The following is a 288,358-nucleotide window of genomic DNA, read 5'->3' on the forward strand; positions in this document are numbered from 1 at the left end:
GTTCAAGAGAGGAGTATCATCAGGGTATCCCAAATGTAAAATTAGTATAGGCACTCTTACACATTGTTACTGGTCCTGTTGTAAGATCCAGAAATACTGGAATGCTATAGTAAGGGAGCTAAAGGTTATCCTGGGGATTGAAAATTAATGTGGATCCGGTATTTCTCCTTTTGGGGTTGCCAAATTTGCCCTGTCTGGGGGAATGCGGATTGTGTAATATTCTGACCCACTGTGCGAGGAGGAACATTCTGATGAACTGGACGTCAGAAAAACCACTAGGTCTTATGGGGTGGCATAGGTTAGTGATAGAGCATCTTCCCCAAGATTACCTCACAAATATGGAGCACCATAAATGGAGTTTTACAAGACGTGGCGGCCCTTTTTAAATTATATTGATGCTGACTTATCAGCAATATTAATCAGGGCCGTGATATAGCCTGATTTCGTGTGAATCAGTATGGGTGCCTGTAGGGCTCTGGGAGGAGAAGACTGGAGGAAAAATAATACGGGGACTGTAGATGGTGCTCCTAGGGATCAGAGCCTCAGTGAAAGTGTGATGAGTGAGATAGAATTAAGTAGTGAGATATTATTTACATTATTTGAATTTAGTTTAAGTTAATATTTATTTAATATGTTTGTAGTTTAGTTTAAGTCGATATGTTTGCTGTGGTAAAATAGTAAGTCGTTTATTAACAATGGTACTGTTATGGCCTTTTTTGTACTGCCTTTTTGTTTCTGTTTTGATATTATTCTTTTTCTTTGTACATAAATGTTTTGTAAAAGGTTTTCAATAAAAATATTTATTTTTAAAAAAAGGAACCCTATGATCTATTCCTGTTTCTATATTTATTTTCTTAGGTTAGGCTCTCTAGTTTGCACTCAGCCTGCTGCAACATGATGTGGAAGTACCACTGTTGGACTGGGGTGGTAAACAGTTAGAAGTCACACAACATCAGGTTATAGTCCAATAGGTTTATTTGAAATTACAAGCTTTTGGAGTGCTGCACCTTCTTTTCACCTGATGAAGGAACAGCATTGTGATGCAGGCCTTCACCTGCATTGTCATCACTTTGATGGACAGGCTTACAGAAGAGGTTGTTCAAACTTCTGTCCTGTACAAACACTGAACAACTCAAAACTGGTTGACTGTATGTACAAAACACTGTTGTTAGGAAGGGGGAAATATAGTGAATGACTGTGTAACAAATGCATTGTTTATCGGCTTTCGTGTGATCAAAAGTTTTTTTTTGTAGCAGATTGAATAATGATGATCAGGGCTGTTTTCCCTAGAGTGTCAGAGGCTGAGGGGTGACCTTACAGAGGGTTCTAAAATCATGAGGGGTATGGATGGGATAAATAGACAAGGTCTTTTCCCTGGGGTGGGGGAGTCTAGATTTGGAGGGCATAGGTTTAGGGTGAGAGGGGAAAAATGTAAAAGAGACCTAAGGGCATTATTTTCATGCAAAGGGTGGTGTGTGTATGGAATGAGCCACCATAAGACTTGTTGGAAGCTGGTACAATTATAACATTTAAAAGGCATCTGGATGGGTATATGAATAGGAAGGATTGAGAGGGATATAGGCCAAGTGTTCGAAAATGGGACTGCGTTAATTTAGGATACCTGGTCAGCATGGTCGATTTAGACCAAAAGGCCTGTTCTATGCTGTACATCTCTCTGACCCTTAAGTCGATCTATATGTAGTGCAACCAGAAAAATGGTGAACTGGGAAATCTATTGCCTCCTGAACACCAGGCCAGTGGTGTTCAAGTGAGACCTTTACAGGAAATCAGATATGACCTCCACAAGGCCATTAGAGATGCCAAGAAGCAATACTGGACTAGACTAGAGACCTATGCAGATGCCTGCTGCCCCTTGTGGCAAGGCCTACACAACATGCCAAGATGCAAAATGAAGCAGAACAGAAATGCGGATAAAAACACATCCCTCCCTGATGCGTTCATTGATTTTTATGTTCAGTTCAAGCAAATGCCAGTGAGATGGTGTAACCCGTCCCAACAGCACCAGATGCAACTGTTCCCTCAGTCACTGCTGTTGACATCAGATTGGCCTTCTTGAGAGTGAAGCCAAGGAAAGTGACTGGCCCAGTTGGAGTCTCCAGCTGTGCACTCAGATCCTGTGTGGACCAGCTGGCAGGAGTTTTTGCTGATATCTTTAACTTATCCTTGCTACAATCTGAAGTCCCACCCCAGAAACCCACCATCATCCTGTTACCAAAGGAAACACATACAACGTGCCTCAATGACAATGCCCAGTGGTTCTGACCTCCATAATTATGAAGTGCTTCGAGAGGTTAGTCTTGCCTCACATCAACTCTAGCCTGTCTTGATCCCTTGTCATTTGCTGACGATACAACTGCAGATGCCATTTCCCTGGCTCAACACTTATCCCTGGAACATCTGGATATAAGGATACCTATGTCAGGCTTCTATTTATCGACTACAGTTCCGCCTTCAACACTATAATCCCAATCAAACTAATCTAGAAACTCTGAGACCGAGGTCTCTGCTCCGTTCTCTACAACTGGATTCTCAACCTCCAGGCCCATAGACCTCAATCAGTGAAGATAGACAATAGCACTTCCTCCACAATAATCCTCAATACCAGTGCCCTGCAAGGATGCATACTCAGCCCCCTACTGTACTACCTGTACAATCATGATTATGTGGCCAAATTTCATCCGAACTCCATCTATAAGTTCACTGACAATACCACCATTGTAGGTTGGATCAAACAATGACAAGGCAGAATGCTTGGTGACCTGGTGCAAAAATAACTGTCTCTCCCTCAATGCCAGCAAAACTAAAGAGCTGATCATTGACTTCAAGAAGCAAAGAGGTGGACATGCCCCTATCTACATCAATGGAGTTGAGGTGGAGTGGTCGAAATCGTCAGTTCCTAGAAATGACGATAACCAACAACCTGTCCTGGACCACCCACTTCAACGCGACAATCAAGAAGGCATAACAACGCTTGTTCTTACTCAGGAGGCTAAGGAAATTCGGTACGTCCATGATGACCCTGACAAACTTTTATGAGTGCAACATATCACAGCTTGGTACAGCAACTGCTTTGCCTAAGACCATAAGAAACCTCAAAGTTATGAAAACAGCCCAGACCAGCACACAAGCCAACCTTCCATCTCTTGACCCCACATCTACACTCATTATTGCCACAGAAAGTCAGCCAACGTCAACAAAGATCCCGCCCAACTTCTTTGTAGAAGATACAAAAGCCTAAACACACGTACCAACAGGTTCAAGAATAGTTTCTTCCCTGTTGTTATTAGACTGCTGAATGGACCTCTCAAATTTCAAATCTAATGTTGATCTTGCTTGTTGTACACCTTCTGTGCAGCTATAACTTTGAATGTCTTGCTCTGTTCAAACATCCTATGATCTGTATGTCCCTGTATGTTATGATCTGCCTATACTGCACACAAACAAAACTTTTCACTGTATTTAAGTACATCTGACCATAACAAATCAAATCAGTAAGATCATGGCTGATCTGATATGGCCATAACTCCACTTTCCTATCTACCACCCATAACTTGTGACTCAATTTTAGATCAAAAATCTATCTTACTCAGTCTTGAAAATATTCAATGAACTGTCCTCCATTACACTCTGGAGAAGAAAATTCCAAAGACTAGTGAGAATAAATTCCTCATCACCTGCATCTTAATTCAGAGACCCTTTATTTTAAAACTGTGTACTTGCCAATGAGACCCAACCTTTCCTCAGAAGACCAACCCTTTGTTCAGAGGAATCAGCCTAGTGAACCTCAGCTGATCTGGTCTCAAAGCAAGTATATCCTTCCTTAAGAAAGAAGAGCAAAACATATGCACTATTTCAAATGTGGTCTCACCAATACCATGTGTACTTATAACAAGACATCCCTACTTTTATATATAATTCCCCTTGCAATAAAATTGAACATTCACAGAGTCAGGTGATTATACCACTGACAGACGGCCTTCATTCCATTATGTCCACATCAGTCATCAGACAGTTCCCATCTAATCCCATTTCCCAGCACAAGCCCTGTTACCCAGTCAACTATGCTGTTTCAAATGTTTCTCTTAATACTCTTAAATGTTAGCGATCTTTGAGAAGATGTGTAGCTCAGGTTGATGCTAAGTATGTAAGTTAGCTCGCTGAGTTCAAAGGTTTGTTTTCAGACGTTTCGTCACCATACTAGATAACATCATTAGTGAGCATCTCCAGTGAAACACTAGTGGTATGTCCTGCCTCTCTCTTTATAAGGTCTTGGTTTCTTAAGGTGGGGCATGTCATTTCCGCTTCTTTTTTTCTTCAAGGGAAGGTAGATAGGATCTAAATTAGTGTTTATTGATGGAGTTCTGGTTAGAATGCCATGCCTCTAAGATTTCTCGTGCATGTCTTTGTTTCACCTGTCTGGGGATGTGTGCGTTGTCCCAGTCAAAGTGGTGTCCTTCTTCATCTGTGTATAGAAACTAGTGATAGTGGGTCTTGTCTTTTGGTGGCCAGTTGGTGTTCATGTATCCTGTTGACAATCTCTCAGTCATTCTACTACAACAAGGAAAGGCAATGGCCTAATAGTATTACCACTAGGCTGTTGACTTAGAGACCCAGGTTCAAATCCTACCATAGTAGGATTTGACATAGACGACACCTTTGTCATCACAAAGTGGAATAAGCGACAAGTTTTTTGTTAGTTTGTCTGATGTAGTGTTTTTTACAATTCTTGCCCAGTATCTTGTAAATAATGTTAGTTTTGCTGGTAATATCTAATTGATCCTTTAGGTTCATTAGTCATTGTTTAAGTGTGTTGGTAGGTTTGTGGGCTACCATGATGCCAAGGGTCTGAGTAGTCTGGAAGTCATTTCTGATATGTCTTTGATGTAAGGTAATGTGGCTATAGTTTTTGGTTGCATTGTGCCTGATTGTTTGGGTTTGTTTCTGAGGAATCAGCGGATTGTGTTTATTGGGTATCCATTTTTCTTGAAAATGTTGTATAAATATTTTTCTTCTGTTTTTTGTAGTTCTTGGGTGCTGCAGTGTGATGAAGCTCATCAAAATAATGTCTTGATGCAGCTCCGTTAGGGGTGTTGGGATAATTGCTTCTGAAGTTAAGTATTTGGTCAGTGTTTGTTGTTTCTTTGTAGATGCTGGTTTGAAACTCTCCAATAACTGTACGTTCAACAGTCACATCCAGGAATGGAAATCTGCTGTCATTCTCCTCCTCTTTTATGAATTTTATGCCTGTCAGGATATTGTTGATGGTGTTGTATGTTTTCTCTAACAAAGGTGTCATTTATGTCAAATCCTACTATGTTGGGATTTGAACCTGGGTCTGAGTCAACAGATTCCTGAAGAAGGGCTCATGCCTGAAACGTCGATTCTCCTGCTCCTTGGATGCTGCCTGACCTGCGCTTTTCCAGCAACACATTTTCAGCTCTGATCTCCAGCATCTGCAGTCCTCACTTTCTCTGAGTCAACAGCCTAGTGATAATACCATTAGGCCATTGCTTTTCCTTGTTGTAGTAGAATGACTGGGAGATTGATCCTCAGATGAACTTCAAGTTGGATCTCTGTAAGTATCTCCCAGCTTCAAGGTATTGCTGTTAATTACCTTGACTGCTTGATAACTTGCAGCTAGTTCATGTTTTGGATTTCTGACCAAATAACAACTGATGACCAACTGCAACCAGCACTTAGCTGACTTTTAAAATAGACAAAGAAAACATATGGCTTTCCAAAAGTTCAAGGTAATTTATAAAAAAGCAGCTTTTTGAACATTCAAGGTATTTTCCAAATAAAGTGTGGTGTTGATGCCACATAGAGGTTGTCTGCTGGAATGCATGTTTCATCAACGTGAATTTGCTGTAATGCGATTGACAAATTGGGAATGGTGTTTCTAAAGTGCAAACTTTCAAAACGTGTTTTGGCTGTAATGCAATTATGTCATTGACATGTTAAGTGCTGTTTCAAAAGTGCTATTTTTCTATAACATGGGGTTGCATAAGAATCCAACCATGGTGTTATAGAAGAACTGACTGTACTGTGTTGTAGATCAACTGTTGCAGCCCACTCAGTCTGATGTGGACAGAAGGGCATTTGTGATGCAATGGGAAGTCACTGGTGACCTTTGAGTTTCCATCTTCCCTTTTGCCGAGTATGAATCACAGAGAGGAGATAGTCTGTTTTTGTGTTGGGCCCACCAAGAATTATGTGAATTTCTTGGATGTCTATGAATGTCCATATTTAATTAGCTATCCACTGGAGACCTGGTACTGTCTATAGTTCAAATGCCAATAGCCAAATAATTTGCATCAACCATTTGTTTTTGTCCAATTTTTAAAAGTATTAGCTGAAAGTTCATAGCATGACACGACTGTGCTGGGTTTGACATACACACTCTGAATGCTTGAAGGGCAGTGAACAAAACACCCATGTGGGATGGACTGGTTGACCTGTAGGCCTTTCTGTTAATGTAAGAGTGACAATGCGGAGTAAGTTAAAAATCACACAACACCAGGTTATAGTCCAACAGGTTTAATTGGAAGCACACTAGCTTTCGGAGCGACACTCCATCATCAGGTGATAGTGGAGGGCTTGATCGTAACACAGGATTTATAGCAAATATTTGCAATGTGATGTAACTGAAATTATACATTGAAAAATTGATTGTCTGTGAAGCCTTTCATCTGTTAGAATACAGTGATAGTAATGTAGACAAACTTGGAGACACTTGAGAGCCTTGTTTGTCTATCTATCTGTCTATGTATATAGAAAGAGCATCTCCATTATATGGAAGCTTGATCTTCCTCATCACACCATTTGCTGCAGGAAACAATCAATGTGTCAATCCTGTCTCAAATATAAACACAAAAGTGGAATTAACTTCCATTTTAACACTTGGAATCACCTTCCATCCAAGAGAGGGTGGGTAATTCCAAGATAGTTGTCAGATTTATTCTGAAAAAGGACAATTAATGAATACTCTGGTCCTCAGTCAGTTAAACTATGATTTCCTAGATCACCATAGGGTAGGATGGAAAGGCTGTAGGAAGAAGCAATAATTTGTGGACTCCTCTCTGAATCTGCGTCACTATTTCCTCTTGTTTTACAGATCTTGATCTCTCCTAAGGGGAAGGCTTATAAAACAACTGATATTGTGATTTTTAAAGAGATTTCTGCTGCTTTAATGGCTTTCTCGTCAGAGGCTGGAGTTGGGGTAGTTTGAGCTGGATGGGGGTGGAAATTAGTGGAAGTTGTGACCAGGCAATGGTGGACTCACTTAATAGCAGAAATTACTCTTGAAACCAGTCATATATACAACATGAGTGGGGTCAGAGGGATATTGGAGGTCTATTTACCTTGGAACAGCATTACTCAGGAAGCTGTTGGATGTAAAATTATAACATGCTGAAATGCAAGAAGGGAGATTTTTTAAAAGGGGAGCTTGTTGAGTTGTGGTATATAATGAGAAAAAAAGTGTGCTTCTGGCAGCAGCAAACACAATGGGAGGATGAATCATGGGTTGAGCAATTGGTCATAAACAGTGTCAATGAAAGTAAACAGAGGATTCAGAAATAGGAGTTCACCATTTAGCCCTTTGGGCCTGCTCGGTCACTCAGTAAGATCATGGTTGATCTAGTGCGTTTTCAACTCCATTTTTCTATCTGCATCCATAACCATTGATTCACTTGTTTGTTGAAAATATACATGAACTATTATAAAATTATAGAATTTTATGAATGGAAAGAGTACTACACAAATGTATATTTCCTTAGTATGAACAGGCAGTTAACCTTTAGTTCTGCCTTTAGAATTCAATGTTTTTTGTGCTGAAATCTAGCTGATTATGCCTAAACTCTGGCATTTATTATCTAAACTTCTCAGTCTCTCTCTCTCTCTCACCCCCTCTTTTCTTCTTTAAACATACGCCTTAGACCTATTTGACCTGGCTTTTGAATCTGCCCAAATAATTCTTTATGTGGCTTGATGTTAATTTTGTTTTGCTGATGTTTTAGTCCAAGTGCTAGATAAACAGAAATTGTAAATATTATTGGAAGAAACTTAGACTCTATTCTCAGCTATATATACTTCCTAAACTTGAGAATATTTATAACTCAAATAGGTAAAAGCTGCAACAGAGCTGTAATCAGTTAAGTTCTTCCGATTCTCACTCTCACCAAATAGTATTTAATTTTGTGAACCTTGCATGATAGCATATTGCCTCTCTAGAAGGTTGTTTTTAAGTTGCTATTTAGGATTTAAGCATATAATCAATGCTCACCCTCCAACTTGGGGAATGCAGCAATGTGGTAATCATGATTTTTGGATGAAATAGTATGGATTACTGTGCAGACAGACATTATTGCTTCCATGGAAAGGAAGCCCAGGGAGTTTTCTTTGTTACCTCCCTTAATAGCTACAGTTTCAGCAAAATATATACTAATTGGTCTTCATCACTGGTACAAAATGGTTGGTGTATGTGTTTGCAAAAAACAGTTAATTTGGTTCCCTTGCGCTTAAATCATAATTCATTGTCTAAAGGTGACTGAGATGCTTTCATCAGATGCTACATAAAAATACCTAACAATAGTTTTTTTGGCTTTTGGGAGTTTTCACCATATGCTGTTTTGACAATAAAACTGCAATGTTGGCATTAATGCTTGGTCCAGAAATTGACTTTCTACATGGAGAACAATAGTTCAGAAATGTTTCTGTCTCTCAAAAGTTATTTACCACTGAGTAAATGGAAGAATTACTGGAGAGAAAAACAAAATTACTTTGGTGCTAGAAATCTGAAAACCAGAAAGTGCAGTAGACACTGAGGTCAGGCATCATCTGTGGAGAGAGAAAGTTAATTTTTCAGGTTGATCAGAATTAGAAGTTAGAGATTTAAGAGCTTTCAAGCAACTGTAAATTCAATGGAAAGAAGGGGTGACAGAAGCACTAAATTGTTACAATGCACAAGGTACCCATCCACTTTATTATATCCAAACCTGCTCTCTGAGTCAGTTATTCATTCAGTTCCATTGTCCTGTTTTCTCTCCATTACCCTGCCCCTTCTCCCATTTCAAATATTGTTGTAATTCACTTTAAAAGCATTATTGAAACTGTCATCATTCACAGGCAGTTTTTTTTCCAGATCCTCACCATTTTCTGTAGGAAAATTTATTTTTCATATGTTGCTTTTTCTTCTTGTGGGCAGCATGGTGGCACAGCATTGCTGCCTCACAGCACCAGAGACCTGGGTTCAATTCCCGCCTCAGGCAACAGACTGTGTGGAGTTTGCACTTTCTCCCCGTGTCTGTGTGGGTTTCCTCCGGATGCTCCGGTTTCCTCCCACGCTCCAAAAATGTGCAGGTCAGGTGAATTGACCATGCTACATTGCCCGTAGTGTTAGGGGCAGGGGTAAATGGAGGGGAATAGGTTTGGGGGGGTTGCGCTTCGGCGGGTCGGTGTGGACTTGTTGGGCTGAAGGGCCTATTTCCACACTGTAAGTAATCTAAAAAAAATTACTTTAAACTACACCTTCTTTTTCTTGACTTTTCACCGGTGGAACCAATATCTCCCAATCCACTATGTCCAGACCCTGGTAATTTTAAATACAGTAGCGCCTCGACTTACGAACTTAATCCATTCCAGGACCCGGTTCGCAAACCGAAAAGTTTGCGAACTGAATCAATCTTTCCCATTGTTCGGATAGCATTCACAGTGCAAGCTCCAAAGACGAGCTGAATGAGATCACGCGGGGCCCGAGAACTTTTGCTTTCAACAAGCACATAGAAAAGCAGAACAATGAAACCACATCGTTGCACACGGGCTTTTTGCGCTCATACCTTCGTTTGTACCTTGAATTTTGTACGTACGCTGAAGGAAAATTTTATGTATAATCCTGTTCATAAACTGATTTGTTCGTGAACGCGGTCGTTCGTATGTCGAGGCGCTACTGTACATCTACAATTGACTGAAACAGTGAAAAGTGTTTTTTTCATGCTATACAGGCAGATTATACTGTACAAAATTCATCAGAGCAGCAAAACAGAGTACAGAATACAGTGTTACAACTGCAGGGAAGGTGCAGAGAGACTGGTCAGAATTAACATTTAAGAGGTCCCTTCAAAAGTCTGATAACAGCGGGGAAGAAGCTGTTCATGTGTTCAAACTTTTATATCTTAAGCCCGATGGAAGAAGGCGGAAGAGAGAATACAACTGGGCTGGGAGGACTCCATGCACAAATAGTGCTGTGGGCCTTTCCCTAATTATCCTTTTACTACTAATGTGTTCGTAAAATAACTTAGAATCTTCCTTTATTTTATCTGCCATAGCTCTTTCATACCCACTTTCTGTTCTCCTAATTTCCATTTTTAAGCTTCCCCTTGCGCATTCTGTGCTCCTCTAAGGCTTCTGCTGTTTTTAGCCGTCAGGATGTGTCATAAGCCTACCTTGTTTTTATCTTCCTCCAGTCCTGTGTAAGACCCTTGGTATCCAGGACACACTGGATTCACTGGTCCCACAATTACAGCATTGTGTAAATTCTAAATTCCACATTGTAGGAAAGATGTGATTTCGCTGGAAAGGGTGTAGAGATTTACCAGGACATTGCCAAGGACGGAGAGTTTAAGTTAAGAGACTGAGTAGACTGGAGTTGTTTTCCATGGAGCAGAGGGGGTCATGATTGGGATGAAAAGAAATTATAAGCAACATTGATAAGGTAGACAGGAAGGAACTTTTCTCCTGGATGGAAGGATCAGTGACCAGAGGCATAAATTTAAGATAAGGGAGAGAAGGTTTAAAGAGATGTAAGGGTGGTGGGAATCTGAAACACAATGCCTGTCAGGGTGGTAGAGACAGAACTCTCATTACATTCAAGAAGTGTTTAGATATAAACTTTCAATGTCAAGACATACAAGGCGGTAGGCCAAATGTTGGAAAATGGAATTAAAATAGTTTGAGTTGTTTTTGATTGGCATAGACTAATGGGCTGAAGGGCTGTGCCTTAGGCCTCTATGACTTTGACTCTACGACAGTGGCCATAAACCTGGCATTGAGTCTGCCATAACCACAATTATATATAGAAACACATCAGAAGTGTCAGTCTTAAATTATTGCTATTATATGGTGGTGGCAATGATTTCAAGGAAAGTGCAGGGGAGTTGTTTTTCTTGTCTGTCCAATATTTATCTCTCAATCAACATTACAAAATCAGATCACCTTGACATTTTCACATTAATGTTTGCAGGAGCTTGCCATGTGAAAAGGAACTAAGGGCATTGTTGCAAACTTTGCAGATGATACAGTGAGGTGGAGGGACAGGTAGTGCAGAGGAAGTGAGGAGCTGCAGAAGGACTTGGACAGGCTAGGACAGTGGGCAAAGAACTGGCAGATGAAATACATTGTGGGAAAGTGTGAGGTTACACACAGTGGTTGGAAGAATAGAGGTAGAGAGTATTTTCTAAATGGGGAAAGGCTTGGAAATCTGAAGCACAAATGGGCCTGGGAGTTGTCGTTCAGGATTCTCTTAAGGTTAACAGTTGGCAGTTTGGAAGGAAAATGCATTTTAAAAGAGTTAGTATATAAGAGTAGGGATGTACTGCTGAGACTGTATAAGGCTCTGGTCAGACCAAACTGGGAATATCATGAGCAACTTTGGACCCTGTATGTACGGAATGATGTGCTAGTGTAGGAGGGTTGGAGGAGGTTTACAAGAATGACCACAGTAATGAATGACTTGTCATATGAGAAGCAGTTCAGGACTCTAGGTCTGTACTCAATAGAGTTTAAAGGATGAAGGGGAATCGCATTGAAACTTGCAGAAAATTAGGTCTGGATAGAGTAGATGTTTCCATAAGAAAAGGAGACTGGGACCCAAGGGCACAGCCTCAGAGTGAAAGGATGACCCTTTAAAACTGAGATGAGGAATTTCTTCACTCAAAGGGTGGTGCATCTGTGAAATTCATTGCTCTAGTAGGCTGTGGAGGCCAAGTGTTTGAGTGTCGTTATGGCAGAGACACTGTGTAGATAGATTTTTGATTTGTAAAGGGGATCAAGGGTTATGGGGAGAGGGCAGGAGCTTGGGATTGAGAAACATATCAGCCATGATTTAGTGGCAGAGCAGACTTGATGACCAAATGGCTTAATTCAGCTCATATACCTTACTTATTTAACAGCAAATTTGCGACCAGCCTTTCTACATTCCAAAAAGTACTGCGAAGTACTTAATTGATTGTAAAATACAATGAGAAATCTGGTAGTCATGATGACTGCTAGAGAAATGTAAGTTGCTTTCAACCACCCACAACGATTGAGATTATCTGAGGACAAAAGTTGTTGCAAATATTAAAGGAAGCTTCAAAGGGAATCCGGGACCTGTAACCGCAGGAACACAAAATAACACGTCGACACCACGTAATCCGGACACATTATGTAACCTCAGGAACACAAAACTAACCCTGTGACCTATCACAACTGAATTGAGGAACACAATATATCCCCACTGACACAGGAACATAATGTAACCCCAATAACACCATGTAATCCCAGAACAAAATGCAAAGGTCGAACACGATGCAATCCAGGAACACACAACAGTAAACTGAAACAAAGAACTGCGGATGCTGAACTTCAGAAACAGAAACTAAAATTCCTAGAAAAAAGGAGCAGGTCTGGTAGTGTCTGTGGAAAGAAAACGTTTCGATTCCAGTAACTCTCCATCAGAACTGAAAGTACACCTTCCAGTAATCTCATACCCGCTTCTTCACTGTGACACTCCATATTTTGAAACGCGATTGCTGGTTTGCTCGGTGTGTTCTGGTCTGTCTCGGCTACAGTACAGGCCGCGCCGGGATCCCAGCGAGGGGGACCAGGCTGGTCTCCGTGTTCGGCGGTTCCTGGAGCGGGAAAATACATGTCCCGAGCATGGGGCAGAACCAGGTGAGACGGCACCCCAGCGGAATGGCCGGGGGGCCACGAGAGAACCGGGTTAACAGGGTGTGAGTTACCGACTATAACTGAGAGAGTAAGAGATCTGACCCCTCCATTACTGTACCCCAGTATCATACAGTGACAGACCTGTCTCCTCCATTACTGTACCCCAATATCATACAGTGACAGATCTGACCCCTCCATTACTGTACCCCAGTATCATACAGTGACAGACCTGTCTCCTCCATTACTGTACCCCAATATCATACAGTGACAGATCTGACCCCTCCAGTACTGTACCCCAATATCATACAGTGACAGACCTGTCTCCTCCATTACTGTACCCCAATATCATACAGTGACAGACCTGACCCCTCCAGTACTGTACCCCAATATCATACAGTGACAGACCTGTCTCCTCCATTACTGTACCCCAATATCATACAGTGACAGACCTGACCCCTCCAGTACTGTACCCCAGTATCATACAGTGACAGACCTGTCTCCTCCATTACTGTACCCCAATATCATACAGTGTCAGACCTGTCTCCTCCATTACAGTACCCCAGTATCATACAGTGACAGACCTGTCTCCTCCAGTACTGTACCCCAATATCATACAGTGACAGACCTGTCTTCTCCTTTACTGTATCCCAGTATCATACAGTGACAGACCTGTCTCCTCCAGTACTGTACCCCAATATCATACAGTGACAGACCTGTCTCCTCCAGTACTGTACCCCAATGTCATACAGTGACAGATCTGTCTCCTCCATTACTGTACCCCAATATCATACAGTGACAGACCTGTCTCCTCCATTAATGTTCCCCAATATCATACAGTGACAGACCTGTCTCCTCCATTACAGTACCCCAATATCATACAGTGACAGACCTGTCTCCTCCATTAATGTACCCCAGTATCATACAGTGACAGACCTGTCTCCTCCAGTACTGTACCCCAATATCATACAGTGACAGACCTGTCTTCTCCTTTACTGTATCCCAGCATCATACAGTGACAGACCTGTCTCCTCCATTACAGTACCCCAATATCATACAGTGACAGACCTGTCTCGTCCATTACTGTACCCCAGTATCATACAGTGACAGATCTGTCTCCTCCATTACAGTACCCCAGTATCATACAGTGACAGACCTGTCTCCTCTATTACTGTACCCCAATATCATACAGTGACAGACCAGTATTCTCCTTTACTGTATCCCAGTATCATACAGTGACAGACCTGTCTCCTCCAGTACTGTATCCCAGTATCATACAGTGACAGACCTGTCTCCTCCATTACTGTACCCCAGTATCATACAGTGACAGACCTGTCTCCTCCATTACAGTACACAATATCATACAGTGACACACCTGTCTCCTCCATTACAGTACCCCAATATCATACAGTGAGACCTGTCTCCTCCAGTATTGTACCCCAGTATCATACAGTGACAGACCCGTCTTCTCCATTACTGTACCCCAATATCATACAGTGACAGACCTGTCTCCTCCATTACTGTACCCCAATATCATACAGTGACAGATCTGTCTCCTCCAGTACTGTACCCCAATGTTAAACAGTGACAGACCTGTCTACTGCATTTCTATAATCCAGTTATACAGTGACAGACCTGTCTCCTCCATTACTGTACCCCAATGTTATACATTGACAGACTTGTCTCTTTCAGTGCTGTACCCCAGTTTTTGACAGTGACAGATCTGTCTCCTTTACTGTACCTCAATATTAAACAGTGATAGATCTGTCTCTTCCATTACTGTACCCCAGTGTACTATAGTGGCAGACCTGTTACTGTACCTCAATGTTATACAGTAGCAGATCTGTCTCCTCCATTACTGTACTCCAATATCATACAATGACAGACCTGTCTCCTCCATTACTGTACCCCAATATCATACAATGACAGACCTGTCTCCTCCAATATCATACAGTGACAGACCTGTCTCCTCCATTACTGTACCCCAGTATCATACAGTGACAGACCAGTCTCCTCCAATACCATACAGTATCTCAATATCATACAGTGACAGAAATGTCTCCTCCATTACTGTACCCCAGTATCATACAGTGACAGACCTGTCTCCTCCATTACAGTACCCCAGTATCATACAGTGACAGACCTGTCTCCTCCAGTACTGTACCCCAGTATCATACAGTGACAGACCTGTCTCCTCCATTACTGTCCCCCAATATCATACAGTGACAGACCTGTCTCCTCCAATACTGTACCCCAATATCATATAGTGACAGACCTGTCTCCTCCAATATCACAGAGTGATAGATCTGTCTCCTCCATTACTGTACCCCAGTATCATACAGTGACAGAAATGTCTCCTCCAATACAGTACCCCAGTATCATACAGTGACAGACCTGTCTCCTCCAGTACTGTACCCCAATGTTAAACAGTGACAGACCTGTCTACTGTATTTCTATAATCCAATTATACAGTGACAGACCTGTCTCCTCCATTACTGTACCCCAATGTTATACATTGACAGACTTGTCTCTTTCAGTGCTGTACCCCAGTTTTTGACAGTGACAGATCTGTCTCCTTTACTGTACCTCAATATTAAACAGTGATAGATCTGTCTCTTCCATTACTGTACCCCAGTGTACTATAGTGGCAGACCTGTTAATGTACCTCAATGTTATACAGTAGCAGAACTGTCTCCTCCATTACTGTACCCCAATATCATACAATGACAGACCTGTCTCCTCCAATATCATACAGTGACAGACCTGTCTCCTCCATTACTGTACCTCCATATCATACAGTGACAGACCTGTCTCCTCCATTACTGTACCTCAATATCATACAGTGACAGACCTGTCTCCTCCATTACTGTACCCCAATATCATACAGTGACAGACCTGTCTCCTCTATTATGGTACCTCAGTATCATACAGTGACAGACCCGACTCCTCCATTTCTGTACCCCAATATCATACAGTGACAGACCTGTCTCCTCCATTACTGTCCCCCAATATCATACAGTGACAGATCTGGCTCCTCCAGTACTGTACCCCAATGTTAAACAGTGACAGACCTGTCTACTGCATTTCTGTAATCCAGTTATACAGTGACAGACCTGTCTCCTCCATTACTGTACCCCAATGTTATACATTGACAGACTTGTCTCTTTCAGTGCTGTACCCCAGTGTTTGACAGTGACAGATCTGTCTCCTTTACTGTACCTCAATATTACACAGTGATAGATCTGTCTCTTCCATTACTGTACCCCAGTGTACTATAGTGACAGACCTGTTACTGTACCTCAATGTTATACAGTGGCAGATCTGTCTCCTCCAATACTGTAACCCAATGTACAACTGTGACAGATCTGCATCCTCCATTACTATATCTCAATGTTATACAGTAACAAATCTGTATCCTCCATTACTGTACCCCAATGTATCACAGTGACAGACCTGTCTCTTCCACTACTGTATCCCAAGGATATACAGTGACAGACCTGTCTCCTCCATTACAAAACACTACATTGGACAAACAGGCAGAGAGAAAAAATGTAGCCAGCAGGATATATGAACATCAACTAGCCACAAAACGACACAACCCTCTCTTACTAGTATCCTTACATACAGATAAGGAAGGACACCACTTTGACTGGGACAACACATCCACCCTAGGACAAGCCAAACAGAGATGCATGAGAATTCCTAGAAGCATGGCATTCCAACCGGAACTCTATCAACAAACACATCGAGTTCAACCCTATCTATCACTCCCTGAGAAAAAAGAACAGGAAATGGCATCACTCCAGGAAATGACATCACAAACCTAAACATATGAACCTTCCAGCTCAGTGAGGAAACCTACATCCAGAACCTCAAGCTGAGCTCCAAATCTTCTCAAAACTCATTAACTGTACCCCAGTTTTATACAGTGACAGACCTGTGGCATCCATTACTGTACCCCAAATTTATACAGTGTCGGACCTGTCTCTTCCATTACCGTACCCCAATGTTATACATTGACAGACCTGTCTACTGCATTACTTGTAACCCAGTGTTATACAGTGGCAGTCTCCTCCATTACTGCATCCCAGTGTTATGCAGTGATAGACTTGTCTCTTCCAGTACTGTACCCCAGTGTTATACCATGGCAGAGCTGTCTCCTCCTTTACTGTACCACAATGTTATACATTGACAGATCTGCCTCTTCCAGTGCTGTACCCCAGTTTTTGACAGTGACAGATCGGTCTCCTCCATTACTGTACCTCAATATTATACAGTGGCAGATCTTTCTCTTCAATTACTGTGCACCAATGTGTTATAGTGACAGATCTGTCTCTTGCATTACTGTACCTCAGTCATATACAGTTTCAGACCTGTCTATTCCAGGACAATACCCCAATGTTATAGTGTGACAGATCTGTCTCCATTACTGTACTCCAGTGTTATGCAGTGACAGACCTGTCTCCATTACTTTACCTCAGTGTTAGACATTGAAAGACCTGTCTCTTCCAGTACTGTACCCAAATGTTATACAGTGACAGACCTGTCTCCTCCATTATTGTACCCCAATGTCACACAGTGACAGATCTGTGTACTCCACTACTGTACCCCAATGTTATACATTGACAGATCTGGTTTCTTCCGGTACTGTACCCCAATGTTTTTCTGCAGTGACAGACCTGTTTCCTCCATTACTGTACCCAATTGCCATATAGTGACAGATCTGTACCTTCCATTACTGTAGGAGAAAGTGAGGACTGCAGATGCTGGAGATCAGAGCTGAAAATGTGTTGCTGGAAAAGCGCAGCAAGTCAGGCAGCATCCAAGGAGCAGGAGAACCAACATTTCGGGCATGAGCCCTTCCATTACTGTACCCCAATTTTATACAGTGACAGATCTGTTTCTTCCAGTACTGTACCCCAATGTTATGCAATGACAGACTTGTCTCCTCCATTACTGTGCCCCAGTACTATACAGTGACAAACCTGTCTCCTCCATTACTGTCCCTCAGTGTTGTACAGTGACAGACCTGTCTCTTCCAGTACCGTACCCCAATGTTATACAGTGACGGACTGCTCTCTTCCACTACTGTAGCCCAATGTTATGCAATGACAAGACCTGCTCCCTCCATTACTGTACTCCAGTGTTATACAGTGATAGACCTGTTCTCTCCAGTACTGTACCCCAGTGTCATACAGTGACACACCTGTCTCCTCCACTACTGTACCCCAATGTTATACAGTGACAGAACTGTCTCCTCTATTATTGTATCTCAGTGTTAGTCATTGACAGAACTGTCTCTTCCGGTACTGTACCGGAATGTTATATAGTAACTAGGAGAAAGTGAGGTCAGGATGCTTCCAGACCTGCTGTGCGTTTCTAGCACCACACTTCTCGACAATGTTATACAGTGACCGACTTCCCCCCACCTATGCTATAGCCCTGAAGATCTCAAACCCCGGGAGGGGTCTCTTGGTTCCGCGATTGGTCAAATAAACAACAGGAGTATGGTCTGCAATAGCAACATTTCACAATTTATTAAGACGCCGGGCACACGTTTGCCCAGCAACATAGAGCTTAAAAGCTTCTGTATTCCTTGGAGAATCTGCACAATTTCACTTGGAACAAAGGCAATTTTTATATGTTTCTTAAGAAATAGTATAGCCTTAATTGCAGAGTAAATCCAATAAAGTGTAATAAAATGACATAATGGACAGCAGGTTAATCCAATGATATTTCCTAACAAACAAAGTTGTTTACCACCCGTTATTTGTTCCCACCTGCATTTCAAGGTTAGCTAAGGTGGTTAGTAATGTCCTATCTTGCTTAGTTAATTCCATACTGTGATGGGTCCGTTGTTCTGCTTTATCTTTGATTCAGTGAGCTCAGCAAGGCAGGAATGCAGCTTTTAGCATCGGTGAGATGCCATTTTAAACATAGTGTTACTTTGCAGCCTGATGCCATTTTATTATGTTACTTGCATTTCAAAGCCTTTTTGTAGTTAGTAAAAGCAAGCATTAAATGGTTGCTCCTGACAACAGCCTAAATCCAGATTTTAGATCCTCAGCCCAGTGCTGTACAATGACAGTGCAGTACTGTGTGCCAGTATTCTACAGCAACAGTCCTCATTCCTGATGAAGCGCTTTTGCCTGAAACGTCGACTCTCCTGCTCCTCGGATACTGCCTGACCTGCTGTGTACCACACTCTCAACTCTAATCTCCAGCATCTGCAGTCCTCACTTTTGCTTAATAATAGTCCTATCTCCAACAGTATTGCCTCAGTGTTATACAGTGACAGACCTGTCTCCACCAGATTTGTCCCCACCAGTTCTGTACCCCAGTGTTATCCAGTTTCACACCTGTTCCCAGCAGTACTGTACCCTAGTGTTCTACACTGCCAGACCTGTCTCCATCAATAGTGTACACCAGTGTTATACAGTGACAAACTTATATCCACCCATACTCTACCCTAGTGTAATCCAGTGACAGACCTGTTCCCATCAATACTCTACCCCAGAGTTATATACAGACCTGCACTCACCAATACTGCACCCCAGTGTTATACAGTGACAGTCCTGTTCCCACCAGTAATGTACTCCAGTGTTATACAGTGGCAGACCTGGCCTCACCATTGCTGTGGAGAAAGTGAGGACTGCAGATGCTGGAGATCAGAGCTGAAAATGTGTTGCTGGAAAAGCGCAGCAGGTCAAGCAGCATCCAAGGAGCAGGAGAATCGACGTTTCGGGCATAAGCCCTTGGATGCTGCCTGACCTGCTGCGCTTTTCCAGCAACACATTTTTCAGCTCACCATTGCTGTAGCTGCATGATACACATAGTGAAAGCCCTGACCCCACGGAGTGTTACACATGGACAGACCAGTCCCACAAGTACTGTTCCCATCTTATACAATGATAGATCTATACTTCCCAGTGCTGTTTCATGTTGCATGGGACTGACTTGTACCTGCTAATACAATATCCCAATGCTATACAGTGATAGACTTAGAGTCATGGAGCTGTACAACATGGCAACAAACCCAACTTGTCCATGCTGAGCAGATATCCTAAATTAGTTTAGTCCCATTTGCCAGCATTTGGCCCATATCCATCTAAACACTTCCTAATCATATACCCTTCCAGATGCCTTTTAAATGTTGTAATTGTTTCAGCCTCCACCACTTCCTCGGGCAGCTCATTCCATACATGCATCAGCTTCTGTGTGAAAAGTTGCCTCTTAGGTTTCTTTTAAGTTTTTCCTCTCTCAATTTAAATCTATACACTCTAGGTTTGGACTCCTACCCTGGGGAAAAGACCTTGTCTATTTACCCTATCCATGGCCCTCATGATTTTATACACCTCTATAAGGTCACACCTCAGCCTCTGATGCTCCAGGGAAAACAGCCCCAGCTTATTCAGCCTCTGCCTTTAGCTTAAAACCCCCAACCCTGGCAACATCCTTGTAAATCTTTTCTGGGTCCTTTCAAGTTTCACAACATCCTTCCTAAAGCAGAGAGACTAGAATTGCACACAATATTCCAAAAGTGACTTGACCTCATGATTGCAATGATGTCCAGTTAAAAAATTGCCATGACCATTGCCATACCCAGATTATACAGTGACAAACCTGTCCTCAATGGAACTGTACCCCAGTGGTATACATTGACTGATCTGCCTCCACCATTGCCGTGTTCCAGTATTATAAAAAGACACATGTCCTGACCTGTGCTGTACCCCAGTGCTATACAGTGACAGACCTATCCTGTCCAGCATTGTATCCTACTGTTATACATTGATAAGATTCCACCAATACTGTACCTGTCTCATATGGTGCCAGTGTCAAAAAGTGTGGTGCTGAAAAAGCACAACCAGTCAGGCAGCATCCAGGGAGCAGGAGAGTCGATGTTTCGGCCATAAGCTTTGAACAGCTTATCCCTGAAACGTTGACTCTCCTACTGCTCATACATTGATACGTTCTTGTACAGACCTATCACCACAAATACTATGCTCCAGTATTATACAATAGCTTAACTACTCCTTAACCTGTATCTATAGGCTTGTTCGCTTAACATCTGTTATTGGGAAAATGTTAAAGTCTCTATTATAAATTATGTAATACCAGAGCATTTAGAAATGCATGATGTGATCAAGGATTGTTAGCATGGCTTCATCAAGGTAAAATCATGCCTGACAAATCCATTAGAATTCTTTGAGGCATTATCAAGCAGCATGGAGAAAAAGAAAGCAGTTATAATGTGTCACAGCTTCTCAAATATATTGAGAAGCTGTGACACATTAGGCCACTTAACAAATTAAGTGCCAATGGAGGTGGTATATTCGCATGAACAGAGACTTGGCGAACAAATAGTTCACAGGGAGCTGGAGCAAGGGTGACATTTTCAGACTGGCAACCTTTGACTAATGGAATGCCAGAAGGATCAGTCCTAGAGCCACAATTATTTACAATATTGTGAATGACTAGAATGAAAAAAGTGAAATGTACTGTACCCAGGTTTGCAGAAGACACAATAATCTGTTGGAAAGCAAATGAGAGGATGACACAGAGTCTGCAGAGGTATGTGGACCAAGTATGTGGTCAAAAACTTGTCATATGGAATATAATGTGAAAAAATATGAGGTATGGATTTTGCAAGGAAGAATAGAAGAACTGCTTATTATTTAAATGGAGAAAGACTGCGGAAAGCAGTCCCCATAGAGCAAATTAGGGCCCTTATGCATAAACCTCAAAAGGCTAACAAAAAAGTTCAGCAGGTAAAAGGAAATACAAATTAAATGGTGGCTTACATTATATAAAAATAGGGAAGTATTGCTAAAACTATATTAGTTAGACCATATCTGGAAAATTGGAAACAACTTTTCCCTTTTCTAAAAGAATGATATACTGGCATTGTACGCAGTCCACAGGAGTTCATAAGGTTGATCCCACACATGAAGGGATTTTCTGATGAGAGAGGTTAAGTAATTTCGACATAATCTCAGGATAAGAGTTTAAGACTCAGACCAGGAGGAATTTCTTCTGTTGGTAGTCTCTCTGTGGAATTCTTTACTACAGAAGGCCTGTCAATGTTTGGTCTTTTTTTAAATATCCAGAAAGGCTGTTACACACAACTGAACATTTCTTTTCCCATCACCAAATCATCTTAGTTTTGCACCTATTAATGACTCATGCTCTCCAATTGATTAACTTACATGCAGAGCAGACCATCAAAGGTAATGCTGGTTCGTTAAGTATATTTAAGATTGAGATAGAAAGATTTTTAATTAAATGAATGACAGGTGATGAGGAAAAGGCAGGAAATTGGAGTTGAGGATTATCTGAGCAACTGCGATCTCACTGAATGGTGGAGCAGATTCAATGTTCTGAATGGTCTACTTCTCCTCCTAGGTCTTAGGGTCACACATTCCCTATTTTCTTCACTCTCTGTGTAAACAAGTTTTTTTTTCACTCAACTTCCTTTAGAAGTTCTAACTAATTTTCAAGAGTCTATGGCCTGAAATTAGTTTTGCCCCCCCACCATGAAAAATTGTTTCCCATCTCTACTCTGTTAAAACCTCTTTTATCTGAAAGACTTCAACAGGTTAGCCCTCCGCCTTCTCTTTCACAGAGATAATAGGGATAGACTGTTCAGCTTTCCCACAGTAATAAGCTCCCAGTTCTGTAGTCATCATTGTGCATCATTTTCTATTTTCAGTTTGTAATATGGAGTCCAAAACCATTCACAGTGTTCCAAAGTTTGACCTACCAATTTTTAAACAATTTTAATGTGATTTTGCTGCTGTATTAATCCAGCTGTACTGGAAGAAACCCAATGCATGTTTTGCATCTCTTTAACTTACCCAATTAACCTGCAGCAGTACATTTAATAACTTGTTTATTTATCATCCTATATTCCTTTTTCTCCTGAGTCAAACTTTGCATTTCAGCAGTAGACAGCCTCTATATCCTTCCTACAAAATGCACCACCTCTTAGATAACGTGTTGACATTAATTTCACAATTATGCACCCATTTAACAAGTTTATTCATGTCATCTTCCATTTTGACACATTCTTTCCTTGTGTTAACTGCATGCCCTAATTTGGTGTTGTTACCAAGTTCTGGGTTCAAGCTATTAAATAAAGTTTTGAACAGCAATGAATCTTTGTGGAACTTCTTTCTATCTTTTTGCCAATCTGAAGAGTTCATTTTAACTCTCATTTCTGTTTGTAACCACCATGCTAACATGATATTAGCTGCCTGTCCCCTGACTCCACATATACTGACCTTGGAATTGAGTGCATTGTGCAATAACTTGTAAAAGACCTTTTGAAAATCTAAATATGTAATGTCTGCATCTTCTATGTTTGTGTTTGACTAATTGAACTTCTAATTGTCTTGCTGCGGTTTTGTTGATAATAATAATCTCCTGGGACTAGAAGCTTAGCCTGAAATGTTCCTGCAATGCAGCATTCTTTATTGTGCTTGTAGCAGGCAGCTTTTGAGCTCCCTTATGTTTATATAGCTCACGTAATTCAAATAACCTGTCGAGCATTAGCACATAGAATGTGAATGATCCAAGGAACACATTGGCAGATCAAAAAAAGACAGTGGGAAACTGGAGTACTGTATTCTTTGCAGATGTTTTTGGGTGTCTAAAATTTTCGCTCACCACGAGAGAAAAGAATTTGTGTACATTTGTTTTTGAAAATTCATTCTTCAGCATATGCTGGCAAAGCCAACATCTATAGCCCATCCCTTAACTCTCCTCAACTTGAGCCTTCTTGTTGCATCGTATTGAAAGTACTCCTCTGTACTGTTAGCCCAGCTTTATTATTCTTAACCTTTGTTGCAGTAGTTTTATACATTTGATTTGTTTGCAAAGCCATTTCAGAAGGTAGTTAAGAAGATGTACTCACGCTGGTGCGGGAATAAAGGCATATTTGGGCCGCATTGGCTGATGAGTGAGTATTCTTTCCTAAGTAACATGCAGGAATCAGTTTTGTGATTTTGGCAATCTGACGATGTTGGGACTGTTTCCACTTAAACCAGCTCTGATTTTCAGTTTTACTTCTTTTTTTGAAATTCTGAAACTGCCAGAATCTAGACCGTCATTTTTAGATCATTAACCACAATATTGAGTGTGCACATGTGCATTAAGATTGTTCTGTATTTTTCTTTAATGTCTTCCTACTTTCCTGAAGGATGTCACACTTGCTGGGACAAAAAGGTAATATTTAAATCCGAATTCAAACAGCTGCATTCACCTATGGAGAAAACACAGTTGACACCTGATCCTGTTTTCATTTAGCCCCTGTTCATGCAGTTGGTGATCAAGAGCAGAATCCAGGATAAATTAACCCTCTCCCAATCAGGGAGTAGGAGATGGTACTGTCCCTTTCCTTCCTGCTACATTGCTGAGGCCAGTAACCTCCCATTGTCACTTAGACCCTGATTTATGCTGCACAAACTACCAGGGCTGGAGGTGGGAGGAGGTGCAGATGTTGTTGAAGAACTCTAGCAATTTTATATGTTAAGTACAAAGAGTAATTCAGCGATGTCCTTTGTGACCACAGTCTCCTGAAAATGATGAGAGTGACGAGGGAAAATAAGCACGCATCAGTTTTGTGACTGACCAAGAATACATGGGATGAGTGTCTGGGATACTTTCCAAACCCAGCAAGGTCTTGTCATTGATAGCAGCAGGAATCCCAGACTATAAAGTAAGGGTGTGACACTATTCATAGATGGCGCAGGTCTTTGAACTGACCACAGTGCAGCCATAAGCAGACAGTGCTGGGAACAAGCAGGGAGGAAGAGTATGTAAATTGGATCAATGGGTCCATGGAGGAATAAGATATCAGTAAAATAAAGAGGCAATTTTAAGATGGTGACAGAATTTGGAAGTTTGTATTGAGGGAAGATGAGGCATTCATTGAATCCACCCCAGGTTCACTGTCTGGTCTGTGCTGATTAAAGGCTCACGTTTGGCCTCAGCACCTCTGAGCCAGCCTGAGGGAACAGTCAGCTGAAATTCCAGCTGTTGGACTGTATCTAATGCATGTTTAGGGACAGCAAGCGAGGGCAGGCTTGGAGTTTTGGTTGTGATGTATTCTTTGTGGAACTATCATCGATTTTAACTTGTGAAAAATAAGTGAAGTGGGCAATGTTCTTGGTAAAACATTATCTCCAGGAAAGAATCTAAGTAGTGTGAAAGGACAGGAAATAAAGAGATGATTAAATTAATTTGACATATAAAACAATGACCAGGAGTGTATGGAAAGACTTGAAGCTGTAAAATGCTGTTGCTAACAATTTTCACTTATTATAGTACTTTAAACGTAGTAAAACACAAGGTATTTGACAAGAGTATCATCGGACAAAAAAAGCTACCCTAATTAGGACAGGTGACTCAAGATAGTTATTATATACCTGCTTAAATCAGGACTGAGAGGTGGAGAGTTAAGAGAGGGAATTCCACAGCCTCAGACCCAGATAGCTATAAACACTGCTGCTAATGATGATATGAAGGGAATGTTATGCAACAAACCACAGTTGGAGGAATATAAATTCAAGGACAGGGCAGCATGGTGACTCAATGGTTAGCACTGCTGCCTCACAGCAAGAGTGCCCCAGGTTGGGTAACTGTCTATGTGGAGATTGCATGTTCTCCCTGTGTCTGTGTGGGTTCTTCTTAGCTTTTGGATGTAGTTTTGCTTGCTGAGCTAGAAGGTTCATTTCCAGACGTTTCGTCACCCTACTAGGTAACATCTTCTGTGGGCCTCAGGCGAAGCACTGCTGATAATTATTGCTTTCTATTTATATGTTTGTGTTTCTTTGGTTTGATGATGTCATTTCCTTGGTGATGTTATTTCCTGTGGTGAAGTCACTTCCTGTCCCTTTTCTCAGGGGGTGGTAGATGTGGTCTAACTCGATGTGTTTGTTGATAGAGTTCCAGTTGGGATGCCATGTTTCTAGGAATTCTTGTGCATGCCTCTGTTTGGCTTGTCCTAGGGTGTATGTGTTGTCCCAGTCGAAGTGGTGTCCTTCCTCATCTGTATGTAAGGATACGAATGAGAGAGAGTCATCTCTTTTTGAAACACCGTGCAAGGACTGTAACAAACACTACTTTGGACAAACAGGCAGAAAACTAGCCACCAGCATACATGAACACCAACTAGCCACAAAAAGACATGACTCTCTCTCATTAGTATCCTTACATATGGATGAGGAAGGACACCACTTTGACTAGGACAACACATTCATCCTAGGACAAGCCAAACAAAGACATGCTCGAGAATTCCTAGAAGCTTGGCAATCCAACTGGAACTCTATCAACAAACACATCAAGTTAGACCCCATCTATCACCCCTGAGAAAAGGAACCGGAAGTGACATCACCACAGGAAATGACATCACCAATCCAAATAAACCCAAACATATAAATAGAAAGCTTCGCCTGAGGCCTACTGAAGATGTTACCTAGTAGATTGATGAAATGTTTGGAAATGAACTTTCCAGTTCAGCGAACAAACCTACATCCAAAACCTCAACCTGACTACAAATCTTCTCAAACATTGCTCAGGTTTCCTCCCACAGTCCACAGATATGCAAGTTAGGTCATTTGGCCATGCTAAACTGCCCATAGTGTCCAGCGATATGCAGGCTAGGTGGATTAGCCATGGTCAGTGCAGAGTAACAGGGATAGGGTGGGGAATTGGTTCTGGGTGGGATGCTCCTCAGAGGTTCAGTGTGGGCTGAATGTACTGAATGGTCTGCTTCCACACTGTAGAGATTCTGAGTATTGTTGGAATGAAAGAGGTTCCACAGATAGTGATGAAAAATTGAGGAATTAGAAAATGATAATGATAATGTTAGTTCTCAGTCCTAACTACATGATTTGGACATAGAGCTGAGGGATGAACGTAACTTTCTGTGGGTTTGGAAACTTACAGCAAAGCTTTGGTTGACCTCTCCAGAGGATGGATAATAGGATGCTCCCAGGAGTGCACTATTATAATTGAGAGATCACAAATGTATAGTGTTTGAGGGTTTCAGCAGCAGAAGAGCTAAGAGAAGGGCAGAATTGGATGAGATTTTTGAGGTGGCAAGAGGCAATTTAGTAACTGGCTTTCCTGTTCATTCTGAAACTGCATGCAATCCCTGAAATGGGTGGCTGTGACATACTTCTCCAATATTTTCCTCAATCTTTCATTGAGTGGGTCTGCCCTTGCCTGGTGTCCATCCTCATTCTCCTCCAGCCCTGTAGCCCCAGAGATACCTACATTTGTCTAATTCTGGCTCATGTGCATATAGTGGCCATATCTTCAGTCACCAATGGCCCAAGCTCTGTAATTTTACTCACAAAATGCCTCTACGCCTCTACATCTCTATCCTTCTTTCAAGGTGCTGCTAGAAACCTACTTCTTGGTTTATAGTTTTGGCCTTCTGCAGTAGGATCTCCTCACATGCTCCAGTGCCTTATTTCGTTTTATAATATTTCACCCAATACACTCTTGATATATTTTGTTGCGCTGATGGCAAAGTATTAATGGAAGCTGTTGTTGAGCTATGACCACAAGAGGACATCATCTGTCATTTCAAAAAAGTCTGCTGCCAAGTCTGAGACAAGGCAGAAATCTAATTGTGGAGACTAAAACTTGGCAGTGGGAGAAAGATACACATAGACTTGAGAGGTGACAACACATTCAATAACTTGAGCGAGAAAAAGATTTTTGAGATGGCAGTAGGAAGTGTTGGATCTTTGAGGATACGTCTTGGAAGAGATGGTGCCACATTGGCTGATTCGAGAGAGAAGAGTACTTGAAGAAACAGACTTATCAGTTGGGAGCCAGGAAATGAAATTGATAGGTAAACAATTTGTTGGGAATAGGGTTGAGAGAACAGGAGGTGGGTCTTGTGACTTGTTGCTCCATTCACATTAATGCTTTCTTCTCTCTAGGTTCATTCGCATGGAACTTTATGGAGAACTAAACTGTACAGACAGTGGTGAGGGAAGGAGTTACTAATGGCTGGCCAGGACACAAGGTAACACTTGCATCTGAATGGGTTCATTGGTTCTGGGTCTGAGAACATGGCAGAGAGGAGCAACAAGAAAGATCACAGTTCATCCAAATAGAAATTCTCCAAGTTACCCAAAAATCCTCAAATACCGTCTAAAATGCCATGCCCCATCCACACACCATTTGCTAGACACACATGCCACACTGTATAAGCTAAACTGTTCATGTCCCTATCATCCTTTATAACTGATTTTGTCTCCCAGTTCTGGATTTTTGTTCCTCTTCACCATAGAACAATGTGGTAACAAGCACAAATGGAGGCCATTCGTCCAACTGAAATCGTGCAGTCTGTGCCGTGCCTTATCACAAAGCCCTGCAAATTTTCTCTCATCAGGTGCTTATCTGATTCCCATATGGATGCCACAAATGTATCCGCCTCGCCAAATTCTCAGGGAGAGCATTCCAAAGTCGAACCATTCACTGCATAAAATGTTTTCTCTAAGGGTTACTTTGGTATTTTAGTCAATCACCTTCAGCTGGTAATTTTGGGTTCTTGACTAATCAGATAATGGGAATAGTTTGTCTTGATTTATTCAGTTCAAATCCCACAAGGTTTTTAAACACCTCCATCAAGTCTCTTCTCCACCTTCTTGTCACAAATGTTTTATTAAGATTCAGTTCACAGGTGGCAAATCCTTCAATAATCTCTCCCACAATAGCCAATTGATGAGACAGCTATAGGAATAGAAGTATGTCATTCGCCTATCAGATCTCTCGTACATTTTAACATGACCTTAGCTGAATTAAATAGATTAGTACTGTCCGCTTAACTTAGGTCTGTAACTTGTAGTATTCTGAGCAAAATCTTTAAAAATTCCAGAATTGGGGTTTTCAATCAATCATTCAGACAAAGCAGCCACTTGATTGGCACCCCTTTTCCTACCTTAAACATTCAGTCCCACCACACTGGCACACAATGACAGCGATGTGTGCCATCTCCATAATACAGAGCAACAACTCACCAAATCTTCACAATTTGTCATTTATATAAACAATTTTGATGAGGAAATTGGGATGAATGCTTAGTGAGTTTGTGAATGATATCAAAATTGGTGGAATAACTCTTTTCATTCTTCACCCACTCCACAGTAACCAATCTCAGGCTCTCCACACTCTCTAGAATAACCAATCACTGGAAACATGCCCTCTCCACAATATTTACAAGCTCTTAGCTTTTTCCAACCTTGGCTATGCTTGTTCCCAGAATTATATTGAGCATTTTAGGTGTTGGCTATCAGGACACAGGTTTCTCTGAAAGTCAGCAGCACTGATCCAACTGTAAACCAACTACTGCTGCTGTCGTTCATTCTGCCTAATTCACGCAATTCAGTAATGATGAATGGAATTCTTTCCAAGTCCCGGGTCTGAACTGAAGCAGGAAGGCCAGGGAAAAGGTTCCAAAGTACTGGGCTGGGAATAACAACGATTATCATTCACCAGTAAAAGTGGGGACAGCATTCAGTGTGCTGGTGTGAACCTGACCAAGCTTGACACTTCTCTATCCAGTTTCAACCCAAACTGCTTTGAAGAGTTGTCAGAGTATCTTGATTATCCCCAGAAGTGGCAGATGGATGGAGATCTTGTATAGCAGCCAACATGGTCATGGTTTGTAAGGTAGAAAAAAAATAAACTGCAGGAATAAGAAAGGAAACCAGCAATGACCACACACCTTAAGAGTAAAGAAAATTCTAAAAGAATTGACCAAAACAAAACAACAAGTGAAGTGGTTCAAATTTTATTGTGATGGTGTTGACCTGTTGTTTCTGCTTTACAGCCCGCAAGAGGAGGACAGCCCGCAGGAGAGCCCTCAAGAGAGAGGCATTGTGCAGGTCTGGATGGCATGTGGTCTCTCTGGGATCCCCAAGCAGCTGCCTGGTCTTGGTGGCAAGGTGGTGTTACAGGCTTCTCTGGGAGCAGAACATGGCGTACTCTTGACAGAGGGTGAGGGACTTGAGCAAAGTGAAACCTGACAACAGGAAAGCCCTTTGAATATGGCGACCTAGCCATTTACATCAGACGGATTTGTTTGAGGCAAGAGAATGGGTCATCAGGTGGGGACAATTATTGGGCAAACGCTGGACATAATCCAGTTGGAAGAGTAATAGCTGGGAACCACAGTGTCAGAGGACCCCGAGTAAGCTGCTGCAGTGATTCCTGATTTCACTCCTGAATGGCCTGGTTCTGATTGTAAGATTATGTTCCCAAGTTCTGTCCATCAATAACAAGGCATAAATTGACAGTTTGATTGAAAACACTACTCTTGCCTGTGTGGGTGCAGCTCCAGTGCCACAAAACACTTGACGCTATCCAGGTCAAAGCAACCACTTGATTAACATTCCATCCACCAGTGATTATGGGGTCAGGAGTGTGTACACATACAAGGTACACAGTGCGCTAACCCACCAAAGCTCCTCTGACAGCACCTTTCAAAACCATGATCACAATCATAAGAAAGACAAGGGCAGCAACTGCATGAGAACACCATTGCCCACAAAGTTGCCCTCCAAGTCATGCACTGTACTGACTTGGAAATATAATCACTGTTCCTTGACTGGTGTTCTTGGTGCACATCTCTGGGTGTAGGATATCTCCGGGACATCCGCACCAATCAACCACACCGCCCCGTGGCCCAACATTTCAACTCCCCCTCCCACTCTGTCGAGGACATGGAGGTCCTGGGCCTCCTTCACCGCCGCTCCCTCACCACCAGACACCTGGAGGAAGAACGCCTCATCTTCCGCCTCGGAACACTTCAACCCCAGGGCATCAATGTGGACTTCAACAGTTTCCTCATTTCCCCTTCCCCCATCTCACCCTAGTTCCAGACTTCCAGCTCAGCATTGTCCCCATAACTTATCTAGACTTGTCCGACCTGCCTAGCTCCTTTTCCAACTATCCACTCCACCCTTTCCTCCCTGACCTACCACCTTCATCCCCTCACCCATTGTACTCTATGCTACTTTCTCCCCACTCCAACCCTCTCTAGCTTATCTCTCCACGCTTCAGGCTCACTACCTTTATTCCTGATGAAGGGCGTTTGCCCGAAACATCGATTTCGCTGCACTTTGGATGCTGCCTGAACTGCTGTGCTCTTCCAGCAAATGCTGGCTAGCCAACAGTTCCCATGTCCCATGAATTTAAAAAATACAAACTAAATTTATAGTTTAGATTAATTGAAATGAATTTGAATTCCATCAGTTGTGCTGTGATTGGAAGAGATTTCCCTGGGATAGTGGACTACTGGTCCAGTGACATTACTTTTACGTTACTTTCTCTCAGGTTTAGATAGAATGATGGAAGGGGAGTAAGTGGAGTTTAGATACAGATCAGAGTGTTCTTATTGAATAGTGGAACAAGTGAGGAGCTGAAGTTCCTATTGCTGTCTTCTCTAGAGAGAGTTATCCACAACATTTGCCTCTCTAATTCCTGCCTCTGGTGTCTAGCTCATTGGGACTCAAATCTGGTTGCACTTTCAATTCTTGTCAGAGCATCTCAACCTTTTCTACTTACCTTACTACCACTGCCATTCCCCAAGGAACATTACTCCATCCTTCCCCTTATGCCCACAGATCCTGCATGCCCACAATGTTGACAACTCCTAGTTCTGCTTGAAAGAAAAATATCTCAAATGCTGGAAATCTGAAACAGAAAAGGCTGGACAAACTCAGCAGGTCTGGCAGCATCTGTGGAGAGAGAAACAGTGTTAACACTGAGTGTGGTGCAAATCTTCTTCAGAAATCATACTGGACTTGAAATGTCAGTTTCTCTCTCCACAGATGCTGCCAGACCTGCTGAGTTTCTCCAGCATTCTCTTTCGGATTTCCATCATCAGCAATATTTTGCTTTCAAGTAGAACTAGGAGTTGTAAATATCGTACCGGACTTGAAATGCCAGTTTCTCTCTTCATCTCTGCTGACAGATCTACTGAGTTTTGTCAGCATTTTCTGAGTTTGACCCATTTCTGCTTTTTTTTTGCCATTTGCCAACCCTTTCACTGCTTGGCTTGCCTGACGTCCAGTCTTGGAGGAGGCAAAATTGCTTTGTTTCACATTCAGGATTAGTTTTGTCCTCTGCCATTAACAATGTCCTCACGACCAATGCTGTCCCTCACCCTGAATCATGGCTTGGTCCAAAACAAACTGGCTCCAATTATGGGGGTTTATTCAAATCTGCATCAAGATTCCTGCTCCATATACACTATCCCACTTCAACCGATCTGCTTCCAAAATCCTTCAACATAGCTTGGTCACCTCCACACTTTATTATCCAAATGCCCTCCCTTAAACTTATACTTATTCAAAATAGAAATCTTAAACCAGGTTTCATTCTCAGCCCCTCCTCTGGCTCCCTTGTCTCCACCTCTTTAACCTCTTACAGCACTACAGCACTTTGGGCCTAATTTTCAGATGCAAACTCTCCTGGTGAACTAATGCCTGAAATTCTTTTCTTTTTGTCAGATGGCAATATCTACAGCTTTGGATGCCTTCCACGGGGACCGGACTGTGAGGCTAGTCAGTCAACAGGCCCAATGCTGGAGCAGGCCTTGGCTGGTTTGCACGTGGTTAGTGTGGCAGCTGGTAGCTATCACAGCGGGGCAGTAACCGAGGATGGAGCCGTATACATGTGGGGAGAGAACTCGTCCTGCCAGTGTGCAGTCCAGGGTCAAAGCCGGATCCAGGCACCCACCCTGGTCACGATATCAGACTCTGAAACCAGCCCCCCAGAGCTGGTCAAGACAGTGCAGCTGGCCTGCGGAGAACAACACACCTTGGCTCTGTCATCACGGCGGGAGATCTGGGCCTGGGGCAGCGGTTGCCAACTCGGACTCGTCACAGCCACTTTACCCGTGGCAAAGCCTCAGAAGCTGGAGCATCTGGCTGGCCGGGCAGTGATTCAAATTGCTTGTGGTGCCCACCACAGCCTGGCACTGGTTCAAAGGCCTTCGCCCCATGAAAAGAAGCAGAACTCGGAAAAATGCCACCACTGCCACCAGCTGCTGCTGACCATGATGGATAAAGAAGATCACGTGATCATCTCAGATAGTCACTACTGTCCACTGGGCATGGCACTGTCCAACTCAGAACGCAAGAACTCTGCCCAAAATCCTGATCACCACTGCTCCCCATCTGAGCAATTCCCTCACAATCATGGAGCAGACACGGACAGCTCCGAACTGCCCCAACCAGTGCGTCCTGAGCACTTCCCAAGTGATACTGACAAAGCAGAGCCAGAACAATGTCCTGATAGCTCTGAAGCAGGTGAACCTTCCAGCTTGCAGCAGGAGCCCAATGGAGTATTAAACCACACAAAACCCAGGAGTTCACAGTACCCCGATGAGGAGGCAGTAAAGGCATACCTCAGAAAACTGTCTGACATCTCCCAGTCGGACCCCTCCACAAAAAGCACGCCCCCTCCCAACCTGCCACCTTTATCCACATCTGAGGACACCCAACCCTGCAGTCCTTCGTCTGCAGCACCTTCAACGCTCAATAACCTGGTTGTCTCCTGCGCCTCGGTTGTTGGCGAGAGAGTAGCTGCCACCTATGAGGCCCTTTCACTCAGAAAAGTAGTGAACTACTATTACCCATCTCAGGGTACAGTTGGCAGCCCAGCCAGTGGTGGAATCCAGCACAAGGAGACCAGGAAGGAACTGGTGAAAATGGAAGAGACCATGCCCGACAAAAAGAGTTTCAGCCTTGGGGATATACGGGAGGAAGACTCGGAGGGCTTTTGTCGTCGGCTCTCTCTGCCAGATCTTCTATCCCAAGGTACTGCCCAACTACAGGCAAAACATGGTGTTCAGTCAGGTAGAGGTCACAGGCCACAAGGAATCACAGATCAGCTGAAGCAAGAGTGGTTTGCCATTTTCTCTGCAATGATAGATGAACGATTTGTGTAAATAGCCTCTGACACCACTTAAATCATTCACTAATCTTTGCAGACCTGCCCTAACACTCTTGTTTTTCTCTGTTCAACAATGGATTGTTATTTGTATAATGGGTAGTAGTTACTGAAAGTCATTTTAGCTGGGGTTTCAGATGTGTTGTGTTCTCACTAAACCTTTCCTGAACATTCTTTGTTCAAGCCAGTTGCTTTTTAGAATGACCCAGGAGCTTGGAAAGCCTATTTGTCCTCCTTAGTTTCTCCTTTACAGTGCTTCAGCAAGAGTCTTCTTTGCCAATTACTCAGCATCATTTTGCCTGGCAGTATATATTGTTTTGATTGTTTTAAATTTGACATTATTGTATTTGTCTTCACGAACACAAGAGGAAACAACTTCAGCAACATGTCCTTCTTTTCACCAATATTGAATCATTCTTGCTTGATATGAATATCAGATCCCTGGCATGTTTAGGGATTTTTATTTGTTGAGATCCTTGTATATTACTTGGCTCACAATTACCTGATTATATTGCACCCCAGTCATAACGCTCAGAGCTTAAAGTATGCATTCTTCCTTGTGCTTCTGTGCTAATTTCTGAGTTCTAGATGTAATGTCGTACGTAATCATTGAAGGGCTTGTCCTTCATTCAAACGTACAGAGTCTGATCCAAGATAGTATATGGGGTTGGGTGTCCTCCACTTCCAATGATACCCCATTAAATTAATTTAGAAATCCGTTCAGGTTTTTGCCTCCACTTGGCTGTCTGGATGTCCAACTCCTGAAACAGAATGAATCCTGGAGAAACTCAGCAGGTCTAGCAACATTTGTACGGAGCGAAACAGAGACCAGTAGCACTCTTCTTCTGAAGAGCAAACCACTTCTAAAGAATGATTCTGGACTTGAAACATTATCTCTGTTTCTCTGTGCACAGATACTGCCAGACCTGCTACTGAGTTTCTCTGGTAATCTCTGGTGTTTGTTTCAGACTTTCAACATCTGTAGTAATTTATCTTTACTTGACCCTTGAGTTGACCAGTCTTCATGCAAAAAACAAACTGATGTTAGAAGTAAGTCTCCTTTATTGTTTTAAATATTGACCTCAATTGTGCTGCACACTCTATTTCAAGATTTTTCTTTCCAGATTTACCTTTTTCATTCCTGAGCTGCCTTGAGATTATTGTTAGACCACTTCCACACCACCTTTTCTCTAGTATAGAGATTCATGGTTACTCCAGTCTTTTTCAATATAGCTGAGTTGCCTCTGCAGTCAGATTCTACTTTGTGCTCCTTCTCTATACTGACTCCAAGCTTTGACAGTGTTTCATGGTTATCCAGGAGTGAATTTAGTACTCAAGTTGTAGTTTGATCTCAGCATTGTGCACTTTGATCAGGATTTTTTCTGATTGGTAATATAGCTTAACATTTTAGTTCGTTTGTTGTTTGATGCTCAGCATTGATTAGATTTGTCGACATCTACAAAGACTACTTGTTCTCTTTTAACTTTCTTGTTTTCTAATTCGCCTCCACCTGTGGGCTAAGTGTCACCTTTTTTCCACATTTGTACAGAATTTTACAATTTCTTTGCATCTAATTTGATTCCCCACTCTCATTTTGTCCGATTCATTGTGATTTTAAAAATAGCCCTCTTAATTTGACAAATTTGCACTATTTCTGAATCCTATATTGATGATGGTGTAAGCATCAGAGAATGCCACTCATTACGGCTACCCCATTAGACCGGATTTCCTAAAATTAGTAAAATACACTTTATTTCTATCCCCTTGCTAATTTCTTACTCATTGAATTTTAATAAATATCTCCATGTGTAGAACATGGGTGGTATGGTGGCTCAGTGGTCAGCAATGCTGCCTCAGAGCACCAGTGAATGCTGGCGACTGTCTTTGTGAAGGTTGCACATTCTCCCCTTGTCTGTGTGGGTTTCCTCCAAGTGCTCTGGTTTCCTCCCACAATCCAAAGATGTGCAGGTTAGGTGGATTGGCCATGGGAAATGCAAGGTTAAAGGGTGTGTCTGGGTGGGATGCTCTTCAGAGGGTCGGAGTGAACTCAAAGGGCTGCTTCCAACTACAGGAATCTAACTGTCAAATACTTCCAGGATAAGGTCAGTCTGCCTGAGGTTCCACCATTGGGCAGATTGTGGATGTAGGATTGAAGGAAGCACGTATACTATAATTTTCATGGACTTAAATTCTTGGAAAGGAATAAAAACACAAAACTCCCTGACACATGCCAGGGAGAGTAAAATGAGGGACTTTTGATATGAATTTTAATCATTTGATTTGATTTGTTCTTGTCGCATAAACTGAGATACAGCGAAAAGTATTGTTTGCATGCGAACCAGACAAATCACAGCTTACATAAGTATGTCAGGGTAATAGAACAGAATGCAGAATATAGTGTTACAGAAGACACAGAGAAAGATCAACTCCAAAAGTGAAAGCCTGCTAACAGCTTATGAAAGCCTGTTCATAAGGCAGATAACAGCGGGGAAGATGGTGTTCCTGAATCTGTTGAAACATGTATTCAAACTTTTGGATCTCCTGCCTGAGGAAAGAGGGTGGAATGTTAAATGGGATGGGAGGGGTCTTTGATTATGTTGCTGAGCAGCAGCAGATGTAGATGAAGCCAACGGAAGGAAGACTGGACTGTGTTAACAACTCCCTAGTTTCTGGCAGTCCTGGGCAGAGCATCCGGACAGTATGTTTTCAATGGTGCATCAATAAAAATTGGTAAAAGTCATTATGGACATGTTGAATTTCCTTAGCCTTCTGAGGAAGTAGAGATGTTGGTGTGCTTTCTTGACTGTAGTGTCAATGTGGATGGACCAGGATTGATAGTTAGTGATGTTTACTCCTAGGAACCTGAAGCTGTTGGCCACCACCACCTCAGCACCGCTGATATAGACATGGTGTGTCCTCTACCCTGCTTCCTGAAGTCAATGACCAGCTCTTTTGTTTTGCTGACATTGAGAGAGAAATTGTTGTCTTTACACCATGTCACCAAGCTGTCCATCTCTTTACTGTACTCTGTGCATTATGTGAGATCTCACCCAATATGGTGATGTTATCAGCAAATTTGTCAAAGGAGTTAACGCTGAATTTGGCCACACAGCCATAAGTATGAGAGAAGCATAGTAAGGGCTGATTACACAGCCTTGAGGGGGAATTAATGTTGAGGATTATTGTGGAGGAAGTGTTGTTGTCAATATTTACTGATTGCGGTCTGCAGGTCAGGAAGTCACTTGCAGAGGGTGGGGAACAGAATCCTAGGTCTCTGAGCTTGGAGGTCTGTTTTTTTAGGAACCTTATGTGGATACCCTTGTTACCCAGATGTTCCAGAGACAGGTATAGGGCCAGGGACGAATCCAGGAGTGAATTTAGTACTCAAGTTGTAGTTTGATCTCAGCATTGTGCACTTTGATCAGGATGTGACGATAGGTGAATTGTAGCAGAACAAGGCCATCTGGGAGGCTGGAGTCAATGTGTGCCATTAATAACCCCTCGAAGCACTTCATAATGATGGATGTCAGAGCCACTAGGCTGACATTTCAATGCAGTACAGAGGAATTGCTATACTGTGGTTGATGCAATTCTTTATTAAAATTAGGCCCCTTCAGCTCTGCAATTCCACTTTTCACTAACCTGAACCCATCTCGCATGCTTGCTTGGATTCAATTTAGTACCAATGGGAGAATAATTTGCAGGGCTACGAAGAATTCACAGGGCTATGGGACTAGCCAAATTGTTCTTGCAAAGAAATGGAGCAGACATAACAGCCACCTTTCGGTTCTGTAATGACAGAAGTCCTATCAGCCATATCCATTGTCCTTGCTAACTGACAATGGCTGTTGGGGAACGGTGTCTTGCATTTAAAGTTCTGTAACTGGGTCCACCCAGTAATTGCTGCTAAACCCTTCCAATTTCCTTTTAAAAATTATGCTATTGGTTTACATTACCACATTTCTATTTGCAAAATGTGTCACCTCACACTTCACTGCATTAATGTTCATCTATTGTGTGAGACCATGTCATCAGTCTCTGTCTCATGAATCAGCTTGATGGGAGTTTAGAGGGTGCTTTATCTGTATCTTATCCCATACCGCAGGACTAAACCAAGGATATTGGTAATGCGTCCAAAATCTAACACTTGCCTGTCTACTTTGGATTCCAGCATCTGCAGTTTTTTTGTCTCTAACCAAGATTATTCTGACTGTGACAGAGCCACTTAGTTGTAATGGTCTTAGCATCAATAATTTCTGTGCTCTGCGCCCTTTGTTATATAAAACAAAAAAGCTCGAACCTTCATAAAAACAATAATGCCTAACAAAAATATTTCAATTTAGAGGTAAGTGCTCTGTGAATAAATCAAAAATTTTCACTCCAGCCTGGAAAACTAGGATTTTTACAGTGTTACCTATTTCCTCTCTTAATGTCTGAAACCATGTTTCTGTGAAACCAATGCTTTTATACTTTTACCAATTAATATACAGTTCTCTGCAGTTTTATCCTCCTCTCTCTGCAGTTTTATCCTCCTCTAATGCTTCACTTAACATTTCTGTGGATTAAATTTCCTGATCATTATCCTGTAGATTTAAATATGTTTGATATGCAGCAGTATTGGTGAAGATACATATGAATTTTAAATCATGTGAATGCCTGACACAGATTATGTATCTTTAATGTTATGTGTTCCAACATGTAATCGAAGGACTGTTCTATTCAAATCTGATTTTTTTGCCAGTGTTAAGGCAGCAGGCTGGTATCACTGAGACTTTTTTGTTTTTTGTGTTTTGAAATTCAATTTGTTAGAAAGTGCAAGAGAGGTGCCTTGCTTGTGATACTCGGAATAGTAAAGTTTTACATGGTTTACAATTCATTGTAGTTTAAAGAAAAATATTTACTGGAGAACGTTAAGCAGATTCAAGGATCTGTGAATGAGTGATGAAGATATTTACAGATATTGGACAATGTATTAAGTCTAATTCTTTAAGGAAGTAACAAGAAAGTTAGACAAAGGAGAGTCATGGGCGTGATTTATTTGGGTTTCCAGTGGCTTTTGACAAGATGCCATACAGAAGGCTGCTAACTAAATTAAGAGCCTATGATGTTAGGTGCAGATAGATGAGAGTGGGGATGAAGGGATCTTTTTCAGGCTGGAAGCCTGTGACTAGTGGAGTTCTGCATAAGCTCCACTTGGGACCACAGCTATTCACGTTATACGTTAATGATCTAATCAAAGGAACTGAGGGTATTGTTGCAAAGTTTGCAGATGACAAAGATAGGTGAGGACAGGTAGTATCGAGGTGGCAGGAAGCTGCAGAAGGGCTTTGACAGGCTAGGAGAGTGGACAAAAAAGTAACAGGTGGAATACCATGTGGAAAATTGTGAGGTTATTTACTTTGATAAGAAGAATGGAAGTATCTTTCAAACAGAAACTAAAGAATATTTGCCTTAAAATTGCAATTGTCTGTGATAGGATAGTGTCAGGGCAGCAAGAGCTCCTGTAGTCACCTGACATCTACAAGTGATTGTGTCTTTTTCTTTCAGTTTCCCCAAGACTTCTCAGAAGAGCAGGACGTGCAAGAATTCGATCAGTGAGCCTGACCCCAACGCCTGGGAGTGAGGTAGCTGTACACCTTCCTTCCTTACAGACGGAGTTATGGAGCTGGGGACGAGGCAAAGAGGGTCAACTGGGTCATGGAGATGTCCTTCCCAGGTAACAGGAGTTCAATCATCGACAGATAAACAGCATCCTTGAAATAATATTACTTTGCTTCCTGCCTTATGACGTCTTCAAAACAAAGTTGTATTTCAAACCACCTCAGTTTAATCAAAGGTGACTAAGTACCATATAATCCTGAGTGTGATGATGGCACTGAATTAGGTGGTACAATAAATGCTTCAGGTTGGGCAGTAAGTTACAAAAGTATATTGGCCATCAAGAAATTAAATGATTGGGGAAAACTGTGGCACATTTGTTTAGTGTTGGGAAATAACGTCATTGACTTTAAACCCAAGATCGATCACAGATATTGCTGAAGGAAGACATGCAGTTGAAGCTTTTCATTCTTGCACTCAGAACAAACTCAAAAATGTCCAATTTGAAAAGATTACAAACAACGATATGAGAGTTTAAAAAAACAAAGGAGACGAATTGGTTGGCAAACCGACTAAAATTTGTCAAGGTATTACCACGTAGAAAGCAACAGGAAAACTATAGGTTCCCCCCCAGCTCCTTGGCGATTCAGAAAAGATAAGGTTTGGACTTATTCTATTTGTTTGCAGAAAACTTGTCCTGGCATATGAATATCAGTTTGAGCCAGCATAAATGTGCCCATTAAAAGCTTGACTGTCTTAAGTTTGATCATAGTGTCATAAATAGTACACTCAGGATTGTTGAAGTGCTGCACAAACTCACAATCACCTCTAACAATACGCATTTTTTTTTGGTTTTGCAAAGTCTGGTTGAATGTAGTGTTCCCTATTTTTATGCTCCATTCTCTTTGAAATATAGGTCATCATTGATTTACCTTCCCTATTAACTGAATTTGTATGCTAGCTTTTTGTGATTCATGTACAAGGAACCCCAAATCCCTCAATGCTGTGGCATTCTCCACTTAAATAACATTTTTAATGTTCCATTTTTAAAATCTTCTCCCCATCCCTGTGTTCTTCCCTCTGTTATTTCTGATCTCCACCATCTAGTACTAACAAAGGTCTGTCTTTTTGAACAATCACGTACCCTTGAATATTTAGTTCTCATTTTTGTAAACATGTCTTATAATACCTATATGACCATTTCCATTAATCTATATTTGTGCTGTTAACTCATTTATTTTATTCTGAATACTAAGTGTACTCAAGCAAAGAGCCATCGATTTTACCTCTTGCAATTTTTCCCCCCTTTGATCTTATTGGCTGCCTTTTTTGTATGCTATTTAGTTTACAGGCCTTTGTACAAGCCTTGTTGTCCGATTTGCCAGGGCACTGTCCCAAGATGGTTTAAGTGTAGCCCGTCACACTGGAACAGCTCCCTTCTACCCCAGTAGTGTTGTCAGTGCTCAGTGATCTGAAAATTATTCACCCACACCAAGTTTAGAGCCACACATTTATCTCCTTGTCCTTATTTGCCCAACACTAGTTTGTCCAAAAACTGAATGAATGACTGCCAACTTCTGCAAATCAAAACCAACAAGTAAAATCTAAGAACCTCCCTAAGCTCCACAACTCACCTCCCTAGCATTGTGACATGATGTGCCAATTAGAAATGCCCGATAACCATGTTGCTTTTTAAACAACCATATCTTTTGATTTAATTTTGGGATCCATGTGAATAATTCCTATCTCTAACGAAATTAATGAACTACTACTCCTGACTTAATCATTCCACCATTAATTTCCCTTAAATCAAAGTAGGTAAAAGCATCTTTTCAAATAAGAAATAAGAACAACTTAAATCTTTTACTGATTAAGCTGCAGATCACCAGGCTCAACCAAAAACTCATTGCATTTTCTTCATTCAAACGCTGAACCTTATTCAGTTAGCATTTTGAGTTATAATTACCCTGGGTCTATATGAGTTACATCTACGTTGAGAGTTAATTGTACGATAATTAGGAACATCTGATTCCCAAGTTATACCTCTGAGAACATATTCATTATGGAGTACGATATCTTAAACAATTGAGACAACTATGTCCTGTGGTGGGAGAGACCAGAATAAGGGTACTAATCTTAAAATTAAGGCTATGCCATTGCAGGATGATGCTTGGACACAATTCTCACAGATAAAGTATAAGTATGGAACTCTCAGAAAACAGTTGAGACTGGTCAATTGAAACTGTTTTAAAAAAAAAGAGATGGGTGTTTTTGTTGGGAAGGGTATCAAGGGTTTTGGAACCAAGGCAGGTACAGATGCAGATCAGAAACATATAACTGTGTGATTGAATAGGCTTAGAGGGCTGAATGGTCTCCTCTTGTTCTCACTTGCAGTGCAGTTTTGATCTTATTTAAAGGCATTAGAAACTATTCAGAGAAGGATTATTGGACTGATCTGGAATGGGAGTATTGGGAGGAAAGGTTATAAAGGTGAGGCCAGTTTCCATTAGAGTTCTGAATGAAAGCCTTACTGAGATATAAAAAAGATCCTGAGGGGATTTGACAGGGTGGATGCTCAAAGGGCATTTCACTTGTGGGAGAGGACTAGGGGACTAAGAGGTCTTCCATTGAAGATGGAGATTAGTCTCATGTTCTCTCAGGAAAGTCAAGTCTTTGGAACCCTTCTCCAGAGTGTGTGAAAGCAGAATCATTAAATATTTTTACAGTGGAGGTAGATAGATTCTTGACTAGCAAGGGAGCCAAAATGTTACATAAACAGGAATGTTAAGTCAAGGCTAAATCTGATTAGCTACGATTGCTTTGGACAGCAGGTTCAATGGGCTGAATGGCATTCTGTTCCTAATTTGTATATTCCGGGGTTCCACTGTCTACAGTTTGGATCTAAAAGGGGCTGGCCTCGGTCCATTAGTTTCAGACAGGGGTCTGTGTACAACTATGGCCGACATTCACCAAGGCTGCTGATTACTTTGCAGGTTGTACTGTCAGAAAATGCCATATAGATATTCAGTAAGGAGAGGATCAACCTCAGCAGTGAGGCAGTCTACATTTAAATACCCTGCTGACATTCATTGTGCTTCTTTGGTGAACGAAGTTAAAGATGACACCACACCAGGTTATAGTCCAACATGTTTATTTGAAAGTATAAGCTTTCAGAGCACTTCGCCTTCATCAGGTAGCTATTGGAGCAGGATACATAAGGCACAGAATTTATAAGTAAAAGATCAAAGTGTCATACAGCTGATATGATGTGTTAGACAAACCTAGATGGCTGTTAAGTCTTGAACCATTTAGAATGGGGATGCAAGTTTTGATTGATTAATATGTAAATCCCAAAGCATAGGGTGACTAGGATCTGTCGGACTATACCCCAGCTGTTCCCTAAAGTTTCAAAATCTTTTGCATTTGTGTTTGAGGAACTAACTCATATGCACCCAGAATAGCCTTTCTTTTATTGCATCATAATCCATCAAAACAGTTTCTGACAGTGATGCACAACTCTCAAATACTGTATCCGCCCAGATTGACTCATGGACAGTTTCCAGTTTTCCTTCAGTCGCTCCATTTATTTTGTTACTTTTTCAAATAACATAAAGGATATCTGCACATCCTTTTCCTCAAATTTCAATAGGGTCTATAAGAATTCACACATTTCTTACTGGACTTCAGGTTATGACTAGGTTTTGCTCATCAGACCTTTCCTCTGCATCCTCTTTTTATAACTGTAGCTTTCAAAAAAGATACGGTCACTACAACTCTTTCACTTTATTCCTTTCTCTCCCCTGAACTCCAGTTCCAGGCTCTTAAATTACCTCTTCTACTGTCTCTATTGTTTCTTTTGTTCAAGTTCCAAATGCCTTTCATGCTTTTTAAATTTCCTTTTCCATTTAAGCTAGTTTACTGTAAACTTGATTCTTGTGAACTCAAGTGATTTACCACTTGGTTTACCTTGTTCTTCTTATTTCCGCAATCCCAGACACTTTGCCAATTGTGTTAATTATGTCTGCCTTATGTCTACCTCTTAACTCCTTTGTCAATTCTATGAGATTGCATAGAACATAGAACAATATAGTACAGTAAATAGAATCATAGAAACTCTACGCTGTGGGAACAGACCCTTTGGCCTCACCCTCAGAAGAATAACCCACTCAGACTCATTCTCCTACCTTATGTTTACACCTGACTAATGCACCTAACCTGCACATCCCTGAACACTGTGGGCAATTTAGCATGGCCAACTTCGAGGTTGGGGTGCTGGAAAAGCACAGCTGGTCAGTCAGCATTCAAGGAGCAAGAGAATCGACATTTCAGGCAAGAACCCTTCATCAGGAATGAGGCTTGTGAGCCAATGGGGTGGAGAGATAAATGGGAGGGAGGGTTTGGGGCTGGGGGGAAGGTAGCTCAGAGTGCGATAGGTAGATGGAAGCAGGGGCAATGGTGATAGGTCGGAGAAGAGGGTGGAGCAGATAGGTGGGAAGCAAGATGGACAGATATGACAGTTCATGAGGGTGGTGCTGAGTTGGAACTGGGATAAGGTGAGGGGAGGGGAAGTGAGGAAACTGGTGAAATCCACATTGATGCCGTGGGGTTGGAGGGTCCCAAGGTGGAAAATGCTGCGTTCTTCCTCCAGGCATCGGGTGGTGAGGGTGTGGGGATGGAGGAGGCCCATCACCTGCATGCATGTCCTTAGCAGAGTGGGAGAAGGAGTTGAAGTGTTCGGCCATGGGGCGGTGGGGTTGGTTGGTGCGGGTGTCCCGGAGATGTTCTCTGAAGTGCTGTGGAAATAGGCGTCCTGTCTCCCCAACGTAAAGGAGACCACATCGGAAGCAGTGGATGACGTGTAGAAGTGCAGGTGAAACTCTGATGGATGTGGAAGGCTCATTTGGGGCCTTGGACAGAGGTGAGGGGGGGGAGGTGTGGCCGCATGTTTTACAATTCCTGCTGTGGCCGGGGAAGGTGCTGGGGAGATGAGGGTGGGTTTGTGGGGTGCGTGGGCCTGACAAGAGTGTCGCGGAGGGAATGGTCTCTATGGAAAGCAGATATGGGAGGGGAGGGAAATATATCTCTGGTGGTGGGGTCTGTTTGTAGGTGGCGGAAATGGTGGAGGATGATGCGATGTATACAGAGGTTGGTGGGATAGAAGGTGAGGACTGGGGGGTTCTGTCCTTGTTGCGGTGGAAAGGGTGGGGTTTGAGGGCAGAGGTGCGGGAGTGGATGAGATGCGCTGGGAGGTATCATCGACTATGTGGGATGGGAAATTACGGTCTTTGAAGAAGGAGGCCATCTGGTGTGTTCTGTGGTGGAACTGGTCCTCCTGGGATCATTTGCGGTGGAGGCAGAGGAATTGGGAATAAGGGATAGCACTTTTACAGGAGGCACAGTGGGAGGAGGTGTAGTCCGGATAGCTGTGGGAGTCGCTGGGTTTGTAGAAGATGTCTGTGTTGCGTTGGTCACCGTTGATGGAGATGGTGAGGTCCAGGAAAAGGAGGAAGGTGGCTGAGATGGTCCAAGTGAACTCCAGGTCAAGGTGGAATGTGTTGGTGAAGTTGGTGAACTGTTCACCCTCCTCGTGGGAGCACGAGGTGGCGTCGATACAATCATCAATGTCGTGGAGAAATAGGTGGGGAATGGTGCCAGTAAACCTGCAGAAGATGGACAGTTCTACGTAACTGACAAAGAGACAGGCATAACTGGGCCCATGCATGTGCCCATGGCTACCCCTTTCATTTGGAGGAAGTGGGAGGTTTCAAAGGGGAAATTATTGAGGTTGAAACCAGTTCAGCCGAACGAACAAAAGCGTCAGTGGAAGTCTGCTGGTGGGGACGCCAGGAGAGGAAGAAACGGAGGCCTTGGAGTCCCTTGTCATTGCAGATGGAAGTGTACAAGGACTGGATATCCATGGTGAAGATGAGACGTTGGGGACAGGGATACTAAAGTCTTGGAGGAGGTGGAGGGTGTGGGTGGTGTCCCGAATGAATGTGGCAAGTTCCTGGACCGGGGTGATAGGACAGTATCAAGGTATGTGAAGATGAGTTTGGTGGGACATGAGCAGGCCAAGATGATGGGTCAACCAGGGTAGTCAGGCTTGTGAATCTTGGGTAGGAGGTAGAATCGGGTGGTGTGGATGAGAGATCCCTTGAGGGTGGTTATCAGACCGGCATGGGGTGTCCAGGTGGATGGGGTGTGTTGGAAGTTGGAGAAGGGGTCCTTGGAAGTGGGCGGGCACCATCTGGCACCCATCATCTCCCAGACCGTACACAACCTCATCACCTTAAGTGATCTCCCATCCACAGCTTCCAAACTCACAGTCCGGGAACCTGCACCTCCCGGTTTTACGTCCTACCCAAGACCCACAAGCCTGACTACCCCAGCCGACCCATCATGTTAGCCTGCTCATGTCCCATGGAATTCATCTCCACATACCTCGATTATGTACTTTCCCACCGGTTAGGGACACATACGTTTGGGACACCATCCATGCCCTCCAACTCCTCCAATTCTTTTGTTTCCCGGGTCCCCAACGCCTCATCTTCACCATGGATATCCAGTCCCTGTACACTCCATCTGCAATGACGAGGGCCTCCAAGGCCTCCGTTTCTTCTTCTCCTGGCATCCCCACCAGGACACTCTCATTCGTTTGGCTGAACTGGTCCTCCATCTCAGTAATTCCACCTTTGAATTCTCCCACTTCCTCCAGGTGAAAGGGGTAGCCATGGGCACCTCTGTCTACCTATTACACTCTGAGCTACCTTCCTCCCAGCACTGCCCCCCTCCCATTTATCTCTGCACCCCCTCGGCTCACAAGCCTCATTCCTGATGAGGGGCTCTTGCCCGAAACGTCGATTCTCCTGTTCCTCAGATGCTACCTGACTTGCTGTGCTTTTCCAGCACCCCACTGTTGACTCTGATCTCCAGCATCTGCAGTCCTCACTTTCTCCTAAGAGAAGGTATAGACAAATGGGCTTCGTTCATTTATTTGCTCAATGTGCTCCTGACCTCGCTCCCAGGAGGTTACCTATCATTACTCAGCAACCTGATTCTAATAGTTCATTATGGGTGACTCTGCATTCAGCAGCCTGGGCCAGAGCTCTCAACTTTCCTCACAAAACCTCTCTGCCTCATTACATCCTTTCAATGCCCCTTGAAACCTACCTCTCCAGCCTAAAATGGCATGAATTAAACTTTTTTTTGATTATTCTCTAGTGAACCACCTTGATTAAAACAACTATAAGTTGCTATTGTAATCTTATTTTAAAACCCTGCACTTTCTAATGTAGAACAATACCAATCACTTGTAAAATCTCAAACAACAGCCGCATCTGAGTCACTCTGACTAGCAATGGGACCATCTGGCCTGGCACTACATTGAGCAGACCTTGCCTCCATCACAAACACAGATGTGGGGATGTTTATCGATGATTGCATCTTTCACGACTCTTCAGATACTGAAGCAGTCCATGTTCAAATGCAACAAGTTCTGGATGATATCCAGGCTTGAGATGACAAGTGGCAAGTAAAAACTTGCACCACACAAATGGCAGGAAATGACCATCTCCAACAAGAGACAATCGTACTACCGTCCCTTGACATTCAGTGGTGTTACCATTACTAATTCCCCCGCTAACAATATCCTGGGGGTGACCTTTGATCAGGAACTCAATTGGATTTGCTACATAAACACAAGAACAGGTCAGAGGTTAAGAATACTGCAGCGAATTACACACCCCCTGACTCCCCAAAGTGTGCCAACCACCTACAAAAGTTGGGTGCAGCTCCAACAAAACCCAAAAAAGCTTGACACCATCCAGGATATGCAGCCCATTTGATTGGCACCACATCTCCACCCCCTCCACCATCGACACTCAGTAGTAGAACCTACAATATGCACTGCAGGAATTCATTAAAGATCCTTAGACAACACCTTCCAAATCTATGACTACTTCCTTCCAGAGGACAGTGGCAGCAGACACATGGGAACATCACCAGGTGCAAGTTCCCTTCCAAGCCACTCACCACCCTGACTTGAAAATATATCGCTGTTCCTTTGCTGGGCCAAAATCCTGGAGTTCCCTCCCTTATGGCATAGTAGGTCAACTTTACAGCACGTGGACTGCAGCAGTTTCAGAGGGCAGCTCGCCACCACCTTTTCAGGGACAGTTTGGGCAGATAATGAATGCTGGCCAGCCAGTGATGCACACATTCCATGAGTGAATGTTTTTTAAAAGTCACTGATTCGTCATAGCACCATTGTGAATACTGAGCACGATGATTGATGATGGATTTGACTGTCAGTTACAGCAGTGAGCAGTGCTTTCTCTCATGCAATAACAAAGTTCTTGTCCTGTCTCTAGACTTCAACCCCTGTGCATCAAGAGCCTGAGCAATAAAGAAGTGATCCAGGTGGTGGCTGGTGCATATCACTCATTGGCTTTAACTGCTAGGTCACAGGTAAGATTCATACCAGTTGCTCCATTTTTCTTAAGTGTCTTTAAGCTGAGACATCTAGGAAGTACCTTGTTTAAGCAAACAGGACATTGGTGAGGCCTCTTCTGGAATACTGTGATGAGTTCTGGTTTCCCAGTTATAGCAAGGATACTATTAAGCTGGACAGGATTCGGAAGAGATTTACCAGGATGTTGCTGTGTATGGAAGGTTGAGTTATAAAGAAAGGCTGGGTCTTTTTCACTGGAGCATAGGAGATTGAGAGATGACCTTATAGAAGTTTGTAAAATAATGAGGGGCATAGATAGGGTTAATAGTTGTTGTCTTTTCCCGAGTGTGGGGGATTTCTAGATGAGAGGGCGCACTTTTAAGATGAGACGAGAAAGATTTTAAAAAGACATGAGGGGCAAATGTTTTACACAGAGGGTGGTTGGCGTCTGGAATGAACTTCCTGTGGAAGTGGTGGGTACAGTTACAACGATTAAAAAACATTTGGATAATTACATGAGTAGGAAAGGTTTGGAAGGCTATGGGCCAGGAACAGGCAGGTGGGGCTAGTTAATTTGGCATGGACGGTCTATTTCTGTGCTGTTTCACTCTATGACAGACATGGTTTGACCTGAAAATGATGGGACAGATGTTCATAAATAAGGGCAGACAGGCAGTATAACGAGTTTTAATGCAATAATCATGGATTACTTCAATCTTCATATAAATTGAATAGGACAGATTAGCCTGAAAGATGAGTTCATGCACTATTTTTGGGGCAATTTCTTAGAGCAGTACATTCCCATGCAAGGGAACGGGCTCTGAGACCTGGTAAGGTGCAATGTAACAGGATTAGTTAACGACCCCACAGGAAAGGAGTCTCTAGGTGGCAGCTACATGATGATAGATTTTCACATTCATTCATTTCATGGTTAAGAAGTATGAATCTAAGTCCAGTGTGTTAATTTGTTTAAAAAAGAAGTACTTGAAGGCAAAGAGTTAGCTAAAGTGAACTGGGAATATTGGTTATAGGTGTGACAGAGGAACAAAAGACAGAAGAAAATTTGCCATTCTTACCTGAAATGGCCTAAGTGTAACTGCAGGGAGAAAGTGTTCATCATTTCTCAGTCCTGACGAAGGGCTTATGCCCGAAACATTGATCCTCCTGCTCCTCGGATGTTGCCTGACCTGCCGTGCTTTTCCAGCACCACACACTTGATCAAGTGTAACTAGAGACAGACTACAAGGCAGTGGAATCTTTACTGCCATTGAAACAGCTGAGCAATCCACTCAGTTGTATCAAGCCACTGTGAAGTCTAAACATAAAATGAGATTAGACCTGGGCACTCGAAAATTAAATGGTGAATGTAGCCTTGTTGAGCCTACAGTGTCTTCCTTACTAACATGTAGGGGCTTATGTCAAACCTGGGAGTACAGTCCAACAGACAAGTTAAATGTCAGCTTGACAGTCATGTTCAATAAATTACATCTTTAAATACCCCTTGCAGTGTCTAACACCAGGACGCTGGCAGTGCAGACCAACAGAGGTAACGGCATAGTGGTTCAACAGTCAGAAGATGTTGCCCTGGGAGTCTTCGCCGATTTACTCCAGACCCCATGAAATCATATGGCACCATGCCAACTGTGAGCTTGCTAGGGGTGATTGTTTAAAAATAAGGCATCACCTGTTCAAGACATTGACAAGGAAAAAATAATTTTCTCAGCAAATTGAGAGTCTTTGCATCTCTCTTCCAACAAAAGACAGTGATCAGAGAGCTTGAATTTTTTAAGGCAGAAGTATAGATCCTTGATTAGGAAGGGGATCAAACATTGGATCAGTGTTAGGTAGCAATGCAGATTTGAGTTTACAGTCAGATCAACCAAGACTTTATCAAATAACAGTATGCTCAAGGGGTTAAATGGCCCATTCCAGTTCCTAATTTGTAAGTTTGTATATGTGGCCAAGAAAATGTCTTGATGGTTATGATGTACTGAATCCAATCAGCCATTAGATCAGAACCAGTTCATGTTGAGCACAAATTGGAAGCAACAAAGATGCCATTGGCACAGGATACACTCTGGGTGGGAGATTCTAATGTCCAGCACCAAGAGTACTTGGTAGCACTAATGATGACCATGCTCATCGAGTCCTAAAGAACAAGGGCTGCTGGACAGATCTATGGCAGGTGGTAGGCAACCAACAAGATGGAGAAACACCCTTGAGCTTGTCCTCACTAATCTACCTCAGGCACATGCTTCTGTCCAATGCAGTAATGGTAGGAGTGGCCATTGCACAGCTCTTCTGGAGATGAAACCTCCATCTTCACATTGAGGATGTTCTTCATCATGTTGTATGGCACGACCACTAAGCTAAGTGGGATAGACTTGGAATATACCAAGCAGTAAAAAGTGAGGTCTGTAGATGCTGGAGATCAGAGCTGAAAATGTGTTGCTGGTTAAAGTGCAGCAGGTCAGGCAGCATCCAAGGAACAGGAAATTCGACGTTTTGGGCACAAGCCCTTCATCAGGAAGGGCCCTTCCTGATGAAGGGCTTGTGCCCGAAATGTCGAATTTCCTGTTCCTTGGATGCTGCCTGACCTGCTGCACTTTTAACCAGCAGAATATACCAAGCACTCAAGACTGGGCTACCATGAGATGCCTTGAGCTATCAGGAGCAGAATTGTATTCAACCAAAATCTGTAACCTTGTGAATTAGCCTATCCTGACGTCAACGTTACCATCAAGCTGATCAAATTCCTGCCTGAGTGAAGAATGTAGGGGGATGCCAGGAGCAGCACCAAGTATATCTAAAAGATGAAGTATGAAGCTACAATACAAGACTCCTTGATAGCAAGTAGTATGCAGTAAACAGAACTAAGCAATCCCACAACCAATGGATCAGATCTAAGCTCTGCTTCCAACCATATCCAGTTGTGAATGGAGGTAGACAATGAAATACTTCACCGGAGGTGTGTCTCCACAGATATTCATTTCAGTGATGGGGAAGCCCAGTGCATCAGTGCAAATCACCAGCCTGAAGTATTTACATTCACCTTCGGCAAGAAGTGTTAGGTGGGGTCCTCCTGACCTCCCCAGCATTGCAATGCCATTATTTAGCCAATTTGATTCACTCTACATGATATAGAGAAAACTATCTGGACTTCCAGAAGGCGTTTGATAAAATGCCACACAAAAGGTTAATTCAGAAGGTTGGATCATATGGGATTGGGTTAACTTATTAGCTTGGAAAGATGATTGGCTGATGGACAGAAGACAGAGAGTCAGGATAAATTTTTTTTCTCTGAATGGCAAGACGTAACTAGTGGGGTGCCGCAGGATTCGGTCCTTGGGCCCCAGCTATTTACAATCTAAATTAATGAATTGGATACAGGGATAGAAGGCTGTGTGGCCACATTTGCAGACTACACAAAAATAGACAGGACGATAAATTGCAATGAGAAAATAAGAACCTTACATATGGGATATAGATGGGTTAGGAGAGTGGGCTAAAATGTGGAAAATGAAGTTTAATATGGATAAGTGCGAAGTCATCCATTTGGGTCAAAAAAACGGGAAGGTGACCTCTTATCTTAATGGGGAGAGACTTTGTGGTGCTCGGTGCAGAGGGATCTGATGTGCTTGTTCATGAGTTGCAGAAAACTGCAGGTCCAGCAAATAATAAAGAAAGCAGATGGAATGTTGGCTTTTATAGAATATAAAAAGGTAAGGAAGTATTGTTGCAGCTATTCAAAGCATTGGTGAGACTGCACCTGGAGTATTGTGCACAGTTTTGGACCCCTTATTTGAGGAAAGATATAGTGGCATTGGAGGCAGTTCAGAGAAAGTTCACGAGATTGATCCCAAAGAGAGGGGTTTGTTGTAGGAAGAGAGATTGAATGGTTTAGGCCTATACTCTCTGGAATTTAGAAGAATGAGGGGAAATCAAATTGAGGTATCCAAGATGATAAAAGGTCTGGATAAAATAGATGTGGAGCAGACACTTCCTTGTGTGGAGCATTCTAAGCCGAGAGGTCATAGTCTTAAGATAAAGGGTAGCAACAGAGTTGAGGAGAAAATACTTCTCCCAAGGGTTGTGTATCTGTGGAATAGGCTACCTCAAAATGCAGTGGATGCTGGGACAGTAAGTAAATTTAAGGAGGAGTTAGACAGATTTTTAATTAGTAATGGGTTGAAGGGTTATGGGGAGAAGGCAGGAAAATGGAGTTGAGTAGCATATCAGCCATGATTGAATGGTGGCGTACTCAGTAGACCATAACGTCCTAATTCTGCTCCTATATCTTATAAACATATGAACTTATAAAAGCAGAATACTGTACAGGCTATGAACCCTGAAAGTATTCCAGAAATGGTAGCTCCAGAAGACTTGTGCTCCATAACTTGCTGCTCCCCTAGCCAAGCTAATCCAGTACAGCTACAATACTAGCATTTTTGATAGATTGGTCAAAATGAGGACAAGTATGTTTTTATCTCTTGTTAAGTCCCTCACCACCTGCTGCAGACCCAGGTGGTTTGATGAGAAGAATGATTATAATCCCTACAGTGTGGAAACAGGCCCTTCGGCCCAACAAGTCCACACTGACCCTCTGTAGAGTAACCCATCCAGACCCATTCCCCCTTGACTAATGCACCTAACACTATGGGCAACTTAGCATGGCCAATCCACCTAAACTGCACATCTTTGGAGTGTGGGAGGAAACCGGAACACCCAGAGGAAACCCATACAGGCATGGTGAGAACGTGCAAACTCTACACAGACAGTCACCAGAGGCTGGAATTGAACCTGGGTCCTTGAACCTGTGAGGCAGCAGTGCTAACCATTGAGCCACCATGCCACCCCTAGCAGCTATGTCATTTAGGACTTGGCCATCTAGATCAGTATCAGTGCTAACAAGTTACTCTTAGTGGTCATTTCAAATTCCTTACCAGAATACAGTCTGCATCTTCATCAACCTCAGTATGAGAGTACTTTCAACAAGGAGGAGACTGATATATCAGCTGAGGGGGTGTGGGACCTGATAATGAGTAGAAGGACTCCTTGGTCAAGTTTGACTTCATGTTGAGGACAGCTACCTCCTGACTGCACAGCACTGTGCCCATCCTGCTAGCAGAACAGGACATTGCTAGGATGGTGTTGTCTGGGTCACTATGCCTGAGATATGATTCCTTGAATATGACTACATCAGGCTTTTTTTTGACTGGTGAAACAGCTCTCCCAGTTCTGGTACTAGCACCTCAGATGTTAGTCAAGAGGACTTTGCAGGATAGATAGACTGTTTGTTGTTGTTAAGAGGGATGGAACATTCTCCACTTATCTGGATGAGTCCAGGTCATTAAGCTCAATATCATCCAGAACCACCTTCAACATTCACTGTCTCGCCGACTGATCCTTCCCACTCCCAATAATTAACAAATATATATTCTGTCAGGTTTTGAACTAATAATTCCTCCATATACGTTGGCCGGGGTTGGCAAAAAACACCAGTATGCCTTGGCTGTTAGGCAAAGCTGTCCATAGCAGTTCTACAGAATCGCCGCCATCTTGCCGAGTCTGTCTTGCCAACTGATGCACATGGGCAGCAGTATGTACCATCTACTAGATGCATTGCAGCAATTCACAATGGATCCTTCATAAATAATCTCCAAACCCATGACCTGCATTATCTCAAGGGACAAGGACAGCTGATGCATGGGAATCACACCTCCTTCAAGTTCCCCTCCAAGCCACACACCATCCTGAGTTGGAGGTATTTCCGTGTTCCTTCATTGTTGCCAAGTCAAAATCCTGGAACACCGAAGTACAATTTTGGGTTTTACAAGCACATGCATGAGATTCATGAAGTGGAGCAACACATAAAATCTCTTGAGTATCTAAAAATTGTTCTGTAGTGTTTCAGGCTTGGTTTGTATTCCACAGAGATGTAAGCATATAAAGGCTAAAGTTGATTTCTCTTATCCACAATTTTCTTCCTACAGGTGTATTCATGGGGCAGCAACACCCATGGACAACTTGGCCACACAGAGTCACCCACCATCATGCCTCGCCTAGTCAAGGTACAGTTCAGCTGCTGAAAAAGTTCAAAAATATGAACCTATGTCTAAAATCTGTTACAGAAGCATACTCAGAAGCAGTTAACATAGATAAACCAGATAAAGCATCCATTTTGAAGATTACTAGCCCAATACTTGGTCAGTGCTAGATTCGGTGACTTCAGCTGAGCCTCAGTGAACCTGAAGAGTGGAGATGAAGATCTGCCAGGGCTCCCCTTTGCTTATCACTGTAGAGTTACATTATGTAGTTGTTGGGTCAGAAAAGGGGCAGGTTTTGCTGCTGCGCAGAATTCATTAAGCTATCAACATTGATGGTCTCGCTTACAAAACAAGTGAGGGTAGCAGTAGCAGCAGTTGGCACCCATGGAAACGCTATGCTTTTGAGAGTTGACTTCTACAGGAAAAACTTAACCTGTTCATTGATGCCCAGTTTGGGTTGTGCCAGGGCCACTCAGCTCCTGACCTCATTACAGCCTTAGTTCAAACATGGACAAAAGAGCTGAATTTCAGAGGTAAGTGAGGGAAGAGTGATAACCCTTGACTTCAAGGTCACATTTGACTGAGTGTGGCATCAAGGAACTCTAGCACAAATTAGTATCTGGGGGAAAATTCTCTGCTGGTTGGATCATACCTGATACATAGAAATATAGTTATGGTTGTTGGAGTTCAGTCATTTCAGCTGCAGAACATCTCTGCAGGAGTTTCTCAGGGTAGTGTCCTAGGCACAATCATCTTCAGCTGCTTCAATAACCTGTCCATCAGGAGTGTGATGTTCACCAATGATTGCACCATGTTCAGCACCTTCCATGGCTCCTCAGACATTGAAGCAGTCAGTGTTCAAATGTAACAAAATCTTGACAATATCCAGGCTTGGGCTGACGAGCGGCAAGTAACAATCGCACCACATGGATGCCAGGAAATGACCATCTCCAATATGAGCTAATCTAACTACCATTCAATGGTGTTACCATCACTCAATCTCCCACTATTAACATCCTGGGGGTTACCATTCACCAGAAACTCAACTGGACTCACCACAAACACAGTGGCTACAAGAGCAGGTTAGAGACTTGCAATACTGAAGTGAGTAACTCACCTCCTAACTCCTCAAAGCCTGACCATAATTTACAAGGCACAAGTCAGGAATATGATGCAACCCCGTAATTGTCTGGCTGGCTGCAGCTCCAATAACACCCAAGAAACTTGACACCATCCAGGACACAGCAGTCTGCTTGATTGGTAGCAGACTTAAAAAAAAGGACCAGGGGTGCAACATGTACCAGGAAATAGAGAAGGCATGTCAGAAAGGCAAGGTCACGGTGATCATGGGAGACTTCAATACGCAGGTGGACTGGGTAAATAATGTTGCCAGTGGATCCAAAGAAAGGGAATTCATGGAATGCTTACAGGATGGCTTTTTGGAACGGCTTGTCATGGACCCCACAAGGGAGCAGGCTATTCTGGACCTAGTGCTATCTAATGAACCAGACTTTATAAAAAATCTTAAAGTAAGGGAACACTTAGGAAGCAGCGATCATAATATGGTAGAGTTCAGTCTGCAGTTTGAAAGAGAGAAGGCAAAATCGGATGTAATGGTGTTACAGTTAAATAAAGGTAATTATGAGGGCATGAGAGAGGAACTGACGAAAATAGACTGGAAGTAGAGCCGAGCAGAGAAGAGAGTAGAACATAAATGGCAGGAGTTTGTGGGTGTAATTGAGGACACTGTATAGAGGTTCATCCCCAAGAAAAGAAAGATTATCCGGGGAGGGATTAGACAGCCATGGCTGACAAAGGAAGTCAGGAAATGTATTAAAGAAAAAGAGAGATCCTATAAAGTGGCCAAGTGCAATGGGAAGTCAGAAGATTGGGAAGGCTACAAAAACAAACAGAGGATAACAAAGAGAGAAATAAGGAAGGAGTGGATCAAATATGAAGGTAGGCTAGCCAGTAATATTAGAAATGATAGTAAAAGTTTCTTTCAATACATAAGAAACAAACGACAGGCAAAAGTAGACATTGGGCCACTTCAAACTGATGCTGGAAGCCTAGTGATGGGAGATAAGGAAATAGCAGGAGAACTTAATAAGTACTTTGCAGCAGTCTTCACAGTGGAAGACATGAGTAATATCTCAACAATTAAACGGAGTCGGGGGCTGAATTGAGTATAGTTGCCATTACAAAAGAGAAAGTGCTAGAAAAGCTAAAAGGTCTTAAAATTGATAAATCTCCTGGCCCCGATGGGATACATCCTAGAGTTCTGAGGGAGGTGGCTGAGGAAATAGCGGAGGCATTGGTTGAGATCTTTCAAAAGTCACTGGAGTCAGGGAAAGTCCCGGATGATTGGAAGATCGCTGTTGTAACTCCCTCGTTCGAGAAAGGATCAAGACAAAAGATGGAAAATTATAGGCCAATTAGCCTAACCTCGGTTGTTGGTAAAATTCTAGAATCCATCATAAAGGATGAGGTTTCTAAATTCTTGGAAGAGCAGAGTCAGATTAGAACAAGTCAACATGGATTTAGTAAGGGGAGGTCGTGCCTGACAAACCTGATGGAATTCTTTGAAGAGGTGACAAGTAGGTTAGACCAGGGAAACCCAGCGGATGTGGTCTATCTAGACTTCCAAAACGCCTTTTATAAGGTGCCACACGTGAGGCTGCTGAGCAAGGTGAGGGCCCATGGTGTTCGAGGTGAGCTACTGGTATAGATTGAGGATTGGCTGTCTGACAGAAGTCAGAGAGTTGAGATAAAAGGTTATTTTTTGGAATGGCAGCCGGTGACAAGTGGTGTCCCACAGGGTTCAGTGTTGGGGCCACAGCTGTTCACATTATATATTAATGATCTGGATGAAGGGACTGGGGGGCATTCTAGCGAAGTTTGCCGATGATACGAAGTTAGGTGGTCAGGCAGGTAGTACTGAGGAAGTGGGTAGGCTGCAGAAGGATCTAGACAGTTTGGGAGAGTGGTCCAGGAAATGGCTGATGGAATTCAATGTGAGCAAATGTGAGGTCTTGCATTTTGGAAAAAAGAATACAAGCATGGACTACTTTCTAAACGGTGAGAAAATTCATGAAACCAAAGTACAAAGAGATCTGGGAGTGCTAGTCGAGGATTCTGTAAAGGTAAACATGCAGATTGAGTCCATGATTAAGAAAGTGAATGCAATGTTGTCATTTATCTCAAGAAGGTTGAAATATAAAAGCACCGTTGTGCTACTGAGACTTTATAAAGCTCTGGTTAGGCCCCATTTGGAGTACCGTGTCCAGTTTTGGTCCCCACACCTCAGGAAGGACATACTGGCACTGGAGCGTGTCCAGCAGAGATTCACACGGATGATCCCTGGAATGGTAGGTCTAACATACGAGGAACGGCTGAGGATCCTGGGATTGTATTCATTGGAGTTTAGAAGATTAAGGGGAGATCTAATAGAAACTTACAAGATGGCTTGGAAAGGGTGGACGCTAGGAAATTGTTTCCGTTAGGCAAGGAGATTAGGACCCGTGGACACAGCCTTAGAATTGGAGGGGGTAACTTCAGAACAGAAATGCGGAGACATTTCTTCAGCCAGAGAGTGGTGGGCCTGTGGAATTCATTGCCGCGGAGTGCAATGGAGACCAGGACGCTAATGTCTTCAAGACAGAGATTGATAAATTCTTGATGTCACAAGGAGTTAAGGGCTATGGGGACGATGCAGGTAAGTGGAGTTGAAATGCCCATCAGCCATGATTGAATGGCAGAGTGGACTCGATGGGCTGAATGGCCTTACTTCCACTCTTATGTCTTATGGTCTTAAGCATCCACTCCCTCCATACTGAAGTTCAGTAGCAGCAGCAGCAGCAGCAATGTGTACAATCTACAAGATGCATTGCAGTAGTCATCAAAGATCCTGAGACAGAAACTACCAAATCCATGACCACTTCCATTTAGAAGGGCAAGGGCACCAGATTCATGGGACACCACCACATGCGAGTTTCCCTCCAACTATTCCCCACCCTGACTTGAAACATATTGCCGTTCTTTTGCTGTAGCTGGGTCAAAATCATAGAATTCCTCCCTAATGGCAATGTAGAACAACTAACAGCATATGGACTGCAGCAGTTCAAGAAGGCAGCTCACCACCACCTTCTCAAACACAACTAGGGATGGGCAAAAATCCTGGCCTGCCAGCGATGCCCACGACCCATGTGTGAATAAAAAAAAGGGGACAATGGACATTAAAAAGTGGCATATTTTTTGATGATGTAAGTTGGTCTAGGAAGTGATAGACTCACACCAATAAATACTGAGGGATACTGTTCATCCCATCAGACTGCAGATAGTCAGTCACCACTGTTGACCTATTTGCTATCAAATCCACCTGTGTGAGTGACAATCTGAGGGGACTGTAGACTAAGTGCAAGGTTTTTTTTCAGTCTTTACTGCTTTGTTTTCAATAATGCACCTTACATCAGTTGATCTCTAGCTAAAACTCCATTTCAGAGGTATTGACATAGCTCTGGAGTCATGCATAGGCCATACTGGGTAAGGTTGGTACATTTTCTCCACTAAAAAGAATGTTTGGGAAGCAGATGGGTTTTATAAAAATGTCAGTACTGGTCACTTACCACTGTGATGTATTATAGTTAGAGTATGTTATGTTGAAACAGTGTCCCTTTAAGGGTGAGTCATCAGTCAGTTTTATAGGCTTGCTCAGATTTGTTTCAGTTTCTTACAGAGTGCACACTTTCAGAATAAAGATTTTTTTTTGGGCTGCAGCAAATGACAAGTTAAAATGTTCTTTATTTCTTACTGGAGGCTAGTAACTGCCCAGCACAGAATAATGTTGTTATGACACGGGGTAAACCCCTCTGCTAATTTAAAATGGCACGGTGAATTGGCCATGCTAAATTGCCCGTAGTGTTAGGTACATTAGTCAGAGGGCAATGGGTCTGGGTGGGTTACTCTTCAGAGGGTCGGTGTGGACTTGTTGGGCTGAAGGGCATGTTTCCACACTGCAGGGAATCTAATCTGAATCTAATCTAAAACAGCCACACAGAAAAGATTCACCTAGTGTTGTAATCTGTTAAAATTTGAGAGGCAAAGACTTATCCCAGAAATCACTATTTAAAGTATAAATTAACAACTTTATTCTTGAAGTCAACAGAATATTAAAACCAACAACTATTTATAACTCCTTTCTGTTAAACCGATCTTTTACCTCCCACTCTACAAACTAGTCTGATTAAAAAAAAACTCAACTTTCAAAACAAGTCAGCTGTTGAGTCTTCTCTTTGTATCTTCCTCTGTAGGTTTTCCTCATCGTCTTTTCGATGTTCTGCTGCGCAAACTTCTTATAGCTCAGAGGGCTGTTCTGCTGGCAGTCAGTACGTGTGGGTGGCTTGGCAGTTCTCCCTCAACTGTTCAAAAATGTCCGATTCTATACCCCAAAACATCGGATCGTTTCATTGGTTTTAATATTATCAAAATACTAAATTCAAACTCAATTGGATTTTGCTAACTTGAGGCATAATTTAAACTGATTGGCCAAATTTGAATTTGCTTTTATCTCATGGTAACACAGCTGATGCTAGCTGTTTCGACCAAATGTTATATTGGTACCTTGTTCAGAACACTGTGCTGTGTCGGGTAGGCCTTGCTAGCTTTTCAGCTCTCTTAAAGGTACAGGACCTCTATACCATCATTACAATAACCAATACATCTGATTTCCAGATATTTTTAAAATCACAAATTAAATTTGATTTCATATTTTCTGAATTATGAGATACATGATAAATCATGATTGGTGGTTAAATACTGGCCAGGACAAGAGGAAGCCTTCCCTACTTTTCTTCAACATCATACTATGGGAAGTTTTACATTTACCCACACTGGACAATGGTTAATATTGCATCTGAAAGATGGCATCTGTGAAAGTGCAGCAGTGAAGTGTCATCCAAGAACATGGACTAAAGTCTCTATAAAGGAGCCTGTACCTACAATCTTTAGACTCAGAGGTGAAAGAGTTCCCGAGTCAGATGGAATTAAAGTGAATGAAGGAATGAAGCATACTCCTAGTGTTGCGATGCTGTGGAAGTGGGTTCAAGTCTCATCTACAGCAGAGGTGTCTTGGTATCATAGAGATGTACACCACAGAAACAGACCCTTTGATCCAACTCGTCCATGCCAACCAGATATCCTAACTAAACAAGTCCCATTTGCCAGCACTTGGCCCATATCCCTCTAAACCCTTCCTATTCAAATATCCATCCAGATGCCTTTTAAATGCTGTAATTGTACCAGTCTCCACCACTTCTTCTGGCAGCTCATTCCATACATGCATCACCCCCTGTGTGAAAAAGTTGCCCCTTAGGTCCCTTTTATATCTTTCCACTCTTACCTCAACCTATGCCCTCGAGTTCTGGACTCCCCCACATCAGGGAAAAGACCTTGTCTATTTATCCTAACCATGCCCCTCATCATTTTATAAACCTCTATAAGGTCATCCCTTAACCTCCGACACTCCAGGGAAAATCTCCTATTCAGCCTTTCCCTATAGCTCAAATCTTCCAACCTTAGCAACATCCTCGTAAATCGTTTCTGAACCCTTTCAAGTTTCACAACATCCTTGCAATAGGAGGGAGACCAGAATTGCACGCAATATTCCAAAAGTGGCCTAACCAATGTCCTGTGCAGCTGCAACATGACCTCCCAACTCCTGTACTCAATACTCTGACCAATAAAGGAAAGCATACCAAATGCCTTCTTCACTATCCTATCTACCTGTGACTCCACTTTCAAGGAACTATGAACCTGCACTCCAAGGTCTCTTTGTTCAGCAACACTCCTCGGGACCTTACGATTAAGTGTGTAAGTCCTGCTCTGATTTGCTTTTCCAAATGCAGCACCTCACATTTAGAATAGGATGATTAAAAATATCCAATCCGATTGTCAACTGTCAAAATCTGAAATAAGCATTCCATGGTTTTAATCACCCATTAATGCTGAATGATGGAGACCAATGCAGTCCCTCACTTACTGAAAATGTGTTGCTGGAAAAGCGCAGCAGGTCAGGCAGCATCCAAGGAACAGGAAATTCGACGTTTCGGGCATAAGCCCTTCATCAGGAATGATGAAGGGCTTATGCCCGAAACGTCGAATTTCCTGTTCCTTGGATGCTGCCTGACCTGCTGCGCTTTTCCAGCAACACATTTTCAGCTCTGATCTCCAGCATCTGCAGTCCTCACTTTCTCCTCCAGTCCCTCACTTACTCCAGTTGTCCATCACCTCCACCCTTGTTGATTTGCACTGGTTTCCTGTCTCCAGACAGATGGTATTAAAAATATTCATGCTAATCCACTAATCTTGATGGCCTTACTCACCTGAACACTAAATCTTTTCTGGCAGTTTCAGATTCTTTTTTCTGTATCCCTTACTTCTACACTCTCCCTTCATTGATGGGACATTCAATTATTTTGATCCTGCATCAGTAACTCCCCCATCCCAGTCACTCGACTTCTGCATCTCCCACCTCAACTTTCTACTTGTTATAGATTTCACTCCCCAAACTTTTGGTCACTTTTCCCAAAACAGCCATGTAGGTTTGGCACTTGATCTCGTTCTGTGAGCAGTTGTCACTACTGACCAGCACGTTATTTAAGATTGCTCCTCTTGGGTTTGGTTTGCTGCTGCTGTCCTGTTAGTGTGGGATCTACAGGCAGACCTTGATCTGGTATGTGTTCCGACCCCAACTGATCATAATCCAGGACAAGCAAAATCCCAAAATGAAGCCTATTTTGATTGAAAAAGATAGAACTAAAAATAAATGAATTTAAAAATAAACACAAAATCGATGACAACCATGATAGTCACTGAATAGGAAGCTGCTAATGTACGTTTACTAAAAAATAAAACTTATCTTACACAAAAGAAAAATAAGCTATTTCACACCATGGAAGAGCTATTTGAAACAATCATAGAGTCAGAGTATCATACAACACAGAAGAGGTGCGTCTGCCCATCAAGTTTGTGCTGACCGATCTACACTAACCAACATTCAGCCCCAATCCTTGAACGTTATGATATTCAAGTGCTCATCCATGTACTTTAAAGATTGTGAGGTTTCCCATCTTTACAGCCTTCCCAAGTTTTCAGATTCCCATTGCCCTCTGGGTGAAAAAAAATTCCCTCAATTCCCTCTAAACCTCCTCCCTTCCACCCTAAAATTATGTGCCTTCATGATTGATCTTTCAACAAAGGGAAACAGCTACTTCCTATCTACCTTGTCCATGCCCCTCAATCAGGTCACCCTCGGCCTTCTCTGCTTTAAAGAAGACAATCCAGAGTTATCCAGCCTTCCTTTAACCTGAAATACTCCAACTCAGGCAATCTCCTGGTGCGTCCCTCCTGTTCAATCACATCTTTTCATTAACCAGAACTGCTCACAGTACTGGGACCTCTTCCCTTCTCACTCCAGGAATTTCTTCCCTTGTCCCCTCTCTGCCTGCCTCCACCATCCCCTCACCCCACCACTGAACCCTGTTCAAAATCACAGTGCATGCACAGTACTGCACTTGTGCATTTAGAGACATAGATTCACACAGCATAGAAACAGACCTTTCGGTCCAACTAGTCCAAGCCAACCATGTTCCCAAATTAAACTAGACCCTCTTGCCTGTGTTTAGTCCATTTCTGTCCAAACCTTTCCTTTTTATGTACTTATCCAAATATCTTTTAAACATTGAAACTGTATCTGTATCACCGTGTCCTCTATAGTTCATTCCACACACTAACTACTCCCTGTGTCAAAAGGTTGCCCCTCCTGTACTTTTTAAAATCTTTCTCCTCTCACCTTAAAAAATATGCCATCTAATTTTGAACTTGCCCACCTTCAGGAAAAGACCTTAGCTATTCACCTTATTTGGGCCTTTCATGATTCTATAGACTTTTATTAGGTCACCCTTCAACCTCCTGCACTCCAATGAAAGAAGTCCCGTTCTATCGATATAACTCAAAGCCTCTTTTCCTGGCGACTTCCTGGTAAATCTGTTCTGAGCCCTCTCCAGTTTAATAATAATAAGTTCCTTCCTATAACTTCCGGTCAAGATGGCGGCAGAGTAGGACACTCCAATCAAAGCTCATTTGGTCTCCTTCTCTTCCCCCCCCCCAACTTAGTTCCTCAATGGGTCTCAGCCTGATGTTCCCGCACCGTGCGGTAGGTCCTAGTCTGGTTTCTTGGTGGCTTATGGCATCTCTCAGCCTGATCTCTTCGCAGTTTGTGCTGCATGACACCACATGTAAAGTTTACATGGTGACGTATTGTGTGTGGAACTGTGCACATGCATGTTCCTGAATGAGCACGCAGTCAGCAAACAGTCCATGTCAGAAGTAAAGATTCAACCTTTTTACCCTCAACAACAACCTCACAGATACTCAAACCTCAGTGAAGCGTCATCCTGTGTCCACTTCACATTTCCTTGTTCAGTTGACATACCTGTTATAAGTTTCTCGCTTCTAAATACTTCCAGAGCAAACTTGGATTTTCTCTACCCTCAACTTCCAGCAATTTTCTATTTCTGGATATTTTCTCTCAAGCCACTTGGCATCCCTTCTCCTTTGTTCTCCCTCTAAACACTGAACTGTTCACCTCAAGCTCTACTCCAAGGTTATAAAACCCCTCATTCAAAATGCCTGCATCAATAAACTTGAAGCAGGACAGCACCAATCTCAAATCTAAAATGAAACTAACACCAGATCTCCCTTCTTAATGTACACAACATAGAAATACAAATCAAATTTCAGGCTTTGCATTATAATCCAAATTTCCAAGTAATTGTAACAAGATATTCATGAAACTTCATCTCATGGAAGAGAAAATACTTGATAGTTTAACGAGAAGCTGCTTTCCTAATGATACAGTTTATTGTGAGTTAGGTACAAGTTATACTGATATGATAGATATTACAAAAACTTATGAGGAGGAACTGGACAGTAAGTCTTACTCTTCAGAGATCCTCAGCTGTTCTCCCATCAAGCCTGTAAAACATCATAGTAGGTGGTACTTAAAGCTCTCCAGTATTAATCCTTTCAGACTTTTACACAAAAGCTGGTTTTCTCTACTATCTTTCCCCTTCAGATGTCTTCCTAAATTAAAATGCTTTATATTAGGAGTCAGTTGTCCATGTAACTGCGCACCTGTAACTATCAGTGCTTAAGAGGAGAGGAGAAAAACATTGAATTACATTTAAAGAGACTAGGCTACTATTGAACATTGATGTAGAATTTAGCCATTCTGAAAACAAATAACCTGACTCAAATATTTTCCTCATGCAGTTTCCAGAGGGTGTCCGTGTGTGGGATATAGCAGCAGGGCAAGAACATTCCCTTTTTTTGACCGATGGTGAATCCTTCCAGCCCAATGTCTATTACAGTGGACAACAAGTGTCGCAAGGGACCAGGACCACTGAACGTGCTCATTCTTGCACCCAGAAACCAATGCTTCTGGCAGACTGTAGTAAGGCAAGTGAAACTTAACATTTGTTATTATTCAATTGGGTATATATGATGAACCTAGACAATTACAGTTGGTTCTGCTATAATGTGCATTTCTTCAATGCGAATTGGCTATAACAAGATTGAAGAATGTAGACCATGATTTGTAGAATGTGAACTTTCCTTACTTGTATTGGCTATAATGCAATCCGGTCCCATTAGCTTAAATGGTATTAGCCGATTTTTCTTATAACGTGGAATCGTACAGGAACTGAACTATCGCGTTATATCAGAACAGACTGTACTGAAGGGAAATCACACCACTAGAACATTTAAAATGGATTTTTAATGGATTGTAATGATCTGCCAAGAAAAATGATAACGCAAGAATAGGAAAAATACAAATTACAATTGGCTCTTAGCCAGGATGTTGTGTTGATTTAGACAAGAGGGTGGTTAGCTTGTGGAACGAGCTTCCTTCATATGTAATGAATGCAGGCATAGTTACAATGTTTAAAAGACACTTAGGTACATGCATGAATAAGAAAGGTATGGAGAGATATGGGCCAGGAGCAGGCAGGTGGGACTAGTTTCGTTGGGATTTTGTTTGGCACGGACTGGTTGGACTGAAGGGTCTGTTTCTGTGCTGTGTGATTCAGTGATTTATAAATTAAGAATAATTGGATTGGATGGTTATCTAGGATAGAGGAAGATATCAGAAAGGAGTGAGCTGCAGGGCAAACTAAGGCTCACTTAGAGCGCATGTGCATAAATGCAAACAAATGCTGAGTAGATAATGTTGATAACCTGCAGGTACAGTTAGCTCCTGGGATTGCAATATCGTGGCAGTATTGCAACAAAGAGCTGGTCCACACAAGGGGAGAATTTGACCATATTCTGGGCTATAGTGCGTTCAAGAAAGATTCACAAAGGAATAATAGGTGTTCATATTGATAACAGATCTCATTACAGCTTTGAAGAGGGAATGATGTATTTGAGAAATTCAAAGATAGAATCTATCTGGTTAGAAATAAACAACAGTAGAGAATCTCAAACTACAAGGTGTATGTTATAGGCCTCCAAATAACTGAAAGGGGACTATTGAACACATTTCCAGGAAGATTATAGAAAAGTGCAAGGAATTTAGAGTCGTGATCATGGGGTATTCAATAAACTTGAAAACAACAATTAAAAGGAAAAAAAAGGGAGGAATTCCTTTTATCAATGTATTTTCAATCCAGTGAAGAAAAGAAGCAATGTGTAATTTAGTTTGAAGAACAAATCGAGATGTTTCTCTGATGTAGCATTTGTGGAACAGTGATCACCATCAAGTTTAGAGAAGTTATGAAAATAACGTGTATCAAAGATTGAGGCACTTGAGTGAATAAAGCACTAGTTTCAATGATTTGGAATGAGAGATAGAGGTCAATAAGTAAACGAGCATGGGTTACCTTCAAAGAAGCAAGAGTTTAGATACAGACTAGACACATTCCCACATGGAGGAAAAGGCAAGGCACCTGAGCTTCTTCAATAACTAATGAAACAAATTGGAGGCTTTTGGTAATTATCAGTTCTCTGCTAAGTTATAAACCCAAGTTGGATTTAAAAAGCACAGGAGAAAAACAAAAGAGGAAATAAGGGTAAAGTAAATGTATGGGAACATTTTAGCAAGTGTCAAAGGAGAACCAAACTGTCTCAATCATCTGCATAATCAAAATAATTAGGGAGCAAAAAGGAGTTTTCTTTTGGAGGTGGAAATTAAAATTCAAATATTAAGTAATTTATATCTATCTTCACTAAAGAATGGATGCTGTCATAAATACAGGAAGGAAGAATATTATCAAGGAAAAAAATAGAAGCATGTTGTAATACTTAATGTTATAATAACTTCTGTGGAACCAACTAGAACTAGCTAATGGTTGGAGTGGAGTGTTGCCACCAACCCAATGAGATTGAATCTGAGAAACTATTTGGTTAACAGGGACAGAGATAACCATTTGTGAATCTTAATAAGAAGCCCTTGATTTTAATAAGATATAGCTTATTGCATGAATGCAATCAGTACAAGTTACATATCCTTAATATGTTGTTAAATTAGCCAATCAAGAAACAATGCTGGCTCATCTACCTCCATAAAAATTCAAGCTCAACTCCCCTTTTCCTCCAAACATTGATGACATCAGATTGGGTGGACCCTAATACAGGCTCCAACATTAACCCTTTCAAAACCCTGACCTTATACAATATTATCTTACAAGATTGGAACCTGTCAAGGAAGCAAAGTCATATGGTCTTAGTGGGGTAATACAAACTTTCCAAGGGAAGAAATCATGACTTTGACCATGACCTGTCAATCTTTCTTGTGGAAGTTGTTTAAGAACTAGCAAGTATGGCAGACTTCTTTAAGAAGACTGGCTAATCAATCTGATGGCAGCTGTGAGCAGTGTAAACAATCTGGGACAAAATTGATTTTGCCATTTGGAAGGTTCCAAATCAATGAATGAAAGTTCCAGATTTTGATAAACATTTGGGGGCAAGAAAACTAATCACAGGCATGGACCAAGGTTTGATTTGGGGAATTTGGAGGAGGGGAAAAAACAGTACAGACGTTAGCTGAATAGTCAATGCTGTATGATTCAACAAAGTATGTAAGGGGGAAAAAATGGGTATCAAAGAGATAAATAGTCTTTATATGCTGCACGTTATGCATTAAAAGGTGAGTCACCATATTCTCAAGCATCAATTAGCTGTGGATTTCTGGTCTTTGTATATCACTACTACTTCCTGGAACCATTTATTCTATCGTTAACTAGTTAAATACCAGTTATACTATAATTATGTGACTTGCTTCTTCATCCTGGCTTTCAGTAAAAAGGTCATTGACTTTGCAGTCAGTTTTGAAAAGTTGTAAACTGTTAGTTTAATGTTTTTATGGAAGACATGTTTTAAAAAAATAAATCAGCAGGATTACTCCTGAGCTTTTAACTGACTACTCTCTGAAGATTGACACTCCATTCTAAGTATTAAGGGTGGTGACACATGCAGCCTGTCCAAGCTAAGTAGACACCATTTATTGTGCATTAGTAGACTGGGCTACTGCTGCAACCTGTAGGGATGAGGTGGAATTCCTTCAGGGTATGGATTGTATTAATCTTGTTCCAAGTAATTATCATCTGAGAACACACTAGTTTTATGAGTTAAATGGAGACTTGGCATGTGACTCAATTGATCACTGTTCTTGAGTGAGTTTTAAGCTGATCAGTTGCTGTTATGTTGTGAGAAACTCCTGTTGGATGCATTGCAGTATACCATTGCGCCACCCCCCTCCCCAAAAAATGTTTTACTTGAACTAGAGCTTTTACCCAGTTTCTACTGCTATTGTATCTCCCTTTTGAGGTTATTTGTCTGTTGTTCATTAGGTCACACTTTGTTCTATGACATATTGAGTGACTAAGAGTGTTCCTTGAAAGCATTTTGGAGATGTGAGTATAATGATGTATTCCATCTTTTGAGCAAAATTGACCTGAACCTGAAAAGATTGAAAACCAGCAAATAGGAAACTGCACTGTTACCTACTGATCTTTTATTTAATATAGGCGTGTCCAACCTGTCGGTTTTGCTGTGCTCTGAACAGAGAGGGAAAGTTTTCTTTTCAATTAGAAAAAAATAAATATTTATTTTAACTTGTGAACATATTTTAAACACGTGTCTGTAATTTTGGGCATTACATGAGCTTCAAAACCATCTTTTCTTCAATAATGAAGTGAGAATTGCAGCACAGCAATGACTTGAATTTATGTAGCTGCCTTTTAGTGTTATGAATTGTCATAAGTCACTTCACATCAGTACCAGAAAACAAGTTGTGATAACCTAGTCATCTTAAATGATATTAAGGCAGATGGTCACAAGGTTGATCAAAGAGGCAGGTTTTTTTTTAGGTGTTTTTAAAGGGAGGAATGCAAGGCAGAGAATTCTAAAGATTTGAGTCCAGGCAGCTAAAAGCAGTGGTAATGTAATTAAAATCAGAGTTGCATGTGATGCCAGAATTGGTGGATTGTGACTATTTTGGAGGGTTGTGCAACTTGTGGAGATTTGAGATAGGAACAAATGAGGATACTGGAGGTATTTGCAAAGAAGAACAAGAATTTTAAAGTTGAGGTACTGCTTGAACAGGAGTTGATGCATATCAGCAAGTACGTTGTTAATGAGTAAACAGACGTTTATGTGAGTAAAGACTTTGGCAGCAGAGCTTTTAATGATGTCATTTTAATGGAGCATGGAATGTGGGACACCAGCAAGGATTATGTTGGAATAGTAAAATCAAGAGGTCGTGAGGTGAGGGAGGATTTTAGCAGTAGGTGAGCTGAGACAGGGTGCAGTCAGGCAATGCATGGGAATAGGTGATCTTGGAAATGGTGTAGATGTATGATTTGCAGTACACCCCTATGTGGGTCACTGATGAGGCCAAAGTTGCAAACCATCTCATTCAGTCAGGGTGAGGAATAGAGTCAATAACTAGGTAAGAGTTTTTGAACTAGGGATTGAAGGCATATACCTGAGGGAAGAGTATTGCTAACATGATGGGTTTGGAGGAGAGAGAATGGTTACAAGTTTTTTGAGAATATGAGCAAGGAGAACAAAGAAATTAAAATTGCTCAGTTAAGGTTGCCAGCTCTGTTAGAACTGAAATTTCAGTTTGGGCTCAGGAGATCGGAGTGCTGAATGATCAAAGGACACATCATCCTGATGAAATGTGTGTTTTCTCTAGCAAGTGTAAACGTTGCCTGAGCATTTGAAAGAACAGCTGGTCTATCTCTTTCCCCCCCCGCAATGTCCTGGCCAGCACTTATTCTAGCTTTTTTTTGAAAAAGATTTATTTTGTTCTTTGTGCAGCTTTGTCTATAACTTGGCTGCTATGTTTGTCCACTTGAGTTTGTGGGCTTTTTGTTATGGCAGACAATATGAAGCCTCATGAGCATTGATTCAGTAAGTGGGGTGACTAAACGTTCTGGGTTTTTAAAAATTTATTCTCGGGATGTGGGTGTTGCCTGCCATTTATTTCTCATGTTTAATTCCCCTCATGAGGATGGTGGTGAGCTGCTTTCCTGAATGCCTGCAGTTCAGATCGTCCAGGCACATCAACTGTGCTGTGAGGAAGGAGTCTCAGGATTTTGACCAAGAAATACTGAAAGGACTGTATCGCTGTCCCAAGTCAGAATGGCATGTGACTTGGAGAGGAACTTGTAGGTGATGGTGTCCTTGTGTATTTGTTACCCTTGTTCTATTTGGTGGTAATGATTGTGGGTAGGAAAGTCATGTCAAAGGAGGCTTGATGAGTTGATACAGCGCATCTTGTAGAATGCTGTTAACACTGTACATCAGTGGTGAAGGGAGTGAATGTTGGAGGTCATAGTTCAGATGCCAGTCAAGTGGGCTGCTTTGTCCTGGATGGTGTCACGCTTCCAGTCTTGTTGGACCTGCACTTATTCAGGCAAGTGGGGAGCATTCCATCACACTATTGACTTGTACTTTGTAGATGATGGACAAGAGAGAGAGTTACTCAGTGCAGGATTCCTAGTCTCTGACCTGGAGCAATAGTGTTTAATTTGGCAAAATCAAAATATTGCGGATGATGGAATTGTGAATCAAACAGAAAATGCTGGAAATAGTCATCAGATCTGGAAGCATCTGTGGTATGAGAAGCAGAGTGTGGATGTATTAAGTTTCACATTGAGTATTTGAATGTTTCTGGTGTATTGTTTTTATAACTGTTTTTTGTTTCTGAAGGAATGAATTTTTAGGGGTGTTCAGTTGAATCCTTTTACCAGCTTTCGCGAACAGAAAATCATACTTCTCCTGTGTTCACAGTGTCCGGTGTGGATAGAAGGAATGTGGACTTGTTGACCAGTTGTTGTCATCTTTCTTTAATGTCACTCTGTGTGTTTGGTTTCAGCTTGGATACATAAACAGCCTGGTCGCAGGGGGACAGATGTGCCTGGAGCTCTCAGACAGGAACGTAATGGGCTACATTGCCAGCTTACATGAACTGGCATCATCAGAGAGGCGATTCCATTGCAAGCTGAGTGACATGAAAAATCAGATACTCAAACCCCTGCTGGGTTTAGGTATGGAAAATTATCTTTCTGACCCCACTTACTGCTCCTCTCCAGAGTATCTCACAATGTTTTCAGCATGCGGAGAATGAATGACAAAACAAGAATAAAATTGAATCAGAAAGTAGAATGTTTGCACAATTTCCCCTCATTAGTACAATTACAGATTGTCTTGCCAAAGTTGGACAGTTCTGAATAACTATTCTGAGCGAAATAACCCTACGCAGATTTGGAGTAACAGACAGCTGACCCCACCAGTACTGCACCCAAATGTTATGTAGACAGTCTAAGAAAAATTGAAAGAACTGTGGATGCTTTAAATCAGAAATGAAACCAGAGATTACTGGAAACGCTGAGCAGATCTGGCAGCATCTGTAGAGTATAATCAGAGTTAGTGTTTTTGGTCAAATGACCCTTCCTCAGAACTCCTGCTGTACCCCAGTGTCATAGATTGAAGTACAGTACTGTTGAGGACAAGTTTGTCAATGTTATGCAGCAAAATACTGAGGTGTTCTTAAGCCCTAAGGCGAGCATTAACCAAGGATATGAATTGGCATTGTGATGGAGACTGCACACAACAGCAGATACTTTGAAGCAAGTCTTGAATATAGAGAAACTGTTGCGGTGCTGAAAGAAAGTCCAAAGCAGTGGAGTGGGCTTTGGGTAAGCCTTTGAACTATTAGCTGCCTTCTGGAGCTATAAAATAATCTGGCTTTTTAAGGATTGGAGTGCCATCTAATGGCCAAGTTGGAACATGCATCTATGACAAGAATGGTGAAGCAGGCGAAAGTGAGGACTGCAGATGCTGGAGATTAGAGTCAAGATTAGAGTGGTGCTGGAAATGCACAGTAGGTCAGTAGGCATTCGAGGAGCAGGAAAATCGACATTTCGGTTCCTGATAAAGGGCTACTGCCCAAAACATTGATTTTCCTGCTCCTCAGATGCTGCCTGACCTGCTGTGCATTTCCAGCACCACTGTAATCTTTGACCTGAATGGTGAAGCATCAAGACAACAATCTAATGTTCAAAATAGGTAGAATGTTTGAAAGATTGTACAGGTTACTTATAAATTTTGCTGAATGTTGTTTTATAGATAACCTGTCTTCCACTTTGGGTTCGACTTTGAGCCAGTTACTTCAGGACACAGCCAGCAAATATAGCAAGCTGTGCTACCTGATTGGACAGCACACAGTCACCTTAAATAAGTTCCTTCACACCTCAAAGGATGTCAAGACACTCGCCATGTTGGAGCACACAAACATCTTCCTGGACACGTTCAAAGAGCAAGTACACAACCCTGCTACTGTTTTTGAGGTGGTGCGTGTGTTCATAATGAGCCAATGCGAGTAGAACTGTTTAATATTGCATACAGGGAAAGGATAATGAATTTCTAGCAATGAGAATACAAAGGTTTAATTCTACAACTAGGAGATGCTGCAGGCGTCCATCAGTTGAAGGTGAACCAAAAACTGTGCCTCTGTCCTAACTCTCAATAATTTCCGTTTGTCCATCATCCCTGTGCTCACTGACGTATGTTGCTTTCTGACCAATTCTGGTCTCTTAAATGATTTTGTAATCACCACATCATGGGTGACAGTGCCTTCAGCTGCTCACACCAAAGTTTTTAATATTTCTACTCTAAACACTTTTTTTCTTCTGAATATCCCTGCTCTATATAACGTTTCTTCTGTTAAGATGCTCCTTTATATTCTATTTCTTTGACAGAACTGTTGGCTATCAGACTCTGTTAACTCTGCTTTTCTCTCCATAGATGCTGCCAAATCTGTTGAGTTTCTCCAGCAGTTTGTTTCAGATTTCCAGCAACTGCAGTATTTTGCCTTAACCCACAATTTGCTGCTTGTCCCACCTCTGAAAGCAGTACCAACGTATTGGGCCATCATCTGGCACCGTTACTTTTAAATCAATTCATGGAATGTGGATGTCACTGACTGGGCCATGGTTTATTGCTCATCCATTGGTGCTTTTGAGAAAATGGTGGTGAGCTGCCTTACTTGAACTGCTGCAGCCCGTTTGATGTAGGTACATCCACAATGCTGTTTGGGGGGGGGGGGGGGGGGAAGTTCCTTGTGAATATCATGTCAGTGAGGGTCATTGGGAAGGCAGGAAGGACTGGGTTGAGCTCAATGTGAAGTTGGTGCCATTTTCCCCTTTCTTGGATTCAATGGTTCTGGGCTAGTTGCTGTGCCCCAACTATTGTCTTGGCTGAGGTAAGGCCAGTTATCTCAGCATTGACCTGTGCTTCAATTTCTTAGTATTTGTGTTGTCACTTAGTCCCTGCCGCTGAATCCTTCAAGAATTGTCATGTTTCACACTATAAATTAGCAATGCTTTCACTAACTGTATGATTATACATTAGTAAAAATGCTATGCAGCACGTTCTGGAGATAATTCAACCTTTTCTAGCCACTGCGTTCTATTTTGTTTTCCATAATGTGACATATGTTTGAGAAAGCTTGCTGGTACTTGAACCTCACTACTCCTGGGGTTGTCACAAAAGTTATATTTAATTATAAGTACTCAAAGTTCTCCAGTTTACCTGTCTGATGAACTTAAGGTTAGCAGAAAACACTGGCCGCATTCCTGTATTTGGCAAGAAACTATAAATGAATCAGTTCAAAAGACAGACAATAAAATAAATGACCAGCATGGCTCATTAGTTGAAGTTCTAATAACTTCCTTGTTAAAATTCTAAAAAGACACAGACAAACAAACCTGAGTGTTATGGATGCGGAGGGAAATAAACTGACTATCTTCCAGCCTGAGATGCTTTTACCTACAGAGCTCTTTCTCTTTCAGATGCCCCACCCTTTTACCCAAACATTCACAACCCTAAGTTGTTCGGTTATCTGGGAGCTAATCACGTAGTTATTGGCAGGCGGGAGCCCTTTGTCATCATTGGTCTGAGGACTAGTGACCAGGTAATCCATTACTTGAGTTGCTGGCCAAATCTCCATGCATATCATGCCTCCTGTGGCCAGCTAATCTGTAACTAAGTTTCCCCCAACAACTAAGGAAACAGTACTTGCAGTAAGTGTCAGGTAACATTTATAAAGTGTAGCAATCACTTAACAATCCTTTGCTTTTAAGCCAGTCCTTTTCCCATATCCATCCACAATCAATGGGAAAATGTTAGAAATACAACAGGTTTGAACAAAGTGGGTGGGATAAAGTTAAAGGAAAGGTCTGTGATAGGTGGGGTGTTCAGAGAGATTGCTGCTGAAAATGTGTCGCTGGAAAAGCGCAGCAGGTCAGGCAGCATCCAAGGAGCAGGAGAATCGACGTTTCGGGCATGAGCCCTTCTTCAGGAATGAGGGAAGTGAGTCCAACAGGCTAAGCTAAAAGGTAGGGAGGAGGGACTTGGGGGAGGGGCATTGGAAATGCGATAGGTGGAAGGAGGTCAAGGTGAGGGTGATAGGCCGGAGTGGGGGTGGGGGCGGAGAGGTTAGGAAGAAGATTGCAGATTAGCAAGGCAGTGCTGAGTTCGAGGGATTTGACTGAGACAAGGTGGGGGGAGGGGAAATGAGGAAACTGGAGAAATCTGAGTTCATCCCTTGTGGTTGGAAGGTTCCTAGGCAGAAGATGAGGCGCTCTTCCTCCAGCCATCGTTTTGCTATGGTCTGGCGATGGAGGAGTCCAAGGACCCGTATGTCCTTGGTGGAGTGGGAGGGGGGAGTTGAAGTGTTGAGCCACGGGGTGGGTGGGTGGGTTGGTTGGTTGGTTGGTTGGTTGGTTGGTCCGAGTGTCCCGGAGGTGTTCTCTGAAACGTTCCGCAAGTAGGCGGCCTGTCTCCCCAATATAGAGAAGGCCACATTGGGTGCAGCGGATGCAGTAAATGGTGTGTGGAGGAGCAGGTGAATTTGTGGCAGATATGGAAGGATCCCTTGGGGCCTTGGAGGGAAGTAAGGGGGGAGGTGTGGGCGCAAGTTTTGCATTTCTTGCGGTTGCAGGGAAAGGTGCCGGGAGTGGAGGTTGGGTTGGTGGGGGAGTGTGGACCTGACGAGGGAGTCACGGAGGGAGTGGTCTTTTCCGAACGCTGATAGGGGAGGGAAATATATCTCTGGTGATGGGGTCCATTTGGAGATGGTGGAAATGACGACGGATGATACGCTGTATATGGAGGTTGGTGGGGTGGTAGGTGAGGAGCAGTGGGGTTCTGTCCTGGTGGCGATTGGAGGGGCGGAGCTCAAGGGCGGAGGAGCGTGAAGTGGAGGAGATGCGGTGGAGGGCATCGTCGATCACATCTGGGGGGGATATTGCGGTCTTTGAAGAAGGAGGCCATTTGGGTTGTATGGTATTGGAACTGATCCTCCTGGGAGCAGATGCGGCGGAGATGAAGGAATTGGGAATATGGGATGGCGTTTTTACAGAGGGCAGGGTGGGAGGAGGTTAGTCTAGGTAGTTGTGGGAGTCGGTCGGTTTATAGTAAATCGCTGTTTAGAGAGATTAATCTTCCAGGAACATTCAATTCTGGTCCATGAGATAGATGATGGGGCGAGAAATAGAAGAAAATACGCATGTGCTGCTGTGCAAATGAGAATAAGAAACATTGAAACATTCAAAGAGAAGGAAGCAAAATAGGAGACAACTTTGGCCTGAAATTGTCAAATTAAATGTTGTGGCCATAGCAGCAAGGTATGTAATCAGTGTTCCTTCAGCTTCTATTGAGTTTTACTGAAATAGTGCAGCATGCTCAGTATAGAGACGTCAGTGAGAGATTCCATCTTTTGATACTTCAGGCTTTATGTTCACTGTTTTATATACAGTTTTCACTGCATTCACCCTTGACCCATGTCTCCTTGGAAATGACTCCCTCATCAATACAGTAAAACAAAGTACAGATACGCAAGATACAAAATAAAAACAAAATGAAATATTGCAGATCTGGCAGTACTTGTAGAGAGTAAAACAGAATTAACATGTCAAGTCCAGCTTGTCTCCGTGTTTCTCCAGCACTTTCAGCTCCCCATTCCTAATTCATTTCAGTTCTCAAAATCCTAGAATATGATGTCACCTCCCAACCCTGTGACCAGAACTCTGTTTGATCTCACATCTAAACAAATTTCTTCCCTACTCCAAAACTGAAAATGGCCCATCTCAATATAACAAATTACAACTTGTAGGGTTATCATAAAGTATCCTGTAAACCCTTATCAACTTTATGCAGCATTTGTAAACAGTCTCTCACACATCCTTCCACTCCCCTCTTCTATTATCCAGCACATTCGGACTGACTTGACTTGGTTTTACTCTTGTCCATTGGGTTCTTTCCAGACAAATCTCTTGCCGTAGCCTAAGTTAACGCTCCTGGACTGACACCCCAGTGTCACCATGGGATCAATCCTTGGCCTCCGGTTTCTCATCCTTGCTGTTGAATTTAATGACATCATCCAAAATACAACATTGGGTTCCACATCTTCAATGTGGGTTTTCTCCTTTTTGTTTGAAATTTGTTTTGTATATGTAGTTTCACTAGATTAGTCTTCAAATTTTTTTCTTAATATTCCTTCAAGTTGCATTCAGGTGCCTGATAAATAGCCATAACCTTTTGTTTCTTGACCACATCCACTACCATTCTTGTTGGCTGTTCCACCATGAACGCTTTTGTTATTTATCCTCCCCTATCAAAAGCTTCCCTTTCAATCTCTGCTGAAAATGTGTTGCTGGTTTAAGCACAGCAGGTTAGGCAGCATCCAAGGAACAGGAAATTCGACGTTTCGGGCCAGAGCCCTTCATCAGGAATGATTCCTGATGAAGGGCTCTGGCCCGAAACGTCGAATTTCCTGTTCCTTGGATGCTGCCTAACCTGCTGTGCTTCAACCAGCAACACATTTTCAGCTCTGATCTCCAGCATCTGCAGACCTCACTTTTTACTTTCAATCTCTGTTCAGGTTTGATGAAAGGTTGTTCTAACCTGAAGTGTTAACTCTATTTCTCTCTGCCTGAAATGTTTCCAGCATTTCTCTTTGCTGGAAGTCTGAAATAAAAGCATCTACAGTATTTTACTTTTGTATCAGATTCCACCCACTTGCTGGTGATACCCTGACTCTATCTCACCACCACATACGCATTATCTAGTTTATCATATTGTTTATCGTACTGGTGATCTGACCACACCATTAGATATGCAGAAATTGTATTCTCTGACATTGACGCCTGCCCTTTACCCGACCACTGTCTGAGGCTGATCCAGACAGTTCTCAGTCTCTGTGTCCTACCTAACCCCAGGCTCAGTCTCTGATCCAACATTGTTTTAACCATCAAGCCTGTCCACTTCCACCTTTAACATTTCCTGTCATGTGCCCTGTATCTTCCCATCTGTTGCTGAAACCCATATCTATGTTTCTGTCTGCACGTGGCCAATCACCTTTGAACAGTTCTTGTGTGGAATGGCAATCTGAACATGAATATTCCACCTGGATTAATGAGGAGTAATTTCTTGTGTGCTTTACCTTGACACCTTTAGCTTCCTTATTATTCCTACCAAAGTGCACCACCTTGCATTTATCTATATTGAATTTTATTTCCTGTTTAGGTAGCCATTCTACAAGCCCATGATTGGATGCCTTGTATTTTATAGTGTACCTTCTCTGTATTTTACTATATTCCCAATTAGATTACAAATCAGATCTGCCTCCATCATGCTGCATACAAGCCAGGTTGGCTCCACTCTGCTTCTGTCCACCAAAAATCCCTAAATGCAGCTTAGCTTAGGTTATACATATTGCCTCACAGAAAAAGGCAGTTTTGGATCCAATCAATAAAGGTCTCTATAGTTAGCATAATCTGCACAAGGTTAGCAAGGGTTCTTGTAGCGCAGTGGTAGTGTTTTGTCGCCACCTGCTCTAGACAGGTCATAACCTGTCCAAGCAAGTTGATTAAAGTGACAATGCTAGTTTGGTAGAGTAGATCTCAGACGGAAGCGAGAATTACATTGGCCTCGGGTGTTCATGCTTCTGTTGACTCATCTTCCTGCAGAGTAAGAGGAGTTCCCTTCTAATGGGAACTGCCTGTACTGCTTTTGTCCTGGGCATTCATGTCCATGAAGTTGCAGGTGGTTTTGTTGACCGTGCTGTTCGGTCTGGTTTCAGGTACTCGAACTCAGTCGGGAATCTTTTGGTGATTGGTGGTTTTCAAGCACTGGCCAAGCCAACATTGTAAGTAGAGTAAGGCATGGCGTGATGGGTTGGATGGGTCAAGGAGAGGGATGGGATGGGGAAGAGTGGCTGACGTGTTGAGGGTTGGAGGGCATAATAACTCATGAGAACAGAGGAGAGGGATGGGGTGGTAGGGGGTGGATTGAGGGGAGGGATGGATTGGAAGGGTCACGGGAAGGTGGGGAGATTATGGGACCTGGAAGGTGAACTCATTTTTGAGAGATTGGGTCACTAAGTTTGAATGGTCTGTATGGTGAGTGAACTGTCCTATGTTGTAAATATGCTTCTTTTGGTTGTATCCTTCACAGTGAGCTCTTCAACAAAAGCCTTCAAACCCTCCTGCAGTTAGCTGAAGTGACTGATGAGAGTGTCCATGCTGCTGACCTCTTGCACACCCTCTTTTATATGCCCACAAGGCACCTGCACGAATATGCCCGTCTGCTGCTCAAACTTGCAACTTGTTTTGAGGTGGTAAGTGAAATTCTTGCTGGCCATGCCCAGAATTCTTTCTTGCATTTACTTTGACCTCAAAGCCGAATTAAAGTGTAACCATCTTCCAGGGGAAAAAGAAACTGGAGAATCATCTCACCGACTGCCAGGAAAGGTATTCATTGAGAGTGCAATCAGTACAGTGATGGAGAGCTGTAGGGTTTGTTGAGGAAAGGAAGAAGTACTGGCACTGGGCTGGATGCTGGCAAAGATCCCTCCCATAACTTTGTTTGGGTAAATGGCAGTAAAGGCATTTGCAGTCTTGCACACCCGGGTGATTTTCTTAGTATTTCAAAGATTCAGTTGCACACACACAGGAGGCAAGAGCATTGGTCATCTCTTACTGATGGATCAGAATAACCATGAACCAGAAATCTGCATTAATGTTGAACGACCATCAATGGTTGTATCTGTACAACCAGTTGGGCATCTCTGGACAACTGTCAAGTCCTCACTTTGTGGAGAGGAATGAAAGGTAACTTGCATTTATATAGTGGCTAGTCCCAAACCTTTGACAATTACATACGTAAATTTGAAATCGCTGATGCCATGTGAGAAGTACAGCAGTCAACTGCACAGCAAGATCCCACAAAACAATACGTTTAATGCCTGGGGTGTATCTTTTGCCCCTAATTTGGGTTATGGATTCAATGGCCTCTCTTTCCTGGATCAATTATTGTCTTAATGCTGCTCTTCCGTGAAATGTTTGTGACCCTGTCTCGTGCTGTTGAGAGTGCGGTCGGATTTTGTCCTGGGCAATGTGGGATGGCTGGTAATTTTGGTGGTGGCGATGTGAAACTTGTTCTTTGGCTTCTGTCTTTTCAGAAACTGGCTCTTCAGTCTGTTAAAGGTAGAGAGACACTTGTACTTTTGACACACTCACTGTGGGTTCAATTTAATTTTTTTTTCAGGATGCAGTTGGGGATAAAAGGTGTTCACAAGTAGAGAGAACGTTGTATGAACAGAAGAGTAGAGGTTTTACTTTGGAAGGAAATTCTCAGGTTATCCTGGCCTACCGGGATAATATGTGGAAATCAAGTCCCAGTATTTGCACAGTCATCACAAAATGTTAGAGTTGAAAATGTGTGCACAGAATTCCTCAACCTAGCTGATTGTCAGAGCCCAGGTTGATAGAAGGCACCGGTCAGGTTTCTGTACTTAAGAATTGCTGTTTATTGCAAATAATTAGACTCTAGCTACAGGTAAATGTTTCTAAATGTCAGCATATAACACTAATTAATTAAAATTTTACTCCCCTTATCAACTTCACATGCAACATGCGCACACCACGCATCCTGCCCCATGCAACACCCACCACACAATCATCCCCCTAGTTCCCACACACCCACGCTCCCACCTCGCACAACCACCCCCCTCGCACAGCTATGCTCCCATGCCTCCCCACGACACACTGCACGCGCACACCCCACCACACGCACATCCCTCCCATGCGTGCACACCTCCCCTACGTACACATACACAATCTCCCCACACCCACATGCATGTATTTTGTAAGTTTCTGTTGAATTGATTCTTGCTAATCAGAAGGTTACTTTTCAACCTTTCTTTTCTGAATGATTCCACCATTTTCAGAGACACAGGGAGGCTGGTTCACCTATATAATTTCCCTGATACCTAAATTTAACAAGTCAAAATTTAGCCACTGCTGAAGGGAAGATGAACTGGTTTTCTTCCAGTTTAAAGTGGTTTTTACCTACAAAGAGCAGAGAGACGACTCCTGAGCCGGTGGATAACTGACCACTTTGTTTGACTCTTGTTCCCAGCTCAAACTGTTCAGCTGTCTGAGAATCATTGTGTTTGTTGGGCAAAAGGCCTTTGTCATTGATGAGAGGTCACTAGTCCATAGATCAATCAACGTCTCGTTGTGAACCAGAGCTCCATGTGAATACAGAATCCTTCATTTCCAGTTCACCTGCGACCATTCAATTTACTGTTTGTTCAAATGATATTTGCCATGAGTTTCAGCTAACATGCTTTTTAAAACCTATGACAATCCTTTCTCACTTCAGTCCATAAATTTTAAAAAACATAAAGATAAAAAAGCGTGGTCTTTACAAAATAATGTGAAGATGTTGATCCATGTGTAAGTAAAAGAGAGCATGAGGTGGACAGTGCAGGGCAGTGTGGGAATGGATTAGGAATTAGGATGGGACATGGGGATGGGTTTGAAGCAAGTTATTCTGTATCCTCAGCTTTGGGAGGCTTAGAAATGGCATCTCTACTAGAATTTAGCGGGGGATTAACCTGGCTTTTTCTCCTCTTCTCCCCAATCCTGACGTCCTTTATTCAGATTACTCTCTGTCTGCACTTGAACAATGGCCACTCGGGTGAACCACTACAAGAGTTGCTGGTGTATGCTGCATCTCTCTTTAAAAACCATTACATTGGATGGGTAGCTATGAAATTGAATGGGTTAACACTATCCTGCTTTGTATCCTTTTGCAGGTCTCCAAAGAATACTACAAGCTGCAGGAAGTCAGCTGTCAGTGTGAAGCCCTTGGCCTGTACTTAAAGAAAAAGCGCAAAGAAGCAGAATACACCTACAACTTCTGGAAAACATTCCCAGGGAAAATGACGGTACAAGTTCTACTGATTCCTTCAATAGTACAGACCTTAACCCTTGTAGATTGTCTGTCTGTTTGATGCGATCTCATTGGTTATGTGATGCTCTGTTAAACCTTTGGGGTCTCATCCAGACAAGCACATGTTCGCACACTATTTACCTATCTCTGCTTTGTTGCCTATTTCTGCTGCTCCTGTGCTTTCTCTCTCATTTGCTGTTTTCTGCTCACCCCCTCACTGGCTGGGTAACTGTCTGCGTGTGTGTCTCACTCATTTTTGCATGCATCTGCTGCTGTGAATAGTGTTTTACTGCTGGTGTTGGGTTGGGATGGAGAGTGGGATCCATAAGTATTGGGAGCAGAGTTAGGCCATTTGGCCCATTGACTCAGCTTCACTGTTTTGATCTTGGCTGATATATTTATATAAGTTCCTGTTGTCTTCCTGTAAACTTTCATTCCCTTACTCATCAAGAACTTATCTCTGACTTAAGTACACTCAATAACTTGGGGCCTCTGTGGCAATGGGTTCTACAGAGTTCTTCTACCTTACGGCTAAAGAAATTCCTCCTCGTTTCAATTCTAAAGGGTCATCACTTCATTCTGAAATTGTGCCCTTGCGTCCTAGTGGAAACATCTCCATGTCCGTTCTATCCAGTACTCTCAGTATTCTGTAAGTTTCAGTGAGAACCCACCCCCCGCCGATCCTTCTCAACTCAGAATGCAAACCCAGAGTCCAGAACCTCATATGGCAAGCCCTTCATCTTGTAAACCTCCTCTGTCATTAGATACACGGCCCAAAACTGCTCACAGTATTACAATGTGCTCTGACCAGAACCTTGTACAGCATCAGCAGTACATTCCTGCCTTCTAGAAATGCTAACATTGCATTTGCCTTCCTGACTACAAATTGAATCTGTGTTAATGTTAAGAGAATCCTGAACTACGACTCCCAAGTTCTTTTGTACTACAGATTTTTGAAGCTATTCCCAGATTAGAAAATAGTCTACGCCTCTATTGTTTTTACTAAAATGCATAATCTTTTCCACATTGTATTCCATTTGCCTCTTCTTTGCCTACTCTCGCAGCCTGTCCAAGTCCTTCTGCAGCCTCAACACCACCTGCCTTTCACCCAGCTTTGTGTCATCTGCAAACTTAACAACAATGCCCTTATTTCCTTTGTCCAGATCGTTAATGTATAATGTGAATAGCTGTAGTCCCAACACCAACCCCCTGCAGAACTCCACTAGTCACTGGCTGCTATCCTGAAAAAAACATCTTTATCCCAACAGTCTGCTTCTGCCAGTCAGTCAATCCTCTTTTCCTGCAAGAACCATGCCCCTAACACAGGGAGCTGTAATCGTATTTAGCAGCCTCCTGTGCGGTACCTTGTCAAGGGTCTTCTGGAAACCCAAATAGATCACATTCACTTTGTTTCTGTTGAAAATAATGGAATGTTGCTGGGAACCAGCCTGATATTGAATTTAAAAATGCCTTTAGTTGACATCACATCAGTAAGTATTCAATCCCTCCACCACAAAGTTTTGCATTTTCTGTAAATTTAGGGATATTGCATTTAATGATTATTATATATCATGAATTGCTCAAGTCCAAGCACTGATCCCTGCTGTACCCCACTGGTCACTACCTATCGCTTGGGTTGGGGGGGACCATTTATTCCTAGTCTTTGTTTTCTTTCTGCTGATCAGTTTTCTGTCTATCTCAATACACTGCCCCCAATCCCGTGCACTTTAATTTTACACATTAATCTCTGATGTGAGACTTTCTTAAAAGCCTTCTGAAAGTCCAAGTAAGCCATTTCCATTGGTTCCAGCTCATCAACTGAGTTACATTCTCAAAGGAATTCCAATCGGTTTGTTGAGCAGGATTTCCCTTTCAGAAATCTATGATGAATGTGTGTGATCCTGCCATTTTATACCAGAACACTTGTAAAACAATATTTTAAAATGGACTCTCTCATTTTCCCCACTATCCACTCTGTTTTTAAATACAGATGTTACATAAGCTACCCTCCAATCTGTAAGAAGTGTTCCTAGTCTAGAGAATCTTGAAAAATGACCAGCAATGCATCTATTATTTCCTCCTTACATCCTCAGGGATGTAGATTATTGGATCCTGGGGATTTATTAGGCTTCAATCCCATCTGAAAGCCTACTTTTGTACTCTGTATTTTCCCTTTGTCCTCCTTTGCTGAATTCTAAATGGCTCCCACTTCTGATCTGTCTATTTTTCTGGTCAACGTGTATGCCTCTTGCTAGGATCAGATATTATCTCTAATTTCCCTTGTTAGCCACAGTTTGGCCACCTTAACTGTTTTGCTTTTGCACCAGACAGGAATGAACAATTGTTGCATTTCACCTGTGTGTTCTTTCAATGTTTCCATTGTTCTTCCACCATCGTCCCTTTTGAGTGGCATTCCCCCAATCCACCATAGCCAGCTCACACCTCATAACAATCATAGTTTTCTCTGTTTAGACTCCGGGCCCTAGTCTCAGAATTAACTACAACATTCTCTGTTATGATGAAGCATTTGATCATGTTATAGTTGTTCATTACTAAGGGGACTTGCACAATTGGATTACCATTATTCCTTTCTCATTGCGCAATACCCAGTCTATGATGGCCTGTTCTCCAGTTGGTTCCTCAATGCATGAGTCCAGTAAACCATCCCATAAACTCTCCAAGAATTTCTTTAATATGGTATTGTTACGGTTTAATTTGCCCAATCTACATGCAGATTAAAGGCACCCATAATTAGCCACGTTCTTCTCTTGCTTGCATATCTAATTTCCTGTTTAATGCCATTTCCAATGTCACCACCACCCCATTTTCTAACAATGTTTTACAGCTCTACCCTTAAAGATTTCACATTCTTGGAGTTAATATCCTTCCTTGTTACTGTATTTAGTTCCTCTTAAATGAGCAATGAGAGTTCACTGCTTTTTTTCTTTTTGTCTGACCTACCCCTGGACATTCATTTCCCATCTATGCTGACCTTGCAGTAGGAATGTTTGTGTGCTGACTATATCATTTTCATCTATCTGCGCAATTAATACATCCACATTATTGCATATGTTCTGTGGAATAAGGCACGAAGCCTCGAGCCTTGTCTTTTTAACAATATTTGTCCCGTTGCCATTATTTTACACTGTGGTCTTGTTTGATCCGAGCATCTGATTTCTCTGCCTTGCACTTCTCTCATTCCCCTTTTTGTCTATTGTTCTTGTCCTTGAGTCCCTTTCCTATGTCTTCTTGCAGAGATTCCCATGACTCAACTGTTGGGGGCCAGCAACATTTAATGCCTCCAGAATCCAAGAGCTAAATTATGAGGAGAGATCATACAAAGTGTATTCCTCAGAGTTTTGACAAAATTAAGGCAAGCTAATGATAGAGATTAACGGAGGGGGGGTAGTCTAGAAATTAAAACCAGACCTTTCAGAAGTGAAATTAGGAAGCAGTTCTACATATACAGGATGTTAGAAGTTTGGCGCACTCTTCTGCAAATGGCAACTGATGTTGGGCCAATTATTGATTTTAACTTTGAGAGTAATGGGTTACTGTTCATAAATACTTTTGGAAATGGACAAATGTCAATGTATGGAATGCTCACAAATCAACTGTGCTCTCACTGAATAGCAGAACAGACTAAAGGAGTTGAAACCCTTTATCTATGTTACCAGGTGTGAGAGGGCATCTGCTGTTGGAGCATTCCCAGCATTGAGCCTTGGTCATTTGTATCTTGCCTTGGACTTTAAAATGTGTTATATCTGCTTCCAACTTAAATTCAATGTTTTATTCAAATGCCTGCGTAACTTAAAGCACAGACTGAGAAAAATCAGTGTGCGACATGCATCACGTTTAGTTTCTTTATCTGTGGGTTATTTGGAGTGTGTAATTATACATTAGAGGTAAGATTGAGAAACTTGTACTGGCTCCTACATCAGGGCACCACGGCAGAGGGTTCTCCTGTTTACTTGGTGCATGCCACATTTTCTGGCACCGAGCACCTAGCAGCACATGACCATGAATTTTCAATCTTTCCACTTGCTATGAATTGAGCCCACATTTGCGGCATTTGCCCTTCAAGTTTTGTCTTTGTTGTTGTCTGTGGAACATATGTATTTCCTTGTTTAATAATGCAAGGGTTAATATGAGTTTAACTTTTTTAGGCTTTTCTGACGAGACATTTTTCCACTGTGAGTATAAATATGTATGGAAACATCTCATGTGTGGCCTATGATGAAAGATGCACTTATTGAGAATGCAGCATTCCCTCTCTAGAATTAGTTTCTTGTGTTAATATTTCCATGGAGGCGATCCTACGTGTACTGATTCCAACCAGATAAGTTACATTCCATTCCTGTCCCTTTCCATCCTTGTGTTTGACAGCTTCTTAACATTTTGAAGTGTGCTTTCAGGTTGTCTCAGCCTGCTTTTGCTGTGATTTAATATTGAACACAATGCTCTGTTGAAGCTGCTATTAAATAGCCTGCCTTCTCGCTGACTTCCCTTAAATGTTACTGCATGGAAACAAGGTTATAATGTCACAACAGAGGTGGAAATGGGAGAAGGGGCTGAAGCAGGAGTTACTTTGATTTCTGGACTCGCGTCAAGCTCAGTTAAGTGTATTAGGTTAAATTCTTCTTCTTTCCTTATTGGCCACAGAACTTGTTGGTCAGATTGGTTCTCAAGTACCTCAGCATTACCTAGTGTCAGTCAGCCTCTGAAAATTACTAACTATTAAAACAGGAAGCAAGATAATGATTGGTGATCTTGAGAGTGAGTGTTCAACAGGAATTATGCATGAGACTTCATTGATTGCTAGCAATTTAGGTTGTATATAGTGGGGTGCTGATACTGTGTAACAGGTGGAAAAAATCTGATTCTCTGGTCCTGACCTCTCTGAAAGCCTGGGGAATAGTCTGATGTACAGAAATAGGTAGACAACCTAGAATCACTCGCCAGGGATGAGCGTCGTACTCTGAGGAGCGGAGTGTGGAATAGACATTGGTATTGAATTGCACAACTTCTGCAATAGAGAGTGGATGCTTGAAAGGCCTCTGAAATAAAGAAGATCCCTGTGGTTGAATGGCTTCCTTAATTGTTCAGGGTTCTTTTAATGACTATTCTTCATGTACCAGTGGCTGATATGTATCTGATTATAAGCTTTCAGTCAGGGAAGGAAAGAGAGAATTACAAACACCCCTGCATGTTTCTATTGATTAATAGTGTCAGTATTTGACCATTACAGAGGAACCTCAATTATCTGAACGAGATGGGTGGGCACTATTTCATTCGGATAATCGATTATTCGAAGAATCGATTTTGCTTGAACAAGGGAAGCCAAACTGATCTAACGCTGTGCTCCACCAGAGAATTTGTTTAAATCTATAATTTTAATGAGTCTGCCGTTTAAACAATCTAATTCTTGCAGTCTGAAAATTACACGTTAAAATGATGTTAAAAATTGCACAACACCAGGCTATAGTCCAACACGTTTATTTGGAAGCACTAGCTTTCGAAATGCTGCTCCTTCACCAGAGGGTTGTGGATTATAAGATTGTAAGACACAGAATTTATAGCAACAATTTACAGTGTGATGTAACTACCAGTTGGACTATAACCTGGTGCTGTGATTTTTAACTTTGTACACCCCAGTCCAACACTGGCACTTCCACATCAAGGTTAAAATGAGAAGGGCTTACCATCTCACACATGCTGTATATCAAACCCCAGCATTAAGCAAGGTCCCGAACAGCTTCTACGATTGCAAGAGCATTTGTCAGATTCTGGGAAACCAGTCTCACGATAGAAAGACAGAAGCACTGCCTTGCACGTGCGTTTACGCTCTCAGCCAGTGTTTTTTTTTAATGAACAGCCCGGTAAAATCACAGGAATACTGTGAGACCTTTACTTTTGTAAAGGGCTGTGTAACAACCCGTACAAAAACAAAATCCAGTCGCTGATGCTTGAGCTGCTTGTGTTTCTCTGTTTTTGCCAGCGTTTTCACATGTTCTTCAGTACAGGTAGATCGAATACTCTTACCTTAAAATCTTAAGGTAAGGTAATCTTAAGGTAATCTTAAAATCTTAAGGAACCTTAAAATCATCTTCAGATTATCTGAAATTTGGATAATCAAGGTTCCTCTGTATTATGAAAACTATTGAATAATAAAAGTTGGGCTAACCCCTGCCATTCACACAGTGAATTGAATCTGTGCTCACTCTAAAGGACTTTTCTTGCAAATATGTGTGGCCTCCTGTACGTCGAAACTTAATTTTGTTAGGCAGCCATGAATGGCATAGCACTTACACTCCTCAAGACCGCAATTGTGCACCACTCACTCAGAAAGCAGGTGGTCATAAAACAGATCAATTTGTAATTAATCTAAGGATGCAGCAGGACCAGTAGTTAATACTTGACTTGCAGAATACATAAATTCTTCTGACCCTTAGTTATTTCCAGAAGTTTTTTTGAAGTTGTCCTTTTGATGTATCATGGACAGATACTCCACAAAATGCTTCCGTTGTCTCTGGCAGAGAAGTCAGAGCACAGGATAAACGGAACTACTGTACCTTTATACATCTTTCTTTGCTTAGACATTTTGAAGATTAGCTCTTCATCTTGGAAGAGCATTTATTGTTTCTCAATCTCTGCTAGTCTGCAACTCCCCTGCCTTCTCCCCATAACCCTGCACATTGTTACTTTTCAAAAGGTCCAATTTCCTCTCTTGAATGCCTTGGTTGAACCTACTTCCAGTTCACACTCAGGAAGTGCATTTCAAATCCAACCTACTCACTCTTTGAAAATGGTTCTCTTTCTGTTGCCATTGCTGCTGTCTGCTAATTAGTCTAAATCTGTGTCCTCTCATTCTTGATTCTTTCACAAGTATGGTTTCTCCCTATCTATTTTGTCCAGACCACTTGTGATTTTTGAATACCTCAGTCAAATATCCTTTCAACCTTCTCTTCAAAAAAAAAAGTCCCAAATTCTCCAAACTATCCATGTAATTGAAGTTCCTCACATCTGTGACCATTTCATGAATCCATTCTGTACTGTCTTCAGTCCTTTCATATTTTTAAATTGTGCTCAGAGCTGATTGCAATGCTCCTGTTGGAAACCAAGCTGGTGTTTATGCAACGTTAGCTTGTTGGTTCTGTAATTTATTATTAAACCTAGGATACTGCAGGTTTTATTAACTGCACTCACAAATTGAATCAGAGTTTCATACCTCCTTTTCATAATATTTCATGGATTTGCCCCTTCTCTCTGCGATCTCTCCAGACTTGTATCCCTATTCAAAGGAAATACTATTTCCCTTTCTCACTCCCTCCTCTTTGCCATCAGACACCTGACAATAGTATTTATGCCTTTAGCACACCAAGAGCTATTCTGTCTGCCCACGTCATAGTTTGTCTTCCCAAACTCCTCTATTTTAAATTATGTTCTCATTTCTCTCTCCACTATTTTACTGCCAAACTCCCTTTTATGGTAGTCCACTCTGCCTCCTCCAAATCTAATACCCAATAATTCCATGTCACCCTCGAGAATGTTCCTCTGTCCAGAATGCAGTGATGCAAAAACAGCATTAGACTCCAGGGCAACTGTGGTTAAGTCTGCTGAGTTCTATCAGCTGCCAATTCTTGAAGTCTAAAAGACATAGCTCACCAAAATGTTTAATTTTAATGATATGTAGTTATATACTTTTTATTTCCTAATTGCAGTAATGATTTCAATCAGATGCAGAGCTAAATTGCCAGCCAAGTTTTAAACCACAGGAGAGCACTGTGGAAAGGAAATCCTTCTGTGGCATTTGTGACACTTTCTGCATTTCTTCTTCTAGATTATACTGCAGTATTGCAGGCTTGGGAAAGATAGTATAAGCATTTTTGCGCACATGCGAGAGTGTATGTTGTGTCGATATGTGCAAACACTGTGTCTGTACAAGTGTGAGTGAGTATGCATGCAGAGTGAATTCTCCAGTGAGGTAGTGTCCATGCAGTTAGTGTTAGAACAGGCATGAAAGTTTAAGTTAATCAGCTAGATCATAGTTTGCAAAGTTTCAGTGCAGGAGGAGTTGTAATTTATTATGAGTATCCATAGTTTACTCAGCAGTAATAACTAAATAGTTAATTTTCTGTTCTAGTTGTGAATTCGTAAACCACAAATAGGTTAATATATGTCAGAAATCTTCTGTGTTGAAGGTTTTTTTTGACCGGAGAGAATCAGTTTTATTCTGATTTGAGAGAGAAGGGTAAACTGTATACTACTGCTGCCATTGTGTTTGGAAAATGCAAATAAAAGGAATTTTGTGAAATCAAAGAGTAAAGTTTTTATTGAAACAATCATTGAGTAAAAGATGAACTGGGGTTTGCATTTCTGAACGAATTTGTGAAATTTACCATGTAGTATATGCTGGGTTTGCTGTTTAAGTTTATAAATTATGCGTTTCTGATTGTTGAACGTGAGTTATTGGATGAAAAAAGGCTATGGGCTGCTTTCCACTATCTGGGTAGCGTGATAACTAATCAATCTTGATCATTTATCATGATCTGTTGATCCAGATGCACTGGTTTAGGAGTTGATCCTCTCAAATACACACCAGGATGAGAGTCAACTTTATCGGTAGCTGTTTAGTAAAATGAAACAGGTGTAATTCATTGGTCCCATCACCTGTCACGTGGATGACTTTAAAGATGTTTTTGTTAAAAAGAGATACATGTTGCTAAAACCTTTTTTTGTCTTGCTGCAAGTAGGACAATGATGAATGCCCACTTTTTTCAAAAGTTCACAACAATATACAAGAGAAAAGAGGTGCTGAATTGTTGGAAAGTTGACTGAGGAATTGCCATGGAAAAGGCATGGAACTGTAAATTCACCGAGGGACAGTCACTGAACAATCCTGAACACTTTCTTTCCCCCACCCCCACAACTCCATTGGTGTTAGGTTCCTAGAATTCAGATCCAGGTAGTATCTTTTCGGATAGGAACATAGTGACTGTAACTTCTCCTCCCTTTGGGAAAGGAGGCTGATGGAGCACAAGAAACTACAGGTCAATGAGTCTAACATCTGTCATCAGGAAAATGCTAGAATCTCTTAAGGTGCTTTTAATGATGCTTTGAGATTTTCTAAATGCCATCTGGCAGAATCATTGTGGTTTTGTGAAACAAAAGTAATGTTTGATTAATCAAAGTTCTTTAAGGAAGTAATGAATAATGTAGGTGGAGGGAATCTGTAGATGTTGTTATGTGTCAGTGAGGTGGCACTGAAAATCAAGCACTGCTATTTCTGGAGTTATTGCGGAATTCAGAGTTTTAAAGTAGGATGCTTGAATTTATTTGTATTTTACATCCAGGATCACAGAAAGCTAGGTTTCTGTACTTAACATGAAGCATTGTTTGGATTCTAAATAAAGATAAACAACCATTGATCTATCTCTCTGCTAGTTCAAACTGTTAACCAATTATAAACTCCCCCTCTACATTCTCTCGCTCACGCACATTGTAGACAGAGAGACAGAAGGAAGGCAGTTCCTGGTCCCAATCCACAGGGTTTGCTGACCTGATCCTTTAGCTGATTAGAACACTACTACTTGATCTTCTTTCTCCACGTACTTCAATTTTTTTCCAAGAAGTTCCGGTGACTGGTTCACACTTATAAAGGTCTCTAACTTTTTAAATAAAAAGCCACAGCTTTGAGTAATTGATGAGGGGAAGTAAACTGGCTATGTTCAGGCTTGAGATGCTTTTAATGCAGAGCAAAAAAGCTCCTTTCATTCCAGAGTTACAATGGCTTTTACCTGAAACATTCACACTCTGGGCTGTTCAACTATTTGAAAACTAATCATATAGTTATTGGCAGGCAGGGGGCTTTTGCCGTCAGAATTGGTCACTTGTCCACAGACCAATCAGTTACTTGCTTCTAGTCGAAGTTCCATTCATTTACAACCCCTGGGGTAGCTCACCCCAGTGTTTGAACCAACAGCTGTGAAAAGAATGCTTACACTGTCAATAACTTTTTTTTAAAGAAAACGTAGTAATCCTTACTCTTAAAACAATCCTTTTCCCATTTCAGTGCATAATAAAAAATAAAGAGGCGTTAAAAAGTTATAGTCTTTATAATGTAGAGTAAATGGATTTTCAGTTGGCATTTGATAAGGTGCCAATGGTCTGGGGACTAGCGTGATCAAGGATGGAAAATTGATTAGATAGATGGAGGGAAAAAAAGGCATAAATTGGTCATTTTCAAGTTAAGATGTGAAGAGTGGAGTGCTATGGGAATTGGGGCTGGGCCCTCAACTACTTACAAACTGTATCAGTGGCTTGAATGAAGAGACTAAACATTATGATTTTGCTAATCATGATGGTAGATGGGGAAAGTAAACTATGGAGCATCAATAAAGAAATCCTGATAGATTAAGCAAGTGGCCAAATGTTTGGCAAAGTACATTATGATAGAATATGAACTTGTCCACTTTGACCGTAAGAATGAAGAAGAAGCATATATAATTTAAATGGAGAATGATTGATTGCATTCCCCCTGTAGTAAAGGGTGTCCTGGTTTGTGGATTACAGAAGTTTAATCTGCAGGTACAGTAGGTGATTAAGAAGGGAAATGGAATATGGAGTGTTTGTTGTAAAGGGAATGTAAAGTAGAAGGAGAGAAGTTGTGCTAGTTGCATTGGGTATTGGTCTGACCGCGTTGTGAGAACTATGTACAATTTTGGGCTCTGTATTTAAGAAATAATTGTATTAGAAGCAGTTCAGAGAAGGTGGTCTCAGCTGATTCATAGGTTGAAAGAGTTATGAGAAAAAGTTGGGCCTTTACCCATTGGTGTTTAAAGAATGAGAGGTGATCTTACTGAAAAATATAAGATTTTGGTGACTTGATGCATCTCCTTATGGGAGAAGCTAGTCCTGGGGACAGTTTACAAATTAGGGGCTTCCCATTTAAGAAAAAGATGAGGATTTTTGTTTCCTCCTGGAATGTAGATGAGAAATAGTTTTGAGGGTCCGGAGTCTGTAGAATTCCCTTTCCAAATGGAAGCAGAGTTAGGTTCTTGACTAACAAGGGAGTCAGTGGGATTCAGGTAGAGACAGTAGAGTTGAAGCTATAATCAGAGCACATGATCTTATGAGATGGAGGACAAGGTTTGACAAGCCACAGGGTCTACTCCTCCCATTTTGAATATTAATAGTCTATTTTCACGTGTGCTGCTACTCTAAATTTACAATCAATTGTTGAGCTTGTAATCTGGCGCTCTCATGCTTGCGCAAAGTGACACATTCATATGCAAGCACCTGTTCCTTAAAAACAGGAGTATGTTCAAGCCTTTTGCCCCATTTGAATTAACCAGAGGCTGGAAGAGTCTGTGGTTCCCCGCTGTTTTCTGTATGGCAATCCCTCTGCCAGGCAAAGTCTGCCTGCCAACCAATCAGTAGCCTTTTTCACTTGTACTGTCAATGGTTGTGACTGATTTAACTTTAGCTGCCCTGCATTTGTCCTGATGACAATGAAAAGCTTTAGCAACATGTCTTTTTTAACTTGATTCACATTCTGAATTACCAACTCTAACCAAGACAGTGTGCTTATGGAGACACTGACTTTCATTTGATTCTGGTGTTTGGGAGCAAGATGGATGATAACACTAAATGATGTTGGGATGGCTTGAAGGTAGACTTATGACCACTGATAGTTCCGTTTCATTGGGAAGTCATTAGGAGACAGTTGATCTGTGATGGCGTCAGTCCATCTCTGGGTCAGGGCTAGGTTTGCTGCTGGTGTTAACCCTGATTGCAGTTACATCAGTTTGTTCTCTTTCCACCAAGGATTCACTGAGGAAGCCAGAGCGACGCCTCATATGTGAGAGCAGCAACAGGGCACTCACACTGCAACATGCTGGCAGATTCTCCATTAATTGGTTTATCCTCTTCAATGATGCACTAGTCCATGCTCAGGTGAGTCCAAATGTTGGGATACGGAAGAGGGCAGATTGGTCACTCACCCCGTTAGGTTTTAGGGATTTGTGACAATAGTTACCAAAAAGAGAGTTGACCATACATAAGGAGTTTTCAGATAGTTTATTAAGTTTAAGAAGCAAAAATTTAAATATGATCAGGCAGAAATGTATATGAGCCATAATGGATTGAAGCGGAAGCAGCATCCTTTTCTTCAGTTCAAAGACTGCTTGGGTCATCTTCCTCTTCTCCTCACTCACCTTCAATCTGAGGGAGGCAGTTGAATGGCGAGCACTGTGTCTCTAAACAGGACTGCCCTGTCACACCCTGCATTGATTGTATTGTCTGATTATTGGGGCTTGCAATCCACAGTGTACTAATCACTTGCTGAATCCTTTTAACCGAGTTCCAGAAAGCTACTCATGACTTCAGAGTTACCACTGTCCTCTTACCTATCTTCATTAGAAGGTTATTTTCTTCTTTTCTGTGAAAACAAAACTTTTATTTTCCTGAACACTGCGTTGATAGGGTACCCGTAATGCCTGATAATTCTTTGTCAATTTATGAAACATAATGGCCTCAGTGATATTTAGTGTCACCTACTTTTGTCTGTTAGAAATTGTTTATGCTTAGGGGAAGGCAAGTATCCACTACAACAGGAGTTGCAGAAGATCACATGATACGCAGGAAATGCTGCTTTAAAGGGATCCCGATTTCTAGCTTGATCACCATCAAATGCTGTTCTTTTGGTTTTCTTTGGTTCCTTTTTACTCCAAGGAATATTATGTACTTTTTCTGTTTGTGGCTTCTTGCTATTTCAGAACTAAATAATTAATTCCTATCTCCCCAGTTTCACTCTGTCATTAATCGAAGTGTGGAATGTGTATTTGTACTGGCCTGCAGTACTCCCCATGTTTGGGTGAGCTTTGGATGGATATTCTCTTGGGCCACCCCTGTAAGGATCACGAGCACCAACATGTCAAGGGCAATTGGGGATGGGCAACAAACACCAGCCTTCCCGGAGACACCCACATCCTGTGAAAGATTATAATAATCTTAGCTTTGGTCTCAATAGGCAAACAGGTGCAGAGACCAATCAACCTTTTCATTTTTATTCTCTAAATTCATCTGCATTTTTTTTTTGAGATATTGTGATGATTTGTAAATGAAACATTCATAACTATGCAATTTGATTGTTCATGTTTTACTTTGTTGGAGTATAAATGAATAATTCATGACATGCTTGTATTTGCTTGGTTTCTTTGTATCTTTGTCACAATTGTGCACCTGCGATCATAATGATTTTTCAATAAACCAATATTGCATCCAACCATTTCAGGTTGAGCTGTAAGTACTGGCCTTGCCAGTGACGTCAGCTTCCTGTGAATGAATCCTAAAAATAAAAGCACTTTCTTGAATCTGTAACAGTGTCTCTGCACAAACTGAGAATGCAAGTTTCAATCTCTGGCTCATTTATTAATGAATTTACAGCTCTTCAACTCAATGTCTCACAGTTTGGAATCTGTGAGCACTCTCAAATTTAAAATATATCGACATAGATTTTACAGAAAGATCCTCCACTAAAAATGTCACCTGCAAAGCTGTTTGTTCCAGTGATCTTACTGCCAATTGGGTGAATTAGATTATTTTTATTTTAACAGGCAATGTTGCATTCCAATATTTAACGTAAGTGATGGATTGGCAGTAAGACCAGCTGAGTACATTAAACTAAGCAACCCTTCCACAAAGTCTTTCGAGCGAAACTATTGCTCTGTTGCATTGTACCTGGACATGCTCGTCTATTATTCCCTCCACACTACTAGCTGTTTTCTGCTACTAACTTATCAGTGTGTTCGAAGTTGAAGATTCCTGTATGAAATCATTAATTTCTTGTCCAAATTTCCATTTCTCCCTTTCTCTTTCCCCAGTTTTCGACGCACCACATATTTCCTCTCGTGACACTTTGGGTAGAGCCTCACGTTGAAGAAGGCAGCAACCCGTGAGTATCAGAAGTGATTTGTTCACCACGAGTGGAAGGTTAGTTATAATGCTGACCATCTTGTGGGAGAAGTGCTGTTTCTCTTACTGATCTCTTGAAGCACTCCTCTCCTACTTTGCAGCATAAGGACTGAAGGAAGGGTAGCCTTTTACTGTTGGCACATCTTTCACTTGCTCCAAAATTGATAGGGTTGGAAGGACTGAAATATTTGAAACTCACTTGTGGAAAGAAAAAAAACAGAAATTGAATTCTAACCCTTTTTTTTTTTGAAAACCTGAGGCTAGTTCCATTGGTGGCCAACTGGACACAGTGCTGCATTTCACTTGGGTGTTTGGGCTCCTGTGGCAACAAACATGCTGCAGTCTGGATCCATGAATAGTGATAGTAGAGACTTGAACCTTTTACATGTCACATAACTGACCAGGAATCTCTCTTTCACTGCCTGCCTTTGACGTGAGGGATTCCCAGGTTGCTCATCAACTTGTTTGGACACACTACAAGCAAATCCTCCTTGGCTGTGAAGTCCTTGATGATGATCAAGCCCAAAGCTGCTGGCTCAGAGGTTGAGACCTATCCACTGTATTACAAGACTTCTGGTCACACTGTAACCCCTCTAATGCTAGTGAGAGAGAGAGAGAGAGAGGAGGCTGATCCAGTCCCTTGGTCTCCATCAAGACCAGGAAATGGAGAAGTGGCAAATGTGGGGTAAAAACTGTGCGAAGGGAATTCCCTCAGCCCCACAGTTGTGCACTATCACTTCAGTAACTACTTTACATCCTGCTCATCAGTGGTACAGCACTGGGATGCGCTAGAGAGTGACTAGGTGCAGGTGATCACTTTTGGAATGGCTGCTGGTGGTAGCCTGTGAGATACTTTTTCTGTCACTGGTGCCTCTAATCTTTTTATTTCTCTCTGTTTTCCATGCCTGGTCTATCTGAGTCAGAGATGTATAGCACAGAAACAGCTCCTTCAGTCTAACTCATCCATGCTGACCGGATATCCCAACCCAATCTAGTTCCATTTGCCAGCACTTGGCCGAGATTCTTCTAGAACCTTCCTATTGATATACCCATCCAGATGGTTTTTAAATGTTGCAATTGTACCAGCCTCCTTCACTTCCTCTGGCAGCTCATTCCATACACGCACCACCCTTTGCATGGGAAAAGTTGCCCCTTAGGTCCCTTTTATATCTTTCCCCTCTCACCCTAAATCTATGCCCTCTAGTTGTAGACTCCCCCACCCAAGGGAAAAGACTTTGTCGATTTATCCTATCTATACTCTTCGTAATTTTACAAACATTTGTAAGGTCACCCCTCAGCCTCCGACACTGCAAGGAAAACAGCCCCAGCCTGTTCAGCCTCCCCCTATAGCTCAAATCTCCCAATCCTAGCAACGTCCTTGTAAATCTTTTCTGAACCCTTTCAAGTTTTGCAGCATCTTTCCGATTGGAAGGTAACCAGAACTGCATGCAATATTCCAACAGTGTCCAATAACCAATGTCCTGTACAGCTGCAACATGACCTCCCAACTCCTATACTCAGTACTCTGACCAATAAAGGAAAGCATACCAAACACCACCTTCATTATCCTATCTACCTGCGACTCTACTTTCAAGGAACTATGACCCTGTGATCCAAGGTCTCTTTGTTTAATAACATTTTGTTTAGGAGCTATCTGCCTGTGCCTTTTTCAGTTCCTCTGTCTGTCTGTCTGTCTCTGCCTCCATTGGTGTGATTGTATTCCATTTCTGACCTTACTCTTGTCTCTCTGCGGTTGTCACACACCTGTGTGCCCCCTGCCCCTCCCCCTCTCACATATCTACTCTGTCTCCTGCAGGAATTCCCTGAAAATAACCACAGCTGAAGAACAGTTCGTCCTCACTGCGGTGTCACCTCAGGAGAAGGTAGGGTCAAATGCATTGGAGCTCATTGTTGTTCAAGGGAGGCAGACGTTTTCGTCAGGGCCGTGGTGGCTTTGGGCAGCGGTTAGCTGATTCAGTTTTTTCTGCCCATGATTCTGAGAGTGAGCAGTCTGTTGGCTCTGAGACAACACTGATAGTCAACCTTGATATGCATTTGGAGTCACAGAACAACAGTGGACAAACCAGGTTTTTGCTCCAAATGTGGAGACCAGCTGGGAGGGAAGGGTAAACTTGCTGGAAATATAAGTGCAGGAGTAGGCCACTCAATCCTTCGAGCCTACGCCACCATTCAGTATGATCATGGTCCATCATGCAATTTTATGTTTCCCATTACCACTTTCTCTCCAATACCTCTTGGTCCCTTAGCTGCAAGGGCCATGTCCAGCTCCCTCTCGAATATATCCAACAAACTGGCCCAACAGCTTCCTGTGGGACAGAATTCCACAGGTTCACAACTGAGTGAAGAAATTCCTCCTCATCTCAGTCCTGAATGGCTTACCCCCTATTCTTAGACTGTGTGACTTCTAGTTTCTGGACTTCCTCAACATTGGGAACATTATTCTTGCATCCAGCCTGTCCAGTCCCATCAGGATTTTGTTTTTGAGATCCCCTTCCCTCATTCTTCTAAATTCCAATAAATACAAGCACCGTCCACCCAGTCCTGCCTCATATCAGTCCTGCCATCCCCAGAATCAGCGTGGTGAACCTTTGCTGGATTCCCTCAGTAGCAAGAATGTTGTTTCTCTGACTAGGGAGACCAAAAGTGCACACAATACTCAGGGTGTGGCCTCATCAAGGCCCTGTATAACTACAGCAAGACATCCTTACTCTGAGACTCAAATCCTCTTGAATTCTGTAATGGTGTAATTTCAATTTAAAACACAAATTAAGTTTTGAGCCCTTCATTCTGAGCTGGATTTAATGCCAGCATGTTCGTTAAAGAATGGCAGTCAAATCTAGTGTCATAGCTGTCCTTCTGTCAAGGCCACTGTTCCCGTCACAGGAGCAGCTCTGCCTCTCAACTTCTGCATTTCAAGTAGGAGTCAGCTGCATCCATTTGTGGCAGAGAGCAATAGGTGATTGGTATATCTCATATCCTCTTGGGTAGGAGTTGTAAAGTACATGGGCATCATTTGTTGATGTTTAAAACTCAGTGAATTGTGATTGTCTGAAGAAAGAATCATTTCAATGTGTCTTATTGCTGTCCCACAGTTAATCTGTACAATGCCTTTTGAGTCCCTTCCTCTATATTATAGATCTGTCCAAATGATTGCTAGGGTCCAGCAGTGATGTCCTGCAGACCTGCTAGACAAGGTCTCCTCTAATCCTCGTGGATTATGAAGTGCTGACTGTCTCACTGTGACCCCATTTCAGACCAAATGGTTAAGAGCAATTAACCAGGCTGTGGACCAGGCACTGAGTGGTGCTGAGGACTACCTGCCCCCTGGACCAGGGAATGCCACACGATCAGAACCCCCTGTCTCGCGTACGGCCAGTTACACTTTCTACAAGGACCCACGGCTAAAGGAGGCAACTTACGAGGGTCGCTGGTTGGCTGGAAAACCACACGGCAAGTAAGTGTTTGTTTTGTACAAACAGTGAAGGTTGAGCACACGGAGAGGATGAGGATTTCGCATGCATACCCACGCACACGCGCGCACACATGACCAGTTGGCAGGGATCGGCATTACATGCACGACCAGTTGGCTGAAGTTGGACATGTGTACACAGTCATGAAGGCATCAGTGTTTAATCAGCAGAAATAAAAGGCAGGTTTTGAGTATGGTCACTCTTGTTTCCATGGTGACTCCTTCAACTTTTTTGAAATCTCTATCATGCCAACAATGTACCCCTCTAAGCTCCATACATCCAAGAGTAATGCTGATGCTGCAGCATACCCTGCCAGAAACCCCGTAGGAGGAAATCACTTGTGATGCTTCCTAAACCTGGAATAGCCTGTCAATGCTTCAGAGTTACTCTTATCAATTGACAAGGAGCTGGAAGGTGAGAATGTCAATGGGCATGCTCCTCAAAGATTTAGCACCCTCTCGAAAGGAGGTTAATCAATGGTTGGGCGCTAGGAACTGACAGGCGGACTGATTGCTCGAAATCAAACGAAGGCCAATGGGGAAACGGGCAAGTACGATGTGCCCCTGGGGAGTAGAGGCAAGAGAGGGTTTTTATTTTTTTGGGGGGGTGCAGCTGGTGGTAGGGGGGTATGGGAGGGGTGGGGGTATGTAGAAGGGGTGTAGAGTGACAATCACTGTATGATTTGGCAGGAGAGATTAATGGGTGTGGGCAAAATGAGGCCGATGAACACTGGGTAGAGTGTGGGTGAGTACACACAGACCTGCATAGAAATGTGAAAAGGTGTGGACACATTGGGTATGGTAAGGTGGACATAGCAGTTGTTTGGATGAGGGTAGGAATTGTAACATCTGTTGTGAAGATGGTGGGTCTCATACTTTCAACTTGAATCTCAGTATCTTCTGACCTGTGTTTCCTAGGGGTGTGCTGCAGTGGCCTGATGGGAGAATGTACACTGGTGACTTCAGAAATGGTTTAGAGGATGGGTAAGTATCGAAGTTGAGTCGAAATAATAGAAATCTCTGATCTGAGCTCCACTGGGTTGGTTGACTTTTCCTGGGATGATAAATATGGCTGAGAGGTGGAAGGAGGTGAAAATTGGCTGGCGCTGCTTTTGCCGACTATCTAGCGCCTCCTGTGGGAAAAGCATACCCCTGTGGATAATGGATCAGAGCAGACTTGTCTGCACTTAAATATCCTGTCAATACCCTGGTTCTTCACTTGTCCATGACCAGCGGCCATACGGGTATCAGTTCTGACCAGTGGTAACATGTTCCAGTGACTCAAGTCTGTAACCCAGGTTTGCGATTTCAGTCCAGTTCAGAGGGAACACGCCACTAAAGGGGTATCATCTTTGGATAAAACCTTCTACTGTAGTAACAGGAAGATGCTGCAGGTCTCGTGGTGAAATTTTAAGAGCAACAAGGGGCCTTCCTTGATATCCTTGCCGATAACTACCATTCAATCAGCGTAACTGGAACAGATTATCTGGTTGTTCATCTCATTGCTGTCTATTTGACCTTGCTTTGGGTAGATTGACAACTGTGTTGCCTACATTGCATCTGTGACAATAGTTTATTGGCCAGGAAGAGCTCCGGAAGTCTCCGTGGATGCAAAAGGCACTATAGCAATTCAAGTCCTACCTCCTTTTGCTTTGGGTGAGGGAACATGAGAGGCTGGAACCCGAGGAGCCTCATGTCTTTGTGAGAAGACAGCAGTGTCCAATGGGATGGTGCAATTCAGGGTATCTTGTTTCACAGGTAGTGTGGATTTGTTCCAAGTGACCACTGTCACTGAGCAATGATACTCTGCAGACCTGAGCCTTGTGTTCCCTTGAACGTAAGAAATAAGAGCAGAGTAGGCCACACAGCCCCTCAAGCCTGCTCCGACATTCAGTAAGATCACGTCTAAAATTTATTTGTATTTCAACTCCCCTTTCCTGTCTATTTCCTATTAACTCTCAACTCCCTTGTACTTCGGGCAAAATGTTATGGATATGTCATGAATATAAGCTGTGTTCAAACCTGATAAATCAGATATGATTGCCCAAAATATTTTAACATATCAATTTGACAAACATCAAATACCAGGAAAGTGGATCTTAGCCCCACAGAAGAAAGAGGACACTGTTACTTTGCTGTCATGAGTCAGCCCTTATGAGTGGAACAGTTTTTATCTGTGTTCTGATTACTTCATCGAGTTGTGGTTTATTTCTTCTTTGGAGGGCAAACACCTTCTGGTGGACGTGTATGTGGGCTGTTAAAGGTTTTAATTTGTCCTTCACAGGTATGGAGAGTACATCTTGCCCAACAAAGCGATGAAGAAAAACGATCACTATCAGGGCCACTGGAAAGAAGGCAAGATGCAAGGCCATGGAATCTACAAGTACGGTCAGGTCTCACTTCAGCTATCTGTGCCTTTAGAGTCTCAAAATTTGCTGATTTTGAGAAGGTGGTTTGCTGTCCTGATGTGGTCTGCTTGTTGCTTTTGTGAGGCTCTGTGCTCCTGATTTATGCCCATTAGCTGATTTCATGGTAGAGCCATTCTGATGGACAGCTTCATTGTGAACTTGTGTTAGTTAGATATGTGCGCCCCCCCCCCTCCCAATTAATGGTTCCAGTGGTAGTGGTTATACAGTTGCATCTCACTTCAACACCACCACTGACCATAGTTTGTGAGTATGTTCGACTGTAATGCCATCACCAATCTCAGCAACTTGTAAATCTACAGAAGAAGAAGAATTAGTTGATCATCTGCGTTTGAAGGGCAGCTGTTCTGTATGTGCAGAATGGATTCTTTTATTGGACAAATGTTGGTGGAGGTGAGCAGCTGTAATCTGTCTGGAGTTGTGGTGATACTAACACCAATTTTCTTCACTAATTAATTATCAAGAAACAAAACACATCAGCAAGGTAGTGTTTATTGTCCATCCTCAAGAGCATCAGGAGTCGCTTGTATTGGTGACTCCCTTCCTGAAAAGACGTTTTTTCAGATTAGATTACCTACAGTGTGGAAACAGGCCCTTCAGTCCAACAAGTCCACACCGACCCGCCGAAGCGCAACCCACCCAGACCCATTCCCCTACACCTAACACTACGGGCAGTTTAGCATAGTCAATTCATCTAACCTGCACATTTTTGGATTGTGGGAGGAAACCGGAGCACCCGGAGGAAACCCACGCAGACACGGGGAGAATGTGCAAACTCCACATAGTCAGTCGCCTGAGGCGGGAATTGAACCCGGGTCTCTGGCGCTGTGAGGCAGCAGTGCTAACCACTGTGCCACCCAATTTAATAATTCCAGCGCCATGAAATTGAACTCTACCAGCAGCTGCAATAGTAGTATGTGGTGAAAATAGGCAGGTCAGTTCCTACAGAGTAGAAACCCCATGATTCCCAGCTCACTGAAAGTGGGTAGAAGGGTGGAAGCTGCATGAGTGACTGAACATCACTTCACTCTGCTGGTTACAGGCCTCCTGGGAACTGGGATTCAGTCAGGTAACATAAACGGTTTGTTTGGGTTCTTCCTGATTCAGGAGAGAGCGCGGTGATCTAAGCAAGGTGGTAAAGGAATTTAATGGAGTACATATCAAGAAACTATTTCCACTCTTAGGAGAACCCAGAACAAAGAGTTTGAACTCTACAATAATACTTTGCCAGTTCAGAACATTAGGAAGTGATTCCTCACATGTAGAATGTGTGTAATTTGGAACACACTTCCCCAGAGGCTACGGATGCTGGGTTATTGAAACATTAAGACTCGAGTTTGATCACTTTATTGGGTATCTGAGAACATAGGACAAAGGTCGGTAAATGAAATTGAGTTAAATATCAGTCATGATCTAATTGAATAGCAGAATAAACCGGAGGGGCTGAATAACCACCACCTGCTTCGGCCTCCCGGGTTGTCTTGGGTTTATATCACGTTTTTCACAACCACCAGCCAGTGAAGTACTTTTGAAGTGTAACCATTGTTGTAGTGTGATCCCCACAGCAATCTCCTACTGGCAGTGTCATAATGGTCAGAGAATGTTGTCCTAGTGTTGATTTAAGGAATCAATATTGATCAGTACATTAAGGATAGCTCCCCAGTTCTTCCTCAAGTAGTGGTAGGTGGGAACTTTTATATAAATCCCATCTGCCTCTTAGATTAAGTATCTCATCCAGAGAACAGCACCTCTGGTGGTGCAGCTGTCCCTCAGTATTGCATTGGAGTATCAGTCTTGATTTTTGTACTGAAGCCCCAGAGTGCGACTGGTACCCAGAACTAAGAGTCGGAGGTGACAGTGGTGCTAACTGAGCCACAGTGAAGAATATTTCCTACTCTGGTTAGCTTGGTGCACAAAACTTAAGAAGAACACACTTGATAATAAACTTTAAAAATGTCAGAGCTGCAAACCAATAGCTTGGTGTCCATTAAATGCTGTAATAATCCTTTATACCCAATGAAGAGTACAACAGGGGTCTAAAGCCACCACCTGATCAACTGGCCACATCTTATATACAATAAGACTGACTAATCTCCTTTTCTGTCTCCCCTCCTTGACAGATATGCCACTGGAGAGGTGTATGAAGGCTGTTTCCAAGACAACATGCGCCATGGTCACGGCTTACTCCGCAGTGGCAAATTGACATCATCTTCCCCCAGCATGTTCATCGGACAATGGGCACAGGACAAAAAAATGGGCTATGGTGTGTTTGATGACATCACTAGGTAATACAATGTTATCTGGAACATAAGTGCCTTCTGTAAGACAGTAATGTGACATGATAGTATGTTTGTGGGCTTCCATGTTCATGGTTCACTCGCTGTGTATTACAATGTGCAGTTGAAATTCTGACCTATAACATTTCCTCTGCGAAGTATGGTTTGGAACTAAAGGATTTGTAGCCCCTTAGCATTAAAGATCCAACTGGCTGTGGTTCTAAACAGTCTAAGTTGTATTTGGCCATGGCAATATAATCTAAAGCATGGGTCATATAGTGCCGTGAAACCAAGTATGAAGAATCTTGCTTCAGTAGATCAGTCCATCTCGGTTGATGGTAAGAATGTTAAATTTATGGTGTTGAGGAAATGAGACATCTGTAAGGATAGGACTGATAGGACTTGGACCAGGTTAGCATAATGACAGCAGATGTTTGGATGAAGTTATGGAAGTTGACCCTGGGGAGCTTTGCGTTTCTTGAGCCTGGAGGTGACGAGCAACGATGAGGGCTTTGTTAGCAGATGGATTTTATTGGAAGTGGAGAGGTAATTGATATTATAAAAGTGTTGTAGTGTAATCATGATGGAATGTACATTCCTGGAAAAACAATTTGATAACAACCAGTTAATCTGATTTGGTGCTGACAGTAGGAAGATAAATATTACTCCATACACAGGAGAATTCGCCTGCTTTATACCAGGTTAAAGAGGCCGACAAGACCTCAGATTAACACATCGGCTGAAAAGCAGTGGGCACGTTTTAATGATCATGGCCGCAATGCTGTTCACCAGCTGGAGAGCTGGTAACCTCACTGCTGCCACTTCTGGTGCTCGGGTGGGGTTCAGTCTCACACAGGAGTCTTGCTGGCTGTCCCAGACTTTCCTGGTAAAACGACTGCCAGTCAGTCAGAGGCAGGCAGCTTTGCAGTGTCAACAGTAGCAGTTGAAGCGGTAGCCTCTGCCACTGCTTCTGTGGGGCCCTGATGAGGGATAGTTGTAGGAGCCCCTGGACCAAAGTAAAGATGGCAGTCAGGGTTACCCCAATGAGGGGTGGGATTTCAAGGGGATGATGGGAGTGGAGTTGGTGCTAGTGTCATGTCAAGGATGGGGGTTGATTTTCCATGGGTCACAGTGTATTTGAGACAGAGATAAGTTCTTAATTAGTAAGTGGACCAAGGGTTACAGGGAGAAGGCAGGAGAATGGGATTGAGAATCATAATAGCCATGATCAAATGGTGGAGCATATCTGATGGACTGAATGGCGTAATTCTTCTCCTATATCTTTTATGGGTCCCTCTGTTGGATACTCCCCTAACTGGACCCATAGACATACACACCAGGATAAAGTATCAGTAGAGGTGGGATAAGGTCTTTCAAGACTTCAGTTGTCCTTTGAGTAGGATGACTGTCCTTAACCCTTCCTGTCCTGGGTTGAATTGAAATGGGAGACGAGGAAGGAGGTGACAGTTTCTCCACTTCCTACCACCTTACCTCCATAAGTGCATGCACTAAATCCTTAAGGAAAGGAAACTGCCGTACTTAGCTGCTCTGGTCTACATGTGACTCCAGTCCCACAGCAATGTGGTCAACTCGAAACTGCCCTCTGGGTAATTAAGGATGGGCAATAAATGCTGTCTAGCCAGCAACATCCTCATCCAATGAATGAATAAAAAAAAACCTCTTGACAGTGCAGCACTTCCTCAGTCCTCTGCTGAATGATCAAATATGAATGTGTCATCAATTCCTTGAAGCAGGACTTGAATCCTTAATGCTCTGACTTTGACATGAGACTGTAACTGATACAAGGCTTAGAGACTTGTCTGATAAATGCGTAATCAGATGCGATGAGTGTATTGCAGTTGGTATCTCTCATTTTCTATGTTTATATTGTGAATTTTTGGGAAATGTCTTTGGACCTGTAATCTGCCTCAAGTCTCCAAGGTGGAGAACACTCGTCAGTTTCAGCAACTTTTGGAGAGCTTTGGAGTGTGCAGAGGTGCTTACACCTGGAAGCTTCCCTGCGTCTAGTAGCTCATGAGGCAGACAAAGCATGCACTTTTATCTGTTTCCAATCCTGGAGTGGGACTCGAAACTGAAGCTTCTGATGAAAGGCCAGGGATTGTCTACTGCACCACGAGACCGGTGACTGGTGCAGCTGTTCACTGTGTGAAGAACACACTGGCCTAACCATGTGATGTGCAAGGAATAAGACACTGAACAAGTTATGAATTGGTTTTGTGGAACCCATTTCCTCAACAAATCATCCCACTGGACCTCCCACTCTGGGGTCTCAGATTGGTGAAAGAAACTACAGAAAGAAGTGACACATGGTGAGCACTCAAATTCCATGGTAATTCTGATTTCTGCTTCCCCCCCCCCCCCCCCCCCCCACACAACACTCTTTAAAGTTATCCACCAAAGTCTGCAGCCAATGGTACAACCAGACTGACCATTGCTTCCTAGTCCCCATAGATCCGTCATAACTATCAAGGCAGATCTACTGGATTGTGTCCAACCCCTCCTTCCTTAAACTTGAGCCCTTGCCAAAGTGCTGGCTGTTGATCCAGCAATCAGCAGCTCTGTCACCTTGTCATGATTTATTTTGTAATCATGGGTTTTCTGTGTATCATTGTTCTCTTTTTATGTGCTCCTAGTCTCAATCCCCACTGAGCTCCTTCTGACTGGTTTGCCTGTAATATTTCCAACTGCACTTTTGTTTCCTGCCCTTCTCTTTCTATAATTCTGGCATCTGCTTCCACATGAATTCAAATCCCACTACAAACCTGACCTCAGAACATTGTCAGGGACCGCGTGATTACTAGTCCAGTTACATTGCTCCTATCACTGTGCTACCATCTCCCTATTGTCATGGGTCCTGCTACATCAGCTGTAGATAGATTCTGGGCTCACCCATGATGCTTCTTAAACTGGAATAGTTTTCTATGATCCATTTCCAGGCATGCTCATATGCGCGCAGTCACTTGGGCAAAGTACTGAGGAGTTGATGCAGGGAAAGGGGCACAAGGAGAGGTGGAGAGGTATACAGCCAGCTGATGCCACTGAATCTGGACCCCAAAGGGGACATGACACTGAGTGAGGGAAGTGGGAGGTGAGCAAAATCCACTCCTTGTGTTTTATTTCCTCTCCATTTTATTTCTGACTGTTCTTGTCCTCTTGCAGGACGCCCGCCGTCAAACGTCCTCCCCCCGCCAGGAGGGTGGGATGGTCCTGGCCGTGGACGTCCCAGGCGCCATCTTCAGCGCACCTCAGTGACCAGCCAGCTGGAGGCACAGGGTGAGCCCAGGCACCATCCATTTTGACCCTTTTCCTTCTCCTCCCTCCATCCCATGCATGGACCACTTCACCCCTGCATGGCACCCTGTCCAATAGCCTGACCTCACTGAAAGGTAATGAAACCTGCCCAATAGTGTGGCCCACACAAGACTGAGCACATGCAACAAATAGGATAGTGTCCTGGCTCAATGGCCGGAACAGTCTACTCTTGTTCCCAATTTGTATCTTCCTAACTTGCTGCAGGAGAACAAATTATTCCGTTTTACCTACTGGCATTGAGATACATGTGAGAGCTGAATCAAGTTGGCAGGTCATCAAAAACTCAATGCTCCCAGGCAATTCAACTCCTTTCCACATCTTGTCTGCAACCCGCCCTGGACTTTGTTTGCTAGAATGGCCATTGTACTTGTCATGAGTCACGATGGTGAGTGTGAATTCACCATTTGACTTATGTGCCATCCCAGCCTGGATTATAAGCTTAGCATCAGTGGCTAGTTTACCCGTCTCTCTGAGAGTGCACAATACCATCTTGATATCCTGGAAATGGCAACTTTTTGGGATCAGCTGACTTGTTGGGATCTTCCTTTTCTGTCTAGTCTAGTTGAGCTGCCTGCAGAGCCTTGAATTTGGATCTCTAACTTGTGTGTTTGCTTGGTTGGTAAATTTTGAACACTCAGACAATTGTTCTTTCGTGTCTGGTGATGCAACAAGGAATGGTGTGTGTTGTCTAAACATCCCATAGTCCCTACTCACATGGATCATTAAACAAGTTGATAACTTGCTGCAGCTCCATAACAAGTACCTGAAATTCCCCTCCCTAAATATATCCCTAAATTAGGGTTGATGCACTCCCACTAGAAGCCAGTGGGAAGGCCTGATCTCCATTAGCCCATTCTTCGAATCACCTTGCCATATGTGGAACAAAACTAGTTGAGGTTAATTATTGCTGTTCCCTGGTATCAGAATTATTGGGCTTTAGCCCATAGGGGTGCAGGCCATTCTCTTACCCACTGCTCAGAGATTTTAATTTCACTGGTTTTGGAGTCTTATCAGTCAATTGGGATCCTGATCCACATATGAGTCCTAATGCAGTTGTGGGACATGACTGAACAGGTCACTCCCCAATGTGACCCAGCCACATCCAGTGATCTCCTGCCATAGCCTCCCATCTCCTCAGTGTCAGGGTCATTATAATATTATAATTGCTGAATGTGCCACTCGATTCTGCCCAGTTGTCCTTCTATATCCCAGTGAGTTAGCACCTTCATGAGAAGAACATAGAACATAGAACAATACAGCACAGAACAGGCCCTTCGGCCCACGATGTTGTGCCAAACATCTATCCTAGATTAAGCACCCATCCATGTACCTATCCAATTGCCGCTTAAAGGTTGCCAATGATTCTGACTCTACCACTCCCACGGGCAGCGCATTCCATGCCCCCACCACTCTCTGGGTAAAGAACCCACCCCTGACATCTCCCCTATACCTTCCACCCTTCACCTTAAATTTATGTCCCCTTGTAACACTGTTGTACCCGGGGAAAAAGTTTCTGACTGTCTACTCTATCTATTCCTCTGATCATCTTATAAACCTCTATCAAGTCACCCCTCATCCTTCGCCGTTCCAACGAGAAAAGGCCGAGAACTCTCAACCTATCCTCATACGACCTATTCTCCATTCCAGGCAACATCCTGGTAAATCTTCTCTGCACCCTCTCCAAAGCTTCCACATCTTTCCTAAAGTGAGGCGACCAGAACTGCACACAGTACTCCAAATGTGGCCTAACCAAAGTCCTGTACAGCTGCAACATCACTTCACGACTCTTGAATTCAATCCCTCTGCTAATGAACGCTAATACACCATAGGCCTTCTTACAAGCTGTATCCACCTGAGTGGCAACTTTCAAAGATCTATGTACATAGACCCCAAGATCCCTCTGTTCCTCCACCTGACTAATAACCCTACCGTTAACCCTGTATTCCGCATTCTTATTTGTTCTTCCAAAATGGACAACCTCACACTTGAAAGGGTTGACCTCCATCTGCCACTCCTCAGCCCAGCTCTGCATCATATCTAAGTCCCTTTGCAGCCAACAACAGCCCTCCTCACTGTCCACAACTCCACCAATCTTCGTATCATCTGCAAATTTACTGACCCACCCTTCGACTCCCTCATCCAAGTCATTAATAAAAATTACAAACAGCAGAGGACCCAGAACTGATCCCTGCGGAACTCCACTTGTAACTGGGCTCCAGGCTGAATATTTACCATTTACCACCACTCTCTGACTTCGACCGGTTAGCCAGTTTTCTATCCAATTGGCCAAATTTCCCTCTATCCCATGCCTCCTGACTTTCCGCATAAGCCTACCATGGGGAACCTTATCAAATGCTTTACTAAAATCCATGTACACTACATGCACTGCTCTACCCTCATCCACATGCTTGGTCACCTCCTCAAAGAATTCAATAAGACTTGTAAGGCAAGACCTACCCTTCACAAATCCGTGCTGGCTGTCCCTAATCAAGCAGTGTCTTTCCAGATACTCATAAATCCTATCCCTCAGTACCCTTTCCATTACTTTGCCTACCACAGAAGTAAGACTAACTGGCCTGTAATTCCCGGGGTTATCCCTATTCCCTTTTTGGAACAGGGGCACAACATTCGCTACTCTCCAGTCCCCTGGTACCACCCCCGTTGACAGTGAAGACGAAAAGATCATTGCCAACGGTACTGCAATTTCCTCTCTTGCTTCCCACATAATCCTAGGATATATTCCTTCAGGCCCGGGGGACTTGTCTATCCTCAAGTTGCTCAAAATGTCCAACACATCTTCCTTCCTAACAAGTATCTCTTCTAGCTTACCAGTCCGTTTCACACTCTCCTCTTCAACAATACGGTCCCTCTCGTTCGTAAATACTGAAGAAAAGTACTCATTCAAGACCTCTCCTATCTCTTCCGACTCCATACACAATCTCCCACTACTGTCCTTGATCGGACCTACCCTCATTCTCATCATTCTCATGTTTCTCACATACGCATAAAATGCCTTGGGGTTATCCTTGATCCTATCCGCCAAGGATTTTTCATGCCCTCTCTTAGCTCTCCTAATCCCTTTCTTCAGGTCCCTTCTGGCTATCCTGTATCCCTCCACTGCCCTGTCCGAACCCTGTTTCCTCAACCTTATGTAAGCCTCCTTCTTCCTCTTTACTAGACATTCAACCTCCCTCATCAACCAAGGCTCCCTCACACGACCATTTCTTTCCTGCCTGATAGGTACATACATATCAAGGACATGTCGTATCTGCTCCTTGAAAAAGTTCCACATTTCCACCACATCCTTCCCTGACAGCCTATGCTCCCAACTTATGCTCCTCAAATCCTGTCTTACAGCATCGTAATTTCCCTTCCCCCAATTGTAAAATCTACCCTGTTGTGCGCACCTATCTTTCTCCATAACCAAGGTGAAAGTCACAGAATTGTGGTCACCATCACCAAAATGTTCACCCACTAACAAGCCCATCACTTGTCCCGGTTCATTACCGAGTACCAAATCCAATATGGCCTCCCCTCTGGTCGGACAATCTATATACTGAGTTAGAAAAGCTTCCTGGACACACTGCACAAACACCGCCCCGTCCAATCTACTTGATCTAAAGAGCTTCCAATCAATATTTGGGAAGTTGAAGTCGCCCATGACTACGACCCTGTGACTTCTGCACCTTTCCAAAATCTGTTTCCCAAACTGTTTCTCCACATCTCTGCTGCTATTGGGGGGCGTATAGTAAACACCCAACAAGGTGACTGCATCTTTCCTATTTCTGACTTCAGCCCATACTACCTCCAAAGGCAGATCCCCCTCAAACTTCCTTTCTGCAGCCGTTATACCATTTCTAATTAGCAATGCCACCCCCCCCCCCCTTTTTTAACCACCCTCCCTAATCTTACTGAAACATCTGTAACCAGGAACCTCCAACAACCATTCCTGTCCCTCATCTATCCACGTTTCCGTGATGACCACAACATCGTAGTCCCAGGTACCGATCCACGCCTTAAGTTCATCCACCTTATTTCTGATACTCCTTGCGTTGAAGTATACGCACTTGAGCCCATCTCTGTGTCCGCAAGTATTCCCTGTCAGTGCTACCTTCTCCACAGCCACCCTACATTCTTGGACATCCTGACAAACAGCTAGCTTACTTGCTGGACTACAAGTCCGGATCCCATCCCCCTGCCAAATTAGTTTAAACCCCCCGAAGAGTGCTAGCAAACCTACCCCCCTGGATATTGGTGCCCTTCTGGTTCAGGTGCAACCCGTCCTGTTTGTACAGGTCCCACCTTCCCCAGAATGCAGTCCAATTGTCCAAATACCTGAAGCCCTCCCTCCTACACCATCCTTGCAGCCACGTGTTCAACTGCACTCTCTCCCTATTCCTTGCCTCACTGTCACGTGGCACCGGCAACAACCCAGAGATGACGACTCTGTCTGTCCTAGCTTTTAGCTTCCAGCCTAACTCCCTGATCTCTTGAATGACCTCCCCACCCCTCTTCCTACCTATGTCGTTGGTGCCAATGTGTACCACGACTTCTGGCTGCACACCCTCCCCCTTAAGGATTCTGAAGACACAGTCCGAGACATCTCGGACCCTGGCACCCGGGAGGCAACAAACCATCCGAGTGTCTCACCCATGTCCACAGAATCGCCTGTCCGTCCCTCTAACTAGAGAGTCTCCTATAACTAGCGCTCGCCTCCTCTCCCCCTTTCCCTTCTGAGTCTCCGAGCCAGATCTCACGCCACAGACCCCGTCACTGCAGCTTACACCTGCAAGGCTGTGTATCCCCCCCAACAGTTTCCAAAGCTGTATACCTATTGTTTAGGGGAACGACCACAGGGGAACCCTGCACTGCCTGCTTCTTCCCCTTCCCACCTCTAACTGTTACCCAGAAGATTATAGTTTTGTGTTTGACAAGGGCCTGGCAGTTTATTTTAACAGCTAATACCCCAGAGGCAAATATGTTCCTTCTGCTGTATCTGTGGGTATTGTTGGAAGCCTTGAGAATACACATGGAAAGCAGGCTTGGCTTGAGCCAGGAATATCACCGGATGTATCTGCTGGATTGGGGATCGTCTAGATTCTGGAGTTGATATCTGCCTAGTTCTATATTGTTTTCCAGGATAGAGCATGCAGCAAATCAGTACAACTGGTGTGTTGTACCTGAGCCATTCCTGTCTTATCTCTGCCCTAAACCATCTCTATCTTCTCATGGTTCCATCCTTATCTGTCTGAGAGTAACCAATATGTCTCTCACAAAGGCCTCTCCTCCCGCCAATGTGGTGAATTTTCTTTTTGAGGTAGAAATTCTTTCATTTCTGTAATGCCTTTCACATCTATGGAGCTTCCTGTACTATTCTATATTGATTATTATTTTTTAAATTGCTTAGTCCATAATTTGACTCTTTTCAGAAAGAGTCTTGCCAATGTTTCTCATCTTGCATTCATCAGGACAAACACAATGACACCAAATTTCACGTGTACAATTATTTATAAAGCAGGAGACCAGGATGCTGATGAGTTGGCAAGTTAATTTTCATGGGCTGTGCTGTTGCCATGGGAAAAGGAACTCCCAGGGTAATTTGGAAAATTTGCAAGGCTTGAATATAGTCCTTTTGATGGCAGAGAACAGGTCCCTGCATCAAGACACGTCACCTCTAGCAAGTGTAAGAGAACCATACTTGGAGCTTGACCATAGAGGTTTGGCAATGTGCCTCCCTCTTCAACAGTACTTTTTGAATCAGGATCAGCATTGTAATGTCAGAAATGCAGCCAATCTATGCACAGTCGGCTCCCATAGAAAGAGAAGTCACGAGCAGAGAAAGGAGTAAACTGCAAGGAGAGTGAAGATTTTAAAACAGGAATTTGGATATGTGTGGCATTTTACAGGTAAGTTGTGGTTAAGTATTGTGTTTTTATCAAATTGTAATTTAACTGAGTTCTCCTGATCTTAAAAGAGCTGCAAATCATTGGAGGCCTCAGTGTCATAGAGTTGTAAGTTGGTATTGATCATTGAGTGAATGGGGGAGGGGTTGACTGGCCTGTGGAAACTGGTGAATGAATTACAAATATTAAGTGGTTATACCTGCAAGAGCACAGAGTGTGAACTGTGTACTGTATAGAGTAGAAGCTTTAAAATGATGAGTGGGAATTAGGTGTGAGAAGGAAGCAGATGCTAATTAATATGCATCAAGAGAATGCAGGGAAGCAAATGGAAAATCTGGAGCAAGCTAAGTGAAAAGCGCTTTAAATAGACAGTTAATTTCAGTGTAATGGCAAGACAGCTCAGACCTGAAGCCAGCACATTCTGCCCTATGTGGAAATTACAACATGTGGTGTTTATCCCAGACACTGGTGTGTAGGAAGTGCCTCTGTACCAGCACTTAAGAATTTTTTTTAACTTGTTATACTTCACTGGGATAGCGTGCTGACAATCGAGCCCCACTATTCCTGCAGTCATCACACAAACCTGAAACATTTTTAAAGGTACACAGGATTCTCTAATTTACCTGTCTTTAGACTTGACAAAAAGCATGCAACAAGAATTATTACTTATTTTCAATAAACAACTCTAGCTACAGAGAAACAATTTTCTTTATTTATTCACGTGATGTGGAGATCACTGGCCGGGCCAATATTTGTTGTCCATCTCTAATTGTCCACTGAGCAGGTAAGCGTCAACAACATTACTGTTGGTCTGGAGTCACATGTAGGCCAGACCAGGTAAGAACGGCAGTTTCCTTCCCTGAAGGACATTAGTGAATCCAGATGGGTTTTCCTGGCAGTCAGAAATGGTTTCATGTCGTCATTAGATTCTTAATTCCAGATTATAAACTATCAATGTATAAATTCCACAAGTTAAAACTCTCATCCTCACTTGATAAACTTTCCCATGCAGACACAGGCACAGATAGGGAAAAACATGGGTGTTTAGAGTGGAGGGAGGGAAAGATCGGAAAGGTGTTTCAATGGTCCCTGTTCAGAGTTCACTGAGATGGTACTTTTGGGTTTTTCAAGCTTTGCTGCTCTTTGATTCTCCCTCCCCGGATACCGTCACTTGTTTGCAGGTTGACTGGTTCCCACTTTTATAAAGATCTTTGACAAATCATTTAAAAGTCTTCGCTTACAACAGTTAGAAAGACACAAAAAGTATTATCAGCTTTGAGATGCTTTTTCGCTGTGGAGCTAAACTAGCTGCTCTTCTCTTCTTCCATTGGAAGCCATTGTCATCAATAACTGGTCACTCCACAAACCAGTTAATGACTTGTTACTGGACGAATTGTCCTTATGGTGAGTGTCAGGTTACTTGTTTTGAAAAAGTGAGTGATCCTTCATCAATCCTTGGTTTTTTTATACTAGTTACTTTCTTAATTCAATCTGCACTCAAAAATACAAAATAATAAAAAGCTATTATCTTTACAAACTTGAGTCCTTGATGTTATAAATCATGGGGACTTTCTAAGATGATGCATTCCAGGTGATGTTCATTGTAAAGCCCAGATTTTAGGTGATTTGATGAAGAAGGTTAGGTCATCAGGTTAAGAAGAGTCTGGGATTGTGATGTTTGCTAAGTTGGTTTTGAGTTTTGAAAGTGAAAGTCGTTGTATTCCCAGAGGACCATAGCTTGCTTTCATGAAAGAGCAGCAACTTACTTTCATGAGAGAGCTTGGGGATTGTCATGCCTCAAGAAAGAGGCAAGGCCTTCATAACTTCAGCCAGTATGTGAACTGAACCCATGCAGATGGCATCGTTCTACATTGCAGACCAGCCATCCAGCCATCTCTGGTCACTGGTGAGTATCAACAATTTGGAGTGTAGTCTAAATTATATCCGTGGCATAATAGGGCAAATAACACATGGGGTATGATTACAGGTGAAGGTACACAGCAGAGAATAGAAATGTCTAATGGATATGTAGTTGAAGATGGAACCAAATCTGTGTCCATTTGGTGTCAGGGTAAGGGATATCACTGAGGTGGTGAAGGATATTTTGCAAGGGTCAGAGTATAACCAAAAGTTATGGTCCATATTTGAATTAATTATATAGAAAGAAGGGATAAGCTCTTACTGATAGGTTTCAGTAGTTACAGAATTGAGAGAGTGCTGATTGTTGTCATCTGGAATGTACCATCTATGTGGGGGAATCAAATTTTGCTGTTATTTTCAAAAAGCAATTGGACATTGATTTCAAGGTTAATTTTGAGTTACTGCTACATTAAGATCCTGGGATTATGCAGCTATGTCTGTAGAGTGACAAGTCAGCACAGTTTTTGATGTTTGCGCTCTCTCTCACAGAAGATGTTTCTGCAGTGTTGTTGGGTTTGTTTAGACTGTCCATTGAGTCATACTTGTGTCTGCTTCCACTTTTTCTTTCTCTCTCTACTTCATTCTCTCCCCCCTCACTCTCTCATCCTCTATCCCTGTCAACTCTCTTCTTTCTTTTGTTCACTCTAGATCCATTAAAATGCGAACCTACCTATCTTCCACAAGTACTGACAGATCTGAACACAGTATTTTAAATACTGTAAAGCTGTATGTTTTTGCCTTCTATGTTAATTGTTTCTTTTTGGGAAATTCTGATTACATCCAATTAGAACCCTGGCTTTTAAATGAAGTCTGTGCTTTCCACTTACAAATGCAGCTGTCCTCCTTGTTTCAGAGGTGAGAAGTACATGGGCATGTGGTTGGATGACATCCGCCATGGCAATGGAGTTGTGGTCACTCAGTTTGGCCTGTACTACGAGGGTGCGTTCAGCAACAATAAAATGATGGTGAGTCTTTGTTCAAGTCATTTGGGTAGATGCAAATTTATATGCTCTTAATGAGCAACCTGTCCCTGCTTGAGATGAAATCCACATCAGTTTCTGGAACTGGCCATATGTTTGACTTTTTCTAACTTTTAATCGAATACCTGCAACTCAAAGAAACTCTCATTTGTGAATCATTAATCTCAGTGCAGACTATATATGATGTAGCATATATAACATATGATGTATGGGGCTCCCAGCAATCTCTCATTGCCACTTTTTGAGGGTTGCGAACCCCAGTGGACTTGCAAAGCAAGCAATTGTTGTATAGTAGCTCGGTCACTGTTGCTGTACTAATAATCCAGAGATCTGTAGCATGAGTTTAAATTCCACCAAGAGAGCTGGGGAATTTAAATTCCATTCAATTTATTAATAAGAAACAAGAGCTTTTGTAATCAGAGTCATGTGTATTGCCGAGTCATCCTGCATTTCACAGATGCCTCACAGTTGCAGTGTCAGCAGATGCTGCTTAAAAACAAACATTTGGTTCATTAAATTCCTTCAGGAGTGGAAGTCTTCCATCCTTACCAAGTCTTGTCTACGTGTGACTCCAGACCAATACTATTGTGTTTCACTCTGAACTACCCACTGAATTATCCAAGCAAGCACTTGGGGTTGTACAGGCATTGGCTTTCTTTGGAGAGTCAGTGACAACCATTAATAATTCAACATAGTCATGGATAGGATAAATAGACAGTCTTTTCCCTGGGGTGAGGAGTCCAGAACGAGAGGACATAGGTTTAGGGTGAGAGGGGAAAGATGTAAAATAAACCGAAGAGACAACTTTTTCACACAGAAGGTGGTACGTGTATGGAATGAGCTGCCAGAGGAAGTGGTGGAGGCTGGTACAATTGCAACATTTAAGAGGCATCTGGATGGGTATATGAATAGGAAGGGTTTGGAGAGATATGGACCGAGTGCTGGCAATTGGGACTAGATTGGGTTGGTATATCTGGGGTCGGCATGGACGAGTTGGACCAAAGGGTCTGTTTCCGAGCTGTACATCTGACTAAGTTTGAGGCATGATTTCCTCCATACACAAAGCCATGTTGACTGTCCCTAATCAGTCCTTGCCTTTCCAAATATATACAAATCCTGTCCCTCAGGATTCTCTCCAACAGCTGGCTCACCACTGATGTCAGGCTCACCGGTCTATAGTTCCCTGACATTTCCTTACCACCATTCTTCAGTAGTGGCACCACGTTAGCCAACCTCCAGCACCTCACCTGTGACTAATAATGATACAAATATCTCGGCAAGGGGCCCAGCAATTACTTTCCTAGCTTGCCACAGAGTTCTAGGGCACACCTGATTAGGTCTTCGAGGAGAAAGTGAGGACTGCAGATGCTGGAGATCAGAGCTGAAAATGTGTTGCTGGAAAAGCGCAGCAGGTCAGGCAGCATCCAAGGAACAAGAGGATCGGCTTTTCGGGCATTCCTGAAGAAGGGCTTATGCCCGAAACGTCGATCTTCCTGTTCCTTGGATACTGCCTGACCTGCTGCACTTTTTCACACCTGATTAGGTCCTGGGATATATCCACCATTATGCATTTTAAGCAACACCACCTCTATAATGTGGACACTTTTCAAGATGTCACAATCTATTTCCCCACATTCTATATCTTCCATGTCCTTCTCAGTAAACACTGATACAAAATACTCATTTGGTGTCTCCCACAGTTCCACACATAGGCTGCCTTGTTGATCTTTGAGGGCCCTATTCTCTCCCTCGTTACACTTTTGTCCTTAATGCATTTATGAAATCCCTTTGGATTTTCCTTAACCCTATTTGCCAAAGCTGTCTCGTGTCCCCTTGTTGCCGTTCTGATTTCCTTTGATAAGTATACTCGTACTGCCTCTATGCTCTTATACGGATTCACTCGATCTCTACTGTCTATACCTGACATATGCTTCCTTATTTTTCTTGACCAAAGCCTCAGTTTCTGTAGTCATTCAGCATTCCCTTTATGTACCAGCCCTGCCTTTCACCCTAACAGGAACAATTCTTCGCATACTTGGGATTATTCGGCAAGCACTGTCCAATCACAATCATGTTTGACATTAGTCATAACATCTGAATTTGCAAGAATTCGAGTCTGGTCAATACTCTGCCTGTCATGAACAGCCAAACGGATTGGTTGTGATATGATCCAAGGTTGTTGAAATTGTACTGATATGCACAAGACGGCGAACTTTGACACAATGTCTGTCTGTTTTTTTTTTAACGAGCCTGACTGTTGAAATAGGAGGTGCATGCTTATTATGTGAAGTTCTTGACATAAATATGAAATGGTATAAAAGTTGGGTTCTGGGTCCCTGTGATGGAGGGGATCCCAACCAACATATTCTGAGCAGTAATCAAGAGTCTGGTTCATTTGTCCAGGGCTCTGGTATCCTGCTTTCAGAGGATGACACCAGCTTTGAAGGAGAGTTCTCGGATGACTGGATCTTAAATGGAAAGGTAAATTGATGAGAAAATTGAAACAGCAACAGATATTGCTGGTGAAACTCTTAAGGTCAATGGACCTGAAATGTTGACTCTGCTTTCCCTCCATAGATGCTACCATACTGACTGCGTTTCTCCAGCAATTCCCTGGTGGTGTTTCAGATTTCCAACACCCACAGTTCTTTGTTGTTTTTAAAGAAAATGTTGGTCCAGATTTAAACTGCTCGAGCTGTTGAACAGCAATCTTCCAATAAACCTCTATCAACGATGTTGCCAGGGTTGGAGGGGTTGAGCTGAAGGGAGAGGCTGAATAAGCAGGGGTTATTTTCCCTGGAGAATCGGAGGTTGAGGGGTGACCTTATAGAAGTTGATAAAGTCATGATGGGGCAAGGACACTGAACAGCCAAGGTCTTTTCCCTAGGGCAGGGGAGTCCAGAACTACAGGATATAGGTTTAAGGTGAGAAGAGAGAGATTTAGAAGGGACCTGAGGACAACTTTTTCACTGTTGAGTGTATTGAACAAGCTGCCAGAGGTGGTGTCGGAGGCTGGTAATTACCACATTTAAAAGGCATTTGCATGGGTACATAAATAAGAAGGGTTTAGAGGGATATGGGCCAAATGCTGTCCCGGACCTTCCCGTGGCTTGCCACTACAACACACGATCCTGCTCCCATGCCCACATGTCTGTCCTTGGACTGCTGCAATGTTCCAGTGAAGCTCAATACAAACTGGAGGAACAGCACCTCATCTTCTGACTAGGCACGTTACAGCCTGCAGGTCTCAACATTGAATTCAAAAACTTCAGATGATTATTCCATCTCGATCCCTCTGTTTTCAGTCTGCTCCGTAATTTTATTTCATTTATTTTATTGCCTTTTTAGATACTTCTCTTTTTCACTGTTCTGTACCTCTTATTTCTTGATTGATTGATTGTCTCTCATTCTCTCGCTCTCCCCCTCATCCCTTTTTTTTGTCTACTCCTCTTCCCCCTTTGCTACTCTTCTCCCCTGTTTTCCATTTTGCCTCTGCTTCACTCATTCCCCCCACCCCCCCACATATTTTGTCACACAGCACTGGCTCCACCCTTGGTCATTCACAAATCCTAATCTTCCTATAATCTCTCTATGCACTGTCATTATCACCTCTTTATTGCTACCTTTGCTTCTGTAGCCATGCTCACCTTCTCTCAGCCTAGTATAAATACCTCCCTAGTTCCCCCTTTTTCTGGCTTTGACAAAGGGTCAGTTAGACTCGAAACGTCAGCTCTTTTCTCTCCTTACAGATGCTGCCAGACCTGCTGAGATTTTCCAGCATTTTCTTTTTTGGTTTCAGATTCCAGCATCCGCAGTAATTTGCTTTTATCCAGTAGATACTAACTGCATTAACAATGTATAAAATAAGATGGATTTACTTTTACTATCCAAGAGTATGAAGGGATATATTGATTTGATTTATTGTCACGTATTTATTACAAATAGTGAAAAATCTTGTTTAGTGTTGCCACTCTTGGTACCATCTTCAAACACAGAAAATAAATCAAAAGAAAACATGAAGCCAGAAAAATCAAACAATCTTACAGTCTTGTCTCAATAAAGCTAGGTGGTCTTTGGAACAGCTCCTGCTTCTAGCTCAGACATGGGCATGGATCCGGGCTCAAGGCAGGTATACAGAACATATTTAGGGACAGGCCAACAGTGTTCTCTTTGAATGATGGAAACTTACCTTTCCCAATTCTGATCGAGTACGTTTTGTGGCCAATCGTGGCAGGTTCCTTTGGTGGAACGCAGGTATACTCGACTGAGCGGAAAGGGGACAGTAACAGGGTGCACAGCAATCTCCCACAAACAGCATGTTTAATGACCAGATCATCTGTTTTAGTGATATAAATTGAAGGGCTCCGCACAGCCCTGTTTGCAGGGTTACTGTGTCATTGGTGTTTAAATTCTATCTTTAAGCACCAAGATCTGATGGTATCGGAGGTGAATGAAAATTTTTGGGCATGTAGTTGGAGGGTTTACATGAGCTCTGAGACACCATAATACCACTGAGGATGCTGTGCTTTATTTCTGCAATTCTGAATCATTGCAAATAAATATGACTTATTCAGATCTTTGTATCTGCAGGGAATCCTGACCATGCAAAATGGTGACTACTTTGAAGGAACTTTCAATGGAGAGTGGGGTGCAGGGATTAAAGTTGCGGGGACATACTTCAAGCCTAACATATATGAGTCCGACAGGGAGAAATCGCATGTGCTGTAAGTTGTATTGGTCTTAATCAAAGTTGTGTCTCATCCAAACAACAGCTCTCTCTGCAGACTGTCTGTCAATTATATCTATCTGAAAAATACTAGAACAGATCTGTAATACATGCACAGTTTTTAATGAGTGAGCAGTTTTACAGTAGAAGTCTTGTTTAGTGGCTGGCAATTGTGACTATATTTCAGAACATATGAAATAGAAGCAGACATAGGCCATTCAGCCCCTCAACTGCTCTACTATTCATCTAGATCATGGCTGATCTTCTACTTCAAGGTCATTTTATCTGCACCATTCCAATTTTCCTGTTAATTTTAACATCACAAAATATGGTCACTAAATGTCCTTGATGATAGGAATTGCCACAATACCTACAGTCGATAGCTATAAAGATTCTCCACTCTGAGAGAAAAGGTTTCTCTTCCCAAATTCTGAGACTAATTTCACAATTTCTAGATCTCCCCGCACCCACCAACTGTCCCCCAGTAAACATCCCACCTACATCTGTTTCCAAGTCTTTGTATATTTGATTGAGAGAGCTCTTCATCATTCTTCTGGAGTTAAGAATACAAGTCCAGTTTTTTTTTTCTGTTTCTCCTCCCACGACAGCCCCACCAATCAGTCTGGTGAACCTTTGTTGGATTCTTTCTATGACAAGTACATCCAACCCTTGGGTAAGGATTGCACTTAGTTGCAGCGCAATGAGGTTTCTGTTGCACTGCACTATAAACTCCATTTCGTTCATCTTTTCCATTGATTCATTTTCTCCCCACTCCAAGCAGAGTGTACATGTTATGGTTGACTACAACGATGCGTGCATGTGCCATTTGCTGAAGAAGCTCTCCTCTCATGAAGAGAGGGAAGAAAGTGATGTTTGGCAGTATGAAGCACTAAGCAGAGCTGGATTCAGTTATCTGATCTGCTTAATACTGGCAGAGAGAACTCAACATTAGAGAACCAAGTTGTCCCTTCTTTGCAAGTGGGACGTTGAAGTCATTGAGGCATCACTGCCCTGACAGAGATGCACAGACTTGACACAGATCAATGTTTAAACCTGGGAATTTCCTCCTCTGTTCATAAAAGCCATATAATTGTGTCTCCTTCTGACTTTTAAATGTTAAGCTTTCATAGCTTCACAAACATCTGGAGTGCGTGAGCAAGACAGCGTGTAGTGAACAGCAAATTTCCCTGTTGATTGATGCTCCTGGCAGTCTCACAGTTGGTCCCAGTTCTGATTTTCAGAGTCACTGTATATTTTAATGTGTTCACAGGAAGTTGGGTAAACTTGCAGTGCACCCTGATGAGAAATGGAAGGCCGTGTTTGATGAGTGTTGGAGTCAGCTTGGCTGTGAAGCTGCTGGGCAGGGTGATGTCCTGAAGGCTTGGGATAACATTGCAGTTTGTCTCACCACAAGCAGACGGCAGCACAAGGACAGGTGAGTGTCAATCAGCTGGTAGGTCAGAAGACTAGTCCCAACCTTTGGATCTGATGGACGTTTGTTACAGCGTGATTAGCATTCAAAGCCAGAGCAGAACCATCACTCCACCGCCACCACCCTTCACTATCCCACCTCACCAAATGCTATTAAATGAGGGCATGGCATTGCTGTTCCTGCCACTAAAGTCTTTGGAGAAATGTGCAGCTTCTGTTGGTACTTACGCCTCCTCCCCAGTGCTTAGTCCTGCCCTTTTTCTTTTTCTAGCTAGTTTATTTTTGGTAAAAACCATTGTGTCACTCTTCCATTCCATTCCATCCTCCTAGCCTCAGGAAGTATCTTTCTCACCTGCAGCAACTGTTAGTAGGCTCATGCCTCATTCAGGCTGACAGTTCAGTGCAGCCTTGAAGAGTTATTTTAACCCAAGATTTTCGAAGACTAAGTATCATTTACACAACAGAAAATGGCCAACCAGTCCATATGTCTGTGCTGCAGTCCAGATGAACAGTTCACTTATCAGCCATTCCACATCATCTCCCTATATCCTGCACATTCTTTATTTTTCAATAATACTCCAATTCTTTCTTCAATCATAAAATTCCCATTGTGTGGAAGCAGGCCAACCGCCCCATCAAGTCCACAGCGATCTGCTGAAGAACATCCCATCCAGACCCAACTCCCTCACCTTATCCCTGTAACCCTGCATTTCAAATGCCTAATTCACTTGTCTTCACATCCCTGGACACTATGGGCAATTGAGCATGAATCTGCCTCCACCCCACACTCGGGCAGTGCATTCCTGATCCTGACCACTTAGAGTTACTTCTCTTGCCTTAAAACTGTCCCCCCAAGTTCTTGATTCTTTCCAAATGGGAATAGTTTCATCCAATTTATTCTGTCCAAATGCCACGATTTTGAATATCATCTTCAGTTTTCCCTTATCCAAGAAAAACAGTTCCCTGATGTTAAATCTGACATTACAGTGGTGGATAACCGCACTTCAAAACACTTCACTTCCAATGAATGACATTTGATGTGCCCTGTGGTCAGGAAGGAGAGTGAAGCAGGCTTGAAAGGCCAAATATATATCCAAGTCCTCCTCCTGGTATAGATCCAAGTTTGTTATTTTACTACTTTGTTAGACGAAGTTTATTTCCACCCTCCACCATTACATCTCCAATTTGGAAACCAAAATAGCCTTCCCATTGTCCTTAAACTGTACAGTCTAGTGCTGTCTGGAGAGACTCTGTCCCATCTCGTCACCTTTTCCTCTATTCAAAAAGATTCTGCAGTTTTGTCCATACTTGGCTCGGTCATTTTATCTGATGTACGTTTCCAGATCAGAGAGATTCCTTCTTATTGATCCCTGAATATTCCAAGTTAACATTTTATGACCACATGCAAAATGAAATGGTACGGGAACCAGATGATCAACAGGTGAAGGAAGGAGGGAATGGATTTGACCAGGAAAGTATGGCACACCACCATTGTCTCCTCGTTAAGGTGCACGAGAGCATCAACTGTTTAGCAGTAATATTTATGGCTACATCTTGTGTGTTCTGTTTTCTTCCTCTCCCTCATTCTTTTCTGTCTGTCTGTCTCTTTCACTTTTATTTGTCTTTGTCTCTTTCCTCTTTTGCTCTTTCCTCTTTATCTCCATTCCTCCCATTTCCATTCTCACACCAAGGATTTTCTTTCTTGCTCATATTTCGAATGTTTTAACCATGACCGTATTTCCACAGTATTTCAAGATTGTTAAATGCTTTGATGCAGTCCAAGCTCATGATGGTTGCTGTGTAAGTGCAACTCCATTCATCTGAGCTTCGCGGCTCTCATCATATGTGAGAACCCAAAGATCGAGAATTCAAATCCTTCCACTGTAGATATTCGTAATTCTCTTAACTGATAAGATGGCAGCAAGGAAAGTCAGTCATGCAAACTGTTGACTTATTATAAAGCCTCACTAGTTTACTAATCTCCTTTGTGAAATGGAACCTACCCCTTGCTGGTCTGGCCTACATGTTGACTACATTTCCAAAGCAATGCTTTGATTTTGAAGTTCTCACTTTATATATAGAAATCCCATCAAGACCTTGCCCCTCCCTATCTCTGTAATCTCCTTCAGTCCTACCACTCTTCAAAACATCACTGCTCCTCTAACTCTGGCCTCTTGAGCATCACCGATTTTTATCACCCCAGCATTGGTGGCCATGTCTTCAGCTGTACAGGTGCTAAACTATGGAATTTCTTTTCCCTGAATCTCCAATTCTGTCTCTTTTTTTTTATTCACCTTTCAGACACTCCTCAACTTACTACTGTACTTTAATCGATCCTGTGGCCATCCACCCCAATGTCTCCTTTTGCAGCCCACCATCAAATATTGCATTGTAACCCTCCTATAAAGTGCCTTGGAATGATTTACTACATTGAAGACACTAAATGCAAGTAGTTGTTGTTGTTGTTGTTGTCAATCTCTTCCTCTTCCTCATCCTCCTCATATGATTGGTTCTTGATACCACAGACCTGCCAGGGATTGGTATTAACTGCACTTTGCCAAGGTCAAACAGTTTTTCTCCAACCTCTTGATTGTGTTTGTTCTCAACATCTGACCCACCAGTGGAGAGCTTTCTAATTGAGTTTCTTTCTTTTTTGACTCAGCCCCGATTTCAGGAGTCGATCCCACACACAAACGTTGGAGAGTTTGGAAGTTATCCCTCAGATTGTTGGCCCCATCACGATGGATAAATACGAGATCATCCGGAAATATTTAATAAAGGTATTTGAGTCCTGATCATCCGTCTTGATGTTGTGTGGTTCTAGGATACATATAATCTAAGTAGCTGTGTGGGAAACAGATGCATCTCTCCACTTTGTCTCCTGCAGAGCTCAGTGTATTACTGTTTGCATTCCGATGTATGTCTTACAAACTAGAAGCTAACCCCTGCCCTTTATTTAAGTAGTCACTTGGCAATACAGAACTTGTGTTGCTGGAAAAAGAGAGATGCAGTTGAAGCTTTTTGTTTTGCACTCAGAACAGATGCAGGAATGTCCATTTTCGAAGAGTATGTACAAACCATTTGAAAAAAAGTGCTAATTAGTTGGCGAGTGAGCTCTAGTTGAGGCATTGACGTGGACCGTGCAGTAGGGAACAACTATCCTTAATGATATTATCTGGGCATGTTCCTTTCCCATGCACAAGTCCCTGTGTATGAATTATATAAACCTTCAAACAATTGAAAGGAATCACATTGCAATCCCGATGAATAATTTTAAGTTTGTTTTTAATGTAAGTCCTAGCTTGCTCAGGATTGTTCAGAAAGTGTTGTACATTTGTGAAATCACATTTAAAATTAAACTTTTATGTATCGCTTGCAAACTACAGAACTTATTCATACCCATTGACATGTCCTCTGCAAGATACAGGATCATGTCCAGGTGTTGCGTCATTATTTAAATGTTATAAAACAAAATATAGGTTGCTTGTGACTGACCTGTGGCCTATTCTTCACACCTTGGACAGGCATGTGACACCCCTCTACACCCACTGGGGAAACTGCTGGAGACACTGGTGGCAGTGTACAGGATGACCTACGTGGGAGTGGGTGCAAATCGCCGATTACTGCAGCAAGCAGTCAACGAAATCAAATCTTACCTAACTCGCATCTTCCAACTGGTCAGGTAATGAGCGCTGAGAGCCGGGACGGCTGTCAGCAATTAGTTTAACCATTGCTGAAGTGGTGGATGAGTGCCACTTGAAGCTGCAAACTTGATTTGGCCCTGTGTTTTCTTTCAGATTTCTCTTCCCATTCCTCCCAGACAGAGACAGTCGAACCCCAGGAGCACATGATGATGAAGAGGTTGACAGCGAGGAAGGGGATTTGTTTAGCCAAGGGTAAAAGATTGCTACTTGCTCAACTAGCCATGAGTGGGATTGGGCTGTGCCTGTTTTAGTCTTGGTTGAAAAGCTAGGACATGAGTCCATCATGTGGGCGGCACGGTGGCACAGTGGTTAGCACTGCTGCCTCACAGCGCCTGAGACCCGGGTTCAATTCCCGACTCAGGCGACTGACTGTGTGGAGTTTGCACCTTCTCCCCGTGTCTGCGTCGGTTTCCTCCCACAGTCCAAAGATGTGTGGGTCAGGTGAATTGACCATGCTAAATTGCCCGTAGTGTTAGGTATGGGGTAAATGTAGGGGTATGGGTGGGTTGCGCTTCGGCGGGTCGGTGTGGACTTGTTGGGCCGAAGGGCCTGTTTCCACACTGTAAGTAATCTAATCTAATCTGATGTTGGAAATCGATTATCCTAAAAACCAATGCAGAGATGCCCAATCACGGGGAAAGTACCACGTGGGGTACAGTGAACAGCATGGTTCTCCTAATGACCTGAGATTTGCCCTTGGCTATCTGAACAACTTTGCCTCATTTTTTTATATTGATAATGTGTTGGAGTGGTGCAGTACACCTGGGCAAAGACTGGGCATCTTCCTATTCCACCAATGGTTCTGCTTGCTGGTTGCATCCCTGGCAGAGTGCCAAGTGGAAACTTAATTCTTCTAACTCCAAGGAGAGAGGGAGTGGGTGACCTTGAAGCATTTCACATCCCTCCCAGTTTATCCTTCAGCTCTCAGTTGCAAGGCAGCCTCAGTAGCAGGGCTGTCAAGCTCTTACTGGATTGGGCTCATGCTATTGGCCCCCTGACTTTTCCCATTATCATCACTTCAATACATTAGAATCGGGTTGGTTTGGAGGTACTGAATGTGTGAAGGTTAACCTAGTTCTTTGTTCCAGTAGGGTCCCAGTGGTTACGAGCTGTGGCTTGCTCCTTCCAGTCCTGTTACCCCGGCTCTATCCACCTCTCTTTACACTCTACGCTCTGGACAATGAGAGGGAGGAAGATGTTTACTGGGAGTGTGTGCTGCGACTCAACAAGCAACCAGATCTATCCCTACTTGGTTTCCTGGGAGTACAGAAGTGAGTGTTGTTTTAAAGGAACTCTTAGCCACTGTTAAAGGTGACCAAGGTGTTTGGCACAGTGCGACGGGACGGAATGCATAGCTGATGGTGACTAGCCAGTATGCCGAACCTGAACCTTCTGTGAGATGCTGAATGCCAGTGCAGTGAGTGTTTGGTGCATGGGCCTCGCCTTGTCCTCATTGTTTTGAACCCTGACTTGGCTAATTGTTTCTCCTACTGTCTCCGAAGTCATAGCATCAGGGATTCCAAATTCCTCTTGCCAAGACTAGCATATGACTTGTATAATTTCAAAAAGTCCATAATGGGTTAGAGAAATCAGGTTAGAATTGATGCCAAACTGTACAACTCTGAGCGTGTTTGACGAGGACAGCAGAGAGGGAGCTTCACTCTGTATCAAACCTAAGCCTAAGGTCATGGCTTACTGGATACTCCAGAGATTTGGATAACTTACCATGGAGACCTGAAGGTTCTGGAGGAGTACCACTAGTGATGCTTTCTTGCGATCCTTCAAATCGAGCAGCAAGAATAGCAGTCCATTGTCCTCTTCCCAAACCAGCGTGGTCAGTGTGGAGGTGTTCGTCACTTCAAACCAGCTCCACGTTATTCATGTGTCAGACATCACCCACCTGAAACAACTGCTGTACTGGGAATTCAGTCACGAAAGGTAACTGTTATGAGGACCATGGAAGTGCTTGAGCAATATTCTCAAAGTATCCCTACCAATTCTTGGGAGTCCTTGGCTTGTGACAAACTGATGAAGTCATTTAAGAAAACATTGAAGACATGGAAAGATGGTTTTGATAATGTGCAAGAATGGAGTTGAGGCATTAGACAGAGTACAGGAACCTCCAAAAATCACCTGCACCTGACCCTCCAAACAGCACCTGCCAACCCCACATGTGGCAGAGTCTGCAGATCATGCATTGGACTATCAGCCATCTCAAAAGGCAATGGAGCGGAAGAAAATCATCCTCTTTCTGAGGAAGTAACTAGTTCTGTCACTGCCCTGGGAGTGTTCAGTTGTATATTATAGAGGGAACCCTGTGCTGTATTTACCTAGCTGTGTCCTTTTTAAGGATTTACACCATAATACCTCTGGTCACTGGACACAGCATCCTTCAACTCTCAATGTATGGAGAAAGTGAGGACTGCAGATATTGGAAATCAGAGTCAAAAAAGTGTGGCACTAGAAAAGCACAGCTGGTCAGGCAACATCCAAGGAGCAGGAGAGTCAATGTTTCAGGCCTAACCCATTCCTGATAAAGGGCTTATGTCCAAAACATCGACTTCCCTGACCTGCTGTGCTTTTCCAGACCCACACTTTTTGACAGTGACTATTGTATGCAGACTGACAGAGGACTGGATTGTAATAGTTTCTTCCTTGAATGATCACTGGCTCAAGTGTGCAGATATGCTGTTCATGTTCATAGTCATGTGGTCTACTATGGCTTAGCTTGCATTGATGATGCTTACCACATCTCGTGAGTTTTAACCCGTTTTCTTCTGGTTTTAATTTTCAGGAAGTTTTGGCCTGTCACTGTCTGTATACTTGGAGAAAAGATGGAGGTATAGACACTACATTTCTTCATATTGCTCAATTCTCCCTTCCACTTTTATTATCTTCTCCATTTCCCCTTCCCCTTTTTCCTCGTCTTATTGGTCTCCTCTACCCTCTCGGGGCAGTGATTAATAATGAGGTTTGCAATAACGTATCAAAGTGAGCTTCACAGAAATGCAGACATGAGTGACAGACTGTCCGACTGCCATTCTCCTTTCCTCATTCTTGGTTAGGGAGGCCTCCTGTAACCAGTGAAATAACTACACTGACATCGACAAACTGAATTCCAAGAATCAAACCTTGACACCCTTCGATCTATTCAACAGTGATTTCCCCCAGGCTCAAATAACCTTCCGTCTGTAGGTGTATTCTACTGAAATACTATATGGTAGACTTCAACAACATGTTCTATTTTACAACTTGGAAGTGGTATAGGTGCATGTTTGGAGGGATATGATTGCATTGGAAAGGGTGTAAAGGAGATTTACCTGGATATGTCCTGGACTGGAGTATTTCAGTTATGAAGAGGGATTAGACCGATTGGGGTTGTCTTGATTAGATTAGATTCCCTACAGTGTGGAAACAGGCCCTTCAGCCCAACAAGTCCACACCAACCCTCTGAAGAGTAATCCACCCAGACCCATTTCCCTCTGACTAATGCACTTAACACTATGGACAATATAGCATGGCCAATCCACCTGGCCTGCACATTTTTGGACTGTGGGTGGAAACCGGAGCACCCCCCGGAGGAAACCCATGCAGACACAGGGAGAATGTGCAAACTTCACACAGTCACCCAAGGCTGGAATCGAATCTGGGACCATGGTGCTGTGAGGCAGCAGTGCTAGCCACTGAGCCACTGTGCCTCGTCTTTGGAGTAGAGGAAGTTGAGAGGGTGGACGAAACGGAGTTGCAAAATTATGTGGGGTATAGGCAGGGTAGACAAGAAGAAACTTCTCTCTAGATGGAGGGATCAGTGAATGGGACATAAATTTAAGGTAATGGGCTGAAGGGTCAGAGGAGATGGAAGGAAAAAAAATTGCATTCAGGAGGTGGTGGGAATCTGGAAATCATTGACTTTAAGATGCAGTCAAAAACACTCATAATATTTAAGAAATATTTCAGATGTGTACTTGCAATGACAAGCATACGTTGCTATGGGCCAAGTGCTGGCTAGCTGGAATTAGAATAGTTAAGTAGTTGTTTTTGATAGGCGTGGGTGTGATGGGCTGAAGGGCTTTTTTTCTGTGCTGTTGATCTCTATGACTGTACAAACACAGATTCTGTCTGCAAATGCCTTTCAGTCCAATGCAACAGATCCTTTTGTTGACTCCAGTCTGTGCATTGCCAGTTGTAGTCAAAATTAGATTCTTTCTTTGGAGACAACAGTCAGATCTTCAGTCAGATTCCACAGATAACCTGCTCATTGCCTGATGTTCAGTCACAGCTAAATGTAAAGAGGAGGTTGAATTCACATTGGAAATCTAACTTTAATTCTAACCAGAAATCTGAACCTAGGGAGTGTAATCTTTGAATGTTAGCCAGAGGGAGATTGAACTCTTGTTAATATGGATCTTTCACAACCGGGCCCTCTGGGAAAGATAGCACGACAGACCTGAGTAACATGAAGATTAGCGATGCGAGCTCACAGAGTCAGTCTGTGAAAGGAATGTGAAACTGTCGCTTTCCCAGCTCTGACATCTTATCCCTTGTACGTTTCCAATCCATTTGTTTCCCAGCTGTGAATTTGCTACTAATCCTGATACAATCACCAAAGCTTGTGCCCACCATGCCCTTCACTTCATTCCAGCCTTGTCTCCTCCATGTCCAGTCTTCAGCAAAAGCTATTTGACCAGAGCATTGACTAGTTGTAGCATGAGGTGTGGGAAGATACTCTGCACTGACCCAGTAGTTGAGCATAGAGAGGATGTTAGCTATGCCGACTGACCTTCACCAACCAGTCTTTCTTCCCATCTAACCATTCCCTGAGATTTATACAGCTGGCACAGTTTCTCCCTCTTCCTTGTAATGATGTCTGGTTCATCCTTCCCAGGTACAATCTGTCACAAAGGATGTTTGCTACGCTTCTGCTATTGAAAGTTTACAGCAGATCAGGTAAATCAAGTACATACTTCGCTGCCCAAATATCCCGAGGGTTTGTGAGATGTTGTATAAAGAGGAACAAGACTGATGGACTTCAGTACATTAAATGCAGTTCACTGTGTCTAACATCTCTTAAGTTAGTTGACACAGCTAGACTTTATCACCTCACCGGATGAGGAAACTGTGTTAAGTAACGGTGGGAGTTTAAATAACGTGTAACCTTTAGCTCTTGTGTCAGTACTGCTGCCTGAATCCGAATGTACAGTTAACAAGGTTGGATATGTTATGAAGGCAAAAAATTAAGTGTTTTTTTTTGTTCGGAAGTCACTACTCAGAGTTGAGGCTGAAATTTTGACTGTTCCACGTGTGCACACATGACCCCACCACAACTCCCTCAGTACAGTTCAACACACACAGCCAGAGGACTAACTCAAAGTAACTCAAATTCATAGAGCGAGACAGAGACCTTTTTTCTGATGTAAAAACAAATCCATGTTCTCTTAAAGCCACATTGACAGCCTCATGTGAGCACTTCTGATTTTACAGTTTGGGGCTCCATGGTTCACAATCAGCCAGATTTCGCTCTCTTTAATATGGCTTCTCTGATCTTATCAGCCAAGATCATAACATTATATCCTTCGAGCAATAGCCACAGTCTTTTGGTTACTAACCCTGTGATCTCATCATTACACTATCATCATGAAACAGTTAAAACAGCAATGTTTGAGGCTTTGTGAAAGACTGGCATTATATTAGAATGGAACCAGGGTTGAAAGAGTTCAGTTTACCTGGAGAGATTAGAGAAGCAGGGATTGCTCTCCGTGATGCAGTAAGTAGGAGTTTTAGTCGAGATCTTCAATGTGAGAAAAATGTAGAGAAATGATTTCCACTGACAGGAAGGTCATAGCTAGACAATTTAAAATATTTGTTGAATTGGAGAGGGGGTTGTAGAATTTCAAATGTTTCTTTTAGGCAGCGAGTTGTGAGTGAAAATGGGCCAAGAGGCTTCCTCCGGTCATCTACCAACGTGGTCTCCTTCTGGACTGGTTTCCATTGCAAAATGTCATGAATCATGGCAGAGTTACATTCCCAGGACCTGCTGGTTATGAAAAACTGCCTTTTCTCCCAACAGCACAACCTTCACACCAGCTGACAAGCTGAATGTTATCCAGCAGACCTTTGAGGAGATCACACAGGAGGTCCTGACTATGCTGCAAGAAGACTTTCTTTGGTCCATGGATGATCTCTTTCCTGTCTTCCTGTACGTGGTGCTTCGAGCTAGGTGAGAGTGCTTTTCAATTCTCTAAGTAGCCCCTTTCTTAACAAAGGAGAAAGTGAGGACTGCAGATGCTGGAAATGTGTTGCTGGAAAAGCACAGCAGGTCAGGCAGCATTCAAGGAGCAGGAGAGTCGACGTTTTGGGCATGAGCCCTTCTACAGGAATGAGGAAAGTGTGTCTAGCAGGCTAAGATAAAAGGTGGGGAGGGGCGTTGGAAAAGCAATAGGTGGAAGGAGGTTAAGGTGAGGGTGATAGGCCGGGGTGGGGGCGGAGACGTTAGGAAGAAGATTGCAGGTTTGGAAGGTGGTGCTGAGTTCGAGGGATTTGACTGAGACAAGGTGGGGAGGAGGGGAAATGAGGAAACTGGAGAAATCTGAGTTCATCCCTTGTGGCTGGAGGGTTCCCAGGCGGAAGATGAGGCGCTCTTCCTCCAACCGTCGTGTTGCCATGGTTTGGCGATGGAGGAGTCCAAGGACCTGCATGTCCTTGGTGGAGTGGGAGGGGGAGTTGAAGTGTTGAGCCACGGGGTGGTTGGGTTGATTGGTCAGTCCGGGTGTCCCAGAGGTGTTCTCTGAAACATTCCGCAAGTAGGCGGCCTGTCTCCCCAATATAGAGGAGGCCACATCGGGTGCAGCGGATGCAGTAAATAATGTGTATGGAGGTGCAGGTGAACTTGTGGCGGATATGGAAGGAAACCCTGGGGCCTTGGAGGGAAGTGAGTGTGGAGGTGTGGGCGCAAGTTTTGCATTTCTTGTGGTTGCAGGGGAAGGTGCGGGGAGTGGAGGTTGGGTTGGTGGGGGGTGTAGACCTGACGAGGGAGTCACGGAGGGAGTGGTCTTTTCGGAACGCTGATAGGGGAAGGGAGGGGAGGGAAGGGAAGGGAAATATATCCCTGGTGGTGGGGTCCGTTTGGAGGAGGTGGAAATGACGACGGATGATACGATGTATATGGCGGTTGGTTGGGTGGTAGGTGAGGACCAGTGGGGTTCTGTCCTGGTGGTGATTGGAGGGGTGGAGCTCAAGGGCGGAGGAGATGCGGTGGAGGGCATCGTTGATCACATCTGGGGGGAAATTGTGGTCTTTGAAGAAGGAGGCCATCTGGGTTGTTCAGTATTGGAACTGGTCCTCCTGGGAGCAGATGCAGCAGAGACGAAGGAATTGGGAATATGGGATAGCGTTTTTACAGGGGGCAGGGTGGGGAGAGGTGTAGTCTAGGTAGCTGTGGGAGTCGGTCGGCTTATAGTAGATGTCGTGCTGATTCGGTCGTTCGAGATAGAAATGGAAAGATCTAGGAAGGGGCGGGAGGAGTCTGAGATGGTCCAGGTAAATTTGAGGTCAGGGTGGAAGGTGTTGGTAAAGTGGATGAACTATTCAACCTCCTCGTTGGAGCACGAGGCAGCGCTGATACAGTCATTGATGTAGCAGAGGAAAAGGTGGGGGGTGGTGCCAGTGTAGCTGCGGAAGATGGACTGTTCCACATATCGTACGAAGAGGCAGGCATGGCTGGGGCCCATGCGGGTGCCCATGGCTATTCCTTTGGTTTGGAGGAAGTGGGAGGATTGGAAAGAGAAGTTATTCAGGGTGAGGACCAGTTCAGTCAGTCAAAGGAGGGTGTCAGTGGAAGGGTACTGGTTGGTGCGGCGGGAAAGGAAGAAGCGGAGGGCTTTGAGTCCATCGTGATGGGGGATGGAGGTGTACAGGGACTGGATGTCCATGGTGAAGATAAGGTGTTGGGGACCGAGGAAGTGACAATCATGGAGGAGGTGGAGGGTGTGGGTAGTGTCCCGAACGTAGGTGGGGAGTTCTTGGACTAAGTGGGACAGGACTGTGTCGAGGTATGCAGAGATGAATTCGATGGGGCAGGAGCAGGCTGAGACAATGGGTCGGCCGGAGCAGTCAGGTTTGTGGATTTTGGGTAGATGGTAGAAACAGGTGGTGCGGGGTTGTGGGACTATGAGGTTGGAGGCTGTGAATGGGAGATCCTCTGAGGTGATGAGGTTATGGATGGTCTTGGAGATGATGGTTTGGTGGTGGGAGGTGGGTTCATGGTCAAGGGGACAGTAGGAGGAGGTGTCCGCGAGCTGGCGTTTAGCCTCCACAGTGTAAAGGTCAGTGCGCCAAATTACTACCGCGCCTCCCTTGTCTGCCAGTTTGATAGTAAGGTTGGGGTTGGAACGGAGGGAGTGGAGGGCTGCACGTTCTGAGGGTGAGAGGATGAAGTGGGTGAGAGGGTTGGAGAGGTTGCGGCGGTTTATCTTAGCCTGCTGGACACACTTTCCTCATTCCTGAAGAAGGGCTCATGCCCAAAACGTCAACTTTCCTGCTCCTTGGATGCTGCCTGACCTGCTGCGCTTTTCCCTTTCTGTGCAAATCACACTTACACCCACATCATAGTCTTCTCTCATCTCAGAAATCTGTTTTGTCTGCAGTTAGTTGTCAACTCGAAAACCAAGCCTCCTTGCAAAATATCAAATGATTGGTACAATACAATACCATCCCACGCTATTTTGTACCCAATGACTTGTGGTGGATATGGAAGGATCCCTTGGGGCCTTGGAGGGAAGTAAGGGGGGAGATGTGGGCGCAAGTTTTGCATTTCTTGCGGTTGCAGGGGAATGTGCCGGGAGTGGAGGTTGTACCCAAGGAGCTTCTGATGCCTCCCTTCATGTAAAGTGCTGCTGTGCGATTCTGAGCTGGGGTAGGAAAAAAAACTAGGTTTGTTCAGCTGTTTTTGCTGACTTGCACTAGAATCCCTGGAAAGTGATTTGGTTTGTGTTCACTCCCACCCTAATTCCCACCCAATAAATTCTTGATCTTTATCAGGTATGTGCACTTGGTCTGGGAGGAGTGTGAGAAGTGCTTAGGCTGGTGGAGATTGTACACGTTTCCTCTCCTCAGTGTAAAAATGGCAGCACTATTCTTCAAGAAACTGTCCCGTCCCTACCCAACTGCTCAAACCTTGTGTGCCCTGGGTGTAAATATGGGCAAGACAGTGGGACATCACTACGTTGTACGATCCTGTTCACAAGCCTCTGGCAGGACCCACATCCATTGAGCAGGCATCCTCCCAGTCCTTCAAACCCTTCCTTACCTGACACAGTCACACAGCAGTGATTAACTGCAGAAAGCCCGACTGATGTACTTTGTACCCCTTGGCCACTCTAGCAGTCAGTCACCCTTTCAACGCTGAGAAAAAGAAAGACTTGCATTCTTGTTGCACCTTTGGCAATTTCAGGATATCTCAAAGTACTCAAATGCCAATAAAGTACTTCTGAAATGAAATCACTTGTTAAGTAATAAATGCAGAAGCCAATTTATTCATGATAAGTTCCCACAAATATCATTGTGATATTGATCCGGAATCTGTTTTTGTAATGTTGTGCAAGGGATAAATATTGGCCAGGGCACCAGGAAGAACACTCCTCTTCCTCTTCAAATGATACCACAGGATCCCTTTTACATCCAGCTAAAAAGGCACACATGGGTCTTGGTTCAATGGTCATCTGTAGGATGCCGTCTTCAGTGCAGCATACCCCCGGTACTACATTATAGCCTCAGCCAGGATTGTGTGGTTGAATATCTGGAATGGGACTTGAACTTATAACCATCTCATTCAGGGATTGAGGTGATTGCTGCTCACTGAATCAAACTTGGTCAGAGACAAAAAAAACTGCAGATGTTGGAACCAAAGGTAGATAAGCAGGAGCTGGAAGAACACAGGAAGCCAGGCAGCATCAGGAGGTGGAGAAGTTTTGAAAAAGGGTTACACTTGAAATGCTGACTTCTCCACCTCCTGATGCTGCCTGGCTTGCTGTGTTGTTACAGCCTCCTGCCTGTCTATTCACTGAATCAAGACTGAAACTTCAGCTGTTTTACATGTGCAAGCACATGCCCCCACCACAGCTCCCTCAGGACAATTCCATATGCACAGCCAGACAACTAACTCCAAATGACTCACCAGCCATGATATATCCTTCTGAAACTTTTATTGCCTAGTTTAACTTCCCTTCTGGTCGGACATCACTCGTGCATCATTTTGGGAAAGGCTAAAAATTGCTTTCTAACATAAAGTTGCATTCTTTTACCATAGGATCAGGAATTTGGGCTCAGAGGTTCATCTGATTGAAGATCTGATGGATCCTTCAGTCCAGCACGGAGAACAGGGGATCATGTTCACCACCCTGAAGGTTAGTATGGGACAAATGCAGTACTTGGGGATGAGGGAGGAAAAGAGGGATTGTCACTTGGAGAGGGAGGGAAGGATGGGAGTATGTTGCTGGGGGAGGGAGGGAATAGATTGCTGGGCTCAGGGAAGGAGGAACAGAACACTGGGAGGAAGGGGACAGGTTGCTGAGAAGGAACGCAGGAATGGGTTGCTGGGAGAGGAAGAACGTGGGTCACACTGAATGTGCTGCCTGGATTCATGCACTGCTAGAAAGCTGTGTTAAGAAGCGACCCATGCAAGCTCTGTGCAAACCATTGGAACAAGGGACAAGGCAGTATTTGCAATAAAATGTAAAATGCTTTTCACTAACAATTTAATATTGTTTGTATTGATCTGCAGGCCTGCTATTATCAAATTCAACATGAGAAGCTAACATAGGACAACACAGACCTTTCCTCTCCATTCCCTTCCTCTGACTCAAATGGATTGTGCAACATTTGGATGGCTGGCCTGTGGATGCAGATGTGGTGCATTCGAGCACCCAGTTAGAGACAAGCCCGATTTGGTCTTGACCGTGTTCTGTCATTCCCACTCACTCCCGAGATCCCTCAGAGTTGTGTTCTCATTCAGATGCTCATTTTGCTCATCTCTCTTCCCTGCCTTGCACACTTATTCACCCACCTTCTTTACCTTCCTTGCACACACATTTGCTCAACCTCCCACATTTGCTTCCAACCTCGCGTGCACCTGAATACTTTTGCCTGGGTGTACACTCCCACAGTGACGGAATTTGACCTGAAAAGTTTTAAATCTGAACAACTGAGGTTAACTTTACAGCTTATTTCACATGAAATTTATTTATATGGTGTTTCATTGGATAACAAAAGAAAATTGGTTAGGACTTATCCTAGAGTAACAATGCACCAAAATTAAGAAATGAAATGACTGACAATGTATTTGTGTTGTTGCAGAATAGACTAATTGGAAAGTGAGTACAGAGAATTGTTCCAGTGTTTGGGGACATAATTCTGTCTGCTATTACACTGAATATTAGAGACATGTGGCACTGCTATTTCTCAGTCTCCTGGAACCCCCTCATTTCACCTGTTGAGTAGGGACAGAGGTGGAGGGAAACTATGCCTGCACACTTTAGGAGTTCAGGAAAGACAACAATGTAATGGCACGTTAATGAGACCACAATTGGAGAAGTGTGTACAGTTTCTGAGCTCCACACACAGGAAGGATGTTGAGACATGAGTGAATTAGCTTCATTAGGAAGCTGTGTGGTTTGGTGAATTGACAAAACTTGAAAAATCAGAACTGTTTTCATTAGAACAGAAGATGGGTGAGGTTAGATAGACTATGTTCAATGGTTGGTCTGGTATGGGATGATGTGGGCAGTGGGGGACACTGTCACAGAGGAATCATGGTAAGTACATGGTTCAGCATCAAAAAAGTTATAGGATTATATAAGATATTTTGGAAAAGTAACAAGCAGCCTTAGAGGATTGTGAGGCTGTGAAATTCACCTATAAATTAATGGGGAGCCATGTCATTTCCATTAGTTTCTACAAATTCCAGTTGTTTTTATTTGTAATTGTGACTGGTTGATTGAGTTGGGACTTCCTTCTGCCTGTGGTTTCTGATCTTCATTATTCCTCCCTTTCATTTCTTTGAGCACATCTAGGGAAACATGGGTAATAATTGTAAAAGAGATTTGAAACCCTGTCCCACTTGGATTCACCTCAAACCCTCTTTGTTTTGCCCACTAAACAAAGCTGTGGCACTTCTTGGGGCTTCATTGTTCAAAGGGCGTTTTGATTAATTCCAGATGTCAGTTGCCACTTTTTCACTGTGTTGACATCAGCTGAGGTCCGATTTCTTTTTATATTCCTGCTGTTTCTTTCACCATTTTCAGAATCATCAAATGTGTGTCTTCCTGAGTCATCTGTACAAATTCACTTGATAATTCTGAAATTCCTTTCTCTATCTGCTCTAAAATTCCAGTTTTGCCTCATTTTTAGATTTCCCCCTCCGTGTCTGTCCCTTTTGAAAACCAGTGATCTCTTTCCTGTGACTGGCCATCTGACCTCCACACACTGCTCCAAATGCGATGGATCAGTGTCTAATGCTGTCACTTGACACGTAAATGTGGAATATAGATCTAGAGTAAAAGATGCAGCACTGGAAATGTATTACTCTGTCCCTTGTACTCTCTGAGGTATCCGATTTCCCTGAGATGGATGGGGATGGGGATGACGCTGACCCTGTCAAGGTCACAGCTCTTCTTGAGGTACCTCTGCATTGCAAACCCATGTACATTTTGTGATTGTCCAGGAATCATGTGATTTCAGCCTCCACTAGGGGAACAGGGTATCTGCTGTATGCAGATGGAGATAGGAACGTGAGAAGGTTAAATTCCCCTCTGGGATGACAGGCTGCCCAAAGTGTTTCAATATAAACTGGCTTCCCATTGAGAGTAGGTTGTGTTCTCTTGTGATCTGCGCGCATGTTGAGTTGTGAAAGGGAACACTAAATGATTCTCTCACTCTTTATTTAAGTGCCCTGTCAGTGAGAGACATGGGATGTGGAATCTTTGCTTAAGGATAGGCACAAGGGGCAGTGTGGGTGACTTACATTATGTATAAGGCCATTTTGCCTGTTTAAGCTTCCTGCACAGCTTGCTTCCCACCTGCTCTCTGCATTTCCGATGGCCAGTCATTGCTTGAGGTCTGTAGGACGTTTTAATGATTAATTCCTGTAACATTTTGCTCCTCTCCACTTCTGCCTCCCAAGCTGTATTTTCTATAATCCTGTTAACCCTTTGATAAATGGGCCAGAGCATTGAAGAATCATTGTTGTAACTCTTTCATTGGCTGTGGGGTTTAGTGGGTAGCTTATTCACTTCAGACCCTTAAGATTAAGGGTCAGACCCCGCACTGGAGTCCATGATCCAGGTTGACACACTGGTTCTGAGGGAGTGTTGCACTCCTGGAAGTGCCATCTTTCAGTTGAGACATAATGAGAAGATGGTCCCGAAGACGGAGTCAGATAATTAAAAGAAAGTCCCTCATAATACTTTGATCAGGACATGCAAGTAATTCTGAAGCACATGAAGAATCTCAGGGTCATGAACCCTGCCTTTGATACTGCTGCATTGAGAGTGCTTTACAGATTCGGTCCTGTAAAATATTGTCACACTCATATTGCAGTATTCTATTTATTAATAAAAGGTTTAATATTTTGTAGTCTTGTGAAAACATTGAAGAGATTGAATATAAATCTAAAATGTGTACAGAGAATTGTTTTAAAACTGACATTGTATATTGTGTTTCACAGTATATTGGATTATTGTGATCCACAATGGCTGCAATAAAATGGAACTCGCGCCTCCTCAGGCACCTTTATTTTGTACCTGCAATTCATTTTGTCTCCTTCACGTACAGCTGATGTGACATAGTCATTACATAAAGGTTATGTGTGCCCTGATAGTTGTGAGCAGTTTTCACCTTCACAGTTAAATGTTCCTTTATAAGAGGGAAAAACAGAATAATTTGCATTTTCAACAGATAATTTTGAAAATTTCTTTAACAATTCACTTTATCCTCTCCACTTTCACATGAAAGCATTCCCCCTATCCCTCAGGTCATGCAAACTGGAATTTGCCTTCTTCCACTTTCCATTTTTAGTTCAAACCAGATTCCACGCAAATACCAACTCCACCCTCTCATTTCAGTTGATTTCATAGTCTCTACCATCTTCAGTCTGACATTTGTGTTCCTCCTCTCTCTTTCACATCTGGCCCTTACAATCCCTCAACTGTTCAGAGCAGGTCCAAGGCTGAGAATTCTATCTTGAGTGACTCATTTTCTCACTCCCCTTCTACAAGGCACAAACAGTAAGAGTGTGATGGTATGCTCTTTACTCACTTGAATGACTACAGCTCCAACAGCACTCCAGAAACTTGATACCATCAGTGCAAAGCTGCCCACTTTATTTGGCAAGCTATCCATCACCACCTCCATTCATTTCCTCCGTCACCGTTGGCAGTGTATCTAGTACCATCTACAAGATGCACTGCAGCAATATGTCTTGCCTCTCTGGACTATGTCTTCCAACCCTACAAACCCTCAGAATGAAGACAACAGATTGATGAAAGAACAACCACGTGCAACTTCCCCTCAATCCACATATCACTTGAACTGTACTAACATTTCCTCACTTGCTGCTCCAAAATCCTGTAACACTCTTCAGTGTCAAAAGAGGGTATACCTGCATCACATGGACTGCAGTCATCCAAGAAGGCAATTCGATCATTATTTTAAAGGGATAGGCAACAAATGTTGGCCTTGTCAGTGATAACATCTTAGGATAAATAATACTAAAAAATCCTGAATGGTCAATGACCACCACCCCCCCCCCCCCCCCCCCCCCCCCCCCCAATTAATTCAAACTGACCCATTTTGAATTCTTGGCAGCTTGTCTCCTCTGCCATTTCCCCTAAATTGCCATTTCCCACTGTTCCCTTGCCAAGCAGTACACTCAATCTCTTGTGAGTATTATATTTGTTAATAAGAGACACGACTAGGGTGGATTGCCCTGAGGACAACTTTAGTAAATAGGCCTATATTCTCTGGAATTCAGAAATGATCCCCCGTTTCCATATTAAATCCTATTGCTGTCTTGCTCCTAATGTTGACTTAAATTGTGTTATTTATTTGATTTTCATCATTTTTGAGAATACATGAACATTGTTGGCTAGGCCAGCCTTTATTGTCCATCCCTGATCACCTTTGAGAAGCTGGTAATCAACAACTACCTTGAATGTAGTTGAATAGGTTTCTGGACCATTTTATGCCAGACTCTGTAAGGATGGTAGGTAAGTTACTTGAGAAGATTATTAGAGATGAGATATACATGCATTTGAAAAGACAATATTTGATTAGGAATAATGATGTGGAGGTGCTGGTTTTGGACTGGGGTGGACAAAGTTAAAAATCATACAATGCCAGGTTACATTCCAACAGTTTATTTGGAAGTATAAGCTTTCAAAGCGCTGCTCTTTCATCAGGTAGCTAGTGGGGCAGGATCATAGGACACAGAATTTATAGTAAAAGATCAAAGTGTCATACAATTGATGCAGAGTGTTGAACAAACTTAGATTGGTGTTAAGTCTTTAATCACTTAGAATGGTGATCCTGCCCCACTAGCTACCTGACGAAGGAGCAGTGCTCCAAAAGCTTGTACTTTCAAATAAACCTGTTGGACTATAACCTGATGTTGTGAGATTTTTAACTTTATAGTTTCCAGGTTTTTCTGTGCCCAATGATGATGCAAAATATCAGCCAGGCACACCCCTTATGCAAGGTACTTAAGATTTAATCTGTTGTTGGGACATGAAACTGTGACTATAAAAGTGAGGTAGATTTTGAGGATCCAGAATGTAGCACTGCAATTAACACAAGGTTTGAGGTTCTTGCAATTTTGTATGAAGAGGAACAGGGCTTCAGTGAGGATAAGCAAACTGAGCGTTATCATGTACTGGCTGTTCAAGTGTAGGGAGTAATGTAATTGTGTTGAGGACAGTCTAGAAGGGGATAGATACCAGTCTGAGTGGGAGTGCTTAAGGCTGTGTTGGCTGCTTTGAGCCATGGTGAAAGGCAGCTTGGGCTCCAGGAGCTTGGGATAGGAGGAGAAGGATCCAGCTGTCATTGTCCACATAAGTACTGACCGCATACGTAGAATTAAAAGGAAGATTTTTGTTGAGTGGGTATTAACAACTGGGGGTAAAATTAAAAAGCAGAACCACAAATAGTAATCATTTGGAGGTTATTTCCTGAGCCGTGAGCAAATTAGAGTTCAGAGCTTGTCTCAAAAACTGGTGTTATAGAAAGGGGGTTTGATTCTGGGGGCTTTGGAAACAGTACTGAGAATTCAGAAGGCTGTACCCTTGGGACCCTGCTGGGATAATCATATAACACAGGCTGTAGAGAGGTCTGAAAATGAGACAATATGGAAGTGAGGTGTAATTTGGAACACTAAAGAAAAAGGATAAGGGAGGTGGTGGTCTTGTGGTAACTGTACCAGTCCAGTAATCCAGACACTTGGTGAATATTCTACAGCCACAAGGTCGAATTCCACGATGGAGGATGGTAAAATTTGAATTTGGTAAATATCTAGAATTAAAAGCTATGCCTGATGATAAACGTCAGTCAATTGTTGAAACCTTTGTTGATTCATTGATGTCCTTGAGGGGGAAGAAATCTGCCATCCTTATTTGATTTGGGCTATTGACTTTAGTACTGGTAATTCTCAAATGCTGTTGGAATTGCCCTAGCAAGACACTCAATCGTATCAGTCAGCCAAGAAGCCAAAATGAAAGGAGCAAAACTGGACAGACCACCTGTCATTTAGATAAGCACTAGAAACGATGACTAGAAATTCAACCCCTCAAAACCCTCCTTACTAAAATCAGGGGCTTAAGCCAAAAGTGGGAGACTGGGCCTATTCTGTTGTGCTCATGGATTCAAGCTATCACAATCCCTTTCCACCAGCAGAACAGACCCAACTGCAAATTCAATATAATCACTGAGGTCAATACACAGCAGCAATTTCTGGAACTGGAAATCAATGAATTGGCATACCCAGTGGTGAAAGTGGAGCTGCACAGCTTAGTCAGAACATTGATCACCAAAACCTGCATGTGTCCCACTCCAAGTCTCATACTAGGTTGACTTGGTACTTGGCCGTCACAAATTCAAAATCTTGCAACTCACTTGCAAAAACAGCACTGTTTGTGTCTCCACCCCCTAATAACCACAGTGGTTCAAGAAGGCAGCTCATCAACCCTGTATCCAGCGCAGTTTCAGTTGGGTGGTAAATGCTGGCTCAGCTAGTGATACCTGCATCCCTTTAATCAAAAAACGTGTAGGGTAGTGTTGCAGGTAATGTGAACCATGGTGTGGAGCGAAGGGACAAAGTGCACAATTATAAGAATGCACCAGCAAGTAAGGTCAGAATAGAGAAAAATTTGATCAAGACAGAATTGAAAGCTTTTTATCTGCATGTATGCAGCATTTATAACAAGATGGATAAACTAATTGCACCAATGAAAATAAAGAGGTATTATCTGTTAGCTATGATTGAGACATGGGCACAAAGTGACCATGGTTGGGATCTGAATGTTCAAGCATATTTGATATTTTGGAAGAACAGGAAAATGAAACGGTGGTGGGGTGGCTTTGTTCGTAAAGGGAGTGGTATAGATCTTCAGCTGGAAACATGATGTGGCAGAAAGAAACCCTGATTATTCTTGCAATGTAACTTTTCTAAGGAATGCATGTAAACGAGAGGAGAAGAAATTCCCCCATTGCCTTCCCTCCATTGCTCTGACCACCTTCCATGCCTTTCCTCCAGGGGTCTAGCCTCCCTCAACAGTCCTAACCACACACCCACCCAAATCCCAAATTCCCCACTCCTACCAGACGCAACCAATCTCCCCATCCTGTCCTCCCTCATACTCAGCTCCACTGATATGTACCATAATCTCGGAGCTGCTGTAAGAATCACTGCTTTCTTAGCACATGCCATGAATGTATTCTGGTTGACTAGAGATGGGAACCAAGGATGGATATGGGACTTCCCATTGTCAACCTTTGTTCTGTTCAGACTAGATTAACTGGAGTTGGAGACCATTGTTTTCCAAAGCCAAGCCTCTCACATCTCTAATCCTCTGTTCTCCTAAAGGCATGCTCATGATGCATTATGGGTCCTTCTACCCAACACCAAAGCTATTCTTCAGCCCTGTTTGAGACTAATCAGTAACAATGGCTGCAATATTAGGAGTTCCAGCCTGGACAGTGACAATCCTGGACAGTTGACTAGATGTGATCTTCACCCTGTCCCTGCCAGACATTCCTTCCAACTGAGGTCCCACAAGTTCCTAATGTTCAGTCTGTTTTGTCTCACTGGGCAGCACCACAGAATTCAAGCCCTGCCATTCCTGGAGTTGTACCAAATGTTAACATTTTCATTTTAAAAGTACCTGACTTTCAGACCAAAGTGATTGAAATCATGATTTCTGTGTTGAACAAGACTTATTATTTATTAGAAGTAATTAGACTATAGCTACATTAAAACAGATATAAACCATTGGCATATAATTATTAAAACTCTAATCCCTTTATAAGCTCCCCTACAAACACACAATTATGGAAAAAGGATTATTGGCCAAAGCAGAAAAACCCAAACGTCAGCTCCGTGATCTTTGCTTCTCAGTTCTGACTTTTGAGATGTTCCTCCTTTGACTGTTATTCAGATATTTTTTCTTTGACCATAAGCACTGGTCTGTGAGTAATACAGTGTGACTAATTCACTTTTAAAATGCCTCTGATTTATCAATTCAAAAGTTGCAAGTCATAGCAACTGCTACAGGAAAGATAACTATTTTCTTCAGGCTTAAATTAAATTGTGACTGCAGAGTATAGGCAACTTCTGGGCTGGGAGAAGATTTGCATACTTCTTTTTTTACCTCTGTCTCACAAGTCTCTGAAATTTTCTTCCAGTTCCAAGCTGATCCAAGCCATCAAAGAACTAATCTCTCAGTTGTTAGCAAGCAAAAGATCTCTGTCATTGATAAGGCTAGTCACTAGTCCATAGACCAATCAACTTTTTGTTGCCAGTAAGTATGGCATCAGAACACACCCTCAGTTCCAAATTGTCTACAAGTCAAACTTCAATACTGCTTGTTCACACAATTGTTTACAATACCTACCATGGGTATTAATTTGGAACAAATTAATACTGATGCTAGAATCTGTACTGAAAACAAGTGCTGGGAATGCTGTCCCCTCCACACTTCACATCAACTCTGATGAAGAGTCTTCTAAACTCAGAAACATTAGCTGGCTCTCTCTCCATGGATGTTGAGTCAAAAAAGTGTGGCACTGGAAAAGCACAAAGGGTCAGGCAGCATCCGAGGAGCAGGAGAGTTGATATTTCCGGCATAACCCCTGATGAAAGGCTGCTGTCCAAAATGTTGACTTTCCTCTTTGGATGCTGCCCCGACTTGCTGTGCTTTCTAACGCCACACTTCACGACTCTAACTCTCCAGCATCTGCAATCCTCGCTTTCTCCATGGATGCTGCCTGACCTGCTGTGATCTTCAGCATTTCATGGGTATTAGGCTACTTGTTTTTCAAAACTGCAGCCACTCTTTCAAATACTAGTTTTGCAATCAGTTCTTTCTCATTTTGGGCCCTGGTGGTTAACAACATAAAAGTTAAAATACACTGTTCTTACAAGTTTAAAATATCTGGATCCTGTGATTCTCACGGTCACTGACGATGATGTCCCCTCTACAGAAGGCTACACCCTCAAGTCCTTTGACCTGTCCATCCCCAGTCCCCCAGCTCCCAAACGCCTGCAAGAATGTTCCGTCTTGCCGGAAGAGCTGGACCCGATTGTTCCCACTGTCCCCCACCAGAATATTTCCCTGGTGGTCCACCGCCACACCACGGGGGTACTTGAACTGTCCCAGAGCGGTACCCTCGCTGCCAAACTTGCTAAGGAACTTCCCGGACTTATCGAAGATCTGGATGCGGTGATTGCCGCTGTCACTGACCACCACCTGGTCCTGTGGTCCAATGGCTACATAATGGGGCTGATCTAGCTGACCATCACCCATCCCATGGTGGCCAAACTTAAGAACAAACCGGCCGTCTGAGGTGAAGAGTTGCAGCCGGTGGTTGTCCTTGTCACAGACATAGATGAGGCCTGTGCGATCAACAGCTACCCCCCAGGGGTAACTCAACTGCCCGTTTCTGGCTCCTTCATGACCAAAGGCCCGGATGAAGTGGCCCAAGTGATCGAAGAGCTGCAGCCTGTGGTTGTAGCGGTCAGCAGTGACAATCCAACCCTGGTTACTGATGGCCACACCAGCCAGGCAATCGAATTCCCCCTCACCACTGCCGTATGACCCAAAGCTGCGAAGGAAACGACCGCTCCTGTCAAATACCTGTTTGGGAGAAGTCACAGGAGGGACAGACACTGTAACCATTTGTTGGCAGAGAGGTGACAGAGGGTGGTTGGTGGGGGGGAAGGGGAATGAAAACTATAACCAACAATCTCAAATGTTAGTACAAAACTTCTACTTTTGAAAACCACACACTGAAATCAAATTACCATCTGTAGGCTGAAGCTACATGGGAAACAATAAATATATTTCAGAGGAGACTGCACAAGCAGACCAGGGAGAAGGGAACAGATATTTACAATGACTGATTTGAATGTAAAACTGTGGAATGGGGCTCGATTTTGCATACGCACTGGAATGGACTGGTTATTATCTTAGGTAATACTTTGCAGAACTAAATTAACTGTGTATACTACAGATACAGGACTCACTGTATGTACACAGCAGCTACTGTATACTATAGATATTGGATTCACTCTATGTACTATAGGTACGGGACCTATTGTGGTGTAGATACCAGATTCACAGTATGAAGGATACTCGATCTAATATTTGTACACTAGATAATTGGATTTAATGTGTGTATTTTAGATACAGTACTCATTGTGAGTACTATAGAAACTGAATTCATGGTGTGTTACATAGGGCTAATTATATGTTCTATAGAAACTGAATTATTCTGTGTAATATAGACACCAAACTCATCATGTTCACTGTCGTAACAGGATATATCTCATGTACAGTAAATACAGGACGCCCTGAGTTTAATGATGTGGAGGTGCTGGTGTTGGACTGGGGTGAACAAAGTTAAAACTCACACAACACCAAGTCATCATCCAACAGGTTTATTTGGAAGTACTCACTTTTGGAGCATTGCTCCTTCATCAGGTGCAGTGCTCCGAAAGCTAGTGCTTCCAAATAAACCTGTTGGACTATAACCTGGTTGTGTGTGATTTTTAACTCTGTCCACCCCAGTCCAACACCAGCACCTCCACATCATTAAACTCAGGGCGTCCTGTATTATAGTAACTGGATGAAACCTGTCTTGCACAGGTACTTGATTCTGTGTGTGCATTAGACACTGAAATCATTCTGTGCATTCCAGATACAGATTTACTGTGTATTGTCAATGCTCAGTTAGTTCCAAATTTCAGATGTTAGGTTATGTGGTCGTTATTTGTAGCTGGATTCTCTATTCTATACATACTGAAAAACCCAACAATTAGGGTAAGAAGTCAATCCTTGAGTGAGCTGTAACATTCATTGAGATTATGTCTGATCTTCTGCATCGCCTCTACCCACTCACCCGGTTGCTCGACCTGCCTGATTTCAGTGTCCGGTCTGCTAGGTAGCAGATTTTACTGACATTTTACCTGCACTCTGTGGTTACTGCTGTCTGCCACCACCAGGTCACCTTCCAGAGTCACAGCCACCCCTCGTGGCCATGTGAAATGACCCAAGTCACTTCCTTTTGATCCTATTTTGCATTTCATGCGGCCTTTTTCTTGATAGTGAAGCTGGAGGTTACGATCAGACAGTTGGAAGTCCGAAAAATGGCTGCCAATGCCCTGCAACTTGATCACAAGAGTCCGGGGGTCCGTGGAGCTTAAAATGTTTGCTCTTTGCCCTGCCCGCATCCTTTTGGTTAAATTGTTAGTCGATGCGTTGGGCAGTAGGTTGGATGGGTTGGTTAGAAACAGTGGGGGATACATTTCAATGCTGTCTGCGGTAGAAGTGAGGCTTGGGTATGACCTCTGAAATTCCTGACCATTGAATAAAGGGGACAATGCTGTTGAGTCTTTTGTCACCCAGGTTACTTTTCCAAAGCAGATGGTGTTAGGGTAGAAAGCAGTATTGGGCACAAACATGAGACTTTGTGGCTGATCCTGGTCAGGTGTCTCCAACTGCCTGATGTAGTCAATCAGCTCTTTAGATTGTTGGTATAGCTGCCAGAGCTCAGTACTTGGGAGGTTTCTATTGTCAGCCAGTCTGCTGTCAACGCTGTCACAGTGGCTGCATACAGTGGCAAAACCAAGCTCAAGATCCTCCTGCTTTCTCCGCAGAGTCCTGCTTGAGCTTTGTACCAGGCTCTCCACCTCTAGAATTAATGCCTGCTCCCGCTCCTTTAACTCAGCCAGGTACTGTTCTGCACTGCAGTGGATTTCAGCTCGCACTGCTTCTCTGTTCTCCTTGAGAGACACGGACCGCCACTCCAAGTCCCTGAGGGCATCGGAGAGTTTAGGAATGGACCTTCTCAACTGGGACACCAAGCTTCTGAGGTCCAACTGCAGCTGCTCCATATGCAAGAGGTGGCAGGACTGGCAAAGCTGTTCCTGGCAGTGGTGGCACGTAGTCAACTCTTCCTTCAGGCTGCACGAGCCACAGGTTAGAGCCCTGCCATTTTCAACCTGGCTGGCCATTTGCCCCAGGGGGATGTCCAGAAAGCCAAGGATGGTCCTGTTGCTTGGGAACCCGATGACTCCTTCTCGGGGGATGGCATGGATGCTCCGACATTCGGGGCATTTCACCTCTCTCCCATCTTGGTCCACCAGGCTGCTCAGGCAGGGATCTTGGCAGAAAGTGTGCTGGCAAGGCAGGAGCTTGGGCCTATTATAACGCTCAAGACAAACTGAGCAGGTCAGCAGCTCCTCAACCAGGTGACGGTTCATTTCCTGTTCTTCGAAGCCTGTTGACAACAGAAGCATAGTTACAGCAGCTTCCCTTAACCCACATTATGACTCCACCATCCAATGTCCAATTGAATTGACAGGTGAAGAGTTACACAGGAAATAGTCCCTAAGGAGCTCATCCTTTCCATGTCTACAACTTTGGAGCTATTCCTGACCTCAGCACATTCAGGCCAAGGTAGGGAACATCCTCAGGCCTTCACATATATGACTGCTCCCGACCACCCTGACAGTACAGTTGTACTCGTTACCACAGCCACATCTCCTAACCTGCAATCCTCTTCCTGACCTCTCCGCCCCCACCCCACTCCGGCCTATCACCCTCACCTTGACCTCCTTCCACCTATCCCACCTCCATCGCCCCTCCCCCTAGTCCCTCCTCCCTACCTTTTATCTTAGCCTGCTTGGCTCTCTCTCTTATTCCTGATGAAGGGCTTATGCTCGAAACGTCGAATTCTCTATTCCTGAGATGCTGCCTGGCCTGCTGTGCTTTGACCAGCAACACATTTGCAGTACAGTTGTACACACCAGTTGAGATCTGAATTGGGTCAACTGTGCTCCAAATGTATTAACACTTGAATTAGGAGCAGGAATAGGCTATGCTAGCCCCTCAAGCCTTGTCAACCATTCAATAAGATCATGGCTGACCTGATGTTACTTCAAATTCACTTTATCTTTCTATATCTTTCTGTTGTCTCCTTATGTCCTCTTCACAACTTATTTTCCTACAAAAGTTTAGTGTCATCAACAAATTGGCAACTATACTTTCTGTCTCTGCATCTCAGTCATTTCTATAAATTGGGCACAGTTGAGCTGCCAGCAACAATCCCTGTGGCAAACTACTTATTACACCTTGCCAATCTGAAAAAGACTTATTTATGCCTAGTCTCTATCTCCTAACGGTCAGCCAGTCTTCTATCCATGCCTATGGGTAAGGAGGTTCATGTGGGACATGTCAGAAAAGGGAGGAGATTCAAGTCTTGGTTAGACTTTAGGAGGAGGACAGAGGGATATGTTTTCTCTGGATTACGTTAAACTGAGGAATTGCTGAATGTGGTGGTATGACACAATGGGGAATGGATGAAAAAAAAATGAAGAAATATTTTAGGTTGAAGATATAAAAGTTAGAAACCCATGTGTCATTGGCATTTGGGGACTTGTCCGAAATGGTACAAGTAAAATTTTATTTATTTTAATCCTGCTTCAGTAAAGGAGAGAAAAAAACTGTGTAAAAGCTAAAGGAAATATTCTTATGCTCCGGTCTCTTGGGTTCATATTGTCCACTTGTCAGGGAGACACTGTTTGGAGACATTGGGAAAATATGAAGCAAGAAATGAAAAAAAAACAGAACTGGTTAGTGGCCAAACAGTCTAAATTTTATTATGAGTGAGTTTTTTGATTTCTGGGTTCTTTGTCCTGTCATAGCATTATTCTTGAACTGCTGATAAAATCCATGGAATTCTACAGAGATGGGTGTGACAGCCAAATGGATTTAGTTCAACATCTGGAATAAGGTGGGTGAACTTGCAGCATGAGTTCACACCTGGGACTTCAATGTTATGGCCATTTCGGAGACATGGATAAAGCAGGGACAGGAATGGTTGTTGCAGGTTCCACGGTTCAGGTGTTTCAGTAAGATCAGGGAAGGTGGTAAAAGAGTGGGAAGTGTGGCACTGTTAGTCAAGCAAAGTATTACGGTGGCAGAGGGACGTTTGATGAGGATTCATCTACTGAAGTACTGAAGGAAAGAATTGCAAAGTTGATTCTGGATAGGAGTGAAAGTAACAGAGTAGTCGGTATGAGGTCTTTAACTTTCCAAATATTGACTGGAAACGCTATAGTTTGTGTACTTTATATGGGTCAGTTTTTGTCCAGTGTGTGCAGGAAAGTTTCCTGACAGTTTCTGGATCGACTAAAAAGAGGCGAGGCCACATTGGATTTGGAACTGGGTAATGAACCAGGCCAGGTATTAGATTTGAAAATAGGTGAGCACTTTGGTGATAGTGACCACAATTCGGTTACATTTACTTTAGCGATGGAAAGGGATAGGTTTATACTGCAGGGCAAGAGTTATAGCTGGGGGAAAGGCAATTATGATGCGATTAGGTGAGATTTAGGATGCAATAGGAAGGAAACTGCAGGGGTTGGGCACAATTGAAATGTGGAGCTTGTTCAAGAAACAGCTACTGCATTTGTTTGATAAGTATGTACTTGTCAGGCAGGGGAGAAGTGGTCGAGCTGTGGTTACTAAAGAATTTGAATCTCTTGTCAAGAGGAAGAAGGAAGCTTATGTACAGATGAAAAGTGTAAGATTAGGACCAGTCAAGGACAGGAGTTGTGCGTGGAGTCCGAAGAGAAAGGAGAGGCGCTAAATCAATATTTTTTTGTCACTTTTCATACAGGAAAAAGACAATGTTGTCGAGGAGAATACTGAGATACAGGCTATTAGACTAGACGGGATTGAGGTTCGTAAGGAGAAGGTGTTAGCAATTATGGAAAGTGTGAAAATAGATAAATCCTCTGGGCCAGATGGGATTTATCCTAGGATTCTCTGGTAAGCTAGAGAGGAGATTGCAGAGCCTTTGGCTTCGATCTTTACATTGTCACTGTCTACAGGAATAGTACCAAAAGACTGGAGGATAGCAAATGTTGTTCTCTTGTTCAGGAAGGGGAGTAGAGACAACTCTGGTAATTATAGACCAGTGAGCCTGACTTCTGCTGTGGGCAAAGTTTTGGGAAAGGATTATAAGTTTTTATAAACATAAAGAAAGGAATAATTTGATTAGGGATAGTCAACTCGGTTTCGTAAAGGGTAGATCATGCCTCACAAACCTTATTGAGTTCTTTGAGAAGGTGACCAAACATGTGGATGAGGATAAAGTGGTTGATGTGGGGTATATGGATTTCAGTAAGGCATTTGATAATATTCCCCATAGTATGCTAGTGCAGAAAATGTGGACGCATGGAATTGAGGGTGATTTAGCGGTTTGGATCAGAAATGGGCTACCTGAAAGAAGACAGAGGGCAGTGGTTGATGGGAATTGTTCATCCTGGAGTTCAGTTACTAGTGGTGTACTGCAAGGATCTGTTTTGGGGCCACTGGTCTTTGTCATTTTTATAAATGACTAAGATGAAGGCATAGAAGGATGGGGTAGTAAATTTATGGATGACACTAAAGTTGATGGAGCTCTGAACAGTGCGGAAAGATGTTTCAGAAGGACATAGATAAGCTGCAGAGCTGGGCTGAGAGGTGGCAAATGGAATTTAATGCACAAAAGTAAGGTGATTCACTTTGGAAGGAGCAACAGAAATACAGAGTACTGAACTAATGGTAAGATTCTTGGTTGTGTAGATGAGCAGAGAGATCTCGGTGTCCATGTGCATAGACCCCTGAAAGTTGCCACCCAGGTTGATAGAGCTGTTAAGAAGGCATACGGTGTGTTAGGTATTATTGGTAGAGGGATTGAATTTCGGAGCCATGAGGTCATGTTACAGCTGTACAAAACTCTGGTGCAGCCACACTTGGAGTATTGCGTACAGTTCTGGTCACCGCATTATAGGAAAGATGTGGAAGCATTGGAAAGGATGCAGAGGAGATGTACTAGGATGTTGCCTGGTATGGAGGGAAGGTCTTATGAGGAAAGGCTGAGGAACTTGAGGCTGTTTTTGTTAGAGAGAAGAAGATTGAGAGGTGACTTAATAGAGACATACAAGATGATTAGAGGATTGGATAGGGTGAACAGTAAGAGCCTTTTTCCCCAGATGGTGATGGCTTGTATGAGGGGGCATAGCTTTAAATTGAGGGGTGATAGATATAGGACAGATGTCAGAGGTAGGTTCTTTACTCAGAGAGTAGTAAGGGCGTGGAATGCCCTGCCTGCAACAAATGCTCAATATAAAGGGCATTTAAATGGTCATTGGATAAACATATAGATGATAATGGAATAGTTTAGGTAAGTTGGGCTTCAGATTGGTTTCACAGGTCAGCGCAACATTGAGGGCAGAAGGGCCTGTACTGTGCTGTAAGGTTCTATATTCTATTAAATCATTGCTGCAGAGGGCTGTGGAGGCCAAGTCACTGAGTGTAATCTAACCCACGTGACTCTTCACAATTATCTTGCATTTTCTAACTGTTCATCTGTAGCCTCTTTAGTGATGTTTCTCACACCTTCCACACAGCAGAAATCAAGCTAACTGGCCTATAGTTTTCTGATGTCTGATTTCCAGCCTTCTTGAATAGAGAGTTTTTCTTTTGCTACTTTCCAGTTCTTTGAACCTTTCTAGACTCTAGCGAATTTTGGAAAATTAATGCGAGGAAATCTATTACTTGATTAGCCACTTGATTATGACCCTAGGATGAGGTTTACCAGAGACTTATCACCCTGCAGCTCCATCAATTTACTCAGTATCATTTCCTTGTTAATTGTAATTTCACCAAGTTCCTCTCTTGTTTCCTGCTCCTGATTTATAGCTATTACTGGGATAGTTTTGTATCTTCTGTAGTAAAGACAGAAACAAAATATTTGTTCATTTCATCTGCCTTTTTTATTATCTACTATTAACTCCCCATTCTGACTCACTAGCGGATCAATACTCATTTTACTTATTCTTTTCCTTTATAAAATACCTGAAGAAATGCTTGCATTCCATTTCCATATTTCTAGCTAGCTTCCTCTCATTATTTAATTTCTTCAATATACTTTATCAATTATTTTAATTTGTTATGAGTGCTGGTTGCATTCAAATATAGTCTTGAGTTTTGTCATTTTGTACTGCACATCATTGGGGTACAGCGACACATTGGTTTTGTTGCAGGGCAAGTTATTCAGGGATCTGGACCAAATCCAAAGAACGTGGGATCAAATCTGAATGCAGTTTTTTTTCACACATGAACACATGCAAAGAGACAGGGACACACAGGAGAGAAAGACATGAAGATGGACATAAATGCACATAAAGACAAAGAGATCAAATTCTGAATTCAGGACAGTAAACCTGTTCTCAATAAAAATGACCAGGCATCCTTCAGGTAGTTTTATGAATTCACTCTGGTTCACTAAAATGTGCCATTCTTTCCAGACTGAGCCCTAAAGTGTCCCTTGTTCCACAACCACATGGTTGACTCCTCCCTGCTCTTTAAAGAGGACCCACAAGCCACTCAATTGCATCAATTCTGTTAACAGTCATTCAAGAGAGAGGAAGGCCACCACTTTCTCAGGGCAGCCAGAGAATGGGCAATAGATGCCAGCATTGCCAGTGGCATTGCCAGTGATACACACATCCTGAGAATTAATTTAGAAAACACAATGCTGGGGGCTTACTGACAAACAGGGCAAAAGGCAATCTGAAAACCATCAGAGGCCTGAGCAAGGATTGTGCTGCCTTTAAGGACAAAGTAAGGAAGTAAAGTCATGCAATGAGCAGCTCCAAAAAAAGCAGACATAACACCAAGCTCTAAAATAAAATAGTGTGGAATCCAGCAGCACTCTACCTCCCACATACAGACATACACTCGCACCAGCATGAGCAAAAAAACTGACTAAGGAATGAATAATATATTCACCAACTGAAAGAAAAATCTTTTGGTCAAATTGAAATATAAATACCTCTTGCTGCCACCCTAGTGCTTGTTCTTCCTCCAAGCCTATTCTCTCTCGTAACTGGGGTCGAAATTGTTCTGATCCTCTGTTTCCTGCTTGTTGTAGCTGTTTACCTTGTTATGATATCCAAGTGACAATACAGAGCCTGCTCTGTAAGGAGAGAAGCTTTACACCTGATACAAATGACACTAGATCTGGCCATTCCACGGATCATCTCCCCCAGAGAGTGGGGCAGACACTCAGCTCCACAGCAGAGAGAAACAGGGAGAGGGAGAGGCACGCGCAGAGAAAGAAAAATAGTGACAGGCACAGAAGACAGCATGGGAAGAAGATGCACACATACACATATGCAGAAAGACAAAGACACACAAGGAGAAAGACATAAAGGTGGATACAAACACACAGAAAGACAAAGAGACCCAGACACAGAGGAAGACAGCCAAATGGTAATAGAGAAATCACACAAGGCAGAGAGATACAGACCCACACAGCAAGGGGACAGGTTACAGTTCCCACTCCAAGAGAATATAATTCCTGTAAAGTATAAATAACCCTTTACAGAAATCAGTCTTGCTGCAGAAAAGTCCCTGTCATTCCCCAATGTCCACTGGGTTTAGTGCCAATCATATAAATTCTTAACTTTATTCCCTTTTTAAATGCTATAGGAAAGAGAGAAAATCCCGAGAGAGATAGAAAAGTTTGGAGCATCAAAGGCTCAGAAATATGATCCTTGAGATGGAAGAGGGATCCAATTGATATCCGAAAGGGTGGTATGGAAAGGGATACATTAGGAAAAAACTCAGAGAGAAAGAGAGAGAGAGAGAGAACGTGCAAAAGGTAAAATCAGAGGGGAGGAAATAGACAAGGCACATTGCAAAACAAGTCATGAATGATGATCCAGGCGGAAGATATTTATGTGACATCAACAGCTGTGACAGTGGATGAAGGCTGCAGTAAGGGGAAGTCCCCAGTCATTGAGGTTTCTTTGCCATTGGAACTGGATCTACCTTCTGTCAAGGACCGTACGTCTGCTGACGTACAACAGCATTCCCACATTACAAGATATCTGCACAAGGTATCTATCATGCTGAGAGAAGGCCAGATTACACCATAATGCCAATTACAAGCGTTATGATCTCAGTAAATGTTCTTACTGGTCCAGTCGGATCACAGTCAGGAACCTGTCTTGACAGATCATATTTTATTTTGTGTTTGTGTTAATGATGTGATCTCTCACTGAAACACAAGCACACAAGATTTTGCTTCCCAAACATACGGAAGATTATTACAAAAAGTAACGTAGATAAAATAGAATAATCTGAATTACCTGCTTTTAAGAAACTCAAGTATTTTAAACACAGGGTTAACTGTACAATACCATTAATCTTAAAATACTCCTTTATAAATTAAAAAAACTAAACAAAACAGCTCTTGTATAGTACCCAAAAACACTTATAGTACAGTATCCAAAACATCACATGTATAATACTCACCTCAGAATCTCTGTATTTAACATCTTGGTATGTTTGAGTTGCTGGGACTTCAACTTTAAAGCTGGAACTGGAATAGCTTTATCTGGGAGCTATCACACACTTCAGGTTCACTACACTCGGCTGAAAGAACCACATCTGGTCCAAGAATCTAACTCAGCGTCTCCCTTTCTTCTTTCCTCTTCACTGGAAAACTGCTCTATACAGCCATCTTGTTCCAAGGTCTTCACAGAACTAAACAAGTGACCAAGGTTAAAAGTGAAACTAAATTTAAATTTTCTCTCTAATCAGCCAAGAACATCTCCCCAAGCTTAAAATAAATAGATTCTCTAACAAGCCTTTGAGGCCCCATTTCTACATGCTGAGTTGCAAACAACATAAAATAGAAATCCATTCCACTGTGCACCAAAACACAGTCACGCTACAGCCAAGCTTCCAAAACATTTTTAAAAAGTCTTTATTGTTACAGAAATACCTACAAAGGTAATTATTAACTCTCGACACATAGAAAATCCCATCGGTTACAATCTCAACCACAGAAATCCAAACCCACAGTAACTTAACTAAATTAAAAATTTACATCACACAAGGTAAAGTTTTATGGAACTGGACTTAAATAGATGATGGAACATAGATGATAAATAAAGATGAAGCAATGCATCTCCAGTACTGTGTAAAATGTTGGCCTTCTTACTGAAGAAAGAATATAATTTACTTAAAATCAATTCTGAGAAGATTCACTCAACTGATTCCTGAGGTGAATGAGATTATATTATGAGGAAAGGTTGAACAATTTGGTTCAGTATCTGTTTTGAGTTTAGAAGTATGAGAGACAATACCATTGAAACCTTTAGGATCCTGACAGGGACTTGACAGGGTGTATGCTGAGAGCAGGCTTCCTTGTGTGACAGAGTCTCACGAATACAGTTGAAAAAGTAGGAGTCTCCCATTTAAGACTGAGATGAGGAGACTTTCTTTCTCCCAGAGGGTCATGAGTCTGTGGATTCAGAGAACAGTGGAGGCTGGGTCATTGAATATTTTCAAGGCTTCGTGAGATATATTTTTGATCAATAATGGAATCAACAGTTATAGGGGGCAGATGGCCAAGTGGACTTGAAAGCCTCAAGCTGATCAGCCATTAACTTATTGAGTAGGGAGCTGAATGGCCTATTCCTACTCCTAATTCTCTTTCTTGCAAAATTGGGCCACGTCAGTCAATATTCAGTCTCTTTGTTCATGCCAATTGCATCCTATTGGGCAGGCTGTTGCCCATTTATGGGAGGCATATACCAACCAGATCTAAATGTCACAACTACATCTTCTGAGGTACTTCACAACATTCAAAGCTGAACCCGTGAGTTCCTATTGATGTTATAGGAACAAAGTGTGCTGGAGAATCTTCCAATTTTCATCCCTAACAAACCCGATGCAATGGATATTGAGTGATGGGTTGCACAGGCCACTGCAACTTGGTTTTAATATTGAATATGACATTTGGTCATTTGACCAGAACCTTACAAACTGGTGGCAAAACTCTGTTTCCTCTCAATTCTTGGCAAAAGTTAAAGAGCCTAGCAGAAAATACAGGAAAGACTCCAACTCTGGCACAACAGCCCACCAAAGGAGTGTTGTGTATAATTATAGAATGCCACAACAAAATAAAACTGGAAGTTCTATCCATTTACTCTCATCCTACTCCCAATCTTTTATTGTCCCATCCTTTTTCCACCTTCAAGTATTTGTCTAATTCCCTTTTGAAAGATATTCCTGTACCTGCTTCTGCCAGCCTTTCAGGCAATGCATGATTACCATTTATAAATTTCTCACTATCATGACTACCAATTGTATCTGACTGAGATGGTGCTAACCACATAGATCTTGGTGGAATATGAATGTTTGTCGGTGATATCGACACAACCAAAACAGAAGTGCAGCATCACGCCAGGTCTGTGATTGACCTTCCAACCACTGGAAACAGTATCTCCATATTTAATGTATCAAAACCACTCATGATTTTGAATGTGAGAATTAAATACCTCTTTATTTTCACTGCTCTAGGAAGAACAGCTCAGTTACTCGAGTCTCTCTGTGTAACTGAAGTCCTCCATCCCTGAAACCAATCCAGCAAACCTTCACTGTTCATTCTTCAACAACTTGACCTACTTCTGCCAGCACCGACTCCTGAAAAAGATAGTGTCGAAATAGGGCTCCTGAGCCAGAGCTCATTCACTCCAACCACGTTTTTCTTTTATTTTCTTTCTTTTCTTGTTCACTCGTTTTTTTGCTTTTTTTCATTCTATACTTTTACTTACCTTTTCCTTTGGGCTCGGGTGGCAACAGTGGTGGCATGAGCCCAGTGTGGACCGTGAGTGGGCCCAGCACACTGAACTTGAGCGGGCCCAGCACACGGACCGTGAGTGGGCCCAGCACACGGACCCCGGGTGGGCCCAGCACATGGACCTCGGGTGGGCCCAGCACACGGACCATGAGTGGGCCCAGCACACAGACCGTGAGTGGGCCCAGCACATGGACCTCGAGCGGGCCCAGCAAACGGACCTCGAGTGGGCCCAGCACACGGACCATGAATGGGCCCAGCACACGGATCGTGAGTGGGCCCAGCATATGGACCTAGAGCGTGCCCAGCACACGGACCTCGAACATGCCCAGCACACGGACCTTGAGTGAGCCCAGCACACAGACCTCGAACATGCCCAGCACATGGATCTCAAGTGGGCCAAGCACACGGACCTTGAACATGCCCAGCACACGGACCTCGAGCGGGTCCAACACACGGACCTTGAGTGGGCCCAGCACACAGATCTTGAACATGCTCAGCACATGGATCGTGAGTGGGCACAGCACACGGACCTTGAGTGGGCCCAGCACACAGACCTCGAACATGCTCAGCACATGGACCGTGAGTGGGCACAGCACACGGACCTTAAGCGTGCCCAACACACAGACCATGAGTGGGCGCAGCACACGGACCATGAGTGGGCGCAGCACACGGACCGCGAGTGGGCACAGCACATGGACCTTGAGCCTGCCCAGCACACGGACCATGAGCGTGCCCAGCACATGGACCATGAGCGTGCCCAGCACATGGACCATGAGTGGGCGCAGCACATGGACCGCGAGTGGGCCCAGCACACGGACCTTGAGCATGCCCAGCACACGGACCGCGAGTGGGCCCAGCACACGGACCTTGAGCATGCCCAGCACACGGACCGCGTGTGGGCCCAGCACACGGACCTTGAGCATGCCCAGCACACGGACCATGAGTGGGCCCAGCACACAGACCATGAGTGGGCGCAGCACACAGACCATGAGTGGGCCCAGCACACAGACTGTGAGTGGGCCCAGCACACGGACCTTGAGCGTGCCCAGCACACAGACCATGAGTGGGCTCAGCACACAGACCATGAGTGGGCCCAGCACACAGACCATGAGTGGGCCCAGCACATGAACCTCGATCGTGCCCAGCACATGGACCTTGAGCGTGCCCAGTACATGGACCGCAAGTGGGCCCAGCACATGGACCGCGAGTGGGCCCAGCACATGGATCTTGAGTGGGCCCAGCAGACGGACCATGAGCATGGCCAGCACATGGACCTTGAGTGGGCCCAGCACATGGACCACGAGCATGCTCTTACTTTTCCAGGGCAAGCACAAGACATGACACCAGAATTGTTGGCTGCTACATCAACAGAGGCGACATCGGTGAGGTCAACCTAGCAGTGACAGATGGCATCTGAGGATTGGGGACTTCTTCATTGGGTGGATCCAGAATTGGCAGCAGCGAAGCAGTGGTGAAAAGGCATCATAGTGGCACCAAGATGGGCCCAGCAGCAAGAGATGTGACTCTGACATTGGTTGGTCTGGTGCAGGCAATGGTGGAGGAATATCGGCCCAGCGGTGAAAGATGACACCTAGGATTATCAACATTACGTTAGTTGGGTCCGGTGTAGACAGTAGTGATGCGGTGGAGGAGGGCTGGAGATGCAGGCATCATTGATGGTGTTAAGCTTGGTCAGGACTGATGGACTCTCTTTCAGCTTTTTTTCCCTTATTCTGAAGTTATCCTATATCTTTTATTTTTCCTAATTCGTAAATTAGTCAAAATGGCACTGAATTGTGGCAACAGATGAAAAACTTCCATTGTATTTTTCTTTGTTCTTACTGTAAAATACGTGTGACAATTAAATTATTCATTAATCCTAAAATCATTCATTAAACTCTTGTGCGGAGAAAATGCTTTGGATTATTGACTCTGTCAGGCTCCCCACTACCTGACCGGTCTGCAATTACCAGATTGCTACTTCATATTTCCTTTGAACAGAGCTGCAATATTTACAAACTTCACATCACTGGTACCAAGCAATATCCTCAGAACCAAACAATCCTTTGGAAACAAATAGTACTCTGGGTAACAGATAAAAAGACAGAACCAAATAATTACAAAGGAACCAAACATGTAATCCACACAGTCTGCAACCTCATGGCCCAGCATAACCCTCACCCTATTGGTACAACCAAGGACTCAACCCAGGGCAATGAGAAGCACAGGACAGCGTCTCAAGTGCAGCACTGTGCTCACCTCAAAGTAAGGTGTTAACACAGGGCTACTTGCAGACTAAACAGCAGAAGCAGCACGCTCCAAACAGAGCTAACCGATACCTCAACCAACTGATCACATCTGCGGACTTCACTTGTGCCACATGCAATGCAGAAAACCAAACGAGTGCAAAAGACTGAAGCATTTGCAACCATCTTCAACTAGGGATGCCAAAAGCAGGTACAGCACTTCTTGGATATAGAGTAAAGCACTCTCTACACTGTCCTATCAAACACTCCAAGGCCAGGTACGGCATAGTTTGGATGTTTGGTATCAATGATGAAGGTTAAACCTTAACCTGTGGACCGTATTGCTCAGTAAATTTACAGTAAATTTATACTAAGCATGCTGACCTTTCTTGTACAATGGAAGGAGAGGAGCCTGTTGGCTTTAAGTGGGGATAACTTGCTGTCAGCCAATGTTGGATGGTTATTTGAGAAAGGATTGCTGAGGATCCTGAGAGCATTAAGAGATTACAGTGTCCCTGCAGTAACTAACAGCTGTGGTGAAAACATTGTGCAGGACCTGCAAGAGAGCAACAGCAAATAACAGAGTGCTTCATATCTCAGCACGGATTCAATCGGAGTCATTTAACAAGGGACCTGTCAATTGGTAAGTAGGCCATAACTTGCAATTGCAAATCCTTGGTGTGTGATAAATGGTAAATGGAGGGAGTATGGAGAAAGGACCTTAATAATCTGATTGTCTGTTTAAGAGACAATTAGGCTCAACAACAGTTTTTCATTTTAAGAACAATTTAATCAGAGGCAGATCAACAGATCTGGAACTTTGAAGGAAATTCCATCCACAGAGTGCCCTTTCTCTATTCAGTCAGTGCAGGTTGGGCTCTAGTCTGTTGTGAATGTAACAGAGATTTGATGCACAATTTAATGTTCCAAAGGCAGAAACTGAGTTGGACTGAGCTTATTCTTGGCACTGAGTTGTGCTGTTTCTATTTCACTCCTGCACCAGGTGACAGAAAGCCCAGCAGACAGCACTAGCTCTGTGGCTGCAATTGGTAATTGTCCCTGAACTGTGGTCCTGCAATCTAAAATTTTCCAATACTGATTTTCCAGTTTGATTAGTCTCTCATTTTACGGTGCCTGTCGGATGGCTTCCTTCAATGGAGGACTAAGCCCTCAGTGAAAGAAAGGGAGTTGACGAGAGAGAGAAAGCAAGATTCAATAGAAAACCCTTAAAGGAACAAAGTGGAGTGCATCCTGTAGAGGCAAAAACAGGTGTATCTAGATGCAGGATGGAAACATGCAGCATTCCAGCAGTGTGTTGACACAAATATTTCAAATTGTGTCCATCACTCCAAGTCATACGCTCCATTCAATCTAACCCAACATTTTTATTTCATAGTTTTAAACTAAGTTAAAATTTCAAATTTCTGGAGTGACATCTGAACTTTTGTATTTCTCCAGTAACATAACAACTACCCTATACTAACTACTAAATCAGAAAGTGTTTTCCTTTCCCATATCATGTATTCATCTCTCACTGTTTGTTGATGTTTGTTCCTTGTCTCATTTGTCACGGCTTTGAATGTGGGCTCCCTGAAAACCATTTTAACACTCAACAGGATTTACTCATTGATTAGGACCCTATGAGGGCTGAGTTGATTAACTAACGTGAAGCGGAGGATGTGTCAGGCTTAATTACTCAACGGATTACAGCAGATCCACAGTCAAGCAGCGACTGCACATGGTTGCCATGGCAGCTGGATTTCACCAGCTTGTTTGGCAGGAGTTAGTCTGAAGAGGTTGCAGCTATAATGTCACCAAATTATGGCAGAAGAACTGACTGACCCTCAAGGATGTACACTTGGCTGACCCCTTCCAAGTCTGAGACTCATCCTGTGACTGTAGAATGCTCAGTGGATTGCTTGGCCCTTCTTATGTACTTAGTTGGCTTTGTGTTAAAGAATCTTGCTGGTACAGTATGAGCCATTAGGAATATATTTGCCCCAGATTTGATCCCTGGTCTGAGATTGCAGTTTCAGTCTATAGAAATGATTTAGACTAGCACCTATGGAGAACAGTCGCAAAATCAGAGGATGATACAACTTAGACATTTTGCATGTAAAGAGCAGAAGGAACAGGATTGGGCTTGAGAAAATTAGATCATGTTGATTTGTATCTCAACTTCATTTACCTTTTAAGAAAATAAGGACATAAGAAATAGGTGGCCATTCTGCCTTCATCATTCAATAAGATTTTGGATGATCTTCCACCTGAATTCTATCCCATCCAATAGATCATAGCCTTAACTTCACTTTTCTGCCTACTCCTTATAACCTTATAAATCAAAAATCTGTCTAACTCAGCCTTGAATGTATTCAATACCCCCAGTCTTTGCTGCTCTTGGCGGAAGTAATTAAGAAGACATAGAAGAAATTCCTACTCATCTCCATCTTTAATGGGAGACTCCTTATTCTGAAATTGTACCCTGTAGTTCTAGATTCTGCCACAAGAAGAAACATGGTCTCAGTATCTACCCGTTCAAGTCCCCTCAGAATATCATACATTTCACTAAGATAATTTCTCATTATTCAAAACACAGATGATGTACCTAAATCAATCCATTCTACTCGGAAGTCAACCTTCACTTCAATTGTAAACCTTCACTAGTATAGGTACATTCTTCCTTTTAAGTGTGGAGATCAAAACTGTACACAATACACTTGTGCAGTGTCACCAAAGCCCTTTACAGTTGAGGAACTATTTCTCCAGCTGGAGAGTCTGGAACCAGGCGTCATAATCTCAGGACACAGGATCGTCCATTTCAGACTGAGGTGAAGAGAAACTTATTTAGAATTTTGGAATCAGTCTCCTGACAGAGTTATAATGAGAGGTCTTGTGCATAAATATTCACTGTCACCTATAGGCAGCTACAAAGCATAACAGGGGCATCTTATAAAATGCATATCATAAAAACTGAGCTGTTCCCTTTCAGATCTTTCTACGTGCCTGGAAATTGAAGTTGAGAAATTAACCTTCTGTTTGGATGGTAACAGGATTATAATGGATGTCTTGCATGGATTGTTAAACACACGGTGGCTGCAGTCACTCCTGAAGGTAACAAACATACCATAAAATCCTAATGCCTCCTCTGGGCTTCCCCACTAACACTGTCAGCCTGCCCTCCTAGTACCTACAATGAGCACCCCATTGCAGGTTTAACAATCCAGCTTCTTACCTGAACCAGCAGATATTTTAACTGAACAATGAAACATGCTATTGCTTTTATTTTTGACTCCTGTTTAAACATGCATTTTAGGCATCAGGAAGTTTGGTTGGCTGATAAAGATAATGGAGAAATAATTCTTAAAATAATTTTAGTTTAACAATGAATGGAAACACAAACTGAGCAAACTCAGTATTGACCCTGAATGACACACACAACTGGCTAAGGGACAGAGATCATAGAGTGTGAAGATTGGCTGTTTGTCAGACTGGATGAAGGTACACAGTGGAGTTACCCAAGGTTCAGTGCTGGGCCCATTGCTGTTTCTGAGATACTTTAATGACTGAGGCACAGGGCACAATTTCAAAATTGAAATTGAAACAAAGTGTAACAGACCGGTGAGGAAAACATTGATAAATTTCAAGATGGCATAGACAGAGTGGTGTAATGGACAGGCACATGGCAACTGAAATGAATGCAGAAATCTGTGATACACTTTGGTAGGAGGAACAAGGAGAAAAATTACAATATCTGCTATATGGTACAAATTAAAGGAGTTACACAAGAGACAGATAAGGGAAAGGTATTTTAAAATTTATTCTTTTGTGGGATGTGGACTTTGTTGACAAGGCCCACACCCCATTTGTTGCCCATCACTAATTGTCCTTTGAGGGGAGTTAAGAGTCATTCACATTTTCATGGGTCTGGAGTCAAATGTTGGCAAGATCAGGTGAGGGGATGGCAGATTTCCTTCCCTTAAGATCATGAGTGAACTGAATGGGTTTTATGATAAATGATGATGGTTTTGTGTTCACTATTACAGGACTCGCTTTCATTTCAGAATTGTTTTTTTGAAAATTAAATGTATTCAGTCATTGAATTTAAATTCCATCTGCTGTCAGTGTGGAATTGGAACCTCTGTCTTGACAGTATAAGCCTGGCCTAGATTATTAGTCTCCTGATGAACCTTTGGAACTCCCCAGGTATTTAAAGATTTCTGCCTTGTTTGTCCAGGTCTATGAGAGTCTTCATCAGTACCTGAGGAAGAGACCACAGCCTGTCCTGCCACAGGCATCTGTACTTTGCCGAGAGGTGAGGAAAACCTTTCTTATTTCACGAAAGGCCTTAGATTCAAAGGTCTTCGTCTCATCTCACACATCCTATGGAACAAAAGAAAGACCATCACATTTCCAACAATGAAACTATGAGAAGGTATTACCGAATAATAGTTTTAGGAGACAGCATTTGGAACAGTCACACTCTACTTCTGATGAGTTGGCCCAAAATGAGAAACTGTCTGATTGAGCACAATTGACAGAAGTCACTCTGAGGGCCATGGATGGTGGAGTGAGATGGTAAATTGTCAGTAGGTTGACACTGAGGCACCTTCTTAGGATTGTGTGCACGGAGCTTTATGATGTATCTAATCCCATATTGTACTTGGCTTGGAGAGTTTGTGTGCAGGGAGTTATATAACCATTGATGGTAACTGCCCTTGCAGTATTTGATGTGACAGTCTGGAAAAAGCTTTACTTAGTATCTAACCTATGCAGCTTCTGCTCTGGGAGTGTTGGATAAGATAGTTTTGAGAGAGCTTTACTGTAGGATTACATTCTCTCTCACTAGGTAGGGTGCATATCACCCGGTGAAGTTGACTTTAGTTCAGGTTCACAGAGCTAAGTCTGATCAGGAGCAAGGAAGTATACACTGCTTGATCAGGAACAATGTATGGATTGGGATACACCAGTCTACATTCCAGCACCCATGCCCAAAATTGACCCATCTTTCATGGTGGTGGACCAAATGGTCCGATCAGGTGAATTACATAGTTTCGAGTTCCCATCATCAGGTCTGCCTCTCTTTGTTGCTCATCATTAACAGTGTGAGTTCTCATTCTGTTCTTCTCACTCTGCATTCTACTTTTGTGGTTGGAATTAAACATACACTTTCCATTTGAACTGTGGGTGCACGGATCTGTGTATGTGCACGTTTCAGAATGAGTTTTGGGTCGGTGTGTACTTGCGTGCATGTATTATGTACATGTGTGTCCTGTGTATGGGTCTGTGTTTTATGTGTATGTAGAGGATTCTAAGTATATGTATGATTCACTGCATTTATGTATTGGTCTGTGTGTTAGTATGTGTATAGTGTGTGTATGGATTTGTGTGTGAGTGCTGTATTTGTGGTTTTGCGTCTTTGTCAAGTTTGTGTGTCTAGCTTAGTGTAATGTTTGTTCAGGTTGATGTGTTACAGATCTGTTTGGGTTTCTACATGCGTTAGTGTACGTGTGTGTCTTGGCCTTTGTAGGTAACAGAAATGCTTAGAGAAACTACTCGGTCTATGGACTTTCGAGAACTGCGCTGGCTCCTTGGAAAACCTGATTTCCAGGTAGGAATATTCAGCATTGAGCAGCTGTCCCTGAATTATCTGCCAAACAGTAATCATAACTGTTAGTCACTTCCCCTTCACCCACCTCTTGGATCATCCATGCTTTCCATGGCCCTTCATAACCCCTGCATACCCTGTCTATACTCCTTCCATTACCCCTATGTCACTCCATGCACTCCCTACATTCTCCATATCCACTTTTCCAATCCTCTTCACACAGAAACAATAGGGCATTAAGTCAATAAGCCATTGACAAGTTTGTCAAACCTTTGATATACTCCTGAAATTGATAACATTGAAAAGAAAACTGCATATCTGACAACCTCATAAAAATGTTATTTTCACACACCATTTGCCCATTCTCCTTCTTCAGCTGTCCCTCTCCACCAAGGATGACACTCTTTTACTTTGATATTTTTGATCCTGAGGTGACCAGACAGCGCAATGGTGGATCCACACACTTGCCACAGATGGGGCAGGCAACGACTGAAGAAGTGGCTGGGGGTGGGGGGAGTGTGGGTTTGTGCACATTCCTTCTATTGTGTGTGCCTGGTCTCTGTCTGGACTTTTCAGAATTGCTCGAGATGGTTGGTACCTTCTTGGATACTTCTTTTCCAGTTTGGGTACATTTGGTCAAGAGATTATCAAATGTTGGCGGAGAAAGCAATTTTTCTCTCTCTTGGATTGGCTTTTCTAACCTCATGTTGAGCTGGGGTTATGCAAGATGGTGATGGATAGCATGCTGTGGAATGTTGTCCAGAACACCCATATTAAGAACTGAGGACTTCCTCAACGACTGCTTGACTAAGTGACTGCTTGCCTGTCCTTGACAGGTTTCAATCTTTTCTTAGCTCTCAGTGGAGAGATTCTTGGGCCGTGGATGGTTTTGACTGCATTGAGTTTCGGCACACATTATGGCTGTCGCTGATTTTTTGGATTTTCTCCATTCTTTCGGCTCACCATCTGTTCCTTAGGTCACAGGTTTTTATTGGATGTTGGCCTTCATTGTTCATAGACCTGCTTTCTTGCCTTCAAATTCCAGTGGTGGTGCGTGTTCACGAATTCCTTACTCTAGTGATTCTCATTAAATCAGTCTTGATGTTTCTGGTTGAGAAACCTATAGTCTCCTTACAAGTGCTGCTTATGATAGATTTCAGGCAGACGGGGGACATTCCAGGATTCCTATTCATTGAGCATCATCAACTGTGACACACTGACTGAGTCAGTCTTGCATCCATTGCCATTGATTCTGCTGCTACTGCAGTTTTTGAACTAGATTATAAAGATAGCAGATTGGATTAGGGGATGATTGGTCCAACAGTCATCAGCTCCTGACATGGTGTGGGTGATGTAAAAATTCTTGCTGTCTCTTGCTTGGACAAAGGTGCCAATGCCTGGGGTGAGTATGTTGCCATGAGGTCTTCTACTTGCTGCTCTGATGAAATGGTATGTTCACTATGATCAGACCATGCTTTAAGCATTTTATCAGGAGAAGGACTGCGTTAGTGCTTGTCTTCCCTATGCCTGACTTGCCAATCACACCTTTCCAGAGATTTAAGTACCTTCCAACTCAGGAATTGAAATCTCCAAGGAGAACCAGCTTCGGAAAACAGGAGAATGACAGATCAAGGCTGGAATAGATTTCCTCTTTAGCCTCACTTGTTACTTATAATGTTGGGTGTACACACTAATGACTGTGGGGTACTGCCTCTGAGTTAGGGTGAGCTGAATGTTTGTGAGGAATTTGCTTATCCCATGGGAGGGTGCTCACTGAAATGATCAATTACTTTATTTTCTTTTATGGTGAACTGGCATTCTTCTCAGATGTACCTTTCCTGAAGAAGGTGTATCCACCACTTTGTTCTTTGAACTGACCTTTTCCTGCTTGTGGTATCTCACTCAGGACAGCGATGTCAATGACTTAGAACTGGGGTTCCTGAGCTGTGATAGGGGTTTGATGTTCAGTTCTGTCACTGCTGAGGTTGTTCTTGAGGGTTGTGATGCTCCAGGTCCCAAACTGTATTTTGAAGAGATGGAAGATGCCTGTGTGTGTATGGGGTGACCATTATTCACTGACTTCCACATGATCCTTATAGCTATATTCAGGGATCACTGAAGGTTGGGAAACAGGCTCTGCTGTCAGGATGGGAACTGAAACACACACGCAGATGCATTGGCGCACAACTCCTGCTATCCTAGGAACCTACAGCCGTGCTTGCCTATAGATTTGCATCAGGGTAGACAGGACACTCTATGTCCATCAGCCCCATTAGACCAGAAAAGACTCATTGCTGTCACAGCAGCAGGTTGCATGCTTCTCAAAAGGCCAACCAGATCCTCCCCCTGCACTGATGCCACTTTCAGATCCTAATGTCACATTTCAAGCTCTGGTCTCCCTTCCCCTTCACTATGCTAACTGACTTAGTTTAACTCTCTCCCTGTCGCCGATGCTGAAGCTGCTCTCCAGCACCTGCTATCATCACAGTGGCAAAAGGCTGGAATTCATTTCCTCTCCGTCCTGCGCAAATGAACACACAGACATTGAAGAAAACTCATCAAGGAAAGATCAGGTTATTAAAAGGTAGTAGAGGTGTCAATCAAAAAGAGCTAGCACTCCCCTGCAAGCTGCGACAAAATCTACAGGGTTATATCTGTTAACAATTCTTGGAGTTTAGCCATTTGGCAGCTTTATCAATAGAAGCAGCTGAACAGTTGGACAGATACAGTTTTCCATGTGGCCTCAGCATGATACGTGACTAATCTTTCTTTGAAGAGTTTGTTCTGTACCAGTGTATTTATTTGGACAAGATTAAGAGGTGGGAAGTCAACCAAATGTTTTAACGTCTCTGGGTAATTAACAGCTTTATGCGAACTTAAATTTGGTTTTATTCATTAATGGAACGTGGGACCACTGGCTAGGTCAGCATTTATTGCCCAATCCAACATGCTGCCCTTGAGAAAGTGGTGAGCTGCCTTCTTTATCGTCGCAGTCCATTTAGAGTATCCACATTCACAATGGTAATTCCAGGATTTTAAATCACTGAAAGAACAGCAATACGCTTCCAAATCAGGATAGCATGTATCTTGGAGGGTAATTTGCAAGTGGTGGTGTTCCCATGTATCTACTGCACTTGCTCTTTTGGATGGTAGTGCTTGTGGATTTGGAAGATACTGTGTAGAGAGCCTTGGTGAATTTCTGCTGTGCATCTGCTGCTACCGAGTATTGGTGGTGGAGGGAATAGATGTTTGTGCGAATGGTGCCAATCAAATAGGCTACTTTGTCCTTGATGGTGTAAGCTTCTTACGTGTTATTGGATCAGCACTCATTCCATTACACACCCAGATTTGAGACTTATAGATTGTGGTTTATAGCTACGTCAAAATTGTGAGAAATGTTTGAATGTCCATCCTTGTAACAGAATAGACAAGGTTGGGAGTACTAGGTGTGGGCTTGTCACATGCTCCTTTATAAAAAAAACTGGCTAAAATTGCTGGAAAAGAGGTGGGTGTTCTGGAAGTAAATCTGTTTTTAAAGGCACCCAATTCAGCCTGACACCATGAAAATCCAGACTTCTGTATTCACGCTATCAAAACCTTTCACAATTTTAAGAATCTCTATTAGGTTGCCTTTTAGTCTTTTCTTTTTAAGAAAAAAAATAACCTCATCTAGTCATCACTTTCTAATTGGTATAATCTCACAGGTTTGATATCCTCCTCCCCCGCACCCTCTTCCATTGCATTAAATCTTTTTCTATAATATGATGACCAGAACTCTTATGTTGGGCACAGAAACACACGAGTTATCTTGGTTTGGTTTTAATCCATACACCATGAGTTCTAAACCTACTCCCACATTAGTTTGAGAAATTGAATATATCAGTCATTAAAACATTTGGAAATAGAAAAGCTGCTGTTAGTAAAAACGACTGTTGGATTGCTGTATAAAACAAATTGAATTCCTGATCTCCTTCAAGGATGTAACTGTACATCCTTATCTGGTCTGGTCAATATTTGACTCCAGCCCCACAGCGAATTAGATGAACTCTTAACCTGACTCTGAGATAGTCCATTCTATTTATTGACACTCTGCATTTCTGATTTTCCAGTTTTTGTTCTTCCACAGGATATACGTGTCACTAGATTAGGCAAATATTTGTTTCCCTTCCTTAATTGACCTTGAGAAAGTAGTGGTGAGATGTCTTCAAGGATCACAGTATTCCATGTTGTCCAGGAAGACTGACTGACATATCCTGTGCTTGTTAAGGGTCGATGTTCATTGAATTTCAACTTGTTTTAAATAGCGATGGAAAAGGATAGGCCATATCCTTGGAAGTGGAAGTGGAAGTTCTAAATTGGAGGAAGGCTAATTTTGACAGTATTAGGCAGGAACTTTCAAAAGCTGATTGGGGGTCAAATGTTCACAGGTAAAGGAATGGCTGGAAAATGGGATGCCTTCATAAATGAGAAAACGAGAGTCCAGAAAAAATATATTCCTGTTAGGGTGAAAGGGAAGGCTGATAGGTATAGGGAATGCTGGATGACTAAAGAAATTGAGGGTTTGGTTAGAAAAAGAAGGAAGCATATGTCAGGTATAGACAGGAGAGAATGAGAGAATCATTAGAAGAGTATAAAGGCAATAGGTGTATACTTAAGAGGGAAATCAGGAGGGCAAAAAGGGGACATGAATAGGGTTAAAGATAATCCAAAGGGTTTTTACAAATACATTAAGGACAAAAGGGTAACTAGGGAGTGAATCGGGCCCTGCAAAGATCAGCAAGATGGACTTTGTGTGGAGCCGCAGGAGATGGGGGAGATACTAAATGAATATTTTGCATCAGTGTTTACTGTGGAGAAGGACGTGGAAGATATAGAACATGGGGAAATAAATGGTGACATCTTGAAAAATGTCCAGATTACAGAGGAGGAAGTGCTGGATGTCTTGAAATGCATAAAGGTGGATAAATCCCCAGGACCTGATCAGGTGTACCCGAGAACTCTGTGGGAAACTAGGGAAGAGATTGCTGGGCTCCTTGCTGAGATATTTGTATCATCGATAGTCACAGGTGAAGTGCCAGAAGACTGGAGGTTAGCTAACGTGATACCATTATTTAAGAAGGGTGGTAAGGACAAGCCAGGGAACTATAGACCGGTGAGCCTGAAATCGTCAGTGGGCAAGTTGTTGGAGGGAATCGTGAAGGACAGGATGTATGTGTATTTGGAAAGGCAAGGACTGATTAGGGATAGTCAGCATGGCTTTGTGCATGGGAAATCATGTCTCACAAACTTGATTGAGTTTTTTGAAAAAGTAAAAAAGAAGACTGATGAGGGCAAAGCATTGGACGTGATTTATATGGGCTTCAATAAGGCGTTCAACCAGGTTGGCCATGGGAGACTGGTTAGCAAGGTTAGATCTCAAGGAATACAGGGAGAACTAGCCATTTGGAGACAGAACTGGCTCGTTTTCTGGACTCTCGTTTTCTCATTTATGAAGGCATCCCATTTTCCAGCCATTCCTTTACCTGTGAATATTTGACCCCCAATCAGCTTTTGAAAGTTCCTGCCTATCCGAAGGATGTTGAGAAACTTGAAATGGTTCAGAAAAGATGTACAAGGATGTTGCCAGGGTTGGAGGATTTGAGCTTTAGGGAGAGGTTGAATAGTCTGGGCCTATTTTCTCTGGAGCGTCGAAGACTGAGGGGTGATCTCATATAAAATCATGAGGGGCATAGAGTCATAGAGATGTACAGCAGGGAAACAGACCCTCCGGTCCAATTCATCCAAGCTGATCAGGTATCCCAACCCAATCTAGTCCCCCCTGCCAGCACCCAGCCCATATCCCTCCAAACCCTATGCAGATGCCTTTTAAATGTTGTAATTGTACCAGCCTCCACCACTTCCTCTGGTAGCTCATTCCATACACATACCACCCTCCGCGTGAAAACGTTGCCCCTTAGGTCTCTTTTATACCTTTCCCCTCCCACCCTAAATCTATGTCCTCTAGTTCTGGACTCCCCAACCCCCAGGGGAAAGACTTTGTCTATTTATAACCACGCCCCTCATGATTTTATAAACCTCTATAATGTCACCCCTCAGCCTCCAACACTCCAGGGAAAATAACCCAAGCCTTATGATTTGATTAGATTTCTTACAGAGTGGAAACAGGCCCTTTGACCCAACAAGTCCACACTGACCCGCTGAAGCGCAACCCACCCATTCCCCTACATTTACCTAACACTACGGGCAATTTAGCATGGCCAATTCACCTGACCTGCACATCTTTGGACTGCGGGAGGAAACCGGAGCACCCCCACGCAGACACGGGGAGAATGTGCAAACTCCACACAGTCGCCTGAGTCAGGAATTGAACCTGGGTCTCTGGCGCTGTGAGACAGCAGTGCTAACCACTGTGCCACCATGCCGCCCTATTCAACCTCTCCCTATAGCTCAAATACTCTAACCCTGACAAAATCCTTGTAAATCTTTTCTGAACCCTTTCAAGTTTCACAACATTGTTCTGATAGGAAGGAGACCAGAATTGCATTCAATATTCCAAAAGTGGCCTAACCAATGTCCTGTACAACCACAACATGACCTCCCAACTCCTGTGTCAATACTCTGGCCAATGAAGGGAAGCATACCAAATGCCTTCTTCACTATCCTATCTACTTGTGACTCTACTTTCATGAAGCTATGAACCTGCACTCCAAGCTCTCCTTATTCAGGAACACTCCCTAGGACCTTATCATTAAGTGTATAAGTCCTGCTAAGATTTGCTTTCCCAAAATGCAGCACTTTGCATTTATCCAAATTAAACTCCATCTGCCACTTCTCAGCCCATTGGCCCATCTGATCCAGATCCTGTTGTAATCTGAGGTAACCTTCTTCACTGTCCACTACATCTCCAATTTTGGTGTCATCTACAAACATACTAACTATACCTCTTTGTTCACATGCAAATCATTTATATAAATGACAAAAAGTAGAGGGCCCAGCACCGATCCTTGTGGCACTCCAACTGGTCACAGGCCTCCAGTCTGAAAAACAACCCTCTACCATCACTCTCTGTCTTCTACCTTTGAGCCAGTTCTGTGTCCAAATGACTAGTTCTATGAGATCTAACCTTGCTGACCAGTCTCCCATGGGGAACCTTGTCAAAATACCTTACTGAGGTCCACATGGATCACATCTACTACTCTGCCCTCATTATTCCTCTTTGCTACTTCTTCAAACAGCTAAATCAAGGTTTGTGAGACATAATTTCCCAAGCACAAAGCCATGTTGACTATCTCTAATCAGTCCTTGCCTTTCCAAAAACGTGTACATGGATAGGATGAATAGACAAAGTCTTTTCCCTGGGGTGGGGGAGTCCACAACTAGACGGCATAGGTTTAGGGTGAGAGGGGAAAGATATAAAGGGACCTAAGGGCCGACATTTTCACACAGAGGGTGGTGCATGTATGGAATGAGCTGCCAGAGGAAGTGGTGGAGGCTGGTACAAAATCCAACATTTAAAAGGCATCTGGATGGGTATATGAATAGAAAGGGATATGGGCCAAGTGTTGGCAAATGGGACTAGATTGGGTTGGGATATCTGGTCAGCGTGGACAAGTTTGACTGAAGGGTCTGTTTCCATGCTGTACATCTCTATGACTCTATGACTTGAACAGAGCTGAATTTGAACCCAAAAGTGTTAACATCACTATGAAACACTCTGGCCAGGAACATTGCTGAAATTAAAGATTATCACAAGAAAATGTACAATAATGCATGTCAATAGACACAGAAGCATTGTGTCAATATGCATACAAGGATATCTCTACCTAAAAGGGCTCATGTTGACATAGACAAGGACATACATGCACACAATTACATCTGCACACACAATTCCATGAATGTTTGAACGTGTATACAGAATCATGTAAAAACCGTAATGTAGATAATTAATCATCCAAGAACATATACAATACATTTATTGGCAAATGAATATCTGCATGTGTTGTTTACATGTATGTATGTACATATGAAAGCTTGTCTAAAGATGTGTATACAACTCACAGAGGTCCTGAAGAATGGAATTGATACTAGTCATCAAACCCTTCAATTTCCTGCAAACATTTAACAGTTAATGGCTGAATTGATTGACAGGCCCTGCTTTCTGCTCATGACACTGTGGCTCAGAAAGACTATGATCCCATACTGCCTCCACTGCCAGATGACATCCCTGAAGATGAGGAAGCCTTGAGGATAGTGTGCCTGGTGAAAAACAAGCACCCCCTGGTAAGGACAGATGATACAAGGAAGATACAGAGGAATGTACTGCACTTGTTTGCTGTTCTGTGTCAATAGGTTGTTCTAAAAAGTGCTCCAGTCTAACACTTTAATTTCTCTTCTCCTCTCACTTGGAGTCTCTCTCTTTCTGCCTCTCACTCTCAGTCTTACAGTTTCACTCTCAGCCTTTCAGTCTTTGTGTTAATTATGTGTGTGGGCTTGTTATGTAAGTGTTAAGTCACATGTGTGGATTAGTCACATACATGGGTGGTTAACTTTAGAACTGCTAACTGTCTGGAATTTGGGTTTGGTTACATGGTTATGATCTACCTGAGTTTATTTGAGGCAGATTGTTTGGAGAAACATATTGAGAAGGAAAGTAGGCTTGAGCCTCAGTCATTGCACATCTCTAAAAATAACCTCACGAGGGTTTCAGAGTTGTTGGATAGATCCTGGGCAAAGACTGTCTCTTGATACAGTCAGTTCTGCTATAATGCGTATTTCTTCAATACAATTGAGTAATTTAGACCGTTATCTGTAGAACGTGAACTTTCCTGACTGTATTGGCTACAATGCGATTCCGGTGCCATTAGTTTAAATGGCGCAGCTATTGCATGATTTTCTTATAAAGTGAGATCGCATGAGAACAGAACAATCGCATTATATCAGAACAGAGTGTACCTTGATACATAAGCAATCCCCAGTGCAACAATAAAAGTGATAAGTAGAACATAGAACATTACAGTGCAGGACAGGCCTTTCGGCCCTCGATGTTGCACCGACCTGTGAAACCAATCTGAAGCCCATCTAACCTACACTGTTCCATTCTTGTCCATATGCCTTTCCAATATTCATTTAAATGCCTGTAAAATTGGCAATCTACAACTGTTGCAGGCAGTGCGTTCCATGCCCCTACTACTGTCTGACATCTGTCCTATATCTCTCACCCCTCAATTCGAAGCTATGCCTCATTGTGCTAGCCATCACCATCAGAGGAAAAAGGCTCTCACTGTCCACCCAATCTAACACTCTGATTATCTTATAAGTCTCAAATAAGTCACCTCTTAACTTCCTTTTCTCAAACAAAAACGGTCTCAAATCCCTCAATCTTTCCTCGTGAGACCTTCCCTCTTACCAGGCAACATGCTATAAGTCTCCTGTGAACTCTTTCCAAAGCTTCCACATCCTTCCTATAATGCAATGATCAGAACTGCACGCAATACTCCAAGTGCAGCCGCACCAGAGTTTTGTACAGCTGCAGCATAACCTCATGGTTCCAAAACTCGATCCCTCTACTAATAAAAGCTAACACACCGTATGTCTTCTTAACAACCCTATCAAACTGGGTGACAACTTTGAGGGATCTATGTACATGGACACCAAGATCTCTCTGCTCATCTACACTACCAAGAATCTTACCATTCACCCAGTACTCTGCATTCCTGTTACTCCTTCCAAAGTGAATCACCTCACGCTTTTTTCATTAAACTCCATTTGCCACCTCTCAGCCCAGCTCTGCAGCTTATCTTTGTCCGTCTGTAGCCTACAACATCCTTCACTATCCACAGGTGTACCGATCTTAGTGTCATCCACAAATTTACTAACCCACCCTTCCATACCCTCATCCAGGTCATTTATAAAAATGACAAACAGCAGTGGCTCCAAAACAGATCCTTGCAGTACACCACTAGTAACTGAACTCCGAGATGAACATTTCCCATCAACCACCACCCTCTGTCTTCTTTCAGCTAGCCGATTTCTGATCCAAACCACGAAATTGCCCTCAGTCCCATGCCTCCATATTTTGAGCAGTAGCCTACCATAGGGAAACTTATCAAACACCTTACTGAAATCCATATACACCACATCAATGGTTTTACCCTCATCCACCTGTTTGCTCATATTCTCAAAGAACTCAATAAGGTTTGTGAGGCACGACCTACCCTTTACAAAACCATGTTAGCTATCCCTAATCAAATTATTCTTATCAGATGATTATAAATCCTATCTTTTATAATCTTTTCCAACACTTTAACTACAACTGAAGTGAAGCTCACTGGTCTATAATTACCAGAGTTGTCTCTACTCCTCTTCTTGAACAAAGGAACAACATTTGCTGTCCTCCAGTCTTCTGGTACTATTCATTTAGACAATGACAACAGAAAGATCAAAACCAAAGGCTTGGCAATCTCCTCCCTGGCTTCCCAGAGAATCCTAGGATAAATCCCATCTGGTCCAGGGGAGTTATCTATTTTCACACTTTCCAGAACCTCTAACACCTCCTCCTTGTGAACCTCAATCCCATTTAGTCTAGTAGCCTGTATCTCAGTGTTCTCCTTGACAACATTGATTTTTTCCAGTGTGAATACTGATGAAAAATATTCATTTAGAGCTTCCCATCTCCTCTGAATCCACACACAACCTCCCAATGCTGTCCTTGATTGGTCCTAATCTTACTCTAGAGTACATCAAAGGCAAGTCAGGAAGACAGCAGAGCAAACTAGCCACTGATTACACCTTGACCAGCCAGGTTGAGAATTGGCCCCATCCCAAAAGTTATCCATGAACTTTCAGTTATGTCAGGGAGAACTGACTGTTAAAGTAATTATGGAGCTCTCAACAATTGTACTGCATGGCATGTGAAGCTGTCTTCTCATGCTACACCACACATAGTGATCATCAGCTACAGTGAAATTTGGGAGAGATCTGCACAGACTCAAAATCTCTAACCTCCCCTATTTCTCTATGCAGGGTGCCACTATTAAACGTCATGAAGTGACAGGGTCCATAGTGATAGCTCGGGTGATCCGTGGTGGTCTCGCAGATCGCAGTGGTGAGTAACTCCAAAGGCAATTTGGTGGAGGCAGGATAATTGTTTAAGAGTATACGGCTGTGCTGTCAACACTGTTCAACAGGTGAAGATCCTTGCTATCTGTGCATGCTCAGAATATTGGCCCCCACATAATGGGTTTAACTGCAGCCAGCATGGAGTTGAGTCCCAGGGATTTCCATCCAAGGAACACGTGGTGGTCAAGATTTTAACTCAGAGCAGGGTTCAGGAAGGAGAAGGGGCAGTTGTCAGACAACTTTCAACTTTAGCCTGTTGCTCCTGCTTCATACAAGGGCTTGATCGGCAGGTATTGGAGCTTGGGGAAGAGGAAGATGCTATCGGCAGGAAGATAAGTCATGGGGACTGGGTTGGGATGAACTCCCAGGACACAGTAGGGATGGCAAGGGAATGGACCAAAAAGGGAAGGCCTAAACTTCCTTTCTAAGACTTGGAGGATCACTCCCCACACTTTTTAGTCCCATTCATTCAGAAGGTCAAGAGTGAGGATGTTTCATGATAAATCAATCTTCAGTCCCATTGGTAACTCCTCAGATAATGAAGCATTCTGTGTGCAAATGCAGCAAAACTTACACAACATTCCGATTTCAGCTGATAAGTGTCATGTAATATTTATGTCACACAAGTGCCAGGCAATAGTCTTGTCCAAGAAATAATTTAACCATCTCTCTTTGATATTCAATGGCATTGATGATGCTGTGTTCCCTCAACATCAACATCCTAAAGGTTACCATTGACCAGACAGTGAACTGAATCAGCCATAAAATTGCTATAAGAGAAGGTCAGACGCCTGCCTTGAGTAAATCACCTCCTAATTCCTCAAAGCCTGTCCTATCATCTGTAAGGCAAAGGTCAGGAGTGTGATGGAATACTCTTCACTTGTGTGGATGGATGCAGCTCCAATAACCCAAGAAGCTCAACATTACTCAGGGCAAAGGAGCCCACTTGATCCACCCACTCCTAAACATCCACTCCCTTCCATAAGTAGCAGCACACAGTGGCAGTAGTGTGTATGATGTACAAGAATGCACTGCAACAAATCAGAAATATCTCCTTCAATTAACATCTTCTAAGTCCACAACCTCTATCACTGAGAACGTGGCCAACATGGCTGTGGGCTGGGCTGGCTCTACACAGCGCCCAGCTGTGAGTGGGTAATGGCCTGGACTAAGGTTCTCCAGCCAGACTGTGAGGACCAATAGCAAGTGGGTTAGATACATCCTCTGGCAGGATTTCCATTTACAATCGTCATCCATATTCTAAATCCTGATGGAACCACTGTAGAACAACAGTTTCATGCCTAAAAACCTTCGCTGGGGTTTTGAGAAGTGCATCTCAGGATTCTCAGTGGGACCCAATCCTTCTCACCTCACTGGGTGTGCTGGTCATTGATACTTTGTGAATGCTCTGAGAGATAGGGTGCAGGTGCTTGCATTCGATGAAGGTGTCATTATTACCCTTGCTGAGAAAGCAGGCAGGGAAATTCATGATGCAGGTCGTCACATACTAACTGCACACTTGATGATCCATGTTGTGGTGAGGAGGGCAACGTTTGTGTCAACGACATTCGTGATCCTGGAATCCGACCAAATCCTCAGCCCCAGCTCTACTCCCTTAGACTTTATCCAGATTCTTCCACTTGCTGAAAAGTCTTAACATGCCAAACAACATATCAGTCATTTGCATGATATTTACATGGACCTTAAATTGGCTGTCACCGATTATTCTGCTATGGCTGTGTGGACGAATACAGAATCAGGAAATAGTTTGAGTTGCAGGCTGCTATCTGAGTTGTTACATTAACTGTGGACTCTGGGTACAGTGCAACAAAAAAATACTTCATGCACTGACACACTCTAATAGATATTCATGGTCTTTTGTTTCAGGATTGCTGTTTGCTGGGGATCAGTTGGTCGAAGTTAATGGAATACCTGTCACTGGGCTGGAGCCTGAACAAATCATTCAGCTCATGGTAACAAGACAAGTGTAACAGCTGTTTCTCTCATGGGACCTGTGCCCAGTGAGAGTCAGTCCTTTCTGGAGAGGAGGGGACTCTTATCACAATAAGAGTCAGTGTCTTCAGGACAGGAGAGACCTATTCCCAGTGAAAGTCAGGATCTTTAGGGATGATGGAGGAAAAAACAGAATCTTAATTTTGTTTTAAGGGCAATGTCCTTAATACCTATCAACTGCAGAGAAAGAATGTTATGAAATTACATTTTTACTTGTCATCAAATTGAATCAACCCTGTACACATTCCAACTCCTTGTCCTAATATCTTGAACATGTGCTCAAAGTAAGCCTCTGAGCCGGAAGTCCAGGTTCAAGTTTCCACGACATGATGACGATGGAAGATGGCCGCATTGTGTGGCCAAGAAGGTTGATAGTCAACCTGCAAATCTTTCCAACACACCTACAGCCAGGAGAGGCTCCTGGCCATTGAGAACCATTCAAAATCTGCAGCAAAGCACCTGAAAAAATCTTCACAAATTTTATGGCTGCTGTCTGAGTTGTTACATCCTCCTCATGTTGAGTCACTGTGAGAGAGGTGATCAGGGTACCAACTGGGAGAAATCAGGCTCCTTTCTTTAAATATATAGGTATCATTAGGATGTAATCTGTGAATTGAAGGCCAACTGGGGAGCTTCCGACAGACTCACTATCTGGCTTAAATTGCCTGGAGTCAAATTGAGAGCCATAATGATCTAACTAAGCAACAATAATGCCATTGAACATGGACAGAAAGAAATATTTGTATTTATATAGCACCTTTCATATCCACTGGATGTTCCTAAATACTGTGCAGCCAGCAAGATACCTTCTAAAACTTGGTCACTGTTGTAAAGTAGGTAACATTGCTATCAATTTACATCGAACAGCTCCCACAGACTGCGATATGACAATGATCAGGTATCTATTTTTGTGAGGTTCATTGAGAGATTAATATTGTTCAAGACATTGGGGATAACTCTTATGTGAAACAGGATCTTTTACACACCCATCTGAAAGAGCAGACAGAGGTTTACAATTCTAACCCTGACAGTGCAGCACTCCCTCAGTATTGCACTGGAGTAATTCTTGGGCTCATATCTCTGGAGAGAGACTTGAACACATTGTTCCTGACACAAAGGCAAGAGTGCTACTCACTGTTCCTCAGCTAACAAGGTCACTCAACGTACAGTCGGACAAAGGTCTCCTGGCTAAAACCTTACTGAGGAACTATTTTACTCCTATTAAATAGTATCTTTTGTGACGTGTTTAATAAAACTGACAATTAATCCATTGTTACTTCACACAGGGCAAGTCTGAAGCCAGTGTCATGTTCAAGCTTATTCCAGTGTCACATCGACCAAGAAGCTCTTCTCAAAACACAGTAAGGCCTGTGTCATAGTGATACCCACATGACTCTACTCAGGTTTACTTTACTACAACTGTCCGACGTCTCTTTGCTCACATATTTCTCACACTCCTTGCATCTTACTCTCTCAGAATGTTTCCTCTCCGGTGTTATCTCTCTTTCCCATCATTATTCCCATTCTTACTCCCTCCTTCACCTTGTCCCATTATTCCCCAGTAGGATATTGCAGAATATGCTTCAGGAGCAACATTTCAGATAATCTAGATGCTGGAGAATAGATGGTATGAAGAACTGGAAGTCAGGGCAGGTCAGCAAGGATAAGAATGGGTAAGTGGAGCCTAGTGCAGCCCATGAAATAAGTAGCAAAGCTATGGATGAATTGGATTTGACAGAGGGTGAATGCTGAGAAACCACCTAGAGAGTATTAGAATATTTGAATCTGGAGGTGACACAGGCATTTTTGAAGGTTTCAGTTACAATGGACTGAGGTGGACTTTTGAAGAGGCATAGTCTCAGGATAAGAGGCTAATTATTTAGGACTGGGATGAGGAGAAGTTTCCTCATTTAAAAAGTTGAGAATCTTTTAAATTCTCTGCCTCAGAGTGTTGTGAGTGCTCCTTCAGTGAAGATATTTAAAGCTGAGATAGACCTTTTTCTGAATTCTCAGGGAATCAAAGTATATGGGGACTGGGCAGGGAAGTGGGGTTAAAGATCAAGATCAGCAGTAATCATTGTGAGTATTACAGCAGACTCAGTGTGCTGCAGAGTCTACTCCTGCTCCGATGTCATTTTTCAACAAATCATGGCTAATCTGAGATGGCCTTACCTCCACTTTCCTGTCTGTCTCCCATAAGGCTTGACTCCTCTGTTGATCAAAAATCTGCCAAAGTCAGGCTTGAATATATTCAGTGACTTGATCTCTGCTGGGGAACAGAATTCTAAAGGCTAACAATCTCTTGATAGAAGAAATTGCTTCTCACTTCTGTCCTAAATGGCTGATGTTTTGAAATTGTTCCCTCCTCATTTTAGATTCCCAAAAAGGGAAACAGCATCTCAGTACCTACGTTGTCAAACCCCTTCTGAGTCTTAAATGTTTCACCTCTCATTCCTCTAAACTCCAGTGAGTAAAGCCTCAACCTGTTCAACCTTTCCACATAAGATAACGAAATGCTAATCTGCATTGTCTTTTTCAGAACCCAGCTTATCTGCTGTGCATTTTCAGCATCATGTACTTCTTGATCAGATTTTTCTGTTTCTTCCATTTTGTTCTTCGTGTTATATATTTTAAACTGTCAATCACACACAGTATGCAGTTTCTCACAACATCTCCTCCTTTGTAGCTTTATGTGAGACCACTGATAGACTACTGCCCGCAGTATGATCCTGCCATTCCTTGTGTGGAAGCTGGCCTGACCTTCAGGAGAGGAGATATCCTGCAGATTGTCGACCAGAATGATACCCTGTGGTGGCAGGCCAAGAATATCACAACTTCCTCGAAGTGCGCAGGCCTAATTCCCTCCAATAACCAGCTAAAGAGGTAAGCCAACTGACTTGGAATGCACAATTACAGACCTAATGTGAAGGCAGAAGTAGTGCAGATTGATGGGCAAGTCTTTTTGTGAGTTACTGCTATAAAGAAGCAGAGATGAAGATCTTGTGGTACAGCATTGTCCCAGCCTCTAAGACAGAAGCTATAGGTTCAAGTCCACTTCACACAAATCGCAGATGTTTAACAATGCAGAAGGAGGCCACTCATAGAAACATAGAAAATAGGATCAGGAGTCGAAGAGAATTTGTGAAGCAGAATCGTGTTGGACTTGAAACACTAACTTTGTTTTTCTCTTCACAGAACTGTTGACTTTCTCCAATGCTTTCAATTTTACTTCAGATATTCAGCACTTGAAGATTTTGCTTTTATTACATTTATATTCTCAAAAATTTCCAGAAGTCCTTGAAATACAATGTATTTCTTTGAAGCGTAGTTACAATTTATTAGCCTACCATTGGAACCTTGGAACCAATTAGTGAGATATTGGGGTTAGCTGGGTAATAAAGGGCCAGTTAATGTATTGTCTGGTAATGCTTCTTGGGAGTGTCCTCCTGATGCCCTGATCACATGCTGCTCTTCATCACATGGAGCTATGATATTTTTAGCATTCACTCAGTCAGACAAAAGAGGAATCAATGGTTCATCATCTAAGATTACAATCTGGGACTGCATGAGGTTAGATACAGAATAAAGCTCCTTCTATATTGGCCCATCAAATATTGTCAATGCAAGGTACAGCATAGAAGGACATGCAGAGTAAAAGTGCACTTTATATTGTCCCATCAAACTCTTACAGAGTAGACCCAACACTGGGTTGGATCTCAAAATAAACCTCCCTCTGCAGGTTCCATCAAACACCCTGGCAGATACAGCAAAAGTTAGACAGAGAAAGAAATCATTAAAGAAAAATTATTTCAGCCTTTTAAAATGCAGCCCTCCATTACATGAACTCCACATCAATCACAAGATATTAAATATTAGCTGATATATTAGCTTTCCTGCTGAAGCTTATCCTCTGAAATTCACTTTCCCACTGTTGCATGCACCTAGGGAACTGATAGAGTATTTTCTGAAAATATTTCAGCTTGCTTAGATTGAATGGCTTTTTCATTTTCTAGAACTTCCACTGCTTTTCCCTGTAAACGTCGAAATACTCCTCATTTACATTTTGCTTCAATACTTTAATCTCCTTTCTGTATTTCCAGGAAGCAGAGAGAGTTCTGGTGGTCTCACTCCTTCCCATTGCACACTTGTAACAAATCAACACTCTGTGAGTAGTACCAGTGTGGATTGTTTCAATACTGTGGGGATGATTAGGTCAGTGTGGGGTTATTACGGTCAGTTTGGAATTGTTTCAGTCAGTATGAGGTTGTTTCAGTCACTGTAGGAATTTTTCTGTCAATGTCTGGCTGTTCCAGTCAGTATGGAATTGTTTCAATCAGTGTGAGGTTTTTCAGTCAATGTGGGTCTGTTTCGATCTGTATGGGGTTGGAACGGTTAGTGTAAGATTGCCTCAGTCAGTATGGGGTTGTAACTGTCAGTGTGGGGTTATTTCGATCAGTATGGTTTTATAACAGTCATTATGGGGTTGAAACAGACAATGTGGGCCTCTTTTGGTCTGTGTGTGTATGCTGCAATCATTGTGGGGATTTTGCTGTTAGTGTGGAGATGTTAGCATCAGTGTGAGGATGTTACAATCAGCAAATGGTTTTATGATTAGTGTGGGGATCCTAAGTCAAAATGGGAATGTTACTGTCAGTACGACAGTATGATTGTCTGAACAAGGGTTTAACTGTCAGTACCATCCATGTGGGGATGTTACAGTCCATAAGGGGATTTTACAGTCTGTGTGGGGATGTTACAACTCTGATCCTTTCTCTGGGCGCTGCTTTCTGCTGCACATTCTTATTGTACCTGCTCTAATATTTTGTTTCCTGCTCTGACTTTCCTGATTTTAAATGATTTGATCCCCACAGACCTCACATCGACCATATCTTTCCTTTAAGTGCTTTAAGTCCTTTAAAAGGAGTGGGTCTATAGTACCTCCATTTCCTCTAAAGATGCTTAGGCTAGAGATTGACTCTGTCCCTTGTAGCTTTTAACTGTCTGTGAGTTCTTGTGCACTGAATGTGATCTGTTTAACTCTCTGCTGCTGTGGGATTGATACAGTGAGCCCTGTGGAAGAAGGTGAATATGTTCAACCACACATTGAACTGCTACATGCTCATTACATTTCACTCCCTGAAGCTCACACCTCACTTATGTCTCATTTGTGTGGTTTACAGAAGAGGACATGACAATTGCTGAGAAGCTTGTTGAAACAGGTAATAAAATTGTCATTCGGTGGGTTGAGGGATATTATGGAGAGCGCGTGTGGTTGAGGAACATGGGGGGTTTTTTTTCTCTTTATTTTTTCTAAATACTGATGTGAGCATACACTGGCATGGCCAGCATTTGTTGCCGTTGAAATAAATGATTTGCCAGGTGATTGCAGAGGGTGGTTAAGAGTCAACCACGCTGCTGTGGATCTGGAGTCATAGATAGAGTCTGCAGGTTCTCCTCCCTAAAGCACATAAGTGAATCAGCTGGGGCTGGGTTTTTACAACAATTAATGTAACTTACATAGTCACCATCAACAAGACTAACCGCATATGAAAAAATCATTTGCCAGATTTACATCCCAACAGCTGATGAGGTGCAATTTGAGCCTGTGACCCCAAAGCAGTCTCCTGGGTTTTCAAATTACTGGTTCAGTGACATTACCACTACGGTTACTGTCCTTTCTCCTGTTGAAAGAAGTGCTTTTTTAACCACCCTATCTATGTCCGTCATAATCTTATACACATCTATCAAGTTCCCTCTCAACCTTCCTGTTCCAAGTAAAACAACTCCATTCTATCCAATCTTTCCTCAAACCCTCCAGCCCAGGCAGCATCCTGGTAAAACTTCTCTCTCGTGCAATCATATACTCCCTATATTGTGGTGACCAGTGCTGCATGCAGAACTTCAATTGTGGCCTAAGCAGCACTTTATACAGTTCCTGCATAACCTCTTGCTCTTGTATTCTATGCCTTGTCTAATAAAAGTAAATATCCCATATGCCTTGTTAACTACCTTATATACAAGTCCTGCTAACTTTAAAGATCTGTGACTATGCACACCAAGGGCCCTCTAATCTGAAGAACTTTCTAGGGTCCTATTATTCATAGTGTAATTCTTTGCCTTGTTAGCCCTCACATCACCTCACCTCACATTTTTGTGGTTTGAATTCCATTTGCCACTGTTCTGTCCAGCTGACCAGTCCATTTGTATCCTTCTGCTGTTTACAACTATTCCTCACTATACTATTTATTGCCCTTCCAATTTCTGTGTCAACTGTGAACTTCTTGATCATATTTCCTACAAACCTTTAATGTACAAACAGCAAGGACACCAGCACTGAACCACGTGAAACCCCAAGGAAACAGACTTCCAGTCACAGAAGCATCCCTCTGTCTTCCTGACTGTCGGCCAATTTTGGATCCAATGTGCCAGTTTACCTTGGATCCCATGGACTTTCTTGGCCAGTCTGCCATGAGGGATCTTATTATAAGCCAAGCCAAAATCCATGTAGACTACAAACTATTTACAAAGTGAAAGGGATGGAACCTTGGAGGGGTGGGTGGGTGGGAGGGGGGAGGTGTCAGGCTGTGAATCAATTATTGAATGATTAACAGTTAAGAGTTACCAGCCAATCATGGGAAGATGTGATTTGTGTGGTCTTTTTTAAGGATAATTTTCAGCATTGCATTACCCAGAGATGACTGCCCTGGAGAAATATAAATTTCCAAGTTTCTGAGGTCAGTCATCTTGATAGCAGCACCTAGTTGGACATCACCCTTAATATCTGCATTTCCAAAATGTTGTGCTGAGGTTTTCTTTCCTATCTCCACAGATGAAGAAATCTTTGAATCAGGTAATCGAGCCTTGTGTGTTTAATATACAATGCTAGCAATGGTTCCTATATGAACTGCAACCATCTCAAATGACCAGCATTCCCCATCATGGTTCATATTTGGGGTAGGAGATTGGGAACAGGGATCGTAGCAGGCTCCCCTCTTCTCTTTCCACTCCATCCTTTCATTCCTTTTCATGGACTTCCTAGGCTATTGGCACAGATCATGAGATCTTTAACAGAAATCTTGGTAAACATGAGATCTCCCTGATCTGTGTTATGCGTTCAAGATCCCACCAGTAAGCAATGATACGGTTCTACAGTTGAGGTCAAAACGTTGACTATTTTCTAGAAGGATGGCAGAAGGTGTGTGTGGAAAGTAAATGCCAACATAGGCTGATTGGATTGAATGGCTTGATTTTGTGCTGTACATCCTATGTAATAGCTTCACTACCATTTCCAATTGATGCAGCAGCTCTCCTACAGTGCATAGCTGCTGGAATGGCTTAAGAGTCCCCATATACCCGAATTAGACCTCTCAATGCACGAAGGAAAACTGAATTAGGAGAAGTACCTGGAATAAGTGCCAATCTATGCAGGTGGAAACACTTCAAATTAGAGCCTGCAATCTCAAGAAGCTTTTCAAAAAGTGATTTACAGGAGAACTTCCGCAGCTGAGGGTCAGCCTGGAGAGAATTAAACCTCCCTCTGTATGGCAGCCTGTAAGATTGTCAGGAAATGGAAGAGGGAGGGTGTAAAGTGGAGAGAGGAAAGTGACAGCATTTGTAAAAGGCTGTACAAAATATATTACCTCCTGCCCTGTCTAAAGAATTCCAGGCCACACTGATTGTATATGAGGGGAGAATTTTTTTTCTCTCAGTGAAGGAATGTAAAAGTGGAGCCAGTGGAACAGAATGTTGTTTAATACATGTAAAGCTGCAACCAACAGTATCCAGATAGCTCAGGGGATGGCTGTAGAAGACTATGATAGACTTGTAATCTAGTGTAAAACATGCATTATGGATCAGTCCTTCATTGTTGGAATGGCCTGATTTTTATCTCCATTGATATTCCTTTTCCTCCTGAAATGTTTTGAATGATTCAGCTTGTGATCACAACAGTGAAACTGTGACAGCGAAAAACTTGCATATGATCTTTCTGTGATTAAATGCTTGCACAATGACTCGCCCATGTAAATATTTCAATTGCAAGATTCCATCAGAAATGGTGATATAACAAGTGCTACAGAAATGAATTTTGTGGAAACAGGAGGATATCTAACTTATTTTTGTGGTGACCAAACTAAATTGGACATTTTTTTCACATGTTGCCTGCTATCAATAAACGTGTTATTAAAATCATGGGGCCACTGTTAATGCTGAGGATTAATTTTAGTTGCAGGTTGGCTGTTGGGTGGGCCGTTTAAAGCTGAGGACTAATTTTAGTTACAAATTGCAGTTGATTGGTGGCAAGAAAGCAGAAGAGATATCTGTACTTAATGTATTATTTTACAAAATTCTTCCCTCTCGTTTGCTTTCTAAAGAGGAACTGAGAGAAGGTAAGTCTGCAGATCATAAGTCTATGACCTGTATCCTGATTAGAATCACAGTCATTGCTAGCCAATACTCACCAAAACAGTAATGTAAAGTCACTATAATCCCATTGGGCTGCTCTCTCTTTAGCGATAGACAACAAGTGGTCAATTTATGCTGAGGGTCACCACACCTCAGGAAACGGGTGAGGTTCAGAAGTTGGGGCCTTCATTGGTAACCTCAGCTGGTACAGGAATTGAACCCACACTGTTGGCATCTGTCTGCATTGTAAACCAGCCATCCAGCCACTTGATCTAACTGCTCTGATCACCGCCACTGATCACTGGGCTAGGAATTTGCTTATGATCACCCCCTACTATCCCCCAAAAAACAAAAATTTGAATTTACCTTGCACCTTTAACACAGTAAAACTTTGAGACATTTCACAGTTGTATTACCAAAAGAAATTTGACACTTAGTGCTGAAAGAGATAATCGAGCACATGACCAAAAGATCTGTCAAAGAGGATAGGTTTAAAGAAACATTGTAAAAAAGGCAAGTTAGGTAGAAAAGTTTGGAAGGGGAGTTTCAAAGCTTAGAGTTTTGACAGCTTAAGGTACAACTGCCAATGATAGAACTATTAAAATTGGGGACGTGCAAGAAGCCAGAATAAGAGAAGCTTAGATACCTGGGACAATTAGGCTGGAGAGGATTACAGAGGTAGAGAGGAGCTCGGTCAGAGAGGAATTTGAAAACAAAGAAGAAAATTTTACAATTGATTTGTTGCTGATCAAGAAGCCAATGTAGTTCACTGAGCCACATTTACAGAATGGGGCTTAATGTGAATTAGGATACAGATGCAGTGGATTAGATGACTTTAAACTGATGGAGAGTGGAAGCAAGGTGCCCAGCCAGCAAAGTACTGAAATAGTCAAAAGGGAACAAGACAAAAGAAACACAAGGATTAGTCTCGGCTCTGCTTGTGCTCACTGACCAGTCTGGGGTAGGTTTGGGGAATTGGCTAAGAATAAAATCTTTGGCTCTTTTTTAGAGGAATGCGTAAGTATTAACATAGAACATAGAACATAGAACATAAAACAATACAGCACAGAACAGGCCCTTTGGCCCACGATGTTGTGCCAAACATTTGTCCTAGCTTAAGCATCCATCCATATACCTATCCAATTGCCACTTAAAGGTCACCAATGATTCTGACTCTGCCACTCCTACAAGCAGCGCATTCCAGGCCCCCACCACTCTCTGGGTAAAGAACCCACCCCTGACATCCTCCCTATACCTTCCACCCTTCACCTTAAATTTATGTCCCCTTGTAACACTCTGTTGTACCCGGGGAAAAAGTCTCTGACTGTCTACTCTATCTATTCCCCTCATCATCTTATAAACCTCTATCAAGTCACCCCTCATCCTTCGCTGTTCCAATGAGAAAAGCCTAGCACTCTCAACCTATCCCCATAAGACCTATTCTCCATTTCAGGCAACATCCTGGTAAATCTCCTCTGCACCCTCTCCAAAGCTTCCACATCTTTCCTAAAGTGAGACGACCAGAACTGCACACAGTACTCCAAATGTGGCCTTACCAAGGTCTGGTACAGCTGCAACATCACCTCATGACTCTTGAATTCAATCCCTCTGCTAATGAACGCTAATATATCATAGGCCTTCTTACAAGCTCTATCCACCTGTGTGGCAACTTTCAAAGAGCTATGAACATAGACCCCAAGATCCCTCTGCTCCTCCACCTTACTAAGAACCCTACCGTTAACCCTGTATTCCGCATTCTTATTTGTCCTTCCAAAATGGACAAGCTCACACTTGAAAGGGTTGAATTCCATCTGCCACTCCTCAGCCCAGCTCTGCATCATATCTAAGTCCCTTTGCAGCCGACAACAGCCCTCCTCACTAAGCACAACTCCACCAATCTTCATATCGTCTGCAAATTTACTGACCCACCCTTCGACTCCCTCTTCCAAGTCATTAATAAAAATTACAAACAGCAGAGGACCCAGAACTGATCCCTGCGGAACTCCACTTGTAACTAGGCTCCAGGCTGAATATTTACCATCTACCACCACTCTCTGACTTCGACCGGTTAGCCAGTTCTCTATCCAACTGGCCAAATTTCCCACTATCTCATGCCTCCTGACTTTCCGCCTAAGCCTACCATGGGGAACCTTATCAAATGCCTTACTAAAATCCAAGTACACTACATCCACTGCTCTACCCTCATCCACATGCTTGGTTACCTCCTCAATTCCCGGAGTTATCCCTATTCCTTTTTTTGAACAGGGGCACAACATTCACCACGCTCCAGTCCCCTGGTACCACCCCCGTTGACAGTGAAGACGAAAAGATCATTGCCAACGGCTCTGCAATTTCCTCTCTTGCTTCCCACATAATCCTAGGATATATCCCGTCAGGCCCGGAGGACTTGTCTATCCTCAAGTTTTTCAAAATGCCCAACACATCTTCCTTCCTACAAGTATCTCCTCTAGCTTACCAGTCCGTTTCATATTCTCCTTTTCAACAATACGGTCCCTCTCATTTGTAAATACTTCAGAGAAGTACTCATTCAAGACCTCTCCTATCTCTTCCGACTCAATACACAGTCTCCCACTACTGTCCTTGATCGGACCTACCCTCGTTCTCGTCATTCTCATGTTTCTCACATACGCATAAAAGGCCTTGGGGTTATCCTTGATCCCACCAAAGATTTTTCATGCCCTCTCTTAGCTCTCCTAATCCCTTTCTTCAGCTCCCTCCTGGCTATCCTGTATCCCTCCAACGCTCTGTCTGAACATTGTTTCCTCAACCTGATGTAAGCCTCCTTCTTCCTCATTACTAGGCATTCAACCTTCCTCGTCAACCAAGGTTTCCTCACACGACCATCTCTTTCCTGCCTGACAGGTACAAACATATCAAGGACACGTCGTATCTGTTCCTTGAAGACGTTCCACATTTCAATGACATCCTTCCCTGACAGCCTATGCTCCCAACTTGTGCTCCTCAGATCCTGTCTTGCAGCATTGTATTCACCCTTCCCCCAATTGTAAAACCTACCCTGTTGCACGCACCTATCTCTCTCCATAACCAAGGTGAAAATCACAGAATTGTGGTCACCATCATCAAAATGCTCACCCACTAACAAGCCCATCACTTGTCCCGGTTCATTACCGAGTACCAAATCCAATATGGCCTCCCCTCTGGTCGGACAATCTATATACTGAGTTAGAAAAGCTTCCTGGACACACTGCACAAACACCGCCCCGTCCAATCTACTTGACCTAAAGAGCTTCCAATCAATATTTGGGAAGTTGAAATCGCCCATGACTACTACCCTGTGGTTTCTGCACCTTTCCAAAATCTGTTTCCCAATCTGTTTCTCCACATCACTGCTGCTATTGGGGGGCCTATAGTAAACACCCAACAAGGTGACTGCACCTTTTCTATTTCTGACATCAGCCCATGGGCAGATCCCCCTCGAACTGCCTTTCTGCAGTCATTATACCATTTCTAATTAGCAACGCCACACCCCCTCCTTTTTTACCACCCTCCCTAATCTTACTGAAACATCTGTAACCAGGAACCTCCAACAACCATTCCTGTCCCTCTTCTATCCACGTTTCTGTGATAGCCACAACATCGTAGTCCCAAGTACCAATCACACATTAGGTTCAGCCACCTTATTTCTGATACTCCTTGCGTTGAATATACACACGTGAGCCCATCTCTGTGTCCGCAAGTATTCCCTGTCAGTGCTACCTTCTCCACAGCCTCCCTACATAGGAGCAACTCATCCAAAAACTTATAGCTCGTTATTCCTGGTAACACCAGTACTGGCTGAGTTACCAAGATCTAACTGCTATAATTTAGGTTCTAGTGTACATAATTTGTGATCTAATGTGTGAGAATTAAGATGTGATTTAACATCTGCCTTGTTCTGTGCTCTCTTTACTGGTGATATCTCCCTGGTGTACAGAAGATGCTGAATTCAATGGATATAACCAAGGACTGTACATTCGTGAGTTATAACTTGCTCACTCTTCTCTGCAGCTGCTTTATGTGTGTTTCCCATTCTGCCTCCTGTCCCTCAGTTCTGCCTTTCTATTGCTCTCCTTGGCAGATGGATCAAATATTCACCCTGACCACTAACACTTCATTCTGGCACCAAAATGTACTTTTTCAACATCAGTAGCCAAATACTGTTAGGAAAATTCCACAAACTCTCCTCCCTCTCACCCAAATACTGTCATGGAAAGATGGAATTTAGTCCCTCTAATATATTGGTCAGTGAAATGAGATCATTTTTTAATCTCCTCCAAAAGTCCCGTCTCTCAGAATCACAGAAATGTTATGGTGCAGATGGAGGCCATTCAGCCTGTCATGTCTGCTCCAGCTCGCTGATCATTTTGACTCATTGCTCATCTCCTGCCTTTTTTCCATAACCTTCAACATTGTTTCTATTTAAATAATTGTAGAACATCGAACATTCCAGCGCAGTATAGGCTCTTCAGCCCTCGATGTTGCGCCGACCTATGAAACCAATCTGAAGCCCATCAAACATAAACTATTCCATTCTCGTCCATATGCCTATCCAATGACAATTTAAATGCCCTTAAAGTTGGGAGTCTGCTACTGTTGAGGGCAGTGTGTTCCATGCCCCTACTACTCTGACTATCTGACATCTGTCCTATATCTATCACCTCTCAATTTAAAGCCATGTCCCCTTGTGCTTGCCATCGCCATCCGAGGAAAAAGGGTCTCACTGTCCAACCTATCTAACCCTCTAATTATCTTATATGTGTCAATTAAGTCACCTCTCAACCTTCTTCCCTCTAATGAAAACTGCCTCAAGTACCTCAGTCTTTTCTGATAAGACACTCCCTCCATACCAGGCAACATCCTAGTAAATCTCCTCTGACCTCTTTCCAAAGCTTCCACATCCTTCCTATAATGCAATGACCAGAACTGCATGCAATACTCCAAGTGCGGCTGCACCAGAGTAATCATCTTATGCCCTCTTGAATATCTCAATTCAACCTGTCTCCATCACACTTGTGGGTAGTGCATTCCAGACTCCAACTATTCGCTGTTTAAGAAAGGTTTTCTCTCGTCTTGCATTTGCTTCTTCTGCAAAACACTTGAAATCTGTGCCCTCCTTTTACAAGCTGGAACAATTTCTCCCCATCTGCTTTGCCTGGATCCATCGTGATTTTGATCTGCCAAACTGTTTGGGGAAATGAAGCTAGTTGCCAATTCTTTGCCAGGATGTGTGAAGGGGGAAAGGCAGTGGGGGGAAATATATGTTTGGAACTCACCCATGACCTGCAGTTATCAATAAAGACAAATAGACTGAACTTGCATTTCTTTGGTATCTTTCATAACTTTCAGTTTGACTCATCCCTGCCCATTAACACTGTTGTCCCTCCCTTACAGCCGGATTCAGAAGGAGCATGCGACTGTGCCGCAGGAAATCGAAGAGCAGTCAGTTACGGAGCTCCACTCGCTGTCCGAGCAGTTGTTATACCAGCACAGTGTCACCATATGAGGAGGTTATGAGATACCAACGCAGCCCCACTGACCGACACAGGCTGATTGTCCTGGTGGGTGAGTAACTAATCATCTAGTTTAGAAGCAGATTAAACCATCTCAGGTGGATGGTCCACAACCTCATGTGGCTGAAGGGGAGCTATTTCCTCACTGACACCAGGTGACACCCTGACACTGCACAGCGTGTGTGTGTGTGTGTGGTGTAGTTCTCCAGCAGGGCACTAGGGGTAGACCCCTGTCCCACAGGGGACAATACTGTCCCACAATCGCAGACTCTCAGGACAAAAACATATGGTCGATGATATATAATGTCAGACAGGACACAGGCAGCAGAGTTTTAGGTGAGCTGAAATCCCACAGGAAACAAAGAACAGGAAACGTGCCAGGAGAGTTGCAATAATCAAATCTGGAGAAGACAAAGAAATGGATGAGGGTTTCAGTAGTTATGGGACTGAGGCAGGTGTGGAGATGAGCAACGTTACAGTGAGGTCAGTGGTCATTCTAATGGAGATGTTATGGGATCACGGGCTCAGCTCCAAATTGACTGTGATGTTGAGGTAGTGAACAGTCTGATTCAGCCTGAGGCAATAGCCGGGGTGCACTTCCTGAAGCAGAAGTGGGGTCTGATGACAATTTTTTGCTTCCTGATATTTAAGTGGAGGAGATTGTGACTCACAAACAGTGGAGAGGCAGTGATGTGCTGGAGAGAAGTGATGGAGTGATGCTGCTGACAATGTACAATATGAAACCTTACTCCAATGCAAGAGTTGCTATGGCTACAATTCAATAGGACAGAGTTGAAACAAGTCAGGGTAGTCCCATTGAGCAGGACAACAGGGGAGACAGTTGTTTTTCAGAGCTTTGGTGACCCACACCCCACCACTAACGTTATGATGACAAGTTGGAATTTGAACACTTTCTAAATGGGAAATGTCTTGTGATAATTGGGCACATCGATACCAGAGGCAAATTTGGTTTTCTTGTTTTCCTGACACATTAGGTCCCTCAGGAGTGGGAGTGAATGAACTGAGGAGAAGGTTGATTGAGTCGGATCCACATCTCTTCCAAAGTCCTGTACCACGTAAGTCTAGATATCTGTGTAGCATCACCCACAGCATCAATGAGTTTGCACACAACTACCTGATTGGCAGCAAACCATGAGATCCTTTAAAGGGAGAGACAGACCACCGTCTGTTGTGCAGGCTCTTGAGACTCTGTTTTCAGAAAGATAGGCGCAAGGAATTCACTTAGGTGACCTGGATTCTGCTGGGTGCGGTAGATCAGGAGTGGCTAGTCCACTGTGAACACAAGGTGTCTGGTCAATTAGGACAAAAGGTGCCCAGGGCCCTTCCTATTAGTTAACAGCAGCAAGCTGCTCCGCCTCTCCGATACTGATACCTCTTTACCCCGGTTTCACCCTCTTGGCCCTGCAGTCCCATGACTCATTCATCCAACTGGGGTCTGTGTGATCTCCATTGGACTAATTTTAGTCCTTTCACAAGTTGCTGCCTCTGTATTTAATATATCAGGTAGCTGATGAAGGAGCAGTGCTCTGAAATCTAGTACTTCCAAATAAATCTGTTGGACTATAACCTGGTGTTGTGTGATTATTAACTTTGTCCAACACTGGCTCCTCCACATCATGGCAACCTACTCAAGACACACTTCTGGAGCTGGGCCTCATAGCTGAGAGGTAGGATCACCACATCTGCACCACAAGAGTCTCTAACAGGCACATTTAAAGCTAAATGTGCTGTTAGATGACAAGTGGAGTCCCGCAGGGTTCAGTGTTGGGGCCACAGCTGTTCACTTTATATATTAATGATCTGGATGAAGGGACTGGGAGCATTCTAGCGAAGTTTGCCGATGATACGAAGTTAGGTGGACAGGCAGGTAGTACTGAGGAAGTGGGGAGGCTGCAGAAGGATCTAGACAGTTTGGGAGAGTGGTCCAGGAAATGGCTGATGGAATTCAACGTGAGCAAATGCGAGATCTTGCACTTTGGAAAAAAGAATAAAAGCATCGACTACTTTCTAAACGGTGAGAAAATTCATAAAGCCAAAGTACAAAGGGATCTGGGAGTGCTAGTCGAGGATTCCCTAAAGGTAAACATGCAGGTTAAGTCCGTGATTAAAAAAGCGAATGCAATGTTGTCATTTATCTCAAGAGGGTTGGAATATAAAAGCACCGTTGTGCTACTGAGACTTTATAAAGCTCTGGTTAGGTCCCATTTGGAGTACTGTGTCCAGTTTTGGTCCCCACACCTCAGGAAGGACATACTGGCACTGGAACGTGTCCAGCGGAGATTCACACGGATGATCCCTGGAATGGTAGGTTTAACATACAAGGAACGGCTGAGGATCCTGGGATTGTATTCATTGGAGTTTAGAAGATTAAGGGGAGATTTAATAGAAACTTACAAGATAATACAGGGCTAGGAAAGGGTGGACACTAGGAAATTGTTTCCATGAGGTGAGGAGACTAGGACCCGTGGACACAGCCTTAGAATTAGAGGGGGTCAATTCAGAACAGAAATGCGGAGACATTTCTTCAGCCAGAGAGTGGTGGGCCTGTGGAATTCATTGCCGCAGAGTGCAGTGGACACCAGGACACTAAATGTCTTCAAGGCAGAGTTTGATAAATTCTTGATGTCACAAGGAATTAAGGGCTACGGGAAGAATGCTGGTAAATGGAGTTTAAATGCCCATCAGCCATGATTGAATGGCGGAGTGGACTCGATGGGCCGAATGGCCTTACTTCCACTCCTATGTCTTATGGTCTTATGGTCTAAATGTCTTAATTCGTTACTCACTTTTTAATATGTATTAGCTAATTTGCTGTCTTCCTGCCAGCCATTTAACACAGCCATCAGGATTCCTAGTCTCCTGTGATTCTATAGACATTTCTAAATGACTCCTGTCTCTGATCCAGGCTTGTTGATTACCTCAGATTTTGTCTATTGTCTTATCGAGTGGGTGATTGGTCAGTCAGCTCGTCCAGTTGCTCAGGTATTTGTAAGATCATGGCTGATCATCTACATTGATTCATTTCCCTACCCTCCCCTTGATTCTTAGTTCCCAAAAGCTGAACAATCTCAGGTTGGAATATATTCATTCAATCTACAGGATTGAGGGTAGAGAAGGCTAAAGACTCATGACCTTCTGGATGAAGAAATGTCTTCTCATCTCAGTTCGAAATGGCCAACCTGAGACAATGATCCCTATTCTCAACATTCCAGTCAGATAGAAACAGTCTCTCAGCGTTGACCCCCTAATACCATTTCAAAGTTTGACATTTTTCAATGAGATCACTTCCCATTCTTCTACATTCCAGAGAATATTAGCCCATTCTGCTCTATATCTTCTCAAAAGACACTCCTCTCATACCAGGAATTAACTGAGGCAATTATTTTCAAAGGCAAATATATATCCTGCTTTAGATAAGGAGAACAAAATGGTCCACAGTACTCCAGGTTCAGATGAAGGATGAGTTTGAGTGGAAGCCGGAGGATGTGTGTCTAAGCTAGATTCCTCATGGTACATTCTGCATTTACTAAACCACGTTCAATGTGTATAACTTCAACCCTGCTTTGATTCAGCCTGGTTCTCCTCCCTCTTGCCCTTGCAGATACCACTCGGCCACCAAACAGCTATGAGGAAGATGGACGGGAGTACTACTTTGTTTCCAAAGAAACATTTGAAGCCATGGCATTGAGTCACAGGTGAGGACCCACTGGGTTGAAATAAAAAATGGCTAATGGTTGATGGGGACTATGTTAGCTGAAACAACAGTCCCATTGGGTAACAAGGCACTGGAATAATATGAAATCCATTGCAATGACACTACTACTGGAAACTCTTTCTAAGCTGTCTGTTGCAAATGGAGCAACATCGCCTTCAGGGTGTGTTCTCATGCAGTCTAGTGGTCACAGAGCATCAATAACAATGGGAGTCTCAGCTCATCCACCTGTCTGGAAGTTGATATGAATAACAGAGCAGCAGAAACTGCATCTAAACATAAATTTGGGAGTGGGGGGAAAGCAGATGAAGTGGATGCAGTGATCACTCTTCAGTTAGGCTGATAGGAGTGGGAGGGAAATGGTTTGACTCAGTCACAGAAGGATGAGTTTCAAACCGCACCCTACCCAACTCCCTACCACCAATAAGCAGCCTCAGATTTTAAAAGGAGGGCTAGTACAGTAAGGCAACTACTACCAAGATTCCAGCTGTTATGGGTAACATTGTGTCAGGATGCATATGTTACAGCAGCGCATGGGTCTGAACAGTAGTCTGCCAAGGACTAGATAATTCTGCAGTTTCACCACATGGGGAGCACCATGACAAATTTCTGGATCGAATGCTTTTCACCTGAGGGTTTAAATGAGGTTTCTGAGGAAATTGCAAATGCTTTGGTCATATCTCTAAAGTTTGCTTAATGCAGGAACAATCGCTTCTCTATTATAAAATTATAAAGGTAGCTTGTTATTTAAGAAATATGAGGAAGCAAAGTTAGGAAATTACAGACCTTTTAGTCTAACATCTGTTGCGGGAAACTTGTTTGAATCTATAATTAATGACACAGTGACAGAGGATTTAGAGAGAATTTTGAGTTTATTACAGAGAGTCAACATGGATTTGTAAAAGGGCTGGTCATAACAAACAAATTTGATTGAACTACAGTGTACAAAATTGAAGACAAATTATTAACTTGGCTAGATGAATAGTTAGACATTTAGGACAGAAAAGAGATGTAATGGATATGCACTCAAATATAACTGGAAGTGTTCCAACAGGGCCTATTTTGGGATCTCAAGTATTCACTACATCCATGAGTGATTTAAAATTTTAAAAAAATATATCCATGTAAATCTAGATTAACTGACCATGCAAAGATTAGTAGCATATTAAACAATGTAGAAACGAGCATAAATTATAAATAAATAGATTAAATTAATGGACAGCGGTGTGGCAGATGAATTTTGATGCAAGTATATGAGAAGTTACCACAAGTGGATCAAAAAATAAAGGGGCTGAGGTATTTTTTAAATGGTGTAAATGTGCAAGTTCAAGGAAGTATTAAGGGTTCGAATGCTCAGATGATTAAATGTAGTGATTTAGTACAAAAAGAAATCAAGAAGGTTTATGAAATTTTAGCCTATTTACCTAGAAACATAGAAAGTAAAGCAGGAATAGACCATTCAGTCCTTTGAACTTAACCCCACCATTCAATATGATCACATCTGATTGACCATAATAAAGATACCTATCTCCTTTTTGAAAATATTCAATGTTTTGGCATGAAATATTTTCTGTGACAGAGAATTCCACAGCCTCACCACTCTCTGGGTGAAGAAATTTCTCCTCATCTCAGTCCTAAATAGCCTACCCTGTATCTTAAAATGTGACTCCCCGGTTCTGGACTCCTTAGTCATTGGGAACATCCCTGCCTCGTCCTGTTGGAATGTGATGGGTTTCTATGAGGTCCTCTTCATTCTTATAAACTCCAATGAATATAGTCCTAACCAATCCAGTCTCTCTGCATACCTCAGTCTGTCATCCCAGGAATCAGTCTGGTAAACCTTTGTTGCATGGCCTCTGTAGCCAGAAGATCCTTCCTCAGATAAGGAGACCAAAACTATGTACAATATTCCAGGTGTGGGCTCACCAAGGCCCTGTACAATTACAGCAAGATATCCCTGCTCTTGTACTCAAATCATCTCATTGTGAAGACCAACATACCATTTGTCTTCTTCACCATGTGCTGTGACTGCATGCTTACTTTCAATAACTGGTGTACGGGTATCATTGCACCTCGCCTTTTCCCAATCTATCACCATTCATGTAACAATCTGCCTTCCTGGCTTTGCAACCAAATTGGATAACCTCACACTAATTCACATTATACTTCATCTGTCACACATTTGCCTGCCCACTCAACTTGTTCAAATCACACTGAAGCATCTCTGTATCCTCTTCACAGTTCACCCTTCCATCCAGTTTTGTAGCTAGAGGGCTTGAATATAAAGAGAAGGAAGTTTAGCTGCAGCTACAAAGTCCTGACTTGTTTACATCTGGAAAACTGCATGGTTCTTGGGATCACAACTTGGAAAGGATGTATTATCTGTAAAAGAAGACTAGATAGATTCACCCAAATATTATCAAGGTTCCAAGGATTAGACAATGAGGAGAGATTACATGTCCCTAAGTTGTCTCAGGTTTTTAGAATTTTGAAAGGAATCTATTGATTAGATAAGGACAAACAATTTCTGATGGTGAAAGTGTCTAGGACAAAGGGACATAACTTTAAGATCAGGAATAAAGTCATGAAACATACAGTGGTTGAAACATGGAATACAGTCCCTAAGAAGCAGTACGTACCAACTCAATTTTCAACTTAAAATCTAAGATGGATAGATTTTTGATGGCCAAAGATATTTAGCAATTATGGAACTAACATAGACAAATGGAGGGAGAATTATATTAAATGCCAGAACAGGCTTAAGGGGCTGAAAGGAACAGGGAGAGGCCAATTTCCTAATTTGAATTCATGGGGTTAATATACCAGAGTTACAGGCTTCTGTTGGAAAGATAAGGTATTAAATGTCGAGATTCAATGGGAGATTTAATGTATCAATGGGGAGAGTTTTGACATAACAGTTCATGTAGTATACTGATGGGGTTCAATAGTTCCTTTCGGACAATAAAGAGTGAAGACAGGATGTAATTCAAGAAACTGTGCACCCAAGATGTTATGAAAGAGAAGAGCCTCTGATCTCCTCCATTCTGCCAGATAGACATCGACTGTGACATACGAATGAAAGTTGAAACTAATATAATTCTGTTTGTGAAGGGTCTTCTTCTCACTTCAGGTTCCTGGAGTATGGACAATACAAAGGGCATCTATATGGCACGAGCAGAGAGGCTGTGCGCTTGATTCTGGACTTGGGGTTAATTTGTGTCATTGACCTGGAGCCACAGGTAAGTGTTCTTGTACATATTGAAGGGTAAAGAAAAGCTGGACTGTTCTGCAATGGTCATCTTGATCAATTAATATTGTTAAGGTCAAACCTTGGCAATAGAAGCCCACTCTGTGAAGCACTATATTGGAAACCATGGATACTTCACAGCACAGTTTAATGGAATGGCTATAATTACTGCCAAATTCACATTCCACACATCCTTCCTTCACTTGGAGGGGTGGCTTTATTTTCTAACACTGGGTCTCACTTCAATCTATCACCTTACCCTTTAGTTGGCACCTACATTGAAAAGCTTACCATCATATAATACTGTATTGTGTTCACAGCACAAAAACAAGTCATTTGGCCCAACTTTATTCTCCACATGGACCTCCTCCCATTCCTCACTATCTAACTCCAACCTCACTCAGTGTTGTCAAGATCTGGGACTCTTCTGGAACAGGTGATAGGAGCTGATTATAAAAATAACTTTTAAGGGGAGGTTGAACAAACATTTGAGGATGATGAATTTCCAAGGTTATGGACAAAAGATGGGGGTGGGAGACTAAGCACAATTAATTTTTCAAAGAGTCATTACAAGCATAATGAGCCAAATGCCCTACTTCTGTGCAATAAGGTTTTTGACTCTATGAATATGTTGTTTCATTCCTTTCTCTCTCACCTGCTTTTCAATATTAAATAAATCTATGCTACTTGCCTCAATTACTCTCTGTGGTAGCAAATTCTACATTCGTTACTCTCCTGACTTCCTATTAGATTTATTGGAGACTGTCTTATATTAATGATCCCTAATAAATCATAGAATTATTACAGTGCAGAAGGAGGCTATTCAGCCCCTTGGGCTTTCACCTGTTACATTATCTAGTGCCCATTTCCTGCCTTTTCTCCATATTCCTATGCACCAATACTTTTCAAAAAACAAAATCCAATGCCCTTTTAAATACCTCAATTGAATCTGCTTACATCGCATTTCTGGGCAGTGCATGCCATAGTTTAACAAATTGCTTTGTGAAAATGTTTTTTTCTCTCATTACCCTGCATGGAATCTGGTTGGGAAGTGAAAATCTCTTTTCTATAGCTGCTGTATCTAATCCTTTCATAAAGCTGCAGACCTCTTTCAAGTCACCCTTCAATCTTATTTTCATAAAAGAAAAGGTCCAAACTTTCCTCATAGTTATCACCTCACAGCGCTGGTTTCATTTCAGTAACTCTTTTTAATACCTTGTCCATTGTCTCAGAATCCTTTTTATAGCACAGACACCAAAAACATTCACACTGCTCCAAGTTAACCATTTTATCTATTTTTCAATGTTATCCCTCAAAAATTGAATGCCAGTGCTTTTGTCATTTATTGTTACTGCTATTTTTAATGTTATGCTCCCATACTCCAAAGGATTATAACCTCGTAATGCTTCCTACCATCACTTTTCAGCGTACTTTATTGGTTCTTTTGCTACTTCAGCCATCCTTATCTTGTGAATCATGCCATAGAAATATGAGTCTTTTGTTTCTTTAATTTTGAATTCATTTGCCAATAATGTGTTCACTCTGCATTTTCTTCGTGTCTCCGTATGTTATATTGCAGTACATTTTTGTTCCTACATTTTTATGAACTGTTGTCCAATGCTTAGTATTGTTTACAAGTTTAGCAATTGTGCTTCTGATTCCTGATTCCAAATTGTTGATGGAAATGGTGAACAAGAACAGTCTCAGCTCTGTTCCTACTCATCCTAACCCTGATCTTTATTTCCTACTTTTTGCAGCCAACTTGCTAGCCATGATACTAATGATCTCCTGACACCATATGTGAGGACTATCTGCCACCCTCCTTCAAATTTATCATCTGTCACACTCCAAACCTTCTTGGCACTGAAATGCTCTTCTCCTTTTCTCACTTAGTCAGCTCCTCATCCGCTCTGCGGTCAAGCTCTACCCAAGTTCCCTCCACTGAGCTCTTCCATGTTCTCTGGAATCCTGTCCTCACTCAACCTCTGCTTGTCTGAATCTGCTTCACTCAGGAATAAATCTACTCCCTCTCATTCAACTTGTTCCAGACTTTCCTTCCCACCTATCACAGGTCCATAGTCATCACTATCCTGCTCAACAATCCTATCAGTTCCACTCCTATCTCCTCGAAGTTGCTCCACATTCACTCTTCCCCTACTTTAATTTCCACGTTTACAGTCCTAAATCCGAGGATCAACATGTAAATCAGACAACGCCTGAAATGGAGAAAAATCAAAGAAACAACTGCACAAACTGAAAATCAGAAACAAAAACAGTTCTGACGAACGGTCACTGGACCTGAGACGCTAATGCTGCTTTCGCTCCATGATGCTGCCAGACCTGCTGAGTTTTCCCAGCAATTTTTGTTTTTGTTGCATTCGACTGACATGATGGTTCAGTGCAAAATCTGCTGGATGCTTTTGACTATTATTTGCCTCTTTCTCCTCTTCCTCTGGTGCTCTGGTGGATGAGGACAACCCCAAGCTCCTTTCCTCAGCACCAAAATGCTTCTCATGGTTCTCTATTTTACGTTGCCTTTTCAGTTTTGCCTCTAATCTCAAACATGGGATGGTGATGGATTATTTACATCTATAAAATTGAGATCATTTATACAGCTGCCTCACCCACTTAATCTTCCCTTACTATCCAACATATCTGGCCTCACTCATACCATTCTACAATTGAGTTGTCCGGCCAACTAATTGGCAACCTTTCTCTCAGGTACAAATTGTTGTAACTGTTTGATATTTGGCATTCTTGGATTTGTCTGATGAGAACAAAACAAAAATCTTTGCCAACATGTATCTCTTTTCAACAAGATTGAATGGATTTTCTTGACACACTGCATGGTCACCTCAGATGTACCTGCACTATCTCATTCCTTTGTTCCTCCCAAAGCATTTGCCAACTTGCATTCTATTGATGACAACATCCCACTTTACCATTCCAAGACTTCACCAATATCTTGGACCACTTCTGTGCAGTTTCACAAAAGGTCATCTACAACTTAACTCTGGCAGGACTCGAGAGATCCTATCTGGCTCCCATTAAAATCTCTACATTCTTTGCCCTTTTCATTCTCTCCAAAGCCGATCATCCTTCTTAAAGCATGGTGTCCAGAAGCAGATATAATACTCCAGCTAAGGCTGAACTAGTGCTTTGTATAAGTTCAAACAAATTCCTTCTTTTGTACTCCATGCCCTGATTAATAAACCCTCAAATACTGAGGATACCATATAATTTATTAGCTGTTCTCTGTCCAATATCCTCCTGCCATTCCCCGCTCTATCGTTATAGCCCTGCACATTTTTTTCCTTGAGAGCTAGTCCAATGTCCTTTAGAAATCACTGATCAGCTCCTCATTCTTTCTTACGGCTTTGTGTTCCAAAATGTCTTCTCCATTGTTTTGATTGGATTTGCATCCTTCTTACGGCTGCATTACAGTTTCAGAGCCTTCTTCAGTCTTGAACCCACATTCTGGAATGTTCTTCCTAAGTTTCTCCACTTCACCATGTCTGTCGCCTCTTCCTAAAGCCTCAGAGCTACATGGCTCTTTTGCTTGGTCTCCAGTAGTTTTCCCTATCTCTTCCACCACTGCCGATTTGGTGCCTGCTCTTCAGGCTGCTGTGAAACATAGTTTACTATGTTAAAGCTGTTGGAAAAATGCAAGCAGTGCTGTTGAAAAGTAAGTGGACTACTTGAGATGCACCTCATAAGTTAAGATCACTGAAAATAACAAATAACATGTCAGGATAAGAGGAGATTTTCTTTCTATAGCAAATTCTTGAATTGGAATACAGCGCCAGCAAAAGGTGGAAGCAAATTCAATCATAACTTCCAAAAGGAACTTGGATAACTAGTCAAAAAGGAAAATAAATACGGGGCTGTAGGAAAACAGCAACAGGATTGGAAATGACTGGGTGATAGAATCCAGAACAGGCACAAGGCTAGATGCCTATTTCTGTGCTTTATGTGTCTATATAGATTGAACAAGTGCTGTGTAATGTTAGAGGTGGTGGTGGTGCTTTACAATGCAAAGACTTAACATGAATTTCTATGTATAACACAAGTGGGATGATGGGCTGGGTAAGTTGGTGTGTAGTTTGCTAAACAAGATAAGGTTCCTCTTAGATTCATGACTACATTGCTAAGTGCTTTGACTTTCTCCTTTACAGAGAATTCCAGAGGCACGAACAAAGGAGTTAAAACCCTTCATTATATTCATCAAACCTCCAAGCATCAGGCGCTTGCAACAAACACGAGCAAAAAGCCGTATCATCACTGATTATTATGTAAACAGATCTTTCAAGGTGGGTTTGCATTTTAATAACCTTTTTTGTTGCCATTCCAAATTATTGGCACTTAGCCATTAGGGAAAGATTTTGATACCAACATTCCAATACTGAACTTATTTCTGGACACAGTCACAGGTACATTGAATAAGATCATCAAACTGATGCCCAAGGCGACCAACGTCAAATTCTGTATGACCAGGAAATAGAAACTAGAAATATGAGGGCTCTGTTTCTGTGCTATTTATCTCTATGATTCAGTGATCTGCCATTAAATTCAGCAGGACCTACGGATATCCATTCTTTCAGGTTCTCCGCATACAAACCAAAAACATTACTCAACATTGTCTTCCTATAAATATCAGTGCCACTATCTCTTTCATTGTTTTAGTCACTTGTTCCTTTATCACATTGTCTGTCTGTTTGTCTGTCTCTCTCTCTCATCCCCTCTCTATAGTTGGATCTCTCTACCTTCCTAACTTTATCACTCCTTGTATTTGTATTGCTCCATGTAAATATCTCTCTTTCTCGCGCTCTTTCTCTGAATCACTGTCACTCCTTCTATCACTCCTCTGACTCCTGTATCACAGCATGGCCTCTCTCCATATAAAACATTTATTTCAAACGTATATTTTTGACTCATAGGAAGAAGACTTACAAGAGATGGAGGATGTGTCTGAGAAGATGCTGGACTATTTTGGACACCTGTTTGACTGTGTGATTGTGAATGATGAGCTCCCAGACACCCACATGCAGCTACTTTGTGCTGTCAAACGAGCTCAGTCTGAACCACACTGGGTACCAGCAGCTTGGCTCAATTCAGACATGAATGCATAATTCCTTCTCCATTGGGTGTCAGGCGTAAAATAGATGGTAACTGCTATATGGATATTTGGTAGGACAGTGTCGAGGAAAATTTAATCTGCATCTAACCCTGTGCTATATCTGCCTTGGGCATGAGATCGAAATTTTTGAGAGCTGAGAGCCTTTCCATTGGTAAGTAAAATAATACAGATCAACATAAAACTTTGACATTTTAATATAGTACCCTCTTACACAGTGAGCTATACATAATAGTGCAAATTCTCTGGTGAGCGTTAGATACCAAATAAATGTTGAATGATAAATAATAAAGTCATATTGGTTGTCTGCTTTACTTAATGATGAGCTAAGGCTCTATGATCATTATTCTTCCCTCCTTTTCTTGACTTCTTATAACCTTCCTCATTTTGATGTTAATACTTTTCTCAGTTCTTTCATCTTCTGGAGTTGCAGAGTTTGCTGCACCACGATCATAAGTGATTTAAAACAATACAACCACAATAACCTATGGGACTGAACAATTTGCTTTCTCAGTATCCCCAGCACAACATCCAATCCCTCAGTCGCCAGCTTAGAGAGAATCTAATCTACAGGAGACAACACAACAATTTGAAAAGATTACTGCAGCTCCCCTGCAACTTCCATCACTGAAACAATTGACTTATTCCAATATCACTGAGGATTCTGTGGGAAGCTAAGGAAGTGATTGCTGAGCTCCTTGCTGAGATATTTGTATTATCGATAGTCACAGTAGAGGTGCCAGAAGACTGGAGGTTGGCTAACGTGGTGCCACTATTTAAGAAAGGTGGTAAGGAAAGCCAGGAAACTATAGACCGGTGAGCCTGAAGTCAGTGGTGAGCTAGTTATTAGAGGGAATCCTGAGGGATAGGATGTACATGTATTTGGAAAGGCAAGGACTGATTAGGGATTGTTAACATGGCTTTGTGCATGGGAAAACATGTCACAAACTTGATTGAGTTGTTTGAAAAAGTAACAAAGAGGATTGATGAGGGCAGAGTGGTAGACGTGATCTATATGGACGACAGTAAGCTGTTCGACAAAGTTCCCCATGGACACTGTTAACAAGGTTAGATCGCATGGGATACAGGGACGACTAGCCATTTGGATACAGAACTGGCTCAAAGGTAGAAGACTGAGGGTGGTGGTGGAGGATTGTTTTTCAGACTGGAGGCCTGTGACCAGTGGAGTGCCACAAGAATCGGTGCTGGGTCCACAAATTTTGGTCATTTATATAAATGATTTGGATGTGAGCATAAGAGATATAGTTAGTAAGTTTGCAGATAACACCAAAATTGGACGTGTAGTGGACAGCGAAGAAGGTTACCTCAGATGGGCCAATGGGTTGAGGAGTGGCAGATGGAGAATATTAGACAAATGCAAATTGCTGCATTTTGGGAAAGTAAATCTTAGAAGGACTTATACACTTAATGGAAACTTCCTAGGGAGTGTTGCTGAACAAAGAGACCTTGGAGTGCAGGTTCATAGCTCCTTGAAAGTACAGTCTTAGATAGATAGGATAGTGAAGAAGACATTTGGTATGCTTTCCTTTATTGGTCAGAGTAGTGAGTACAGGCATTGGGAGGTCATGTGGTGGCTGTCCAGGACATTGGTTAGGCAACTTTTGGAATATTGTATGCAATTCTGGTCTCCTTCCTATCAGAACAATGATGTGAAACTTGAAAGGGTTCAGAAAAGATTTATAAGGATGTTGCCAGGGTTGGAGGATTTGAGTTATAGGGAAAGGCTGAATATATTGGAGCTTTTTTTTCCTGGAGTGTTGGAGGCTAAGGGGTAATTTTAAAGAGGTGTATAAAATCATGATGGCATGGATAGGATAATTAGACAAAGTCTTTTCCTTGGGTTGGGGGGAGAGGTCCAGAACTAGAGGGCATAGGTTTTGGGTGAGAGGGGAAAGATATAAAAGGGACCTAAGGGGCAACTTTTTCACGCAGAGGGTGGTACGTGTATGGGATGAGCTGCCAGAGGAAATGGTGGAGGCTGGTACAATTACAACATTTAAAAGGAATTTGGATGGGTATATGAGTAGGAAAGGTTTGGAGGGATATGGGCTGCTTGCTGGCAGGTGGGACTAGATAGGTATGGGATGTCTGGTCAGCATGGATGAGTTGGACTCAAGGGTCTTTTTGCGTGCTGTACATCTTTATGACTCTATGACACCATCACCTTCAAGTCACACAAACCCCAACTTGGAAAGTGATCCCTCACCTCCGCAGTGTCAACATCCTGGATTTTCTTGCCCTACTCTATCATCAGAGCACTATTATCTTAAAGAGGTTATCACACACTCCTGGAGCAAATTAGGGATGGGTAGCAAATGTGACCAACTGTGTACACGTCCCAATAAGAGAAATGAATACTGCATTGCCTGTAGTAGTGGATAAGTACAACCCATTACCATTCTGAGATGAATGTCTTTCTCAGATTTATACCATGTACATTACACAGTGCTGCACATCATACTCACTCACCAGCCAGATACATAATGCAGAGTGTTCAGCCATTCTCAGATGATATTGTGTTTCACTGTGATAGATGCAGCCATAAAGACTATTGGAAATCAATGTATATGTTTGTTCTTTCATCTGGTAGTTATCAAATGGCACTAGGCAGTGGGTCGGGCAGCGTTTCCTGAACGATACGTCAAACACAGATCCTGAGATTGCTTGACGCTTCCCCGTTTGTTATTTCCCACTAATTATAGTGAATGCGTCCCCAGAGATGACAGTACATTATCCCCAGTCAGTAAATTACCCTTTCAGTTTACAGTAAATTACGCACAAAGTTCAGAATACACTGCAATCATTACACTGTATAACCCGAGATATTGCTGTGTATTACCCCATTCAAAACAGTAATATACCCACAAAGTTTACGATACTTTACTGCAAGATTACAGATTATTACCTCAAATATTACAGTACATTACCCCCAGAGGTTATATTACAGCAGATTATAGTTCCTTAGTCTCAGGATTACAGTAGGTAAACACTTCAGTAAATTATCCCATTCCTTACATTATGTTGCCCCCAGAAATCATAGAATATTATCCCTAGAAATCACAATACATTTTGCTCAGAAATCACAGTATATAATCCCTAGAGAGTGCAGTACATTATTCCCAGTTTTCTTAGTACAGCATCCTCGAGATTACAGTACATTACCTCCAATAAATACAGTCCATTGCTGACAGATTTGGCAGGACCTGACCACAGCTAAGGCCCGCCTCCTCACATTGATTGACGGTGTCTGCACCAATCAGCGGTTCCGATCCCGCCCACCGCCGCTGATTGACAGGCGGCGCGGTGACCCGGAACTGGATGGCGGCAAGCGCTGACCCCGAGTGCCGTGGCTGCCACAGCAACGGGTAAGCGGCATGGACAGACGATGGGAGGCGGTGAGTACCTCGTCCTACTCGGGGGTTGGTGGGGGATAGAAGGAGGAGGAGGTGGTGTGCACCCTACCCCGTGTCGTCTGGGGCTCCATTCCCGACCTGCAGATCCCCCTCTGAGTAACAGCTACTTATCGAGGGGCTGGGTGTTGGCCTCAGTACCCTGGGACTGACCCCATCTGGCTCTTGCTAAACGGGTGTCAGTGTCGTTGCATGTGGAGAAAAGCTAAGTCCGTAATGGGGAAAGTGCAGAATTGGTTTATAACAATGGTTGCAGAAACGAGAAACTTTATTTTGAGGATAGATTGAAGCAGTTGGGACTGTTCTCCATGGAAAGAAGAGGCCTCAGAGGAGATTCCATGAAGATTTTCAAAAGTATGAGCAGGCAGGATAGAGTAGATAGGGAGAAGCTTGTAAAAGGAACATGAAAGAGAGAGCATAGATTTAAGTGATGTGAGCAAAAAACAAACCATTTCACGCAGTGAGTAGTTAGGGTCTGGAATACATCACCTGGAAATGTGTTGGTGGCAGATTCAGTTGAGACCTTCAAATGGGCATTGGATGATTATTTGATAATAATAGTGTGCAGGGGTATGTTCAAAAAGCAGCACATTGACACAAGGGAATGATGTTTATTCAAAGAGCTAGTGGACCAAATGGTTTCTTTCTGCACCTTGCAGAATAAGAGTCAAAAAGTGTGGTGCTGAAAAAAACACAACTAGGAGAAAGTGAGGACTGCAGATGCTGGAGATCAGAGCTGAAAAATGTGTTGCTGGAAAAGCGCAGTAGGTCAGGCAGTATCCAAGGAGCAGGAGAATGGACATTTGGGGCATAAACCCTTCATCGGGAAAGGGGGCTGAGAGATAAATGGGAGGATGGGGTGGGGCTGGTGGTTAGATAGTTGAGAAGGTGATAGGTAGGTGGAGCAGAGGTGATAGTGATAGGTCAGAAGGGAGGGTGGAGCAGATAGGTGGGAAGGAATATGGAGAGGTAGGACTCTGATCTCCAGTCCTCACTTTCTCTTAATTCTGTGAACAGTTAAACTCTGGAGATTATAAATGCCTGATCCCAGTGGAGAATATCCACATGTTTTAAAAAGAAAACAGAGAAAAGACAGTCAGGGCAAGATTACCTGCATTTAATAATTTGTTTCAGAAAGATTCATGTAAGAGGATTGATAAAGCAGAAGTGAAAATTTATTTTGCAAGAGAAATGTAATGATGAACCGGTCACCTTAACATGCATGGTGGAAAAGATATATAGCCCACCTATTACAGTCAGATTGATACTCATTGCTTTTCCAGCAATTTCTGTTTTTGTTTGATTTACAGCATCTGCAGTTCTTTTGTTTTTTATTGAAATCTCAGTTATTGGACTCTGAGAGTTTCAGATCCAAGGGAATTGGCTGTTGAAAAGTTCAATTTTCTGGGGCAGTTTCCACGGAGTCAACAACGTTGGGTATTATGCATGATCATGACACGCAACACCTGTCCAAGTTGCATCAACGATTATCTGAGCCAATGAAATCCTAGATGAAAGTGAAAATGGAAAAATGTCGAAGAAACAACATCTTTTGGAGTGCTGAGAATTTGAACTCATGGATTTCATGAGCAAATTTTGTGCTTTTATGACAATCTTACCCTGCCTCACGTCAGCCAAACTAATGTTTGAATTCTTGAATTGTCTCCACTTGCTTCCTGAAGGAGCTGTTTCCTTCCTCATTTTCACTTCCTTGTGCACTGGTCACTTTGCCATTCTGTGTCGCCAGTGGCCCTGCATCACCTGTTGGGCCCCAACTGTCTGTCCTAAACATCCCAATCCCAAACCTGACATTGAGAGGGGGGGAACCTGGCTGATTCCCTTGCTGCCTTCCCAAGCCATTGAGTCTATCCAGAGATATGGGTTCAGAGCTCAAATGTAAGCAATTGCTGTCCTGACTGAGAGGGAGGGTCATAGAGATGTACAGCATGGAAACAGACCCTTCAGGTTAAGCAGACATCCAACCCAATCTAGTCCCGTTTGCCAATGCTTATTCATATACCCATCCAGATGCCTTTTAAATGTTGAAATTGTCCCAGCCTCCACCAGTTCCCCTGGTAACACATTCCGTACATACACCATGACTAATGTTCGCACCTGGGGTTTGAACTAACAATGTTTTGGTCTTTATTTGAGTTACCAGGAAAGCAGCCCAACATTTTCAACATGTCAGATGAGGCTGATAGCTCCATCATGTTATGGAATTTGACCAGAATCAATTAAGAATTGATTTTATTAATCAGGTCAATTTGGTGTCATGAAGACCTTCGTGTGATTCTATTTGTCTGGCATGAGAATGGCTGTTAAGCAATCTCCAATCCCTCACTCTCTTCAAAAATATCATTCCACTGACAGTGAAGGGTCATCTCTATATTGTCAGTCCAAAGAGGAAGAATATTCAACATATTGTGTTTTAAATTTGGTGACAAGATTTCCAAATCCCTCTGTCACAGCTGTCATGTGGATAGTCTATCAGCTAATCCACTTTCTGAAGGTGGATTTAAAGTAGGATTAGTTTGAAGTAAGGTCACTGCTGACCCATTTACTGAGGCTCAAGGAGCACAGCCACCATGAAGAAGAAGCAAGCGGTGAGAAGCTAGAATTTAAGTTTGGTCTGGAAAGGGGAATCAGGTTAACATTTGTGACACTGAATCCCACTGGAAGTACTAACCAAGTGCTGACAGGGTTTGTGTGGATTTAATTTTTTTTTCTGTTTTTATTTTGAGTGGTGGCGTGAGAGATTTACAGCAGAACTTAGAGAGTTCAGTGTGAAGAACTAACAGTTGCCAGCGCATTGCTGGAACCAAAATCATTTTGTGTGATAACTGGTTGGAGGGATTGTATCGTCGCTAGTCTGAGGAATTGTTTGTTCCCAATAACCACTAGTTAGTGGGATTGTTTGGCTAGTGGCCTCATCACTAAGAGGGAATTATTACAAGTCAGTCATTGTATGAACTGGGTACAGTATTGCCAGGTAGAGATGATCTCTGTATAACACATTCGGTGTTAGCAGGTGCAGGAATATCCCTGTGTACAGAGGAGACAAATTGGTGATTGTACAACACCAGCTATCCCTGTGTAAATACTTCCTAAATCCATCCAGTATTTACTTTACTTGACTTAAATTGGGCTGTTAGAGTGCAAGTCATCAGCAGTTTTCTTTTATCAAACCGATTTTGAAGAAATTAAATGTTTTTGTTTATATAGTTCCTTTCCTTTTATACAGAGGCCCTCAAAGTCTTTCAGATACCTCCTATCTTTTTCAAGCACATTAGTAATATCCACTTATATCTACTAAAGTTCCACAAACACACATGCAATATATGATCAGAAATACTGTTTATGGAGCTGTTGATTCAATAATAAATTTTGGTCATAACAACAAGGGGATCCCTTATTCAAATAGTTGCATCGGATCATTTATGTCCTCCTGAGGGCAGATAGAGCTTCAGTTTAGTGTTACATCTGGAAAAGAACATCCTTTACAATATCAGTCTGGATTGTGACCTCTGGGTTTCATAATGATTATGTAAGGAACTGTGACAGAATGTCCCCAACAGACTCCAGATGGTTGATTGAATCAGGAACTGAGAGTGGCGTGCATGCTGTCTAAGAGTGTCATCCTTGATACTGATGACTTTCTGTGGTTTTCTTTCAGCGCCCACCACGTACACTTCCACCTGTGCCAAGGTAAGACTGTTAAAAATGATGCTGCACATCAGTCAGAAGACTTAGTTGTGTGTTACTGTCCTCTGCCACCAGAGGGTAACAAAAAATGTAATGATAAACATTTGGAAAATTATAGATCTGTGGTTGACGGCTAATTTGAGTGGAGGATGGGTAGTGAGACAGAATGCTGGGTCACTGAATATGATGTCAAGCACTGGTCCTGGGTTGTTGGAATGGTTGGTGGCATTGGATTGGTGGTCAGTTGGCTAGGCTGTGAGATAGGGGACTGTGTTGCATTGTTAGAACTCATTAAGGCTATTAAGTAGTGGTCCTGGGTTGAAATAGCTGAACTATTGGATGGTTTTGCTACATGCTGGGTACTGGGACATGAGAACTGAATTAGTTTTGGTTCGGTGTATAGTGAAGTAGGTTAGGAATATGCTGTGTATTGCACAGATGGGAAGCCAGCTGTATGTTAGTTAGCTGAGAAGTGGGCCAGGTGTTGGTTTGCTGGCAAGTGCCTGGGTGTTGGGCAAGTGGGCAGTGAGCTATGTTAGGTAGGTGGGTAGCACGCCTGGTATTGAGTTATGGGTTGGATGTTCAGTTCTGCGATTTGAAGTTCGACTGAATGCGTTTCTTTTACCACAATGTGATTGGGTATCTTTTTGCTTTGCTAAAAGATAATTGAGTAGATTATTTCTTTCCTGTAATTTGATTTGAGTATTCTTTATGCTAGTGGTGAAATTTGATGAGGAGGAGCCATTATTATCAATTAGAGATAAAACTAATAAAGTTTTTGTGATAATTGACCTCAATGTATGTGGGAAATTGGCTTCCTTGTGTAGACTTTAGGAGAAAGGTAGCAAATCTTTGGAAGCACCATCATCTGTAAGTCCCCTCCAAGTGAGTCACTATCCTGAACTGGAAGTATATTGTCATTCCTTCAGTGTCACTGGATAAAAATTCTGAAACTTAACACTCATAAGTACTGTGCAACAGCATCTAAACCCCATGGGTTGTAGTGTTTCAATAAGACAGGAAGCCATACTTAAGGGCAGTGAGAGTTGGTCCATACCCAGCCAACAGATCTCTTAAATACGTTTTAGAAATAATTATGTGGACCTACCTATGTGATCACAACCTCTGTTCCTAGTAGGTGCAGGATCACTTGAAGCAGTGCCTTCTGTGCAACAGAAGGGTGTTATTAAAGTAGTTTTGTCTAATTTTCATGGCATCAGAAAATCAAGCATGATTCCTGCTTCTCACTGTCCATTTGTTAATCCTAGCTGGATGTTATGTCAGGGTTGACAGTTGACTGTGCCATCAGCTTGTACTACCACTTGGGCAAGACAACACTAGCACAATAAAAATGTGAGTCTTCAGGATTGAAGAAGAGAAAGGTGGAAGGAATTTAAAATTTCAATATGCAACAACCATAGAAGGCTTGTGGTGCAGTGGGCAACATTGGGCCAAAAGCTGTAGGCTCAAATCATACTCGAGGACTTGACAACTAAAGAAGGTAATTCCATAACGTGGTCAAATAGGTTGAGTATCAATACGTATATACTTCTGACAGGTGCTGTGACAGGTGTGTGATATTTCTCGTAAGCCATGTGATGGAAAGAAATTGAGTTTCTACAGTGCTTATCCATAACTCCAACTGCAACATGTATGTAAAAGTGCACATTGGAAAAGATAGATGGATCTGATTGGTGCCAATAGCATGGGGTTAATCCTTGTTTTGACTGAGGCAGAATTGGAACCTGCCTCCTTAGCCCATCTGTGTTGCAGTTCCTGTGCTGTGGGTTGGATTTGCCTCCAGGCAGAGATCTCAAGAAGAAGACAGGAATCCATACTCTAACCAACAATGGAAAATGTTTTGCTGTTGTTGATGACAGATTGTAACTCCAGCATAATGACTGCGCCTCCTTTTGTGGATAAATGGAAGTTATGTCTGACCACCCTATTAGTTGCAGAAGAAAGAAAAGGCTATGGGTTCCATTAGCAGATAGTTCAAATGCAAGGAGTTTAATGTTGTTGCTCTAAAAGTTGCTGTCTTGGCCCTATTTGGAGGCATGTGTTGTACCCACTGCAATAAGAGATTATCCTCTTTCAAAGGAGGACGCAAAGACAATTCCAGGGATTAATTTTTTTCCAGAATTTAAATTCAGGGAAGTTGAATGTGTTCCCTTTGCAAAAGGTGGTGTTTTAAGATGTTCCACGTTTTCAAGATTGTGAAGGAAATTGAGAAAGTTGATAGAGTGCAGTTGTTCCCATTTGTTAAGAATTCAAGTCCCAGGGGAAAGGTTAGAAAATGATTAACTGAGGAGTAAGAGGAAAATCATAAGAACCCCCGTTTGCTCAGTGCCTAATCCACTTATAGAAAATGACACATGGAGGGGAGCATTGAACTGGAGGGCCAAGGAGAAATTAGATGAGTGCCTGAAAGGACAAGAGATTGAATGATGTGGCTATATTGAGGAATAGTGACAGAACGCCTATGCTTTGGGTTGTTCTCTGATAAAGGAGGAACCTTGTTGGGTTCTTTTTTCTGTTAGTCAATGTTTTATAATATGTCTGTATACTTAGCTTGTTTATTTTCTTTTTCTTGGATAATGTGCCTGAAGCAGCAAAGCCAAAGGTAGGCCTTTATTTTCAATTAATCTTCCCACAGATATCCATGATGACTTGTTATTGTATTGACAGTTCTTGTTATTTAATTGCTGGTGGGCGAAGGAGCTGCTGCATCTGTTTGCTGTCCAGCTATTTTTGCAGAAAGTTGTAGATAATGTGCTCCAACTAAAAACAGAATTGCATACAATAATCACCAGATATTGAATGCTGTTTAGACAGGGACCAGACTGAGAGGCATCATTACCCTGCAGAATGATTTTTTAAATTTGAATTTAGTAAGTTTGCTTTGCACTTTCTATTTTAGTTACAATGCTCATTCAGGGTTGTTGACACTAATTTTGTTTAATTTGTTCATTTAAAATAGTGGATGAGTCCAGCATGTACTTTTCTAGTCAGATTTTTATTCTGATTCACCCACTGCCAACTCCAACACCACTGATTACATGTTTCCTCTATATAAATACATCCAGTCAAGTTCTCGCCTGCTGATTGTAATCAACCTATTCAGAGATGTTATTACACACTTCTGGAGCAGGTGAGACTTTAATTCAGGTCTTCTGGCTCAGAGGGAGGGACTCTGCCAGTATGCCACAAAACCCCTCTCATCCAATTATCTCTTAATTATCAGATAACCATTACATGTTCACTAGCTTCATTTTGTCTCGAGCATTCCTGCCAGACAGCTGAATTTTTATTGACAGTCTCTCATAGTTTAAGTGTGAACTTTTGAGAAATTGAGTAATGTATTTGAACCAGTACCCCAGTTAGAGATTCCCTTGCAAGAAAGGTGCAACGAATCAGCAAACAAAAATATGAGAAGGCTAGAATTTCTATTTGGAGTGCAATTAGTCATAACTAATTTTCTGTCCTAAATTTCTGCTCAAAAGTATTTGTCTTTCGCTGAACATAATCTGCCATGAGCCAGTATAATTGAATGCTGTTTAATAGTTTAAATTTAAGAAAATATTTCTTTTAAGTATCCAATATGCTATGATGGTATACAGGGAGAACTGTATTCTAATGTCAATTTTGTTTTGTGAAAATTGCATGTTTTTCCTTATTTGTGTTTAAATTGGTGGAGATGTAAATATTGATGACTAGTAACTGGCTGTTTAATCACTGTGTTACCTCTATCACAGATGTATCTATAAACAAAACTAGAAAGAAAAAATCCAGTGCGAGCAACGGAGTAGGTAAGCTGCATCAAAATTGCATCTGTGTCTGGTCCAGCTGGTGATGGATGCAAATGTTACTGGTTTTCTAGTTTTTAATTCCTACTTTCAACTGCATCTTTCATTATTTGTCGTCTTCAATCTCTTATTTCTCTCTTTGTGTCTCTTAATCATTACTTTGAACTTCATCTTATTGTGATCACTGTTGTCTAGATGTTTCCTTCAACTTTGTTTTCTTGTCTGCTCAGATTAATTTCCCATTAGTAGATCAGTAGTGATTTCCAGCTTGTTGGGTTTTTACGCATCCTGGATAAGAAACAAATTATGTATACACTGTGACGATGCTGCTCCTTTAACAAGGTTGTGTTGTCCTTGGTTTTTTTTTACAGGGGTTCATAAACTCAAGAGGTCTAAGTTTGAAGGGTTTTTGGGGCAATTTGAATATAGATAACAGAGACTGCCTCAGGAATAAGGCTTTCAAGTGTTTTTTTTTTAAAAATACACTTGTATAATGAATGGCAGTGGCCAGTTCTCCCAGCTTAGCGTTTCTCCCAAGCTTAGACTTGGTTTGGTTTGAACAAGCAGTCAGTTGCATAGCTGCTGGATCCAAAGAAGCAGATCCATGCTGATCCTCCTTCTCTCTGTCATCTGTTCCTTCTGTACAAACCTGTGTTGGATTTTTCCATTTTTTGCAAAGAGGTGTTTATGGTGATTGTTGCAAGTGGTTGGAACAACATAATTAAGTTGGGATAGTCTGGGTTTTTGGATAAGTTAAGTTATTCTGTTCTTTTTTATTTGTGTTTCATCTGGTATCTTGCAAATAATTTTAAACCAAACAGAAATTAAGTGGTTGGGCCAGCTGCATCACTCTAGGAATATCCACTTACATCTGTTTAAAACAACTAGCAAAGTTAGAGTTATGGAGATGTACAGCAAGGAATTAGACTCTTCGGTCTGACCTGTCTATGCCGACCAGATATCCCAACCCAATCCAGTCCCACCTACCAGCACCTGGCCCATATCCCTCTAAACCCTTCCTATTCATATACCCATCCAAATGCCTCTTAAATGTTGCAATTGTACCAGCCTCCACCACTTCCTCTGGCAGCTCATTCCATGCACGTACCACCCTCTGCGTGAAAACATTGCCCCAAGGTCTCTTTTATAACTTTCCCCTCTTGCCCTAAACCTATGCCGTCTAGTTTTAGACTCCCCGACTCCAGGGAAAGGACTTTGCCTATTTACCCTATCCATGCCCCTCATAATTTTGTAAACCTCTATAAGGTCACCCCTCAGCCTCCAACGCTGCAGGGAAAACAGCCCCAGCCTGTTCAGCCTCTCCCTATAGCTTAAATCCTCCAACCCTGGCAACATCCTTGTATATCTTTTCTGAACCCTTTCAAGTTTCACAACATCTTTCTGATGGGTCTGGGCTACTTTGTTGAAATGTTTTGAGAGGGTCTGGCTTGGTCCATGACAACTGTATAAGCTCTGTTGTGTTTTCCCCTTCTACCATGCTGTCCAACTAAATTGGAGTCATTGAAACATCCCCATGATTCAGTCTGTGTTGTTTACTTCTTTCATTGATTTGCTTATGTGTTCTTGGTGACATATTGTCAGTATAAGGCGGTCTCTAGAATATACTCATGAGTGTGATCAATCCCTTCTTATCCTCATCATTTATTTTAATGCCCCATGGTACTATTTCAATCTTGATGTTTAGTTAAGACCCTTTTTTTACTATGTTATTTTTAATTAATGCAGCTACAAATGTTGTTGTCAGCACCTACTCCTGCCTGGAATGGTTGGGTCTCCTGATCAAAATGGAGAGTGACTCCATTTGGGCACAGATACTATTTGAAGTGCAAATATTTACAAATTACATGCTAGTTAAGTGTAAAACTTAGAACAAATATTTATGTTTGAATAATTGGATCAAAGTGCTGATTCTGCAATAACCTATATATAGATTCCTCAGGATTTCAGTCAGTCAATGCAACGTGTAATGTGGCATAAAGCTATATAGAGCATCAGGCCTCCAAGCTTGATACCTGTTCTATGTTGATGATTTAAAACTAAAACTTTTAAATTATCTTGAATTTTTTTCTGAAAAGAGGAACACATTGCTGAAGAATCTTGTCTTGCACTCATCAGGATAAATGCAGAATACCAAATTTCAAACAGTCACAACAATTTACACAATTGGTTGGCAAGCCTCTGATTTACAATGGTGTTGCCATGGAGAGCTGTGGACTCCCTATTCTAATGGTACCAAAGGAAGTGCAATGCTTGAGCATATTTCTTTTATTTGCAGATAATTAATCTTTCCATATGAAAATATATATCACTTCTAGCAAGTTTAAATAAGCCAGGTTACACGCTTGACTAAATATCTCAAAATAAGTGCTAGTGTAGCTATTAACTCAGAATTGTTCAACAATTGATGTTCAATCGTAGAATGAAATCTAACAGTAAATGTTTTCTATTGAGTTTTGCAAGTGCAGGATGGTTGAACAAAGCCTGCCTATTACAAGCAACAGAAGAATATGTAACGTTTGATAAGTAACAGATGAAAAGCTCAATTTGAACTATTGTGGTGTTGTCATATATTCTTGGAGCTCGACAGAATGTTCACTGAATGTTGTAGACCTAATAGGATTGAGTGTATTGATGATTACCTGCATTTACTGGTATTTTTGTCTTGAAATCTTCCTGTCCTTGGGCACCAACATGTCTCTTATCCTCCCACCTGTTGTCAACCAGTGAGCTTATGGGTATGCAGTTACAGGAAAATTAGCTCAATCCGGTTCACAGGACCAAGGCCCTGGCTGAGTTGACTTGCTTGAAGCTGAGGACAGTTGTCAGCCCTCAGTGCTATCACAGCTAAAAGTTGCTAATTCATTGGAGACCACAACCTTGCCTGCAATTTCCCAAATGTCACCTTGAGTACAAACCTGCCAATATAGTGACAGAGTCATTGGATTGTAAAATAGTGTTGTCTTCTTTGACACTTGTCTGTCATTTTGTCCCTCAGACACATTGGTGACTTCAACTGGGCGACGCCATTCTGAAAGTATAGAACCCCTTACCCCAGACCTTCAGGATACTGCTCCAAAGAAGAAAAAAAAGAAAAAAAAACTATCAGCAGAAGCTGGTGAGTACAGTCAAGGTCCTCTGAACTGTGGACTGTGGAATGTGGATGTATTTGAAGTGCAGATTTTAGTTTGCATTGAAATAATTGCAACACTATTCCTGAAGGTCAGCCCACCACTGCCCAGTTGAGTGGGTATCAATCAACTGCAACTTGCTGGAATTTTCCCCCTGCTTAAAGTAGATTCTGTTATAAGCATAAATGTAGGTGGGCTGATTTATGGGATATTGTGTGAAGCTGAGTTGAAATGGATTAGAGGATGAGGTCAGAAGATGTGTTGTGTGGTTCAAGAATACGGTGAAAAAGTGCAGAATTGCCATTTTTTCTGTCTTTTGCAGTTTTATCAGGTGTTGGTTCTTACACACCTATGTGCCAGGTGTGGGTTTCCATGCCTTTTGCTACACTCTCACTCATTTCCATTTCATACACACATCCCCACACACCTGTGCCATGTACGGTTCTCATGACTATTATGAACCCGCAACCGTGGTGTGTTTATGGGTGTTGCACCAGCCAGCATATTTCTCCACCTGTTCTTTTCAGCTTAGAGATGTTTCAAATTTAAGCTCTGAAAAGAAAATGAGGCTCCTGTCTATTTGTAAATGTTTATTCTTTGTTATAGAATTGGAAACCTCCTTCACCCAGCAGAATGCTTCTGATGTGTGCAATTTCTACACTGGACCGGATGATGAAGTTTCTCGGAAAATCAAGAAGAGAACAAAGTGCGTGTTATTAACAATAACTGTCCTGTTTTAGGTCTTGGGTCTGTCCTTTTTGTTCTTATCAAGTGTCCTCTGCTTTATTATGAAGGGTATAGAAAACAAGAGAAGGGAAGTTATGCTAAATTTGTACAAAACAGTCCTGCAGTTTCAGCTGGAGTATTGTCTGCATTTCTGGATGCCAGGCTTTCAAAAAAATGTGAAGGCATTGGAGAGGGTAGACTCATTGGATACGTTGAGTCTGCTTTCCTTGGAGAAAGAATGGAAATTTGTTTGGGATAGTCAAACTCATGAGGGATCCAAACAGATTAGATGAGGAGAAAATGGTGGAAGATTCAAGAACAAAAGAACACAGTTAACATCGGAAAGATGTTGTGAAACTTGAAAGGGTTCAGAAACGATTTACAAGGATGTTGCCATGGTTGGAGGATTTGAGCTACAGGGAGAGGCTGAACAGACTGGGGCTGTTTTCCCTGGAGCGTCAGAGGCTGAGGGTGACCTTATAGAGGTTTACAAAATTATGAGGGGCATGGGAGATGGTAAATAGGCAAAGTCCTTTCCCTGGGGTCGGGGAGTCCAGAGCTAGAGGGCATAGGTTTAGGGTAAGAGGGGAAAGGTAGAAAAGAGACCTACGGGACAATGTTTTCACGCAGAGGGTGGTACGTGTATGGAATGAACTGCCAGAGGAAGTGGTGGAGGCTGGTACAATTGCAACATTTAAGAGGCATTTGGATGGGTATATGAATAGGAAGAGGTTGGAGGGATATGGACCAGGTGGTGGCAGGTGGGACTTGAATGGGTTGGGATATCTGGTCGGGATAGATGGGTTGGACCGAAGGGTCTGTTTCCCTGCTGTACGTCTCTATGACTCTATGTGAAGCAACAGGGACATGTAGAGAAACCTTTTCACACAGCAAGTGATTGGGATCTGAAAGCTGACTGGCAGGGTGAGAAAGGCAGGTTTAATCAAGACATTTAATCAGAAATTGGATAATAATTTGAAAATGAGCAATGCATTGGATTTTAGGGAGGTGGAGAATCTCATCCAAAATTGCCCTTGAAGTTGTATCTGATGAACATGGCGGACACTAGGTCTGGCCCAAGATTGGTATTGCTTAGCAACTTGTTGACCAGTTTAGTTATCCTCATGAGTGATTAGAAATCTTTCATTGAGTGATCTTCCTTCATTAAACAGTATTCAAAAAATAATTCTAACATCACTTTATGAAATTAACAACCAGGAGAACACGGCCTGCTGGCTACAGCAATGAACTTGAAGTGGATGAAGAGGACATTATCAGTGAGGGGCAGGTTCCCCGACCCCAAGGTCCTATTTTTGCCATATCAGCTGGTTCCAGCCAGCAAGTGGACAAAGTCTTTCTGGAACGAAGCCGTAAGTAATTGTACTGGTTCTTGATGGGTACTATTGGTATTCAAGGAGACAGTTAGCCATATGGGTGTTGGGAGAGTTTAAGAAACCTGTGTGAAGCAAGTCTGTAAGAAGGATTGAGAATATATTGTATTCAAACGTAGGAACGCACCATTTGGCTCAAGTGGTACATGCCGGTATTGACACTCCATGTGAACCCCTTGCGACCCTGCTTCACCTAACCCAATCAAGCAAGTCCTTCCATTCCTTTCTCTTCACATGTACTGTTTTCTTGAAAGCATTTATGCTCTTCACTTCACCCACTCCTTATTCTCTTTATCAGTGACTGACAAGAACAAGGACTCTTCTAAACATCCTATTGGATTATTTAGTGACTATTTCTGACAGCTATTTTTGGTCTTACTGAAAAGTGGAACCATTTTCCATGTGTTTGCTCTCTCAAACTCTTACTTTAAAAAAAACCTTCAAGTCAAGATAATCCCAAAATCTCTTTTATAAAAGAAGCAAGACTCATCATCTATATTTCCTGTTAGGCATTAATTTGTAGTTTTGATATTTTGCTGTTCCTCTTTTGTATTCCTTGCTAATGTTAGGAAATACTAAACTTAATTTCATAATTTATAGTCAGAGTCATAGAGATGTACAGCATGGAAACAGACCTTTTGGTCCAACCTCTCCATGCTGACCAGATGTCCCACCTGCCACCACCTGGCCCATATCCCTCCAAACTCTTCCTATTCATGTACCCATCCAAATGCTTCTTAAATGTTGCAATTGTACCAGCCTCTAACACTTCCTCTGGCAGCTCATTCCATGCACGTACCACCCTCTGTGTGAAAAAGTTGCCCGTAGGTCTCTGTAATATCTTTCCCCTCTTGCCCTAAACCTATACCCTCTCTAGTTCTAGACTCGCTGACCCCAGGGAAAAAAAATTATCTTCACTTTAATTGTTTTTTGACTTTCCGAGCCTTTACGTTCATTTCTGTCATCTTCTTTGTAATTCCTGTATTTCACAACAATCATGTGAAAAAGGCTGTGAAATATCATGTGAAATATTATTGTTGGAAAAAACTGATCCAAAGAAGGGCAATCAGGAGACTAGTAGCCTTGTGGAGAGAGATTAGGCAGCAAAATTGTAAAAACTGCATCTTTTGATTTAACTTTATTTTTGATTTTGAACTGAATTGGTGAAAAGGATTGTTTTACAGTGAAGGACTTAGAAAGTATGTTGCTGAAACTAATTGTGGGCCATATTTACACTGTTACTTTGCAAGTAGTGAAGGTACGTTGTAAATAGATACCACGACTCTGAGGCACATACAAAGTAAGATTCATTCAGCATCAAGTAGCTCTGATTTGAGCACTTGTGACCAGTTGTGGATGCCAAAGGTCATCAACCTGACAACAACTATCTGATTGGTTCCTATTTAGTTGAACCTGGGTGCAAACAATACAGTGAAAGGCCCTCTGACGTCTGGGAAAGGCAGTGGTGTGTGTCAGTTTCCGATGAAAATAACCAGAGCTTAAGAAAGCCAGTTGTTTTCCCCTACCAGTTGCTGTGAGCTGTTGCTTTTAACCAATATGTCAGAGACTTACCATACATAAACCAATTACTCTATGCCTCCTGTGAAGTGAAATAAACTGAAAGAAAAATCAAAGAATTGAAGGAATTGGGAAACTAAAGAAAAACCCTATAGGCTGTGCTATTGAACGGTTTCCCCAGTTTTTTTTATTATTGCTCTATCATAACACAAATGTATTTGTCTGTATGTGGAAGTTTTTAGAAGATGGTGAGGATTTGAGTTTTAACTAGTAGTGATATGTGAACAGTTCACCTTTTTACCTGTGGTTGAATCTATTTATTTGTAATAAATCTTTTTCAAGTATAAAAACTGGCCTGTGTTTCTTCTTAACCTGAGTCTATCAGACAGATATGTTGGGGACTTTGGTATGTTGATCATTTTAAAAAAATGTTTATGACTCGAGGAATAATGGGCTTCATGTCCACAAGCTATCCTAATGAGGCATAGGTTTCCTTATTGAGGGAAGAAAGTTTAATCCCATCCTCAAATCTCTTTCTTCTTGGCTTATCTGAAGTTCTAACCTTCTCCAGTTTTCTTTATTCCTCCAGTCTCTTACACGTTTCTGGTCTTCTTCGTGTCCCCACTGGCAACTGTGCCTTCAGTTATCTAGACTCTGGATTTACTTCTTAAGTGTCTCCATCTTTCTTCTCATTTAATGTGTTATTTAAAACCTAGCAGTTTTACCAAACCTTTGGTCATGTGTCCTGATCTTTTTTGGCTCAGAAGTAGAACTTCAAATTTGTTACAGTGTGGAAGGAGGTTATTCGGCTCATTGTGCCTGTACCGGCTACCTAGTGTCATGCTCCTGCCTTCTCCCCATAACCTTACATGCTGTTCCTTTTCAAATAACCATCTAATTCTTGTTTGCCTCAATTGGACCTGTCTCCACCACATTATCAGATGGTGCATTTCTTTGCATTGAACTTCATCTGCTACCAATACACTCACTCCATTAACTTGTTTACATTCTTGTAAAGTTCAACACTATCTCCCTCACTATTTATAATGTTTCCAATTTTTGTATCATCTGAAAATCTTAAAATTGTGCCTTTATGCCAAGTTCTAGATCACTGAACATATTAGGAAAAGCAAGGATCCCAACACTGGCCCTTGGGAAGCTCCATGCAAACCTTCACCGAGTTCGATTACGCTGTGACCTTCTGACTCAATGTGTTTGTTGCAATATTGTTGCTCTCCCATTATTTCCTTTAACTCTAATTTTGCACACAAGTCTGTTGTATGGCACTGTAGCAATTGCTTTTTGGAAGTCTGTGTGCACCACATCAACAGTGTAGGGGAGAAAGTGAGGTCTGCAGATGCTGGAGATCAGAGCTGAAAATGTGTTGCATGTGTTACATCAACAGTGTAGTTCTGATCAACTCACTCTATTACTACTTTTAAAAAAAACCTCCAAGTTCATTAAACATAATTGTCCCTTAAATCTATGTTGGTTTTCCTTAATTAATCTGAATTTGTTTATGTGAGTATCGATTTTGAACTGAATTAGTGTTTCTGTATTTCTAGAATTGATACACTTGTGATAACGTGGATGTTAAAGGCGATATACAATTACAATCAACTATTATTAACTCCTCTCACTTGTGTTTCCAAGGGTCATCAGGTAATCTGGCACCGATTAGCTTCTGTGCAAAGATATGCAGGCATTCGTGGGAATGGATAAATTTTTCACTTCTCTCTTCTCTCCTAAGAAAGAGGAGATGAAAGCATAGTTGTAATGTCACTGACTAGAGGCTAAAGCAAATGCCCTATGACGTGGATTCAAATCCAACTGGAGATTGTGATATTTAAATTCAATTCTTAAAATTTGGAATATAAAGCCAGTCTCAATTATAGTGGCACAGAACTATCATTGTTTGTCATAAAAATCTACTGGTTCCTTAATGTCCTTTAGGAAAGAAAATGTGTCAGCAAATCCCTATCTGGTCTGACCAACATGTGATGCCAGACCAACAATAATGTAGTTGATTCTCAAATTGCTCTCCGAAGTCGCCTGGTAAGTCACTGTTCAAGGGAAATCGGGAATCAGAAACAAATACTGGATTTGACCTGACAGCTCTTCACTGAGTTAAAAATCACACAACACCAGGTTATAGTCCAACAGGTTTAATTGGAAGCACACTAGCTTTCTGAGCGACGCTCCTTCATCAGGTGATAGTGGACGGCTAGACCGCAACACAGAATTTATAGCAAAAATTTACGGTGTGATGTAACTGAAATTATACATTGAAAAATTGATTGTTAAGCCTTTCATCTGTTAGAATACAGTGATAGTTTCACTTCTTTCATGTGTAAATCACAAAACCTTTTTTGTTTAAAAGTTGCATTCTAGGGTTAGCTGTTAACAATGGTGATAGCTAGACAATATGTTTAAGGTGTTGGCCCCTCGTGTTCTCTGTCTATGCCATGATGTTTAGATTGATTCTCATCTAAAAAGTGAGATAAGAGTTTTACATAAATTCATGCCGTTTTTGAGCAAAGTACAATGTAACTCTGCAAGTACAAATTCACCCACAAAATGTGTGTGTGTGTGTGTGTGTGTCTGTCTGTCTGGGGTGGGGGTTGTGAGTGTGAGAATGTGTGTGTGTGTGTGTGTGTGTGTGTGTGTGTGGTGAGTGCAGAGTGTTTTAAGTCTGTGAGGGGGTGCATGTCGGAGTGTGTGTGTCTATAAGGGTGTGTGTGGGTGTCTGTGTGCGCGTCTATGTGTACCTCTGTGTGTGTCTAGGAATATCTGTGTGTGTAGTGCAATGGTGATCACCTGTAATGTGACATGAACCCAAGGTCCCGGTTGAGGCCCTCCCTGTGGGTACCGAACTTAGCTATCAGCCGTTCTCCACTGAAGCTGTGAACGGCTATGCTATCTTATTTTAAAATGTTGTACATTGCTTCCACAGGTCGATTTCAGGCCACAGACAGGTTGGAGATACAGAAATCTGCTGAGCAGGTTGATGTGTACATGGAGGTCAAGCCCACCTTGACAACCAGAGATGTCTCTTTACAGGTACACCGTGGATTTAGGTAAGGGAAACCTGTGATGGCAACAGTGCAGATTGTACCAGGAAATGAGAGTTGTCATTTGAACTCCTTCCACTTGAGACTGTTTCAGGTAATTATTTATTAGCTGAAGTAATTAGGAATTCAGTTGTCCAATTCTTTCAGAGCACTTATCTTTGCCTTAGTAGGCTTTTGATAATGTGTGCAGAAAATGAATAGCAAATCCTTGTTGCTAATTGTCCTTGGGTATTAGACTATCTGATGTTCACATTACCACACTTTTAAAAAAAGGCTTGCCTTTATATAATAATGTAAAAACAAAATACTGTGGATGCTGCAGATCTGAAATAAAACAAGGAAAGTAATGCAAAAACTGAGCATGCCTGGCAACTTGCTCTGTGAAGAGAGAAACCGTTAACATTTCCAGTCCAATGACTCTTCTTTGGAACATTCCAGTTTCTGAAAATGTTATACTGCCACTCTTGAAGTGTAGTCACATTGGACAGCATGTTTCCTATTTGCAAGTTAACTCTTATAAACAATATGATAAATGGCTAGAACTGGCCTTTTTGATTTCAAATAATGGCTTTGTGATTCATTCAGAATATGGCTACACCCCTTCTAAAGCTAATAGGTCTTTCTCAACAAAACTGAGCACATTACAACTGATGTAGTCAAGCCAGAGCTCTGTACTGGTGAAACGTAATTTCCTCACTTTGTATGACAGACCAATTGATGTGAAGGCCAGCATTGTATTAATCTTTAAAATTACTATTTTGAATCTGTCTGTTAATTTCGAGACTTTGAAATTTTGGACTGTAACTCTCTCTGCTCTTTACACTTCCCTGCTTCTGAGCTTCTCAACATTTAGTAAAAAAAAACTCTGTTCTATCTATCTTTGGTCCAAATGACCTCTGATTTCCTCACATTGAATCGATCTGCCACAATTTTGCACACTCAGTCTTTTTTTCAAAAGTGTCATGGGTTGCATTATAGAGTAAAGCTCTCTCTACACTGCTTCATAAACATTTGCATGGCAGGTACATCGTAATAGAGATTAGGGATCCCTTTACCATGTTCCCATTAGTCTAAGAATTCCCCTTTCAATTCCTACTGCAGGCATTTGCTAGTTGGGTACAGTTTTTGTGCTGTGGCCACATGTCAGATCCATTGACTGGAGATAATGTTGATCCCAAAATCCTGCTCAGAAGGAACACACAATTTGCCTGGAGCATAATGGCTGCATCCGTTGGATCTTCTTGTTTCTGATTTAATTCTAAAATTTTTCTTCAAAATGTATGGATGTCACACTGGGTATATAATCCGCTTTGTTTCCTCTCTCCTCAGGATAATTGGGCTTTTCTCACAAGGGTTTCTGTCTGGATACATGGTGTGGAATATCATTGTAGTTTATGCACTGTCGGGTAACGATTTCTCTGAACTCCCAAATCTACTGCAACAGTACAGCATGTTGGTCTACCCAGGACAGTGTCTCCTGTACATGCTGCTTGCCATCAGCACTGTCTCTGCATTTGACAGGTAAGAAGGTGAGGGAAGGATAGATATTTTTCAGCCATCTCAGGCTCCCAAATATCTCTCAAAATATGTACACAACTACATGGTTCAGCTTCCAATGTACAATTCATTCACTGATTATAAATCAGTTAACATTTTCTTGAGTGGTTCAGTTTTGAGATACAGTTTTGCTAAATTTTTTTGCAAGAGCACATTTCCTCCATTGTCGTCTTGACAGGCATCTTGATGACTGCAGAATGTGCATTGTAAAATGAGTTTGGGTTTACCTATGATTCCTCCCTTTGGGGGTCTCAATTTGTGATTCACCCACTTGGTGTTTGTGATTTCCTTGTTGAGTGACCACTGGTTTGTGGTCACTCAACAAGAGCTTTGTGTCTGTGATTCCTCCCACATGGTGATGAGATGTTTAATTATTTCTCCTTATATTGAGAGTAACTCCTACAGAAGCGCATCTTATATAAAATTAAAATAAATAGTTGCTGGCTCCCAAGAAGAGTTTATGGATCACTTCATACGGAAGTTTGAAAGCCAGAAGTGCAATGCTAGTAACAACCAAACTGGTACCATATAAAAGTAACCAATTAAAGGGAAATCTTGGAATAAAAGCATTAAAACATATTGATACTTTTGAAAAACTCAGTAGGTATCTAAACTTTAACAGTGGCAGGTTTGATCAAAAAAGCAGTTGGCAATGACTAAGGTACAAAGAAACTCATGGAGCAAGTGTGAGTCTCCAGGAAGTGACAGATTTCTAGTGTAGGAAATGTTGCTTAAGGTGGTTGTTAGAAAGTGGCACCCGTTTTATGGTCTGGACAGTTTGCAAGGAGATGAAACCAACTTTCAGACCACCTGTAAGTTGCGGGTCCTTGCAACAAGTGGCATAGATCTGCTTCTGCCTGTTTGCTGACCTGGACCCACTGCCATTTCTCAGATCAGTATGCCAGATCTTACTGGTGTTTTGGTGGTGTTGACACCATTTCAATCTTTTATTTTTCTAATTTTTGTTTTAGGAGTGAGAGTTCAAGAAAATTAAGATTAGCTTAACCATCACCCCTTGACATTCAACTGAATCCCCCATTATCAACATCCTGTGGGGTGCCATTGATCAAAAATTGAACATGCCACATAAATATAGTGGCTACAAGAGCAAGCCAGAAACTAGGAATTCTGCAACAAGTAACTCATCTCCTGAATCCCCCAAATCCTGTCCACCATCTACAAGGCATGAGTCAGGGGTGTGTTGGAACACTCCCCACTTACCTGATGGCTGGAGCTCCAAAAACACCACTAAAGAAGCATGACACCGTCCAGAATGTAGCAGCCTGCATGTTTGGCACCACATTCACAAGCATCTACGCCCTCCACTGATGCTCAGTAGCAGCAGTGTGTACAATCTATAAGATCCATTGCGGAATTTCGCTAAAGATCCTTAGACATCACCTTCCAAATTCATGACCACTTCCATCTATAAGGGCAGAGGATACATGGGAACACCACTGCCTGCAAGTTGCCTTCACTCTTTCTTCACTGTTGCGAGTTTGAAATCTTGAAATTCTCACCCTAAGGACATTGTGGGCCAACCTACAGCAAGTGGACTGCAGCTGTTAAAGAAGGCAGCTCACCAGCACCTTTTCGAGGGAAACTCGGGATGGGCAATAAATGCTGGCCAGCCAGTGATGCCCGCACCTCACAAATTAATTTAAAAAGCTGAAAAGATGTTAAGTTTTATTTATGTTAGTGTGAAGTCTGGTTAGCAGTTTTCAGGAGAAAGTGAGGACTGCAGATGCTGTGGGTCTCCTCTACGTTGGGGAGACCGGCCGCCTACTTGCAGAATGTTTCAGGGAACACCTCTGGGACACCCGCACCAACCAATCCAACACTCTAACTCCCCCTCCCACTCCGCCAATGGCATGCAGGTCCTTGGCCGCCTCCATCGCCAGATCCTGGCCACACGATGCCTGGAGGAAGAGCGCCTCATTCCGCCTAGGAACCCTCCAACCACACGGGATGAATGTAGATTTCTCCAGCTTCCTCACTTCCCCTCCCCCCACCTTATCTCAGTCCCAACCCCCAGATTCAGCACCACCCTCTTGACTTGCAATCTTCTTCCCGACCTTAGGGGGTGGCACGGTGGCACAGTGGTTAGCACTGCTGCCTCACAGCGCCAGGGACCTGGGTTCAATTCCTGCCTCAGGCGACTGACTGTGTGGAGTTTGCACGTTCTCCCCGTGTCTGCGTGGGTTTCCTCCGGGTGCTCCGGTTTCCTCCCACAGTCCAAAGATGTGCGGGTCAGGTGAATTGGCCATGCTAAATTGCCCATAGTGTTAGGTAAGGGGTATATGTAGGGGTATGGGTGGGTTGCGCTTCGGCGGGTCGGTGTGGACTTGTTGGGCCGAAGGGCCTGTTTCCACACTGTAAGTAATCTAATCTAAACTCCTTTCCGCCCCCACCCCTTCTCTGGCCTATCACCCTCACCTCCTTCCACCTATCGTATTCCCAGCACTCCTCCCCCAAATTTCCCCCCCCCCACCTTTTTATCTCAGCCCGCTTGGCACACCACCAACCTTATGCCTGAAACATCGATTCTCCTGCTTCTTGGATGCTGCCTGACCTTCTGTGCTTTTCCAGCACCACACTTTTCAACAACTAATGGCTTTCAGGAAAAAGGCATCATGGTTCGTGCAGCCATTGAACGGTAAAACATATGAGTTCCTGTGACTAAAGGATCCATACGCCATCAGACAGTTGCAAGTCTACTTAATGCCAGCCAATCTGTCATCTATACTTGACTTGGAAGCAGCGTCCTTTCCATCATTGGGTACAACACTACTCGCCATTACACACGCTTTTGCTCTCTCTATCCTGCCTACCATCCTTGTGCAGGTTCTTCTCTCCCAGACCCCTCATATACAGATAGGGTCCCTCAGATCCAGCTACCCTGAAACTGGTAGTATCCAAAATCCAGATGTTGTCATAATCTTTCATGTGTCAATTCTAATTCTTAAAAAGTATATGTAGTATTTAAGTTTACCTGGACAGTGTAGTTTGATCCTGCATTGGCAAGGTGTACCTATAGATTGGTTACTTGCACTCTATTCTGTGCTCCAACTGCCACTTGACCTCACCTAACCCAGCTTGATCAATATTGTCCACAGCTTGTACTGCCTACCTCAAAGTCTGAAAATAAACATATATTGGTTTCAGGCTCAATCCTGGGAGTACCAGGTTTGAAATATCGTACCTGTAGGATGTTTCAATTTTCACCAGTGCCATGGATTGAAAATAAAATTGAGAACAGTTATTATAGCCCATATTAGATTAGCAGAATGGGTAGACAAATGACAGGTGGAACCTAAAAACCTATACAAGGGCTGAGAGGACCTGATGATTATCAGAACGGAAAATAATCAATCAAGCTGTCAAAATATGGTTGGTTGATTCATGATGCTACCTACTTACTTGGATCAGCAAATCCATCAGTACCTCAGCAGGATGACTATTACTGTCAAACTACCTTCTGAAAAACAGATTCTCTACTCTGGAATGTATGTGACCATCTCTGATCCCAAACTTAAAGCTCTTGCCTGCATATATACACCCCACTCCCTGACCAATACCACCATATTACTACTCCTTCTCCCTGAGCAAAAGTGGGTAAATTCCAATGAGACAGAACATGCTCCCACCACAATGAAGCAATTCTTCCTCACTGAACATAAAATATCTGAAATTAAGCAGTTTTAAACTGTCAAAAGCATCAGACACAAGTTCCCAGTTCATTCATCAACATTAAACCTTTTTTCTCATTGTTCTGTTCTCTCCAGGGTTAATTTAGCTGATGCAACAATGACAGTGCGTAGAATTGTGACACTGGATCCTGCTGCATTGGCCTCTGTCTGTAAGTACTTGCATTGCTCTCCCATATATGCTTACCCATGTTTATATTTTTGCATGTTTTGTTCCTGTTCATATCATTGTATCGCTGATCCATTGCCTGTGAATGTCGCTGATCTGTTGTTTGTCATGATCTCACTTTGGATAGATATGCAAATATTTACAATTAGTATTTTATTGTTAACTTTTAAGTTGAAGGATGCTAATCCTTCAAAACAGAGCAGCTTGAGTAATACAATTTCCAATGGGAGACTAAAACCAAAATGGTACTTTTGGTTATGCTAGTGTATTTGTATCTAATTTTTAAGAGTTGCTGGTTTCCTCTGGTAACTGGCTTGTGTTGACAAAGTTTAAAAATCACACAATATCTGGAAATAGTCCAACATGTTTATTTAATATATCTGATGTATAACTGATATATCATTTCAGTTGCATGGCACTAATCTTTTGCTGTAAATTCTGTGTCTTTTGGTCATGCTCCATAGCTACCTGATGAAGGAGCAGCGCTCCAAAAGCTAGTATGGAGGAATCTTGATTGTTCGAACGAGACTTTTGGATAATTGATTATTTGGTTAATTGATTTTCCTCTGGGGCTTGCAGTTTTTGTGAAGTGTGTTCCATGTTCAGGAGACTAGGCAGTGGCACACTACGCACACCCGCTCTCCCAACCCTGTCCAACACCGCCCCCAACACTTCCCCCTGCATCCACCCCACCCTTGTCAAATACCAACCCAGTCCAATCTCGCACCCCCCACCCGTGCCCCAAACCTGCCCAACACTGCTGCCCCCGCGTGTTCCCCCAAACCCATCCAACGCTGCCCCTGTCCCCCTGCACTCTCATCCAAACCCCCCCCCCCCCCCCCAAACCGGTTGAACACTGCTCCCGTCCAACATTGCTCCCCCTTACCCCCGTACCCTGCCCGCCACTCAAACCCATCCAACACTGCCCCACTTCCCATCCACCCCACAACCCACTCCCCATCCCGTCTGCCCCATCCCCTCTCCGGGGCAGCTGGACTAGATGACAACAGCAAGACTACTGTCTCCAAATGATACACATACCTTTTTTACTGCAACTTTTAGTTCCACTTTTGCCCTGTGCAGGATAATGTTGGAGAGATTATCTGGGGAGGTGGGGGGGGGTCTAGGATACACGCCTATGTAGAACTCCAGGGAAAATGTGGGGGTAGAGGGGGAGCAGGCGGATGGTCAGTCATTTGGAGACGGTGCCTAGGCTCCCATCGTGTCCAGGACTGTTCTTGGCAGCATTTTGGTAAGCTGAGTTCTCTTTTAATCACTGTAAATAAAAGACATGATCAGTTTTGGAAACACGTCTTTGATGTAATGTTTCAATTGGGACCTCGAGATCTCCTTTTGAGTAATCCAACATTCAGATAATTGATATTCGGATAATCGAGGTTCCTCTGTACTTCCAAATAAACCTATTGGACTATAACCCAGTGTTGTGTGATTTTTAACTTTGTCCGTCCCAGTCCAATACTGGCTCCTCCACATCCTGGCTTGTGTGTCCAAACTACTTGTTTAAGCCCGGGCATAAAGTGTCATGACACTATTCAAACGTAGGCAGCCATACCCAAGGGTAATATCTACTTATTCCAGCAGGAATTATTGGTCTGAAAGCAGTAGCCCTGTTTAATCCACTCCCCTCCCCTCTCACTCTGCTGCAACGACACTGAGAACAGTTATTATAGCCCCTTTTTAGTTTAGCAGAATGGGTAGACAAATGGCAGGTGGAACCTAAAGCATTGAAATGTAAGTGACAGAAAGAAGAAATGTAGTCTCAATGCCACAGTTCTAAATTGTGTGGAAGAACAGAGGGATCTGAATGAACCTTATGCATGGATCTCTAAGGTGTCACATCATTTTAAGAGAATTGTTAGAAAATTAAATGGGATCATTCGTTACATAAAAAGGCCATGAACACCAGATCTGGTTTGACAGAGTATTGCATTCAGTTGGACCCAGTTTTGCATCTATTCCAGTGTAACCTTTGGAAGTTTAAAACGGCCCTTGAGATTGTGTGCAGAGGAGATTTGCAGGAATGTTTACAGGAAAGGGTGATTTTACAAAAATACTTTGTCTGGAGCTGATCGGTTTGATCTCCCTGGAACAAAGGAGATTAAGCAGCGATTTGATTGAGGAATACAAGATTATGACATGTTTGAATAAGGTAGACCGGAAAAAAACTGTTCTTATTAGCAGATGGTACCAGGATTAGAGAAACAAAAATGTAAGGTTTGAGGAAGATATGTAGGGAAGAATATTTTGTCATGTTTATAGTAATTCTTGTATAAGGCCTTAGGATGCTGGAGCAACCTTGAGATGGTGTCACAGCACAGCTCCTCACTGGACATAAATAGCACAATGTGAGCAGAGTTAGTTAGGGACAGAGGGACAGAATGGGGAATGGGTCTGACTGGATGGCTGTATTGAGAACTGGCATAGACTCAGTGGGCTAAATATCTTCCTCTATGTCATTTATGCCTGTGTGGCTCTATTGTACACTAATGGAGGCCAGCTAACCAAGGACAGACTGGAAATTGTCTTTCTTTCCCTTTTTTAAAAAAGTTATAAGGCATCTGTAATGATGAACAGTTTTGTTGTGTTTATACAGTTTTTTTTTGTTTGTGCAGTGTACTTCATAGCTCTGGTATTATCACTGAGCCAGCAGATGCCCAGTGACAGGCTTAACAGACACCGATTCACAAAAGAATCCAATTTCACTCTTTGGTAAGTTGGAGTTTGTCCTGTTCTGTTACAACAGAGCACTAATGGAATAATAAAGCACAGATTAATTTACCACAAATGCTAATGGCTTTTCAGTCTGTAAACAGCACTGTGTAAATCAGTAATTGGTGTGTGCCCCATCAGAGAATTCCTTATTATATGCTGTACTCGGGCACTTAGAAAGAGGAGCAGAAGTGTTGTTGTGAAGTGTTTTAGTGAGGGGGTTATTCTGTACCCATCCCACCTAACTGAGCCCTTTTTTAAATACAGGCATATGTTTATATGGAGGTGACAGTGTTGAAATGTCAGTTTGTGGTAGACAAGAGAAATGATTGAATGGATGAAGGCTGGTTGGTAATTCACTGAAGTCTCCGCCTCTAAAATCATTTCCTGTGCTCTGTCAGGATGCTGCCCAGGTCAAATCGTGAACCAGCACATCCTGACTTAGGCAAAGCTACAGAAATGTTGAAGAGTTTATTAGCAGGTTTCTTTTTTAATTGTTCATGACCTGTTCAGTCTGTGTTTTGATCCAGTCTTAGCAATCTACCAATGTACATCGTGTGTGCTTTGATGAAAGGGGTACTTCGCTGTGGGTGTTGCGTTTGTTGGCATCTTCAGGAGAGGGTTAAAGAAGAAAAATGAGAACCAGTTGTTAGTTCAGGATTAGGCCTCAAACATCTTAATGTTTTTAGTTCCAAAGGTGGTGACGTTGCATTACAGCTAAGATAATCATGTGTAGAACCGTTATTGAATAATGTAGACATCATAATTAGTTTTGATTATTTTCTGTAAGTTGTTTTTTAGTTTCCAATGCTTATTATATGTAATCGGTAGTCAGCACTTTGCAACATTGACTTCACTCCACCTCAGGAGCAGACCTCTACTCCTATGTCTTTGGTTAATCTTTCATAGCATAAAATTGGATTCCCCACCAACTGATGATATAGTGACTCTATAATCTGTGCTAGTTGCCCAAAGAACATTTAAGAATCAAAAATGTAATGAGGTACTGGTTTCATTAGTCGACAAGGCTAGATAGAGATGGCAGTTTCTTCTGAGTATTTGCAACAATCAACAGCTTTTTTATTTTGGTGGTAATACTCAAATTTTGCAAATCGCACCTCTGCAAGCTGGGTGAAGTCCTAAGCTCTAGGTTGTTCGTATTGGATCAGAATCACTTGGTTACTGAGCTGACAGTAGCGACCTTCTGCATGTTAGATTTGTAGTGAAATTCAATGTCCCACCTCAGTAGTATGTTGCAAAGTTTGTACTAAAGAGCATTTTGTTGTATAAGACCTGTTATTAAATGAATCATTGCCTCTCTCTCTTCAGGCCTTCTGGATCAGAGTTTCAGATTCTGCACCCTTGGGTTGTAGTGAACCTTGTAGTGAGCATCTTGGTTGGACTGGCCTGGATCTTCCTGTCCTATCATCCTACGCTTGATTATACTGAAGGTACATGAGCAAAGATTATGATTAATGATGATCACCCCAGTTGTGAACAGGATAAAAGGGAAGAGGAACTGGGTATAAATCAGCACTTACTGTTTTGAATAGTAAAGGTTTGAAAGCCTTTTGGTTTAGTGGGGAGAGAAAAAGATGTACAAATGGAGGGAGGTATTCATTCCTTTTTCAAAGGAAAAGTAGGACACCACTAAGTATGGGAAAATTGTGAGGTGGGAAATATAGAAGAAAAGCAATACACTGGAACTGCGTCCATACTACATGAAAAGAGAAAAAGGCTAATTATCATTGAGCCAGCAGACACCAATTCACAAAAGAATCCAATTTCACATTTCTTCCATGCTGTTACTTATCTAAGGATATGGATGGACATGCTATATATTACAAAGATATATCTGACGCAATGCGTGATACATTTTAGTGAAATGCAAGCCTACATTCTGTAAATATCTTTAATTAACTTAATTAAAAATCTCACAATACCGTGTAATAGTCCAACAGGTTTATTTGGAAGCACTAGCTTGTGGAACGCTGCTCGTTCATCAGGTGGTTGTGGTCTATAAGACTCAGAATTTATAGCAAACCACCTGATGAAGGAGCAGCATTCTGAAAGCTAGTGCTTTCAAATAAACCTGTTGGACTATAACCTGGTGTTGTCTGATTCTTAATTTTGTACACCTCAGTCCAACACTGGCTCCTCGACATCATTTTAATTAACCTGTTAACTTATGATGTGAATGCAGTAGGTGGCACTTTAACCAAGACCTTCTGACGCAAAGGTCTGGACAGTATCACAGCATTGTGAATAGATAGGGACTTTTCTCACTGCAGCATAGGTTGAGAGGTGACCTTATAGAGGCTTAGAAAATCATGAGTGGTATTGATAAGTTTGTTGGTAGGTGTCTTTTTTCCTTTGCATAGGAGATTTCAAGACTAGGGGGCATATTTTTAAGGTAAGCGGAGAGAGATTTAAAAAGACGTGAAAGGCAGATTTCTTTTACAGAGGGTGATTCATGTGAGGAATAAACTTCCTCAGAAAGTGGATGCAGGCACAGTTACAACATTTAGAAGACTTGGATAAGTACGTGAACAGGAAAGATTTGGAGGGAAATGGGCCAGGAACAGGCAGGTGAAACCAGCTTAGTTTGGGATTAAGTTTGCTATGGACTGGTTGGAACAAAGGGTCCATTTCCAGGCTGCATGACTCTATGACACTAAATAGCAGAAGAAGCAATGGCAACATGAAGAGAAACTCGTTCACCCAATGAGTGATTAGGATTAAGAATGTGCTCCCTGAGTGTGTGGTGGTGCTCCCTGAGTGTGTGGTGGAAGCATGTTCATTTGAGGCATTCAGGACAGAATTGAATGTTATCTGAAACAGGCAAATGTATGTTGTTGCAGGGAAAAGGTGGGGGAGCAATTGTCAGTTTTCACTCTGAAAACTGGTACTGATGCAATGGGCCAAATGGTCACCTCCTGTGCTATAACAATTGACAATTCTGTAAAGATAAAACTTGTCAGCACTTGTACATGTTTTCTGTCAGTGTGTTGTGTTCCCCTGTTACCGGTGAATGTGTGTTCAGCTGGAGTTGCTTATTTCCTCTGTGTTCATTATGTTGTTTGTGGTACACTGTGCAAAAAGATCATAGAGCATTAAAAGTACAGCATGTTAAGTGATGCTGTGGGAAGGTTCACTGTCAGCAGATTAAGGATGATCTGTGAATGTTAGATCCTATCTGTGTGCAACTGAGCTTCACATTCCATATCTTCTGTCGGTGCTTGGTGATGTCATGGGCAGTGTTCTGGTTAAAAGAAGACACAAGTTAATGAGTTCAAAAAGTTACAAGTAAAAAATGAGGTCTGCAGATGCTGGAGATCACAGCTGCAAATGTGTTGCTGGTCAAAGCACAGCAGGCCAGGCAGCATCTCAGGAATAGAGAATTCGACGTTTCGAGCATAAGCCCTTCATCAGGAATAAGAGAGAGAGAGAGCCAAGCAGGCTAAGATAAAGGGTAGGGAGGAGGGACTAGGGGGAGGGGCGATGGAGGTGGGATAGGTGGAAGGAGGTCAAGGTGAGGGTGATAGGCCGGAGTGGGGTGGGGGCGGAGAGGTCAGGAAGAGGATTGCAGGTTAGGAGGGCGGTGCTGAGTTGAGGGAACCGACTGAGACAAGGTGGGGGGAGGGGAAATGAGGAAACTGGAGAAATCTGAATTCATACCTTGTGGTTGAAGGGTTCCCAGGCGGAAGATGAGGCGCTCCTCCTCCAGCCGTCGTGTTGTTGTGTTCTGCCGGTGGAGGAGTCCAAGGACCTGCATGTCCTCGGTGGAGTGGGAGGGAGAGTTAAAGTGTTGAGCCACGGGGTGATTGGGTTGGTTGGTTCGGGCGGCCCGGAGGTGTTCTCTGAAGCGTTCCGCAAGTAAGCGGCCTGTCTCCCCAATATAGAGGAGGCCACATCGGGTGCAGCGGATGCAATAGATGATGTGTGTGGAGGTACAGGTGAACTTGTGGCGGATATGGAAGGATCCCTTGGGGCCTTGGAGGGAAGTGAGTGTGGAGGTGTGGGCGCAAGTTTTACATTTCCTGCGGTTGCAGGGGAAGGTGCCGGGGGTGGAGGTTGGGTTGGTGGGGGGTGTGGATCTGACGAGGGAGTCACGAAGGGAGTGGTCCTTGCGGAACGCTGATAGGGGAGGGGAGGGAAATATATCCTTGGTGGTGGGGTCCGTTTGGAGGTGGCGGCGGATGATACGTTGTATGCGGAGGTTGGTGGGGTGGTAGGTGAGAACCAGTGGGGTTCTGTCTTGGTGGCGGTTGGAGGAGCGGGGCTCAAGGGCGGAGGAGCGGGAAGTGGAGGAGATGCGGTGGAGGGCATCGTCGATCACGTCTGGGGGGAATCTGCGGTCCTTGAAGAAGGAGGCCATCTGGGCTGTGCGGTGTTGGAATTGGTCCCCCTGGGAGCAGATGCGGCGGAGACGAAGGAATTGGGAGTATGGGATGGCATTTTTACAGGGGGCAGGGTGGGAGGAGGTGTAGTCCAGGTAGCTGTGGGAGTCAGTCGGTTTATAATAGATGTCTGTGTTGAGTCGGTCGCCCGAGATAGAAATGGAGAGGTCTAGGAAGGGGAGGGAGGAGTCTGAGATGGTCCAGGTGAATTTCAGGTCGGGATGGAAGGTGTTAGTAAAGTTGATGAACTGTTCAACCTCCTCGTGGGAGCACGAGGCAGCGCCGATACAGTCATCGATGTAGCGGAGGAAAAGGTGGGGGGTGGTGCCAGTGTAGTTGCGGAAGATGGACTGTTCCACATATCCTACGAAGAGGCAGGCATAGCTGGGGCCCATGCGGGTGCCCATGGCAACTCCTTTAGTTTGGAGGAAGTGGGAGGATTGAAAAGAGAAGTTATTCAGGGTGAGGACCAGTTCAGTCAGTCGAAGGAGGGTGTCAGTGGAAGGGTACTGGTTGGTGCGGCGGGAAAGGAAGAAGCGGAGGGCTTTGAGTCCTTCGTGATGGGGGATGGAGGTGTACAGGGACTGGATGTCCATAGTGAAAATAAGGCGTTGGGGACCGGGGAAGCGAAAATCCTGGAGGAGGTGGAGGGCGTGGGTGGTGTCCCGAACGTAGGTCGGGAGTTCTTGGACTAAAGGGGACAGGACCGTGTCGAGGTATTGGGAGATGAGTTCGGTGGGGCAGGAGCAGGCTGAGACAATGGGTCGGCCGGGGCAGGCAGGTTTGTGGATTTTGGGCAGGAGGTAGAAACGGGCGGTGCGGGGTTGTGGGACTATGAGGTTGGAGGCGGTGGATGGGAGATCCCCTGAGGTGATGAGGTCCTGGATGGTCTGGGAGATGATGGTTTGGTGGTGGGAGGTGGGGTCGTGGTCAAGGGGGCGATAAGAGGAGGCGTCCGCGAGCTGGCGTTTGGCTTCAGCGGTATACAGGTCAGTGTGCCATACAACCACCGCGCCTCCCTTGTCTGCGGGTTTGATGGTGAGGTTGGGATTGGAGCGGAGGGAGTGGAGGGCTGCACGTTCTGAGGGTGAGAGGTTGGAGTGGGTAAGAGGGGTGGACAGGTTGAGTCGGTTAATGTCACGGCGGCAGTTGGCTATAAAGAGGTCGAGGGCGGGTAGGAGGCCAGCACGGGGTGTCCAGGTGGATGGGGTGTGTTGGAGGCGGGAGAAGGGGTCGTCAGAGGGTGGGCGGGAGTCTTGGTTGTGAAAGTAGGCACGGAGGCGAAGGCGGCGGAAGAATTGCTCAATATCTCGGCGCGTGTTGAACTCATTAATCCGAGGGCGTAGGGGAATGAAGGTGAGGCCCCTGCTGAGGACTGATCTTTCATCCTCAGAGAGGGGGAGGTCTGGAGGGATGGTGAAAATCCGGCAAGGCTGGGAGCTAGGACCTGGTGTAGGGTTTGGGTGATAGTTAGTTTGCTTTGATAAAAATCTACTGGAATTATGGATTTGGCAGTTATGGTGCTGGAAGTGTTAGTATGGACTACAGCGGTGTACTGGCAAGTGCTCTGAACTCTGAATCTCGCTATCACATCAAAATCTCTATTATTTTCAGAATATGTTTTTCCATTAACTGGGGAACCTCGAATGCAGGGACACAGGATAAGAAGTCAATCATTTGATTGATTTGATTTATTGTTGCATGTACCTCAGTGAAAAGCGTTGTTTGTAAGCAGTACACTCGGATCATAGTTAACAAGTACATACAGATCATAGGGGACACAAAACTTGGACAGAGTGGGGCATACGAGGGGAGAGGCCATTTTGGATTTGGTGCTCGGCAATGAGTCAGGACAGGTATCAGATCACGTGGTGGGAGAACACTTTGGTGATGGCGACCACAATCGCCTCACATTTACCATAGCCTTGGAGAGGGAAAGGAGCAGTTACCAAGGGAAGGTATTTAATTGGGGAAAAGGAAATAATGACGCCATCAGGCAGGAGTTGGGAAGTACAGATTGGTAGCAGTTTGTTCCACAGAAAGGGCACAACAGGTGTGTGGAGGCTGTTTTAAGGAGCGGCTGTCGCGAGTGATGCATAAATTTGTTCCTCTGAGATAGGCAAGAAGGGGTAAGATTAAGGAGCCTTGGATGACGAGAACAGAGGAGCTTCTCGTCAAAAGGAAGAAAGCAGCTTACTAGTGGCGGAAGCAAGGATCTGGCACAGCTTTTGAGGATTACAGGTTTGCTAGAAAGGAGCTCAGAAATGTGCTGGGGGGAGCCAGTAGGCAGCATGAAAAAGGTTTGGCAGGAAGGATGAGGGAGAACCCAAAGACATTTTACTCATATGTGAGGAATAAGAGAATGATCAGGGAGAAAGTAAGTCTGGTCAAGGATAGCGTAAGGAACTTGTGCGTGGAATCTGAGCGGATAGGGGAAGCCCTAAATGAGTGTTTTGCTCCGGTTTTCACTAAGGAAAGGGACCGTGTGGTGAATGAGAACTTTGAGGAGCTGGGACACAGGCTTAAACAGATCAAGATTGATGAAGTTGATGTGCAGGAAGTTTTGGCAAACATTAAGATTGATAAGTCCCCAGGGCCAGACCAGATTTATCCTAGGTCGCTCCGAAAAGCGAGAAAGGAGGTTGCTAAGCCACTGGTGAAGATCTTTGCTTCCTCACTCTACATGGGAGTCGTACCGAGGATTGGAGGGAGGTGAATGTTGTCCATCTTTTCAAGAAGGGTAATAGGAGAATCCCTGGCAATTACAGACCAGTCAGTCTTACATCCGTGCTCAACAAGGTTTTAGAAAGAATTCTGAGGGATAGTATCTCTGACTATTTGGAAAAGTATAGCATGATTAAAGGCAGTCACCATGGATTTGTGAGGGGCAGGTCATGCCTCAAATCTTATTGAGTTCTTTGAGGAGGTGATGAGACAGGGCGAGTAGTGAATGTGGTGTATATGGGCTTCAGCAAGGCATTTGACAAGGTTCCCAATGGTAGGTTCATTCATAAAGTCAAGAGGTATGGGATACAGGGAAATTTGGCTATCTGGATTCGGAATTGGTTGGCTGACAGAAGGCAGAAAGTGGTTGTAGATGAAATATATTCTGCTTGGAGGTCAGTGGTGAGTGGTGTTCCACAAGGCTGTGTTCCTGGGCTCTTTGTAGTTTTTATAAATAACTTTGAGGAGGTTGAGGGGTGGTTTCGTAAATTTGCTGAAGACACAAATGTTGGAGGTGCCGTTGATAGTATAGAGGGCTATTGTAGGCTGCAGCGTGACATCGACAGGATGCAGAGCTGGGCTGAGAAATTACAGATGGAGTTCAACTTCAATGTGAAGTGATGCATTTTGGAAGGTCAAACTTGAATGCTGACTATAGGATTAAATACAGGATTCTTGGCAGTGTGGAGGAACAAAAGGATCTTGGTGTTCAAGTGCATAGATCCCAAAACATGTAGTGTTTTGGCTTTTATTAACAGAGGAATCGAGTTTAAGAACTGTGAGGTTTTGCTGCAGCTCTACAAGTCCCTGGTGAGACCACACTTGGAATATTGTGTCCAGTTCTGGCCGCCCTGTTATAGGAAAGATATGGAGGCTTTGGAGAGGGTGCAAAAAAGGTTTAACAGGATGCTGTCTGGACCGGAGAGCTTGTCTTCTGAGGAGAGGTTGACTAAGCTCGAAGAGAGGTGACCTGATCGAGGTATACAAGGTAATGAGAGGCATGGATAGAGTCAATAGTCAGAGACTTTTCCCCAGGGCAGGATTGACTGGTACGAGGGGTCATAGTTTTAAAATATTAGGAGAAAGGTATAGAGGAGACGTCAGAGGAAGGTTCTTCAGGCAGAATGTTGTGAATGCATGGAATGTGTTGCCAATGGGTGGTGGTGGAAGCAGAGCCATTAGGGACATTTAAGCAACTGCAGGACATGCACGTGGACAGCAGTGAATTAAGGGGTGTATAGGTTAGGTTATCTTATTTTAGATTAGGAATAATCCTCAGCACAACATCGTGGGCCAAAGGGCCTGTTCTGTGCTGTACATTTTCTATGTTCTACACAGGTTGCACCGCACAGCACTTGTGCATGGCAAGATCAATATTCTTTGAAGTTAGAGAATCCATTTATCTGTCTAATAATAGCAGGGAAGAGTGGTTGCTGTACAAGTCTGTTATGCACCAGGACAGTATGCTTTCTATGATGCACCTGTCAGAGTTGGTGAGGGTCCTTACGGACGTCCTAAATTTCCTTTGCCGCCTGGGGAAGGAGAGGCATTGTTGTGCCCCCTTGACCGTTGTATCTACATGGAAAGTCCAGAACAGGTTGCCGGTTATCATCACTCCTAGGAAGTGACTTGACAAATTTCTTCAGTCTGAGGGCTTTGCATCTCTGGAATTCTCTACCCCAGCTGTTTGTGGTGTTCCTTCATTGGGTACATTCAGGGTTGTGACAGACAGTTAGTCTCTTGGAAACTAGGGTTAGAAGGAATTCCTGGAAAATTTCGAGATAGAAGATCATCCAAGATTATATTGAATGGTGGAGCAGGCTCAAGGGACCTTTTTGGTTTACTCTTGCTCCTGTTTCTCTAATTCCTACCACTGAGGCTGCCAATTGTAAGCACTGTAATATTGTCCATTTCTGCTTCTGCATTAGTCTGTTGCAACTGCAACCTATATCTATCATTTGTGAACTTCAGATTCAGTTATTCCAATGCTTCCCATTTTCCATCCTCTATAAATTTGACCTTTCCCAAATTACTGCTTCACATATTTTAGCATACACCATGTCCTGTCCATTTGTTACCCCTGTGTTTTCTGACATAGGTTGGCTCTCAGACAAACAATGTTTCAAATTTAAAATTGTCATGTGTTCACAGTGGTCCATAGTCTCACCCCTCCCTATTGCTGTAACATCCTTCCGCATAAAACTCTGAGAATTTGATATTCCTCCAATTTTGGTGCATCTTTGACTTTTTTTCCCACTATTGGCAGATGTAGTTTTAATGTCTAGACTGTAAGCTCTGGAATTTCTTCTCTGACGATTTGCCCCTCTCTCCCCTACTTTAAGACTTCTGGTTTTTGATCAAGCTTTTTGTCAATTGCCTAATGATTCATTTCTTAAGTCATTGTCAGTACCTAGGCGAAAGTGAGTACTGCAGCAGGAGATCAGAGTCAAGGTTAGAGTAATGCTGGAAAAGCGCAGCAGGCCAGGCAGCATCCAGGAGCACCTGCTGTGTTTTTCCAGCACCACTCTAATCGTGACATTGTCAGTATCTGATTACACTCCTGTGAAGCTCTTTGGGACATTTTACGACGTTCGTTGTAGGCAGCATGGATGTGATCTCCTCACCACATTCGTTACTTTTGTCCTCCCTGTTGCAAACAATATTTTTTGCTCGATAATGAATGACAAGCCTTGTTAAAAACGCATGGAAAGCATGTGTTAACAGAGACGGCCAGTGATGATCCACTCAACTGTGAAGGATATTGCACAACTATATTTTTCCCAGTTCCTGTCCATAGTTTACTCTCTTTTGTGCTTGCAATGTGGCCATTCGCCGTCCTTCTAAGTTACCCAGAGTAAGTGAACTTGATCAAGGAATGTGGACTTGCTCTTTAACTTCTGCAAGTGAAACAGTTTGATATTACTTAATAGTTTGCTAGGTACAAGATAATTAAGAGTCAATTACATTGGCAAGGCACTGGATCACACATATGCCACACGAGGAAAAAAGAAGCAGGTATCCTGCCTTAAAGGCTATTAACGAAGAGTCTAAATCAGAATATCTCTAATTGGATAGATAAAGAGTATAATTAAGGGCTACATATGTACGCTTGTGATGTAAGTTAATAAAGCCATTTAATAAAAGCAAAATAAGAACTGGGGTTCATATTGAAACACAAAGCTTTTATATTAAACTTGTATTGAACTGTAGACCATTAGGTCATACTTGGATTACTCCTCTCTGTCTGGTCTCCATATTATGAAAAGTTTACTGAGGCACTGGAAATAGTTCAAACATAATTCACAATGATTATACTAGAACTGAGAAGATATATGTATTGAGAAAGATAGAAGGGCTGAACAAGCGGAGGCTTATTCTCTGGAAAAGTAAAGGTTTGGGAGATTTTGTAATTTTGAAAACGGCCTTGTTAGGATGGCTGTAGAGTAATTGTTTCCACTTGTGAAGAAGTTTAAACTAGGTCAAACACAAGATAGTCATTAATAAATCCAAAAAGGAATTCAGGAGGAATGTCTTCATTTGAGGTTTCATACACATTCTCTCTAAAAGTGGCTGAGGCAGTATAATAAATCATTTAAGTGAAGCTAGATAAACACACGAGGCAGAAAGGATTAGATGAAGTGGGATGAGGCACAAATGTTGACATTGATCTGAGTTGCCTGTTTCTGTGATGTAAACCTGACATAGTGAACCAGTCAGCTTTTGCGACAATTCAATGGAGATGCTTGACAGAAGTATAGGTAATCTATTTAGGATTTGTATATTGCTTTCATCTGGTTACTCATCAAATCTCTTTGGAGAATACAAATAAGGTCAACTAAAATCAATTCTTGAAATCACATTATCTTGAATTACTGGAGTTTCATAAAAGTGTACTGCAAGAATGCTGTGATATAAAGTTATGTATAATATCTATCCAATTTTTGCTATAGTTAATGAATTGGTGAAAATATAGCCAGGATGTCATATTATTATCTGGGTGATATCCATCTTCATGGACTGAGTATTTACTACTGAATTGGAGTCTCACTAAAGTTTTCATTTTTCTTTGTAGAATCAGAGTTTGCATCACACATGAATGACATTGGTGCACCTGATGAGAAAATTAAAGCTCAAGCATAAAATGTGAGCCTTTAATACTGAAGGTGCGTGGAACATTACATCAAAATGGTCTGGCTACAAGGGACTTTGAATTCCTTTTTGTTTGGTTTTGTGTGATGAAAATTGTATGGTGCAGATGTCCATGCTTATGCTTTCATCCGAAGTCAATTTTCATCTCTGTTGAAAAGATGTCCACATCACACATTATGTTCCAGTATGAATAGTCCAGTGGATGTCAGTCGACTTTTGAAGCTACGAAAAGTTCCTTCTGAAACTTGGATCAACATATACGTTGAGTATGCTACTGTGGGTGGCCTCCATCTGTGTTTGCTGTGACTCTTTTGTGTGGGTGTGTCTTAAATTTTTTTGCATCTTTGCAACGAAAGCCTGAATCACCTGCTCAATCTCTTGCACCCAGATGTAAGATACCAGTAAGAATAAACATTCTCTTGTGGAGTAAAAATTGAGGCTGACCACTAATACAAGTACAACATGTCGCTAAAAGTATGGAAAGGGGTCATTTTATACACAGAGTGTATGCAAAATCGATTTTTATTTGGGGCTGATATCTTCTACTGGGTCAACTTATACACCCTTATTTACTATAATATTAGATTGGGTGTCAAGTAGCATTGTATACTGTCATTTGTAACTAACGCCCACGTTCAGACACTGCTCAGATCGAGGGAACTGAAGTTTGATTTGCCAGTTTCAGCAGAGTTTTTTTGAATGCTTAGCACTGATTCACAACCCTAAATCAGCACACCTTTTTTTCTTTGTTTCATGTGTGGAATGTGGGCATCTCCTTAAATCAACTTTGCCATCTTAGCAAAGTTATTAGATGCCTCGTGTGGAAAACAGTTTTAAAAATAAAACATATTGATGTAATAAGGGCTGCAGTTCTGAGACTGACATGGAGACACAAAACTTTGTACCTGCCCTGGGAATGCTTGATGGAACAGTGGTCAAAAAGCTTTACTCAGTATCAATATCCATCTGTACCTGCCCTCAGGATGTTTGATGGGACAGTATGGAGGGAGATTTGCACTAACTCTGCATTGTACCTGTCCTGAGAGCATTTGTTAGAATAGTGTAGAAGGAGCTTAATTCTATTTAAGCTTTCACAAATGGAAAAGTCTTTTCATGTTCCCCAGCAAAGTTGTGAGGAGGTGCAGAGCCCAGTGCTCAGTGACAGTTTAAGTGGCCTGCCTAACTTGTGTTTTGGCAGCTCCCAACAAAGTAATCAAGTGGAAAACAGAAGCAGTAAAACTGCCATCTTCAATATGTGCCTCCAAAAGTGAAACTGTTGGCAGCTAGTCACAGAGTAATTATCAAAACTGCCAGGGAGCTGTATAAAGTTAAGCCAAGCAGCTGTGGTAGTTTGAACTTGAGAAGATTTCTGAATAGGGTAGAGGAAATATAAGGTTGCTGTGCAGCATATCCCTTCCAGGGGAAGTCCAGCAGAATCAGTCAGAGTTTCAGGACACGTACAACCTGTGAGCCTCATTCACTTGATGAACGTGAATTGTCTCTTAAATGAAAGGAATGTTTATCCAAAATGACTCCTGAGATGGATTCTCCTTTATAGCATCAATATTCAGTCTTGCAAATTAGTCTTTGCCATGAAACCCTATGTCGCTACTCATTCAGGTTACTATTACCAACAAAGCTTGACGTTCTGATTTAGGGTTTACTCATTACTAAGTTATTGCCTGAAATAAAACAATAATATAAAGACAAAATACAACTAAGTGATCTGGCAAACTAGAGCCATAGTTAGTACACAGTTAGCTTTAGAGTTTCTAATTGTTTATAGAGAGGTCTTGGAATGCATTGGGTTACATCTTTCTTTGTGAACCAGAGTGTGTTTGAGTCCCAAGTGTGGAATCAGAACCTGTCTCCTTGGGTTATTTTTGGTGAGATCGTGGATTTGTAGGAAGAATTGAAAAGATGAGTTACAGGCATAAGCCACAGCTCAGATCTTATTAATCAGAAGATCTTAGATTCAAGTTCCACAAGAGAAATTCGTATATAAAGTTCATGCTAATACTGCTGTGTGGTAGGTGAACATGAAAAATCCTTCAGTACTATAGTGTCTCAGCCAAAACTTTATTCAACAACTGAAATCAATAAATCAAATAGGTAATTTGTTATTTCTGTTCTGGAATCTTGCTGTGCACAATCTGGCTGCTGTGTTTCTTACACCACAACAGTAACTTCAAAAGTGCTTCATTGGTGTAAAATTCTTTGTAATTTTGAGATTAAAAATACAAGTTCTTATATTTCAAACAAAAATTTGAGATAAGCTTTTTAATCATGATAAAATAAAGCATTTGAATCAAAATGTTAGTCCTTGTGATTTCTTCACTCCACAAAAACCATTTCCCTAAATTTCTACCTTTTTGTCCTGACCAAGAGAATTCTTGACAGGGTTCAGCTCTATGGTCATCGGTCACCTCTGTACTGTGCCTGAGACCATTCTGCACCTGCATGGCTGGCAAGTGAGCCTCAGTTTCTGATCCTGATACCAAAGGACATGTGTGTTATCTGTAAGGGGTCAAAGACCAGTAAAGTGCAGCACAAGAACAGGCCCTTTGGCCCACCAAGGCTGTGCTGACACATGCAATTCGTATTCCTCTATTCTTGATGATTCATAAATCTGTCAGGATGACTCTCTTAAACATTGCGATTGTATCTTCTACCACCTCCTTTGGCAGCATATTACAGATACTTAACTCTCTCTCAAGGGTTTTAGCACCCTTCTCTAAATAAGGGACCCAAAACTGAACACACTATTCAAAATGTGGTCTGACCAATTTATTTATAAGATGTATGAACCTCTGGCAAGACCAATATTTTTTGCCCAAGCCTAATTTCCCTGGAGGAGAAAGTGGTGATCAAGAACTTTATTTTTAAACAATCACACCAGGTCACCATTAATGAAATTAACATTTTATATTCCAAGTTTTATTCAATTAATTTAAGTTCTCATTTTCTTTGGTATGATGTGAACTCATGTCTCTGGATTGCTAACTGGGCAACATGTCTGCAATGCTGACCATACTGCAACCCTGAAACCAATGATGGTACTGTTGTCTCTGAGTTATTTATTGTCTGTGGATTGATAGCAACTCATAGGAACATAGAAGCAGGAGTAGGTCAGCCTGCTCTGCCATTCAAAATGGTCATGGTTGAAATCCACTTCAATCCCTTTTTCTCCACTCTAACCCCATATCCCCTTATGCCATTTATATTTAGAAATCTGTCAGTCTCTTTAAAAGGTGGACAATAAATGTGATGCCCACAAGTAATTTCTTTTAAAATCCAATGATTAAGCTTCCACAGCTCTCTGGGATAGAGAATTCCAAAAATTTTCAATCAGCCAAGTGAAAACAACTCTTATCACAATCGTAAGTGGCTTCCCCTTTATTTTGTAATGGTATCCCCTGGTTTGAGACTCCCGAGCAGGGGAAGCATCTTACATGTATCTACCCTGCTTATTTAAGTATATTATAGGTTTCAATCTTTTGACTCTATGGAATCCATATCCCTCTATTCCCAATATATTCATATATCTAGGAGAAAGTGAGGACTGGAGATCAGAGTCGAGAGTGTGGTGCTGGAAAAGCCTGACCAGCTGTGCTTTTCCAGCACCACAATCTCAACCTCCGGGTGCTCCGGTTTCCTCCCACAGTCCAAAGATGTGCGGGTCAGGTGAATTGGCCATGCTAAATTGCCCGTAGTGTTAGGTAAAGGGGTAAATGTAGGGGTATGGGCGGGTTGCGCTTCGGCGGGTCAGTGTGGACTTGTTGGGCCGAAGGGCCTGTTTCCACACTGTAAGTAATCTAATCTAAAAAAAAACCCATATCCATATATGTGTCAAAATACCTCTTAACAATTGCTATTGTATCTGTAGGCTCTCACTCTTTGAAATGCAAGAGAATACTGGCCCAGTTTCCTGAATTTCCCTTCGTAGATCAGTTTCTCCATCCCATGAACAAGTCTGGCAAACTTTTGTTGTATTCTCTCCATGGGAATAATATCTTTCCCAAGGGAAGGGAACCAAAACTGTGCATATTACTCCAGGTGCAGTCTAGCCAAGGTTCTTTACAACTGAAGTAAGACTCTGCTCCTTTACTAAATTCCTATTGAGATAAAGGCTAACAGCGCACAAGTCCTCCAAATTCTCTGCTGCAACTGCACATTTAGTCTGCAATGACTTATTGAGGAGGACACCCAGGTCCCTTTATTGAATATCTACATTTTTAAAACTCTTGCCATTCAAGAAATATTCTGCATATCTTCTTTCTACACTATGGAGTATTATGTTTCCATATTATGTTCCATCTCCTATGTTCTTGCCCATTTGCTAAGTTTGTCCAAATCCTCTTGAATACACTTTGTATCTTATCCACAGCACATATTCCCACTTAGCTTTGTGTTATATGCAAACTTGGAAATATTGTATTAGGTTCCCAACTCCAAATCAATGAAATATATTGTGTACAGTGGCACCCAAGGATAGATCTATGTGGTACCCCATCGGTCACAATGTGAAAATGACTGTTTTCTGCCTGTGAGCTAATCCTTAATCCATGTCAGTATATTACCTCCTAACCATGGCTTTTAATTCTGCTGACTAACCTCTGGTGGGGGACTACATCAAAAACCAAATGAGAATCCAACTACATTCTGTTCACCAATTCCCTTTCATCAAATCTCTTAGTTACATTCCCACCTATAGACTTGTCAAGCATAATTTCCCATTCACAAATCCACACTCACTACATCCAATCACATTCTTTATAATGGTCCGGCAAGAAACACAGAGTAAACAACATCAAAATACCTTACTTAGAATCATATTTTAAAAACAACAATATTCCAAAAACCTTGAAGTGGAGGTACCAGTGTTGGACTGGGGTGGATGAAGTCAGAAGTCATACAATATCAGGTTATAGTGTAACACGTTTATTTGAAATTACAAACTTTCGGAGTGCTGTTCCTTTGTCAGGGGATGAAAGCAAAATGCATACTATTATAATCACACTGGCATATCATATGAGCAATTTTAAAATCAGAACTAAACCAACAAGAGTGAAATCAAGAAGTATTTTTCCAATGGTTCTGTTCGCCGAGCTGGGAGTTTTTCTTGCAAACGTTTCATCCCCTTTCTAGGTGACATCTTCACTGCTTGGGAGCCTCCTGTGAAGCGTTTCTGTGCTGATTCTTCCGGCATTTATACTGGTTTGAATCTGCCGCTTCCAGTTGTCAGTTGCTGTCCGTTGCAGTAGCTGACAACCAGAAGCGGCAGATTCAAACCAGTATAAATGCTGGAGGAATCAGCACAGAAGCGCTTCACAGGAGGCTCCCAAGCACTGAAGATGTCACCTAGAAAGGGAACGAAATGTTTGCAAGAAAAACTCCCAGCTTGGCGAACAGAACCACAACATAGAGCACCCGAGCTACAAATCTTCTCACAAATTTTTCCAATGGATAAGGGGGCACTGGAACACATTAATTGGAATCCTCAGTACCTATTAACAGTTTGTTGGGTCAAGGGACATGGAGCACAACAGAATTGAAATACATATTAACCATAATCTATATGATTGAATGAGAGACTGTGATTAAGGGGATGAATATCCCATATTATACCTAACTTCCCGGGACAGTGAGGTGGAAGGATGCATTCCGAGATGCAAAATGAGAAATATATTACTTAGTATGAATCTGACAAGAAAATCTATTGGAATAAGGACAAATTAAAGCTGAAGATGATTGCCATAAATGGTTTTAAAGATAAAGGTAAAGCTTTTAGCTTGAATTAAAACATTCACCAAGGACAGATGCTTCAAGATAATGGAATTCATGGAGACAAAAAGAAGAGCTTTCACCCTATCCTATGGCTTCAGAGAATTTCTTCTCTTCAATTGCTCATTCCTCCTGTAATGACATTCTCTTCCTCCTGGCCATTCATTTTGCTTGTCAACAACACGATCTGTGATAATTCACCAATTTTCTCTGATAGGCTAGAACACTGACAGCCTAAGATTGGGAAAAAGGAACAGATCCAGAATTGGGATTGTGACTAGGTCATGGACAGACTCAGTATTGGGGCTGAGACCCTAGAATTGAAATATGGACAGACCTAGGATTGGGACACAAAGAGATCCAGGATTGGGACTGAAAGACCCATGTTTCGGGACATGGACGGATTGGGACAGGGCTGGGATTGGGACTGGGATTGGATCCGGGTCAGGAGTAAGATTTGGATTGGGACAGGACCGGGATTGAGAATGGGAACAAGGTCTGGGACAGGGCCGGGATTGAGATTGGGACCGGATTTGGGACAGGGCTGGGATTGAGATGGGATAGAGCTGGGATTTGGATTGGGATTATGATTGAGACAGGGCTAGGATTGGAATTGGGACAGGGACAGGATTGAGATTGGGGTTGGTCCAGGGCTGGGATTGGGATTAGGACAGGGATTGGGGCAGGGCTGGGATTGGGATTAGGACAGGGACAGAGCTGGACTGGGGATTAGGACAGGGATGGGGGCAGGGACGGGTTTTGGGACCGGGCTGGGGGGCCTGGACAGGGTGGGGTTGCTATGGGGACGGCCCGTGGGCGGGGCGGTGGACGTGTCCGGACGGAGGCGGCTGGAGCTTGTGATCGTGTCCGGGAGCAGGAGCAGCCACAGGCCGAGCCGCCGGCACCATGCTGGACTTCGCAATCTTTGCCATTACCTTCGTGGTTTTCCTGATCGGGGCCGTGCTCTACCTGTACCCGGTAAGGGAGGCAGTCTGGCCCAGGCCCCGCATCAATCCCCAGCCTTTCCTGCTGAACCTCCCCCGGTGAAGACGCAGATGCAACTGGAAGGATCCCTCAGCCCTGCCTCAGGCCCCAGGGGCAAAGAGACAGAAATCTGTGCTCCACGGCTCCAGCTTCTCCCGCAACTACAAACTCCCCATGTTACCTCCCGCCCCATCTCCCCCAGCTTCTCCTTTTACCCCATCTCCCCCATCTTCTCCCTTTACCCCTATCTCCCCCAGCTTCTCCCTTTACCCCCATCTCCCCCAGCTTCTCCTTTTACCCCCATCTCCCCATCTTCTCCTTTTACCCCCATCTCCCCATCTTCTCCCTTTACCCCCATCTCCCCCAGCTTCTCCCTTTACCCCCATCTCCCCCAGCTTCTCCTTTTACCCCATCTCTCCCAGCTTCTCCTTTTACCCCCATCTCCCCCATCTTCTCCCTTTACCCCCATCTCCCCCAGCTTCTCCTTTTACCCCCATCTCCCCATCTTCTCCCTTTACCCCCATCTCCCCCATCTTCTCCCTTTACCCCCATCTCCCCCATCTTCTCCCTTTACCCCCATCTCCCCCAGCTTCTCCTTTTACCCCCATCTCCCCCATCTTCTCCCTTTACCCCCATCTCCCCAGCTTCTCCTTTTACCCCCATCTCCCCCATCTTCTCCCTTTACCCCCATCTCCCCCATCTTCTCCCTTTACCCCCATCTCCCCCATCTTCTCCCTTTACCCCCATCTCCCCCAGCTTCTCCTTTTACCCCCATCTCCCCCATCTTCTCCCTTTACCCCCATCTCCCCAGCTTCTCCTTTTACCCCCATCTCCCCATAATTTCTATTTTACCCTAATACCCACAATTTCTTCTTTTACTCCATTCCCCACAGCTTTCCTTTCTACTTCTACCCCATTTCCCACAGCCTCCCTGTATGGTCTCTCCTTTCCCTCCCTTCGTTACCCCTTTCCGACATACATCATCTCCAGAGCTTACCCATAACCCGTTCCCACAGCCTGTTATCATTACCCCCAAATTCCATTGCTATTCCTGTACTAAATATCCCTTGCTATATATTAACATTGGCTTTTATGTGTGCTTCAATCAATGATGAAAATTTGATAAAACTGTGATCAGAGTAGGGTAGCTGAGGAAAACAAACATTATTCAGTTGATTTTCGAAGTCAATACTGGAGGTTAGGCCTTCCAAGGTATGTGCTAAAATGGTCTCCATTAGGATGCTGACTGTTACGCCTTCACATTATCCCCCTCACCCCCATCCAAAGTAGAAATTGGCCTGGGCTGCTGTTAGTTCTAGAAAGTGCACATATGTTTTGTTTGTCTGGAATGAGGTTTGTAAAAATGAAATGTGTGAATGCATGTGAGTGAGAGAACTGTGCTTGAACAATTGTGCCTGAAGATAGTGTACATATGTGTACAAGGCAGTCATCCTTCTGACTGTTCCATTTAATTTTGAAAATTGGACAGATGCCACCTCAAGACCCTTGAGAAGTACCATTCATGCTGTTTGAGACAGATTCTCCACATCAACTGAGAGAACAGGTGCACTAACATCAGCATCCTTGAAACAGTTAATGATGCCAGCATCAAGGCCAAGATCATCTTAAATAAACACTGCTGGATTGGCCATAAGGAGACGTAGAGTCATACAGCATGGAGACAGATGCTTTGGTCCAACCAGTCCATGCCAAGCATAATCCCAAACTAAACTAGTCCCATCTGCCTGTTCCTGGCCCATATCCCTCCAAATCTTTCCTATTCATGTGCTTATCCAAATGTCTTTCAAATGTTGTAAACCTACCCACATCCACCACTTCCTCAGGAAGTTCAATCCACACGCAAACCACTCTCTGTGTAAAAAAAATTGTTTCTTGAGTCTTTTTTTCAATCTCTCCACTCTTAGCATAAAAATGTGTCCCGTAGTCTTGAAATGCGCTATCCTAGGGATGAGACAACAACTGTTAACTCTATCTATACCCCTCATTACTTTATACACTCTATAAGGTCACATCTCAATCTCCTACGTTCAGTGAAAAAGGTCCCAGCCTACCAAGCCTTTATTTATGATTCAAACCTTCCAAACCTAGCAACATCTCTTCTGAACCCTCTCCAGCTTAATAATATCCTTCCTATAACTGGGTGACCAGAACTGGACATTATTCCAGGTCTCACCAATGTTCTGTACAACCTCAACATAACATCCCAATTCCTTTACTCAAAGGACTGAGCTATGAAGGCAAGTATGCCAAATGCCTTTTTAACCACCCTGTCTATATGTGGTGCAAGAATTATGTACCTAAACCTAAACAGGTCCCTCTGTTCAACAAAACTATGCAAGGCCCTACTATTGTTTGTTTTACCAAAATGCAATATCTCATTTTTATCCAGATTGAACTTCACCTGCCATTTTCCAGCCCATTGACACATTTGATCAAGGTCCCTTTGTAATCTTAGAAAACCTTCTTCACTGTCTACTATGTCACCAATTTTGGTGTCATCTGCAACCATGCCTTCTATATTCTCATCCAAATCATTCATATAAATGCCAAACAAAATAGGACCTGTAACCGAACCCTGTGGAACACAGCTGATGACAGGGATGATTAAGATGCCTGAGTACTAAAGCAAATTGTCATCATCCAGCTCAAGGAAGGCATACAAATGAAAAGAAGATAGATAAAACATTTCAAAGATTCCCTGAAGGCTTCCCTCAAGAAATGCATTCCAGATGTCAATACATCGGAGACTCTCATTCAGAAGAAACCGACCTGAAGGAAGCACCTGTATGAAAGGACACAATTATTTGAGAACACCTGTTGGCTAGCTGAAGTATAGAAAAGGAAGCAGACAAAGGAATGCCGATGATTCCAAGACCACTTTCACCTCTCAGAAGCACTTGCCAAATGAGTGGTTGGAGATCGAGCTCTAGAATCAGGTTCGTCAGTCACATAAGGGCACATGGATCGCAAGATTAGTTACAAGGAATTTCCTAAGTGGACAATCATATCATTAGCAAGCGATTGACGATAATTTGTGGGAGTCTGAGCTGTGTGCATGGAAATATATCTTCCTGTGTGCATACGCTTGTGAATATGTCTACATGTACTGTAGAAAGAGTTAGATTTATCTCAGGTACCTTCGTGACATGAATTGAGCTGTATAGCAAGTGCTGCAGCAGAAAAATGTTGTAGCCTGTTCCCCATAGATGAATTGCAGTGAATGTATCTGAAATACTTGATAACAGCTCCTTGTGTGCTGCTTTGAGGAATAAATAAATTGCCATTGATCGATGAACCACCTTGCATGGTTCAGCAATCGAAGATTAGTATCTAGCTTATCAATACAAGAGCTGTAACAGGAGTGGACTTGTGTAGAATTATTTAATTCAGTGTTGCTGAAAATGACATTTTGCATCCTGGAAATGCTTAACATTTAAACTGAAGCATATGTTTGTTTACAATATTGGACCCCTGGAGAATTTGTGTTCATACCAAAATACTTTAGTGAACACAACTATGTGAAGAATAGCCCTCCTGATCTCCCCTCTTTTTTTTTGCCTGTTATCCTAAATCTACACCCTCTGGCTACTGACCCTCCTGCTATTGGAAGTAGGATAAATAAGAAGAAACTATCATTTAGAAGTTCAATCTGTGTTGTGTGATAAAACAGAAGCCAATTGTGTGTAGTGTGTTGTTTCCACAAAATGAGATAATGACCATTAAAGCTGTTTTTAGTTGTACTGTTTGGGGGATAAATATCAGGCAGGATGCTGGGAATATTGTGCACAAATTTGAATAGTGCTACATTATCGCATACGTTTTCCTTAGAGGGCAGATGGGAGCTTAATATTACCATAGCATTATCAGTTTAACTTACATTTTCTCTTCTGAGAGTGGGGCTTGGACCCATATCCTTCTGACTCAGTCAAGAATTCTAGCAACTGAGCCCTGAATGAAATATTTAAGTTTTGTTTACTTTTACTGCACTTATTTCCAATGGCCTGTCACTAAATAACACCCAGGATGCAATATTCTTGGGGACAGGTGGACAGATCTGTTGCTATATAACATGGACACAGTACTGGTGAGGACATGCCGGTTACTAGGTACAGGTCTATTACAACTGAGGGTACAGTACTGGTGTGAATCTTTTGTACCCAGACTTTGAAAATCTATTACACAAACAGAAGTATGAATACTAATATATCATAACTATGCCTAAAACTGTGGCCCATTTGATTAGATCATTATTATTGGATACTTTCCCAGTTTGATTATAAAGAACCTGTGTAAACTTCATCTGTTGGCTGGGAAATTGAGCCCTGAGCCTGATCACCATCCAGGGATTCCTTTGGGTCATGTGTGGGTGGTCAGTTGTGATTAGTTCTAGTTGGCACTTGGTCAGATAATCTGCTGCAGTCATCATATCCATACATTGGATTCGATGATGTGAAAACAAATTCTCTCTCTGCAGGCTTTCATCATGTTTGACATATAGCGGGAGAGATGTGAAGGATTCTGATATGTAGTTTCTTCTGGGTATTCATTTTGTACTTTGCTTCCCCCCCCCAGGCATCCAGGCAAGCATCTGGCATTCCGGGTATGGCTCCTACGGAGGAGAAGTAAGTCCGCCTTTGCTCTACAGGCCTGAAAGTTTGTTAACAAGAAGAAAATGACAATCTTGCATTTATATGGAGCCTTTCATAACTTCAGACTGCTCCAAAGGACTTTTGCAGTTAGCAAAGGACTTTTGACGTATTGTTACAGTCTAGGAAACGTGACAGCCAATTGGTGCATAACAAGATCCCAGAAATTGCAATGAGAATTAATGATGTTCATTGAGGGATAAATATTCACTGTATCATGATATATGATCTGCTGTGGAGATTATAGGATTATGTGTGTCGCTGCCAAGGTCAATATTTATTTCCTCTCCTTCATTCCCCTTGAACAGGTCACCTTTAAATGCTGAATAAAAAACCAAAAGAAGTGCGGGTGCTGTAAATCTGAAACAAAAACAGAAATTGCTGGAAAATCTCAGCAGGTCTGGTAGCATCTGTGGAGAGAAATCAGAGTTCACGTTATGGGTCGAATAACCCGAAACGTTAACTCTGATTTCTCTCCACAGATGTTGTCAGACCTCCTGAGCTTTTCCAGCATTTATATTTTCGGACTTTGAATTGCTGCAGTCCATTTGGTGTTGGTACACCAATGATGCGAATAGCAACATAAGAATTAGGGACAGGAGTAGGCAATTCAGTCTTTTGAGCCCACTCCGTCATTTAACATGATCATGGTTGATCTTATCCTAGTTATAACTCCACACTCCTGCATGCTCCCCAGGAGGTTACGCAGAGACAGTGCTCCAACTCAGTACCATGAGAGATTTGGGAAAATACTTGCAAATGTTGGTGTTCACTTGCACCTGCTGTCCTTCATTTTATGGGTGCTGGAGGTCATTGATTTTCAAGATGCTATCTGAGAAGCCTTACCAAGTTCCTGCATTGCATTTTGTAGATGATATGCACTACAGCTTCTACGTGCCAGAGCAGGAGAGAATTAATGCTTAATATGACCTTTCTCCTCAATTCCATCTTAAAAAGGCATTTGGACAAATACATGGACAGGAAAGGTTTAGAAGGAAATGGGCTAAGTACAGGGAAATGGGATTAGCATGGATGGATGTTTTGGTCGGCATGGACCAGTTTGGGCCAAAGGGCCTGACTCGGTGCTGAATGACTGGATGGATGACCCCTTATTTTTAAACAGTGATGTCTAGTTCTAGATGTTGTCACTAGAGAAAACATCCTTTCCTTATTCACCCTGCCAAGACCCTTCAGAACCTTAGTGATTCAATCAAGGTACCGCTTACCCTTCTAAACTCTAATACAAGCCTAATCTTGCCAACCTTTTTTTCATGATAGCCCAACCATTTCAGTTATTAGTCTAGTAAACCTTGTATGAGTTACTTCCAACACATTTAATTCTTTCCTTAAATAAGAGCATGAATACTATACATAGCTCTCCAGGTCTGTCTCATCAATACCCTGTAATACTGACGTGGAGGTGCCAGTGTTGGATTGAGGTAGACAAGGTTAAAGTCCAACAGGTTTATTTTAAATCACGAGCTTTCACATTTCCCACGTTATATACAATTAGCCAGCTCTTTGCCCACTTACTCAATCTATTTTAATACCTAATCCTTTGTAGCTTACCTATGTCCTCTTCACAACCTAGTTTCCTACTGAGTTTTATGTGGTTAGTAAACTTAGTAATCATATATTGCTTCCAAGTCATGGATATAAATTGTAAAAAGTTAAGGTCTCAGCATTGATCTTGTGTCAAGCCACTTGTTAAATCTTGCCAATCAGAAAATGACTAATTTCTGTCTACTCCCTATTTCCTGTCTAACATAGGACACTCCCATCATCCTAGGAATCAATTTCTGGTTAAAGATCTTCTTGTGCCCATCCCTGAGCCTGGGCCTCTGCCTCTCCTGTTACCTGTTTGTGTGTGTCTCAACATTCCTCCAGCTTCATTTTTTGATAGAAGCGTTATGTTTTTACTCTTCAAGGGATGGAAATCTTCCAGATATTGTGAACACAGGGAGCCTTCATCAATTTCTAGTCAGTCTTCATGAAAAGTATGGACCATTGGCATCTTTCTGGTTTGGACAACGACTGGTGGTCAGTTTGGGCTCCGTGGACCTCCTGAAGGAGCACATCAACCCAAACCGAACCTGTAAGTGCTGTTGAGGTTTTATACACTGAGTAGACCAAGCACCATGTGACAGTGAATCTGAAAATAGACGTTGAAACCAGTCAACACTTTAATTGTATATCAGTTGAGGATGAATACCTAAGGCTGAGTTATCGTCCACAATCGATTGGAGATTTTTGATGGGTTTAGTTCAGAATAAAATCTACAGGAGAAGGTTACAAATTAAAGTCTAATCATAGGGTTTGAGTAATTTGTGTAAATGTGCAAGTTTCCCCATATAGTGCTTGCATAACAAAGAGAAATAAAGCACAGGAACAGAAGTCTGTGCTGATACATTTTTCCCTGCCATGCTAAAACAATCTTCGCTTAGAGGATTTGTATCCCTCTATTCCCTTCCTATTCATGGATTTGTCCAGGTGCTTCTTGAATGCTGCTATAGTGTCTGCTTCTATCACCACCTCTGGCAGCTTGTTCCAGGCACTCACCACCTTTGTGAAAAATGTGCTTCTCACATCTGTTTCAAACTCCCCCCTCATCTCTCCCCCACAGCTTGAATATATGTCCCGTAGTAATTGACCCATCCACACTGCGAAAAAGCCTCATACTTGCCACTCTCTTCATTCCATTCACAATCTTATAAACTTCTATCAGGTCGTCTCTCAACCTCCTGCATTCCAGTGAAAACAAACCTAGTCTATCATAGCTAAAATCCCCTATAGCATCCTGCTAAACCTTTTCTGTACCTTCGTCAAAACATCCACATTCTCTGGTAGATTGGTGACCAGAACCGTAAACAATATTCCAGGTGTGGCCCAAACAAAACTGCAGCATACTTGCCTATCTTGTGCTCAGTGCCCCTTCCAAATGTTGGCTTTTGCTTGAACTACCTTATCTACCTGCATTGCCACCTTCAGTGATCTGTGGGCCTGCACAGCCAGATCCCTTTGCATATCTATACTTGTAAGGGTGCTGTCATTCACTGTATAATTTCCACTTGTATTTGACCTTCCAAAATGCATCACCTGACGTTTGTCTGGATTAAACTCAATCTGCCATTTTTCTGTCCATGCCTCCAACTAAGCTGTGTCATCTGACAATCCACTGCAACTCCACCAATCCTTGCATCGTCCACAAACTTACTAATTAGACTAGCCACGTTTTCCTCCAAATCATTTATGTATACCACAAACAACAGAGGTTCCAACACTGATGTCTGTGGAACACCACTAGTCACAACCCTGCATTCTGAAAAGCATCCTTCCACTGCTACCCTCTGTCTCCTATGACTAAGCAAGTTTATTCACCTTGCCAGCTCAACAGGGAGACAATACCTAACCCGGGGGAATTAAAGCAATTATAGTGGCCCAAGTATGCTGTCCTGGGAGTTCATTGTTAAGCCATAGATTGGGGCTCAAACTATCATTCATACTACGCCAGTCTCTGAATAACTTAACCAAAATATAGGAGTTATAATTCAGTCAATTTTCTTTGAAATTTCACAAATCTCATTCCTCTCCTGTCTAGCTGATCCATTTGAGACCATGCTGAAATCCTTATTGGGATATCAGTCTGGATTTGGAGGCAATGCTGCTGAGGGTCATGTGAGGAAGAAAGTTTATGAGACAGGAGTGAACAAAGCTATCCAGAGCAACTTTGCTGTCCTTTTGGAGGTAACTGGATTCTTGTTGCATTTAAACTGTCCTGCTGATCTTTTCGTGTTCTGCTAATCTCTATTTTGTTATGTGATGTCTTTCCAATTTCTCCTTTTGTGAAGACATTGGTTGTTGAATTGCAATGAGCTCCATTTCCTTGTCCTTTTAGATTAGATTAGATTAGACTTACAGTGTGGATATCTCTAACTTTGACATGATTAGATGTGATCTATATGGACTTCAGTGAGGCGCTCGACAAGGTTCCCAATGGGAGACTGATTAGCAAGGTTAGATCTCATGGAATACAGGGAGGACCAGCCATTTGGATACAGAACTGGCTCAAAGGTAGAGGACAGAGGGTGGTGGAGGAAGGTTGATTTTAGACTGGAGGCCTGTGACCAGTGGAGTGCCACAAGGATTGGTACTGGATCCTCTGCTTTTTGTCATTTCCATAAATGATTTGGATGCGAGCATAAGAGGTACCGTTAGTAAGTTTGCAGATGACATCAAAATTGGAGGTGTAGTGGACAGCGAAGAGGGTTACCTCAGATTACAACAGGATCTTGACCAGATGGGCCAATGGGCTGAGAAATGGCAGATGGAGTTTAATTCAGATAATTGCAAGGTGCTACAGTTTGGGAAACCAAATCTTAGTAGGACTTATACATTTAATGGTAAGGTCCTAGGGAGTGTTGCTGAACAAAGAGACCTTGGAGTGCAGGTTCATAGCTCCTTGAAAGTGGAGTCACAGGTAAATAGGATAGTGAAGAAGGTATTTGGTATACTTTCTTTTATTGGTCAGAGTGTTGAGTACAGGAGTTGGGAGGTCGTGTTGCTGCTGTACAGGACATTGGTTAGGCCATTGTTGGAATATTGCGTGCAATTCTGTTCTTCCTATTGGAAAGATGTTGTGAAACTTGAAAGGGTTCAGAACAGATTTACAAGGATGTTGCCAGGGCTGGAGGATCTGAGCTACAGGGAGAGGCTGAACAGGCTGGGGTGTTTTCCCTGGAGTGTCGGAGGCTGAGGGGTGAACTTATAGGGGTTTACAAAATTATAAGGGGCATGGATAGGGTTAATAGGCAAAGTCTTTTCCCTGGGGTCAGGGAGTCCAGAATTAGAGGGCATAGGTTTACGGTGAGAGGGAAAAGATATAAAAGAGACCTAAGGGGCAACGTTTTCACACAGAGGGTGGTACGGGTATGGAATGAGCTGCAGAGGAAGTGGTGGAGGCTGGTATAATTGCAACATTTAAGAGGCATTTGGATGGGTATATGAATACGAAGGATTTGGAGGGATATGGGCCGGGTGCTGGCAGGTGGGACTAGATTGGGTTGGGATATCTGGTCGACATGGACGGGTTGGACCGAAGGGTCTGTTTCCATGCTGTGCATCTCCATGACTCCAAGACTGCTGTCAGAGTATCATTTGCAATGTCGTCTTTTATGTGCCTGCACCTGTGTTCACCTAAGCCTTGCAGGCCTTCAAGATCTCCACGCTCTAATTCTGGAATCCATGTGTCCCTGATTTTAAATACTCCACCATTAGAATCAATGCCTTCAGCTGCGTGGATCTTAAGCCATCAAATTTCCTCCCAAAATCTTTCTGCCTTTCTCTCCTCCTTTAGAATTTTCTTTAGAATTTACTTCTGAGCAAGCTTTTGAGAAACTGTCCTCATATCTCCTTGGAGACCTGTGCGAATTTCCTTTTGTTAAATGCATTTGGATGTTTTACTACATTAAAAAGGTTTCATCCAGAGGACAAAGTGGAGGGCAGCAGAAAGAAATGTTGAGCTAGACAATAATTGAAAGATAGATGACAGAGCTGTTGCAGATAAGTGAGGACAGTGTAAGTTGGATGACCATGACATACCATGACAGCAGATCAACTGGCAGGAATAGCTATGACCAACAGCAACAGCGTGAATGAAAATTGCTATTAGATCATTATCGTTGTCTATTAGATCAGTGGTTTAAGGAAAATTGAATAAAGGAGATTGAGAGAAAGAGGGACAAATGGACTATTTGGGTGAAGCAAGCCAATTTGTAAGAGAGGAATATTTCTCAAAAAATTAGCAAACCTACACCCACTGCTGTCCATGTGAATTACTGATAGAAGTTTAATATAGTTCAGATGGCCAATTAACCTGACTCCAAGAGACCACCATCTCACGGTATTTTCGCAAGCTGGAATAGGTGTCAAATGAGGTTGCATGAGAGCATCATAGAGACTGTGATCAAGACTCCTTTGAATAACTCCTTAAACCATGCTGGAATGGAGATAGTATCTTCAGCCCCCTAGCTTCTGATTTGCAAGTTGAAGCACAAATTCAGAAGAAAACCAGATTTCTATTCACACTGTTACATTTCCTCTTGTACTATATGCCTCACTTTTTACAACAACTCTCCTATGAGGTTCTATTCCCTGATTCTATCTAGTTAGAGTATACTTCAGTAAATATTTGTTAAACTTGTCAAAAACAGTTTACCTTTAATCAGTCAGTTTTGGTTGCTGTTGATTGACCTGAATTTCTAAATTGTCATAGAGTTTATCTTGAATCTAGCATCGTAAATATTTCTTCAGAACTCAGATTTTCTGTAGTTTACTCAGTCAGCAATGACAAGGTTTATCCTACTCCTTCTCCATAATCATAAGTCTTGCAGTAACTATTCTCCTGTCCCAAGGTGCAGTTTGTACGTTAAAAGTGAACTGAAAAATTATGGCCTAACCATCTTTGCAAAAATTTTACTTCAGTTAAACCATGTGATGGTTCCCCACATTGTAGTGCACCGGACTGCTTGTTTTGAACATATCAGCATGTCCCTCGGGTGTCAGAAGACTGACGCACCATCTGGGAATGCTATTTTCAAGAAGTGCCTGTTCCTCGCCTTATCCTGACAGGCAATTGAAAGTCAAACCCTATATTCTCAAAGTAGTTGTTGAGTATTGTTCAGCTAAACTTTGATCACACATGGCTAGTTTAGTATCAACTTTTGTGTTCCATCGAGTTCCTATGATTCATCCCATTTTATATTCACACTTTGGGAAATTACATAAATTTTAACCTGAGTTGTTCCTTCTGCCCAGTAGCTGAACAGGTATCTGAGAGTAGGACAGACTGTTTTTGTGTGATGTAAGAGTTGATATTTGAGTGTTTGTAGAAAATGGTGTTTGCTGGCTCACTGTTGGAAAATCTCAAGCCCTTCCCTGACACATTGAAATTAAAGACAGCTGAGAATCTGAGCACATGATCCTGCCCTTTGACAAATAACCACTTTTTCCCTCCAGGATTGAAATGAATAAACCAGTGAGTGTACTGAATGGAAAGTCTCACTGTTCGTGCCATTCACAATCTGACAGAGTTCTATTTATTATTGAATCATGTCAGGCTTCACCTGTAATTCATTTCAGTTTATGGCAAGTTTTATACAGACATTTGCTCGCACCCCCAACCTCCTGAAAGTTCTGGGGATTGATTTCAAAGCCCCCATTACCTCTTCCAAAGGTGATGAGTTAGCCAAGACACAGTGAGTGCTGGCTGAGGATTGGTTGTGGAACAGCTGCTGTAGATTTCTGCAATAGCTGCTTTGTAGTTTCCAACTGTTTGCTGTCTTTAATTTCAATGAAGCTTAGATAGTTGTGCAGCCGGCATTAAAACATGACAAATGAATAGTCAGTATCAGTCAACTGTACTTCCTAAGCTATGGGAATTAATTACAATATATTAGTATTAATATTATTACAATATAACAGTATTATTATTGGCGTTATGTGTAAGTATCAAGTATTCAAGAGGGCAATTACAAAGCTCCCTCTCCAATTTTACTTCGAACAATCCTAAGGCAGGTACAGAGCAAGTTGGAAACTGGATATTCCTCCTTTTACATGGGCCTCTCCCTCCCTCCCAGGGAAGGCACAGCATGAATTAAAAGGAGTAATGTCCCAGTGCATTATCCCATCAAACAATGGCAGAGTAATTACAGCATGGGATAATTATAATATAAAAGGACCTTTGCACTGACAGCTAAGTCAGTGTACATGCTGAAAATCTGACATTTTACCACTTGGCATGCTGAGTTAGTTTTTATCAGACTGCGATTTCTAGGGGCAGGATATGTTGCCAGACTGTCAGCTGACTGTGATTTCTCTTGATATTTTTCTTCTGTTCTCCTTTAGCTAGCTGACGAGTTGGTAACAAAGTGGCTGTCATATCCTGAAGCTCAGCATGTCCCTCTGTGCCAGCACATGTTGGGTTTTGCCATGAAGTCTGTCACGCGGGCAGCAATGGGTAGTCACTTTGAAAATGATCAAGAAGTAATACGCTTCCGAAAGAACCATGAATCGGTGAGTGTGTTGAAGTGAGTTACAGATTTGAACAACCCGACCCAGTTTAGCAGGGGGAATTAATTTTCATCAATATTGCTATTCTCGCCCTGTGAATGAATTGAATGAATAGTGTCCTTCAATTGAATAAAGTGCAACTGCTACAGAGGAAGCAGCCTTTTTCCTTGATGTCTCAGTGGGTATGGATCTGACCCAAACAGATGAGGAACATTGTTGGTTTGTACACTTGTCTTTATACAATGTGATGATGTTCAGCAGACTTTGCTGAGATTTACTCTTAAGTCTATCCTGGTTTGAAGCCCTAACACTCCAGTTTAAATGAATTAAGAGTCTTGTTAAATCAAGCTAGTCATTGAGATAATTGTAGTGATGTGGAAGAAGGCAGAGATATCTATTTCCAAGCATCTTTTTAGGGGAGATTCCCTCACTTTAATGTAGGGGTTTTTGTACATTTGCACAGAACCTTTGTAAAAGACACATTCCAGGAAGTGTTAGCAAATGTTGACACAATCCAGGGATTCTTTCTCAGTGTTGATGTGCTCCAGGGCCACTCTGTGAATGTTGACACACTACGAAGGCCTACTATAAAGATAACAATACATTCCAGGGACTTGGTGCAATCACAGAAATCCTCTGCCAGTATAGTTACAATTTCCATCAGCATACAAGGAACACTGGTATTTGCTAATATTTGGAGGTATGTGCCATCCTCCCTGGTAAGCTTCAGAAGTGAACCAGTTTCCTAGTCATTCTTGAAAAGTGTACTAGGCCCTCAGTATAATGTGAAATGTATGCCAGTACCCTCGGTAATAGGCTTTACAACACATTGAGACTTTTCATCCATCCAATGATAATTCTCAATTCCACTTAACCTGCATTTTCCTCATAATCCTTAATTCCTTCCCCCACTGGTTAAAAATCTCTCAGTCTTGAGTATGCTTACTGACTCAAACTCTACATCTCAAGGGGCACATAATTCCCTAAATTCAAGAAATTTCCCCTCATCTGTCTGAAATGAGTAACCCCTTACTCTGAGATTATGCCCTCTGGATCTAGACTGTCCCACAAAGGGAAATAACCTCTCCTCATCAACTCTGTCAAGTTCCCTAAGAATCTTAGTAAACAGAGATATGTGACAGTACCTCTGGTAATCTGAAATATGTGCAATTTCCATGGAAACATGGGATTAGTACAAATTTTTCTTGTATTCTGAGATAATTTGTATTTGTTTTCAGATTTGGTCAGAGATTGGAAAAGGATTTTTGGATGGATCTCTTGATAAAAGCTCATCCAGAAAACAGCATTACGAAGAGGGTAATTTAGCATTGGTTTATGCTGGTGCTGTTTTTTTAATGGGAAGTTGTATAAGTGATCAAAGAAACATAAACAGACCACTTCTAACTCCAAATCCCACCTTTAATTGCTGACATGTGCAGGGATGTGGTTGTGTGCGTGCGTGTGCATATACTCTTCCTGGAGGAATATAGATTATGTTAATTAAATAAACCTGGAATGAAACTACTGATTGTGGAAAAAACCCATCTAATTCCTCAAGTTCTTTAGGGAAGGAGATCTGCCATCCTTACCACCTGGCCTTAGTGACTCCAAATCATTGCGGTGCGGTTGAATCTTAACTCTGAATTGAACCAGCAGCAAGCCACCCAGTTGTTAACAAAGTAACTCATCATGAACTCAGTAGGGAGTGATAATAAATGCAGACCTTCCCCATGCGAACCCCATACGAGAAATGATTTGGAAAAAAAATACACCATCAAGTCTCTTAAGTTTACATTTTCATTTGATCATCTTTTCGTTTTCTAACCTTTAAAGAAGGTCTGGGCCTATATCACTTAGTCTGTCATAATTTGAACAATCCTGTCATTCTGGAAATCAGTGTAGTGAATCTTTGTTGCAGTCCTTCCTGGGCAGGCATTTTGTTGCTTAGGAAAGTAGACCAGGCGACACTGTAGTGCAGTTGTGGTCTCACCAAGACCTTGTGCAGCTGCAGTAAGACCTCTTTATTTTGAGCTCCAATCACTTTGGAGTAAAAAGCAAATGAACCATTTATTTTCTGATTGCCAGCTGTACCCTCATGCTAACTTTCTGTCATTTGTGTTATATGAGGAAACCCAGGTTTCTTATGCTTCAGTACACAGCAGGATTGTTTACTCGTGTCCAATTTCTTCAAATTATTCTATGACTGAGACTGGAGAAGTATACTGTCACTCCAGTCGCACTACTTTATTTTGTTTAAAATATAAAATTACCTTTCCAGTTACCATGAAGATTAATTAAATACCTTGTCCACATCAGGTGTTGACCAATATGATCAATCGACGAAATTTCTTACGAAAACAAGAAATGCTATTCACTAAAGATACAATTATTATCTGAAAAAAAAACACATTGGCTAATAGGTTTTTCTTGAAGGCAAAAGGATAAAGTGTAGAATAGTCCAGAATCTGTTTGAGATATTCTGGCACCTTTGGATAAGTCACTAATCATACACAGTTGTCTCTGAAATAGTCATAGAGATGTACAGCTTGGAAAGAGGCCCTTCTATCGAACTCATCCATGCTGACAAGATATCCTAAATTAATCTAGTCCCATTTGCCAGCACTTGGCCCACATCCCGCTAAACCCTTCCTATTCATATACCCATGCCTTTTAAACATTAAAATTGTACCAGCCTCCACTATTTCCTCTGCAGTTCATTCCATACATGCACCTCTGTGTGAAATGGTTGCCTCTTAGGTTGCTTTTGAATCCTGCCCCCCTCACCCTAAACCAATGCTCTCTACTTCTGGATTCCCCTAGCCCATGGAAAAGACCATGTCTATTTACTCTATCCACGCCTCTCATGATTTTACAAACCTCTATAAGGGCACACCTCCAGCATCCGTTGCTCCAGGGAAAACAGACCCAGCTTATTTAGCCTCTCCTTTTCGCTCAAATCCTCCAATCCTGGCAACATCCTTGTAAATCTTTTCTGAATCCTTTGAAGTTTCACAACATCTGAATATACTCAATGAATGAACATTCACAGCTCTGTGGTAGAAAATTCCAAAGATTCACAAGCCTTTAAGCACAGAGGTACAGGAGGGAGACCAAAATTGCACGCAATAATCCAAAAGTGGCCTAACCAATGTACTGTATAACCACAACATAACCTTCCAACTCCTATGCTCTCTGATGTATGCTCTGACCAATAAAGGAAAGCATATCAAATGCCTTCTTCACTAGCCTATCTACCTGTGACTCCACTTTTGAGGAACTGTGAACCGGCACTCTTTGTTCAGCAACACTTTACCAAAATCTTGCAGATCAACTCGTCCAGGAAATCTGCCTTCGGATGTTTTTTCAGCCACTCTTTCAAAACAAAAGGATTAAGTTTGAACTCAACAAGAGAGTTTTTTTTTCAAAGATGAGAACATTCAACTTGTTGTTAATAGGTTCTCTCTCAAGTCAGCTTGTTCATAGTAGGCTGTCTAATTCAACCGGATATTCACAGAATCTCTCCAATCCAGTCACAATCCCAGAAGACCTATAGCAAAACTAGCAGTTATGTGATTTATAGGAAACCTTATTAAATGAATCTCTACTGTCTGGAGTGAGCTTTCAGTTACCTCTTTTTAAAAAAAAACACTTTTAGCCTGTCCACAGAGCTTGAAGTAGGTCCATTTTCCACAATTCTTCAAAATCTAAGTCTTCCAAGCAATAATATAAAGCTTTCTGTAATACTTTCATAACTTTAAACACTCATTCCACATCCACTTTCCATATTCTGTTTTCAGGAGACAAAGGATTCAGCATACTCAATCTGTTTCAGGTATAAGTCTCTTAAATTCCCTTGAGTAAATATCAATCTTTGGAGAACCAGCTACAAAATAAAGGAAACTTGATCTGGAGTACATAAATATTGAAGGCAGCAGCATGACGTAATTTTAAAAGGATTAAGTGAAATAACTTGGATTTAGATGTTATCTTTCATGATCTCAAGACAAGCTAAAATGATTCACAATGATTGTAGTCACTGTTGCAGGAAAGCACTTTAAAAGACAATTTGATGAGAAACCAAAAGAACTATGGAAGCTGGAAATTTGAAACAAAACCAGAAATTGCTGGAAATCTCAGCAGATCTGGCAGTATCTGCAGAGAAACAAATAAAAGTTCATGTTTTGGGTCCAGTGACCCTTCTCCAGAACCGTACCACTTGATCTTTCCAAGTTGCAAAATTCCTTTGGTATTTCAGCCATATAATAGTGCAACTTCTATTTCACAGCAGTATGGAGAACAGGAAGCTAGAACATGGTGAAAGAGTAGCTCTGCTAATTAAGGATGGCACTAATATGTTAAAAGAAGGATAAGTCCATGAATAAGCAAGATTTGGAGAGATATGGACCAAACGCAGGCAGGTCGGACAAGTTTAGTTTGGGAACATGGTCAGTGTGGATTGGTTAAACCAAAGGGTCTGTTTGTATGCTCTATGACTATGACTCTTTGATCTTAGTTCTAAATATCAGGAGGTAGAATTCATTTAGGTAGAGATAAGAAAAAGTTAAGGGAGAACTCACTTGGAGTAGTTTATAGAGTCCTTATCAGTAACAATTCAGGATGGAGTATAGGAGATAATAATGGCAACTTATGTGAAAGATACACTGATAATCATGGGTGGCTTTGATCTCCACAGAGATTAGCAATATTAGCATGGAAGGTAAGTTCATGAACTTGTGCCTCCTCGTCTTTTCCTTACATTCTAATTTAACTTCCATTCAGCACCTTGAAATTAGAAGTTAACTAAGTTTTCTGTTCAGATTTGGATGCCTTCAAATTACTTTCATACTCTTCTGTCCTAGCCCTGGGAGAAATGGAAGCTGCACTGAAGAAAGTGGCAAGAGAGCGCAAAGGACAAAGCAATAATCATGAAGTGTTCATGGACTCCTTGCTGCAGGGTGACCTCATTGAGAAGCAGGTACAGCTGGCTGGGCAGACTGAGATTGTATGACTAACTGATTAGGCTGTAAATGTATATGTAACTCAGCAGCCTGTGATTGTGCTATTCCAGCTGGTCGCTTGTGTGTTGGGCGGGGGGCGGTGCAGTGCAGGATTTATGTAGAATTATGGGCAGGATTTCCCTCATCCTCGTATTTGAATGCTTCCATGGCTTCATCCCTCTCTATCTGTAACTTTCCCCGCTCCTATAGCTGAGATATTTGTGTTACTCTGATTCTGGCCTCTTGCTCATCTCCGATTGTAATCGCTCCATTGGCTGACAGCTCCTTCAAAGGGTGTTGTTGGAGTTGTCTGACTTGTCTACCTCTTTTTCCTCCTTTAAGATTCTTCTTAAGATCTGCCTCTATGATCAAGGTTTTGGTCACCAGTCCCATTAACTACTTTTGAGGTTAATATTAAACTTTGATAAAGTAGTATATATGATGTATATTGAGATGTCATTCGACGTTTAAGGTACAAGTGGTTGTTGTTATACCATGACTGACATGGTGCATTGTTGCAATTGTTTGTTTGTTGTATGGAGCATTGAATGTGTCCGTTCCCTTTTGTGGGGTAAGTAATGGGCACAGATGTGCATCCTGTGATTTTCATTGCAGCCTAAATTTCAAACTTATCTCCTGAGTGATCCAGAAGAAATTGACATACCAGCAGAGCCTTAGACTTCTGTTCTACTACCACTAGCTGTCTGTGCCGCCTACTTTCTGTTAGTTGCTGCACCAGCTCCTGAACCAGTAGAGTCAATTCTACGAGCTCAAGCCTTGTTTCTGTGTGACAATTCTAGTGTGATCTTTTAATTATTTTGCCAGGTTCTGGAGGACAGTATGATCTTTTCACTGGCTGGAAGTGTGATCACAGCAAATCGTAAGTACAGTTTCATCTAAACACAGCAGTGAAATTCAATTTTACCTGACCCTACTTGTCAAACTGCAAGTAGGAAAAGCACAATTTGCATATATAGCACCAATATTGTAGTAACTATTCCAAAGTACTTCACATGAAGTAATACCACAACATCTCTCATAGATAAGCCCAGTAATATTTTACCCTCCTTCGTCAATTTTAATGATGCTCCCTCCCTTAGACGAAACTGTTACTTAGCATTGGAGTAATTCTGGTTTGTATTATACAGGATACTCTGTACCCTCCCTGACTCAGCTCCTCTTTCCACCTGGCTTCCCCATTTCACTTTGGCTCCAGAACCCGTTTCCATAACCCTGTCCCAACTACCTCCTGTAATCCTCCCAATACTCTAAGCTCCTCCTTCCATTTCTCCATTCCTGGAACTCCCGTATCTTCTCCATCCAACCAGCCAATCCAACTGTGTTTTCCTCCTTGTCTTTCCCCAAGCTCCTCCGTTTTCACTCCCAACTTCCTTTCCTTCTCTCTAACACCCCCCCCCCACCCTCCTCACAGACAGACAGAAACACACACACACACACACACACTCTCTCTCTCTCTCTCTCTCTCTCTCTCTCATTTTCGACACGCTGCCCACATGATGTTCACTTGCAATCTGACTACGTGCATCGTCATATGTTGGTCAAAGGTTGACACAGAAATGTAAGAAGACAACAAAATACGTGTCCAGAGCTGTATGTAAAGATTGGATTCAAAGTATGTCTCAAAGATGAAAACATTTAGATAGAGAGTTGTGGAGTTGAGGCTTGTCCATATAACCACTCAGCCCCCTTAGTGCTGTGTAGCTATCCTCTCCCAGCCCTGTTCTACGGTGCTATCCTCTTTCTGCCATGTGTCTGTAGGTGTCCTATCTCAGCAATGTACTTTTCAGGTAGCCTCTATCAGCCCCGATGCTGTGCAAATAAACACTATCTGAAATAATCACATTTGATCATGATTTCTCTTTTCCAGTGTGCATTTGGTCCACGTACTTTTTGACCACGTCAAGTTCAGTGCAGGAAAAACTTTACCAAGAGGTAAATAAGGTTCTGGGAAGGAGTCCGCTCACTTTTGATAAGCTGCAAGAACTGAGGTGAGGGATGATTTTTGCAGTTGCCCTGGTTCAGGTGATGTACCAGCTGTGAAGAGACAAATGTTAATAATTGTGGGAAATCTTAAGTAATGGGGACATGTTCCTGAACCTGGAGCCCAGTTGGAGATAAAGACACCAGCTAGTTTAATATCAATCTAAACAGACTAAGAAACTTTCTGACTCAGTCTCTCATCTGTGCTGAGAACATTGAACAGAACTTGGGGTGCATTGTGGGTGCTGAGGACCTCTTTATGCATATGCAGGGTCATTCAAGTTTTGACTTCATTACAGCTTTGGCTAATAGATAAAAGAGCTCAATTCGAGAGGTGAGGTGAGAGGGACAGCCCTTGACATCAAAACTGCACTTGACTGAGTGAGGCATTAAGGACCTTTAGCAAAACTAGAATCAGTTAATATCTTTGCTGGTTGGAGTCTTATATGGCACGTAGGAAGTTGATTGTGGTTGTTAGAGGTCTGTCATCTCAGCTTCAGGACATTTCTGCAGGAGCCCCTCAAGATGGTGTCCTAGGCCCAATCATCTTTAGCTGTTTCATCAATGACCTTCCCTCCCTCATAAGGTCAGAAGTGGGGATGTTTGCTGATGATTCACAATGTTCACGACACTTTGGATACTGAAGCAGCCTATGTTCAAATGCAACAATCCCTGGACAATATCCAGGCTTTGGCTGACAAATGGCAAGTAACATTTGCACCAAGCAAATGCCAGGCAATGACTATCTCCAATAAGCGATGATCTGACCACAACCCATTGCCATCACTGCAACCCTACTATTGAAATGCTTGTGTTACCATTGACAGAAACTCAACTAGACTCACCATATAAACACATTGGCTACAAGTTCAGGTCTCAGGCTAGGAATACAGTGGAGAATAACTCACCTTCTAAACCTAGGACAACCATCTAGAAGGCCAAGGGCAGCAGATGCATAAGAGAACCATCAACTACAAGTTCCCCTGTATGTCAATCTACAGTACATGGACTGCAATGATTCAAGAAGGCAGCTCAACGCCACCTTCTCAAGGGTAGCTAGGGACAGAAAATAAATGCTAGTCAGCGATGTCCATGAATCACAAATGAATAATAGTTAAAAACAACTTCAAACATGATGCCAGAGGGCTATGTCACTACTGGGACATCATAGCTGACCACAATATAGGCATGATTTCCAACAGGTATTATGAGGTAATGGTCAAAGCAGAATCCTTAGCTGATATCCTATAACTGTGTAACCCAAGAACAGGAATTCTGGCTGATTTCCCCTCTCTGTCTCTAGTCCAGGGGTTATTGGGCAGTGATAAGAAGCTGAAACCTTACGATATTTTTCCAACCCCTTATCCAGCGATAATCACATACCCAGGCATCAAACCTGGGATCTTCCTGTGTTGAGCTGTTTTATATTGCATTGGGCAGCCTTCTGGCAGTAGGGCTATTTTACCTATTATTTAATGACATTTTGTTGTACCTTGTGCATCATGCTTGCCAATGTTACTCACCATTCCTTGAAACAAAGTAGACATCTTCCTAACTAAGGGTAGTCTCAAAATGTCTACCTTAGCTATGAGTCAAGACTCATGGGTTCAAATCTTATGTAGAGACTTGAGTACTCAATCCACACTAACACATCCAGTACTGTACTGAGGGACTGTTGGAAATGGCGATATGATGTTGAATCGAAGTCCCATCTTCCCTTTCAGGTAGATGTAAAAGATCCCTTGGCACTTTTGAAGACAAGCAGAGTATTTATCCCCAGTGTCTTCATTGATGTTCATCTCTCAACCAAATGTGATAATGCTGCTCCTTTAACAAGATTATGCAGTCTTTGGTTTTTTTTTAATCAGGAGGTCATAAAAGACAGACTCAGAAAAGTCTGGGTTTGAAAGGTTTTAGGGCCAGTTTGATTATAGCTAACAGGTACTGCCTCAGGTAATAGACTTTTAAGTTTTTAAAAAAACACCTTTACAATGAAAGGGGAGGGGACAGCTCTCCCAGCTCAGCTTCTCTCTGGTTTGATTTGTTTTTTGGCAATTTGGCTATTCACTGAAAGCAGTCAGTTGAAAAGCTGCTGGACCCAAAGAAGCATGTACAGACTGATCCTCCTCTCTTTCTGACTTCTCTCCTGTAAGACCCTGTGTGTGATTTTGTGTTTGATTTGCCCTTTTGTGCCAAGGGGTGTTTATGTTCTAAGTTGTGAGAACATTTGTAGTTCAGATTGAGGTTTTGGATGTAGGTTTGCTCGCTGAGCTTGAAGTTTCATTTCTAGACGTTTTGTCGCCCTACTAGGTAACATCTTCAGTGAGCGTCAGGTGAAGCACTGCTGAAAATTCCTGCTTTCTATTTATAAGTTTGGGTTTCTTTGGGTTGGTGATGTTATTTCCTGTGGTGAAGTCATTTCCTTTTCTCAGAAGATGGTAGATGGGGTCTAATTCAGTGTGTTTGTTGATAGAGTTCTGGTTGGAATGCCATGCTTCTAGGAATTCTTGTGCATGTCTTTGTTTGGCTTGTCCTAGGGTGGATGTGCTGTCCCAGTCGAAGTGGTGTCCTTCCTCATCTGGATGGAAGGATACTAGTGAGAGAGGATTATGTTTTTTTCTGGCTTATTTTCTGTCTGTTTGTCCAAAAAAAACAAGCCACCAGGATACATGAACGCCAACTAGCCACAAAAAGACATGACCCTCTCTCACTAGTGTCCTTACGTCCGGATGAGGAAGGACACCACTTTGACTGGGACAGCACATCCATCCTCGGACAAGCCAAAGGCACGCACTAGAATTCCAAGATGCATTGCATTCCAACTGGAACTCTATCAACAAACACATTGAGTTAGATCCCATCCCCTGAGGAAAAGGAACAGGAAATAACATCACCAACCCAAACCTATTAATAAAAAGCAGGAAATTTCAGCAGTGCTTCGCCTGAGGCCCACTGAAGATGTTACCTAGTAGGGTGACGAAATATCTGGAAATTAATCTTCAAGCACAGCGAGCAAACTGACATCCAATTGTTCTAAGTATTTGGAACAGCCCCATGAAGTTGGGATGATCTGTTGGATTTTCGGACAGGTTAGGTTGTTCAATATTCTGTTCTCTTTTGTTTGTGTTCCATTCGGTAATCTTGTAAATAAACTCTGTTTTGTTTGAAACAATGTGGTTTGATCAGTGGCATCTCTCCTGCAATATCCAGTTGACACCTGTTTAAAACAACTAGTAAAGTTAGGGACTGGACCACTTTCCTGAAATGTTTTGAGGGGATCTGGCCTGGCCTATTAACAGATTGGGGCTGTTTGCGGGATTTGTTCTATAGTTCCAAATTGGGATTAGGGTTGTTAGACTTGAAGCCAGCAAGTGGAAGGTGTTAGTGTCTTTTGTTCTGGGTGTTGAATTTAGTTGGTTTAAACCATGCTTAGGATAACAATGGCTCTTTCAGTCACCAAGAGTTTTCTTGGGGTGGAAGAAGTGACTTGGTGAGTTTTGCAAAAGGTGATTAAAGCCAAGCTGCTGGAATTATCAGACAAGTAGGAGTTGGAGCTGCCTCTTTGAGTGAGGAAAGGAGATATAACTACAGCAACAGCTGCACATTTAAATTTGCTGGAAATACCATCAGAATCTTTAGAGATGGCTAAAATTCATTTGAAAATGAAGCAGCTTGAGTTAGAGGCAAAATTCAAGGAATTACCATCAAGAGCAGAGGAAAGAAATGAAGGAGAGGGACTTTGAATTTTAGAAAAATTGACACTTAGACTTGAGTTCAAAAATTCACTTTCTGAAGTAGTGAGAACACGTGGAAAAGTAGAGAGTTAAAACGGCAAAATTAGCAGCAGAACTGTCTGATGATTATGAGTTGGTCCATAAATCAAAGGTTGGATTCCAAAATCAATTCCTATCTGAAGGATAGAAACTGGGGAAAATAGAAGTCTTCGCGTGGAAAGGGAAAGGTAGATCTCAGTGAAGATCATAAGATTAATTTATCACAGAGTGTGGAAATCCTTCAGAGGAAAGAGAAGTTGTTTTCACCACAATAAGGTAATGAAATCACGGTGTTGGCGGATTAGGAAAAGCACTGGGAAGCCAGATATAGGAAAACAGGATACGCCAGTGATCTTTGTTGGAGTGATAATGGACAGCATGGTGGAGGCTAGAAAACTGCACCAGAATGTCCAAGCTGGCTGGAACTTGGTTAAGGAGGAAGTGCCAAATCTTCTTCAACTGCATACCTCCAAAGGTAAAGTTTACTGGCATAGGCCAGGAGCAGCAGATAAAGAAGTTATAATATTAAGGGATTCAGGATCCTCTCAATTTGGGATGTTGGAAGATGAGAAGCTATGTACCTCTGAAGGACTATTGCCAGAAAAAAATGCTAGTAATTGGAATTCACAGTGAGACAAGAGGCGTTCAATTATGTAAAGTGTGGTTAAAGTGTCTAGTGAAGAGTGGAGAAGTTGTGGTGGGAGTACTGGGCAAACTCTCAGCTCCGGGTATACAATTTGTCCTTACTAATGATTTAGCTGGTTCACAGGTAGGAGTGCTGCCTGCTGTAGTTGAAAATCCAGCGGAAACTCAGGCAACTGAACTGTTACAGGACTCATATCCTGGGATTTTCCTGACTGTGTGGGAATAAGGTCACAAAGTCACTAGTTGATCAAAGAGTACAAATAAGAAAGTTGAAATGGAATTAGCAAAAACCCTGTTTGATCAGATGATTGAGACAAGCTAGGAGCAGATAGGTGACACAGCAGACATCTGTAGCTCAGATAAATTAACTGAGTTACAGCAGAAAAATGAAAAATTAAAGCAATTGTATCAAAAGACATACACAAACAAAGAATCCAAATGCATCCCTGCATGTTGTTATCTTAAACATGGTGTCTTAATGAGGAAATGGGAAGGATATTGCTGAATTTTGCCAGGCATGTCAGGTAATTGGAAAGCCACAGGCAGTGATAAAATCCACACTTATAATACCTATTCCTTCATTTGATGAACCTTTTCCAAGAGTATTAATTTATTGCGTAGGACCCCTACCTAAGACAAAAGTTGGGAATCCGTATTTGTTAATAATAATGGATGTGTCCACTAGATTTCCAATGATTGTCCCATTATGCAATATCATAGCTGAAAGGATTGTAGAGATTACACAACTATGTAGTTTATATTCATGACCTGGTGAATTTTAGTCACTCATGGAAGGAACATTTACAGCATTTATTGGACTTGCTCAATCAACTTCGGAAGGCAGGCTTAGTGTTAAACCTGGCTAAAAGTGAATTTGCTAAAGCCCAAGTCACCTTCCTGGACCATGTTATTGGACGTGGACAGATGGCAAAAACAAAAGTAATTGGGGAGTTTCCCATACCATCGACTAAAAGAGCAGCACTGTGGTTTCTGGGATTGAGTGGATTTTATCAAATTTTGTACCAAATTTTTAGCAGTGTGGCTGCTCCACTCACTGAAATGCTAAAGGAGGACAAGAAGTTTCAGTGGACAGTGGACTGTCAGAAGGTGTTTGACAGCCTGAAGACTGTGTTAACCACTGCCCTAGTATTAGCCACACCTAATTATGCAAAGCCATTCAAGGGGTGGCTATCGATGTAAGTAATGTGGATGTTGGTGCTGTGCTGTTACAGGAAGATGACGAGAAGATAGAAAGATCTATTGGATATTGCTTCAGGAAATTGAAGTTCATCAGAACTATTTGACAGTTGAGAGGGAGACTTTGAGCTTGTTGTTGACTTTACAACATTTCAATGTTTATGTTGCCATATACTCATGTACACCAATCATAACCCATTGAGGTATATTGAGAAATTTAAGAGCAAAAATGCCAAACTGTTTAGATGGAACTTGTTACAGCCATTCAATTTGAAAATTGTGCATGTGGCAAGATGAGAAAACGTGATTGCCAATGCATTGTCGAGATTTGAATGGGAAATGGAAGTGTTTGGTGGCAGGAGTAAAACAGACCAAAACAAAATGTAGTAGTGCATGTTTGCCTGATTATTGTCTCTGTACTGTATATATGTGTTGTAGAGTACTAACAGTTATAAGATTAAGGGATTTTAAAATGAAGCCATCTTTGGATATCGCTGGTTCGTTTTGTTTTAAGGGAGGAGGTCTGATGTTGCTGCTCCTTTAACAAGGTATTGGTGTCCTTGGTGTTTTTTTTTCAATAGGTTGTAAAAGACACAGACTCCAACAAATCTGGGTTTGTACGTTTTAGTGCCAATTTGATTATAACTAACAGATGCTGCCTCATGCAAAAGGCTTTTAAGTTTTAAAATAAACACTTTTACAATGAAAGGGGAGTGACTTGTTCTCCCAGCTCAGCTTTTCTCTGGTTTGAGTTGGTTTTTGGCAGTCTGGCTATTCACTGAAAGTAGTCAGTGAGCTGAAAAGCTGCTGGACCTGAAGAAGCAAGCCCAGGCTGACTCTCTATCTGATTTCTCTCCTATAAGACCCTGTGTTTGATTTTACCTTTTGTGCCAAGGGGTGTTTATGGGGATTGGTCTAAATATTTGGAACAGCGTCATTAAGTTGGGATGATCTGTTGGGGTTCGGATAGGTTAAGTTATTCAGTATTCTGTTCTCTTTTGTTTGTGTTCCATTTGGTAATCTTGTAAATAAATCCTGTTTTGTTTAAAACTATGTGGTTTGACCAGTGGCGTCTCTCCTGCAATATCCACTTTACACCTGCTTAAAACAGCTAGCAAAGTTAGGGACTGGGCCTGATCCATAACACAAGACACAAAGAATTGGTGATCGGTTCACCCCCATATTGTGGCTTGTGGCATCTTGCTGTGTAAATTGGCTGCTATGTTTCCTTCTTTATAACAGTGACTAATCTTAAAGAGTATTTAATTGCCTATGAAGCATAACGAAAGCGGCTATATCAAAACAAGTCTTCATTTTTCATTTGGTGTTGCGTGCTAATGACTCAGGCTTGCAGCAGGAAAGTGTGAGCAGCTGCTGCCCATACACTGTACACAAATTTCCATAGTCCCTCTATTCAGGATTCACAAGTTGCTTCTACGCAATGTCACATGCCTCCTGCGAAACAGTCCCTGAGACTCCATCTAATTTTATGCTGCAGTGATGGGAACATTAAATAATCCTGTCCTCCCCAACCACAGGTACTGCCAGCAGGTTTTGAATGAGACTGTCCGAACAGCGAAGCTCACCCCTGTTGCAGCGCGACTTCAGGAGCTGGAAGGGAGTGTCAACCATCACATCATCCCAAAGGAGGTAAGACAGAAATATTGGAATTGTAGCCTTCACACGCAGCCTCTTGTTTTTTATATGCTGGTTATCGCTCCTTGTTGGTCGAAGGTGCAAACTCTAGCTTGATGCACACTTCAGGCAACACTATTCTTCTCATACCTTAACAAATGGATTATTTTCTTATGAGCTAGTGTCAAGTCTGTTTGTACACAATCCATGCAGACTAGTGGATACTTCATTCAAATGAATCATTTAAGAACAAATTGACCCATTGACTCTTTATTCACACTTACTTTTTATCTTCCTCAGACTCTGGTCATTTACGCCCTTGGTGTTGTGCTTCAGGATGACACATCATGGCATATGCCTTACAGGTACCTTCAAATTCCTACTTTTTAAGGTTATGTTTTATTGTGTGATTCTTTGTCCTAAACAAGGTGACAGTTAGTAACAGCGGAGAATTCAACAGCTTCATATGTCATCAGCAGCTAGTCCCAGGGCAGGTACCATATGGATTAGCAACAGAACAAAGCTTGCATTGCACAAATTCCTCCAAAGCTTTTGACTGCTGTGACCTCATTTTAATGCTTTAAAATTGATGTGACTACAGAATGAAACCAGGAAAAGTGATAGTTGTGAGAGTCACAAACCCACGCTCTTACCTTAACCCGAATCAATCCCCAGAAGCCAAGAGAGAAATCCTCCCTCTTTGCGTGATAGCATAGTTTGTCTCACTCTTGCTGCTTACCCTTTCCTTTCCACTGTGCCTTTCAACTTGTCACTTTTCTCTCACAAAGCCTTGCTGTAAATGAGGACTGAGGAGAGGGGCAGTGGGATGACAGGATGCAAGGCAGAGAGCTGGAGAGGTGATAAACAGGAGGGAAGCAACAAATGGGCCTCTGGAAAGGCAGGGGGTGTTCGGCAAGCAGTGAATGCTGAATAAAACTCGGCAGCAATATGGAGAGTGGCTGCATCAGATCTTGTAGTAACCAGTTAGAGTGTTGCTGTAGAGCACAATGGGAAGTTGTAGTTTTGTCAAAGTGGCCTGTTGCAAGAGTTTCATTCAGTCTTGAGTTTATTTCTGCAGTGATCATTGCTGCTTCAGGGAAAAGGGAGCTCACAACCCCAATTGCTTGTTCTGCAACCCACAGTTGTAAACTAATCCATCAAATTCTACCAAGCCAGGTGAAAAGCTCATCTACACTGTCAACCAAATACTCCCAGGGCAGACACAGCACACAATCAGAAACATAGTAAAGTTCCTTTTTCACCAGCCCCATCAAAAACTCCCAGACTTGGGGTAGCATGGGTTGAGATCCAGAGTAAAATTCCTGCTGTTAGCAAATTTGGAGTGCACAGCATTGGAGATATCTAACTCAAGTGGCTATTGTTTTGGAGATAAGAGATGAAGAAATAATAAACAAGAGATACTCACATTGGCAGGTTGTGACAAGTGGCCTGCCCTAAGAATTTGTTCTGCAGCAACAACTTTTCACCATATTTATTAATATTTATTAATGATAATTGCGTATCCACTTTTGCTCAATGAGGAGGAACAGTAAGTAGTGTAGGTTAGATTGAAAGTTGTAAAGAGACCTAGGTTAAGGGGCCAGATAAAGCTATTACTAAATGGAATTCATTGTTGTTAAGCATGAGGATGTTCATTTTGGACGGAAGGAAGATAAATCTGATTCTTTTCAAAACGCTCAGAAACTTGGGACTAAGAGCAAAGAGATTTGGGGATCGAAATACATGAATCCTTAAAGGCCATGGACTGCTACAAAATGTAATTGAAAAGGTCACAGAATCGTAGCCTTGATGTAAAGAAGGCCATATTACCAAGGGGGTTCTGGTATGCTTCAGCTGAGTCAAGCCTTCTGGGTATAATGTTCACTTTTGGACCCAAACATTAAGATGGATATTTTGACGATGTGGGGTGTCCTGAATATGCCTGGCCTTAGGTAAAATTATTATTTGGATTTGCTAGGATGGTTACAGAGAATCCAATTTCTTTGCTGATGAACAAGGGGATGTAAAATTAGAACTCGGCTATTTAGAAATGAAACCAGGAAGCACTGGTAGAAATCTGGAAAACAAAACAATTAGAGCTATCAAGATTGACAGTAAGAGACTTTTGCTGGGTCAGGATATCAAAAGATACCGAACAATAAAAGGGATGAGCTAGAAATCAAACATGATCTAACTGAATGGTAGAGCAAGATCAAAGGGTTTACTGATCTCTTGTTGACCTCCCATTTGAGCACAAGGGTACCATTATCCAGCCTACTCTGACAATTCACCTGCTTACTGATTTTCAAAGTACTTGGTTTTGTGACCATTGTCTTTTGTGTTGTTCTACATTGAGATTTATCATTGTCCTGAAATGGTGTTCTTTTTCTTAACTTCCTCTTCAAATTCCCTCCATCTCCTCCACTGTTGTTTCACTGAAGATACAGTGAAATACATTTATGCAATACTAAACTGCACTGCCATCTTTCATGTTCAACTCCAGTTTTATGAAATAATGCTATGTGTATGCACATGTTAGAGTATGTATCTGCTTTTCCACCTTCAATTAATAAATTATATTTAGGAGCAGTCAAATCTGGATTTGGGCTATAACCAGTTTTACATTGCAGAGTGGGTGACCATGCTGAAAGCTATTCTGTCTGGAGATCTGTTTTAACAAAGACAGTTCTCACCTTATCTTGCAGGTTTGATCCAGAAAGGTTCAACGATGAAGCTGCCAGGAAGCAATTTACATTGCTGGGATTTTCCGGGAGCCAGGAATGTCCAGAGTTGAGGTAAAACAATATACTTCTGAAGGGCTTTTCAAGGTAATTGATGTGAGGATGTATCCTCTTGTAGGAAAACTAGACTTTTCTAACAGAGTTTAATAGTAAGGGGTCTCCCATTTACAAGAAAGGAGGAATTTCTTCTCAAAGAATCATTTGTCTTTGGATTGGAATTCTCTTCTCCAATTGAGGAAAGTAGGCCCATTGAAGACTGAGTATTCAAGACTGAGTTAAATGGGCATTGATGGACAGGGGAGTCAAGGGTTATAGAGAAGAGGCAGACAAGTGAACTTTAGGTCATAATCAGATTGTCATTGTCCTGTCGAATGGCAGAACAGGTTCAATTGTCTGAATGATCCTCTATTGCTATTCCTGACGTAAAGTAGTGAGGTGCTCCACTAAGGAAAGATTTCAGTTGTAAATTTTATCCCCCTCAGAATAGAAATGAATCTAGTTTGTCCAAGTTCCTTATGAAAGAGGAAGTGGTTTCATTCTCCCGAGGCTTCCTGTCAGACTTCTGTGTGTGAGAACAGTCTGTTTTCAAGATTTATTTCAGTAGGAACCTTTTTTATAATGGTGTTTGAGAGAGGATATGAAAGTTCGTGTGCTGTGGTCCTAAAATATTTAAAGCCTGCTCATCAACTTTAGAGTTATGTGAATGGGAACAATCATTAGTTGCCAAGGGAGAATTTAGATTTGACTGTGATGCTCCAAGGTCAAAAGGCCTGCCACTGTCCATTGGCTGGATTCCTGGTGAAGAGTGTCTCCTCCTGTGAGATGCTGAAAGGTAGACTAGTGGCCTGGAAACCCAAGCTCTGTTACCCACTTGCAATGGGCAGTTACTCTGCTGCTCTCATGGATTTTTTTAGAACCCTCTTTAATCCCTCTAGACTAATACATTACTGCTTGCTGAATGTAAGAGTCCCAGAAATAAAAAGAATCAAAAAGATCAACATTTGTGTCGGCACAAATTAATGAATATTTTCTAGAGCATCTAGTCATCACGTGAAACAATTGAGATGAATGGCAGAAATGCATTTATGGAGAAGATGGATAAACACAACACGGAAAAAGGAATAGCTGGTGAAGTGAGATGGAGGAGGTTGGGAGAAGCTTGTGTGGAACTAGCATGGACAGGTTGGACTGAAAGACCTTTTTAAGTGCTTTACGTGTGAATTTTATGTCAATCTCAAGATTGCAAATGTTTGGCCTGTGTCTGTCGAACTTTAGAAGAACGAGAGTATTTATTGAAACCCAAAGAATGGGCTGTATTCCCTCTCAGTTACCAGTCTCAGTTACGTTCTGACCAAGGGAATAGAAAAGGCATATATCTGAATTGGGAGAGGTTTTGACAAGTAAATGATTAACTCATGGGCTGTGTGGTTTTTGTATGGTTGTTGTAATCCCTGATCTCAGACTGTCCGTGTCTCTCTTCCTGTTAGGTTTGCTTATACTGTGGCTACAATCATGCTGAGTACACTGATCAGGAAGCTGAGCTTGCATCCTGTGGCAGACCAGTTGGTGGAGATGAAGTATGACCTTGTAACCACCCCAAAAGAGGAGGCTTGGATTACTGTCAGCAAGCGAAGCTAGACTGACTTCACCAGGGCTGAGTGTGGGGTTTATTGGATGGAGCCCTGTCAGTAAGAGGTTTGCAATGACTTTTCAGATCCATACCTGCCACTGTATCCTTCATTCTCTATGACAAGATTCCTGAGAGTGTCATTCTGCTCCTTCCCTACTTGTGAAAATATAAACCAACCTTAAAGTGGCAACCTCTCATCACCGCAAGCCTTCACTGCAGAACCTTTATTAGGGCTGAACCATAGCCTCATTTTAGTGACGATATGGAATTTCAGATGCACATTCTTGATTTTCCTGAGGATCCCTGGCACATCTGCGAGTTAGCTACACCATGAGATGCAAGCATCCCTTCGATAAAATGGGAAAAAGAACAGACAAATAATTGACCATTTTTGGAAATGAGAGATGAAAGTGATGATAAAGTGAGACAAGATTATGGTGATCATAATAGCATTGAACAGTGTTGGATAAGTGTGTACACCTATTTTTGGGATAATGGTTCTGTCATTAAGGCTTTTGGTGGGGTTTGCTGTTGAGACATGAGAACAAGCTTTTCACTTTCAGAGTTTGAGTTTCACCACCCCCAGTTGAGTCAGGTTGGTGCTAAGCTGATCGTGGCTAGCATGACAGGGAAGAGGGTCAAGCTGTATTCGGTCATGCTGCCCTCTTTCCCAGAATGAACTAACAGAATAATTAGGCCAGGTTCCCACTCCTAGTTACTGTCAATCTCTGGATTCCAGCTGAGAGCAGAATCTGAATATCTTGCGGAGCGCTTTCAGTGAAAAATCTAATGTGTTCCTTTGCCAGCTAATCAGCATGGTTTGGAAAGAAAAGGGGAATAAAACTTCTCTGTTAAACATTCTGTGGAGATTTGGTCCAGTTACCATGAGTGAAGTCAAAATCAATTGCCATGAAAACACTGTGTGCTTGTCATTTATTAATAAAATTGCTGAAAGGACAGCACCATGCAGTGTACATCCACCTGTGTTTGCTGCTTCGATTTCATGATATCAGTACATGCTTGGAGATTATTTAATCCTTTGACCTTACTCTTAAGTTTTCATACTCCCTTTGGGTGTAACACCAAGTCTAGTCTCAGCCGTGGATGACTCAGCCAGTGATTTTTCTCCAAAATTGACAAGATTACCCCACAAGAAAGTACTGGACAGTGAGAGCCTTTTTCCTCGGAAGGTGATGGCTAGCACGAGGGGGCATAGCTTTAAATTGAGGGGTGATAGATATAGGACAAATGCCAGAGGCAATTTCTTTACTTAGAGTAGTAGGGGCATGGAACGCACTGCCTGCGACAGTAGTAGACTCGCCAACTTTAGGGCATTTAAATGATGATTGGATAAACATATGGATGATAATGGAATAGTGTAGTTAGATGGGCTTCAGATTGTTGCGCTGACCTGTGAAACCATCGAGAGCCAAAGGTATGTGCTGTAATGTTCTATGTGGATGAAGAAAGGGTTGATCTTGGCTGTAACATCTCCCATAGATTAAACCTAGCAAAAACTGTGCTTGTCAAAGAATGTGTGGGAGATACTGTCTCAGAGGATGGGACAATGGCTTGTATCCCCTTTGCTTGTGATTGAGAACAGATGAGGAAAACTGTTTAATGCAAATTAATTTCCATTATACTTTAATAAATTCTATATTTAGATTACTTTGATCATTAAAAAAAGTTAACATTGAAAGGATATGGAAGAGTTAAGAAAGTGTAGGAAAAGGTCAAGTGCAGCCTGCTTCTAGACCAGATCACTCACTGCTTGTATATAAATTGACTTTGTCATTCCAGCTGGAGATTCAGTTCCCTTTTTATGCCTTGCTAACCCTGAAGTCATTTTTTTCTGTCTAACTTTAAAACCAAACTAGATACTGATGTGTGGGGCATGTGGATTTAGGTTGGAACTGAAACTGGGCAAAGGTTTATGGAGGCAAAAACTTTAAAATAATGTAAATTAAGAAAAAGGAGTGAGTTGGAAAGGATCTGGAAATCTGAGCTCCTTAACAGATTATTCATACATAACCTCAATGTGAGTCATGAGTGCATGTCACACTTCGTTAAACCTGCATGTGTTTTTTGTCAATATGTTGAAATGTATTATTGATGCAACACAGGACTTAATTAATTAAATAATTTTAATGTCCTGGAATTGGTGCTCAGTCCCAGTTTCCTAGCTCCCTTATCAATTCCCTGACCAGACAAACATTTGTCCTTCTGCCTCTCTTCCCTCCCTCTCTCTCTCCATCCCCCACCCTGCCACCCCAAATGCCTTCCACTAAAACTATATTCATTTCTGATAATAAGTGTTATCAAAGCAATGAGTACACCAGGGAAGTAAAATCACACTATAACAGAATTTCATATTGTGTTTGAGAGCATAGATGAGGAGTCCAAAACTAGAGCTTTGAACCTATGTGAAGGTAATTATGGTGCTGTTTGTGGGGAGAGGTAGCTAGAGTAAATACGGAAATTAGAATGAAAGGTATTGTGAATGGGTACACAAGAGAATCATTTAAATATTTTACTTTCAATTTATATATTATCCTGCATTTACACAAGAAAAATTAATGTGTGGCTAAATTAATATGTTAAAGATGGATTACATTAAAAGAAGAGGCACACAATATTGTTGAAAACAGTTGTAATTTGAAGATTGTAGAAGTTTGGCAAACAGCAGCAGATAATCAAAAATAGATGGTGAGGAAAGAGATCATGAGAACAAACTAGCAAGGAATATTATAAAAGCTTGTTAAACTTCTATGAGTCTGTTAAAAAGGAAGAGGTTAGCATGGGTTCTTTAGACGATAAAAGAGGAGCAATTATAATTGGGAATAAGGAAATGGTAGAGATGTTCATCAAAATGTGCTGGTCTTCATGATAGAAGACAAAGTGGAAAAAACATAATGGAAATAGTGTGGAGCTGAGAGTTTAAGGTAGTACTTCTGAATTTTTTCTCCCTGCGAGCACAATTCAAAGCTTGAAATTATTGTGATCCCTCATTATGGACTGTAGGATGGTGGGAGGGGTTACCTGTGAAAGTTGGGCCTGTCTGTTAGAGCTCCATAGGAGCCATTGCTTTCTTAGAGCTCATGCACCCAGAATTTCAGGTGGTAGCACCTTTTCGTGTTCCAAACCCCATTTTGGGAAGCATTTGTTTAGTGAGAATGAGAAACTTGTTATTATCAATATTAGTAATTAAGTGAAACAAGAGCAATTAATGAGAGCAATAACTGAAAAATCCCCTGGACCTGATGACCCAGGGTGAAAGAGAGGTGACTGATGAGATGATAAATAGATGAGGAATTTTTTTTTTTACACATTGATAGGTTAGTATCTGGTGTGCACGGCTTGAGATAGTGAAGACAGGTTTAATCAATCAATAGGCACCTGAATAAAAAAAATATTTGCAGAGCTACTGTGAAAGGCAGAGGAGTAGGCTTAGCTGAATTCACTTGATAAAAGTAATCACGGAAATGATGAGTCAAAGAGCCTCTTTTGGTACAATAACCATTTTATGATTTTGTGCGACATTAAGGGCTTGACAGATTATCTGCTTAAAGATTGGTTTCCCTGGCCGGGCAATGTAAAACATGGGGGTGTAATATCAGAGTAAAGAATCAGCTATTTAGGACTGTGATGGAGACATTTATTCACTGAAAGACTTGTGAATCATTGGAATTCTGAACCATACCTATGTAAAGGTCTATAGATGCCCAGTTATTGTCTACATGCAAGACAGAGATTGATACTCCATTTGAAGGCAGAGTATAAGCAAATGACCATTTGGCCCACTCTACTCCAATTTCTTATGGTCTCGTGTTCTCTGTGCTCTCTTCATGCAGCTGCCCCTCCCCAAATGTGTACACAGAAAATAATTAATTAAGGACTGTTTGCAACCTGTCATGTATTAACCAAACACCTAGAACAGTACAGAAACAATTGTAAGAAAATTATCGAAATTGAGCAGCAAGTTGAGAAGTTAATATCAGTGTTTTCACAAGAGTCACAAGCTGTGATGTAGTGTAAGAAAAAGATATTGGAGAGAGAAATTAGAAGTCTAAAAGACTACAATCCAAACCTTTACCACTCCAAATTTGAATGAAGACACGGACTTTGCCCAGCATTCTCATGAGGCTGAAAACATAGTAGTGTGTTACAGGTCACGAGAGCGCAAGAGTTGCAGGGCCAACATGCACTCTCTGGAGCAATAGGTAGTGATGTCGAAGCTTTGAAATTCTTTCCCATCACTTGGTTGACCAGGAATCTTTTTCACACATACCAGCTTCCATTGGTTTGTGGTGGGAGGATTTGCAAATTGATACTCAACCTGTTTGGTTGCAGTATAAACACACCTTTACTGGCCGTCAAGTCCTCCAATAGGACAGAAACTTGGAGCTTCTGGCTCAGAGGCAGGTACACAACTACAATGCCAGAAAAGCTACCCTAAAATGTGGTGGGAGGTAAATAAACGCATGTCCTGAGGTTATGAAACATGCACTATGAATGTAAGGTTTTTTTCCTCTCTTTCCTCTATGATACTTAAGATAAGAGCTCATGATGTTGGAGGTAACATAATAGCATAGATAAAGGATAACTTCAAAAGACAGAGAATTGGGGTGGGGAGAGGGGTGGAGGGGTTCCTTTTCATGATGATAATCTGTAATCAGTAGAATGCCACAGGAATCAATGTTATTTATAATGCATATGAATGACTTAAATGAAGGAGGTACTGTGCTACAGCCTAGTTTCAATGACACAAAAATGGGTGGGAAGGCAAATGGCAAGGCTGACAGAATATAGTGTGTTTTAGACAGGTTCAGCAAGTGGGCAAATACCTGCCTAAAGGGATATAATATTATGAACTTTGGCAGGAAGAATAGAGGAACTGAATATTATTTAAATGGCAAAAGATTGCAGAAGCTGAAAATGTGTTGCTGGTCAAAGCACAGTAGGCCAGGCAGCATCTCAGGAATAGGGAATGCAACGAATTCATCAGGAATGAAGGGCTTATGCTCGAAACGTTGCATTCCCTATTCCTGAGATGCTGCCTGGCCTACTGTGCTTTGACCAGCAACACATTTTCAGCTGTGATCTCCAGCATCTGCAGACCTCATTTTTTACTCGAAGATTTTAACCTACTGCGAATCCTCTTGCAAGGATGCCTTCCTTGAAGAAGCTCTCTTCCTCCCTCTACAAGGATTTCAGTGAGTCTCTCTCTCACTGCACCCCCCAGGTAAGGATTCCTGATGAAGGGCTTATGCTTGAAACGTTGAATTTCCTATTCCTGAGATGCTGCCCGGCCTACTGTGCTTTGACCAGCAACACATTTTCAGCTGTGATCTCCAGCATCTGCAGACCTCATTTTTTACTAAAAGATTGCAGAAGGCTACAGTGAACAGGGATTTGGGAGTCTTATGCAAAAACCTCAAAAACCAATTGGAATGTTGGCCTTT

At 42.4% G+C, this 288,358-nt stretch overlaps 5 protein-coding genes across 8 annotated transcripts; 4 read left to right on the forward strand and 1 right to left on the reverse strand.

Annotated features, from left to right (window-relative positions):
- The first annotated feature begins 12,868 nt into the window (after nt 1–12,868).
- als2b (alsin Rho guanine nucleotide exchange factor ALS2 b) lies at nt 12,869–138,818 on the forward strand. Of its 4 annotated transcripts, XM_060827540.1 has the most exons (35): nt 12,869–12,951; nt 27,900–27,985; nt 29,795–29,961; nt 32,478–33,788; nt 39,469–39,637; nt 47,889–47,985; nt 53,962–54,039; nt 64,345–64,530; nt 70,457–70,628; nt 71,710–71,899; nt 77,726–77,791; nt 78,100–78,262; nt 80,747–80,878; nt 85,050–85,076; nt 92,710–92,838; nt 94,767–94,837; nt 96,674–96,740; nt 98,133–98,332; nt 99,266–99,331; nt 100,632–100,730; nt 102,894–103,058; nt 106,230–106,343; nt 115,059–115,170; nt 117,589–117,666; nt 119,776–119,909; nt 121,182–121,346; nt 124,005–124,122; nt 124,867–125,024; nt 125,140–125,238; nt 126,138–126,317; nt 127,841–127,886; nt 129,932–129,993; nt 131,114–131,263; nt 135,350–135,446; nt 135,824–138,818. In XM_060827540.1, exons 2-35 carry the CDS (start codon nt 27,966–27,968, stop codon nt 135,860–135,862), a joined length of 5,127 nt encoding a protein of 1,708 aa, XP_060683523.1. In that variant the 5' UTR covers nt 12,869–12,951; nt 27,900–27,965; the 3' UTR covers nt 135,863–138,818. The 4 variants fall into 4 exon arrangements, with proteins under 4 accessions (XP_060683523.1, XP_060683525.1, XP_060683524.1 ...); XM_060827542.1 differs by lacking the exon at nt 106,230–106,343; XM_060827541.1 differs by lacking the exon at nt 85,050–85,076.
- Nucleotides 138,819–143,826: 5,008 nt separating this feature from the next.
- Nucleotides 143,827–157,796, reverse strand: LOC132817650 (RING finger protein nhl-1-like). The gene is made up of 3 exons (XM_060828149.1): nt 157,487–157,796; nt 146,771–148,083; nt 143,827–145,439 (listed from the first exon to the last, which is right to left on the reverse strand). The coding sequence occupies exons 1-3, from the start codon at nt 157,794–157,796 to the stop codon at nt 144,729–144,731; spliced, it is 2,334 nt and encodes a 777-aa protein (XP_060684132.1). The 3' UTR covers nt 143,827–144,728.
- A 96-nt stretch (nt 157,797–157,892) lies between these two features.
- mpp4b (MAGUK p55 scaffold protein 4b) lies at nt 157,893–204,537 on the forward strand. The gene is made up of 20 exons (XM_060828151.1): nt 157,893–158,894; nt 163,993–164,070; nt 165,286–165,366; nt 173,512–173,643; nt 176,386–176,467; nt 178,369–178,454; nt 179,781–179,855; nt 181,181–181,377; nt 182,595–182,659; nt 183,559–183,576; nt 183,675–183,713; nt 185,324–185,344; nt 186,867–186,881; nt 190,853–190,894; nt 192,310–192,480; nt 193,424–193,504; nt 196,051–196,144; nt 199,292–199,400; nt 203,584–203,718; nt 204,346–204,537. Exons 1-20 carry the CDS (start codon nt 157,893–157,895, stop codon nt 204,535–204,537), a joined length of 2,715 nt encoding a protein of 904 aa, XP_060684134.1.
- A 7,751-nt stretch (nt 204,538–212,288) lies between these two features.
- On the forward strand, nt 212,289–247,069 carry tmem237a (transmembrane protein 237a). The gene is made up of 12 exons (XM_060828152.1): nt 212,289–212,317; nt 214,288–214,301; nt 215,434–215,487; nt 218,501–218,620; nt 219,240–219,339; nt 220,578–220,729; nt 225,222–225,345; nt 226,669–226,860; nt 230,682–230,755; nt 233,406–233,502; nt 234,832–234,953; nt 244,699–247,069. The coding sequence occupies exons 1-12, from the start codon at nt 212,289–212,291 to the stop codon at nt 244,764–244,766; spliced, it is 1,146 nt and encodes a 381-aa protein (XP_060684135.1). The 3' UTR covers nt 244,767–247,069.
- A 4,313-nt stretch (nt 247,070–251,382) lies between these two features.
- On the forward strand, nt 251,383–285,054 carry LOC132817226 (cytochrome P450 20A1). Its single transcript, XM_060827544.1, has 13 exons — nt 251,383–251,537; nt 256,137–256,186; nt 258,139–258,305; nt 259,809–259,954; nt 264,113–264,280; nt 265,516–265,594; nt 269,137–269,252; nt 270,100–270,154; nt 271,163–271,283; nt 278,429–278,540; nt 278,826–278,890; nt 281,231–281,320; nt 282,754–285,054. The coding sequence occupies exons 1-13, from the start codon at nt 251,466–251,468 to the stop codon at nt 282,902–282,904; spliced, it is 1,392 nt and encodes a 463-aa protein (XP_060683527.1). The 5' UTR covers nt 251,383–251,465; the 3' UTR covers nt 282,905–285,054.
- The last annotated feature ends 3,304 nt before the right edge of the window (nt 285,055–288,358 follow it).

Source organism: Hemiscyllium ocellatum, chromosome 7, assembly GCF_020745735.1.
Source record: "Hemiscyllium ocellatum isolate sHemOce1 chromosome 7, sHemOce1.pat.X.cur, whole genome shotgun sequence".
NCBI classification, from domain to species: domain Eukaryota; kingdom Metazoa; phylum Chordata; class Chondrichthyes; order Orectolobiformes; family Hemiscylliidae; genus Hemiscyllium; species Hemiscyllium ocellatum.

Coding starts and splice junctions, on each gene's coding strand:
- als2b (XM_060827540.1), top strand. CDS start 27,966: ATGGCTGGCCAGGACACAAG. Junction 78,263..80,746: donor TTGCAACTTGTTTTGAGGTG/GTAAGTGAAATT, acceptor ATCCTTTTGCAG/GTCTCCAAAGAATACTACAA. Junction 129,994..131,113: donor GAAAGTTTACAGCAGATCAG/GTAAATCAAGTA, acceptor TTCTCCCAACAG/CACAACCTTCACACCAGCTG.
- LOC132817650 (XM_060828149.1), bottom strand. CDS start 157,796: ATGCTGGGCCCACTCACGATCCGTGTGCTGGGCCCATTCATGGTCCGT. Junction 148,084..157,486: donor ACCCGAGCCCAAAGGAAAAG/GTAAGTAAAAGT, acceptor TGTTGTCAACAG/GCTTCGAAGAACAGGAAATG. Junction 145,440..146,770: donor GCAGTAACCACAGAGTGCAG/GTAAAATGTCAG, acceptor TCTCCCAAACAG/GTATTTGACAGGAGCGGTCG.
- mpp4b (XM_060828151.1), top strand. CDS start 157,893: ATGGATCTCAAGTGGGCCAAGCACACGGACCTTGAACATGCCCAGCAC. Junction 165,367..173,511: donor TTGGAAAACCTGATTTCCAG/GTAGGAATATTC, acceptor ATTGATTGACAG/GCCCTGCTTTCTGCTCATGA. Junction 181,378..182,594: donor TCCAATAACCAGCTAAAGAG/GTAAGCCAACTG, acceptor CTGTATTTCCAG/GAAGCAGAGAGAGTTCTGGT.
- tmem237a (XM_060828152.1), top strand. CDS start 212,289: ATGCGTTTCTTTTACCACAATGTGATTGG. Junction 220,730..225,221: donor AGTCTTTCTGGAACGAAGCC/GTAAGTAATTGT, acceptor TTGCTTCCACAG/GTCGATTTCAGGCCACAGAC. Junction 225,346..226,668: donor CAGGTACACCGTGGATTTAG/GTAAGGGAAACC, acceptor CTCTCTCCTCAG/GATAATTGGGCTTTTCTCAC.
- LOC132817226 (XM_060827544.1), top strand. CDS start 251,466: ATGCTGGACTTCGCAATCTTTGCCATTACCTTCGTGGTTTTCCTGATC. Junction 256,187..258,138: donor ATGGCTCCTACGGAGGAGAA/GTAAGTCCGCCT, acceptor TTACTCTTCAAG/GGATGGAAATCTTCCAGATA. Junction 269,253..270,099: donor GTGACCTCATTGAGAAGCAG/GTACAGCTGGCT, acceptor TTATTTTGCCAG/GTTCTGGAGGACAGTATGAT.